Source organism: Rhinolophus sinicus, linkage group LG05 (genome assembly GCF_036562045.2).
Source record: "Rhinolophus sinicus isolate RSC01 linkage group LG05, ASM3656204v1, whole genome shotgun sequence".
NCBI classification, from domain to species: Eukaryota; Metazoa; Chordata; class Mammalia; order Chiroptera; family Rhinolophidae; genus Rhinolophus; species Rhinolophus sinicus.
This window is the reverse complement of record NC_133755.1, coordinates 116394940-116683297: the sequence shown is the minus strand read 5'-3', so window position 1 is coordinate 116683297 and position 288358 is coordinate 116394940. Positions and strand designations below refer to the sequence as shown.

General features: G+C 36.5%; 1 protein-coding gene and 1 pseudogene across 5 annotated transcripts; one reads left to right on the top strand and one right to left on the bottom strand.

Annotated features, from left to right (window-relative positions):
- Window positions 1-63202: 63202 nt before the first annotated feature.
- Window positions 63203-282149, bottom strand: BCKDHB (branched chain keto acid dehydrogenase E1 subunit beta). 5 transcript variants are annotated; one of them, XM_019729566.2, is made up of 11 exons: window positions 281905-282149; window positions 261796-261873; window positions 260025-260093; window positions 230680-230813; window positions 230309-230464; window positions 227971-228079; window positions 207306-207403; window positions 205348-205458; window positions 143839-143925; window positions 85159-85307; window positions 63203-63515 (listed from the first exon to the last, which is right to left on the bottom strand). In XM_019729566.2, the coding sequence occupies exons 1-10, from the start codon at window positions 282098-282100 to the stop codon at window positions 85167-85169; spliced, it is 1179 nt and encodes a 392-aa protein (XP_019585125.1). In that variant the 5' UTR covers window positions 282101-282149; the 3' UTR covers window positions 63203-63515; window positions 85159-85166. The 5 variants fall into 5 exon arrangements, with proteins under 5 accessions (XP_019585125.1, XP_074189326.1, XP_019585126.1 ...); XM_074333225.1 differs by lacking the exon at window positions 63203-63515 and adding an exon at window positions 70890-72887; XM_019729567.2 differs by lacking the exon at window positions 63203-63515 and adding an exon at window positions 82548-82716.
- LOC109446349 (large ribosomal subunit protein eL21) lies at window positions 234226-234710 on the top strand (annotated as a pseudogene).
- Window positions 282150-288358: the final 6209 nt, after the last annotated feature.

Here is a 288358-nt window from a genome sequence, read left to right as displayed (position 1 = left end):
TAAAGTTAAGGTTATCTATTTTGAATAATACTAATAGCTAAGTTAAATAACAATATTTTGAATAGTATATGATTTCATGTTATAAAGTTCAAAAACAGGCAAATCTAATTTACTGAAATGTCAAATTAAATGACTACCTTTAGGCAGGAAGATGTCGACTGGGAAGGGAAACAAGGGAACCTTCTTGAGTGCTAAAAATAATTTATGTCTTGATTTGGGTGGTGATTACAGATGCATATAAAAATTCACTGAGCTCTACAAATAAGATCTGTGCATGTATAAACTTACTATGTGTGAGCTACATCTCATTAAATAAATAAGGGTTTGTGCCTGTGGTAGGTACAGGGTTATTTAGTATAATGCAACTCAAGCATTAGAAAAATCTTTCTATCTCAACTCTGTCCTTCACAGATGAGGGAATTGGCAGCAGATGCAGAGACTTGCCCAAAGGTCACAGGGACATTCAGGGGCTGAGATGGGTAACTGTTGTTGAAAGATTTTCTATTGTTTGGTCATGCCTCCCAAATATATTTTATGTGCGACATATTCCTAAAAAGAAGATCCAGATGTACCATTGAATTATTAGTAAAATTCACTTACCAGTTTCCATATTATTTCTCACATTGGTCACATTTAATTTTTCTCCTTATTCTTGGCATCTGTAAACTGAATTATTTCAATATTTCCTTTATTCTTCTTCCTTCCTTTCATACCTATAATCAATTTAACATATTTTCCCTAAAGGTGCCGTTTTACATGTACTAATTTAATCTTATTCATTTCATAGAAATAAACTGTACCTATTTTCCAACATCAAAGAAATTCTCCCCATTCCCAAGAGAAGCTTTTGACTGAGTCATTTTATATTTATCATATACCATTTTTAATACTTATTATCTGCTTTTTTGCCCTATAAAGAAGGAATAATGTAGATATCAATATGGATGACTTTGCTTTAGATCAATGTTCTTCTCTGATCCTTTCATCTAATTTACCTGCCACTGGTCTTTTCTTGAAAAGCTGTCCACATTGGTATTCCTCATCCTACCCCCAATAAACCCTCCCCCTATTCTCAACTACTTCTGAGACTTTGATAATGAAACCTGCCCATGAGAAAACTGCTAAGTGATTTATTTTAGTATGTTTTTCCATTCAAATAGCTCTCAATTCAAAACTGCATTCTCCAAATTCTACACATGGTGCAGAAGTGTTTTTAGTTTTGTTTGTTTGTTTTTTGTTTTTTTTACAGGGGTATTGATTCTACCTAGATATGTTAAGGTTTATTGAAAAACTTTAGACTAGTCCATGTGTCATGATACAAGTGAATTACATGCAGAACAATCTTTTGGCATATTCATAAGCAACTATAAAATGACCCAAGTGCAAATATTCCTGCCATAACAAGATGGTAGGTGTGGGTACACTAGTTGTAGTCATATTCATAAATGACTACAACCCAAATTTTGGGGTTGTTGTTTTCTGTTTGTTTCTTTGTTTTCTTTACAAAGTCTAGTGTTTTACCTGTAATTGGGGACACTGTAATTTGGTAACAGCCATTCCCCTAATCATCACAAGAATAGTTTATGGTCAAAAGCAACAGGTACCAGAACAGTGCTATCAACTGCAAACCTTTCCCTGAGCCAATTTGGTTCATATTCCCCAATGTTGAAATAAATATGACAATTCAGACAAAAGCAAATCCAGAAACCTCTCGACAGCTTTTGCCAGATTCCATTCATCCGTTCAGATCTACTTTCTACCCTGATCCACCCTTCTCTGTGCCTCAGAAGACTGACCTGAATGCACATTATCAAAGAGTTCCCCTATCCTCTGCCTTCCTACTGTTGGTCAGTGGAAGCATTAGTACCATACCGGAGAATGGAGTCGGGGTAGTTTTCCCCTGGCTCCTTCAGAGGAGGGTCACCCCAGCTTGCTGAATCCTAAGGTCACATTCCTGTTAGGTTGCCCTTTCCACACAGTCTTCTGTGTCCAGATTCTATCCACATGTCCTCCCCTCACTCTTTCAGGCACAGGAACAATTACTGAGTCTCCACCAGCCCTGTGTCCTAGATTACCCATATGGTTTCCCTGTACCCTGCACACATCTTCTTAAACGGCCCTTTATTATACTCTCTTGAAATTACCAAGTCTGAGTGTGTCATCTGCTTTGTGCAGGGACCTTGACTGATAATTGAGTTCCACTGAGTAAATAAGAGTCACTTTGGAAATGTGGTCCATCTTGGAAGAAGAAACATTTGGTTTACTCCCTTTCCCTCCTCCTCAAGCTCCAAGAAAGCAGAGTAGTAATGTGTTAAGTGAGTACCAGGCTGTTGCATCAACCAATGTCAATCTCAACCCTCTGCCCCAAATCTCTTGATGGCAACCACCTAATACAAACTGGAGTGTTTTATCTGCACCTAATAAAGTGGCTGTGATATATTACAAGTTTGTCTATAACTCTGTTGTAGGGGAAATTATTTTAAACCATAAACCCCTAAAATTAAGTAATATGTTACTACTTGTTCAATTTTCCCAACGTGGTAGGATTTATGGACTAACTCATGAAGGTGATGATTAGTAAGAAAATGGAAATCAGCCCTGTTGATTATTATAAACTGTGATATTTCTAACAGAATATCAACAGTTTCCAATTAGTCTTGGACAAGGTCAATGAAAAACAATATTTCTAAAATGACATATCCAAAGCCACGCTGTAGCTGAGAAATGACTAACACCTTCCTCTGAGTCGACTGCTGCGCCCCTTCCCATTGACCTCCACAGCCCCACCGCACTCCTCTTGCCTCCTACAAAGATCACTGAGATACCCAGTTGCAGAACTGCCCACCCTTTGACAGCATCAGTAGAAAGCTGACGTCCCCTTCCTTGATCCCTCCTGAGAATCATTCAGCACAAGCCCTCCCCACCCTCTCTTATAGAGAGGCTCTGTGGTGTGTTCCCCTTGCTGCAGCAAGCTGAATAAACCTCATTTTTTGGATATGATGGTATCATGAGATCATCTAGAATGGAATCCATGGGCACATGCTCCACTCTTACTCCCCAACCCCTTTAGAATTTTTGTACACACTCTCTTGAAGTGTGCATTCTCAATAGCCAGCTACACTTGGTTATTTGCACAAAGAGATTAAAATGCCTGAAAATTTACATTCTCCTGGAGGAGAAACCTTAACAATAGCTGAAAGATGCAGGACTTTCTTACACAATCCAAGACAACTCTGAGGCATGATGCTTTTCAGAGCTCCCCCATGAGGCCAAGCCAAAGTCACTCTCAGTAGGACTTTGGGTGATGACATCTTTACCTGTCTGCTTCCTTTCCTTTATGGGTTCCATTTTCCCTCCTCCCTGTTGGCATTTCCTGGGAAGGCATCTCAACACTTTCACATGAATCTTCTGCTCAGCATCTGACTTTATAGAACCCAACGTAGATGGGAAATCAATTCAGTGAAGGTTTTAGGGGAGAAGTGGCCATCTCACCCAAAACTTAGACAATGTGTAGGAGTTAGGCAGGTGGAAAAGTAAGGAGCAGCCTAAAACGGTAAGGAGACAACTCAAAAAAGGTGAGGGGGGTGGGCAGAGAGAGAGAGAGGTAGTCTGCTATATGCAGAGATCCATTAACCTCCCCATATTGCTGGAGCATCAAGTATGTACAATGAGTATCCAGTCAGTGTCAGATCATGAAGGTTTTTTACGTCACACTTAAGGGTCTGGACTTTATCCCATGAGAAGAAAATGGTTAATTTATGTTTCAGATCTACCACTCTTGTGGCTCTGTGGAAGACAGGTCTAGTTAGAAGTCTACTGCAAAAAATCACATAAGTGAATAAATAAAATAATGCACTGAAGTAGGATACAGTTTGAAAGAGATAGATTCAAGAAATAGATAGAAGTAAAACTGCCAGATTCTAATGGATATAAGTGCTGAAAGGAAGGAAGTACCCACATTTGACTCCCAGATTTCTAAGTTGGGTAATAGGTAGACAGTGGTAAGACAGAGAATCTACCCATGACAGGGAGAGGGGCTACTTGAGTTTGTTCTACTGTGACATGCACTGAAAGTGGCAAGTCCACAAAACTCAGTGAAGAAAATATCCAACTGACAGTCAAAACTAAGAATATGAGTGTCAGGGAAATGTCTGAGAGGTGGTAATCAAGATCCCAAGACTAGATGACATCACGCCACAGTGTGTGTCGTGAGAAGAGCACAAGTGTGAAGAAGGAACTCTGAAAATCTCAGGTTTAAAGTGCTAGGAGAGGAACAGGATTATGAAGGAGAAGGCACACTAAGAGTTAGACAGATTTGGAGAACCAGGAAAATACCTTCACTCCATTTTGGGAATCACCAGTCTGCCTTTTTTTCCTCCTCACACATTGCCCAGATATTTATGGGACATCGGCTCACGAAAATGGAAAAGTTCCTTTAACACTTTTTGCCCTGAAGTGTTCTCATGGCCTGCAAACTACATGTCCCCTAAACTGGGCAAAGTGCAGTCCTCTGCTCAAGGAGCAGCTTGATCAAAAAGTTGGGAGGACTGTGCAATAATGTCTGTATAGGTGGGTCCTAAGCAGTGAGAGAATACGCAGCATCATTTACATACTAATATGCATGCACTGAACATAATCCATCTCTCAAATTTTTATACTGGGTAGTCAAAACCTAGCTTTCCCTGCAGCATTCCTTCAGAACAAGGTAGCTACCAATTCTGCAAAAGACCCACGTATCTGGGAAGACTTAGAAACTGCCTTCCTCTCTAGTCATCATCAAACTAGTTACTTGTCAGATTGAGTCATGGAAGAAATACATCAGAAGCCTGAAGAAATAAACATACAAAGGAAAAAGTAGGGTAGTGCTAGAATGATTCTGACCACAACAGATGTTAAGAAGTTAAAACAATACTGCCACTGAAACAGGTAACTTGTATACAACAGAGAACTGTTCTGTATTGAATGCTTCCTCTATGCCAGTCATTACGACTGATGTTTTACCCATATTTTCTTGTTTCATATTCAAAAAAATTTGAGTAGGAAATTATATAATCTCATTTTTATAAATATGGCGACTGAGGGTAAATAAGAATCCAAGGGTCACATGGCTAAGGAGCAAAACAATATGGATTTCAGCCAGTGTTCTGTCTGGCACTACAACCCATGCCCTTCCACGAAGCTACACTGTTCTTCCCACTTCTCTACCTCAGGAACCTCAATGCCAGGAAGTTTGCAGATTGGTACAAGGAGTACAGTTACCGACACTAGAGCTCTCAAAATGGACGTTTGCTTTACCCTTGCACAAGTCCAGGTAATAATTACTAAGCACCAGAAAAATATATACAGACGCCTCAAGTCTAGTTTTATTGTTCATATTGTTAGAACAGATATACTCACCTATACATCTCTACCATAGTTCTGTGGTAGAACTTATTAAAATGCAGAAAAATTTTTAATGGACATAAAAACTTTACATCTGTGATGAAGTGCCAAGTCAAAACAGCAAATGACTATTGCATCAAAAAGAGAATGTGAATTTATTTTAGTGATGTGAACAATACACACAGCAGGTGTTTAATAAAGGGTTATCAGAATAATAAAGAGGAAAGTAGTAAAAGGCATTTAAAAGGTGATTGATAATTTTTTAAGCTATTAGTCATGAACTTTGGAAAAGCCAATAATGAAAGTAAAAGAGGTCAACACACCTGCCATGCTGTCCCACCAGACCAAACAAAGGGTAGAGACTAAAGTTCCAGCTTTAATGGTGAGCCGTGTACTTTTGGTGTGTATATGCAAACTACCTGCAAGGCAAACAGACACTTTGCACGTAAAGAGCAATCATACAATTATACTCCATGAAGATCCTTCTCATGAGAACACATTCTACACACTCACCATTCTGGAGAAATTTTTGTTCCCATAAATTTGAGGATGTGTTTTTACAGCCTAAAAGCCAAGCCCTCATGTGAAGAGAGGTGTTTTTAAGGAACACATCAGCAGTCTGTTGTTTGTCTCTTGCTTGCTGACCCTTCATGAGTTTAGGATGACCATTTTCCAAGAATAGAAAATTTGGTCTAAATGAGAAATACTCTTCAAAATTGCTTTATTGCTATGTTGGTTTTTCTTTGTAATTATGGTTGAGTTATTCCATAAAATTTACTGCTTTGATAGTCTCATAATGGCAATAGAGTCCAACCAATTTGTTATTCACTGAAGAAGATGGTAAATGGGCCATGGAATCTAAAGCTTCTTTTGCTGATGACACTGGTTAGGTTTTCCAGAAGCTTTTGGTTGGGTTTTCCATAGGAATTGGCCTACACACAAAGCTCAGTTTGAGGTGTTCTGGAAATAGCATGTGAAAATGCCTTTCTAGCTTATTTCCATCTTAAATAATGAGCAAAACTGTGTGTTGAAAGGGAACCATTTGTGTTGGACTTGAGCAGTGAAGAAGGGAATAAGAAAAAAAAAGGAAAGACTAGAACAAAAGCAGGCAGAGTGCCTGGAAATAAGTAAATATATATGTATATATGCATATATATGTATATATAAAATTTTAAGATTATAGACTTAAAAATATAGAGCTCTCAAACTTTAAAAACCAGGAGTCAGTTGGCATAATTTTGCCTTGCAAGATGGTATTGCAGAAAGCATGGATCCATTGCTACTTAATTTGAATCCAAATTATAAAATATTAATATATTAAGAATCCTAAAGTTCTCCTTAGTTCATTAAGTAATTCATTCTTCATGAAGAATACTTTAATTTTGCCTGCATATCTATAACCTATTATAGTCTCCCAATTTCCCTCTACCCTCCCTATTGAAAGCAAGTGAAATAATGGACTTAATAAAGTGTCCAGCTTAAATTATTTAATTAACATTAAATAAAAGTTAATTCACTTCCACCCTCCAAATTTCTTTTGTTTCAACCTCTGAAATTCAAGTCCATAGCTAGCAATAAACAGAGGTCAATAATAATTGAGCACGTGACGCCAGGCCAAATACCACTGTGTCTAAAATAAGTAATAAAAATGTCATCCATGCCCTCTCTGAAACTAGGGTTCTGTCTATTATCATATATTTAAGGCCTTTATTCAGTTCATAGAGAGTGTCCCATTCATGAATGAAGAAAGAATGAAAAGACCTTGGTCAGACATAAATATAGTATCTGCTATAAATAATAGAGGAAATAACATGTAGACCAAAACTCCTTCTTCAGAAATAAAGTATAATCAAATACAGTATTAGAATAATACCAGATAGCAAAAGAGGAATACCAAAAAACTGGCACCAGACCAGAATTCCCTTTTGTTTTTTCTTCGTACATCATTTGGGTGAGTTTGGGTAACCTATTTAATCTTCTGAGCCTCAGTGTCCATTTATAAAATGAGAATAATCATACCTATTGGTCAGGGTTGTGGTTAAGAGTAAATAACATAATGGATGGAGAATCACTAAATTTACAGATCAGTAGTTCTCAAAGTGGGGTCCTGAACCAGAAGTTTCAGCTATATCTTATTAGAAATGCAGATTCTCAGGCCCCACCCCAGACTTATTCAATCAGAAACTCTGGGGGTGGGGCCCAGCAATCTGCATTTGAAAAAGTCCTCCAGGTATAAGAATCACTGCTTTTTGATAAATATAATTCTTGTTGTTTTCATCATTGTGAATTCATACGTGGAACATAGCCACGTATGTATCCATACAATTCAGTTATAACAATATCTAAATGTGTGTAGGTTTATATCACTTTATAAACATAAGGACTAAAATGTTCAAGTTGTTTTCCCATTTCTGTACAACTTTTTAACATAAATCGTATTATAAAATTATACACACACATATAAACAGACACATATATTATTTTCTCACAGGCCTATAAGAAACAAAAATTCCTCAATGTACTGATTTGAAAAAGTTTTGGCCAGTGTCATGGCCTGCTGGGCACAATAATGCCTAAATTATAGGTGCCATCTGGAAGATGTAGACCTATCTAGTTGACATTTTGCTCTGCTGGATTTTCCAAATCCTAGATCCCTTCCTCTTTGAACAGTTCCACTTACCCTCAATTGATATTTTTTCTGTTGTTCTCAGTGATCTCTGTGTTTCACTTTTTAACCTTTATTTGAATGCCATATAGAAAGAGACTAGAGAACCACACTAATCGTATCACCTTTTAATCCAGCCTGACTATTACTGAGAAGAAAGTTTCAAGTAAAGTAAATAACATCCATTCTTCTCAATGATATGTTTATCGAACTAAGTTCTCACTCAGCAAGTATTTATTCATTGAATGTTGAATAGGTAAGTATTTTCATATGGTGACCTTTTCTACCCACTTTTTCTCTCTTTTCAACAAATATATAAACAAATTTAAGAGTTCTTTTTAAATGTAATTTAGCAATTATAAAAAACTTGAAAACTGGTAATATGAATTCTAAGTACAGGCATTGAAATTACATAGAGTTGAATTCTATCTCCACACTCAGGCAAAGAGCAGGAAGGACGTGAACAACAAGGGAAAAATCAGAATCCAGATTCATTTTTCAAGTTTATGCTTTAATCTCTAATGTCATAATAGTTTCCAAATTGCTATACACGAGGTCTGACAATTAAGTTTGCGAACTGGTTGCAACGATGTTGCTAATCTTTTTTGAAATCAGAGGGATTATTCATTATGAATTTGTACCAACTGGACAAACAGTTAGCCAAGTTTACTATTTGGAAGTGCTGAAAAGGCTGCGTGAAAAAGTTAGACAACCTGAACTTTTCACCAACAATTCATGGCTCTTGCATCACAACAATGCACCAGCTCACACGGCACTGTCTGTGAGGGACTTCTTAGCCAGTAAACAAATAACTGTATTGGAACACCCTCCCTACTCACCTGATCTAGCCCCCAATGACTTCTTTCTTTACCCAAAGATAAAGGAAATATTGAAAAGAAGACATTTTGATGACATTCAGGACATCAAGGGTAATACGGTGACAGCTCTGATGGCCATTCCAGAAAGAGTTCCACAATTGTTTTGAAAGGTCGCAAATGTGCTGGAGTCAGTGCGTAGCTTCCCAAGAGGAGTACTTTGAGAGTGACTGTTGTGATATTCAGCAATGAGGTATGTAGCACTTTTTCTAGGATGAGTTCACGAACTTAATTTTCCGACCTTGTATGCAAGTTAAGAATAAGGTGAGAAAATAGGTGAATTCAGAATACTATGTTATATCAGGGTTTCTCAACCTCAGCATTGTTGACATATTGAGCAAGATAATTATTTATTGCAGGCGTTATTCTGTGCATTGTAAGATGTTTAGAAGCACCTTTGGTCTCTACCCACTAGATGCCAGTAGCATCCCCCTAAGTTGTGAAAAACAGAAAGATCTCCAGACGTTGCCAAGTGTCCCCTCGGAGAACCAAATTGTCCCCAATTGAGAATCCACTCTATTATACAAAGTGATTGTTCCTTCTCCTAGAAAATAAAAGTTAAACAAAGTTTAAGAAAAGGTAACATAGAAAATATAGCACATATTTTTGCCTTTATTCTATATAACGCAAATTATATGAAATGCATAAGGAGCAATCAGTTGAACAGAAATCTGTCATTTGTTTCAAAGGACTGGTTGCAACCCAAGTGGATAAGAAATGTGTTTTTTCTATAATTAGTACCTCAGAAGCACAGCTGAGAGAAGTATTAACTGTATTTTTTTATTTTCTGTATTCTGATGCTTTGATATATAGGGCCTTGCTGACCCTCCAGAGACTGTCCCTCCCAGGGTTAGCCAGTTCTTACAGTTAGTAAACAACTCACCCATGAGTGTGCTTTTCAAATACAAACCAATCCAGAGCTCACACCTAAACCAACTCCTTTATTGGGTTCTTATACTCCGGACCACTATTCATCTTTTCTAATCACAAGGGCCAGTCAGGTACCCAGACAATAGAGACAGCACCTATATTCCAGAGCCCCGTGAAATTATTCAAATGAGCCAATCCTAAACCACTCATCCTGCCTTGCCCATTCTTCTCACAATAATCACAATAAAGTTTCTTACCCAAAGTTCTTCCCTCTCCTTCTGCCTTATAACCAATTCCAGTGTATTACTCTGTGTGGCCCCACTGGAATGGCACACCTCCTTCTCTTGGGAATAGTGTAAATGGCTGTCTATTCAATCAGAACCATTCCCTGATCTCTTGGTCTTACTATACTTCAAATTTTCTATTAATACAATATGTTTTGAAATAAGAAGCATAAATCAAAAGATGGTATCAATCACTGGTTCTGACAAGTCCAAAGGAACAAAACTGATCTGCTACACAAAGAGAAATGACAATTTAAAAATGTATCTGTTCCTTTCTGCTGCTTCCATGTTTTAATTAATCATTAAACTTTTGGTTTTACACTCCTTATTTGCCAGTATTGTATTTTATCAGCTCAGTTTCAAGGGTATTTCAGGGGAGAGACTACTAATGTGAATATAAGAAAGTGAGTGGGCTTTGTGTAAAAATAAATCTAGCTTTGTATTCAAAGTTTATGTCTTTAGGTCTTCTGTTTTCACCCACTTGTTTCGGTTTCACTATTTGTAAAAAGAAGAAAATACTAAAACGATGATCATGATATAGGATTATTTTAAGGAGTATATAAAGTATTGTTAAATGTTTATTCATTTAATAAAATTTAGCCTATTAGTTACCAGGCACTGTACTACTCTTTTATGATATATAGAATAGTGTCGGGAAGACAAAAGTAAATAAACAAATGAATAAATAAATAAGAACTTCAAGTGAAGGACAGGGCAAAAAATAAACGAATGAAGAACACAGCCAAGTGTGATAGAGAGACAGGCCTCCCTGGGATCTGCTTTAGACATTGTGGTCAGGTAGACCTCTTTAACACCACTGATTGGCCACTAGACCTCAGAAAATTTTCCTTTCCAAGTTTCAATTTAAAGACTTATAAAATGAAACACACTTATAGAATTGTTTGCACACAATAATGAGTAAGTATTTAGCACAAAATAAAGTACCAGGTATTATGATGGCAGTATTAAAGTTTCTATCATTCGCAATGTAGATTTGGGGTTTTATCACTCTCAACTACTCCTTTTGTAGATTTCATTAAGTCCCAATCTAAAAAGCACCTCTCTGGACTAGACCAAGAGCTTTGTTTTTAATTCTACCTTTAGCAAGACTTATTTCTTATAGAGTGTGCTACGTGTCACAGAAACAGTTACCACAATGAGTTGTTCTTCAATAACAGACACCTTGAGAACAGGAAGTAGTGTTTACAACTCATTTCCTGAACAGTGTTTTAAAAAATAATGGTTAAATGAACAAAGAAAGAACCATTGATGGAGAAATTTTCAGCTATGTTTTCTTTAAGATCCACCTCCATCCCTTTCCCAGTTTCTCTCTTCCTCTCTTTACTCACACTGCTAGACCTTGCAGCTGAAAATAGCCTCACTCCTTAAACAGATAAAATAATTCTATCTAGACTTTAAAAAAGACTTTAGTAACAATACACATATTTACTAAGAGTATACAAATATTTCCAACAAAGGTAAAGTGTAATCAAAACAAGAAAAAGAAACTTGAACACTACAGTAATTATTAAACAGATACATGTTTGGAGCAGACAATTTAACTTTTAATCTCATTCTTATGAAAAGAAGAATAATCTACTAAGTAAACGATTCTATACATCTATATGTAGGAAGAAGAGCATTCTAGGAAAATCCTAATTTAAAAAACAATAATTTAGAAGTTAATAATATTGAACACATAACTTACCACATGCCAGGAATACTTTACATTAATTAACCATGAAGTGGATACTATTTTTATCTTCATTTTGTAGCTGAGAAAATAAACATAGACTAGTAAATAACGCTCAAGTTCACACAGCTAGAAAGTGGCAGAGAAGAGATAGATTTAAACTCAGGCAATTTGGCTCCTGAGTCCATGACTTTAGCCCCTATACTATTTTGCCTCTTAAAAGCAAATTACCTCCGTATCAATTTCAAGACTCAGGGTTATACAATTCACAGGACTTCTACAACTGGTAATAATATTTATATTTTTGGTCTGAAAAAAACAACTGCTATCAATTTATCACTTTCAATAAAGCAAGTACTTAAAAAAATGCTTCTAGTCCCTTAAAAAGGACTTTCATATGTTGCTTTAGTTTTGCTTTTTGTTTTGTCTTAACATGACATAAGTGTAAACAAATTGCATAGCACCGGAAATGAATTGCCTTGGGATTGATTGAAGGTAGGCTTTATTAAAAGCATCAAGTAACTATTGCAGTGTTGCTGTCAGCTGCTCATGCTTGGGATCATTGGCTGGGGAGGAAAGGAAAGAAGATGTACAGTTAAGAGAAATACAACAGAGGAGAAATTTCACATTTACCAGGGAAGTAAAAAACCAGACACTTCCTCAAGATGCATAAGGAAGAGTGAAAGCTACGCATGGCAAAGGTACAGAGGAAAGACATAGGGAAGGAGTTCAGAGAAATAACAGAAACTGAGTGATTAGCTTTTAAAAAATGCAGAAAATACAGTTTGGTTTTCATTCTAGGATTTGCTATTTGATCATATACCGCTTCACGGCACTGTCGATGTACATACTGGACTAAGCAATATTTGGTTTCGATGCTGCTAACCTCCACCCAGTCATTATGTTTTACGAACCTTTGGTATATAAAGTAGGGTTGGAATGACAGTGCGTCGTTTTAGCAAATCCTTTTCAGCATTTCTGGGAAAAGCAGATATGCTGGCATACTTTGTTAAATGATAAATTTTTTATATCAGTATTTTAGGAACAGAAATAAAACTTGGTCCATTTGAAAAAATATTTCTGCATAAAGCAGCAAATTTTTATATTATGTAAATATAGCTGAAAGGAAAGATTTCTGCTGAAAGTGTAGCAATTTTTCTAACTTTGGAGAAATTACCTTTGAGAAAGTTACTATGAAGTTAACTATTGGGAATCTCACTATTATTTGAGATAGATTAACATCCAGATGGTTTAAAGAAATTGCAAAGTTGAAGGAAACTATCGTGAAAATTCCAATTCAGTTAGAAGAGGGGTGGGGAGTGAAGCATGAAGTGGGGGGAAATAGCAAATATTTCAAGAGAAGAACATTTTCTTCCAAGCTTAGTGTCCAAAGCTAACTTGGATCCAAAGATCACTCAGGCATGTGACCTGTGGCCTCTGGAACACCTATACTGCTTATATGTTTCCATTTCCAGAGCGAACAAAAACACTTCAGTGCTATGTTTACCCTGGACAATCTACATATGTTTGGTTTCCTAAAATTAACCCCAAACTAATTTTGAAGATATTGATTCCTACTCTTCTATTTTTCATTGTTGCAAAAGTTGTATGTTTATCACAAAATGTTTATAAAGAATAGAGAAAATATGAAAAGGCAGACAAACATCATTCATAATCCTCCCTCCCCAGACATAACTAAAATGAACTATTTCCCTCCAAAAATGGCTCAATACATTTGTTCTTACATAACTGAGATCACACAAAATGAACACTGTGAAATGATTTTTACGTTAGGCTGGTGTAAAAGTAATTGCAGTGTTTGCAATTTTTTTTTTTTAACCTTTTAAAACACAATTACTTTTGCACCAATCTAATACATTCTTTAAATCTTTTTGATCATCTTTAATGACATCTCATGGTCTTCTGATGAGGAACATTTGGTTATTTTCAATTTTTGACTATACAATGTAATACTGTGGGGAATATATTTTCACATACATTATTTTCTGCATTGTGATTTATTTTCTTTGAATAGATTTCTAGAAGGGAGAAAAAATGTTTATTCATTCACTCCATGACTTCATTGCTCTTAAAATTTTATATTGATGAGTTAATATATGTTTTCGAGTAACTTTTCAAGAGGGTGTAGTTAGTATATTTTTTGAGCCTATGAGTATCTGACAATGTCTGTTTGTTGTCTTCTCACATGAATGACTCCATAGAGACTGTTCCATGATTCTCTGGTATTTACTGTTGTGGTGGTGAATTTTGATATCAGCCTGAGTTTTATACCAAGATGCTTGCAGGAGTGTGTGTGTGTGTGTGTGTGTGTGTGTGTGTGTGTGTGTGTGTTTAATCACTGTCAATTCAAAATGTTACAAGGATGGGATGAGGTCTATCTTTCTTGACTTTTCCCCCTGGAGTTGAGTAAGGTCTTTTGATTTGCATCTGTAGATCTTTTACACCTAAAAAGAAAAGTCTGCCTCAATTATGTTCTGCCTCCATCGTACATATAATTCTCAGGCTGGATCTCCACTAACTGTCCTCTGCATCTATCATCACGTCCCTTAATATTTTATCTTTTTGTACTGCGGTAATAGTTTCAAGGAGTCCTCCACCTTACTGATTCAATATTTTAATGTTATCAATTCTGTTCTTTACTGCCTTGAATGTAAGTGTTAATTGATATAAATTAATTCTACTCTTGCATTTATTTTAGTTTCCCATAACTTTTTTTTATCACAAATCTCACTGTACTGCAGTGGATATTCATAGAAATTCTAGAATCACACCACACGTATTCTAATCCCAGATGTACCACTTACTTCCTCGCTGTGTAACATGGAAAAGGTTTCTCCATTTCTAAACTTCATGGAAAAGAAGCTGCTTCCTTCCTTCTTCTTCTTCCCCTACTCCCTGATTCTCTGTTATAATCAGGCTTATGGATGAAGGAGTCACCATCTCAACATAAATCCCTTTAAAAAGGGTTCTCACTAACAAATTTGCTGTAAGGACTAAATTAAATAATCTATGGAAGTGCTTAATCTGCCTGAAACGTAACAATCAGTTAGCAAATAGTAGGTACCATTTTTATTATCATTAGTATCATCATCTCATGGTGTCTTTACATCTCAGAAGTTTCTCTCTTTAAGATTTTCTCCTCCTATTTCTCTTCAAGAGCACACATCAAAACAGTGATTCTACAATGTTTTTATTCTTGTTCTTATTCGTGTTTCATGTCTATTTTAGTTGCAGAATCCAAAGAAACTGGTTAAACCTGAAGTGTCTCTACCTCTCCATCCTAGTTTGTCAGGTTTTGAGTATTAATGAGGATCCAACTGATTTGTTCCATACGTCAGGAGTTTATTCTGGAGGAAACATGTATCCGTGGATATATGAATACAAAGTTTTGAATAGATAATAATCATCCCCTTCTACTAAAATATGTTCAATAGTGTTACATGCAATATAAATAATTTTTTAAAGTTGACCTGACACTTTTTATCAGAGAGTAAATTAAAAACCGTATATGATGTGATATTTATTTCATTCACCTAGAATTACTGAGTACCCACCATGTGCCAACCTGTTAAATGACCCTCCTGCTTTCATTAATGTTTTAAGGGACATCTCTTTTTGTTTTCAACTCTTCCTGGAATGTAAACTTCCTGAGTGGCTTTAAATCATGTGGCTGGCTTCCTTGATACTAATTGAGTCAGTTATGTTTGTTTTCCTAAACTTTGCTTCTTTTGATTCCATCTGTGATCTATACTACTTTTTAGAGAGAAAAGAATCTCATCATTCAATGGACGAATTACTAACACTTCTAAGAAAAGCAATAACCCAAAACTAATTAAACAAACTATACTTCTGAAGCTAAGCAAGTGTACATACCCTTACTTTTGAATGACAGAAAAATTGCCTTGAAAACTGATGAGGTAAAGGAGAAATAGACAAAGCAGAAAGATGACAATATTCTGGTGGGACTGAAGGAGTTGGCAAAGTGACGCCTGCATCAACAATGACAAAAACTAAAACAAACCAGAAGATAATACTTATTCTCAAGACCTCAAAAGGCTAAAATTTCTCTAAATTTAATGAATGTTTAGGATCCAAAAATAAGTTAGGTTCACCTTAATTCTGCTTTAAACATCATGGGGAATAAGACAGAACATCTCGTAAATACCTTATGAAATACTCTAAGGCCATCTCATTCAGCAGTCTTTTCTCCCCTCAATTCAGAGTCAAATTTGTATGTAAGTATTCTCATGATGGTAGTCCACTGAGTCAAGTACACAAAGAAGAATCATTACTAACAAGAGCAAAGGAAATTCTTTATGACAAATCTACTGACTTAGGCAATGTTCACAACTTAAAATTCTCTATATAGGAATCAAGGTGAATATCATATAATCATGGAATGTGAGAACCAAAAGTGTCTTTCTTAAAGCCATTTAATCTAGTCATTTTGTTTTGCAAATGGAGATTCTGAAGCAGCAGGTATAATGAAGTGCCTTGCTTAGGTTCCTGCCACTTTGTGTGGACCAGAGCACTACACAGTGTTTCCAAGACGGCAAAATGTAGACTACACCCAAGCCACAACACTCTCATACACTCGATAGCTGAGGACAGCTAATTTACCCCAGTATAATAAATGGCCTGTCATCAAATCCCTCAGCCAAATTATTGGAACCAGTTCTAGAACAAATAGAGGCTGGTAGATAAAGACCTTCAGAACAAACAGAAAAATTTTTATGGTTGGTCCAGAATTTTGGAATCTTTTGTAAATAAATATAAAATTTTTAAAAACAGGATACTCTAAAAAGTTTCTCTAAACATATTGACGGGAGCTATCTCCAGCATAGGTGTCTCTCTTGTAATTCAGATTTGCAAATTTTAATTTCTTCAACAACTTCACTTCACTATATTCTCCCCTCCTCCAATAAACTCAATTGGTACTTCCTCGGGCCTTCCCTGACCATTCCTTTAAACATTGCAACATACTCCTTCACTCTCCATCTTCCTCCTCAAATTTATTTTCCTCCAAATTATTCATCACCAACTACAATAACATACTATATATTTCACTTACTTAATTTGTATATTATCTTTCCCCCAACCTATATTCCTGCACCAAGTATGGGTCCTATTGTCAGCATAAAATAAGTATTTTTGAATAAACACGGGAATAAAAATATGTGAATGACTGAACAAATAAATGAATAAATTTCCAAGAGTCTTATACATTTATAAGTAAAAAGTATTTTATTCCACAATCTTTTAAAAGATTCTTTATGAATATTAGTTGATCTGATACTTTAAAGTATGACCAAAGCAGTTTTCTTAATTAACCTCATTTTGTAAAGTGATACCACTATGTAAACTGAACTATAGTACATAACTATACTATATAATCACATCATGAATTGAGCCCTTAAAGGAAAGGGGGGAAAAGGAATCTCCTTTTGCTATGGAATACTTAACTAAAAAGATTGTTCTAGTTTTTTCTCTATTTGATGTCAGTCTAGAGTTAAACAATCTATCTTTCAATTACGACACTATTGCCCCACCCAGGATTTTACTCTTTATTTATATATTGCACCTAGGATTATCCTCAAAGTATCAAAACATATTAAAAGAGGTGGAACATGTATGTTTATGTCCCACAACAACATACAAGGTTTTCGTCATTGCTTTACTCACTAAAATCCTCGAGGAGACATAGGGAAGATAAAAGCTACTTTCTGAAAATAACATCATTCAGTTCAAATGTTCATCCATTCTCTTAACTCATGTTAGAATTCATTTCAAAGCACACTTTAATTCTGATTCACAGACACTTTAACATGTTGGGACTAAGAAGGTTAAATTTAACTTTTCTCATGGTATTCCATCCTCACTTCTAGCTATTGACTCAACTAGCCAAGCTAAACTAACTACTGATTAAATTCCTGACATAAAGTGAGATTATTGCTTTCAGGTTGGTATTAAGTGAACAGCACCACAATGCAAACCACTAGAGCCAACATGACTTTCTTTTTTATTCTGAAAAAAGGGTTTGTGCAAGTTTTTTCTGACTAATGAAGAATAACTTAGAGGGTACTATTGATAAAAAAACTATTCCCCTCAAGCATAACTCACTATTTCTGGATCTTTATTATGAAAAGAGTGCCTTTCCTTTTATTTGAAGGGAAAAATTTAATATTCCATTACATGAAATCTGTTTAAAATTGAGAAACTCTCAGATATATGCAGTTTTTTTGTTTTTGTTTTTTAAATATGGGAAAACTTTAAGGGGTTCATTGCTGGGATCATATGGAAAGACCTGAATGAGATCTGAGTGAGGAGAATTGGAATCAATTGTATATGGATATATATGGTGTATATGCAGATATTGGATATGTGTGTTATATATATGTATATATGTGTGTACTCTAAAGAAAAAGACCTAACCTGCTGTACTGGGAGTCAGAGCTGGCCCAGACCTGAGCAAATGATTGGCTCCAAACCCAGGAGTATGAGGCCCTGCTGAACATCAAGGACAAGCTGGAGACTAAGATAGCCACCTACCATCACCTACTAGAAGGAGAGGACTTCGATCTTGGTAACAGGAACTCCACGCAATCCATCCAAAGGACCACCACTTACAGGATTGTTGATGGCAAAGTAGTGTTGAGGTCAACAACACCAAAGTTCTGAGGTGTTAAGACCACAGGAGTGGGACACGCCTTGTGGGACAGGAAGCCAATAAAATATTCACAAATCATTAAGAAAGAAAGGAAGGAAGGAAGGAAGGAAGGAAGGAAGGAAGGAAGGAAGGAAGGAAGGAAGGAAGGAAGGAAGGAAGGAAGGAAAAAGGAAGGAAGGAAGGAAGGAAGGAAGGAAGGAAGGAAGGAAGGAAGGAGGAAGGAAGGAAGGAAGGAAGGAAGGAAGGAAGAAAGAAAAGAAAGAAACTTATTTTGGATCAGACAAGGCAAAGTACTTTATATACATGATCTCATTTAATTCTCACATTATATCTTTGATTTGGTATTATCTATTTTACAGATAAGGTTTGTTCTAGTTTCCTAGGGCTGCTGTAACAAAGTATCACAAACTCGGTGGCTTAAAATAAAAAATTTGTTATTTTACAGTTTGAAGACCAAAAGTCTGAGTCAAGGTGTCAGCAGGGCCGAGTCTCTCTGAAGTCTGTTGGGGAGGGTCTGTTCCACGACTCTCTCCCAGCTTCTGGTGGTTACTAGAAATACTTGTTATTTTTTGGCTTGAAGATGCATCACTCCAATCTCTGCCTGTCTTCACATGGCATTTTTCTCTTGTGTGTGTCTTCACATCTTCTCTCTTTGCATGTGTTTCTGTGTCTCTTTTCTTCTTATAAGGACACCAGTCACATTGCATGTAGGGTCCACCCCACTCCAGTTTGATCTCATCTTAAGTAATTATACCAGCAAAGACCTAATTTCCAAATAGGATCACATTCTGAGATTCTAAGAAGCACATGAATTTGTGTGTGTGTGTGGCGGGCGGGGGGGCGGAGGTGTCACAATTTAACCCAATACAAGGTTATTGAGATTCATAAAGACCTCAGGTACTAGAATTATCAATTTTAAAATATAACACAAATATGTTTAAAGAAGTAAAATGTGGGATTCAATATATGACTAGAACACAACAGACTATTAAAACTGGAAAAGCTTATCTTGAAAAATGAAAAAATAAAACATGTTTGGAAATAAAGACTATAATAACTTACATATAAAATACTCAAAGCACAACATATTAGACAAAAATGAAATTAATTAACCAGAATGTTTATGTGAAAATTTCTAGAACGTATCACATATAAAAAGACAAATGGTGAATATGATAAAGTGGCTAAGAGACATGGAGAACAAAGTAGAAAGATCTATCAGCCATTCAACTCTAAATGGAAAAGGAGGTAAAAATTAAACAGAAGAAACATTAGAAAGGATAATAGACAAGAAATTTACACAACTGATAGTTAATAGCTACCAGAAGGCTAGTGAATTGTGAGCAAGATAAATAAAACAAAAGCCACATTTAGGTGCACCATGGAAAAACTATATAATACCAAAGACAAAAATCTTAAAATGAACCAGAGAAGAAATATAGATTATACTCAAATGAATAACAATTACGTTGACAACTGATTTTTCAAAAGCCATAGTGAAAGTTGGAAGAGAACAAAATAATAACTTCATTGTGCTGACAGATAATAAAGGTCAACTTAGACTGATTAGAATTCATGTTATAATTTTTTTATTTTATGTTCAACATTTCTGTTTTCATATTTAAAACAAATATTTTTAAAACAGCAAATAATTGAGTTTTGCTTTTATAATCTTCCGTATAACATTATTCATTTATTAATTGGAATATTTAATGTAAACATGGATATGTTTTATTTTAAATTGATCATGTTACTATTCCTTCCCATTTGGTCCACCTATTTTGTGTTCTTTTATTTCTTTCTCTGCTCTTTGGATTAATAAAATATTTTCCACTTTCCTTTCTCAATTAGCTTCTTGGTAACAAAGTTATTTTCTATTCTTTTAATGAATATCCTAAAGTATACAATTTCCCCTAGAGATAAATATCTGATCAACATCCGAGCCTGGTAGCATTAACAATCAGCAAATGTTTTGGGAAGAAAAGCAGTGAGTAATGTTTGATTCACCTTTTTTCAATTCCCTTCTCCTTAGGATCTTGATTACACACATTATATCTACTTCAGTACCTTGCCAACACCTTCAAACAGGTGTTTCACATTTACCAAGATATTTTATGTATTCTCAGAGAAGATACTGTTCTGTTGCAATCTAATCTGTAATTCCTAGAAACAAAAGCTTCAATCTAGAATTTTAATCCCAATAAAAGTATACTTTTAAAACAATAAGATTAAGAGAATTATAAACAAACAAGCAAAATCTGAAAGCATTTACTTCTACGAGACCTTTTTTAAAGAAAACTCTAAAGGATGTATTGTAGGTGGAAGAAAAGTAATTTTCTTTATAAATTTGCAGAAATTAAAAGAAATTGAGTGAGCAGAAACAGTCAATCTATTTTAAAGACAGTAAACATTTTTTTTAAAAAAACCAGAAAAAGAGAAATACATAAAAAGAAAAATTTATCATAGCTAAATACTAACCAAATAAAGTGGGAATAATTATATTTAAACCAAACAAAGTAGACTCTAAGGCAAGGAGCATTATTAGAAATAAAAAGTCACTCTATAATGACAGAAGACTAAATTTACCAGGAAAATAAGACTATTCTAAACTTGTATGTACCTAACAATACAACAAGACAATAGAAATATAAAAAAGAAAAATAGAAATACAAGTATAAGTTTATAAAATCAACTATCTGATTAGACTATTTTAACACATTTTTTCAATAATTGCTGGATTAAACAGACAAAATGACACTGCGGACATAGAACACTTGAACAACACTGTATTCATTAGGCTATGCTACTGTACAGTGTCCTAACAGGTAAACCTCGAAGCCTCAGTGATTTAACACAATAGAAGTTTGTTTCTCCTTCACAGTCGCCAATGATACAGGTTTATGACTCCATCTCTTTCCTAGCATTGCCATCTTCTAGACCCCATTGCAATCCTATTGAGCTTACTGGGTCCTGTGCATTTAATGGCCAAAAAGAGATGAGAGAAAAGGAAGGCATTTCATGACTTTGTAAGGCCCAAGACAAAAGGGCCTTGTATTAATATTATTTAGCCAATTTTCCTCATGCTTAATCAGCTAAACATTCATCTTAAGATGTTAGAAAAAAAACAGAATCCGCCCCCCCAAAATAAACATAACGAAGGAAAAAACAAAGATATGTCTAGAAATGAATGGATGAGTAATCATCCATACCACGTCAAGATTCAACAAAGTCAGAAATTGGTTCTTCAAAAAAACTAATAAAACCAATAAGTTTCTGGCAGACGGAAGAAAAAAGGAAAGACACAAAAAACTATGGCCTTTCCATGCCACCCAGAGAGGGGTCCATTTCATATTGTCCTGGTTCCTGTCATAATTTAAGGGGGAAGTTTTACAATGTCTGAGGTACTTGATGGCCAATTAAGTTGGTGCAAAAGTAATTGTGGCTTTTGCAATTGTTCTTAAGCTTTTAAACCACAATTACTTTTGCACCACCCTCATATAAATGAAGGAGAAGAATGTGCTAGCATTTGGTTGGCACCAACCTTGCCTTTCAAATGGAACAGTACATCTACCAAAGGAAAAGAGATGGCCAGTTGTATCATAATTCCGAAGTAGACCTGAGAAGAGCTCATGTCGGCTGTTCCTGTCATTGTTGCTGTTAGAAACATTGGTTTCTAAGGTTCATAGTATTGTTATTTTCATATCCAGATGTATTTTAGAAATATATGTTTCTATCTAATTAAATATATTCACTATTCAATGTTTATATCTTTAAAATAAACTTGTTAATACAGGTGTAACTATGTATAAAATGCCAAACCAGTGAATTCAAGCTGGATGCTAATTAACTCTGGAGAAAACAGTGAGAATTAATGGGTAAAGCAAACCATACATATATATATATATACCTACATATATATATATATATATATATATATATATATATATATATATATGTGTAATATCACAAGCATATTTTACAATGGTAATATATTCATAATTAGGGTAAAAAATATAATACATATAATGGAATACATATAGTTATTAAAATTGTGCTGTAAAAGATTATTTAATGATATGGAAAAATGTTCAAGATCTATTTTAAGAGACTATAAAGATTACAATTGTATTATAATGTGATGCCATTTAAATTTCTTTATATTAAGAAACAATATAGCAATAAGCCTCCAATATTCAAAAAGATGGTGGTAATTTTGATGGAAACCAAGGATAAGAAGGGGAATGTTACTCATTCATTGAAAGATTACTGTATCCTTGACTGCTATAAAGTCTCAAGTAAACAAACTCATTCTGATCCTCAAAGGAGACACTGACCAAGACTGAGCAGGGTATGTAAATCCCCTGTTGCAGATTCCTGTAGGCCTAAGTGGAGGCAGGGGGTAAATATATATATATATATATATAATATATATATATATATATCATCCCTTTTGCCTGAAACCATGGGGGAGAAAATTGACTCCCTGAACCTACTTCCTGAAATTTGATCCCTTAGATTAAAAACCTTCAGATCTGTGCTACCTCTGTTCAATCCAGCTAACATCTGTGCTCTCCCTACCTGCACAGGACTGCAAGAGTCTATTAAAAAAATACATTCTAGTTAGGAAGGCAATGTTGATATAAATTTAAATCTACACAAAGTGATGCATTTAGATTAGGGCAAGTGCAGAGTACTTTGCATCCTAGTTGGTCAAAATATCTAGTTAAATAGTAAACTAGGACAACTGAAATAAAAAGAATGAAAGCAAATTGAAATGTAAGCAAAAATATTGAAAAAATCTAAGATGGCGGAATAGATAAATACTGTGCCTGCCCTCTTTCCATGAACACATTAAAATTACAACTAAATTATAGAACAATCAACCTGGAGAACCACCTGGAGAAGTCTAGCTGAGCAGAAGTTCTATAACAAAAAATATAAATAAGAAGCCACATTGAGACTGGTAGGAGGGTGAAGCCACAGAACAGGCCCCAAACCTCCGTGTGGTGATTGAGAACAAGGAAGGATATCTCAGCAAAGGAGGTTTCCCCTGGAGAAGTGAGGGACGCCAGGCCTCCATACCAGGCTCCCCAGCCCAGAGTACAGTGCAGGTAGAGAAGCCCCCACAATATCCCGCTGTGAAAAACAGTGGGGATTCTGACCATCCGAGTGGGACGGAAGGCTGAGGGGAAACCAGACGTCATCTTAAATGGCTTACGCACAGATTCACTCATTCACAAGCACTCACCTTGACCTCCGGCAGAGGGACGATGACTCAGGAGGCATCGGAGACATAAGGGGGCAGACTGAGGTGTGTGGCTTTGAAGGAAGGACTGGAGGACAGTTGGCATTTTCCCTGTCCTCCTCCCATTCAGTCGGCAGGCAGGCAGGCACCATCTTTCCTGTGTTGAGCCCGGCCCCTGTGCTTATGACCAAATTTGAATCTGATTGGTCTGGTGAGCTCCATTGTTTCACCGTGCTGACTCATTGGGATCCCACCCCACCCAACTTCCCCAATGCCAGAGGCATTGTCTCCACAAGCAGCCAGCCCTGTCTGAATTGCACTATTTTTTTGAAAACTACTGGAGTGTGACAGGGCCCAGGTGGGTGGTGACTGGCCTCTGTGTGCTCTGAGACTTCTTCTGAGTTGCTCAAGGCTCAGCACTGGCACCAAACCAGAGTCCACATTAACCTGGTAACCACAACTCTTCCTGCTCTGGTGACTCCCTGAGATCCTGCCTCACCCAAATGGCATACCACATGAGGCTTTATCAGTGGCTGAGCCTTAAGAGAGCTGGCATGTGGCAGCAAGCCTTGGGGTGTACTGGCTTTTTGTAAAGCTATCCCAGGCTGGGTACTGGGGGCTGACATCCTCCCTTCATAGCATGGCCTCTCCCACATGCTTCCAGATTTAGCATCAGACATGCTTCCAGACACCAAACAACCATGTATCACATTGTAGCTGCTACCGTGTAGTCCCCAAACAGTCAAGGAAGTAGGTGACCTGGGCCTGTACTGGAGCCCCTCCCAAGAGGACCCAGAACCAACATACTTAGAGGTCAGCTTCAGAACACAGCAGGACACTGCCCAATTAGCCCCACAAGCAACACACACAAAGGGTGGTCTCAACAGGCACCAGAGCTAGCTAGGGTGAATCCCACTCAGTGGGGTAAGCCCCCTGCCCAGCAGCCCATAAGCTGTGGACATGGCCAAACCCCACAACCAGTCAGCATAAGGATCAATCCCACCTACTGACATGCCAATAGCAATCAAGGCTCACCTATAAGAGGAAGGCACACACACACACACACACACACACAGAGGACACTCCTGAGGCACTGGAAGCAGGTGACCGGAGACTATGCCACTTGGCCGCACAGGACACCTACTACAGAAGGCCACCCAGCCAAGACTGGGAGACAGAGCAGATCTACCTAACACATAGAAGCAAACACAGAGAGGCAGCCAAAATGAGGAAACAAAGAAATACATCCCAAATAAAAACACAGGAGAAAACTCCATAAAAAGAACTAAATGAAATGGAAGCAAGCAACCAGAGACAGAGTTCAAAACAAGTTATAAGGATGCTCAAGGAACTTAGTGAGAACTTCAACAAAGAGATAGAAAGCATAAAAAAGGACATAGAATCCATAAAAAAGAACCAGTCAGAAGTGAAGTATACAGTAACTGAAATGAAGAATGCATTAAAACGCATCACTAGCCGACTAGATGAAGCAGAGGATTGAATGAGTGATTTCATAGACAAGACAGAAGAAAACACCCAATTAGAATAGCAAAAAGAAAAAAAGAATCCAAGGAAATTAGGATAGTTTAAGAGACCTCTGGGACATCGAGTGTAACAATATTTGCATAATAGGAGTATCAGAAGGAGAAGAGAGAAAGCAAGAGATTAGGAACCTATTTGAAGAAATAATGCCTGATAACTTTCTTAACCTGGCAAAGGAAATAGGTGTACAAGTCCAGGAAGCACAGAGAATCCCAAACAGGCCCACACTAAGACACATTATAATTATAATGGCAAAGGTTAAAGACAAAGAGCGAATCCTAAAAGCAGCAAGAGAAAGGCAACTAGTAACTTATAAAAGAGCTGCCATAAGACTGTCAGCTGATTTCTCAACAGAAACTTTGCCGGCCAAGAGGGATTGGCACAAAATATTCTAAGTGATGAAAAGCAAGGACCTACAATCAAGACTATTCTACCCAGCAAGGCTTTCATTTAAAATTTAAGGACAGATAAAGAGCTTCCAGACAAGAAAAAGCTAAAGGAGTTCATCACCACCACCAAACCAGTATTGTAAGGAATGTTAGAGGTACTTTTTAAAATGGAGAAAAATAAATATCAAAATGATGAGTAACAAAAATGGCAATAGCTACATGTTGTTAAGCAATTACTTTCAATGTAAATGGAATGAAAGTAACCCAATCAAAAGACATAGGGTGGCTGAATGAATAAGAAAACAAAACCCTACATGTGCTGCCTACAAGAGACTCACTTGAGATTGAAAGGCCCACACACAGTGAAGTAAAGGGATGGAAAAAGATATTTCATGAAAATGGAAATGAAACAAACAAACAAACAAAACAACAGGGATAGCAATACTTATACCAGACAAAATAGACTTTAAAACATAGACTATAAGAAGAGACAATGAAGGACACAGTAATTCCACTTCAGAGTATTTTTCTCAAGAAACCCAAAATGCTACTTTGAGGGGACTCGTGCCTCCATGTGTTCATTGCAACATTGTTGACAATGGCCAAGATGTGGAGGCAGCCTGGGTGTCCATCAGTGGATAAATGGATAAAGAGGTGGTGCATATACAGAGGGAGCCAGAAAAATGTATACATATTTTAAGAAAGGAAAAAAAAAACTACTAACATTGTAATATTTAATATATGCTGATAACAAAAGATAAATACAAGTCATGTTTGATTTCTGTAATTACAAGAGATGCTCAAAGTGGTTACCATCAGCATCCAGACACTTCTGATTATGGTGAACTACTGCTTGGGCAACGTTGACCAAAGTGTCCATTTGTATACATTTTTTAGCACACCTGGTATACAATGGAATAAAGCTCAGCCATGAGAGGGAATGTGTTCTTGCCATCTGCAGCAGCATGGATGGACCTGGAGGGTGTTATGCTGAGTGAAGTATATCAGATAGAGAAAGACAGATGCAACCTATTTTGTTTATATGTGGAATCTAAGAACAAAATTAAGAAACAAAGCAAAAACAGACTCATAGATACAGAGAACATTTTGATGGTTGCCAGATGGGAGCGGGGCTGGGGATGAGTGAAAAATGTGAAGGGATTAAGAAGTACAAATTTGTAGTTACAAAATAGTCATGGGAATGTAAAACAAAGCACAGGGAATATAGGCAATAATATGGTAATAACTATGTATAGTGCTAGGTGAATACTAGACTTGTCAGGGGTTCATTCCTTAAATTATATAAATGTCTAACCACTATGCTGTACACCTGTAATTAATATAAAATAATGTTGAATGTTAACTGTACTTGAAAAAATTTTAAAGCGGGGAGAGGTAAAGGGGAATAGAGGTCCAAATTTCCAGGTATAGAACAAGTAAGTCATGAGGTTGTAATGTACAGCATGGGGAATATAGTCAATAATATTGTGATAGCGTGGTACGGTGTCAGATGGTTGCTGGACTTTCATGGTGATCATTTCTTTAGGTATATAAATGTTGAATAACTATGCTGTACCCCTGAAACTAATATAATATTGTATTGTACATTAGTTATATTTTAATAAAATTATTTAAAAATAAGAAATGTAAGCAATATTGTCAGCTGCTGAGCAAGGTGTCATATTTCAGATTCTTTCTTAGAACTTTCTAATATTGAAGACTAACTTGCTTCCTAAACAAAGTACGAGTATGCAGTAAAATGTAGTTCTTATTTTAACCAGTTATCTGTGAAAGGCTCAAGTCTCTGAACTTAGAATATAAGTTCAAAAATATTTAGTTAGGGAGTCTGAGGAAATTTTGTTGAGAAAACATGGCCTAACATGATACACTCATAATGATACCTTAGACTCTCCTGGGGGTTGATATCTAAGGTTCTTTTGACTTTTCAGCGGAGAACCTACACCATTGACTTCAGTTTGCTACAATTCTGAGGAGCCGTTTTGGATCACTTGAGCTTGGAATCATATAAATAGAGAATGTTAGAGTTTGAGGGGTCTTTAGTATCTCCACATTTCTGATCTTGCCTGTCCTTCAAGGCCCAAAGCAAATATTGCTCCTTCATGAAGTCCTAATTCCCATCCACACACATGTAGCTACCATATCTTAAGAATATCCACTATGCATTATCTGTTCCTCATTCACAGCCTGTTATTTAATATCAGGCCTTGTATTGAGCACTTGTAAGGATTTGTACCATGTACCCCTACATCTCCAGAGCCTACGTCAGTAGACAAAACATGCTCAGAAAATGCATGTTGAATAAATAGACAAACTATGGACATGTGTTAGCATCCTTAAAAGCAAAATCTATGGTACAGTTATCTTTGCAACTGTAGAGTTCATGGACTTGAACCATGTGCTGAATAGATGAATTGAGTCCAATTATCCTTATTTTGATTCTGAAGAAAAAACTTGGTTGACCCTAAAATCTCAGTATCAAATGCTACAGTAATGGCTGTGCTCAGTTCTAATGCTCGTAATTACCATATACTTTTTTGTATTGCCCTCACTGCCCCTAAGAAAGGTCTGCATAAGTAACTGGCAAGGCATCTTGCTACAAAAGGAAAAAATTAAGGCATCAAGTCTACTTGATGACAGGTTCACTGGGAACATATATTTGGATGAGGTAATACTCATAGAGAGTACAATTTCCATGAGAGAGCAGAAGCTCAACACCTTCTTGGTAGAGAAAATTGAATTTTAATGGGAAGTATGCTACATAGAAAATTTTGGAGCAAATCTGACCCCAAAGTGCCCTGATCTTTAAAATCTGAGCAAGATATATTTAAAAATAACAGCCAAAAAAAAATCATTTCTTGGTTTATTAGTTAAGTCCATTTGAAGCACATAAGTGAGCACATTTCTGAAGCTGACCCAACATAGGAAATTAGAATTTCCATAGCTACAATGAGTTCATCAGGCAGATGAAAAGGCCATTAGAAATGTTGCTGGCAAAATATCACCTCTGGAGTCTAATTTTCTTTTTCACTAAAGGCCGTTTTTCTATAGAGGGGAGATTCAAGAAAAATATGAAGGAATGGTGACTCCCTCAGACCTGGTCCTTGATTAGTACATTTGACAGTTGGAATGGAGAGCCCTTTTTTATGTTCATGGTGACAGCTTTCACTTACAATTTTTGACAAAATGTCTGAACTTCCAAACTCCCAAATCTGACATGCATTTTCTCATAAAATCCCAAATGCCTACATGTTTTGTTTCTTACAATCTTCTAAAATTCCTTCACCAATAATATATGTAAAGTGGAGAGACAGAAGGTGAGTCTTGGAAGAGACAGACTTGACTTCCTCCTAAAACTTCTCTCCTGCTTTATCAGATAGGCATAAATTACCTAGCAAGATTTTAAGAAATTTTGCAAGACCTCGGCATTAAACTGAAGGTCCATCACCTTCACTATCTCTGAAATTCTTCCATTAAAAACAGGTAATTCTGACAAATTAATACATCTAGTATTTTTTTAATCTCTCTTTTAATGTCATCCTGGTTCATTTCCATATTTGCCTATAGTTCCAACCACAGTAGCTGGTACAAGTGTGATGGCCCCAGGAAGCAATGGAGATCGGATGCACCTAAGCTTCCCAATCTCCCAGCAAAAGCTTCTAACTGTGTTGGATGTGTCTGGTTTATTGCAAAACTGTAGCTGGTTTGTTGATTTCTCTACTCCTTTCCTCCTTCTCTATCATTAAACAGCATTTTGTGAACAAATAAAAACTGAAAAGACATCCATTATTTCATTTATATACTTGCTGAATATGTAATTTGTGTCAGAATATCCTTGCCACTGTTGGGAATTGCTGATATGTTTACATTATGGACCCTACCTGTACACGAAAGGAGGGATGCAACCAGAGTTAACTCTCAAGTTTCGACCTTCACGACTGTAAGTATTAAGTGTTTCCATGAAGAGAAATGCAGAAAATCAGGAAACAGAAATGATTTCATAGAAAAGCATTATATGAATTCAGTTTTAGACATGTTGTGTTATGCTTGAGTTGCCAGTATATTGTCCAGATAGAAGACATTTGGACCAGCTACATCGTAATTTGGGGAGGCAGTGGGATTCATGACAGAAGACAGTGTAAGAGAGAAATGAATTGGATGTACAAGGTGGGAATGCACCTGCATGAGACTTATGTGCCTCTCCTTAGTCTCTCAGTCTTACCAGTTCTGGGATCTTCATCTGTTTACTCAACTTCCATCATGAATGCATCATATGCATTGCAATGGATACAAGCCCATACAATCAGTCTTTTGAAAGCAATCATCTCATGTCTGCAGTCCCTGGTTCCTCCCAGCTTTTCCAGATTTGGGGAAATGCTGCCACAGGAAGCACATCTGTCCCCAAGAGGTTGCCAAAGGAGCTGGATGACCCAATTTGGAATGCAAAGTACTTAATTCCTCACAGAGCGATCTTGGCCAAAGGGAGGCAAGAAAGAAAAATTAATTTCCTTTCCCTTACTCCCTCCAATTAGCTTGCCTGAAGATGTCCTGTGCAAGCAAGTGTAGGCACCTGCCAAACAGGAAGTATCTCTTCATAGCTCATTGTGAAAAAGTAATTGGACTAGTAATTCTTCACTTTCCTGGCTTCCCATTCTTCCCTTTCCTCTCACTTTCACTGTCTTGGGATTTAACTCTCAAATAAAGTATTAGCACTAAATCCTTATCTGAAGCTTTATATTCTCTGTCCTAGAATATAGAACCCAGGCATGACGTAAATGTGGAGAAGCAGTGTGATAAACAGTGTAGCCTTTCTTCTGAAGTAAAATTGATTGATTACTTTGGAAAAATAGTACAAGAGAAATGTGGGGAACAAGGAGCAAGCAGTCTCCTTTCACTCTTTCAATGAATTGCCTTCACTGAGCAGGGCTGGGAGAGGAATTTTTGTTAGATATTGAGGGGTTTTTTGTTTGTTTGTTTTTAAAGAGAAGGCAATGGAGAGATTATTTATAGAAATCCTAAGGGAGTTATTTATTTATTTATAGATCCTATAGTATAACTTATTTATTAGGGCTAAGTGAATCACTAAAGATATACAGATGATATAGTTCCACCTATGAACTGGAATTGACAATACAGATGATGAGACTGACTAAAGAGAGACTCAATACACTTACAATCAATGCTTGATGGAGGCCGATTAACAGACAGGTAGAACCCAGAAGGGCACCTATCTAAAGCTGGGGTGGTGGGTAGCAAACCAGAGAAGGTTCCTGAAAGAGCTGAGCTTTAAAAGATATAGAAGTTGTCCACATAAAGTAGGGAAGGTAGGACATCTCTAGGGGAGGGAGTGAATCCAGGGAGTACTGGGCAGAGTGTTCCAGGTACAAAAAACAGCTAGAAGGGTCTTGAGACTTACATACTATGTGGGTTTGGACACATCACTTGATCAATCTGAGCCTCATTGTTCCCATCTTTAAAGTGGGGAAATAGTACTGTGGTGCAGGGAAGATGTGAACGTGAATGAGATACTGTACGAGTATGCCCAACGTGATAGCATATCATTGGCATATAAAGGTAGTAGTTGTCTTTAAGCATTGAAAATAGACCAACCACTTTCTACTATTTGTGAAGAGGAACCTGAAACAAACAGCAAGATCTGAGATAATCCAGTAAATTTCAAAAATTTTTAAAATATATGTTGAAAATCAGAAAATAAGCTCAAAATTCTCACAGCTTTTGATTAGAAACAATTCCTCTCTATTTTTGAAACTTCTCATTTGTTTGCTTCATTTTGAGGCACACTTTCCTCTCATCTATTGGTTTCCTCCACATCTACATCATAGGGACTACAACTTGTGTTTGAGCTTGTTTGAGGTCTACCAAGTTATAAGAATCAAACATCTTTTTCATTGCTAAAGAAAAATATAGTGCCAAACCCAAACACAGCTTGAATTCAGATAAAGTATCCTTTAAATTTGGAGCAGTTTTTAAATTGGCTAACAAGACTAGTATCCCCTCAAAATTCAATACTTACCAACCAAAGAGAAATATCCAGCAAAGCAAGTCTCTTTTCACTTCACACATAAAGACAATGCAAAATGGCTTTTTAATAACAAAACCATAATTCATACCAGATCATTCAAAATATGTTTGCACATATTTAAATCTTACAGATAAATCTAATTTAGAAAAATATGTGATTCTCAGTTCCTCACTTACTCATCCTTCTTTTTTGTTTTAATTGTGGGTGTGTGTCATTCTGAGCCCTCTGAACAGTCTTGTAGAACTCAGAAAGTTTGGCTCTGCTACACGTTTGATAAGTTCCATTTCTCATGCAATGGCAGGAAGATGGAGACCTGAGAACATGTTCATCGTGACTTGTTCCCAACAAATCACAGTCCGGAGAGGACTCTGGCAGAACTATAGACAAATAATCTCAACGTTCATTTGGAAGAAGAAAACTATGGAAATATCAAGTCCTCTTGGCAGTCTGTAGCCACTGACAATCTTGATTTGATTCCCACAAACTCATGAAACATCAGCTCCAAAATTCTGGATTCCACATGAGTTCCCAAAAGTCATGGATATGGAGTTAAATATTTCCCCAGCTTTGAAACCATGGGGCACATAATGCCTTCAAGAACAGTGAAAGATTTCTCTTTTGCTCCCTTCAAAGGGCATAAAGGAGACTCCTGAAATTCTGGTCATGGACTTTGACAGTGCAATTTGGGACTACGGTAGCCTCAGTTCAGTTGTTAACTATCTCTTTAGCGCTCTCATGTCTAGAACGTGAGTGGAGGGTACACTAGCTACAGAAAGCTTCCCAGAGAGCCTTATCAGATGCTTAGTTACTCAAAAATAAGGCAAAATCTTTGCATCAGGCTCTTCTCCTTGAGTTAATTCTAAAACATATCAATTAAGTGCATACTATGTACCAAATATCGAAGAAGGCATTAGGGGTACAATGTTGAAAAGATATAGCTCCTGACCTCAAATAGCTCTGGAGGAGATAGATAAATAAATAGGCATTGAATATATATATATATATATATATATATATATATATATATATATATATATGGTGTAGTATATATGGTATATATACTATATATAGCAGGGGTGCCAAAAAAATGTATACACACAACCTGTATTCATCTTTTGTTATCAGAATATATTGAGTATTACAATTTTAATATAGTTTTTTCCTTTCTTAAAATGTATACATTTTTTTGGCACCCTCTGTATGTATTCTATACATATAGTAAGTGCCATGAAATGTAGATGAATCAGGTATTATAGAGGTATTAAGAAGGAGCATCTAACTCAGATACGGAATTGGAAAGAGATTCAGGGAAAGCTTCCCAGATGAAATGCTCTTTCAGCTGAAAAAATGGGTGGGTGTTAGCCAGACAGATAAGGAAAGACTATTCTAGGCAGAGGGGGAAACGTATGCAAAGGCCCAGAGGAAAGACAGAAAATGGCCCATTCAGTAACTTCAAGCACTTCAATATGGCTGTAGTGCACAGTACAAGAGGAGTAACGTCAAGAGCTGAAGCTAGAGAGGTTAAAAAAAAGAGTCAGAGCATACATGATATTTTATACTAATGTTTATAAGTTTGAACTTTATCATAACTATGATGGTAAATTTTTTGAAGGGTTTTACTCAGGCAAGAGAAATGATCAAATGTCTACTTTGTAGCACTTTATAAAACTCCAGAGCATGGAGGAAGGAGTCAGGGAAAACCAGTTAGGAATCACAGGCTGTGATCAAGGACTCAGCAATAGGAACCTGAACTGAGACGCTGGCAGTGAATATGGACAGAAACAGATAAACACGAGGCATGAGTAACTATAGGTACAGCAGGTCTTGAAGATTGATTATCTGTGAGAAATAATGGAGGCAGAGGAGTCAAAGATGGCATCTAGGTTTTTTAATTAGGCAACTAGGTGATAGTGCTCATTGAGAAAAGAAAAATAGGAGATGCAGGGCAGAAAATAATAAGTTCAGTTTGGACATGTTAAGAAAGAAGAACATTCAAATGAAAAAATCGTAGTAAGGAGATGGAAATACAGATTTCAATCTTAGGAAATATTGGTTTTAGATTCTCCACCCAATGTGTGTACTAGGTGATGTCATAAAAGAATGATATAAAAGAGATTGTGTGTGTAGCATGAGATGTAACAAGATCATAACGAATATTACAGGACCAATTATTAAGGGATCAACCAAGAAAGAAGAGGCATTACCAAGTAGAGTAAAGAATCTCCCTGAGAATGAAGAATCACAGAAGCCAAAGAACAGTATTTCACAGAGGAGAGTCCAATCAGCAATGTCAAATATTATAGAGTGGTCAAGGAAGATAAAGCCTGAGAAGGGTCCATATGACTCAGTATAATTTCAAGCCAAGAAGATGAGTCTTGGTCTAAAGGTAGTACCTCAGCAGAGTTTTGATTCTCTGTACTAGAACTTACCAACTTTTTACAATAGCGACCAATTCTTTATATTTCTTCTTATTCACAGATGAAATATACCACTAAGCCACAGAGCTCCCTTCAGCTTCAATGTATGGAGGATAAACCTGAAAACTGAACTTTTCCTAAACAAAAAGGGCTTGGAGTACTTTTTTTTCTTTTTTTCTCCCTCTATCAAGTAGTCAGCCAATACTCAGGGATGTAATACATTTATCCTGTTTCGTGTGGGGTATTTCAGACAGTTTTCCTGCTAAGTGTCCTTGAAGTGAAGGTCAAATAAAGTTTATGGGAAATATAAATTAAGCAAGTGCTTCTACATTAGCATTTGATTTCTTCCAGAAATATTTTTAATTTAGAAAACTTCTCTCCAAGTTTGCTTTTAAAAGATACTAAGGGCAATTTTATTATTTGTTAAAATATGCGATCTTTGCTTTAGATTATATAACATACTATTATTTGTGATAATCTCAATTAAAGAAATAAAATATAATTTCCCCAGAAAGTTCAAAGCTTCTTGCTATAAATATCTCCCTATCACTTAATTTTGAAGACTTAAAATGTGTAAGCAGTGAGTGTATTTCTTACATCTAATATTGAAGCCATTTGGGTAAAATCAATACTCTCTGAGAACTCAGCATGGAACAGCCCTCAAAAACTGTGGGAGCACATGAAAAACATATCTTCTGCCAATTTTTTTTTAAACTTAAATCCCAGTTCTACTGACAGTAGATGATCTTTATCTTTTTGGGATGGTTTGGGAAATGGCTTATGGATCCAAGTTATCACAATGAATTGAAATCACTCAGATCACCAAGTAATTCCATGCAGTTACATAAATTTGAAATTCAGCCTTTGAAAGAGTAGGAACACTAGTTACATATTTGGAAACAAAAGTGATGGAACAATTCTGTCTTCCACGAAGTCCTCATGTAGCCAGCTTTCCACGAGGTAAAGCATTAACAATAGGCCAATAAGAGTACACCAAACACTTCTATTTAGTTTAGTTTTGTTTTTCATGAGAGTTTGGTAATTTTTCCCTTTTCTCTGAGAGTGAACTACTCAGGAATTTAGGTCAACATTAGGAACAAATCAAAATATGGGTATCATCCTTAACTGTCCCATCCCTCAAAGCCTGAATTTAATAAAACACCATTAATAATAAATTATTGTTTATTGGGTATTTATTGATCATATCAGCTACCTGGTTAGGCATTTGACATTAATAATCTCATTTAATTCTAACCACAACTTTATGAGGGGATTTCTATTGATAAGTGAAGCACTGAGGCTTAAAGGGGTTAAATGACATCACACTTATTCACTCAGCTAACATGTGTCCTTGCCAGGATTCAATCTCTGACTCCAGAGCCCAAGATTTTCACCACTGTATACACTGCCTGCATTCACTGAGACTCTGCTGCCTCTTCCATCCACTAAACAGCTGGAAAATTTAGACATCCATTCACATGTACAAATTCATTTAAAATACTCTGTTGTGTGCCCAGATGCCTACAAATACTTATTCTTCAAAACTTCATCCTGGCTATTTGCTTGACCCAGGAGGTGAAATTAGGTTATTGCAGGCTGACTTATTATGCATTTTTTCCTATCCAAGAATAAGAGACACTTTCCTTTGATGGTGTAAAAAGTGTGTGGGAAAAATTAATATGACTGGCAAAACAGCCCTTCCTTCAACATACTTGGCTTTTCCATGGGAGGGTGCCCCATTCATTTTTTCAGCCTAGTTTCTAAGGCTGCGTTCAACCCAACCCTAAACTAGGCTCTGGAACAGTCACAAAAGAGGTTGGTCGCTGGACCCCCTCTTAATGAAGATAGCAGCTTACCTGGGAAGATAATTAACTTACGTGAAATCAATGTCCATATACAAGTTCCAGATGATGCACTTCAAACTACATATAAGTGCCAAGGATACCAGAGAAGGGGAAAAGTGCTCATATTTCCAGATACACAAGCCCTTCATTTCTGATCTGAAGACATAGATGAAAGGGGATACATTTGCCTTTGATTTCCTGACCACTGGCACTTTCATGTCTTTGGAGTATCTGAGGCTTCTGTACATTGGGAAGCCACAAGAGAGTCTCACAAATAGAAAGAGTAAGTAGCAACAGGTAGAAAGGGGATCTATGTCTGATGCTCTGACAGATGTGACACATCCCAGTCTTCAGCCTCGTGGTAAACAGTTTCATGCTTTTCTGCAGGATTCTACACAATTGCACATCAGTTCAAGCGACTGCATTAGTACAGGATTGCTGAGTTGTTCCAAAGAGAGAATGAGTGAGCCAATAGCTACAACTGGCAGCCAGGAAAAGGAAAATGTGCTCTGAGCACTCAGTGAGTCACCCGAACAGACAGGAGGGAGTGTGTGCCAGAGCTCACACTCTCAGCAGGGTCAGGATATGCATAGGAGGTGAGTTCTGGAGAGTCAGGCAGTAGCTGTGGGTGACTGGGTGGGGGAGATTTTTCCCACTGGTGCCAGACTAATTCCCATGGTTCTGAGGGTCAAGGGGCTTGCTTCCAAGAAGGCATAAGGCTGAAGTCCAGCAGAGGTAGCTGGTCACTGACGGCTCCACCCACAAGTCCCAAACTCACACCAGGTGTACCATATTCATACACTTGCGGTTGCAAGCCACATTCCAGCTGAGGTTACTTCTTCCTGGCTTATTTCCTCCTGTGGTTTAAAATGCCACCAAATGTATCCATATGCTTATGTTTGCTCTCTAGCTACTTATTTGAAAGAGGAGTGTGTTGGATAAATTTACAATAGAAGTTGTGTCCAGTAATCTGTTTATGATGAATACGTCTAATTGAATTATTCTCAGGGAAAATTAAAACAGTTTACTGTGGCCAACATAGAAAAAAAAAAAAAGGAAAGTGTACAGCTGTCAACACAGAATAACAAATCTATCCTTTCCCTCCTGGGAAGGCAGGTGAATTGTGATAGAAGAAGCACTTGTCCTAAGAAGGGAAGCATTCTTTTCTTTCCAAAACACAGATGAGAAAATAATGCATTTGCACTGCAGCTTTCACACTTTTAAGCATAAGAATCCCCCCAGGGAACTTAATGAGGCAGTAAGAATCTTCATAGATTCTGAGTCAATAAGATTCTGTATTTTTAACAAGTACCCAAAGTGATTTTGATAAAGGTCTGAGAACCCACTTGGAAAAATGCTGTTTTACAGTATATGGAGACACAAGATTGGTATAAAGCTTATAACATGCAGTCTCTAGGAGATAAAAAACGTGTGAGATTCAGACAAATAGGAAATGAGAATGAGAGTAACTAATTATGAGAAAGAGGCTATAAACCTCCCACAATTTATAGAAATCATAGGAGAGGCCCTGAACTTCAGTGAGGATGTGAGACTATTTTATATGTTTCAGTAAATGGAGTAACCCCAGCTGAAAAGAACCTAAGATGTCTTTCGATCTCTACCATTTACCTCCCACCTCCTATACATACAACCCTGGTCTTTAAGGATATTACTCTTGGGAGTAAGATATAGCCACAATTTTAAATGCAAGATGGCCTTTTATGTATGAGATAAATGGGGATGGGTGGGAGGTAGTGAGCGCTCTAGTGCATGTGTAGATAATAGAAGAAATGAGAGGTAAGACGCCTTCCGGTCTGAGCAAGAGTAATTAGGAAGGATTCATGGACAACATGAGGTCTGAACTCAATCCTGAAAAACAATTAGGATCAGGATGGTCTTTTGAAATTGAGGGGATAATGTATGAGCAAGGCAGGAATGCTCAAACCACAAAGGAGGGACATTACGAGGACCATTTGCACACAAATGAGAAAGGACAAGCCAGGGCCAGATTGCAGAATGAATTTCAAATGCCTCTGAAAAATATGGAAAGGTCTAAATCAACCTTGAAGGATCTGGCTAGACAAAGCTGGAGAAGTGCAGAGTGGGGCTGCTGACACAGTGTGTGGTCTTGCAAACAAATCCAGATACACACTCCAAGGGTCTTCAGGGTCTTAAACCCTGAGGGCTCTTCAGGGAAAAAAAATAGTCACGCATCCAAGGCCTTGCATCCAAGGTATTACAAACAATACTCAGCCCCGTCCAGATCTCTATGGAAGATGAGAGGCTGCGAGGTCTGCAGTTCCAACTTCTATTATTTAAGAGACTTACCAACACTCAGCCTATTATCCCACAAATGTTTCATGCCTGAGATTCCCACAATCTCATTGCTTCGGTAAACTAAGTGTAGATTCTCAAGAGTGGAATGGGTCATGTATGTCAAGAGCAGTGCCCTCCAGCTCTGCAAATTCATGTACCACAGCAGGGTGTGGCTAATACTTCTCTCTGTCAGGCCACCAAGGAAATAGTGTGACTAATTGCAGTTGGAAAAAACAATAATCCAGAAATACCCTTTGTGGAGGACTGAGAGCAAACCTCTCAAGAGATAGAGCGTACTTCCAGTCTCCTCATGGTGTTAGGCGTCTGGGAAGCCAGGAGCTCATTAACAGGGAGGGTTTCTTCTTCTTGAATTCTCCTCTGTGCTTGCAGAACTGTTCTTTCTCCTTCCGATGCCGACAGTGTTGGCCTCTAGGACATCCCATGCACACAATTCTGATTTCAAAGCCTTTCCAAAGTTAAAGGGAAACTTGTCAGGTAGAGTGTGTGAAGCAAATTCCTTTAGGAGTCTATGCCGCAGAAATTCATGTTCATCTCAGAGAAGCCCAAATCCTCACCTAACAGAGTTCAACGGGAAGAAAAGATGAAATGCTAAGCAGAACACTTCTCAGACTTCTGCTTGTGGGAAAACAAGGCACTGGTGTGGGGCAGAGAGTGAGGAGCCAGTTGATCCTTACAGTATTGAAAGGAGAATGGAAATGTTAACAAAGAGGAATAGGAGGAGTTCAGAGTCTCTGACTCTCTAGGCAAATCAGGAAGAACCAGAAGAGATTTAGAAAAGACTTTAATACCCTAACATCTTTGACACTTTGGAGGGACTTGCACCAACCCTGAGGTTGAGGGTATCCTTGGGCTGCCTCATTGCACCACTCCATGCTACGTCTTTTTTATCTGTCATATCCCATCAAACCCACCAACCCAGTGTCCATTTCCTCAGGACCTTGCATCTTTCTTCAACTAAGGTGTTCTGTATTTCCAGCGGGCCCAGACACATACGTCCTCATTGTGTTGATTATTAACACCATTCACTAAATATGTCTAATTCTTCCCCCTGGATGATAAAGCATGAAAAAGAAACAAACCTGCGACAACATGGATGGACCTAGAGGGTATTATGTTAAGTGAGATAAGTCAGAGTGAGAAAGACAGATACCATATAATCTCACTTATATGTGGAATCTAAAGAACAAAATAAACAAACAAAACAGAAACAGACTCATAAATACAGAGAACAAACTGACGGTTCAGATGGGAGAGGAGTTGAGGGGCTGGGTAAGAAAGGTGAAAGGATTATGAAGTACAAATTGGTAGTTACAAAAAAGTCATGGTGATATAAAGTACAGTGTGGGGAATATAGTCAATAATATTGTAAAAACTATGTATAGTGGTAGGTGAGTACTAGACTTATTGGGGGGGTCACTTCATAAATTATATAAATGTCTAATCACTACACTGTACACCTGAAACTAATGTAATTATGAATATCAACTATAATTAAAAAAAAATAGTCATGGGGATATAAAGTACAGAATAGGGAATATAGTCACTAATATTGTAATAACTATGTACAGTGTCAGATTGGTATTAGACTTATTGGGGTTACCATTCTGTGAGGTATATAAATGCCTAATCACAATGTTGTTTGTACACCTGAAATTAGAAGGAGAAGAAGAAGAAAAGAAGAAAAGGAGGAGGAGGGGGACGAGGGGAAGAAGGAAAGAAGGAGAAGAGGAAGAAGGAGGAGGAGGAGGAAGAGAAAAAGAAAGAAATAAACCTGTTATTTTCGTCTACCAAAATTTTGGGAGTTGTTACTGCACCATAACTTGGCCTGTCCAGACAGATATGCATATGTAATACAACAGTGATTTTTCTAAAAACAGGAGCAAAATGCATGAGATTTACAAGTATCAATACCTACAGGTGCATGTTTGTGTGTATGTCTGTGTATGTGTCCTGTGGGGAAGGGAATGCACTTTGAGATAAAATAAGACAGAGCACTGACAGTAAAAGAGATAGTTTGTTGTGTGCTAAGGGGTATTAAGTTGTACAAAATATTTGTGTCTAAATGATCCCAAATAGCTCTGGTTCCTGAGTTTCATTTGTACTTGATTTAGTTATTCTTATGAGTTCCTTTGCTGTTGACTGTCCCTGTATCACTGCCTTCAGAGTGCTTCATGCCCACCACTATCTACAACTTTCTACTTCTAATCTGTTTCTTAGAATTCTGAGTAAATTAAGAGCAATCGGATTTTGAATGAGGGACCAAAGGATACGTCTGTGAATAAGTTAAGGTATCACACATAAACAGTCTGAAATAATAAAATTAACTTATCATAATTCTTTATGGTACATTAAGCACTTTTACATTTGTGACCACTTTCAATTCTTACATCTCCTGCATCTATTTTGACTGTTTAGAAAATATGTTTGCATCATGTCATACTCATGGCTCTATTTCTATTGTGAAGGTTACTAGATAATGACAATCTATGACAGGTTGTAATCTTTTTCCCCACGTATTTACACCACCCCCTTCCCTGCAAACAAACTTTAATTCTCTAAATTTGCCATGTGGTTTGCAGTGTCCTCTGTTGGGGAAATATATCTTCTTACCCCATTGAAATGGGGCTTGACCATATGACATGCTTTCACCACTGGAATGTGAGCAGATATGGTGTAAACCAAATCTCGAAGATTTAACAGGCTTTATCATTTTCCTCAAAATCTAGCACTGGTTCAATTCCACAACCAGAATGCACCAAATAGTGACTATTCCTGCAGGCTGGGTTCCAGAAGGAAAAGAAACATGGAGTGGAGCTGAGCAGATACCCAGCAGCCATAGCCAATTTGTAGCCAAAACCGTATTATGAGCAAAGAGTAAATATTTGTTATTTCAATCCAATGAGATTTGGGGATTGTTTGTTATCACAGCAAAAGCTGATTAATATACATTCTAATTAGGTTATTACTAAAGAATAATATGCTTAACTTTTAAAGTACTTTTACATTTCACTTCAGAAAGAGCTGGAAGTAATGGAAGGAGCAGGGCCTTTGGTATCAAGTAGGCCACTTTATGAGCTGCTTCACCATGGCCATTATGAAACACCCTCGCAACATTTTTCTCTCTTCAGCTATTTCTGTCAGAGACAACTTTTCCCTTAGAGCCCAATCAGATTCTTGTTAACCAACTTGAACTCAAAAAGACTATTGACATCACTAGTTTGAAATATATTATTATATTAAAATCCACGAGTTCATTATAATAACCAAAAAAAGGAAAGCCAAAAATAAACTCATTAGTCACCATTGAGATAGATTTGGCACCAACTTCTTATTGGAAACTAATGGGAAAACTGAAATGCTTAAATATTTCAATATGAACTATATGAACTGTTTTTCAGTAAAAAACAAATAGCACAGGTTGATGAGGGAATATTCTTCCTTACAGAAGAATTCCGGGTAATAAATACTGAACAAATGATTATTTATTAACATTATACAATCAGAATTTTACAACCCCTAACAAAATCATGGTTTCAGAAAATGATTATCAAGAGATTCTCAGACCATTTTGTGAAAGATTGATGGGGAGCTGGATATTTGAAAGATGACAAATCATTACTGTATGGATTGATGGCTAGTTATAAAGGGGAATACAGCTTTACACTGGAGAGGTCAGGCTGTCCATGTCATCATCTCTAAAAGTGAGACAACCAGACGTGATGACCCCTTGATGTGATGTAAATAAAGTTCACACAACATCTATGAAGGATTTTTGTCAGGATAATGAACCTGAGCCTCATCAAGCCTTTAGCTATAGCTAGGTTTATAGAAAATATGGATAACAGAGAACAGTAGATTCCATTTGATAAAGCCTTATTTTGTTTTTCTATATTAATATTATTTTTATTTATTTGTTTATTTTTATTATCCATCTGCCCCTGTGACATATAAGCTCCAATAGCACAGGGACCTTGTATAGCCAATTTATCACTCTATTGCCAGGGTCTATTGCCACGTTTGACACATATTAGGCATCCAGTACAAATGTATTAAACATACAAATGAATGAACAAGTAATTTTAACCTTGTCAAACTTGTTTTCAGATCTGTGAAAAGATAGGTCAGAAAAATGACTGTCACCTGGACTTTTAATGGACAGCCAGCGACACCCAGAAAAACCTGGTTTTTATTCTTGAACACTGCAATAATATTCACCCAAATTTACAAGCTTCGTCACCCCTACCCAACCCTCCCATTGGGACCTGCTCATGCCTGGGTGGGAGGTGTCATGCCTGCTGATACCAGGCAGACTGCCTCTCTATATGGAGTTGGAGCTCCACATTCCAGGAACCCAGCTGAGTGTGGCCCACAGGGCCACACAGCTCTCCTGAGTGGAGCAGGTTTATTGTCTTTGCACCAATATACTGCTTCTGAGGGTCAGGCTATAAAGTTGTGTGTGCGCGCACTCATGCACACACACACACACACACACACACACACACACAGTTTCAAAGCTGAGCAACTGAGTCAATTTTTCATGCAGTTGTGCAGTAATGATCCATCTAAATTGCCTTAAGCTACATAGACAGAAAATAGTCCTTTAACTTACACAGGATTTGGGGGAAATTAGTCGATGTTTACTTTCTTTGATAGAGTCACTTTTTATTGTAGTAATTCCAGAGAGTCTTTTCACTCCTAGTGCCTCCTTGACTCTTTGGTGCAACCACAGCCAATAAGCCTTGAAGTAACTGAAATTCTACATAATCCAGTTTTCCAAACAACTCTCGTCCTCTGGCTCCTTGTGCACCTTACACTCCAGTTATTCTGACTACTCATGGTTTCCTGAACATTTTTCTGAGCATTTCCTTCTCCAAAGCCTTGCCCCCGATGGTGGAATATGGTGGCCGGACCCTAGTATCTTCCAAGCTTTGTCTTTGTTCTTTGTTATTTCATTCTCACAATGCCTCCCTGTAACCAAAAAAGTTAAGATACTGTTTTCTTTCTCTAGGCCCTATCTTTCATCTTCCAAACTTCATTTTCATGGTAAAGCTTAAACAATGGTCAAAGTTATCTCCTCTACACAATCAGAGAAAAAGCTATGATATCCATCAGCCTCAGTCTTTGATGTTAAATGAGAAAATAATTTTAAAAATCCTTATGCTCTCATACATATTACCTGTTGGCAAAATCTTATTTTGAATGTCCAAAGCTGAATATTCACTTTGATTCTTTCTGTAACGATCTATATTTCAAAATGCTATCTTATTATAATTTCATGCTCTCACCCACAGCTGTGTATCTAAGGCATGTTATGTGCACATGTTCTTGCTTTTACTCCACGGTCCCTTTCCATAATCGAAGATAATCCTAGGCGTCCTTTAAGACTCTTTTAAATGCCACTTCCTCTGTGAAACCACTGACAACTTAGAGGCATTTTTCTGCCTTTACTTAGGAATCCAAAGCATTTTGATAGTATTATTTATAGTGCTTTCACATTATAAGTATTTGACTAATACTCTCTTTCCCTTAGAGAGAAATCTACAGTTTATATAACTTCCCCTTCCTAAATTCATGTAGGGATCCATGGATATATGTTGAACAAAGGCCTGATAGCATGATTGCTTTTTCTAAGAATATATTATACTTTTAATATTTTACTCTACTGGATGCTTTGGCAGAACAGTCCAGAACCACTCATGCCAGGCACAGGCATTTTCGAGTAGTCGGTGGAATAACCTTTGGATGTAAGCTTCATTTTAGGGTTTTAATTATTTTAACATACTCATATTATTATTAGATGAGAAAAGGAAGATTTGGGTATTATTTTATTTTACTTAGTGGTTAAGAGTATCTAAAGTCATATTTTCCATTTTTATTTTCATTTCATTCTGACCCGGAGCCTTCCTTTTAGATAGACTAATGTCTTTGAAGCCCGTGGTTTTAAAATATTACATCCCACCACAGCATTAGCATCTGACACTCTTAAAAACCTCCTACGGTACATAAATTTTCACCAAACACTTTAAATATTTTGTGGTTCTTAATGTTATGCTATATTTGAGTAAAGGAGCCATGGGACATATTTAAAAAGTCAAAGAATAGAGAAATATATAGAATGAAAAAGTGATAGTTCCCCTTTGCATTCCAATCTATGCCACAAATCCCCTTTGCCTTGCCAAAAGTAACCTTGATGCATTGCTTTCCTATACTTTTCCTGTGCGACTCACAAATGTATTTATTCATGTGGATGCAGCTTTTTACACTTTGGATGATAGCATGGGTGAAGCTCATTATATATGGGTCAACATCTGGCTTCTATTATATGTTGGATACTGCACAAAATGAAGGAGCACAAAGGCAAATTGCATTCTTATCTCAGCCTTGACATCGTTCTCTGATCACATAACACTCAGAAACACACACATACACACGTATTTTTACTTAAGTGGTGTCATAATATGCACACTGTTCTGTGACACATTTATCTTACTATGTCCTAGTCATCTGCCCATGTCAAAACATAGGATTATTCCTCATTACTTCTGGAAGGCAGGTTTGAAAAAGTGGAACCCAAAGGTGATGTACGTTTTTGTTTCCGATAGATTCCACCAAATAGCTTCCAAAATATCATAACAACTGCATTCCATTTTTTTGTATAGAATTCCAAGATTCCTCACACCCCTCATGAACACTGGATAATAAAGGACAAATCTTTATATTATGTATGTGTGAAAAACTAAATTTATGAAAAAAAGTACATTGGTGTTTGTATCTCCAATTAGAGAAGAAACATTTTCAACGTCTATTTGTTTCTTAAATTTTAAAACCATACATAAAGTTTAACATAACCAACACACGTCATCTCCTGATTAAATGGAATTATGACGGTGTTAGTTATATTAACAGATGAGCTCCTCTAATACAAACCTTACAAAATATAGAAATTTCTTTCTCATGTAACAAAACTGAATTAAGTAATTTAGATGTAGGACAGATCTGCTACATGTGGTCATTCAGAGACCAGTTTCCTGCCACCTTATTGCTTCTCCATCCTCTGGAACACAAAAGAAGCTCCATACCTACCACATCCAGTGAGAGTCCGGAGGAGTTTTGTCCGATGTTTTAATTTCCAGACCCAGCCACATCACATCTGCTTATATTCTGTTAACAAAAACTTGGCCATCTAACTATAAGGGAGGCTGTGGTCTAGCTAAGAGGCTTGGACTCAACCATAATACTATTTTCATGGCAGAAGGGGAGAACAGATTTGGTACCATGAGTCTTGCTACACTTACTAAACCCCTCAATATCATAGTAATGATTCAAGTAACTGAACTAAGTTAAGGAGACAGCGTTTCCCAAAGTGAAATCCAAGAGAAGACAGAACTGCTATATTGAAAAGGCAAGATTTTTACCTACATATGTTTTAAATTACATAGAAATTTTCTTCAAATGATATTTTTAAGAACTGTTTACTGATACTTGGTCCATCCTAGGCCATCTAAAGAACTAATTATTTCTCCTTATCTGCAGAAATGTCCTTTAAAAACTTCAATGATTTATCACAAAGTTCCCAGGATGCCCCATTTGTCACAGCTTTTTCTTCAATTTGTGGCAGTTTTATCTCATGACTGTTCAATTTAGCTCATCACTTTTCAAAAAATTAAACAAAAATTAATTTGTAATAGCATTTTGAAAGTATATACAAATAAACCTGAGAAGAATTTGGTATCTAGAATAAAATTCACCAAATGTATGCTCTACAGCAAGAAGCCAATTCAAATGCTAGGCCTGAGACAGAGAATAGAGGAAGCCATAACCCCTCTAGTTGGATTTAAGCCAGCACTAGAGGACATGCCTAACTCCTGTCTTGCTGGCACAATGAACACATTTAACTAAAGGCATACAAAAGGGTCTTTATTATTTTCTGGAAGATGATAAGACCGGCTGAATAGTTTAATGTCTTTTTTGGCAGGGAGAGATGGAGTCAGGGAACTTTGGCAATGCAAAGGGAGCAATAAAAAGGCCATGTTAAAAGGGCACTTTGGAAATATAGCAATGACAGTAATATAAGATGCATGTTGTGATCAAGATTTACTGCTGGACATGTTACCATAGCATATGATGTGCTGTCACTCTCTACTGAGCCCAGCAGCTTGCCGTTAGAGGAGAAGGGAGTCCATAATTAAATACCAAAAAAGGTAACTTCAGGACTTCAGCTTGCAGCCCACTTCATTCTGACCTCATAAATAAGGTATTCTGTGGAATGTATGCATGAGCCAAGGCCTGTACAAGAGGTGATACAATGACTAAATACTCAACATAAAACAGAGGAGCAGGTAGTTTACCATTAACTTAACCAGATGGCTTCTTTAAGCACATCATAAATAATAAGTGAATGTTATACTTAAAAAAAAACCAAAGGAAGAGAATGGATGGACAGTTCTTAGCACGTGCAATTTGCAAGATTGCTAATGTTTCAAAGAAATTTTTCTGGAAAGTGTCACACCTCAATCCTGTGCCCCTTTTAGATTATACTGATTAGTTTCATCCATGCTTATAAACATCCCACATGTCAATGTTTGTTACCTAAAGATGTATTTTATTTCTGTTTTTAGCTTGGTACATTTTCCTTTCCCAAAATGTGTCTCTTGGACTTCCCTTCATTAGTAATTGTTCTCCTTTTAGTTGAATGTCAGTCACCCATGGCCAACGACTCATTAGCTGCTTAATGGAAAGGACTATATATAAAGAAAACTGTGCCTAGGCCAACTGCCTGTGCCTAGGTCAAGAGCCTGGCTTTAATTTTCTTCCCATCTCACCCCCAAGCTTTCTTTAGGAGACTGATGATAGGATTCAGAGTGGATTCTTTGTTTGATGACTTTCTAATAGGGAGACAGTTCCAAGAGAGTAAGGATTGAGATGGCCAATCTCATGCACACGTGTGACCCAAGTTAAATTACAGTCCAGATGGCTGGTGGTGAAAGACAACACATTAACCTGTGGTGACATCTGTTCATCTGACACACCCTTTCCTGAACTAGAAAGGTCTGTTTCCTTTGAAATATTTATGGCACTGAAACTAAAGGTCATTCAATTCTTGTCTTTAACTTCACATGATGATTAAAACTCACACTTAAACTAATGAAATCACTTTCAAAACTAGAGGGTAAACACACAAAGATGTGTCCTTTCTGCCATGAGAGAAATAAAGGAAATGTACATAGAGGGTCCTGAAAGATAAATCTTCATCCAATTTTTATGGGAGTTTTATTCAAATACCCAAATGAGAGTTTCTATGGAGCCTCTTCAATTAATCCATAGAAACCAAATTGAACACAATGCCTTATTCTATTATGTATGTGTCCTTTTGACTGTCAAACTCTGGAGCACTTGAAACAAGTGTGCAAGTAAAATTGAAAGAGGTTAACATCGCAAGAGCACCTGCCACTAATAAAGGTCCTCTGTGCTATGATTCTCAGAGACATGGTAATGGCCAAATTAATAAAAATAATTTTGCAATTGTTTTACCTGACACTTTAGATTTATTTTTTTTTAATTTAAAAGAAAAAAATAATAAAACATAAAAGGAATTTTTCATTTAAAAATAAAGTTAGTAACTTAGACTTGGGTTTCTTTTCTGTTTTCTGCTTTTTGAAATATTCACTCACCTATGGGTCTAATGTCTTTTCCCATCAATCCATTGAAATTGCTGTCAACATGTATGTTAATGATTCCTTTGTTATTAAATCCAAATGACATTTCTCAGTCTTTAACTCACTTTACCTGTTACTCATACATCCAAACAATACTTACCAAATATCTACTAAGTGCCAGGCACTGCATTAAATGCCAGGCTTAAATGTTGAAGTGGAATTTGGGGGGAATAGAAGAGTTTAATATTAAACAGTTACAGAAATAACAATTTGAATATAGTAAACTAATAAAAGAACGAATACAGTATGCACTAAGGGCATACAATTTGGAAAGTATAATTTAATCAGAGTTGTCAATGTTAGCAACTTTTCCCTGAGAAAATGACTTCTAAGTTGAAATTTAAAGTTTTACTTATTTATTCAAAAATGGATGTGCACAACTATGTATCTTACTTATCTTCCATTCAGTCAATCAAAAACAACAACTAACAAATATATTCATAGATACCACACAATGATAGTTAATATTTATGATAATCCTGGATGAGAAAAGAGACTTCAGTGTCTTCTGAATCATCAAAATTGAATCATACTTGGCTAACACAGTTTTAATGCTTAGTGTATTTTAATGTTCAAAACTTTTGAAAAAGAATGCAGACTATATATTTACATTATTACTAGACTATCCTATGTCTTAACCAGGTTGTATAGCAGTTTAGTGAAGTACAATATGTTTTTTTGTTTAAGAGTTGTTAATATATGTGTATAGATGTGAGTGTATGTGTGTATGTATATGTGATGTGATGTGTGTGTGTGTGTGTACCATATAGTTGAAGCTACATGTATAAAGAATTCAGAATAGGAAAACATTCAGAGGTCTCAAATAATTTCTATCCACAATCTGATATGTTACTCCCTGATAATAGCAATGATCTCAAAAATAGCAATTCTAAACACTTACTGAGTGTCTACTGTATATCAGGCACTGTGCTAGGAAATTTATGCATATTACTTTTTAATCTCCACTGCAATCCTATATAGTGTACCTGTTAGCTTTTACTGCATAACAAACTACCCTAAAACAGTGGGGTAGTGTAGTGACTTAAAACAACAGACATCAATTTAACTCAATTCTGTAGGTTGACAACTTAGACTGGACTCAAGTATGCATTTCTCCTGGTCTGAGCCAGGCTCAGTAGATCTTAGCTGGGCTCACTTAAATCAATAAACTGAAGCTAGAATATAGCACAGTACCTGATACATAATAGGCTGGTAGGTAGGCTGGGGCTGACTAGTTTAAATGACCTTGACTAGCAGAACTGGGGTAAGTCCTGCTTCTTTGTACTTAGCCTCTCATTCTTCAGCATGCCAGCTCAGGCCTATACACTTGGCAGGCACAGGTTTCAAGAAAGAGAGTAGAAACCTGCCAAGGCCCTTAAGATCCAGGCTCAGAATTCACACATCGCTGCTACCACAGTATATACACCAAAGTGAGTTACAAGGCCAGCCCAGATTTAATGGGTAAAGGAAAAGAGTCTACCTCTTGACAGGAGAGGCTACATGTTCACATTGCAAGATCATGAAAAAAAAGGCAGAAGAACTTGTGGCCATTTTGCAATCTACCACAATGAGGTAGGTGTTATTTCTCCCTATTTTATAGATGACAAAATTGGGCTGTAATATAGCACTGTGTAGCACAAAGCAGACAGTCAATAAATATTATAAAAATAAAAGAATGAAGTCATGAATAAATTGATAATTAAATCAATGCATATTTAAATAGAGCTGTGATTCAGACCTGGATTGTCTGTTTCCATAGCTTGATTCTTTCTCATCACTCTGTACTGCCTCCCAAATAAAAAATCAAATGAGAAACAAAAGGAAGAATGACATGACAAATTTTACTAGAATTAGACTGTGCCCAGCTGGAGACTCTTGTTGTTAGCCATGAGAGACTACATATGAAGCAACAGCTTTAAAATATTGGATAACAACACAGGACTGTGATTCCTGAGAGAAGTGAAACACATGAGGAAAACTCTACAAGTGCTCCAACTTCTTGCATAGAAGTTTCCAGGCTGTAGTGCAGAATGGCAAAACCTAAACAGAGCCTGGCAGTCTCCCTAAGTTTGAGATTAGAGTTCAAGAAGGCCAAGGTAGCTAGAATTTGTAGAAAGAGTACTGGAGAGGAAACACTGAAAAGTGGTTCTTTCCCTGGCATTGGGTAGTTTCTTCTTTTTCATTCACAGGTCTGTACTCAGCCCGAGACTCAAGGGTATTTTTCTACAGATCTTTGGAACTTTCCCTCTGTGCAGCTGTTTCCTGAAACAGGTTTGATTGTTCTGGGGCTTCCTGAAGTCCAGAGAAGCCTCTTTGTCCCAAGTGAATTTAGCCCCACTGCCAAGGCAACACCCTTTTGGGTACTCTACTCATTTTTCTGTGTATTATGGAATCTCTCTACTCTGGCTGGTGGGAATATTAACTATTCTCAGCTCTATTTGAATTCTACAAATTGTCAGCCTACTGCTCATTTCAAGAAACTTAACTGGAACCCAGAACAAAACCAACACTAATTGAAAAACAAAACAAAACAGGATCTGACAAAAAGAATCCCAATATCGAAATCCCAATGAAAAATGACCAGCATGCAAGAATCAGGAAAATATTTACCCCATAATCAAAACAAGAAAATAAAATCAATCAACAAAAATAGACCCATATATGACAGAAGTGATGAAATTATGAAGACTTTAAAATAGTTATCATAAATATTATAAATATGTTACATGTATTGAAGTAGAGAAAAATATTAAAATGATAAAGAGAGAAATGAAAGATATAAAAAAGACCCAAATGGAACTTTGTGAGATGGAAAAAGCAATATTTGAAATTGAAAAAATATATATATTAGATATGATTAACAATAGATTACACAAGGCAAAAGAAAAGATCAGTGAATCCAAAACACAGGACTAAAAACTATTCAAAATAAAGTACAGAGAGGTAAAAAGAGTGAAAGACACTTACCCTCCCCCACAAACACACAAAAAAGAATAGAGTATCAAGGTATCTAGCACATGTGCAGCTGTAATCTCAGATATGAAAAGGTAAGGGGAAGAGAGCAAATTTAAAAAAAATAATGGCTGAAATATTTCCAAATTTGATAAAACCTATTAACCCAGGTATCCAAGAAACTTAATGAATCCAAAGCAAAAGAAAGAAAAAGAAAACCACACAACTGTAAAGATCTCAAATTTTTCATGCAATAACATAAAGCAATTAGAAAATCAATAGAATACAGAAAGTATGAACACTATCAACTAACTTGAACTGATATTTATATAATGCTCTCCCCAACAACAGCAGAAGACAGCTCTTTTTTCAGGAGCACAGAAAACGTTTACCAAATAGAGTATATTCTAGGCAATAAAATCTCAATAAATTAAGAAAGAAAAAAACCCCGGAATTCTTATAAAATATATTCTTTGACCATAAGATATTTAAACTAAAAGTTAAAAACAGAAAGATATTTGGAAAATCCCCCAATCTCTGGAAATTTAAAACAAACAAACAAACAAATAAACATTCTTCTAAATAACCCAAGGGTCAAAGAAGACATCCCATGGAAAATTTAAAAGCATTTTGAACTAAATGAAAATTAAAATACAACATACTAAATAGTGAAAGGCAGCTAAAGCAATGCTTAGAGGAAAATTTATAGCCTTTTATGATTATATAATTATATTTTTATAATTATAAATGATTATATGAGCATTTGAGAAAAGAAGTTCTCAAATCAATGACCTAAGCTTTTCCTTTAAGCTAGACGAAGAGCAAATTAAACCCAAATTAAAGAGAAGGAAGCAAGTAATAAAGGTAAGATGAGACGGAAACAGAGAAAATAAATGAAACTAAACTAGTTTTTAAAAATGATTGCGCCCAGCCAAGGAGGCAAAATGAATTCAACAGATTACAGAATGAAGTGTCAAATCATCTTCGTACAAACATTATCACTAATTATAGAGAAATCCTCAATATCTGGCAGAAAACAAACTTACTGTTTTTCCATGTTACTAGGAAAAAAATGTTTTTCCTGTTTTCCAGAAAATCTGGCACTAATTTAAGTAGCCTCTTTACTTTGCCTGATTTCAAAGTGGGGTGATTATGCATGTAGAAGCTGCACTAAAATACTACTCTGTTAAGTTATAATCTAGGAGGAAAATAGGAGACTGTACCAGACCCAGGTCACCAGTTAGTCTTTGTTAGGAAGATCTGAAATAAAACAGAAAAGTAGGGTTTTTTTCTTAGATACAGAGTTGAAGAAAACATTTCCCTCAGCCTCTAAGTGTGCAAAGAAATCCTCTTGCTTTGAAAACTTGTTACATTTGTCTCATTTGGTTTTCAAACCAAGAAAAAGGGGTTTCAACTCAGAACCCTCTCTATTTTTCCACTTACAATATGCAGTATTGCGGACATTTTTCCAGAAAAAATTACTGAAATGTAAACACCTGGACAGTAATTGCAAGAACCTGGCAGAAGAGCATGTTAAAATGATTAGCTTTCTTAGGTTTCATTGTCATCAGCTGCTGTGGTAGCTAAGTGTCCAAAACTGTTGGTGACTTCTTGGGAATAAAATAACCTATCCACACAGACTATTTAAGTCCTTCCACTTACTACTGCTTTTGAAATGCCTTTTATTTTCTGACACTCCAAATGTAATCCCTTCACTCACCACACAATGGTTTACTCTGAAAAATGCTGTAAAGAGCAAATTCTTTGAATCCATATTTCCTTACTTGATATGACCAAGATGTTACGGTATCACTGACATGTGACAGTTGCATCTGTAACAAGGCATAACCAGAGGAAACTCTGGCATCTCAGTGGTTGCACAATTTACACGCAACCATTGGCGGAATTAAGTATTTTGGTCTTGAATTCCAGTGTGGCCTAAGGAATGTTAGTAGCCTCTTTTTTCCAAAGCTGTGGTGCACATACAACCCAGTTAAGTCCTTATGCAGGGCTTAGTCATGATTGCCTGTATATTTGGAGAATATTTTGTGTGTGGCAAATAAATGTAAATTCATCCTTGTTTGGCTTCTTCCAAGCAGTAAGTCATCAAATTCCCGATCAGTGAGTTGTTCCACTTCTTCAGTCTGTGAAAAGTCTTTTCCAGACAGTCATCTGAAATTTTGATCGTTCCTCTTCTTTGCAGAAGTACAATTTAATTAGCCATAAAACACCACAGAGGGGTCTGTCCAGCCCCACTCAGAAGCTTAAAAGCCAGGAAGATGATGACAAGCTTTCCTTGAACTCGTTTTCACTCTCCACCCCAGAGCCTACGGCTCTCTATGCTAGGGACCCAGCCATGACATCAACTTCTAAGTCCTCCTGATAACCTGAGAAATGCCCCCCAAATACACATGTTCCTAAGGATCCTAATTGTTTCCAATAGCCTACGACCTTTATTGGACTTACTAGAAAGAGCCATATCACTTTCAATGATGATACCTCCCTGTCTGAAGGAGACTGGTAGAAGTCACAATGGAGTTTCCAGAACAAACCTTTCATACCAGCAATCAGGGAAAAAAAGACACTCAATACTTAAAATACGGTGTTCTGGTAAATACAATCAATATTCATAGCTTGTAGATCTGTTACTCACTTACTTGCTGGCTCTGTGTAAATCTCTCCATATCTCAGGGCCTCACATCTCTAAGATCTTTCTGGCTTGCAAAGTCTATGATTCTAATGATATAAAAATTCAAGGAGTAGAGTAAGGAGAGAATTTAATTGTTTTTATTTATTTTATTTTTTTAATTGGTAAACTTGACATAACATAAAATTTGCCACTTTAATCATTTTAAGTGCATATTTCAATAGTATTAAGTACTCTATTGTGTATCACCATCATCTACCTCTAGAACTTTATTCATCTTCCAAAACTAATTCTGTATTCATTAAATAAGTCTCCATTTCTCTTTACCCCTAGCCCCTTGAAACCAGCACTCTACTTTCTGTCTCTATGAATTTGACTACTCTAAGTATCTCATGTTAGCAAAATAATACAGTATTTGTCCTTTTTTCATGGTTTATTTTACTTAGCATAATATCAAGGTTCATCCATATTGTAGCATGTGTGAGAAATCTCTTCCTTTTAAAAGCTGAATAACATCCCATTTTATATAAATATTGCATTTTGTTTATCATCTGTTGGTGAAAACTTAGGTTGTAAGAGAATTTATTTTTTAATTAGCTGCTATAGTGTTCATTTCCTTACAGATTAGGTTCTTAGCTACATATCAAAATCACTTAGAATTTTTTTTATTGGAGAGTTAATTGAGTTATAAAGATGCAATAGTTGTTTTTTGTTTTGTTTTTTAAACATTTTATTAAATTTATTGAGGTGACATTGGTTAGTAAACGTATATAGGTTTCCAGTATAAACTTCTATAATTCATCATCTATATAGTGTACCTCCCAAAGTCAATTCTCCTTTTATCACCATATATTTGACCTCCTTTCCCCTCTTCTACCTCTCTGCCCTCCCCCTCTGGTATCCACTAAATTGTTGTCTGTGTCTATATGAGTTTTCACTGTTTGTTTTTCGTGTTTGTTTGTCGCTTTCAGTTTTCTATCCCACATGAGTGAAATCATATGGTTCTTGACTTTTTCTGTCTGATTTACTTCACTTAGCTTGATAATTTCAACATTACTCCATGTTGTCACAAATGGCAGTAAACCGGGGGCCAAATGAGTCCGGGGCTCATGCTGCCTGTGCCGTTCAGACAATGGACTGACACAGGAGTTGGGCTATAGAATAAGTGTTTATTACGAGAGCACTGGTGGTCTGAGAAGGCAGCGATTAACACCTCTCAAAACTGCCTTAAAATTCTCAGACCTACCTGGGGTATTTAAGGGAAAGTCAGGGCATTCTCCCAGAGACTGCATGAAGATCCTGGAGGTCTGTTCTTTTTTCCTGATGCCCACCATTGTCATCATATCTTTTTGGTAGTGCCAGCAATCCTGGAACAGTGAGGGGAGAAACCTGGGGGAATGCTGCATGATAGAGTTTGTGATTAGCAAGCATCTACAGGATGATACTGAAAGATAAGGAGCCGGAATGGGGGCAGGGCATCCGGAGGCATTCTGAGCACAGGGGCCCAGCTGAGCCCTGCTTCAGAAGTATTTCATCTTTTCTTATGGCTGAGTGTCATTCCATTGTATATATGTACCACCTCTTCTTTATTCAATCATCTAATGAAGGACACTTTGTTTCCTTGTCTGGGCCACCATGACTAATGCTGCAATGAACATAGGGGTACATACATCTTTATAAATAAATGTTCTCAGATTTTTGGGGTAGATAATCAGAAGAGGGATTGCTGGATCATATGGTAATTCTATTCTTAATTTTTTGAGGAACCTCCAAAATGGTTTCCATAGTGGCTGTACCAGTTTACCTTCCCATCAACAGTGCATAAATATTTTCCGTTTTCTCACGTCCTTCTGAACACTTGTTATCTCTTCTTTTTTATGATGGCCATTGTAACATGTATGAGGTAAATTCTCATTGGGTTTTGATTTGCATTTCCCTAACAGCTAGGTTGAGCATCTTTTCATATATTTGTTGGCTGCTTGTATGTCTTCTTGGGAGAAGTGTCTGTACAGGTGCTCTGCCTATTTTTTAATTGGATTATTTGGGGTTTCTTTGTTATTGAGTTGTATGAGTTCTTTATATATTTTGGCTATTAGCCTCTTATTGGAGATATTGTGTGCAAATATCTACATGCTGGAAGAGTGATATTTACTGTACTTTTTTGGTTCGTGGTATTAAGGGGTCAAATCATGGGAATAATATAGAATTGTAACTTGATGCATCAAAGCAGCTCTATTTGGATGCTGACCAGATACTAAAAACCTTCCAATAACTAAGGATTCTAGAAAGAAATTCCTCCATAAAAATAAGTGTAGAGTTAGCATAGCCAAGTAAAAATCACACAGTCTGTTTTTTGACAATCCCTACTTTGCAAAATACATTACGTTTTAAAGAATAAATAAAGAGACAAAAATTAACATGGAACTGATAAACATGAAAACACAAGGGAAAGAGAACATCATACCAAGACTCAGACAATATTCAGAGAAAATTAGAGAAGCCTGGCCATTCTCAAAAGGATGTCAAAGATATAACTTTTACAAAAGAAAGGCAAAAAACAAGCATAAAGAATAAACAAGCTGTGAATATTAGTTAAGATAATACTTACTGCTATGGCAGATAAAGACTTCCCATTTCAGTGGATCAAGAAAATTAAAGTTCATTTCTCTAGAAAGTGAAGTCCAAAACATATGTTCCTGATTAACCAATGGTTCTCCACTAACTGGTAATTCAGAGAACCAGGATCTTTCTACCACGTAGCTCCATCATCTTCAACACATGGATTTTAAGTTTGTCATGGGATGGGAAATACCATGGGAAATTGCATGCGGAAATTTTTATGGACCAGGTCTGAAAGTGGTTTGGGTCAATTCTTCACATATTATTTTGGTAAAATCCAATCATATGGATATACCTAAGTTAAAGAGGGGCCAAGGAATGTTATCTAGTAGATGTCCAGGAGAAAGGCGAAGTGATTAGGTGAACAGCTAGTCAGTCTCTAGCACCATGACTACAAAAAGCCTGCAGAATGAGATGTACATATAACAACCTCAGGAGAACAGAGGACTGGGTGAGATAAAGAAGGATGAGGTGGAAATAAAAGAAATCAATGAGAGAAATAAAACCCAGTTCACGAAGCAAAGCACCAAACTGAAATGGCAGGGTATGGAACAAAATTATGATGTCTTCCCAGAACACAGAAGAAAAAGAAAAGTATCCGAAAATAATAGAAGAATATGATAGATATGGAAAGCAGAGAAATGAGAACAGAGATTTTAATCTCAGACTTGGAGATACTACAAAAGAAGAAACAAGAATAAAGAACAGATGGGAAGTAACAAAGACATAATTGAAGAAAATTTTTCAAAACAAGAGAACCAAAACTGCAGCTATGAATAGCCAACCACAGTCCAGGTAAATGTAATGAAAGGAAACCCATGCTTAACTCATTATGAAACAATTTTGCAATTAGCAGGATAAGAAGCAAAAAAAAGAAGAAGAAAGCAATCTACAAGCATACATATAAGCAAATAAAAAAATACAACAGATAATAAAAAAAGCAAGAAAAACAAATTGGCATGATATTTTTTCTCTGCGGTTTGGTATGGAAGGAGACACTGCTGCAACATCTTTTGATTCTGGGGGAAGGAGACTTGAAAGAATTCTATTAGAAGAGGCAATGTATCACGCATGTACTAAGACAATAGAAAGAAAGTCTCAGATATGCTGGAGCTCAGAAACATTTGACTCAAGTACTCATTTAAAAAGAGAAAAGACACGGAGAACAAAAAAGTTTTCATTCACTTGTATATGCTAATTAAATGGGAATAAATCAAATTAAAAACTTCAAGAAGGGCAGGGTCTTATGGTTAAAAAATAGTATTGAAAAATGCTAAAACACATGAAACATAGTGTAAAGTTTTATAAAATGTGTTTATCAAATTGAATGCAAGTGTTCAAAATAATTATAAAAATAAAAAAATACTATAAAATAATGTAGTTACACTAATCTGGCTTATGTTACCAGAAACTAGGAAATTATTATAGGAATGAGAGGTGGGAAGAGAAAGAGTAAAATCATGCAATATTCTTTCAAATGCACCTTTCAGCCTTGATGTTACAAAGAATGTTTGAGTACTATAGGTTACAAGGATGCATTTAAAGTTTAAAGTTAACCACAAGTATAATTACAAACAGGATAAGAATTCTGGCTCAAAGGGAATCTGGGAGGCAATTCCCAATCATCATCTCTCAATTTCTCACTAAATAGCTGCTGAAAACAAAAATAGATGAAAATTGTCAATAGTATTTAAAATAAAGACTGAGAGACATGCACAATCTGGGAGGAATTAGCATTAGCTAAAAGGCAGTTGGTAAAGCTGTAATTTCTGACACACTCTAACTTTGCTTCATGAAACAAAATTCTTAATAATGAGTTTCATGCCTCTGCCACCATCCATCCATGTACGCAGTCCCAAGACCTATAACAATCTGGACACTGCAAATATCCAGGACACATTGAGAGATGCTCTCTCTACAGCAAGGTATCCTTTGCCTGACCTCAGATACTGCAAACTTCTGGAAAACAATCAGGTACAAGTAAAAGAAAATTTCTGGGTGCAGTGCATTTTGGAGGTGAGCAATCCCCATAAACTGAGCAGTCCCTATTTGTCACGTATTTGAGATACAATGCATTCCTACAATATAATTTTTCAGATATTGTTATCAGCTCAAATGAGCAAGAAATTAATTAGTGGAGAAAGGAGGAAGGAAGGAAGGAAGGAAGGAAGGAAGGAAGGAAGGAAGGAAGGAAGGAAGGAAGGAAGGAAGGAAGGAAGGAAGGGGGGGAAGGAAAGAAAGAAAGAAGGAAGGAAGAAAGGAAGGAAAGTAGGAGGAAAAAAGGGAGGGAGGAAAACCAATCTAGAAGAGTGCAGAGACAAACTCCATAAAAGCAAGCGATATAGAAACTAGTGACTAATTCAGGAGTTGTGGAGATTAACTTGCTCTAAACTTATAAACTTGCACAGTGATGAAAAGAAAATGAGATGACTGAGTAATCCAATGGGTTTCACGAACTCACACAATGCGGAAGGAGGAAGGCTAAGAAGAAAGTAACAGCAAAGAACCCATGGTTAAGTACAGCAGAAGAAAAAGGACAGACATGTTTGGGACGTCAAGGTCGATTGAAAACATATTTACCTTTGTTTTCTCTTGACATCCCAGTCAAATGATTTAAAGGAATTTGAAACACACACACAAATGAAACTCGAAAGGACAAAGGGAACAAGAGAAGATAAGACTAGACAAGAGATATGAACAAAAATGTGAAAGCTGAAAAGCAGATAGAAGAGAGACTTCTGTAAGGGTGCTTACAGAACTGTAAGGGTGACACTGTAAGGGTGCTGGTATACAAGCCAGGAGGCACAAAAGACACAAGAAAGTCCTTCAGGGAACTTTCATAGGGTAAATTCAGAGAATGTTGATTAAAAGTATGTAAAGGAAGAAGTAGATCCCTAGATCTCCTCCCAAACTATGGGAAGCCTGGCAAATATCCACTCCTATCTGGCCAAGGTGCACTTTATGTATTACCCCTGTTAACTTCTTGGTTAAAAATTACCTGTAAATATCTTCCAATTGATTAAAAGTATAAAATCAAAATTTCATGAATGATAACATTGTGATATAAAAGTATTGGCCAATAAAATATGATTTTCTAAATAATTGTTCAAATACTATATGTAGTCTTACTCAACTAAATATAGAAAAAAAATCCTCTAGATAGAATATGTATAAAGACAAAGTAGCATTGTCTCTACATTAAGCCCGTATCAATTTTTTAAGATTTGGATTCAAATATAGCTGACACAATATAATATTACTTTCGGTATATGCCATGATTATTCAACATTTACACACCTAAAGAAATGATCACCATGGTAAGTCCAGCAACCATCTGACACCGTACCACGCTATCACAGTATTATTGACTATATTCCCTATGCTGTACATTACATCCCCATGACTTGTTTGTTTTATAACCGGAAATTTGAACCTCTTATTCCCTTTCAACTTTTCCTCCTTTTTCAATTTTTCAATTACAGTTGACATTCATTATTTTATATTAATTTTAGGTGTTAGCATATGGTTTGACATTTACATAATTTAAGAAGTGATCCCCCTGACTAGTCTGGTACCCACCTGGCACTATACATAGTTATTACCATAGTACTGACTATATTCTCTATGCTTTACTTTATATCCCCATGACTATTTTACAGCTACCAATTTGTACTTAATTTGTACTTAACCTTTTTCACCCTATCCTCCAACCCCTCTCCCATCTATCACCCCAATAAATCTAGTAGCCATCTGACACCATGCATCGTTATTACAATATTATTGACTATATTCCTTATGCTATATGCTACATCTCCATGACTACTGTGTAACAACCAATTTGTACTTCTTAGTCCCTTCTGCTTTTTCACCCACTCCCACCACTCTCCCATCTGGCAACTACCAAAATGTTCTCTGTATCTGTGAGTTTGTTTCTGTTTTGTTTGCTATATGCTTTAGATTCCACATATAAGCAAAATCATATCCCATCTGTTTTTCTGTCTGACATACTTCATTTAGCACAATACCCTCCAGGTCCATCCTTGCCACCACAGATGGCAAAAACCCATTCCCTTCCACAGATGAGCAATATTCCATTGCATGTACGTACCACCTTCTCTTTATCCATTCTTCCGGCAATGGACACTCAAGCTGCTTCCACATCTTGGCCATTGTAAACAATGCTGCAATGAACATGTGGGTGCACACACCCCCTAAAAGTAACATTTTGGGTTTCTTTGGATAAATACCTAGAAGTGGGATTACTGGGTCTTTCTTTGTCTCTTGTATAGCCTTTGTTTTCAAGTCTGTTTTGTGGTGTAAGTATTGCTATCCTAGCTAGATTTTTCATTTGTTTCCACTTTCATAAAATATCTTTTTCCCGTCACTTTACTTTCAGTTTATGTGTGTCTTTCCATCTGAAGTAAGTCTTTTGTAGGCAGCATATGTAAGGGCCTTGTATCCATTCAGCCACCATATCTTTTGATTGGAACATTTAATCCATTTATATTTAAAGTAATTGTTGATAAACATGTAGTTATTGACATTTCATTATTCATATTTTTTATCTTTTTTTTTTTTTCGCCTTAAAGAAGTCCCCCTAAGATTCCTTGTAATGCTGTTTTGGTGGTGATGAACTCCTTTAGCTTTTCTTGTCTGGGAAACTCTATCTGTTTTTCGATTCTAAATAATAGCATTGCTGGGTAGAGTAATCTTGGTTATAGATCTTTGCTTTCCATTACTTTGAATTACTTCTGGCCTGCAAATTTTCTGTTGAAAAATCAGCTAACAGTTTTATAGGAGCTCCCTTGTAGGTAACTAATTGCATTTCTCTGGCTGCTTTTTAGGATTTTCTCTTTGTCTTTAACCTTTGACGTTTTAATTATGATGTGACTTATTGTAGGCCTGTTTGGGTTCATCTTGTTTGGGACGCTGCACTTCCTGAAACCCATATTATTTTATACCTTTTGAATTTTGAACCATGAGGGTACTACTTAGCCAAAAATCATTAGAAATTTTTTAAAAGAGACAAGAAACAATGAATATTTTGAAAAAAGAATCTTCACCTCACATCATAAACACAAATTTTAGATGAGCTGAATATTTAAATGTAAAATTTGAAACTATGAAACACTCTAAAGTTAGTGGTAAATGAATCTTATTATTTACAAGGTCATTTGAACAATATGGTTATTTGAGAACAAAGTATTTATATAAACTTATAAATTGGTTATATTAAAAAATTAAGTTTTCTATGCACCTAAAACCAAATTGTTTGCAAATTGAAAAGGAAACTAGGAAAACATTTATAAAAATTATGGAAATATTCTAATATTCTTATTATATGTCAGGAACTCATAAATCGGTAAGAGAAATATCTATCATTCTTTTAGAAGACTTGGTGAAGGAAAAGAAAAAAAAACAATTCACTAAAAAAACTTATGGAAAATACTTGACCACATTTTAACATAAAGATATGCCTAAGTAAAAAGAATTCCCTCTAAGAGTCCTTGTAATACTGGTTTGGTGGTGATGCCATTTTTAGCCTGTCAGGTTAGTGTAGATTATAAAATAGTGTTGTGAAATGGGCACTCTCCTATACTGCTGGTGAAATCATAGAGCAATTTGTCAGTATCTGTTTACAGTACTTTAAAGGGTACTCTTTAGGCTATTTTCTTTAAGTAATAAGCCCTATACACCACTAGTTTAAATAGGAAACTTTTTTCTTACCTAGCCAGAAGTCAAAGATGAGGTAGACTCTAAATTGGTTACAATCAGTATCTCAAACACAATATCAAGCACCCAAGTTCTTTTCATCTCCCTGCTCTTGTGTTCCCAGTATGTTGAGTCAGCCCTAAGGATGTAATGGTCAAAATGGCTCCGCCTTTTCAAACCTAAGGGCCACAGGAGGAAAAGGGATTATCTTTATTAGGAGTGAGGAAATTTTCTCTAAAAAAACCCCCTAGAATTCTGCCCCTCATATTTCATCGTCCAGAAATGGGTCTTATAAAATCAACATCCTAAAGCAAGTGCTGACAAAAGGGAATGGGATTATGACAATTGGTTTAGACCAGTGAAGATGGAGGATGGGATCACATTCCCCTGAAGCACAAGTCTATGTGGAGGAGAGGGATAGGAAGGGGATGAATGGTGGGCGTATGTGTTGGGTAGGCTGCAATGTCTCCTGACGGTGTCCTGCCTTTTGGTCTTCATTCCTGGGGCTCCAACACAGTTATCCAGTCTTCCCAGGAGGACAAACTCTGTACCATTTTCTCATTCCAGGCCCCAAACAGAATCTAGGGACATACACACCATAGCTCATAGGTCATAACAGTTAATTGGCTTAGGAGAGGCAAATAGCTGGGAATGGAGAAGGGAGAGGAAGGGAGTTCAAATCACCGTGCTTCTAAATTGCCCCTCTACCAGTATATCAGTTTTTTGTAACTAATGTGGTAGATTATGTTATTTTCCCCAAATTATGTTCAGCCTTTTTCTTTGAGAGGATTAAACATTTCTGCCCGTTGCGTTTGACCTGCAGTCTTCCTCTGTAAGGCAGGACTATACTTCTCCATCCCACTGGGTCAGGCCTGGCCATCTGATAACCTTTGGCCAATAAAACATGAGGCGACGTGATGCATGTACCTTTGCAACAGAAGTTGTAGGAGCCAACACACTTCTGCACTGCTCTTTTCCCTTCTACCAGACCAAAATAGGAACTGTTCCCTCAGCCTAAGCCCAAAATGGAAAAGATATGGAACAGAATTAAGGCTGCCCCTCAGTCTGCAAGTACATGAGAGAGAAATAATGGTTAGTCATTATAGGCCGCTGTGATTCCAGTGCTTATATAGATCCACAGCGTGACCTAGCAGAAGTTGACTGATACAGTAAACATAAATGGGAAAATAATAACCAACTAAAATGGATTATGATATCAAAGAAAAGAATTTAACAGACATAAGAGGAAAATAGACAACACAAATTTATGAACAAAGAAAGTATAATATTTATTTGACTTTATAAATAAGAATCTTTTGACTACAATTCATGGATTGGCACAATGGTTCTTTGAATTTTTTTAAAGAGTCATTTCAAATTGACCTGTTTATAGGAGAGACTTCCAGGGCAGTGGTGTAGCGAAGGGAGAATCAGGGAGGATATAATCCCCTGGAGAGTGGGATGGACATTTGGGTAGAAACAGGTGGTGCAGATCAGGGCAACAGGATGAGTGCTGAACTGGAACATCTACAGAGACTCTACGCACACCCCCGGCGTGAACACCTCACTGATGTCACCTGAAAGTGATTTACATAGGGATTTTCAGTGAAATGCGTGCATAGATGTTAGCAATACAAAGAAAATATATTTCAAATCTAATGCAGATAACCCTTGGCTCCATACAATTAGAATCATAAGCTCTCTAGATTAGAAGGGATTTCAAATGCCATTTGTTATCTTAATGCTATTTTAATAAATTTCTTCCTCACACAGCTTTAGCAGAACCAAAATTGATAAGCCACAATTTATGGCTTGATATTTTCAGAACCCTAAATATTATAAAATAATACTATGTCTTCTAAATCTTATTAAACAAATTTGACAGTTGAAAGGAATATAAAAGAGGTACTTTTTAGCCTAGAATCCATGATTATCAAAAATGCATCATTATTCATATGCCTATGTTACTGTTACCTCAAAATATTCATTTTTCTGAAGGTAGGATTTATTCATTTTATTGCCGTTTTATAACAGTGCTAGATACATAAAAAATTCAGTTACTGTTTTTTAATTGATTGATATCTTGCTTTATTGACTCTGATGTTGCAGAATGAAATGTCACAGAACTGTTCAGACTTTAAAGACTAGTATAAAATTGTTTTGGGTACCTCCAAATTAGAGGATTGCTATAATGTACCATAAATAAAATACATCTTAGCCTAGAAGTAAATTAAAAATCTCACTTTCAAATTTCACAAATAATTAGCACTTTAATTTCTGTCAGAAATACAGATTTGGATGGAGAGGCTGATGCTGGATTCTAAGTTAGCTTCGTAGTTCTTGTGCCTAACAGATCTGTGGGCCACTTTTGGAAACCACGTTATTTTGGCATTTCTTTGGATTTATTATAAAAGTAGCACATTATTTCCAGTTCCTGGGCCATCTGAAATAAGTAAAAATTCTACGTTGGTGTTGCAGGCAGTTAATGACTGGATGAGCCCCAGCTTTCCACATGCCAAACCTAAAGCAAAGATGGCTAGAAACTGAGTTGAAGAGTCCCATAATAACAGAAACTGACTTGAACCTCACTTAAATATAAACCAAATACCATAAAGAGGTCTGAAATAATCCAAACCTCCTTTTTTCTTTATTAGTTCTGTTTGTCTTTTTTTGGTGGTGGTGGTGGTGGTGGTGTTTTCAGTACCCTTGAAACTTTCCTGGGTTCTAGTCTCAACTGAAAGTGCCAGAAAAACAACACAAAATACTGTGATTGTATTTATGGCCTACCCAGAAGTGGGAAGCACTGGAAATATCAAGACACCATAATTAAAGTCCATCCAATTACAATTCTTTCAACAAAGAATACAAATAACAAGTCAGTAGCCAATGTGGCTTTGAAAGGGACTAAGTCTGAGGCCCACTGTGCTTATAAATAAGCACATCTATATAAAAATCGGAAGTAGAAAAGAAGAAATGAAACTGCTTATTTGGGACTGACTGAAAGGCAAAGTGTGAGCATATGTAAGTGACATCTGCTCCAAATCCCAGTATCCATTTTAACTATTAATATTGATGCCATTCCTGCTAAAAATTTTCAGTTAAGAGTTCAGTAAAAATGGATAGTTAAACTTTATATTAATTCCTTGCTTCTGTACAATATCTTGAAGATACATTATAAAAATAATTTTAAAAGTAGAAAAGAAATAAAAATATGGATCATCTACTACCTGAACAACCAACTTCTGAATGATTGAGACTGAATCTTACAATTTGTACAGATTTTCAATATGAGCAATAAATCAGTATATATTGGACAACTACCATATTATCAGCATCCTGTAGACTGCAGAACAAGTGACTGAAAATTTTGGTTCCAGTAACTGAAACAGGGACGATCAGCTTTAGGAGGAAAATGATGGATTTTATTTTAGACATGTTATGTGTTGAGTTGTATTCGGCAGGCACTTGGATATTGAGAGCCTGGGGTAAACCTGGGAGGTAGAAATGGGTGTTAATTGACTGTAAGGTGAGTATAATCTAGGAAGAGAAGATGATGACAGAACTACACATGACACTTATATTAGGTGGACTGGGTAAAACAGAGAAACCAGATAGAGTACAGGACCAGCTCTATGGGTGTGTGACCTGTGCAGTCTCACTAGACTCCACGCTCAAAGGCCTCCAAGACTAGTGAAATGCTCCATTGTTACAGCCTTGAAGTTCTTCAAGATTTTATTTCTGAACTTGTATTTTGTAACTAATGTTGGATGGGTAAATGGAGCATGTCCGTGAGTAGAGGAAATATGCTCAATACGCATGTCCACCATGCCTTGCCTCCCTATACACAGATAGCGTCCGTGATGTCTCCTGAGAACAGAATTCCAGTGTCCACAATGCGTGGGAGTTCAGCAAGATTCAAAGTGAACACAAGGTAAGCATGTTCCATCTTCAACTCAGTCAGAGGTGTTGCGGAAGCCTGAAAGTCCTGAAAGGCCATGATTTCTGTTCAAACCAGTATTTGCTGGTTTAAAAGAAATCAATGGCATTCAAAGAAACATGAAATGACTAAAAACCCTCTTGTATCCTTTCTTATGTTACTTCCCTGTATTAGCCAACCACTTATACTGAAAATGATGGCAGAACAAAACGGAAAGATAAGGCAACCGACAGTTCCTTTTCCTTTCAGTCCTTCCTTACTCATCAGAAGCTGATGGTAGAGAGTGTTGGTAGGATGTGTGCATATCAAGACGTGGCTTTCTTTTTTTCCCAAAACTATTCTTTTTTTATTATTATTAGTTTCAGGTGTACAAGACAATGTAATAGTTAGACATTTATCATTCATACCCCTCACAAAGTAATAGCCCCCCCCAATCTACTACCCCTCTGATATCACATACAACTGTTACATTTCCACTGTCTCTATTCCTAATTCTGTACTCCACTTCTTGTGACCATATATATATAATTATAGTTTACATTCATTATTATTCAGCTTCACCTTCAGGTGTACAGAGCAGTGATCAGGCATCTACATCTTCCCTGAAGTGGTCTCCCTAATAAGACAAGTATCCATTGGATACCCTACAAAATCTTTACAATATTGATAATATTCCCCAAACTGACTTTCGTATCCCCGTGGCAATTGTGGTTACCGATTGTGCTTTCTAATCCCGTCACCTTCTCCCTCATTCCTGCCCCCCCTCCCATCTAGCAACCTCAGTTTTTCCTCTATTTCTCTGAGACTGTTTCTGATTAGTTCATTCATTTATTCTTTTCTTTAGATTCCACATATAAGTAAGATCATATGGTATTTGTCTTTCTCTGTCTGACTTATTTCACTTAGCATAATGTTCTCTCTAGGTCCATCCATGTTGTTGCAAATGGTAAGATTTCATTCTTCTTTATGGCTGAATAATACTCCATTATATAAATGTACCACAGTTTCTTAATCCAGTCATTTACCGATGGGCATTTTAGTTGTTTCCATGTCTTGGTTATTGTGTATAGTGCTGCAATAAACATAGGGGTGCATAAATTTTTTTGAATTAGTGTTTTGGATTTCTCTGGATAAATACCTAGGAGTGGAATCGCTGGATCATAAGGTAGTTCCATTTCCAGTTTTTTGAGATACCTCCATACTGATTTCCATAGTGGTTGCACCAATCTGCAATCCCACCAGCAGTGCATGAGGGATCCCTTTTCTCCACATCCTCGCCAGCACTTGTTCTTTGTTGATTTATTGATGATAGCCATTTTGACTAGAATGAGGTGATATCTCAATGTGGGTTTTATTTGCATTTCTCTAATGATAAGTGAGGTTGAGTATTTTTTCATATGTCTGTTTGCCATCTGTATGTCCTCTTTAGAAAAATGTCTCTTCGTGTCCTCTGCCCAATTTTTCAATTGGGTTGTTTATTTTTTTGGAGTTGAGTTGAATGAGTTTTTTAAATAAACTTTGGATATTAACCCCTTATCAGATATATCATTGACAAATATCTTCTCCTATTCAGTAGGATCCCTTTTTGTTTTATTGATGGTTTCCTTTGCTGTGAAAAAACTTTTTAGTTTGACGTAATCCCATGTTTATTTTTTCTCTTCCCTTGCCCGATGGGATATATCAGTAAAAATATTACTCTGTGTAATGTCTATAAATCTTCTTCTTATATTTTCTTCTAGATGTTTTGTGGTTTCAGATCTTACATTTAAATCTTTAATCCATTTTGAATTTATTCTTAAGACATGACATTTAAAAAGTCTGTTTTGTGCAGAGATTCCACTATTCTGGTAAGAATGAAATACATATGGTTATATGAGCCAAAAAGTACTCATTGTGTAATTTCAGTAATCCTACATATAAACTAAATGCTCTTATATTTGCATTTAAAATTGTTGTGCAATATAAAAATAAACAGTAAAATTTATACTATCAATTTAAAATTTTAATTTTACTTTACTTAGAATGACATTAAATAGCAAATAGAGAAACAGCACCACAAGTGAAGAGAGAAACTGGAAGACAAAGGAAAAACCTTGATATTTTACTATCTTTAATGGTACTTTTCCTGCTTTTTGAACAAGGGAGTCCACATTTTCATTTTGCACTGGGCTCGATGTGAGAGGATCATTAGGGTGAAGGAGAACCAAGATAATCAGAGACATGAAAGTCTGACAGAACTTCTGGTTATTTGCTCAAATACAGCCATGGAAAAGTTCTCATGCTGGGGGTGGGAGGTGACAAGACTTTTCATGTCTACTCTCCCAGCTGGCATAGGTCCAGGGCTCCTTGGAGATGGCTCACCTCTGAAATCTGCCTTTCTTCTCTCCTGTGCCCAGGCTAGGGATTGAGAATAGATATTGAACATGGAGGTTAACTAGGTAAACTTTGAGAGAGAAATATGGGGCAATTAGCAGAACTGAAAGCCAGATTTCAAAGGATTTAGGAGTCAGCAAAGAGAACATGATTGCAGCAAGAATACATTACACCTCAGAAAGAGTACTGGAAATCTAGATGGATGGATGGATAAATAGATAAGCTGACTTATGTACCTTCCTTTCTACTCTATAGATTAGGCACTATTATTATGAAATGGAAAAATGGGAGATGTTTATAACAAAATAGATGAAAACCAGGAGCAACACTGAAAATATTGTGTAAGACATTCTATGTAGAACAAAATATCACTTTGAGGTCAACAGGACACTGGGTTATAAGTTAAAATTGGATTTCCATACACAGGTAACTTCATTTTTTCCTTTTTAAAAAATGTTCCTCTCACCACTAAAGGAAAATGGTGCTATGTCTATGAGCAGGATACTAGAGTTACTCTAAACAGTAGGCTATATTTGGTGCTTTCCCTCCCACTTACAGGTATGTGCTATGGTACACTAAGCATCCATACCTTCTCCTCAAGATAGAATTGCTTCCCATGATAAGCATCTGCCTGTTGTTGCCTAGAGATGGGAATTCAATCTGTGCCTTTGAAAGATGTTTCTCTCAATATGAAGCCAACTGGCTCACTTGGGACTTGGCTCTATAACGTCTGCCTCATTAACACCTAATGAGTAGAGCTCAATGCCAAACAGGGAAATTCCTGCTTTGATTATTGCAGGTTCAAGGTTATGTCATTGGTCTAGAAACTGAAAATGGTTTGCAGAGAATTGAAACACACTCAGTACTTATAAAAAACACAAACTGCATATACCATAAGACTATTTTGAGTGATTATATCTAAAGACTAATACCAGTTGTAGTGAGATCGTTTGCTTTTCAAATATTTCCAAAAGTGTCATATTCTAGCCTCCTTCTCAGAATGAATTCCTGGCCCCAATGTTGCTTTCAACAGGTTCAATGATTATACAGAGAAAGCCAAAATAGGAGCAAATCTATCTTTCCATGAATTGCCAACACTTGTTCCTGTTATCATGAGTCTGTTTTAACAGTGTGAACAAGTCTGGGTTTTAATCTCAGCTGAGAGTCCCAGAATTTGAAGCTCCTGACAAAAGATTGGGTTCACTCACTTGGATGTAAGTGGCTGTAACAAAGAGTCTTGAAGAAAAAGTGAGGACAAAGAGTCTCCACTAACCTCCGAAATAAACTGATAAATCCCTTTTACTTGTAGAATAATACTTGTCTGAAAATTACTTTGAACACTCAGAGAGCAGGGCTGTCCTCTCACCACCATTTAATGGCTCAGGCGTACCCACCACTCATCAAGACAGAAATAAACCCAGATCTCCTTCATCTCACTATCCATCAAATACTCTCCTCAGGTTCAATAACAATGCCTAATCCAAGTATCTGTGCATCTCTGCAAGCCTTGTTTGTAGCTGCCAGTAGAACATTTCAGAGCCTTGGTCATTTGCGCTGTGTCTTGAGGATGTTACCCTGTTTCCCCAAAAATAAGACCTAGCCAGATAATCAGCTCTAATGTGTCTCTTGAAGCAAAAGTTAATATAAGATCCCTCCTTATTTTACTATAAGACCGGGTCTAATATAACATAACATAACATAACATAACATAACATAACATAACATAACATAACATAACATAACATAACATAACACTGGGTCTTATATTAATTTTTGCTCCAAAAGACGCTTTAGAGCTGATTGTCCGACTAGGTCTTATTTTCGGGGAAACATGGTAGCTAGTTGTTCTTTTCTTCCTTAGTTGGTCTTATTCATTTCGGGTTTAGTGTTAATTGCATGTTGGAATTCACAGTAAAAATACAAATATCTAGGTGATAAACACCCTCTAAATGCACATGATATATACACACGAACTTAAGTAAGAAGCTTCAAACATCACTGGAGGACCATTATTAGTCATTCCAAACTTAGAAAGAAAGGGTATGGTGGGCTGGTTGAAAACATTTGTGAATTATCTGTAACTTTTACCTCACTGCTCCAAATGTCTGTGAGCCAATGGCATAAGGAACAGGGATTCTGTTGTCCATAGTGAGCCCCAGTGCTCAGTATGGAGCTGTAAGACTACGAGCAAGCCGAGGTTTGTCCAAATGTTACTCACCTACAAGTCACTAGACAACTGCACAACTGCCACATAGTAACATCATCTTTGTACTCTAACTCTCTTCCTATTTTTATGTTGACCTTCTCAGGTCTTAGAGAGTCAAGTTTATCTATTTTAAAAGAAAACTTCAAATGACTGTTGTACTCCTTCTGCTTAACTGGATTGTATGTTCTGGGGAGCGTGAACTTGATCCTCATTTCTTTTGTAATCTCCTTGACCCACAGCCCTGTGTTATGCTCATAATAACATAGTTCATTCGACGATGCTCAAAAATTAGGTCAGCTTTTCTAACCTCATGGAGTTTAGTACATGAATAATTTTCTACACACAAAGCATAGAAAATTCAAAATATTAATTTCCATGAGTGATGGAAAAGGAATGGAGAAAAAACTGCATACAAAACTCATAGGGCTTCAGACATTGATATTCTGCACAATCTTTTATTTGAAGAGACAAGAAAATAAATGTATCCTAAAGATAGGTTGTTGAAAAAAAAAGTTTCTGGTAATCGAAAACATATTAGCCCTTGGAATTACATGGTAGCCTCAGCCTTTTTAGCAATGCTTATGTCAATATGCTCAATCAGATTCTCACCAAAGAAAAGGAGAAGTGGAAAAGGCAGAGAGAAGCAGAAATAAAGGTGGCCTTTTGAAACTACTTTTGTCTTCACGGTTTGTGCTCAGATTTGAAGAGCATTCACTGTTTTCTTTGCTAAAAATTTTCCAAACATCATCAAACTGAGAACTTGGGGCATCTTGTCTGGTTTTGGGTAGAGAGTAATTACCATCTGCACCCTACAAATGTGGGTAAGCTTGCACTGAAATAAACTATCCAAATCCATGACGAGCATCAAAATTGTAGGCATAAAGAGCAAAGCGGAAAATTGTAGTATGACAAAATAGCTACATTTAATTATGTAAAATTACATAGAATTTTCATCTTCTTGAGAGGTGCTTTATTTAAACATACATCCAAAGGCACGTCTTTGGTTAATGTAACTTTCATTTCAAGTCAGGGAGCTGACAGAACATTTATTAAGTTTAAAATTCAAGCAGGCTGCAATTTTTTTAAGTTTGGGGGCCACTTGTTTGAGAAAGTGTCCTTTAAAACTGTGAGGCCAACAATCTCCTTTTCTCACATCAAGTCTTACATGTGCCCCCACCTTTGAAGGCTTTTCTGCTCTCTTCCACAGGATAAATACCTATTTTAGGTTCCAGACTCTACTAAAAATGCTCTTCTAGGGAGCATTCCAAGAGATAATGTTCTTTTTTTTTTTCACTATTATTAAAAATTATAGGGTAAAAGGAATCAAATAGATGATGATCTTCTAAAGGCTTGGAAGGTTCTATGACAATTTTTGATTGCCTTTACCCTTGGGACACCCCAGAGAAGCTACAAAAGTGACCAAGCACTATTCCAGCACTATTCCCAGGAGGGGCACTCTGGACAGCTTGCTGGCTGGCTGGAGGACTAAAAAAAAAAAATCAATGATGTCAACCTCTGACTACATTGGAAGTCATTAGGCATCATCATGCCCGTTATTTACCTTGACCTCTATGGCTCCTTTTGGTGGAAAGCATCAGTGCAACTTCTATACAATCAGTTCTATCTTCACTATGAGAGATTGATTGAATCAGGCACTAGGGGCTCAAGAGTTCACTGAGTCAAAATGAGATCTGACTTCTCTGATCTAAGGGATTGAAGGTAAGAGAGGAAATTACCAAAGACAGCATTAAAGCAAGATTGAATGGACCGTCATAAAGAAGAAACAGAAAGTTTCGGTACTTGGCACTTGAAGCCTGAGGAGATAAGTGCTGTTCTCCTGGCACATAACTGTCATTTAATAAATGTGGGTCCCGCCAAGTCCTGTCATGCCTCACCATCTCCCATCACCATTTTAAAAGTTCAAAATCAGCTGTAAGAAAAGGTTGGGTATTTTGTTAACTTGTCTGAGAACTTTAGAGCTGATGATAGGACAGCATTCTTTTCATTCTGAGGTGAAATTTTCTTGACAAGTGTTCAGAAAAAGTGTACAGACCTCTAGTTAGACCAGTCTATTGAACAACAAATGGGTATGTCTCCTCTCCTTCCTGAGTGGCATTAAAACGATAATGAAGAAAATTTTTTAAAAGTATACATGCCAATGACAAAGAAACGGAAGAGGGGACATGAGTGCATCGTCAAAAAAAATGAAACAAGTGAGAGGAGCTGTGCCAGAAGAAGACAACCCAACAATGGGAGGAAGGGCAGTGGAGCAAGAACCATCCAACAGGAAGCAGTGGCGCCAAGGCCCTTGGAGGGTCTCAGTGTGGCAGACGGCAGGACTGAGCAAGGGGAAGAAAACTGGAGGTTCTCTTCCCTCACCCTCAGGAGAACAAAAAGTTGTCCACCTCCCCATGGAGACCAGAGGTTTAGCGCCTAGAGAAATTGAGAGAGAGAGCCTTTCAGATCAGGAAAACCTGAGTCAGAGCAAAAATAAAACAATGCGCAAGGTGGAAATCACAGAATTTAATGTTACACCCAGACCCCAGATCTCAGCAGCACTGAATAAATTAGGCTGCCACCCTTTTGGTGGGAGATTAGAACATTTTTCTTGAGAAAAAGCCTCAGAGGAAGTCCTTTTCTATACCAACAATGTTGGGCCCTCTCGAAGTGATAGCTCTTTGCCTAATCATCCAGAAATGAAGGCCACTGCTTGTCATGCCACACAACCAGAGGTCACCCAGTTAGCTTTTAAAAAAGTAATTTATTGAGGTGATAGTCACAAAATTAAAATTAACCATTTTAAAGTGAACAATTCAGTCGTATTTAGTACATTTATAATGTTGTGCAACTACCACCTCTACCTAGTTCCAAAACATTTCCATCATTCCAAAGAAAAACCCCTCAACCATTTCTCCCCTTTCTCCCTTTTCCCCAGCCCCTGGCAACACCAATCTGCATCCTGTCTCCATGGATCTATCCATTTTGGATGTTTCATATAACTGGGTCATACAATATGTGACCTTTTAGAGCTGACGTCTTTCACTCCGCATAAGGTTTTGAAGGTTCATCATGTTGCAGCATATCTCAACATTCATTTTTATGGTTGACTAATATTCCATTGCATGAATATACCACAATACAAATCAGCTGTTGATGCTTCAGTCTTGGAAAAAACACATTTGGCAACCACCACATATAAAACAAAAGAGAAAAACAAAATAAACAGAAAAATGGAAACTGTAGGAAACAAGCCAGGCTACCTTGGCCCCTTGGCTTGAAATAGGGTTTGGTCAATGGGAAGCACTGACAGGTCATTGGGGGGTAGGAGGAGAGACCAGGACATGTACCTTTCTTTCCCCTCATGCTGTTTCAGTAGCTGTTGCTTCCCTGTGGCCACATCTCTTGTCAGGTAGCCCCTCCTCCATGGCTGTAAATCTGACTAGGCTTCAGGACCATTCCTTCACCCCTGCTCCTTCGGACAAGAGGTAGCAATGACTTCCCACAGCTGTGGGTTCCTAGGTGCTTCACCCTCCCTTCCCAGTTCCCTACATCTACCTAGACCTTTGCCTTTTATTAAACTCTAGTCAATTAAAACATTTGAATGTGACATCTCTTTTCTGCTGTGACCCTAATAAACTTATAAGTCTTAACAGAAAGGGTTAAATTTTTATAAAGGCATTAGCATAGTACTGTAAAAGGTGAATTGTTTCTTTTTAAATCTTCCATTCTCAGATTACCTAACAAATCATTTGTGCTGAGAAAGAGAGAGAGAGAGAGAGAGAGAGAGAGAGAGGAGAGACGAGGGGAGAGGGGAGAGGGGAGAGAGGGTATGGGGGAAGAATAGAGTTTAAGAGGGAGAAAGAAAAAACATATTTATTTCAGTTCTTGCAATAATCAGACAGACAAAAAGAGTCTTTAGTACTGGTACATAGGGACTGTGTTTTAAAGAATAGAAGGTTATGCAATGCTTAATACTTGCTAACAATTTAGTAAAGTATATATGCAGTACTTTATTACTTTGTATAAAAAACACTCTAAAAATAAATTCTCTTTTATTATGATATATCTCATGGTCCCCACTCTAACACTGCTGTAATGTTCTCTATTCCTACGCAAGAAAAATCCTAATAATAGTTGTAATCATAATATACATATATTTTACATCCTGATTTTTCCACTTAATAGTATATAATGAGCATGTTTCCATGTTGCTACATAACTTTCATAATCATCACTTTACAAATTCTATATTGTGTCTAATCATATGGATGTACCATATATCACAAACCACTGCTGTTCCATTTTTTCCTAGGCAATTTTCCCATAATCTACATGAAAATTGTTACTCTGCACAAAATAACATTAAAAAAATTTGATAGCCCTGAGGTTTTTCCTTAGAAGAGTAAACCAAGTTAGGACTCAAGTCTTGCTCTAAGATTTACATTGGCCTGCAGGATTGGCAGGTGAATTGGCCAATGGTCTGTGTGTACTGAGAAACAGAGGAGCCTTGCGGAAAAGACATGTCAGAGAAGAGGGAGCTGGGGACTTAACCAATAACAATGCTTGAGCCTCGAGAGGGACAGCGATTCTAAATATAAGTCAGTCTGTTACCAATGAACAGCTGCGTGGCCTGTTTCACCAAATATCCAAGAGATATTAGGGGCACACAGCCACACTATTTGGGAACCCATGGATCTCAAAGGGAGATAGAGGTTTTCCTGCTCCCAAGGAGAACACAGAGCACTGTCACTGCTCCAGGGACCCAATGATGAACAGCATCAATAGCATCCACACCTATACTTAGTCCCTGTGGGGAGCTTTGAGGGCTGCAGGGCAGTAAGTGCCAGCTGCAGATGGCCTCTGTGGCAGTAGCATCTCCAAGGTGCCTTCCACAGCTGCTGGCAGCAGACATTTCTGTAGGTTGCTGGAGCACCATGGACTCCATGTGGGTCAAAGGACTGTTCAAAAGCAACCATCCATCCAGCAATTCCCCCAAAATAATATGGAAATCCTATGAGGCTGTCTAGCAATTGGAATAAAATAAACACAAAACAACAACAACAACAAATGACTTGTTACTATTAATGGGGCTTTTAATTTTTCCTCTGGATGAAGGTAACCGAGGAACGATAAATTGTACTTTACAATTTTTATGTTAGGTGGAGGGCACAGACATTCACAACATTGTTTTCTTTGAATATTTCACATAAATATTTCTTTGAAATATTTCACATAAAAGATGAAATGAGGGTGAAAGTAAACATATGCTTCAACAGAAGTATGGGGAATTTACACAAAGTAGTCCCAAAGAAAAATTTGCTATTAGACTGACAAGAAGTATATTAAACTTCTTTGAAAAAGAAAACTCCCAAGGGCTCTTTTTCAGCTACATGGGGAAGTTTAACAACAGTTGTAAGGGCTCATGAATTCAGTAAAGAATTTTATATGAATAAGTTTCCAAACAGGAAGGCTTCTAAAAGACAGATGGTATGGAACTGCTCATTTTCCTGCCCTAAGAGAAGGTTTCCAGCATTCAACTTTCAGGCTGAAAGTCTGAATTCATTTCTTTTATGGCTAAGACACTTGACATTAACACAACAATGCCTGCAGCTAATCTGCATGCCCTAGATAAGGAAAAAAAAAAGAAATCAAAGGTTCAGGTCAAAATGGCACGGTAGGTAAACACTGTGCTCGCCTACTCCCATGATATTAAAATCACAACTGAATTATAGAACAATCAGTCTAAAGAACCATCTGAAGACCAGCTGAACAGAAGTCCTATAACTAAGGATATAAAGGAGCAGCCACATCAAGACTGGTAGGAGGGGAAGACATGTGAAATTAGCTGAAAGACGTTAAACTGTCAGTAACTGCAGATGACATGACACTGTATTCAGAGAACCCTAAAGATTCCACCAAAAAACTATAAGCAATGATAAATGAATTCAGTGAAGTAGCAGGATACAAAATTAATATTCAGAAATCAGTTGCATTTTATACACCAATAACAAACTGTCAGAAAGAGAAATAATGAAAATAATCCCATTTACGATTATATATATAAAATAAAAAATAAAATAAAAAAACAGAGAATAAATGTAACCAAAGGAGGTTATCTGTACTCAGAAAATTATAAGACACTAAAGAAAGAAATTGAAGAAGACCCAAATAAATGGAAGCCTATAACATGCTCATGGATAGGAAGAATTAACATTGATAAAATGTCCATTCTACCCAAAGCAATCTAAGCATTTAATGCAATCGCTATCAAAATACCAATGACATTTTTCACAGAATTAGAACAAATAATCCTAAAATGTATATGGAATCACATAAGGCACCAAATAGGCACAGCAATCTTGAGAAAGAAGAACAAAGTTGGAGGTATCACGTTATGAAACTATACTATAAGGCTATTAAAACAGTATAGTACTGGCATGAAAACAGACACATAGATCAATGGAATAGAATAGAGAGCCCAGAAATAAACCCACGCCTATATGGTCCATTAATCTATGGCAAAGGAGCTAAGAATATACAATGGGGTAAAGCTAATCATCCAATAAATGGTGCCGGGATAACTGGACAGATATATGCAAAAAAAAGAAACTAGACCACCTTTTTCATCATATATAAGAATAAACTCAAAATGAATTAAAGACCCAAAACCATAAAACTCCTAAAAGAAAACATAGGCAGTAAACTCTCTTACATCGCTCGTAGTAATATTTTTTTCTGATATATCTCCTTGGGTAAGGGGAACAAAAGAAAAATATAAACAAATGAGACTATATCAAACTAAAAAGGTTTCACGCAGCAAATGAAATCATCAACAAAATAAAAAGACAACCTACTGAATGGGAGCAGATATTTGCCAATGATTCATGCAATAAGAGGTTAACAGCAAAAACTTATAAAGAACTCACATAGCACCAAAAAAACAAACAATCCAAGTAAAAAATGGGCAGATGACCTGAATAGACATTTCTCCAAAGAGGACATACACATGGTTGACAGATATATGAAAAGATGCTCAATGTCACCAATTATCAGAGAAATACAAATTAAAACCACAATGAGCTATCACCTCACACCTGACAGAATGGCTATCATCAAAAAATCAACAAACAACAACGGCTGACGCAAGGACGTGGAGAAAAGGGAACCCTCATGTACTGTTGCTAGGATTGCAAACTGGTGCAGCCACTATGGAAAACAGTATGGGGTTTCTCAAAAAATTAAAAATAGAACTACCATATGACCCAGCAATTCCATTTTTGTGTTTTCATCCATAGAAATCCAAAACACTAATTCAAAAAGATGTAGGCATCCCTATGTGCACTGCAGTGTTATTTACAATAGCCAAGATACAGAAGCAACCTAAGTGTGCCCATCAATAAATGACTGGATAAACAAGATGTGGTACATATACAATAGAATATTACGCAGCCATAAAAAAGAATGAAATCTTACCATTTGTGACAACATGGATGGACCTAGAGGTATTAGGCTAAGTGAAATAAGTCAAACTGAAAAGACAAATGCCATCTGATTTCACTTATATATGGAATCTAAAGAACAAAATAAACAATCAAACAAAACAGAAACAAACTCACAGATACAGAGAACAAACTGATGGTTGCCAGATAAGAGGGGTGTTGGGTGGCTGGGTGAAAAAGGTGAAGTGACTAAGAAGTACAAATTGGTAGTTACAAAATAATCATGGGGATGTAAAGCACAGGGAATATAGTCAATAATATTGTAAGATCTAGGTACGGTGCCAGGTGGGAACTAGACTTATTTGGGAGATCACTTTGTAAATTATATAAATGTCTAACCACTATGCTGTAAACCTGAAACTAATATAAAATAATATTGAATGTCAACTGTAATTGGGGAAAAAATTAATAATAATAAAAAAAAACATAGAAAAATCAAACACAATACATAGACCAGTTGCAAAAGTGAAGGGTTTTCCCCAAGTATATTTTAATAAAAACATGTGGACTTTCTTCTTTCAATCTGAATATATTCCAAAGCATTCAGAATAATTGAATTAGGGTGCTTTGGACTGCAAGCAACAGAAATCACACTTGAACAAAGAAAAAGGTAGTTTATTGGAAGGATCTGGGGTAATTCCAAAACAGAATGAAAGGAAGAATGGAACAGTTGGCAGAAGTGGAGCTGGCCTTGGGGTGACTGACTCCAGAGAGGGGAACCTGTACAGGAATGATTCCATCTTGCACTGCAGCTTTCCTACTACACTGGTTCAATTCTTTTTCAGATTCAGATGGCCTTCCTCCAAAGGGAAGATGGCCATAAGTCCTTCCAGAATAACATATTCCCAGATGTATTTGTTTGAAAATCCTAAAGAAGGGATCTGATTGGCCCAATTTTAATCACCTCCCATCCCTTAACCAGTCATTGTGGCCAAGGAACTAGTGTCCACCTCTGGCCCAGTCTTAAGTCTGCAGATTCTACCAATCAGAAGAAAGGGAAAATAGCACATAGGGCCACTGGGAGGGTAAATTTGAGCCAGGCTGACTCTCCGTTTGTGATTATAAAAACAGAGATTAAGAAAATAAAGAAAAATTACAATCTTATCACCCTGAAATGAACACTTTTGAATGAGCATTCTATTTTGGTTTGTCCATTTGCATCTGCATACATTTTAATGTACAATTACTGTCATAGAACCACTTAAAAATACATAGCTTTGAAATCTATCTGAAGAAACAAGCTTAAAAATACAGAAACAATGCTCATCTTTGGGGGACCCTTGGGGTCTAGCTCTCCATAGGGGACTGAATTTCTGTTCCTGAATTTCCTTAAGAAATGAAATGCAAACCATGCCTCTGGTGGTATAAAATATCAAATACTATCAAAAGATCACTTTGAATGTCTACATTACCCAAAGTGGGCTCTACTTAAGTTCTTTTCAGGTACAAATCTGATTCAAGTATAGGTCTGCTTTTCCTTTCATTTGTTTGTTCAGCAACATATACAAAGTCTCTGTAGACCAAGCACTAGTCTAGGCTCTGCAGAATTGGTAGGAAACACACCAACCCCCTGGCCTCTGCGGAATCAGTAAAACACTGTGGATAGAGAAAAAACAATTCCAGGATAATAAGTATGCAGATCATCCAAATGATCAAGATAACATTTTAAAAATAATTATTCTAACTCTTTATAGACACTGTATCGTATAAAAATTCATAGTAAATAAAATATTTAGAGTAGCCAAGTAAGCCTCAGCAAGAAATGAAAGGAATTTTAGCAAAACAAGACCTTGGTAACTATTTTCTTAAAATGATTGAATAAAATATCCTAATAATAAAGACCTGTGCTTATCAATACTTTGGATAAATGATTAGGTTCTGCTAAATAATTTCCTTCCCTCAAACAAAGGACCGCAATGGTTTTAGCCAACGCAAACACAGCTATTACATGGCCTTTATTTTCTAGTATCATGAGTACATAAAAATGTAGCTCTAACCTTACAGGACACAGACATTATACAATAAAAAAAACTTTCACTTTTATGAAAAACAACTTTTGATCTTACAGTTTTATTCTTCTCATTTGGAACTTTATGCTTTTAACTTTATTATTTTTTCATACTTCTTGTGCTTCTTCCTCTTTATACTTACATTCTTGCATTTTCAGTTTCTTTCTGAAATATTTAGTCTATGAATTTTACCTCTGAGTAAAATACTGGCAGAAGCACATCGATGATCTCATGTGCTAAAGACTTTGTAATTGTTTTACATTTCCTCCTGGGTTCCACAGTTACTTAGGTTTATCTCTAAATAATTGAAATACTTGTCATTAATTTGGGATGTGGTCAGAAAACATGACGCCTTTTAATACTCTTTGAGGAACTTACTGTTATTTTTCTTTGTGCCTTAGTATATGATCAATTTTTTAAACTGCTGTATATACTTTAAAAGGTTATGTAGTCTCTGTTTATGGAGGCATAAAGTTTAAAGTATATTTCTATTGACCTAACCCTATTAATTATTGTCTACTTCATCTATCAAATTGAAAGGCGACAAAGCCTTCTTCTACAACTGTTCTGTCCATATCTCCTGTATTTGTAAGTGTTTACATTTTAATATTATGCATTTATAACATAGAATTTAATTGTCATATCTTCACTGTGATATATTCCCTTTGTCAGATGTGAAACATTTGTTTTATTAATACATAAGAAGTACATTTAAGACAATATTTTAGATGTATCTTTTTATTTAACTTGTTTTCATTCTTGCTTTCAGTCCTTTCCAATTACAATTTCCTCATCCTTGTTCTAATTTTCTCATTTTCCTGACAAATATCTCTAATTACCATATTCAGCTTAGTATCAGATATCAGCGTTTCTAAATCTTTGCCCGTATGTGAATATTTTCTATTTCTTTCCAAACTGGATGGCCTTGGAGAGCATATCATAGTCTCCAAACCTCACGTCTCTATGGAAATTCCAACATGTGGGCTTTGGGTTCCTGGTCCTGGTCCCTCAGCCAAGACTTTCTGCTAAAGGTATGCTGTGTGCCTAGCTGGTTAACACCCATCATTTGTCTTCTCAGGTGTACTTGGAACAGGTAAAAGTTTGAGAACAAGCCTTTTTTAATTTAGTTTCCATTGGCAACGCTGAGGCTATGTTTTGTTTCACCAGCTACCTGACTTTCTGTTCTGAGGTTGCCGACTGGGCCTGGGCCGGGGCCATCTCTGTGGCTAGTGCTGGAGGGAACTGGGGTTGGCAGCCCCTCCGAGCCACATGCGGTGGGGAGAGGGAGTTCTCTAAACAAAAGGCAGTGCTGTTACTAGAAGGTGGGGGCAGGAATGCCAGGCAGCAAGAAACCACACGTGTCTACTACAGACAAACTGATGGGAAAGGGATTTCACTAAACCAAATGGGACCCCTCTGGAACTTCCCAGGATTCTCACCAAGAGTTTTTAGATTATGTGACTTAAACCTAAGGGATTGGATTGAGGTAATTTCTGGATCTTGTGCCTCATTTGGTTTTCTAATGTGCACAGGTCTGTTTCCTTAGCTTGGATAATATCTATCGGTTGTATGGAACATGGATGTCATATTTTTGTTCGAACGGAACTGGGTAATTTGAACTATAGAAGAATATATTCACTTATCTATTCATGTTGTCACACGGAGCAGACTTATGCTGAGGCTGAGTAGTGGGGTGATTCTGAACTTGGTATTCGTGTAACATCTTGAGTGTCTTCTCATTATTATTTTCTTATTTTCACAATATGGAACATTTGTTTCATGTAAATAAATGTATTTAAGACAATTACTTAGATGCCATAGACTGAGTTTAGTATTAACTGTAAGTCATTTGTTTTGGAGAGGAAGGGTATTTACTGGTGGGGGCTGCAGGGCTAGCTGGAGGAGGGAAAATGCTTTCAGACCCAAGCGCTTAGTGCACAGATTATTCTCACAATTGGCCCCATGTTTGCTATTTCAAAAACAAAGTTAAAATAAAATTCAAATAGCTAAGGGAAAATTCCTACCAAATGAGTAGAAAAAAAATAGTATTAAAGAGTTATAATGGCAATATAACTTAAAATAAGTAACTTCAACTAAACTTATAAATATCAACTAAAAAAATAAGTTCAACTAAAACAAATATGTTCAACTAGAAACCACTGTAGGCCAAGATGTGGTTGACTACCACACATTTTCTGCTCTGCTGGGCTGATCGTGTGAGTGCAGAGTTCCCAGCAACGATGCCCGGAGCCTTAGTGGAGAACCAAGACCAAAGCCAAAGTCCATACTGAGTGTTGGCGTCTTAAACCCAGAAAATCTTGTACTGTAAGCCAGCTGGATTCCCTAAATCTTTTCCAAACTTGTTGCTGACAAGTACATCTTTCCCCATCCTATACTATACAGGTGTTCCTATTTGGAAACCAAGGACAGGGCTTTATTTTTATCCCTATCACATGCTTTGGTTCTTTATTTCAGCCCACTGCTATCAAGAATCTGTGATAAAGTGTCTTTCTTTTACCTCCAAGTTTACAAATGTCACTTTCTATATCATCCTCTAAATACCTGATAAAAAAAATAGGACACAATTTTTTAACTTGTAGTTTTAATGCAATATATACACACTTACCATCCTAAGAAAATGTGTCCATTTTTCTCAGTATTTATAGAGAAAGGAAAACATCGTTTGACCCTGTTTCTCTGCTTTTAGGGGTGGATCTTTCTGCTGGAACTGGCAAGAAGAAACTCTTCTGGAATCTGTGGGATGGAAGAGGGTCTAATAGCACCACCTTTGAGGGCAGGGCCAGGACGAGGGGTGCTGCAAGGGGACTCCTTAGGCTGTCTAGGCCTGTTTAAACTATGGCAAAGGGTGGAAGAGGCAAAATAAGAAACAAGAGGCCCTGACAGTTTCCTCAACAAGGAGGCTTCCTCCTGTCAGAGCCTTTTGTTGCTGCTAATGGTTTTCGTTTTAACTATGTAATAATATAAAGAACATGGAAAAAAAATTTTTGCTTTGTCATATCATGACAAAAAAAAAAATACAACTATAGCAAAAGCATGGCACCTTTATAACTAAAGATAGGCTCATGCTGTCCATCTCCCCAAATTAGGAGAGAGGCAGCAAGGATGATCCTGCCCAACACACTGGGAAGAAAAACTGTGTATGTCCATCAGTACAACTTGTTGAAAGAAGAGGGAATAATGATGAAAAACATTCCAGAGGTTTTATCAACATACAACCACCTTTGCCATAAACAACTAAACCAAATACTATAAAGTTGAAAATTTAGTATTTCTAAACATTTCATTTTTACTCAGATCTAATTAACAAGTTAATCTATTACTCTGCAACAAAAATTATTTTTACTAATGAAAAAAAAAAGGACACACAACCTGAAGACAATCTGATTTTGCTTTATTGAATACTATCCCACACCCAATATTTACAAATGTAATTAAGTGGAATTTGTAAGACTATTATATGGAACATTTTAAAAAGCTAATCTGAAACACTTGTAATGGAAATCATCAATTCATGAGTTAATACAATAGCTAATTTATAATTTTTCAGACAATATCCATCATGATTCATTTCATAAAAATTCTATTTTCAAGAAGAGATAAGTCTGAGGATATATAAAAAATTCAGAAAAATATTTCCGTATCTAGTCATAATCTTCCAGCTTTTCTGTAAAAGAGATCAATAACAATTATGGACATTCTAGCCATCATGAATTAAATATAGATTTTTTTCTCATGATTACTTTCTTTAATGCCATATTAAACTTTTAGTATAAAAAATCTCTTTTCATGATAGGTTTAAATATTTATTTATGTTTAAATAGAATGCATATCCAAATTTAGAACCAGCACCTAAACTTTGCTTTACAAATAACAACAAAGCATATAGCCGCACGTTATTAACCTTGATCCTCCATTATGGATGCTCCATGGAAGGGAACAAGATGGACAACAGAATGAGGCAACCCCCTAACCAGTCCTAAGAGTGACTTATTGTAGAAGACAGTTACTTTCATAGACGTTAAGAGGACATAAGAAATACAGTATCTACCTCTGCATGTCTGAGAAAATACCAGTCACAAGTGGACTAATGGCCCTAACTAACATCTGTAACAACATCCTCAGAATAGAACTACAAAAAGTGTGGGGCTCAGAGTGGCAGAAAGTGGGGGTGGGTGGGTGGGGGGGCATTATTTTCTCTCTCTGCACAAATTTAAAAGTCTGTCTTTCTCTGGTTTTAGGTGAGCTAGATCTTCTTATCCATACACAGAGTTAAGGAACATAGCACTTCTTATCTTTAAAAAAAGTACAGCTGTGTTATTATTCTCCCTTTTCCTTTGAAAGACCATGGCTTTTCAAAAGGTCTTATTATATTTTTTGCACAACCTAGATAATAATATGTAAAGCAATTAATCCTATCTATGCATTTTGAACCATTTCAAAAATGCCAAAGATAAAATCAGTGAGTCAGTGATAGCAACTTCTATAGCATTAAAACCCTGAAAAATAACTTAGTAGTTTTTAATGGCATTCATTGTTGCTAGACTAACACTGCTGAAGGGGCATATCAGCACAACTTAGAAATAGGAATGAATAAATATAATTTATTATCCACAATTTAAAACTATTCACTTGCCAAAAAGATTCTGGAAATGATGGTGGTGCTGGATATTTTTTTTTAAGTAAAAATTTCCCTTATCCACAATTAATAGGTTTCCTGTTCAACAAACCTATTTTTCAGATAATATAAAGGCCAATTTCAGAATGTTATAGATCACCATATAGTTGAAATCACTGGCGTCTAAATTAATGGTGCTTAAAGGGTCTCTTGAAATAACAAATATTGTCCCCATTTATGAGGAGTTTGAATATACAGAAATGATGGGTGTATTTGCAATCAAACCACGGCAGAGAGCATCCTCATCTAGTGCTTATTCAGTGTTAACAAATGCATGCATCTGTCTTAGAAATTACAGCAATCAGAGATTACATATGCTTAACATGTTTCTATTAAACAAAAATATATTATAAATTTAAATTTTTTTCGGAAACCTACATTTTGTTCTGAAAGTTGCCATTTTCCAAAATACAACACACTGATGACTGTTGTTCCTTGAGTAACAGAACATTATTGTCAGGAACACACACTAGCTTTCTCAAAACGCAGTGCAGACTTACCTATGTGGTCAATAGTTGATCATTTTTCGAAGGGCATCATAGCACTTCCATTTGTCTGGGATGTAGAATGGCTCAAAAATGTGAGGAAATGGTGTATCATACCCACATACTCTTGATATAGGAGCCTCCAGGTTCAGAAAGCATTCTTCCTGCAGGGAAGAGTACAGATGGTTAACTTCAAGATGTCTTTTTTTTCACTGAGATTAAATAGTTCAACTTGACATACAATTGCATCTAAGGGCATTAAAATAATTAAGTATATTATAATGTGAAAAAAGCAGGTTTAAAAAAGCAGGTAACAAACAGCATGTTTGGTGTGATCCCAGGTTTATTTAAAATATTTTCATATATGTATGTATGCACATTTTATGCCCACATACATATGTATCTATTGTTTAAGCCAAATTAGGATTATACCAAACATGCTGACCTACAAACATAAATGGAAGGCATGATAAAATCATAACAAAATGTTCACAGTAAGCTCAGCAGCTTGAAATTACTGAGGGTACATGTTTTCTTTAGTTTTCTGTATTTTTCAAATTTTATATACCATAAGCATGTATTGCTTTTATAAAAATTTTTATAATTACACAGCCAGACTGAGTGTACCAGCTATGTGATTGTGTCCTGATTTCTCTCATAACCAGGCTATTTTTAGATGCCTTTGGTTCCAGGGCCAGTGATTCCCCAAGCCCATTGATCTTTGCCTGACTAATCTGTACAAATCTCTCAGGTATCACCTTAGGAGTCACCTCTGCAGGGAGTCTTTCTTGACACCTCACCAACCCTGCACCACCCAGGACAAAGAAAGGGCTTCTGTCCTGAGCTCCCACAGCACTGCACTCAGCACACTCCACTGTAGTCGCCCAATTATCTGTCTCCCCTGAGAGACTATGAACTCCACGAGGCTGGTGAAGGCTAGAGAACTGGTGTAAACATGTAAAATCTCAACTGCAGAAAAATCCTGTAGTACGTTGTTTTCAGGTGGTGGAAAAATGTTATTCAGGTGACAACTTCAATTTTGAAAATTAAATTTTTAAGGAGTTAAAAAAAAGTCTAGAAAGAGAGATATGTGATTAAACTATTCTTAGAAAGATGATATTAGTTTTCTCATTTACAGCTATTACCTGAAACAAAAACTTCTGGATTTTTTATATACCCATGTTATTATGCATTCCCTTGCTTCATACACAACTTGAAGAGGTTCACATTTTCTTAAATATTTTACTAATTGTATTTTTAAATTTTCATTTGAATGGAAATGTTTACATGAAGAAAACCTGATGCCTGATGTTCAGTCCCTTCGCTCTGTGCATATATCTTCTAGTAACAAGAATACTGGGGCAGAAAGGGCCCAGGAATAGGACAGATTAGCTCCAAAGGGCACCATCTGGCCATTTATGCACCTCTCTCTGCCCCCAATAACCACTGTGACTTACAATATCTAACACCAAATAAGTGCTGGTTTTCCTATCAACAGGAAATCTTCATTAACAACTTGAGAATCTTGAATACATAAGATTTAAAGAGTCACCTAACAAATTCCACTAGTAATAAACTCAAAAGATTGAGTGGATTGCAACAAGTAATTTTAAAGGAGTCAATTTGGGATTAACTCAGTTTTATTACTTTAGTTGACATGGGCTGTTTTTCCATCTTCCCTAAATACTGCATTCTTCATAAACAAGCCAACCATGGAAACTACAAAATACAGAATATCAAGGGCAACATATTTCACTAAGTGCCTTTGATTTTGCACTTGTTACAAAATATTTTTTCTTTAGAATTAGTACCCTAGAAAGCTGGCTTATAACAAAATAATCTGTCAGTGTGAAAAATCATTCCTTTTAGCATGAATATTAAAATTATCAAACTAAATTTTTTCCCCCAAATAGCAATGTTTCTAATTCCTCAAGAATGAGAATCACTCTTTATAGGAATACATCTATATGCTAGCACGAGCATAGAAAAAGATCTGCAAGGTCACACTTGAACTGTAAACAGTGGTCACCCTTTGAGACTGGAAGTGGCAACGAGGTGGGGAAGGACTCCACTTCATATTTCATAAATATTGTTGGAGCTTTTATGACACAGTATTAGTTTTATAATTAAATGCCACTGAAATAAAAGAAAAGAGTAAAGTGAAGAATTATATTTTTATATGAATAAAGGTTCCTATTTTATGTTACAAAAATTTGTGATTTTATATGTAGCACTTCCTTAATTTTGAAACAATTCTATAAATTAAGTGGAATTATATGATTATACTATACTATACGTAAGTATATAAAATGTATTGTAAAAATCATGGAAGATAATTCAAGGATGTAGAAGACTGTGATTCAATTTTATAATGCTATACCCTGACCAATTGAAACAGTTGAAATTTTAACACTTTGCTAACTGAAGTATATTAAAGAGACTTAAATTATTCCTTCCACAACTTGTGTTATAAACTTCTTTTAAAGCAATTAGAAATAGATGTTTGGGTCAAGCAGCTGTACAGAGTTACTTCCCACTGAACTGCTTCATATACAAATGATTTATGTGTGAGTATGTTTCTTTGGGCAACCATCCAAACAGGGCATTCTTGTTCTCCATCAGTTTTCTTCATAGAGAAGCTGTGTACAAACACACACACACACACACACACACACACACTTAGAAAAAGAAATACTTGAATCTCATGGGCAGGTTTATTGATCAATGTACCATATTAATTCTCCACAAAGTATATCTCTTGCTTCATTATATACCATGTAATGACCCCATAACTATAGCAACCATATGCTCTAAATTTCCAAAACAATCCAGATTAATCATATCTACTTTTCCATCAATCACATTTTTCTTTGTATTCCATAAGCACACTCATATTTTAAAAACCATGTTTAATGATTTTTGATTCAGAAATAGTAATCCACATAAAATTAGGAAGAAACAATGACCTCGCCCACAGGGTTATTGTGAGGATTACCGGTAGCATCCAACACAGGGGTTAAGATGGGCAGCATCTCCCTTCCTGGAGAGCTTAACATGGAACAATGACAGATAGGACTGTGCTTTGTGGTTCCAAAACGGATTGCACTGTGACATGTATAAGAGAACCCAGAAGAGAACCCAGACAGATGCTAAGAGAAACTTTTCTCCAGCTATTCGTGGACCAAAGATTCACTCTGGGCCCAGTGAAAAGGACTGAAAGTGAACCCAAAACCAATTATGTAGCAATGCCTACATATATTTTCTTGTGGTATGTGCTTTCACACAATCAGGTGCTTAGTGACAAGTAGATATTCCTTCCACAAGACTCTTGTGTGAAATTCTATATATGGGATTTTGAATTTACTTCTAGACATGTTTTTTTGTAACTATGGGAATTTTCTTTCTAAAATATGTTAATAAGAATAGTAACAAGTACTTATGTTATAGCAGGCATGGTGCTATATAAATGAGTTATATTTCATCTCATTTAATCATTTTAACAAATCCATGAGGTAGGCATTATATTCCACTTCACAGATGAGGAAACCAAGGTGAAGGAACTTGTCCAAGGTCAAATAGCTACATACATAGCCAAGTAAGGTTGAAACCTGACTACAAAACCCATGTTTTTAGTCACTCTTATGCAGTATTGAGGCACTACTATTGAGGATATTAACAACAACAACAACAAAATAAATATAATAGGAATAAAAAAGAATTATGAAATGGAAGGCAGGGGATGAAGGTTTTACAACAAAACCTTGAGAGGCATAACAGGCTAAGTTCCGTCCAGGAAGCCCCTTTCATATATATAAGGAAGGTAGAGGCTAAGACATGTGAAGAAACTGAAAGTACACACTTGAGCATGAAAGTAACACCAGAGCAATGAACAGATGGTCCTAGGTATCAGGAACCTCTCAGGCTATCCTAAATGATTCAAATGAGCATAACTCAAATTATTTATACATTTGCAATCTGGCTTGCTATGCATATTATAACCAGAAAAGGAAACAGATGATGTGAAATTACAATTCCAAGTCATAAAAATCACAGACACAGGCAAAACAAATTATTTGCCTATTTTTTTGTAACAAAACAAAACAAATTTAGTAGTATCTTGTTGAAATTGCAGGGGACAGAGATCCTATAAATTTTCTAGCAGGTAAAAGAGGGTAAGAAAAAATAAAATGATCCATTATTGTTTTAAAATAAATGAAATATTGATAGTTTTTTTCAACATTGATTAATTGTACTGTAATTGTTCCCATTTTGGTGAATGTAAATTAGATTACATATTATATGTATGTGTGTGTAAATGTATACATATTAGGGCTTCTGTGGGAGCACTCAAGATCTCTCAACACTTAACCCCATTTCCCCATTAAAGTTTTAAGTGCATCAATCATAGATTCTCCTGTTACCGTGTCACAGGAGTTACATCACTGAGATCAGTCTCAGGCATTCCACACTGTGGTTTCAGTCATTCTCAACAAATCTTTTTGTTGTTTTTAAGGCAAAGCCCCAAAATATAATTGATACAGCATGGAATTTGGAATACTGTCTGAAGGGAATCTATGTTCTACTGTGATTTAACCTCTCCAAGCTTTTAATGACTCAAGAGCAAAACAGAAGTATGAAAAATTCTGCTATTTTATCATCCTGTCGTTTTGTAACACTATTGTGTTACCTTGCCTATTTCCCTCTCTAGATTGTGCGTTACCATATGAAGTATACCTAGTGCCACGCCTGACACATCATAGTGCTCAATAACTGCTAGGCTTTTGTTTTCCTCTTAAGATTTTCCAAGTTATAATAAACACAAGGGATTTGAAATCATAGACCAAATTATCATTGCGGACAAGATTCTGGTACACAAAACAGTCAACACGGATAAATAATAATAATATCCCTTATAGCACAGAGCCTGAACAACTACCATTTGTCAGACACTTACTCAGCCTTGTAAGAAAAGACCAAAACGAAGTGCAGTTTGAGGAAGGAGGGTGGAGACCACTGAGGTTATGAAGACAGTACTCTGGCCTCAAGGAAAGGCAGAGCTGGGTGCTGCCCCCTGGTGGAGAGCAGGGAGCCTGAACACTAACTGCCAGTTCCTGGGATTGGAACGACAGTCTGTATGGCTAGATAGTGAAGAGTTCAGTATATGGTTTACAAATTTCCACTGAAAAGAACACAATTTCCATGCAGTGCTACTATAGAAAAGCAGCCTGCCAGTCAGCTACTGGAAAGGTTACAAGTAAGAGAGACTGGTAGGTAACTGAAAATAATCAAGGCATACAAACTTCAGAAAACAGTGGAGAATAAAGAGCGTAAGATATCATTTGATTTATTTGTAAAGCAATCATTTTGTTTTTGTTTTTTTTAATTCAAGGCAATTCCAGGCTCAGATTTTTTTCTAAGAATAATTTTGGGATAATTTTTATTCAGGTCTTCTAGTGACAAAATGCTGACTATCACCCACTGTGCAGGAATACATATCATCTTGAGTTGGAAAGTTATGAAGTTTAAAGTGAGGTAAGAAAAATTTAGGTCTTTTATATATGTTCCTACTTTCTTATAGCTGATATTGGCTGATGAAATCCCCTTCATTTTCCTGAAGAACTATTCAACTAATTTTTCTAAACATTTAATGGAAAGTAAGAAAAGCAGGACAGTAATGAGAAGCACATCACAAGTCAAAATAGACATACATTGCCTATACAATCATCTGATAAATCAAGATTTTATGTTCCTCCTTGGAACAATGAAAAAATCACTCCACAACTTACTTTCAAAATAATAATACAAAAAAATTTACTTTTAAATTATTTTTCAAACAAAATTCTCCAAGTTATAGCACATAATTATTATCACGCTACCATAACACATTTAAACTATGAGAATATATTTTGCTTCAGGGGTGATAACTTAAGCTATAAATGTAATGAGCACTGAGCAAGACATACAGATGAGTTATCATTTCTTCTCTAGGAGAAAACATTAGGAAAAAGTTTAAAATTATTTCTGAACGTAGGTTTTTTTATTTTTTAATTAAAATGTATTGGGGTGACAATGGTTAGTAAAATTGCATAGGTTTCAAGTGCACAGTTCTGTAATACATCATCTATGTATCACTTTGTGTTAAACCTGAATTCTAATACCATTTGATCCTTGTCAATTATTATTAAGAATAAAACAATGGGGATTTTGCTTCTAAATACAATTAGTTGTCCAGAGGTCATAAGGAGCAGTGCAAGAGTTAAACTTTAAAAATATGAGAAAAACTAAACTAATATACCAAAATGATGTATATTTGATAGCTTTAAAGTGTAGAACTTAGAAAGTTATTTTTTATTATAAGTTGATTAGTCCTTGTTATTTATGTCAGGTTAGACTTCCCCCACTTTCCAAATATTATCAGAGAATATTTGTTTTAAATTTGTTTTAAATCTGCCATGAAAACTTGCCTATAACTAAAACATGAGTTTGGGCACATGAGAAAAAATGATTCTGGTATCTTAAATCATACTTTCTCAGCAAATGAATCACAGAAATCTGTGAAAGCACTATGCCAGCAACGCCAAAATTGATTTCATCACTGAATTAAGTAAATGCAACCTTACTAATGTAAAATAAACAATATTTCATTTAAGTTAATAAATAGTATGTACCATATTTTTTAAACAGAGCCTTGTGTATGTGTGTGTGTATACCAATTTTCTACATAGCACAAATCTACAAAATTAATTCTTCAGACAGCAGAGTCCCAAATGTACCCCCAAATTAACAGGATGCTCCCCTAAACATTGGTGCTATGTTTTTTTTCTAATATCATGTATACAAGATGCATCCAACAAACATTTTTTGATATGAGGTCTCTCACTTTTAAAATGCAGTTGAAACAATATAACTAAATAAAAGAGCATATGAATAACATAATTTTATCCAGATTTGTATAACACCTGAAACATTACAGTCAAACCCAACTATTTCAGCAAAGCTTCCATGTAAAATCATAATCTTGACTAAATTAAAAGCTGAGATCTCTATTAATTAATTTCATTGGAAAGTCTTCAATGTCAGCTGACTTTTTAAAAAAATTCCATTTCTTCCTCTTTAATGCAAATTACTGGCAATTTGGTTCAATTTTTGTTTTCTAAGATTTTTTTCAGCTAGTTAAAGAATGAAACTGAATTCTAAATTAGTATTTTCATTTAAATTCCAACTCCATTTTTGAAATGGAATTTTATTTTCTGAAGTTAGAAATACTATTTCTGATCTAAACAGGTTTCCCCAGATATAGTCTAGCTATCTAAAACAAAGTTGGAGCATGATATTAAAATATGCATAAAAATGATTCATGGCTCAAATTCATAGTCACGTCAGAATATAAACAATGTAAAATGCTCTATGAATCTCGATATGGTAACTGTTGAAACTGAAATAGAACAAATTTCAATATCAAAATTTAACATTAAAAATCAAGAATTTATTACATAATATAAATTGCTTTTGTCTCAAAATTACAGTTTTGTAAATTTCACTATTTTTAAAATCAGAAATAGGTTAAAGCAAATGACAACTCATTTCTACAATTTATAATCTTGTCTAAAATAACTTTTTAAAAAATTACAGAGTACTCATTATGGCCCAGGGACTACACTAAATACTTTATAAATATTAACTAACCTTAATTCTCATAAAAACTAAATAGCAATCACAAAGGTAAAACTAGCACCCCATCCAAACCACTTTGGTTTTCCAGGTAAAATCTGTAAGAGTCTGGTTCTGCTTTCAAAATTTCCTCTAGATACAGTCTTGAGCTATGACCCAAAGCTGCCTCACCATTTTCACCTGAAAAGCACTGTAAGAAACTATGGCTAAAAAAATCATTTCCTCATTAAATCTTTCTGCAACACATTCTGTTTATTTGCTGCAATCTGTCTCCAATGACGTTCTGAGGTTTTGAAAGCTCAAAGTGAAAAGTTTAAATTCGTTTGAGTTATTCAATGTGCAAATTTTGACATTTAAAATGTACTGTGGCTACACTGCTTTTGTTAAAACAATTTATATTCAATAGAGAAAGAAGAAACAGCAATGCTCTCAAATTTCCACAGCCACTGAAGCTTCTCAAATTTTATAGTTCAAAATTCTTCCTATAGAAGAAAGCATCAACGGCACCAAAGTTTGCAAGTGGAATTTCTTTAGAATGTGGATGCATAATGATAAACATAAGCGACTTGCAGCCCTGGCTCATCTCATGAACAAATCACTCTCTGTAAGGTATGATTTTTGCTTGGTTTGGCACCAGGAAATTTAAAATACTAATGTAGAGCAACTTTTGATTATCCTACAAAGCATTCATTTTTTCTGCTTGTTTTTCCACAAAATTCTTTATATAAGCATTCTAATACACTACTAAATGGTGCTCGGAAGGCAGAAATCAATTCTGGCAAAAGCGACCTGATGATTCCTTTGTCTCATGACATAGAAAATACATTCTTTTAGAATTTGGGGGACTGAACCTGCATGAAAAAAATTTCTGTTAGGATCTGTCACTCTCCCAATTTTGCAACCTGTATTTTAAGTTTCAAGACTAATTACAAAGCGAAACTACTTGAATAGAGTGATTTCCCCCTACCTGGCACCATCTTTCTAAAAAGTTTGAAAAGCTGGATTAAAAAAAATAATAGCTAAAATATTTGCTATCTTACAAATTACATTCTTTTGTTATAATATAAAGGAGTTTTATTGCTTTTTCCTTCTCTTTAAAAATGTTAGATTTCTAGTTGATGTTGTAGTTTGTTTAAAAGAATGTTAAAACAACTTGCTAAATATAAAAAAGGCAAGGAAAAGGGAAAAATCAACTTTATCTACATAATGCCAGAAGAGATGTTTCTATATTTTTATTGAAATTAAACAAACTTTATTTTAAGGTTAATCTTGGGTATCATAGCAACACAATCTTTAAACTTGGTTTTGCTAAATGAATAAGTAAGACCAAGTTGTTTTTCAGCAGTTTAATTCTGGTCAATAGATCACTACAATTTTACTGAGAAAAGCACAGCAGAAATAAATTTTCCATGCTATGATCAATTATTAGGGAGATATGGTCAAAAACTTGTTAATTGGATTCCAATAGTAGTATAGTAGCACTTCCAAAGTTTAATAACTGAACAAATTAACAATGCAAACAAGTTTCGGGCAGGAATCTCTGACCTGAGTAAGAAAAGGCTTATAAATGCTGTCATTATTTAGGAGGATGACTTTTGCTAACATGATGCATTTGACCTATTCATTAAAACAAACCGACCAATTGTAATTTTTGTCTTATCCAATTAAAATAAAACGCAGAATCCCAAATATATTTTCCTCTTTACTGCACTTACATATCTATGTTTCTACTTCTGAGGTTGCTTAATATTTCCAACAAAGAAGTTTTTCAGGTTCAATGTCTATGCATTTGCATATACATATTTTTCATGTTAGAATTTCAAGAATGGAGAGCTATTTGAGAATTAGAGGGTGAAATACACATGCCTCCTTTCTTCCTCCCAATATTGGATAAATTGTATACTGATAAGAGAAACCCAGATCTGCATGTATTCTCACAAAGTCTGTATTGCATGCTCAGTGTGGACAAATTTCTAATAAGCCTGCTAAACATACAGATACACTAGTGAGGGGGTGGCTTAGTGACTGGGACCTAGTTCTACATACTTTTATAGTTAAGTATAAAAATATAATATCAGAATTGCCCAAAGGTAGTGTATAATAATAAATTTAGATGAATTAAATTTATATAGCTCGCATAAAATGGTAATGTTCACATAATTTATTTAGATGGACCAGAGCATTTACTTACGATTTTTTATCTACTTACTTGAGGCTGAATTAATTATATTAAGTCAATCAGGTCCCACAATTAGGAATCAGAGGCTAACACACACAGCACTGACTCCCCAAAGAAATCACAAGAGTATCCCTATATGTCATACTCGTCTATCACACATAATGATGCACAGAAGCACACAGGGACACAAACAAACAATCCTGTGTTTAATCAACACATCCTGGCCAGTATCATGAGAAATAACACAGCAGCCTACAGGAAAAGAAAGGTATTTTTCCATATGCCCATCTGTTCAGAAAAGGAATATGTACATGCATACAGAGAACAGAAAAACCAGACATTCACTAAATAGTAACCAAAGAGATGTTCTTATTTTGTAAGAAACAAGTATAATAATTTGTATAGTCTCACTTAATCCTTTCAACAACTCTATGTGGTAGCACAAGTGAGGAGTTGAGATTGGTGAAGTTTAAGTGACGGACCAAGAGAACACAGGTACTTTCAGTTTTGTTGGAATTTACCAGCTCTCTTAATTAAGCTTAGGTGCACTGGGAAACCTCTAAAATTTCAAAGTGAACCAGAGAGTTGTTCTAGGTTACAAGGTAGTATTTGTATCTAGTGCTGTCATTCTAGGTGTGAAACAAAAACTAGTGTAATTCTCTACTTGTTTTTGTCAAGCCCGATCAAGACATTTTTTCAACTTTAATAAAAACGTTTTTAAAATCTGGCATATCACTGGTTTTCTTGTTTATCTTATAGGCTAGACTAGAAATAGCTTGCCGGCTGTACAAAAACTGAGGGTAGGAGGGGGAATTTGGATTTGTGTGCTAAATTTGGCCCATGGGCCAGAATTTGCTAACCCTTGCCTTAGAACAATCATATAAAAAATGACTTATTATTCTCATTTCAGAAGGAATGGACTAGGAGAACTTAAAGTAACATAGCTATGACTATAGTTTTAGAATTATGTATCCCTTTCTCTGTTGTGCAGGTTTCTAGGAGAGGCTGAGGTAAAAACTGCAAAAAAAGGGGGGATTAGCTGTTTACTGCCTTTTTGGGATGTGTTACTGGGGAGTATAGATCGGTCTTTTTAGAGTTACAGTAGGTTAAGCTTGGATTTATGTTTTGTTTCTTTTAGGGACTTTCTGGGGAGAAGATGTGTCAATGAGGGGAAGGGTGGACATGAGTAGACTTTGTTTCTAGTTCATTACCAACAGCTTGCTTGAGTGTAGGTCATGAGCTGCCATTTTGAGTTCTGAAGCTGTGAATTCTCAGGAAAAACTGGACATTCAACCTATGGTAGGCTGTAAGCTTAAATTTCTTCTACCAAGAATAAAACACAAAACAAAACAAAACAAAAACAAAATACAACAAAAAACCATTAAAGTGCTTCATTAAGAAATTAAATTTGCTCCCTTTCATTTATTTCCTTATCTATGATAGAATCTAGATGAACTTAGGTAGCTAAGTAATTTGAAAAGAATGTGACAGCTTTTTGATAAATTAGAAAAATATTTTTTCCTAGCCTTAATTTAAATGGGAAAATGAAATTTAATCCTCTCCTCATAGTAAATACTTTATCACTATTCTCCACGGTTAACTCACTTTATAAAACTCTAAAACTACAGAGGAAAACTTCTAGAGTATTTAAAGAAATGTCTTTTGAGAATAAAATCAAATTCTTTTTTGCAATTAAAACAACAGACTACAGATGCGACACTGTTATTAAATTAATCTTAAACTAAAATGTAAATTTAAGTGCAGCACGGGATCTCTCTGTCACACACTGTACTTGCCAGCTTCCATTAGAGGTTATTGCAGAGTCTCCACAGCCAGCACTGGGGTGTTTATTAAATACCCGTGGGCCCTCATGTTGTAGGTGTAAAGCTAGGTGCACACACATAAACGTCATCAAGTGGATATGGCTGTGTGAAGATGGGTGCATCCCTGTGCATGGAAGCAGACAGGTCCCAGTTGCTTGGGACAAACCTGTCAGTCATTCCTGGGAAAGTATCACTTTTAAAAGCTCGATTAAAAAATTATATATGTGTGTAATATATCTGGGTTACAATGCATTAGAATTTCATCATTTTCAATTCCCAGTTCTCTAAATGAGCATGCTTATATTTGACATAACAAATCACCAACGCACAAGGATTTTCCTTAGGTTTCCTCAAATACTAATTATGTAGCAAATCTAATTAAGTTTGTATGACTCACTTTAGCAGTAGTTACTTCAGTTACCTCGGAATTGCCAAAAGGGGTCTGAAGTGTCTATTCTCCCTCCAAAATAATCAGGCTGCACGCCAAACTGATAACCATTAAACACAGCTGCAGAGGAAATGTGTGGTCTTGGTCCTGTAAACACAGTGTTCACACATCAAGCTGCCCTGTGAGCAACTACAGATTCAGAACTACTGATTTCAGGTTTATGTTACTATTTTATACATGAGTATGAAGTCACTTGCTTTACCCAGCATGGCCTGTGCTGATTTCTATAATGCCATGAGTTTCTTCACCTAAGAACACTCATTGAAACTGAAAATCCCAAATATTGATAAATACATTTCGATCAGCATCTTGTTGAATTGGTTTTCAAACTCTATAGCTCACATGAAAAAGAGTACAGGTTGCTTTGTGTGTTTGAGAACATATTTATGGGATAATTAACATGCAATATATTTAACCTCATTCCTGAAGACAATCACATATCCTGTGTTTATTATAAATGCTTTTCTTTTCATTATAGAAGATAAGTGTGTAAAAAAAACCTGTGGACAAATCTGAGTTACAGAAATTACACTATTTTATTTTATTTCAGTAACTCAAATAATTTCCATAAAAGGAAATTCTTTTCAGAGGGGCTCTCCAAATGGGGTGGGTTGCCAGATGCTTAAGGCCAAGACCGCATTCCCTCCGAGGCTGTTAGATCGCTATGACAACTCCCCTTTCCCTATGAGTAAGCAACAGCTATGAACACTAAAATCTGGAAGGAGAAAAAAAAAAAGGTTTTCTTTTCTGTGGCGATAATAATATTTTCAAGACTGAAACATACCACTTTTTGTGCAAGACAAACTATATCTTTGCTAACTGAATTATTACACGAAAATTCAACTTTATAATAAATGCAAAATTAGTGAAATCAGCCATTGTACTCCAGTTTCAAAACGAGTATCATTTGTGACATAAGTAATCTAAGGATGTTACAGCTGGAGTGGGTTATGGGTCTAGGCAGAAGAAGAAATTCGATCTCCAGGGAGCGTTGACATATCAGAAGCAAAACAGATAACAAGAAAACAACATATGCTTCCATGCAGCTCTTGGAGTTTCTTAAAAGCAGCACACGTTTTCAACAGTTATATTTCTTATCTGTGGTTGTTTCCGATATATAATATTAGTGCACAGGGTAATTCATTGCTAACCAAATTGACTGCATTTATTAAATTAAATACATCTCCCTCCTATTTAAGGCAGTAATTATTTGCCAGTTTTGTTTTCACAGTCTTAAGTATTAATAGGTATATCTTTAAATTGTATCTCATTTCAAGTGTGCAAAACCAACATTGGTTTTCATAGCCTATTGTATTAGAGGAAAAATGCCTGATACAGACTTAGCATCAGTAAATATTTGTTAACGAAACAACTCCAGTTTTGACTTATATTCTTGTTCACTCTAGGGCATTAATGGCCTTAGTCACTGATGATGCAGAAAGTCAGCAAGACAGGAAGTAGGGTGTAGAGATTTTTACTCCTTAGCAATTTACTGCACGCTGTCTTACTCGTCTGCCAGATGCCACACCACTGCCATTGTAATCATGTTCCTCCCCTAATTAAAAGTTTTGCCTGGCTCCCCAAAACTTATGCTTTATTTACCCCTATTTCCCTCACAGCCCAGGACAGACATACACAGGCCCACTTCCATTGCAAAGCTTATTATTTATAACACCACCTTTACAAAAAACCTCTCTACTCAAACACTGATTTTGCTATCCCTTGCTATCTTCACAAAATCCACGTTTCAAATTCAGCTCAAATGCCAGGAAGCTTTCAGGACCTTGAGGTTGATTTTTTTTTAATTCATTTATTCAATCATTTGTCAGTCGAATATTTCAGAGCCCAGGATGTCCCTACTATCACAGAGTTTTACTATCTAGGGGGGATGTATATATAAGGAAGTCCTAGAAAGTGCGCAGAGGCTTGCAGTAGAAATAGTAGCAGGGAGTTCTAAGTTATACAGAGTGCTCAGGGAAGGGTTTTCTGAGGAGGTGGCATTTGAAAACCTTGAGGAAGCAGCTCTGCCAAGAACCTGGAAGGAGGATTCCTACCAGATGACAAAATAAGCACAAAGGCATGGAGGCAGAAAAGAACCTGGTGTAATCAGCGATGGAGAAAAGCCCAAGGGAGTACAGCAGCCCAGGGAGGAGGGGATGCGTGCACACCAAAGGCGCAACAACAGAGCAACAGAAAAGGAGGGGACAACCAGATCGCCAGATGGCTAACAGACCAGCCCTGGCAGGAAGACAGTGACAGATAGTTTTCATATTTTACATATCTGTATGTCACAGAGCATATGCAATAGTGGCTATGGACATTTACAAGATTCTCCAGGTAAACTCAGGGTTCATTTATAGGAAGTAAGGAATATCATTAGACATGAATAATAGGATTGCTGATAGTCTGAATAAGACACAAAACAATACAGCGATGAGGGTAGTAGTAAGACCAAGTACACGATATGAGCAGTTCAGTTTTTGTGTGTAATTTGGGGGAAATTATCATTTCATTCAGTACAAACATTTTAAGGATCGACACTGAAATGCCCACATCTGAGGAAGTTAGAAAAATAAAACTAGGGGGTTTAAAATTGGAAGTACTTTACTACAGTTTGTGACTAACTGGAATTCTTTTTTGGCTAGTATTCAAATACCTTTTCTCTTCTAGTAATCTATTTATTACCATATCCAGTGTTTTGATAATAATTATACCAATTTCCCATTCACTCACACTACCAATTTCCTCTTTTTATTTCTTATCTCTGCATCACTGGTTTCTCATAATTATGTAATGAAAAGGACTCAAAATTGAGTAACCTAGCAACGTGCACAAAGATCATATTTTTATAAATGGTGTCTATTGTTCCTTTGGCAAGGAGTAGGAATCCACTGCAGACAAAAACAGATTTTCATATGCTGTACCTAGGGGCAGCAGAGAAAAACCTGTCCCACTCATTCATGTCCTCTCTGTGTCATCAGTCACCGAGGCTAATTAAAATATAGCAAATTCTAAGCTAGTCCTATAATAATTTTGCGACCTAGCAACTTGGGGGTGATTGTGAGGTGATCTTAAAATGAAAGTAAAATATAACCAGAAAATTTTCTATGTACCTAGTTATACAAAGTTCAGAAGGGTATATTTGTATTTGCTTACCATTCATTTTAATTCTGATTTGTAAAAACTGAGACTGTGTGGAAATCCGATTCGTTGGTTATTAACTAGAATCTCAATGTACAGGCTAATTTCTTATAAAGTTTAAGTAAATTCCAATTATCTTTTCAAGTTGTGAAAAAATGTTTCCTTTATGAACTAGTAAAGAATGACAAAACATCTTGCTTTCTTTGGGTTTCAGACTCATACTGTACTAAAAAGTAGACAACTTGGGTCCTTGTCCTGAATCTGTTATCAGCTAGGTTAGAGACAAGACAGTGAGGCTCTAGCTTTTCGACTCAATCATCCATACTGCCAGTGTACACAGATCAGCGTGATAATAAAGGAAATCAAACTCCAGTTGCTGAAAGAGTAAAATGCCCTTCCTGACTCCCTTTAATAGAAGTCATCCAAGCATACAATGTCTGGCACACAGCAGACACTCAGTTAGTAGAGGCTGACCTGAAAAATTCCAGTTTTCATTTAGCTTCACATCTCTCAGGCTGAGAGGAAGGCAAAGGCTTGTGAGTTCTTAGCCCTTCAATACTATAACAATAGGAGCTTTCAATACTATAACAATAGGAGCCAGCAGATTTTGAACAAAAAGAATTTCAGCCCTGAATTCTTGACAAAGCGTACACTCACTATTGTCAATGTCAAACAACTATAGTGTACACCTGAAACTGACATAACGTTGCATGTTAGCTATATTTTTAATAAAAATCTTTAAAAAATAAAATAAAATGACTTAATAAATATGATATGGTTAACAGATGGCTTGGTACATAGTAAATACTGAATAAATGTGGCAATTAGAAACAATTTAGAATGAAAAATAATACTCTATTGTCCCTGGATGTGTGATGGTTTATAATCAGCTGCAGTTTTCAGTTGTGTTGTTGAATTCTAACAATATTTGAAATTATTTAAAATGTAAAATATCTTATTAGTAAGACATACGGTATGTGTTAACCATGGGAAGTTAATAAGTCATGTCCTTAACCATTAAAAAAAGAATATTGTCAGATGACTATTTTGAGACACAAATGTCAAAAAATTACAATAAAATATGGATGGCCACAGAGCCAAAATAAACTAAACTAACAACAAGGGAAAAAAAAAAAGAAAGGACGGAAGGAAGGAAGGAAGGAAAACAAAACAAAGAAACTCCAAGGACCTTAAGAAGCCACAAAAGCTTTTTGTTTAAGATTAATTCTGAATAAATACTAAAGGGTTAGCTAACTTCACAGTGATGGGATAAAAAAAAGTACATGACAGTTGGCCATATTGGTGAAAATAATCTTATCACCATAAAAAAAAAAAAAAAAATGGGAAAAGAATCCCAAAGGAGAGTGTCAGAATCTCTTTAATAGGGAGAGAAGGTGGAAAAACACTATTTCTTTTGTAATGAGAACCCAGAAAGTTTGACCCCGGGAGTTAAAGGGTAAGAACCATCTTCTCAAGGGAAGATCAGAATTTGTAAACTACATATCTGACAGATCATGTATCACTGCATATGTAAACAATTCTCAAAATTCAACAGTTAAAAAAAGAAATAATCTAATTTAAAAGTAGGCAAAAGCCTGAAACAAACATTTCACCAACAGGGAATCAGATGACAAGAACATGAAAAGATGTTCAACACCATTAGCTATTAGGAAAATGAAAATTAAAACCACAATGAGATATCACTACATACCTATTCGAACAGAAAAATAACAATAGTAACAATACCAAACTCTGGAGAAGGTGTGCAGAACTCACATTTATCAGTGGTGGGAATGTAAAGTGGTACAGCCACTCTGGAAAACAGTATGGCAGTTTCTCATAAAACTAAACATATATTTGCCATATGACCCAGCAATTACACTCTTGGGCATTTATAAGTCTCCTACAGAAATGAAAAACATATCCACATACACAAATACAACAGCTTTTTCATAATAAAAACTGAAAACAATTCAAATGTCCTTCAATGGGAGAATGGTTAAAAACCTGTGGTACAGTCATACATACCATGAAAATCTAATTAGCCATGAAAAGGAACAAGCTAATGACATACACAACAACCTGCATGTCATTAGCTTGGCATTACGCTTGGGGGAAAAAGTCTCAGAAAATAACTTACTGTGTGATTCCATTTATATAAGCATTCTTGAAATGACAAAACTATAGAGACAGAGAAAAGCTTAGTGGTTGCCAGTGGATGGATACGGGGGAGGGTGCAAATATATAAGGGTGTCATGGAGGAACAGTCTATACCTTGATTGTGGCATTGGCTATACAAATCTAGACATGGGATAAAATTGCATAGGATTACACACACACAAATATGTAAATGTAAATATATGTTAAATAGTGAAAAGGTTTGTAGTCTAGTGAACATTTACCGATGTCAATTTCCTGGTGTTGATATTGCACTCCAGTTATACAAAATGACACCAAGGAGGAAAGCTTGCTGAAGGGTACACAGGCCTGTAAGTACTATTTTTGCAACTTCCTGAGTGCCTATCATTATTTTAAATTTTTTAAAAATTAAAAAAAATACTTTGCTGCTGTGCATTTTTCCATAACAAAGGCGACATATATATAAGGAGTTAGAAAGTCCTAGAATTGAGGTAATAACCAGGCTTAAGTGTAGGCTCTGTTAGTAAGCATCTCTGTGACTCTAGACAAATTTACTTAGTCTTATGAATTTCACTTTTGCTGATTTGTGCAAATGGTAGGCCTATCTCACAGGCTTCTAAAAATTAAAAGTTAATTTTAGTGAAATCCAGTACATGCCTGACATACAGTGGATATTAGTTTCCTTGTTTCTTAATCTTAAATTTATCACACTACAGTGAACAAGACCAACACACAGCAACACAAGAGGTCAAATACCAAAACAAGGGTCTAAAACACAAATCTAAGGGCACTGCAGAGAGGACGCTAAGGAACACAGGACTTCTGGCCTTAGTCAAGCAGGAGCATTGAGGTTCTGCTGCAGTTACCATGCAGCAGAGACTCTCTTCTGCAACATTCATTCCCAAATTTAAAGATAGGTTTAGATTTATAGAAAAGCTGTGAAGAGAGAAGTACACGAGTGCTCATATATCCCATGCCCAATTTCTACTATGATAAACAACTCACATTAGTACGGTAACTTTATTACAATTAACAAACTAATAGGGATACACTATTATTAACAAAAGTCCATCCTTTATTCACATTTCTTCAGTTTTTCCCTAACGTCCTTTTTCAATTCCAGGAACCGCTCCAGGATCCCATATTATATTAAGTCCTCTTGTTTCCTTAGGATCTCCTTGGCTGTGACAGTTTCTTAGACTTGCATTGTTTTTGATGACCTTGACAGTTGGTCATCAAACTGTCATCAAACTAATGGCTACTGGTCAGGTATTCTGTAGAATGGGAGTTGTCTGATGATTTTCTTATGACTGGACTGGAGTTATAGGGTTTTTTTTTCTTAAGTACTTATAATCCCAAACTTTAATTCTAAATCGAACAGAGGTAATTGAAGTCTGACAATTTAAACTTCCAGCAATTAGCAAGCAGGTTTTCTGTTCACTCTCGTGTTAAAAACTGTGTTGTTTTTTCTTACGGGCATTATCATCACCATTAAATAGATGAATTCTAACATATGTCAATTACAACTATACACAAAACAGTTCTAAAACTGATAATTATGAGCTTTATCTTAGTCTTTTTATTAGTTTCAGATGTACAAAGCAACATAATAGTTAGACATTTACACCCCTCACAAAGTGATAAACACCCCCAACCTACTACCCCTCTGACATCATATATAGCTGTTAAAATATGATTGACTATATTCACTATGCTGTACTCCACATTCCACAACTATACACACACACTATATATACATATATATATAGTGTGTGTGTATGTGTGTGTGTGCGAGTGTATATACATATGGTTTAGATTTATAGAAAATCTATTTGGAAATCTAAACCATATATTTATAGAAAATCTAAACCATATATATACATGGTTTAGATTTATAGAAAAGCTGTGAAGAGAGAAGTACGTGAGTGCTCATATATCCCATGCCCAATTTCTACTATGATAAACAACTCACATTAGTACGGTAACTTTATTACAATTAACAAGCTAATAGGGATACACTACTATTAACAAAAGTCCATCCTTTATTCACATTTCTTCAGTTTTTCCCTAAAGTCCTTTTTCAATTCCAGGAACCTCTCCAGGATCCCATATTATACTAAGTCCTCTTGTTTTCTTAGGATTTCCTTGGCTGTGACAGTTTCTTAGACTTGCATTGTTTTTGATGACCTTGACAGTTTTAATGGCTACTGGTCAGGTATTCTGTAGAATGGGATTTGTCTGATGATTTTCTTATGACTGGACTGGAGTCCAGTCATAAGAAACCATATATAGAAAATCTATATATGGTTTAGATTTATATATATATATATACTGGAGGTGCCAAAATATTTATACACATTTTGAGATGTTGTCTATGCTCAAGTAGTAGTTAGCCGTAATCAGAAGTGTGTGGACACGGATGGTAACCACTTTGAGCACCTCTTGTAATTGCAGAAGTCAAACGTGACTTGTATTCATCTTTTTATACATATATATATACATATATATGATAAAATTATAGTTGACATTCAATATTATTCTACTTCAGCTTCAGTCAAACGTGACTTGTATTCATCTTTTTATACATGTATGTGTGTGTGTATATATATATATATATATATATATATATATATATACACACACACACACACACACACACACACAATAAAATTATAGTTGACATTCAATATTATTCTATTTCAGCTTCAGGTGTACAGCACAGCACTCAGGCATTCACAAAGTCCATGAAGTGATCCCCCTGATAAGTCCAGTACCCATCTGGTACCCTACCAGGAACAACCTTCTTTTATTTCAACTGCTAATTACATTCTGCAGGAGGCTCTGAGAGTCCTTTAAAGCTCATTAGCATTTATCCCATTTTCTAGACAAACAGTTTTCAGACTCTTAAAATGATATACCCAGGAACTACATTTTTCCATAAAACAGTAACCAGAGGAAAGACAGCAATGCATTTGCCAGAAAATCTCCAGAACTACAATGATAGAAGGCTAAATTCTGACCCTAATGCAATGTTGTGAAGTAATGAGTGTCTTCACAAAAAAAATTATTGAGACATACAGATTGCTATACATTCAGTGTTTAAGTGAAGAAAAGATTTTGATATATCAAATTATTATTTTATATGTATCACATTATATTATAAAGCGCCACAGAAAAACGACTTTTCCCTGAAATACTGGATGCTCAATGAAATGCTAGCACTATAGTATTTTCTGTATGTATGCCATTCAAAATGTCCCCATAAAAAAAGTATCAATAATTTGCATATATAAAATAATTCATTATATTGAATCACTATGACATCTATCATGTAATAGACAGTACTGGTTATCTATGCAGCATTCATTCCCACTTTCTCCTTTTAATAGTGCCTAGATTTTTCTTTAGGTATCCACTCTTGTTCTTCTACCTTTCCCCAAAGTAGTTTGAGGGAAGCTGACACTTCTCCCAGTTCAAGGGTGGGCCTCCACAGACTTAGCAAATTGGCATGTTCCATTCTCCCGACTTCAGTCACTGGCTCAGGAAATACAACCTTTATGGTCTAACCAGGGTGAATATAGACCTCTTGCTTGGAAATGCTAAAGACATATAGCCACCATGAGGGAAGTCAGCTCTGAGAGCAAGCATCTGATACCCAGTCCCCTACCACCTGACTTAAGAAGGAAAAGGACAAGGTGACCACAGGCAGGGGGAGAGGATAGAAAGAGAAGGATGGGGAGAGAAGGGGAAGAGACAGGTGTGCAAAATTACACAGAAGCTTTAGTGAATTGCAAGTTTATGCCTGACCCTTAAATTGTTGGTTTGCCACTGTAAGGGAGTGACTGGGACTCATTGCCATATATGCTAACACATACTGGGGGTGCCAAAAAATCTCCTAAAAACACATTTTAAGAGATGTTATCTATGCTCAAGCCATAGTTCACCAGAATCAGAAATACCTGGATGCTGATGGTAACCACTTGGAGCACCTCTTGTAATTGCACAAGTCAAACGTGACTTTTATTCATCTTTTGTTATCAGCTTACAGTATTACAATTAATGTAGCTTTTTCCTTTCCTAAAATGTATATACATTTTTTTGGCACTCTCTGTATATGCTAATATGTTGTTACAGATATGAGTGTGCTATATATCTTCTGCTATAGTTCCTTGAGTTACTGTCCCATCTGTCTTCTTCCTGTCACAATGGAACTTTACCAAAATGGCAGTCGACGCTTCCTGTCTTGGTTCTCCCCCGATCCCACTCCATCATTCCTGGAATGACATGAATCTAAGTGGGCCTTACAACACTCTTTAGAGTAAGGCTCACACTTGATTGCACATCAAAATCATCTAAAGAGCTTTAAAAACAGAGGTTCTGCAATTGGATAAAGAAATTGTGGTACATATATACAATGGAATATTACTCAGCTACAAGAAAGAAAAAAAGAATGAAATCTGACCACTTGTGACAACATGGATGAGACTGCAAGGCATTACACTAAGTGAAATAAGTCAGACAGAGAAAGACAAATACCATATGATCTTACTTATATGTGGAATCTAAAAAACAAAATAAATGAACAAAAAAATAGAAACAGACTCACAGATGCAGGGAACAAGCTCATGGTTGCCATATCGGAGATAGGTTGGGGGGATGGGGTGAAATGTGAAGGGATTCAGAAGTACAAATTGGTTGTTACACAGTAGTCATGGGGATATCAAGTAAAGCATAGGAAATATAGTGAATAATATGGTAATAACTATGGATAGTAGCAGATGGGTACGAGTCAGGGGGGCCACTTTGTAAATTACATAATGTCTAACCACAACACTGTACACCTGAAACTAATAGAAAAGAATATTGAATGTCAACTGTAATTGAAAATTTTAAAAAGGGGGGTGGAGGGGAAGGGGAATAAGAGCTGCAAATTTCCAGTTACAAAACAAGTCATGGGGATGTAATGTACAGCACAGGGAATATAGTCAATAATATTATGTGTTTTACAGTATCAGATGGTTACTGGACTTATCATGGTGATCACTTCTTTAGGTTGCATAACTATGGTATACACCTGAAACTAATATAATATTGTATATTAACTATATTTCAATAAAAATCTTTAAAAATTAAAAACAATAAAATTTAAATAAATAAACAAATAAACAAATAAATAAATAAATAAATACAGATGTCTTGGTCACACCCTCCACCATCACCCCACCCAAAAATTCATGTATTTATTCTAGGGTATGGTCAGGACATCAGTATTTTTTAAAACCCTAGGCAATCCTAATGTACAACCAGGGTTGAGAACCAATGTACTGATGAACAGCTTCTATAAATGACCTCTGAATCACTAAAGCCAATGAATTTTTCTCAGCTGTCTTTACCTTAAGCTGAACTGGTAAGGAAAATAGTCACCGAATAGGAAAAATAATATTTTTCCTCTCTAATAGCCCCCTAACGTTGAGAAAGAGGAGTAAAATCAGTGTACAGAACAGAGCTCTAGGAATATGCAAATGAGTTATGATGGCCAAAGTGTGAAAATGTTAATGGAAATAAACACTGTTTGTTAATGTATATGTTAGGGAAATACTGAAGGAAAAGGGAGAAATTGCTGTATATGAAATTTGTCAACAAATTCCTCTCTATTAAAAGAACAGTTTGGAATGGGGCTAATACACTAGAGTGTAAACCCACTTATTAAACTCTAATTTTAAAAAAGCTCTCTAATGTGTTTTAATGCCTTAAAATTTGTGTTGGGAGGTGGTGTGTGTGTTAAAGAAAACAAATCCAAGGTAACAGAATTTATCCTTTCTGTGCAGTTTCAGAGATAAAAATGACCATTGTAAAACAGATAAAAGGTCAATTTGCATTATGTGTTCACAAGCAACACAATACTTCAAAAGGCATAAACAAAATTAGTGGAAAACAAATTAAGAAGGCGGGTTTCTGTAACTGAAATGACACTAACAATATAATTACAAATAGGTAGCTAATACCTACTGAGCATATACTCAGTGCCCATGTGAAGATTTGACTTGCATTATCTCACTGATCCTCATGAACCTTATGAGAAGGAAAGAATCTTCATTATCCCCATTTTAGAGATGAGGAAACTGAGGTTTATAGTCAGCTACTAGTCCAGTCTGCATGTGGCAAAAACAGTATCTGAAATTAGCTCTGTCCAACTCCAGACCCTAATTTCTTACTTGTTCTGCTCTTTTATAAACGGTTACTGATTCATCAAAATTACTTTAAAATAAAATAAAAATCACCACAGACACATTAGGCTGTATTAAAAACAACAACAACAACAACAAAAAAAAAAAAATACCAGACAAATTTACAAAGAACATTCTGGGCAATGACAGCACAGCAAGAACTGAAGACAAAGGCAAGTTTAACTTGAGATGTAAAATCCAGAGCCAGTCGTCACCCTGGAGATTCTCCATAAATGTTTACTGGTGATGATGGAGAAATTATAATTTTAAACTATTTTTAATTTATGCTATTTTTGCAACTTTAAAGTCCTCCCCTTGAGAAAATATTTCCCAATAACTCTGCTTTTCATTTCCACACAACCACAAGTCACGAAGCCAAAGTCTCCTCTAACTAAAGGTGGCTAAGCAGATCTCAATTCCTAAGGAATCTGTTTTCTTTTAGAACACACACACAGCACAAGCTGGCTTCCATGGACTTGAAAATGCGAGATTTACAGTAAGGAAAGGAGAAATGATGGCAGTGTTCTACATAAGTGTTTATCTCTTACCCGCTAAATAATATACATATATATGCTCCCCATAGTGATCCAGATCGGAGCACCTCTCCTCGTAGATGAATGCTCCCTGGAGCCAGGAACCATATTCCATTCATCACTGTTTCTCTACTGCCCAGCACATGTGGGAGACTCCAAGAAAATATCTGCTGGGCGTATGTAATGTTTGACAGTCACCAAAATAGTATGATATACATATGAGATGAGAAAATACAATTGATTTCATAACATTTTTTCCTACTGGAAATCTCAGATTTAATTATTCATATTTTACAAAATGTAACTGGGAGGCGAGAAGAACAGAAAATCAGAAAGGGAACATTTTATGTTTTGATTACTGTTTGAATACTTCATTACTCCCAATAAAGTATTAGATAACAGACATTAGTTTACTGGTTCATACTAGGTAAGATGCATTAAAGATGATAAGGTAAAGAACTATTCTTCATTTAAGTGCAATCCCTTTTTCAGAATTTAGGCAAACTTGGGTTCTCTGAAAGTTTCTGAGCATTCAGTAAGTTATAGTCATGTTAATGAAAAATACAAGCATTTTAGGTTTAAAAGAGCTGCTAAGACTCAGGCACAGAGTCCTCATCAGGATAACACATTAGAGATCTAACACCGTCCTCGTCACCACATGGTCAGCACATTATTTATGTCTGTGTACGTTAAATTGATATGACATTCCACATGCATCCTCTCAGATAATCCTCCCTGACTAGGGGTATGACTACAGAAACAGAGTTTTCCAGGAAAGGTTATTCAACAGAATTGGGAAAGATCCCAAGTTATAAGTCAGAGGATGAGTGGTCTACCAAGTTCTACGCTCCTTCTCACCCAGACACTGAAGGGTGTAAAACGTGTGCTCCTCTCACTCCACTGCTGACATTTTGCACCCATGGCAGACATCACCAACTGATCATGGGACTATTTCTTTCTGAGCTCAGTATCCTTTTCAACTCACACTCTAGGAATCTCCTTCTAACAGTGACAGGAGTTACGTGTGAGGTAAAAACTGTCAGCCCTAGATAAGCTAGACTATCTAATTCATTATCTATTACAGTCTTATTACTCCCATAATGCAAGTTTGTTTAGGTCAGGATAGATTCTATCCTGGGTATACTGTCTGTCTCTGTATTTTCATTAGATTTTTACTAATTTCATACTTTAGGAAGGGGGTATATCAGAGGTATGATGAGAAAATATTTTTGTGAGATTATTGAAGGTTTAATTTAATCAATTGGAAAAAAATATCTCTGAGAAGGACTTACATTTCTGTTTACATTTCAAAAATATGGTCAATATTGCATATGTGTAAATGTTACAAGAAAATTTTGTTTATGTACATTATAAATGAAGAAGCTGGAAGAAAATAACCTGAGGACATATTTACTACTATTCAAATATGATATTGCAACTAATAAAACAAATTTGAAAATGTAAACATACTCGATCAAATTTGGTAGAAAAAAGAACTTAGCATTATTTATAAATGGTTTTATAAAAGTTGAATTCATGCTTTCTCTATTTAACAAACATGCTCACTTTGATATGACCCAGATTTCATTTTGCTCATTTGGGACTAAGGAGAAAGTGCTCATTTTTAGTACATTTTAAATTTAGCTATACAGACACTTAGTAATTTGAACAATATTTACTATTTCATTAAAGATTCATAAGCAAATAGGAGGCTGACAATTGAAATCGTGAACTTTCCACCGTGTGCTTACATTGGCAGCACTGTACAAACAGCTCAAGAAGGTTTCATAACCTTGGTGTATCAGTGTCTCACAGCTGTGTGTGTGCCAATGTGAGGCAGTGTTCTGCTGAGTGGTGTTCATTATTGTTGTTGGGTGTTTTTGTGTGCCATCGTGAGAATGTCAGAGCTTGAATTAGAGCACAAACAAAAATTAATTTCTTGTTAAACTTGGCAACTGTGGAAGTGAAATCATGGACGTGTTACTCGAGTATACGGGCATAATGCCATGAAGAAAACGGCGGTGACGTGCACAAGAATGAAACTGGCCTGCTGTCTGTCACCATGTACCAAAATTAACTCAAAATGGATCAAAGACCTAAGCATAAGACCTGACACAATAAAATGCATAGAAGAAACATAGGTACTAAACTTATGGACCTTGGGTTCAAAGAGCATCTTATGAATTTGACTCCAAAGGTAAGGAAAGTAAAAGCTGAAATAAATGAATGAGACTATATCAAACTTAAAAGCTTCTGCACAGCAAAAGAAACCATCAACAAAAGAAAGAGGCAACCAACTGAATGGGAGAAGAGTTTTGCAAACAGCACCTACGATAAGGGGCTAATATCCAAAATACACAAGGAACTCATGCAACTCAACAACAAAAAAACAAAGAACCCAATTGAAAAATGGGCAGAGGACCTGAAGAGACATTTCTCCAAAGAGGACATACAAATGGCAAATAGACATGAAAAAACGCTCAACATCACTAATCATCAGAGAAATGCAAATAAAAACCACAATGAGATAGCACTTCACCCCAGTTAGAATGGCTATCATCAACAAGACAAATAATAAGTGTTGTAGAGGCTGTGGAGAATAAAGAACACTCATACACTGTTGGTGGGAATGCAGACTGGTGCAGACGCTATGAAAGACAGTGTGGAGGTTCCTCAAAAAATTAATAATAGAATTACCATATGACCCAGCAATCCCATTTATCCATAAAGACACGTGTGCTCCAATGTTCATTGCAGCTTTGTTTATGGTGGCCAAGACATGGAAACAACCAAAATGTCCTTCAATAGATGAATGGGTAAAGAAGTTGTGGTATATATACACAATAGAATACTATTTGGGGGTAAGAAAAGATGAAATAGTACTATTTGTGACAACATGGATGGATCTCAGCATTAGATTATAATGCTAAGCGAAATAAGTCAGACAGAAAAAGTAGAGAACCATATGATTTCACTGATATGTAGTATATAAAACTGAAAACAACAAAGGAACAACACAAACAAATGAAGGAATAAAAACTCATAGACATAGACAATATGTCTATGAGGGTAAGGGGGGAGGGCCTATAGAAGAGGATAAACGGGGTCTAATACATTGTGATGGAAAGAGAACTGACTCTGGGTGGTGAACACACAATGTGATATATAGATAATGTGTTACAGTTTTGTACACCTGAAATCTATGTAACTTTACCAACAATTGTAACCCCAATAAATTTCAATTTTTAAAAAAATGGCAGCGTACAAATGGATTAAACGTTTTTCTGAGGGGAAAGAACGCATCACTGATGAAGAGAGGTCAGGGAGGTCAGTAACGAGCAGAACGGATGAAACATTGCAAAAATTTGTCAAATTGTGCATCAAAATCCTCAGCTGAGTGTGAGAAGCATAGCAGACCAAATAAACATTGACAGAGAAACAATTAGGAAAATCTTTTGTTTTTCCCCCTTCCTTCGCCTTCCCCCCGCCCACTCCGGTTCAAGCCGTGGTTTCTCAGTCTAGCTCCCTGGCCCATGCTGGTATTAGGAGTCTTGCACTCCCCCTGGCTGAGGTAGTAAGTCTCCGGTCATCGATCAGCCGCTCACGCTGGCTGCTAGCCACTCACGTTGGCCACCGATCGCTTCTGGTAGACCAGCTCCAAGGAGAGCTGTTGTTCACAATCTTAGTTGTAGTGTAGAAGGCGCAGCTCACTGGCCCACGTGAGAATCGAACCAGTGACATCGGTGTTAGAGGTATGGTGCTTCCCCAACCACCTGAGCCACCGGGCTGGCCCAGTTAGGAAAATCTTAAATGAAAATCTTGGCATGAGAAAGGTGTGTGCAAAAATGGTCCCAAAGGAGCTCACCAAAGAACAAAAGCAAGGGAGAGTCAAAGTTTGCCAAGACCTTTTGGAGAGGGAAGACGATGTTTCGGGCCATGTTATCACTGGTGATGAAACATGCGTGTACCACTATGACCCTGAAACAAGGCATCAAAGTGCACATTGGAAGTAAGCCAATTCTCCATGATCAAAAAGGTTCCATCAGTTCAAACCAAGAGTAAAAACAATGTTGCTAACCTTTTTTGATATCAGAGGGATTATTCATTATGAATTTGTACCAACTGAACAGTTAAACGAGTTTACTATTTGGAAGTTCTGAAAAGGCTGCATGAAAAAGTTAGACAGAAATGATCTGAAGTTTTCACCAAAAATGCATGGCTCTTGCATCCTGACAATGCACCACCTCACACAGCACTGTCTATCAGGGAGTTTTTAGCCAGTAAACAAATAACTGCATTGGAACACCCTCCCTACTCACCTGACCTGGCCCCCAATGACTTCTTACTTTACTCAAAGATAAAGGAAATATTGAAAAGAAGACATTTTGATGACATTCAGGATATCAAGGGAAATACGGTGACAGCTCTAAAGGCCATTCCAGAAAAAGAGTTTCAAAATTGCTCTGAAGGGTGGACTAGGCACTGGCATTGGTGCATAGCTTCCCAAGGGGAGTACTTTGAAAGTGACCGTAGCGCGATTCAGCAATGAGGTATGTAGCACTTTTTCTAGGGTGAGTTTGTGAACCTGATTGTCAGACCTCATATACCATGTGGCTGTAAACCCAACATCAAAAAAAAACACTGATTCTACAAATTTGTCTATTAATATTTTAAAAGAAACTAGGTTGAAGGTCACTTTTGTTTAAAATCATAATTGTATAGTTTAATCAGAGTAAAAAAGTATTTGTTTTAAATTATCATTCTCCATATTATCTCACCAAATTTACAAACAATACATAGCTTAGAGAAAATTGAGATCACCTTCCTATTATAAATGAAGCATTACAAATTGTCTTGTAGGAAACTGACAGCTCCTAAACCTAAATAAACACATTCCCTCATCTAGAAGTTGTATCCTTATGGTTTCACTATACCCCCACTTATGCAATAAGACCAGAAGACTACAAGGTTCCTTCGACAACTAGAAGCAACTCCAGAACTTTAAATGAGAGAAAGGTTGGCCTGAACCAAGGCATTTGTTCCACGTAATGATGGCATAAAAGTGATGAGCAATTCAAGACAGATCATGATGATAAGTGGTGACAGTGATACAGTTCAATATTATTGTATGTTTTCTGCATGCTGTACGCCATTCTAAAAGCTTAACATTGTTAACTCATTCAAACCTCACAACAATTCAGGGAGTTGGGCACCACCAATGATAAAACTGAGGATAAAGAGATAAGAAGTTTGTGCAAGACCACATTCTTGGTAAGACGGCAGCCAGTATGCTGATTCCTACTGGTTCCTTCTACAAGCAAGGAGTGAGAAAGAAGAAAAATGCAGGTGTGACACGTAATTCTTTTCCACATAAAATATTCCATAAGCACAGCTCTTTCCATAAAGCCTGAGTGAAGGCAGAAGTCTTCTCTGGTTAGCATACTCATGCAATCTCCTGCCAAGCTGCTGTCGCCTTTGGACAACTCTCCCTGAATCCCCCAGGGACATCTGAGGGCTTCCCTTTCCTGTACTCCCATTAACACACACACACACACACACACATATAAATATACTCATCTCTACACGCATCTATATTCTGTACATAGCAATGATCGTACTGCATGTCTGTCTCCCTATCAGACTATCAGCCTGAGGGGAAGAGCCATGTCTTTTTATCTGATAATCATTACATCTTGCACATTTAAATGATTAACTGATTGAATTTTTTGTCTGGTTTATGGAGCCTCAAATGGTTGTTTATAGAGAAAAGCTGCAATGAGAAGGAGTAGCGGGGGATGGGGTGGTGGATTGTTGCCTAAACTGGTGGGATTTCACAGCTATTTTTATAAAGTACAATGTATGCCCTGACATGGGAATTGAGGAAAGTTACACGAAAAACACTGGCAGATTGAGGACTCAGTGAATCAAATATCGCAAAACAAGTCCGAGAGCTGCTGGAGGAAAGCAGAGGGAGAGACAGCCCCAAATTCAGTCTATGCAATTGAAAGGAAGTAGTCAGTTAAGAAGCCTTGGTCTGGAGCCAGATGCACTGGGTTTTATGCTTTTAAAATGACTATATCCAGGGCTCACTGTGGTGAGGAAGAGGGATGGGTGGTGTCCTCCAAGACCCCAGAATAATAGAAAAAAAAAAAATCACTAAAAAAAGAGAAGGGGATTGTGGTAGGAAAATTAATTGCCCTGAAAAATACCCCTGTCCTAATCCCCAGAAATTGTGACTATGTTACCTTACATGGATAAAGGGACATTGCAGAAGTGATTAAGATTAATGACTTTAAGATGGGAAAATTACCCAAGATTATCCATGTGAGGCCAATCCTATTACATGAAACCTTGAATTTGGAAACTTTCCCCAGCTGTGGTCAGTGAAAGGGAGATGTGACTATGGAAGAGGCAGAGAGATGCAACACTGCTGGCTATGAAGACTGAGGAAGTGCCATGAATCAAGTAAGCTGCTCTTGGAAGCTGGAAAAGTCAAGGAAGATCCCTGAGAGAATCCTCTAGAAAAGAACTCAGCGCTGTCGACACCTTTATTTTAGCCCAGTGAGACATGTGTTAGACACCAGACCTACAGAACTGTAGAATAATAAATGTACGTTGTTTTAAGCCACTAAGTTTGTGGCAATTTGTTATGGCAGCAATAGAAAATTAATACAAGGATCTTTAAAATTCTAGATCAACTCTGCCCTTTGAAGGCGGAGGGGAAAAACTGAAGTGTGTGTGTGTGTGTGTGTGTGTGTGTCCCCTCCCTACCACTCCCCAGCAGAGAAGAAGGTGACATCTGAGCCTGACAGCTCAATGAGGCCAAACAAAATGGAAGGACAATTTTTTTTTTTTTTTTTTAAAGAATTAGAGCAAGCCCAGAGAGAGTACCTAACGTGAAAGGTTGATACAGTAAATCTTGTTCATCTTTGGAGAAATGCTGCTCTAATTCTAAAGCCCACCACAAGATTCTCTTCTGGAAATCCTGATTTGAGCCAACTTATAATGTATAAAATCAAACAGAATAAAAGTCACACTGTTCAGTGCTACTAAATGGTTTCCGCCCTCCACTGCAAGCCAAGGTCAGAGTGTGTGCATGAGACAAGGAGGCAGTCTACAAAGCATTCTGCAACAAAGCCCCTGCCCAGGCGGCAGGGGAACAATAGCTAGCCACCGAGGGGTTAGCACAAATAAGATCTCTTTCCTCTCATTTCTGTCAATACTTCTAGGCAAAGAAAGCAGAAATCACAAAAGTTAGTGGAATGAAGCACTGTATTTTCAGAACCCGTTGTGGGAAGCATCTTGCTTTCATACTTCTCTCCATTAATTAAGAGTGAAGTTAAATTTAATGAAGAATGGACACCAGAAACACATCCGCATATGTTGTTACCCATTCTACAGTCATAAGATATGAAACTAGTGGCTGTTGGGATGGAAAGTTCTGATGGTAAGTAGTATATTTTTACTTTAAATTAGACTAACGACCATGTATGAGGTGTGATCGAAAAATACGGTGAACTGTTTAAATTTTTAAAAATGTATTACACTAAGACACATTGCCATTTATCCCCCTCAAAATACTCCCCCTTGCTTCGAACGCACTTATCCCATGGTCCTTGCCACTTTCTGAAGCAGCTCTGGATGTCCTCTTTCATGAGTGTCTTTACTTCATGCTCCATCATGACAATGCTCCATGTCATATGTTACTTCTGGTTTACGGCAATTCTGTCAAATAAAAACATTACGGTGTGTCCTCATCCACCTTATTCACCAGATCTAGCACCGTGTGACTTCTGGGCCTTCCCCCAAGCCAAAATGACCATGAAAGGAAAATGTTTTGAATCGATTCAGGATATTGAGGCAGCTGTTAACAGCATAACTAAAGACACTCACAAGAGGACTTCCAGAACTGCTTCAGAAAGTGGCAAGAATGATAGGATACATGTGTTTGAAGCGAGGGGGAGTATTTTGAGAGGGATTAATAGCAATGTATCTTTTACTGTAATGATTTTTTAAAATTTAAACATTCACCATATTTTTTTATCACACCTCATATATAGAAAAAAGACTGATGCAAAATGAAAAAAGAGTTTGCGTATGAGTTTCACTGAATATTTTGTTGCATAATGATACAAAACTGTAATTTTCATATACAAATTAAATCATTATGATTCAAGGAAAATCTAAGAATCAAATATAGCTTCCATTCTGCAAATGATTGGACTCTCAATTAAAAAATAGCTCATTGAGGTATGTAAATGTATTAACATATGTTTTATGATTTAACTGTCAAACTAAATTATCCTAAACTTGAGACTACACTGCCTAACCAAGCCTACCAGTAATTCTCACTGTTTCAAACTCTTGAAATTACAGAACATGAATGAAACCTTAGAAGTCACCCTAGTTCAACAACTTGCCTGAGAGGAATGATATCCCTGACTGATACTTTCATTTTTTAAAAACGCTCCAATTGGTTGCATTTTTCCTTATAGAATCTTCTACAGACCAGTTTGTGCTGTAACTTGTGCAAATAGAAAAAAACGAGAGACAGAGAGAGAGAATGAAGTGGTCAATTATTCTACACCTGCGTTAGGTCAGATATTGTGGTAGGAGGAGGTAGCAAATAGACAAACTAAATGGTCAACAATAGAAGAAAGTTTAAACTATTGGCATATGATGGAATACTTTATGGCCATTAATATTTTTGAACATAATTAAGGATATGAGACAATATTCATGATATAATCCTAAATGGGAAAAAAAAAGCAAGAAACAAACACATACACACAAAGCATAATCCCTAAAGTGCAAAAACAAAATGATATACATATACACATAGGTGCACAGGGACAAATATGATAATAGCTACTGCTTCGTGAACCTTATAGTTTTAGTGTAACCTTTTCTGTTTTTCCAATTTTGCTCATCTTACTCTATTTTATGTTATAATTAATATGTATATTTATTTTATCTCTCATTAGCCTGTTAGCATTTTGGGGCCAGGGACCATTCCTTAGTTGCAACTGTAGAGCTCTTTGCTGTATTTGGCATTCAAACATTTTTGCTAAACTAAATTGAATGACATATAAGATGATCTATGATTCTACTTTGGGAATAGTTTCTATATCTTTAAAGTGTTTTTCTGAAGTCACATTTACTGTGTTATGTAGTCCAAAACACATCTGGACACAATTCTATTTGAATAGATTATCTATGATTTCAGTATTTTTTTTCTCTTTAAATGGGTCTGTATCCTAATTAAAAAAAAAAATTCTACTCCATTGTGAACTGTGTCCTTCAGGTTCTGCTAAAAGAATGAGACAAAGAGAACTAACAAACATCAATTTGGACATTTACATCATGTTCTGTATTAAAATAAAATAGGTCTAATATGAACACAAATATATTTTAAAATTTTATATATTTTGTAGTTCTGTTACTCTTTCATGTATAATATTGATATTTTTCACTCAAAGGCAGTTTTGTAGTTATTAATGGATATATCTGAAGACTTAAGTTTCAATTTACTGAAAATTTAAAAGAGGTATGTCCCTTCATGAGGGATATGCAGAAAATGTAAAAAAAAATCATTAGCACTGTGGAGCACAAAACACTACAGAAAGGGGGCAAGGACACTTAATATTGACAGAGTCCAATTTTAGAATATGGAAAAAAGAGAAAATAAACCATTTGCTGCATTCCTATGATGCATCTGGCAATGCAGTAGGCACTTTGTATATATTATCTCATGGAATCCCTACATGTTAGATTGGTTATCCCCATTTTACAGATAAGGAAATAGAGATTTATAAAGGAAAATAACTTTCCCAAGACAATGCAGCTATTACATAGTAGATTCTAACCCCAGTCTGTCTAATTAAACAAAGCCTTTTTCTCCAGTGCCATTATGCCTCGGGGAAGATAAGTTGGTGATGAAGATCAGTTGAAGGACTGAGGAGCAAGTCTCAAAATAAGTTGCTAGTTATGTAGCTTAAATAACAAGGAGACTTGAAGACCAAGGTTCTGCTTCAAGGGCAAAGAATAAGTTTCATGATCAGATCTCAGATGGGCGGCAGCTTGGCCTGATGAGGGATGCGTCTGGAGACTGACTTTCACCTCACTCAGTTTCACGGTAAACATATTCAGGAATGTGTCATGGTTTACTTGTACCAGGTAGAGTTGGAGCTAGTCTCCAGAAGGAGAATCTCCAGTAGGCATGGAGCCAGCTCCCAGGAGGAAGGTAGAGTCAGGACAAAGGGAGCACTCATGCCAGCTATCAATCCACAGCTGCATGACTTCCATGGGAAAATGCAAAGCTATACTTCCATGGGAGAGCATGCTGTGTCACCACCTGATTTATTTGTTTCCATAAGTTTCTGTATCATTTTCCATTAATGAAACTAAATTCTTTGTCTGTGTCTGATGGTGTCTTTCCATCAACACATAAGCCTGTTGCCACAACATTGCAAAGGTTATTAAATAGCTTAGCCCTATGAATGGAATTCCAGTCATATCAGTCCTGGCAGGCTTATCTACTCACGTGCTGAAGGCATTTTACTTATTCTTTAGCTCTCAGAGAAAATCCTGCACTCCTCATGAGTCTTCTGATTTTCTTAGGTTCATTCAGGAAACTTTTCTCCATGTTTCGATTGTATTGTACACAGATTACCATTATACTGGTATCTCAGTAATCACGTTGTTCATTCACAAGTATCTCTCTGCACTAAACTGATATTTCTGACCTGATAGTTCTTTAAACCCCAGCCTATCATACTGGAGGTACTCAGTATTCCTTTGGTAAATAAACATGCTCCTTGTTTTTATCATTTAAAGTATATATTGTTTGATACCAGCAATTTAACATTGAATTAAACCTAATGCAAAGCATTTTCAAAAGATGACAGACAGATGAAAGCATTTTTAGAAAATAACAGTATAAAGAAATAAAAACAGTAAAAGTCTGTATATAAAACATTGAACTCCAGTAGAAATTATAAAATTGGATCTGATGCTTCTTTAAGAGAAGACACATTACTGGTTCAATTTCTTTCACATTCTAGGAAAATTTGAGTTTTCCTCTTTTTCTTGGGTCAACTTTGGTAATTTTAATTTTTCTAGGGAAGTCAGAACTACACAATTAATTGACATTTACAAAATTAAATTAAGATGTTTGGGGTGACATTAGAGAACAAAAATTTATAGCAAACCCACTAAATCAAATCCAGAAATCCAAAATCCCAAATGCATCAATCGTAAAAGATATCAACAATCTTTACCCCACCAAAAGATAACAATGACAACCCACATCTGCCAAAAACTCCTTATGAATGAAGAAACTATGAAAATATCAGAGCAATGCTAACATGTTAACTTTCTTATACTCTATTTTCACAATTGCAACTTAAGAGTATTTGATCTTATTAGGATGGTAACTACTTTTGAATTAATCACTTATAATTACCATAGCTTTCCTTGTCTCCAGCAAATTATAGACCATTTTCTAAATTTTCTAATATTTCTTTGTGTTCACATAAATCAATCTTTAGTTTGGTTCCATTTTTTACTATTCCCCAATTAAATTACTATTCCAACTTAAGGAAAATGTTGGTCAAATTCCCTGAAACTACAACACTAAATAAAATCATGCCTCTGTCTTAAATAAAACAGAGTATTAGGTTTTCCATAAATGTCAATCAGAAATAAGATCATAAATCCATAATGTATGTGTGTGTGATCAGCTTTAGTAACACATCATTTCTTTCTTTAAATTTTTGAAAAGAGAGGTGGGGTAGAGCAAATAGATCTTGACTTGAGGAAACTTATGACTTAAAAATTTAGTCAGCACGGCTTCACGTAACCTCCAATTAACTCCCTCTACATTCAAAGTTTCACACTAGAGAACTGACCTGCTACCTTCAAGACTCATTTAGAGTTTAAAAGAAAATAATTATGATTTGTTGTTTTCTAAAACAACATAAGAGATTTCAGTATAAAACTTATATTTTCTAAAATCCTTCTAAAAGTACTCAAGTTAACATTTTTAAACAACTATAACTGTCTTTAAAAGAAGTGGCATCGGGAAGGAAGATCCAAGATGGCAGAGTACAGAAACGCTGTGCTTGCTCCTCCCATGACCACATTAAAATTACAACTAAATCATAGAAGAGTGAACCTGAAGAACGTTCTGAAGTCTAGCTGAACAGAGTTCTTATGACTAGGGATATAAAGCAAAAGCCACGTTGAGACTGGTAGGAATGGGGGAGACACAGAATGGGCCGGCCCCACACCTGAGTGTGGCCGTTGAGAATCAGCTGAGCCATAAGGGAGCCAGTAGGCAACAGCAGGTCTCAGGGTATCCTAGGCTTTTTTAAGAGCTACCCCAGGCCCAGTACTGGTGGCAGACATCCTCGGCTGGCAGCATACCCAAAACCTGGAGATGCAGCAGATCTACCTAATACATACAAACAAACACAGAGTGGCACCCAAAATGAGGAAACAAAGAAATATGTCCCAGATGAAAAAAACAGGACAAAACTACAGAGAAAGACCTAAACAACATGCAGGCAAGCATCCTAACAGATACAGAGTTCAAAAATATGGTTCTAAAAGTGCTCAGGGAACTTAGTGAGAACTTCAACAAAAAGATAACAATCATAAAAAAAGACACAGAAACCATAAATAAAAGAACCGTCAGAAATGAGAATACAATCACTGAAATGAAGAATGTATCAGAAGGAATCATCAGAAAACTAGATGAAGCAGAGAATACAATCCATGATTTGGAAGACAAGGTAGGGGAAAACACCCAATCAGAAGAACAGAAAGAAAAAATAATTTTTTTAAAGGAGGATACTTTAAGAGACCTCTGGGACAACATCAAGCATAACAACATTCATATCATAGGGTACCAGAAGGAGAAGTGAGAAAGCAAGGGATTGAGAACCTATTTGAAGAAAAAATGTCTGAAAACTTTCTTAACTTGGAGAAGGAAATAGACATACAAGTCCAGAAAGTGCAGAGTCTCAAACACAATGAACTCAAACAGGCCCACACTAAGATACATTGTAATTAAATGGCAAAGGTTAAAGACAAGGTTAAAGAGAGAATCTTAAAAGCAGTAAGAGAAAGGCAACTATTTACTTACAAGGGAGCTCCCATAAGATTCTCAGTAGAGTTCTCAACAAAACATTGCAGGCAAGGAGGGACTGGCACAAGATATTCAAAGTGATGAAAAGCAAGGACCTACAACCAAGATTACCCTACAGAACAAAGCTATTGTTCAGAATTGAAGGAGAGATAAACAGCTTCCCTGACAAGAAAAAGCTAAAGGAGTTCATCACCACCAAACAAGTGTTACAAGAAATGTTAAACGCACTTCTGAGAAGAAGCTGGTAGGGGAAGAACATAAATATGAATAATAAAATGGTGATAACTATGTACCTGTCAATATTCACTTTAAATGTAAATGGAGTAAGTACTCCAGTCAAAAGATAAGATAGCTGAATGGATAAGAAATCAAGACCCATATATATGCTGCCTACAAGAGCCACTTCGGATCAAAAGACACACATAGACTGAGAGTAAAGGAATGGAAAAAGATATTTCATGTGAATGGAAACAAAAAAAATAAAATTGAGGTAACAATACTTATATCAGACAAAATAGAATTTAAAACAAAGGCTAGAGTAAGAGACAAAGAGGGATATTACATAACAATAAAGAGATCAATCCAACAAAAGGATATCATGCTTGTAAACATCTATGCACCCAACATATGAGCACCTAAATATACAAAGCAAATATTGATGGACATAAAGGGAGAGATTGATAGTAATACAATCATAGTAGGGGACCTTAACAACTATAGACAGACCTTCCAGACAGAAAATCAAAAAACAGAAAAAGTGACAAAATCCAGCATTCATTTATGATGAAATCTCTCAGAAAAGTGGGAATAGAGGGAACATACCTCAAAATAATAAAGGCCATATATGACAAACCTACAACTAACATAATACTCAATGGGGAAAAGCTAAAAGTATTCTCCTTAAGGTCAGGAACAAGACAAGGATGTCCACTTTCACCACTTTTATTCATTATTGGAAGTCCTAGCCATAGCAATCAGAAAAGAAAAAGCAATGAAAAGCATCCAAATGGGAAAGAAGTAAAACTGTCATTATTTGCAGATGACATCATACTATATACAGAGAACCCTAAAGATTCCACCAAAAAACTTAAAACTGACAGATGAATTCAGTAAATTAGCAGGATACAAAATTAATATTCAGAAATCAGTTGTATTTTTATACACTAATAACTGTCAAAAAGAGAAATTAAAAAAACATTCCCACTTACAATATTATCAAAAAAAAACCAAAAACCTAGGAATAAATTTAACCAAGGAAATAAAAGACCTGCACTCAGAAAACCAGAAGACACTGAAGAAAGAAAGTGAAGAAGATACAAATAAATGGAGGCATATACCGTGCTCAAGGATAGGAAGAATTAACATCATTAAAATGTCCATAGTACAAAAGCAATCTATACATTTAATGCAATCCCTATCAAAATACCAATGGCATTTTTCACAGAACTGGAACAAAAAAAATATCCTAAAATGTATACAGTACCACAAAAACCTGAATAGCCATAGCAATCTAGAGAAAGAAAACCAAAATTGAAGGTATCATGCTACCTGATATCAAACTATACTACAAGGCTATGGTAATCAACACAGCATGGTACTGGCCTAAAAACAGACACATAGATCAATGAAATAGAACAGAGAGGCCAGAAACTCATGTCTATATAGTCATTTAATCTGTGATAAAGGAGTTAAGAATATAGGAGGGGGTAAAGGCAGTTTGTTCAATAAATGCTGTTGGGAAAATTGGACAGATACATGCAAAAAAAATGAAACAGGACCACTTTCTTACACTATATACAAGAATAAATTTAAAATGGATTCAAGACTTAAATGTAAGACCTGAAACTATAAAATTCCACAAAGAAAACACAGGCATTAAACTCTCTGACATTGCTCTTGGTAATATTTTTTTTTTTTTTCTGATCCATCTCCTTAGGCAAGGGAAACAAAAAGAAAAAAAATAAACAAATAGGACTACTTCAAACTAAAAAGTTTTGCACAGTAAAGGAAACCATCAACAAAATGAAAAGAGAGCCTTCTGAATGAGAGAAGATATTTGCCAATGATATATCCGATAAGAGGTTAACATCCAAAATATATAAAGAACTCATACAACTCAACACCAACTCAACACCAAACAGACAAACAATCCAATTAAAAAACAGGCAGAGGACCTGAGTAGACATTTCTCCAAAGAGGACATACACATGGCCAATTAGATATATGAAAAGATGCTTCACATCACTAATCATCAGAGAAATGCAAATTAAATCCACAATGAGATATCACCTCACACTTGTTAGAATTGCTATCATTGATAAATCAAAAAACAATAAGGGCTGATGAGAATGTGGAGAAAAAGGAAACCTCATGCACTGTTGGTGGGATTGCAAATTGGTGCAACTATGGAGGTTCCTCATCAAGTTAAAAATAGAACCACCATATTACTCAGAAATTCCACTTTTGGGTATTTATCTGAAGAAATCAAAACCACTAATTCACAAAGAGATATGCACCCCATGTTCATTGCAGCACTACTTACAATAGGTGAGATATGGAAGTAACCCAAGTGCCTGTCAATAGACGGCTAGATAAAGAAGATGGCATATTACTTGGCCATAAAACAGAATGAATCTTACCAATTGCTACAACATGGACGGACCTAGAGGGTATTATGCTAAGTGAAGTAAGTGAGACTGAGAAAGACAAATACCATATGATTTCACTTATATGTGGAATCCAAAGAACAAAATAAATGAACAAACAAAACAAAAACAGACTCATAGATACAGAGCAAACTGATGGTTGCCAGAGAGGAGGAGGTTTGGGAGAATGGGAGAAAAATCTGAAGGGATTAAGAAATGAAAATCTGTAGTTACAAAATAGTCACAGGATGTAAAATACAGCATAGAGAATATAGTCAGTAATGTTGCAATAACTATGTACAGTGCCACATGGGTACTAGACTAATCAGAGGGATCACTGCATAAATTATATAAATGTTTAACCACTATGTCTACAACTGAAACTAATATAAAATAATATTGAATGTCAATTGCAACTGATAAAAATATATATTTTTTAAAGTGGCATATGTTTAAGATCAACATAAACTTAGTCATTGGTCACACTATGCTCCCAAACTTCTACCAAGCAACTAAGAAGTCCCCAGAATGATACTTAAATGGCCTACAAAATAATTACATTTTGAAAACATATGGGAGAAACAGTAAATGTCTAGAAGGTTGTGAGGAAAGCATTGTTGAGGGGTTGGGGGAAGATCTTGAACTGGAAGTAATGAGAAAAAATAGTAAAGAAAGAATATAAAACAGTCTCAAAAACATTCACAGATGGTGCTAAACTGCATCCAATTTTTCCTGAGCTGTTAGGAAGTCATGTCCAATTTTCACACTCTGACATTTTAGATGTTCCTGCAATCTCCATCATCATGGCATAGGTTGCAAACAGGGTTGACAGATTTCCCAGCCTAGGCAAACAAAGTAATCTAAGACCCATTATTTCCACACTTTCTTCTCTCCACTGAAATAAGTACAATTAATAGAAAATATAAAGATGGTATAATAACAAGAAGATTAGGGCAACGGGAAATTAAAAATAAAGCTTACAGTAAAACAGACCTGAACTAAGGGTCTTACTACGTTCTTCCATGCCTAGAGGGAAAGTACCAGCTTCAGGATGTAACAGCATCCTCTCCTGAGGTCTCAAGTTGTAAACTCTGCCTAACCAGAAAGCAATAACCAATCTCTAGACCTGCAAATTACCAACCCCAAAATACTACAGTGCCCAAATAAAGTGAGATGCAATTCCCCTAAAGGTTTTATGAATACCTAAATCTATTCAACAATTAATTCAAATTAAAATAATCTCTAGTAAAACTAAAAACCAGGCATATCATGAGTCCAGAGAAATCAGTAACTAGAAACTACGTGTCACAGAATAGTCAGCTTTGCTTTCTAGATGCTGTTATTTTTCACCCAGAACTTTAAACTGAGTCAACTAATAAATGTTTTTTTAAATCTATATTCCTTTCCAAAGTGTATCATCACAATGAATCTTATATGTCTAGTAGCTTTTTGTTCATATTTGTTGACAATGTAAATAATTTTTTAAAAAGAGGTATACAATTGACTTGCTATAGATTTCATTTCTTTTATAATATATTTAATGTTGATTTTTAAATTACTACTTTTCCATTCTTCCAGAGCATAGTAAAATAAAAGTTTTAAAGGATGGTAAAATACAAAAAAAGATTCTTTCAGTTATATTTCTACTTCGTAGGTCAGGATCTGGTCATCTGGTTATAAACCAAGGTTATTAGCCAAAGTTGGGAACTAACGTTACAAATGGAGCAGCAAATTAAAGACCAAAACCTTCACTCTCAAAATTCACAGTATGCAGACATATCATCTAACGATTAGTTCTTCGAAGAACTATAAACTAACAAAGCTTACTTGTCAAATTTCTCCTATCAGTAATATGGAAGTCTATCGGTATTTGCAAACTTAGATTATATACAACCTTTCAAAATTATATAAAATATAATCTAGTTCTTAAAGAACAAAAACAACAATATCACATATATGATGCTATAATACCTACATGTGTTTTTTAAAAAGTTGGCCAAAATTAAAAATGTTGTACAATTTCACAATTTTATAAATAGCTTGCAAAATTATCTAGCTTCTTAAAAAAACAACCAAAAAAGGATTATTCAACTAGGAATTATTTATAGTATTTGTTTTCCTATCAATAAAACTTTCGTCAGTCATGTAGTAAAACAAACTGAAAAGTAATTACATAACTAATAATTCCAGTGGCCCCAATTATTCTTAAACGTTCTTACAAATAACTAAGAGAAGTGTTCTTCAACTTTTACTAGAGATACAGTATCTGTTTTTCTATCAGAGACAAATTTTAGGGAAGTTTAGTCTGGTATCTGATGGCTAAGGTTCAAATCTACTACCTACTTTCTGTGTGATCATGATCAAGTCGCTAAACTTCTCTGTGCCTCAGTTCCTTCATCTGTAAAATGAAGATGAGAGTGGTTCCTATTTTATAGTATCATTCTTTTTTATAGTTTTATGTTACTAGTACTATAAATTAAATAATGCAGATAAAGAGCTTAGAATGGTATCTGGTATAATAAATGGTGGCTCTATGTCCTTTACTATATTTTCACTTTTCATGTTCCCCATTTTCCTTAAACAGAATACATACAAATCAATGACAAATGGTTAAAAAAAAAAGAGATACAGAAAAAAAAAAAGCCTTTAGAAATAAATGTATCCCTTTCAAATTAATTACCTAGTTTGGCCCAATATCACCTGTAATTGAATTCCTTGATTACTTAGGTACATTTTTAAAACCTTAAAATGTACAAGATTTTCTAAAAGTCACTGAAAAACTTAAACATTCTTAGAACAATCCTTTTAGGATATGCTGTTTCTATTAATATTTTCTTGACGATTCACCTAAGTGGACCTGTTAGTAGTATAATAAAAAGCAAAGACAAAATAGAGACTAGCTCTAAGGAGCTAAAATGTGGGCAGGATAATGAAAACATTGGTCTATGGCATCATTTTAGGCATTGGTACATTTTCCTATACAAAAACAAAGAAATGGGTGATGGACATTAGGTAGACTTAGTGACAAAATCATAATACAAAAAAGCCAATTAACAATATCAATTGATGAGAAAAATGATGTGATATGAATAAAAGAAGATAAACAAAATTACAGAATAAAAGACTGACATTTCTGAGGAAGGATGTGGATTTTTGAAGAGTTTCTATTTCTATTACATAAGACAAGGGAGGGTCAGGGGAGGGGGGCAAGGGAAGAGGAGAGAGACAGCACTCTTAATATTCTCATTTTTTGTGGACTAATTATTTGAAAACGAGATTTCAGCACAGCAGAGTTGACTCTGTACTGTCTTTTATTAACTTGCTCTAGGCCTTGCTAATTCTTATGCAGACACCTATGTCTGTCCTACTGGTATGCTTGTGTGGGCACAGTCATGGGCATGTAAAGAAGTTTCAAGGGGATCAAGGGAGATCAGAGCAGAGGATGTGGAAAGTTGGATTGGACATTCTTTAAGATTCTTTTTTTTTTTTTTAAATCATGTTTTGTCCTTTTTTGTTTCTTTTGTCTTTCTATCATCTATTTTTACTAGACTTATTCAGTTACAACTCATAAGCAGACTTAGCTAGTTTTAAAAATCCTTTTTCTTTTCCATCTGTCTGCTAGATTTATTATAGTACCATCACCTCAACACTACATCTTGACATAGGATTATATAAATCCCACTAACTGAAGCCATAAGATACAACAGAATTCTCCTTTGAGTTCAGGTAATATCATGTGAAGACTTTTCCCTGTATAATTTTTATTTCCCAGTTTTAATAAAGTCTGTCTACATTTCTTGCAGTGTACACTGGAAATTCTACTTCTTTTTTTAGCATCACCATCCCATTCACACCAACACTCATATTTGTGAATATAAGTAGTGCTGCTACTCCACAGATCTGAGTGTTCAAATAAAATGCTGCTTCGTTCCATATGTTCACATTGCAATATTTGTTTCACAGTACAGCTCATATTTCACTTTATTGCAGAATTCTGTTTCAGCTCAACTTCATATATTTTCCTTTATCCCTTTGCCCTGTAACTGAAGAAATCAACAAATCCAAAATATAGTCTAAAGCTAAACAAATATAAAGGCACAATTAATGATAGAATTGGTTGTTGTTTTCAAAGTCTGACTAGCAAGAAAATTCAAATTGGTTTACACTGACATATAACATACACAGTGCTTGCTAGCTGTATTTACAAAACGCTTCTATCACCTACTTCACAACATATTGGCTTTGCCAAAAAAGTCAGTATTTCAAACACCTAGTCTTCAACATGTTTCATGTTGATGATATCATGATTACAGAACTAAACATTTTGCAAAATAAAAAGGTATGCAATAAGTTTTTGGCATTCAGAAGAGATCATTTACAAAACTCAAAAATAAGTCCTCTCTGTCTCTATGACAAGCTTCCTACTCAAGCACTAAGAAAGGGGAATTTGTCAAAATAGAAACAACTTTTTTTTAACAGTTGGGACACCAGAAATGTGTCTCATTTTCCTACTCTGTACCAATTCACCGCTCCTTAACTTGACATGAAAGCTGAAACTCTGTGGTCATATACTGTACATATCTGAACATTTTTTCTTTAGATAAATGTATCCTAAAATAGATATTGGCTCCATTTGACATACAGATGATCAAAGGCCATGGAAACTAATGCAAATATAAAATTACACTTAAAATGCTTCACTTGCATAGAGCATGAAAAGATAAGTCTTATTATGTGGTTTAAAAAACAATGCATAAATTTATTGACAGGATGCAGGGCAGGAGATTCTTCAGTAACAAACTGTAAAGGTAAGAGTAAGTTTTGATTTAATTGCCAATATAGAGTTAACCATTGACAGTCACATTTTTCCCATCCAACTGGCAGATCAGTCAGTCTTAAGTGGGATGGACAAGAATGGTCTTGGGACATCACCAAAAAAAACACAACAAAATGCTAACCAGAAGTTACAAAGAAAGGGAGAAAAAAGGGAGGTTTGGTATGAACGCAACGCACCTTTGAATTCAAAGGGGTCTATTTCCAACTGGAAAAATATTAAGGATTGTGTGAGAGAAACTGGGACACGTCTAAGACATCAAAAAACAAACTTTCACTAATAAAAACCTTCCCCACTAACAATGGACTTTAGATTTTATCTATGAAATAGTCATCAATTTGAAAATGTTATAGACAGTAGAGACTGTTGGCTTCACAGTTGTAAGGCAAAAGACTTTCAACAAACTAGTATTCACCTGATAAATCCACCTATCCTGCCCAATCTCTCAAGGGAAGTACCTGTTTATATCACATGAAATTCTGTCCTCTCAGAAAACATATTAAGGCTAAGTGTCCCCAAGGAAAACAAATTAATTAGCTGGTAGCACGTAAACCAAGCTTTGGTCCTTAAGTAGCCTTTTTAATAGAGGTTAACACAATGAAGTTAACAACATGCTAGTGATAACTCTGTTTCAGATTATTAACTAAATGCTTCTTCACCAATGAAAAAATAATATTTTGTCCCAATTTTAAGTAACAAGTAGTAAGAAAAGTCACGCAAAATGAACTTTTCAAGTATTTAGCAAGTTTCTTTAAGTAGCATGACCAGCATTTCAAAATGGGACTTTTTTTTTTTTAAGGATATTTGTTCTAAAGGAAAAACATGAAAAGCAGGCTTACTTTTCAGAGATATCATTTAAAAATGTTTTATGGACCTTCCACTTGCTTTTTTATTCTTCATTCCAGATTTTGAGAAGTATGTCTTTCTTAAATACGTGTCATAATGATCCCCCTTTTCAACTTTAGTAAATATCTTTTTATAGAACGATTAAAACTACTGTTAGCTGTGACAGTCTTGGAAGACATTAACAACATAGAAGTTTCATATATAACACCCTATTCTAGTATACCATTTTTAAAAACTAGCAGTAAAAAAGTGAATTCATATATTCTTTAGAGGGACATACACATACCCTTGTTACTAATAGATGACCCACTTTAAAAATCTTTGTCAAGTGGTGTTAAGTAATTCCATATTTTTTTAAATATCACCTTTGATCAACCACATGAAAAAGAAAGTATTTGCCTACATCCAATCTCACTTCTTCACCTGCTTCCAATATAACAAGGCACTTCTAATTCTTGCCTACTAGGATGGAGAAGGCTTTCATAAGCAAAACTACCTAAAATACCGCTCACTTAGTCTGTCTGTGGTGAGAGAAGAATTATAGCTTTGTTGCAAAGATAAAGGCTAGCACAGACAAAACTGTCAAGAAAGGCAGAGGGAAGGGAAAAAAGGGAAGGGGGCAAAAAGGAAGGAAAGGAGGAAAAAAGATACTGTGGTTCCCTGAAGGGCTAAGACGGTATCCAAGTGGCATGCCCACTAACAGGAGGACTTGGCTTCTTCCATGTTGACTCAGTGTAAACACGGGTTAGTCCAGGTCCTAGTTTTGTAAAATACAAGAGTTTTATTAAAATGAATACTGTGTTTAACATATTAGGTAAATTGATAGATGCATGCAAAATAAACCACTCCATCATATTTTATCAACAATTGTATAGTACTTCATTTTACTGTACCTGAACTATGTTTTTGGAACTGCCACAGGAAAGCTGGTTTCAATAAACTAAACTATAGGGTTGTGTCATGTTGGAATATTATTCAGAAAATGCATTCAAGTTGGTCTCTATGCACACTTAGGTAGAAATCCAAGCCCAGAAAAGTTCATGGTTTGAAAAACAATGCATCCATTTATTGACAGAATGCAGAGGCAGGAGATTCTTCAGTAACAAACTGTAAAGGTAAGAATAAGTTTTGATTTCTTTAACTGCCAATATAGAATTAAACATTGATATTTTTTTAAAGACTAGTAGAATATAAAAGAGAGAAATGGTACTAGAACACTAAAAATACAAAATCTCAGGGAAAACCAAGATTCAGTCTGTTTCAGAAAGCATTTAACAATGCAGGCATGGTGAGTATTTTATACTATTTGTATTCTAAGATGGGAATTTAAAATTGATCCAGGAAAGAAATGTAGCTATGAAAAGGGCAAACAAATTCTTTCAAAAGACAGAAAATATTCAGGACTTGTTTTAAACAATGACACAACTATAATTGTGGATGATAGAAATGTGGATTTTGAAATGTTAGTCATCTTAAGGCACTTCTTAAAACATAAATATTTAGACGTTCTTAAAAGAATAGTCATAAATTATACTTTTCACCTAATAGTTCTGATGAAGACAAATAGGCTCCTGGTGCCATCTGCAATATAGAACTAGCTTAAGAATAAATATCATTATATGATCCTCTGAAGGACTGAAACAGAAAAGTAAAGTATCTTTCTTCAAATGGATCAAGAATTAAAATAAAGCCCCTTATTTAATATAACTTGAAAAAACTAAAATATTCAACACTTCCCTAATCAACTGCAAATTTTCAGACATTTCGGCAAATTAACACATCTTGAACACTTTCATTAATATTAAAATATTTGAAAAAAATCAAAACAATTATAAACTAGATGATTTCTGTTCATAGCTTTCATTTTCAACTGCTTGTTTTTGCAGTAAGTGCTGATTGTAACCTGTCTTAATTTTCATAATATTTAGATTCAAACTGAGCAGAAAAGTCATTGAAATAGTTAATCTCTATTTTAATGTCTATTTTAAACTCAACTATGTTTAGGTGACCTGTGAACTCATTCATGAAAAGCGATGATGGTCCTGTAACAAAACAAACTAATTTGAGCTATAAATTTAAGTACACTAAATTATCAAAATAAAATGAGCTTTCAACAACAGCAACTTTACCCACCAAGATGCATGACAAACTAGCTAAGAAATTTAATTCTGTCTCCAGGAGGCCAGCCCAGCCCCTAAATGATTGTGAATATAACTCTGACAAAACATACCTCACATTTCTTTACAAATTTAATATGCTTCTCCATATTTGCCTAAAATGTTGCATAAGGTGGCCAAGAAAATTGGCCAGGGCACGGACACATGCTCTGTCTCTTATTTATAAAATTTTAAATAACTTTATTATAGTTTGAAAAATTTGAAGACAAGGTTATACATTTTAAAATATATATTTTTACATATGAGAACCTATTTCACATCAAATTAGGAAATGAAATATTTTAAATCATTTATACTAATTTTTTTTAAGGACACAAATAGGTGTTCAAGAATTACTGCTTTGAAAGGAAACTACAACTCTTCAGGTACTAAAATACCAAATAATAGAAATCACTGTAAGAGGGTAAAGAAAGTAATGCTTTCCTTTAGAGTCTATTTTACTCATTCTATAGTCTATTCATTCTATGAGACTTCACTGGTAACTACATAAATGTCTTTTTTAACTTCACTTGACAATTATGGGGCGGTGGCGGGGGAGCACCACCAGATTATTCAAAAAAATAATTCTTTGGCAAAAGGATATGAAGCAGAAATGTGAAGGATATAACATCAGTGCCCATTACTGAAGTAACTTTAGGTTTAGAAGGACAAAACAAATCTTATTTGTTGACAAAAAAAAAGAAAAAAGATTTGTTGTGGAGTGGTGGTGTATGAGGGAGGGCAGCAATTCAGTCTATCAGTTTTTATGACTAGGAATTTCTATAAACAACATAAATGAGCAGGAATATCCCTCTCCTTCAAAGAAATGGCTAACAACAGTGATGCTTGGGGTCCAACAATTGATTTAAATTATTCAGCGCCTTCTTAGTGACAGGCACGGATCTAGGCACTAAGGTTGCAGGCGTGAACAAGCCAGACATGAAGCTCATGAAGCTTGCCTTCCACTGGGGGAAGGACGCTAACCAAACAAAAAAGACACCTGCAGACATTTCAAGGGCTATGAGGATATTTCGAGAGAGGAATGTGATGGAAAAAGACTGTGGGGTGCAGGACCTACTGTAGAGGAGACATCAGGAGAGCCTGAGGAGGCACTGTTTATTTCAGAACTGAGGTTACTGCAGAATCCACATACTCCTGCAAATAACTACTATCTTGTGATAAAGGACTACACTTTTATAGCATGACCTTTCAGTTGAGCACACTTCCTTTCAAGTGTTCCAGCAGAGTTCGTTTTTCCCATCCAATTGGCAGATCAGTCAGTCGTAAGTGGGGTGGACAGGAGTGGTCTTGGGACATCATCAAAAAAACACAACAAAATGCAAACCAGAAGTTACAAAGAAAGGGAGAGAAAAAGGGAGGTTTGGTATGAATGCACCTTTGAATGCAAAGGGGACTACTTCCGACTGGTAAAATACTAAGGACTGTGCGAGAGAAACTGGGGCACTTTATCATTGCCCAGAGAGATGGAATGTAGATGATCTTTTTAATGACTGGCTTCCGTCCAGAAAGATTTCAGAAAGAATGTTGGCCATCCATTATAAAGCTAATACCCAATGAAGGGAGGGAACATAAGCAGGAGATCATTACACACGAGTAATGTTAGTCTCAGTATCACTGACCAATTAACACAGGAAACTTAATATGAACATCCCAATATAATGCAGCTTTCACTTTGATATTGAGAGCAATGAATCAAAAATATACCATGCATGTGGGGGACAGAACTAACCTGCACAATAACCAAATCCATGCAGTGGGGTTTCACTGGTTTTAAAATCATCCCACATCACAAATTTGAGTATGTGACTATCACTATGAATGACAATTCCCCAAAACTCACATGTACATGATTAAGAAACCATGTCAAAATAAAACATGAAATTTTAAAAATCATTTCTATGAGCAAAATGGGCTCTCTTACTTGAAAGAACTTAGGAAGAACTGGAAGACTTACCATGCCATGTGGGAGAGGCAGCTTTTTATTACTATAAATTACGATGTATGTACATAGAAAATAAAGAATTGAGAAGAAAATATAAATCTACAGAAGTTCTATTTTGAAGTTTTTTCCTGTACCTAGACATACGTATTTGTGTGTGTGTTTTTCCTTTTCACAAAATTGAGCAAGTAAAACACATGTAGGCTTCCACAGTGAGATTTTTCACTTAATAGTATATGCATGCAAATATCATAATATTGTCAACTATTCTTTTATAATTTTAATAAATCCACAACATTCATAACTTATTCAACTATATTCCTGTTGTCATTAATATCATTTCCAATATATTCCTATCAAACCATCAGCACTGAAAAGAATGTCTTAATACATTTTTGTGTGTAACTCCAAAGTGACAACTGCTAGAATTCCTGCGTCAGAGAAAGTCTTGATACACATTCCAAAACTGATTCCTGGAAGAATAAATCAGTTTCTACATTCACCGTACATCATCATATCAACATTAAATATCATTCATTTTTAGGAGACGCCACTCTTATGGATAACAAATGATATTAATATTTCATTTTTGAAATTCACACTTTTAGCCATAATAAGTGGCATACGGTATCATGTTTACTGGCCAATAATAATTCTAAAAAAAAATCTGTGTCTGACCTTTTAACATGTTGCGTACGGTGGGGTTTAAATCCCTCATGAAGATTCTCGTGATCCGTATGCAACATGTTAAATAAAGGAGCTATTTCCTTATTGATATTTCAGAATGTTTAATGTATTATACAGATTAATCTTTCATCATGTGTTCCAATATCTTCCATTATTCTCCTATCAGTTGTACTTGTTTTTGTCACTCAAATTTTTTTCATGTTATGTAGATATATTAACCTGTGACAATAAAACTGATCCTATTGCTTTTTTATTTTTTGCTAAAAGTGTCTTACTCATCGCAATATCAATTATTTCCTAAATTTTTCTTTTAGATTTTGTAGTTGGGTTTTCTTTTCTTTCCTTCCTTCCTTCCTTCCTTCCTTCCTTCCTTCCTTCCTTCCTTCCTTCCTTCCTTCCTTCCTTCCTTCCTTCCTTCCTTCCTTCCTTCCTTCCTTCCTTCCTTCCTTCCTTCCTTCCTTCCTTCCTTCCTTTCTTTTTTTCCTGTTCCTTTAGAGTTTATTAGGGCAATGGAAAGCAAAGGGCAGATTTGAGAGCTATTTAAAACCCCACTGCTAGATGGGCTTGAAGCATAGGGGTTGGACTGAGATGGGGAGGAGATGGTGAGGGACAGGGAGAAGCTAAGGAGGCTGCTGGGGAGGGATTCCAATTGAGAAAATGGCATTCCATGCTGAGCAAATACCATTTAGAGATTGAACCCTTTACTAACTACTTTATTCCTCTCCTTTCCTTAAACATCGTGTTTCTTGAAATAGTAGTCTATCTTCCTTATTTCAAATCTTCACCATTCATTCACCTACCAGCCCAAACACAATGTGGCTCCCAAGCTGGCTATTCCTCTGCTTTCATCAAAGTCACCAGTGTCTTTCAGTTGCTGTGTTCAAGGTATAACCATCAATCTTTAGCTGACCAACTCTGGAAGCATTTAATATCGTTGGCCGTATGCTCCATGGTAAAACTCTACCTACTTGTTTTCGGTAATGGCTTGCTCCTACACTCTTCCTTCTCTGTGGCCACTTCTTCTCATTCTCCTTTACATCTCTTCTTCTTCTCTTTCTCTTAAATATGAATATACCTAGGCACTTCTTCAGAAACTTCTGATCTAAAGATTATCCATTTCCTGTGTGAGAATACCAGTCCCCATGACCTCAGTCATCGCCACAAGATGATGATTCCTTAATCTTTTCCTACACCTTAAATTCTCTCCTGAGCTGCAAGACACATTTTCATCCCCATTTCAAATATTACAAGTCTAAACCGAATTCATCATCTTCCATAAAATATGTGCGTATGCCTGTTTTCTAATATTCCCCCAGCTTGGTGAAACTGCACCTCCATTCAAAAATCATCCAACCTGGAAACCAAGCTAAGCCTTACTTTTGACTCCTGCCCACCTCTCTGTCATTTGCTTCAGTCCCTGACCAATTCCCATCTAACCAGTCAGCAAGTCTTTCTTTCAGATTCTCCCTCATACTCTCTCTGAAATTCACCTTTCTCTCCAGTCCCATTTCTGTGTCCTCAGTTTAGAACACCCTTAAGTCTCTTACTTGATTTACTCATATAGTTTCTTAATTAGTCTCTTGACTTCCTGCCTCACCCCGCCCAATGCACCCTCAACATAAGTGCCAGAGCTTTTTTTAAATTATAAGTCTTTTGATGTTAATCTCATGCTTAAAAACCTTTAATGACACCCTTTTGCCTTATAATAGTATAGGTTATGATAATAATTGTGAACTTTTTTTTTTAGTTCCTACTGCTTCCTGTTTGTCAGAAACTTTATAAAGTGTATTTTAAATACATTATTTGGAAGAATTTGAATTTATACCTCTGTGAGCTGGCTCTACTCTGTCATGTCTATTTCCTCCACATACACATGCAAAATAATTCCTCAGTATTACATATAAGATTCTTTAGGATTTAATTCCTACCGACTTGCTGACCCTTACTTTGTGCTACAAGCTTCATTTGCTACTCTCCAATTGTACCAAAACCACCTTAATCCTTAGAATATCTTTTTTTTTTCCTGTCTCCTTATTCATATTGTTCTTTCTGACTGGAATCCCCACCCACCTTCACTCCTAGGGTCCTACTCATCCTCTAAGAGTTGACTCAGCTGTCACATCTGGAATAGATGATAAGTACTTTGTAATTCCATAATCTTTTGAATACTTCTCTATCCTAGCATGTATCATAATATATTCGTCTGTTTAGCATCTACTTCTTCTACTAAACATTTAAGTGTGTCTAAAACAAGGATTTTATTTCTTGAATAAAATGACCAAATTAAGGATGTGCCCAGAGCACTCAATAAAGGTTAGTTGCAAAATTAACTATCACTCAGGAAATGGGCAATGGGTCAGTGCGATCAACCTACTGGAGTCATAAAGGGAAGTGAGAACTAACACTGGACACACTGGTTTGGCCAGATAAGGATCTTGAATACTGACATAAAGATCTATTTCTATAGCCAAAGACAATCTACTGAAGGTTTTCAAAAGAAAATTAACAAAATTTGATGTGTGTTTTAAGAAAATAATGAAGAGTAATGTGATAAAACATGAGAAGCTAAAGAAGACAATTTAAAAGGTCCAGAAAAAGTTGAGGAATAGAGTTCATTTTGATACAAGCGGATTTCTAGACACTGGCAGATTTCCATGTGCTACATCTACCTTTTGTTTCATGTTAAAATCCTTCCACATAAACCATTTTATCATACACATTTTTTTATCACTACCAAATTAACAGGAAATTGAAATTTTGAATCTAACACTCAAGAGCCAACCTTGAAAGTTTTCAATTTGAAAATTTCAAGAATAGCCATGCAAATGGTTGAGCCTGCCCAAGAAAAAATGGGGAGAATTAGAGGGCTGATGGTGGAACCTTGGCCACATTTACACTAAGAAAAGGAGAAAGAGACATTGATGGAGACAAGGTGTGGTCAGGGCAAAGAGGAGGACCAAACGTGTATACCATGGGTTTAACTACAGTGATGTAGCGACCCCATCCATGATGCATCCCTGCAAGATTTAGTCTTTGCTTCCTATCAACAGCTATAGAAACTGCTTAGTGAACATTCAATAGGCTTTAGGGCAAAATGCCATTTTAAAAAGGCCATCCTATAACTGAACACTCTACGTTAAACTGCTTTTTCTGATGCTCTGGCTTCATCTAAATAGAGTTTAGTATTGAAGTACATTTTTCCTAATTGCAATATCTGTCGTTGTTGGCAAATATTATGCAACATGGGTTTAAAAAAAAAAGTAAGATTATAAAATTGCACAAAACTATTCATCAAATTGCTACTGGGGTAATTTGATGACTCTTACTTTATAAGCATAGTAACTTTAATTAAACATATTTCCATGATGTTAAAAAACTCAAGACCACTTAGAACCTTTTCCCCCTCTTCTTCAGATTGATGCTTTAATAGAGTGCTTGTAAATTCAGCAGTAATAATAAGTTCATCAGAAAAAAATCCTTCTGTATAATCCTAACACGAAACAGTAAGAAAAGCAAAATTCCTTTACTTTAACTTATGAAAGCTCCCTTTTACACAATGATTTGTGTAAACCCTATAAAAATCCTCTCAAACTATTACAATATGATTACCTTAAAAATTATATGTCGGTATGCACAACTTCTGAGTTCTTATTCTAGGAAAAGGGACCGCACAGAAAGGATGGAACAATGGTATGGAAACTTACCATTCTCTCCAATTGGACTCTTTATTACAGACTTATTGGTTCCATGTGTTAAAAAACAAATTCAAACCTTTAAGCCAACCCCAGTCCCTAAAATTTTTGGAACTCTTATTAAACATTGAATCCAGAAGAAAGAAAAAAAACCATTTTTTTTTTATTATCACAAGCCTATCAGAGTCAAGATTTATTTCATCATTATGGGAATATGTTTGAAATTAATAAAGGTTGGTTTCTAAAAGGCTTAAAGTATGCTGTTAAAAGCTGCTAAAATACCACAAATTACTTGATCTCAATATTTAAATAAATAATGCCTATTTTGAATATTTTGTTCTAAAACATATAATATAAATTCATTTGGGGGAATACTGAAATGGATGAGGTTAACACTTTTTTTGCACAGTAAAGATTTATTTTTAAAGCTGTGGTTATATAAAGCCGAGGACTACAAACATCACATAAAATTAATTCATATAATTTTCTGAAACAAAATCTTTGCTCAAACTATACAATGAGGTCAATGAATTACCTAAACTCTGTTGTCTTTGTACTTTTCCACAAATCAGGGTACACAATGGGAATGTGTAACTCCCTAAAAGAAGTACATCTCCAAGTTTTGGTGTGTGTGTGTCAAATGAAAGAAGGAAAAAGTTCCCTCGCCCCAAAGTGAGAACAGATGGGAATGTAAAATTAGATGGGAAAAGACAGGGAAGCTTTGGATGACTGACCAAGAAATCTCCCCGAGGGGAGCCAAATATACCAGACCTCAGCTTGTTCTGCTTCCCAGTTAACTTCCAAATTAAATCCAATAGGAATGCAAAACAGTCCTTAGATTCGATGTATTAGTTTTGATTTTTGTAAGCATTTATATAAAAAGTGAAGAAACTATGGATAAATATAACTTAAAAATTAATATTCAATCAATATAGTGTGCTAAACACTTTTGTGAGTTTAACATTACTTCAAACTTAATGTTCGCACTGAAATTTTTTAAAATAATAAATGGCTTTATGAACAAAAGGCAACAGGCATGAACAAACTTGCATACACTGAACTCTGTATAATGGAAGAACTGTCTGGTATAAATTGAAAATTTATGTAAATAAAATATGAATACATTTCATAGTCATTCTTTTCATATTTTTTCTGCATAACTAAAAATAATCTTAATAATAATGGCAGCAGTAATTCCTACACATAGCAAAAAAAGTTCCTTTATTTGATATCCAATTTTATATAGCATGATACAATTTTTCTATCTAAAAATACCAACTATAATCTTAAAAGAATACTCTTTTTAGTGCTATATTCTCTTCAATATTTTTTTTATTTTTAATATGGGTGATACTTTAGAATTTGAGGAAAACAGAAAATGATGCGTTCAGATTTGAATGTATTTAAAAATAGTAGTTTATTTTTAATAATCATTCTCTTAAAATATTGTAAGTTTAAGAGCAATTTTGTAAGATTAACTATGAACTTTTAAAGAGCTACCAGATTATCTTCACAGAATAGTGCTTATAGAGTGAGCAGATTATTTTGTGTATGCTCTCTTTCACATAAAATTTACATTCATTGATCAAAAGAGAATTCTTTGTTTTTCAATAAATTATTCTAATCAATAGTATTCAAAATTATAGATCATTCTCATCCTCAATTTCAAACTTCTTTTCCAAGACAAAACTGAAAAGTTCTGTGTACCTTTTCCCTGCCATCCCAGAAAATTGGCTTTCAATGTTTTAACCCTGTTTTATATTTTTTAACATCACTAAGTATACACAACAAAAGTAAATATAGGAGAAATATGACTCCTTCCAAGTGGTGAAAGCAACTGCATCTCACACTTAAGTGATTTCAGTTTAAACAACCCAAGGCCCTGATAATTTCATACGGCCTTCACTTTTAATAGGGAATGAGGCCTTTCAAAGAAGATGCTTAATAAATACTACATTGCATTTAGTTGACTATGTGGATGAAATAATTACTGAAAAGTAGATTTTATTGTTCAGCGTACTCTAAGTTATATGCAATCACTATTACCAAAAAAGAAGAAAATCTCTCAAGGTGTCTAGCTTTCTCTTTTTCTCTCTCTCTCTGTCTCTCTCTCTGTCTCTTTGTCTTTCTAATCTCTCTTATGAACACAGAAAAGCCACAACAGGCAAGCTTTTGGGGATACTATGTTGATTATATTTTATTAAAATTCATTTTCCACACTTTCCATCTATGCAAATAAAATTTGAATCAAGCAAAAACTATTCATATTTTCAAATGCATCCTCATATTAATAAACCAAATTCTAATTCCCCAAAATATCAAATGCAGATCCCTCTACAAATTTACACTATTGCCTTCATTCATTTTCTTGTTAGTTGGTTGAATGATTTTAACATGTAAAACAGAACATTTTATAATGAAGCCAAAACTGCTCGATATTCCTCTGGTGGGGGGGAGGAGGCTTTGAATACAGAATGCACATGCACACACACAACGTTTACTCAATATGCCTGTCCAAGTCTCAGATCTTCCACTGTCTTTTTAAACTGGGTAAGCCGCAAGCACTTAGGATGACAAAAACTTACTATGAAAGAAATATGGTTTGCTTAGGTCAGGATTTCTCAGACAGCAGACACCTGAGGATCTCTGGCCATATTCTTAGGCGTCTGACAGTGTTATAAAGTGTCTTGTTTTGGTGTCTTCATATTATGATATAAATATAATTATATTCTAGATAATCTCACTCACAACTTTTAGCACCTATTATCACAATTTCAGGATCTGATTTTGATACAGTGTACAGTGTTTATGATCTTGTTGGTGGTAGCTTATGGTGACTATGTTTAACTCATCATATGGTGTTCCTCAAACTAGAATTTGTAAGATGTATTCTTGGGACCTGAGAGATATTTTTCTGTCAACATCAGCTACGTATTAATCAAGATCAAGAGACACTAGGCTAGACAATTTTTCTAATTCTTCCCCACTCCAGAAAATGTTACATTCTATTGCAGCTTACTAATAATTTATGGAGATCAAATTTAGAGAGCACACTTAGAGAAAGCAAACTTCACAAGAGAAGTTAGATATGTTCTATTTGTTTTGCTTTTACATTTAAATGCAAATGAAACTTCTGAGATAAGAATAGGATGGCATTCACTGGGCAAAGTGAAAAAAGGCTATCAGATAACCGTTAAGTTAACGGTTCTATTAGCCACAGTCACTATCGTTTCAAATGGTTTAATGGACTACATATTAACTAGGAGTCAGAAAATCCCAGTTTCTTTTTCCAGTCTTGCCTCTGAATTGAAATAGCATCTTGGTGTTAGAATGATTCTTGCAACCCCTGCTTTTTACAAAGTTAGTATATTATGCTACTCAATGAATAAAATGCACAATAAATGCCAAGTACACGTTATATGATGATAAGCAGTATGTTTCAAATTTTAATTTATATAATAAATAGGAAAACAACAAATCTACAAAACTCAATTTGCTTTTCTTAATTTCATTAGTGACAATATATAACATGTAAAAATAACAGTATAAATTTTGTTTCTGAATATAATTATAGATTACTTTGATCTAGTTTTAAGAACATTTATAAACATAATTACTTATCTAACTTAAAAATATTTAGAGTTTGTCAATTAGAACTTAAAGATATTTTATTGATAGAAATAATTGTTTACTGGTTAAATGTTTAAAAATAAAAGCTTATCATTACTCATATACCATAATCTTATATCAAGTTTTTGAACCATATATTCTTAAAGGAATTCTCAACTTATATGTATTTTAACAATAGAGCCATCTTAACACCAGTAAAGAGAAGTAAAATGCTTGCAAACTGCAAAGATATTCTGAATTTAAAATGCATATCCTTTACATTTAAAATGTATTTAATTTTTAATTTTAAAAATTAGGGAAATGAAAGATTTAAATCATCTTATTCATATCTGTGATATAAATGTGAATACCAATTTTAAGGGAAAATTCTCCATAAAGAGGTGTAATTTTTCCTGATATGCAGCATCTTAACTGAACACTTTTTAAAAAGAAATATGTTTTTAAACCACTTATAAAGTATTACCAATAGCATACTAAAAAATTACTAATTAAACTAATGAACTGTTGATTTTAAAATTTATTAAATTTAAATAACTGATTTTTGATAGATTCATTTTTTTTTGTAAGGTGAAGTCGGAAAATCTAAGATTAATTTTATAATCAATCTATTTCATCATAAGCTTAAGTTTTATCAAGAAAGAAATATCACATTCAGATTTAAAAGTGTTCTTGTTATCCTAGCAAACAAAACTGACATTAGTTTATTAAACTCATTTGACACTTTCTCCTTCCTACGAAGGAATTTTCAACTTTATTATTTTAAAATTTCTTTTCTGGATGATGTAATTAGACTATTAACTATAATTAGACCATCAAATGACAAATGTACATTTCCAAAAAGTGCACACTTTTACATATTGTGATAAGTAATTTTTTCTTGGAATACATATGCAATTGCACAAATGTTAAAATTAGTGCCAAAACGTTACTCTACCTGAACTGTAGAGCTGATCTCCGATGCAAAGCCACCCGTCAAAGGAGCCTCATGACTGATTAGCAGTCGCCCTGTTTTGATCACAGACTGAAAAAGAAAAGGAAAACCTGATGTTGAAGAGAATATTTTCAAGTATGTGATGGTAGTTTTAATTAACAAAAATAAATTATTTTAATTCAATAAATAATGAAAAATTAGTAATTCAATTTTAAGTTACAATTCTCTTTAAACTGAACATTCATTTGATTTTTGCCATTAAAAGTTTTTTCAATAGTTTATAATCCTAATACAAAACAAAAATGAGATTTGTAATTCTATGTATGTCATTAAATATGCATTCCATTATAAAATATTTTGTATTATAAACCAAATTACTGTATTTCACATTTTCATTTCTCAATATCTTTTTTTTCTTCATATTACTTTAAGAATAAAAGGGCTTTTTTGTTCATTTGGGGGTATATTTGCAAATAAATAAATAATCTTAGAAAATACTGCTTTGTGAAAAAGGAAAACACAAAAATAGCATGTAAATACTGTAGCAAAGAAAAGGCTTAAGCTACTAAATATTCAAGGAGACTTAGAAGGAAAAAATCATTGTGAAAGTAAAAGGCTTATTATAGCCCTCTTCGTCCACGTGTATTAAAATCTGGTTAACGACCACAACCCCATTTTAACGTAGAATATCTGACAAATAATAAGGATGTATTCTGAATAATGACTCAGTGTGGTTGTTCACACTGTGCATGATATATTCTGTACAATAATAAAAAAGGATAGCTATGATATAGCAGGATGCCAGCTCTGTAAGGTAAAAAACATTAAAATCAACAGCAAGTTATAACTTGAAATACTTTGAACAATTACCATATTACCAAAGAGAAGTGGTAATTTCTCCTCTACATGTCTAATAACTTGATATCACCTTCCTTAAATTCTAAATTACTATTTTATAAATATGAGATAAAATCTTCCAAGCAAAAATATCTACATAGATTAAAATTTTTCCTTCATCCTAGGCAACTAGAGTTTAGAATTTTAAAAGTATGCAGCAGTTTAAACCAGCAGATGTTAAACTCCAAGATATGGCCAGTAGCTATGACAAAAATAAGTTACTGTATCTACTAAGTAAATAGTGACTGAAGAACATAAAATTTTATGAACACCTTAATGAACATCATCCCTATCCCCAGTGAAATGCTAACCTTGGGATACTAGTATTTGGATGTTATCACTATGATTAATTATGTCATTTATGGCAGTCACAAATTAAATTTCAATGTACCTGGTTAGAAATATAAAGAGACAATAATATTCTACAATCACGAATAAACAAATATACTCTCAAAGTGTTCTCTAAAAGTTGTCCTTAAAGAATTACCAATTGAAAAAACAGATTTGACTATCCCACCTTTCTTATAGCTCTGAATCCCAGACCTCTGCCAACGCCAAAGCATATAAGGATGAGGGAGCTAAAATCCATCTCAGCTTAGATAGTGCATCTTAATTTTCTAAGACACAGAAATGGGAAACTTCTCTAAAAATGCTGCTGTTACCTTAAAACTCCACACAATAGAACAGGTACTTTTTATCTGAGTTTAGGCCTATTCAAGATCAAATGACATCCTTGCACTGATTCCTGAAGGCCAATAAGCAACCTAGGCAGACAGCCTAGGCTTCCTATAACCTGCACAGTGTAGTGTGGGAAATAAGCACAGATACACCCAGGAGAAAAGCTTCCGACCCTTGAGATTCATGCAACATGTAAGCAGATGAAATTGAGAGACATTCTGAATGTCTTTCAGCAGGAAAAAGTCTAAACAAATCAAGATGCTTCCATACAGTCAAATACTATGCGGCCATGAAAAAGACTGAGGATATGAAATAATGTCCATGATAAGTTAATTGATAAAATAAGCAAACTGCTGAACAATATAACCTCATATTTTTGTGTGTGGAAAAACAACCACCACAGCAGTGGGACACCAATAAATATAGCTATATAAATAATGAGCTGACATGTATACATAGTCTGGAAGGATTCATTCCAAACCATCAAAACTTATTTATCCTGAGGAATGACAGTGAAGACAATGTAGAAGAGGGACTTTTGTTTTTCACTTTATATAAAAAGTATTCGTATATTATTAAAAGTATTCTCAATAAGTCTAAAGTAAATAAAAATAAAGGGAAAGCATTTCAATTAATGCTGAAAGTAACAAACACATATTATGTTGCAGTCATTTCCTGAAAAAACATAACAATGTTTTTTATGGTATCTTAGGACTAACTTCAGTTACAAGGGAACCCCGAGGTCCCAAACTCCATCAGTAAATAGGCACATTAAAAACATGGGAGTCAGCCTTCCCATGCCAGTCTCTGTACGATCTTGTGCATGTCAGGATCATATCCAGCTCATCTCTTGACCATCAAGCTCTTGGATCCTAGGCAAAGTAGGAAATAAGCTGCTGGTACCTATCAGAGAAGGTAAAGTTCTTCAACACCTAGTGTGTGTTATATAAGCATATGTTCTTGAAACAGGAGTTATGCACTGACAGTTATGGAAATTTCTAAAACACCAGAAGCTAGAGGGTAGACACAATGAAAATTAGAAACACTGTTGAGTTTATGGAAATTGTCAAGGTACAGTATACAGCCCAGTGAGAGAGAGAGAGAGAGAGGCAAGAGGAGAGGAGTCAGAAATACTGATCATAATCATAAACAACTGATTTCACAGGAGTTGCTATGTGCTAGGCTTTGAACTAAGCATTTTACATTGATTACTTCAGTTAACTTTTAAAGTACCTAAGTTTCATTTTTGCTTCTTAAAATCAACCCTGATATCTGAAAAGTACTAAAATGTATAAAATAAAATTGCATCAAAATCCTGGAAAATGCCAAAGTTTAGAAGTAACGCTGATATTGTTAAAGTCATACTCTCAAATAACTAGCATATAACATAAAAAGATCGAGTCTATGAATACAGTTCAATGATTTTTAAGTTATACTATAAATTAAACTTGGTGTGTGCTTTTTAATCATTCAACTTTAATTTATTAAAATTTATGTAGATAGCTTCTTTTCTATACTATTTTGGAAATTAACACAGTTAATATTATGCTAATGAGCTCTTTACAAATCTACAAAATTGAACAGAATGTTACTCTTTCTATTCTTTGTGATCCGAGTAGATATTCCAATTAAAGTATATATTTTTGTCAACTCTAACAGGCAATTGATTTTTCATACATCAAGACAGTGATATATAACTGCCAGGAAATTTTACTAGCCAAATTTCACATTTTGACATACGAGTACTTAGATAGTATAAATTAATATGGTGCCTTTCACTGGAGACAGCTGCTAACCTTTTTAAAATAAATAACTATAGATATAAACACTAATAATACTTTACAATTTGTTTCAATTTTAGTGTTTTAAGTTTTCTTCTGAGATAAATGTATTTCACCACTTGAAAAAACTTTGTGTTTAAGCAACTTTCCAATATGAAAGCTGAACTTATCAAAGCCAGGAAAGATCACATAAGGCTGGATTTTCCAGTATCTGCTTCTTCAACTTCTTGCCACTCCAACCCAGGGCCCTGGCCTTCAGCAAACGGAGCACCAGTGAGTTAGAGGAGACGAATGGCAGCAGGGAAACCTGTGCCAATTAAAGACTAGGACTGTGAATAACTGTTTTCTGTGTCCTTTACCACAAAAGGGCTTTCTTTCCTACAGGGGCTCGAGAGGATATGTCAGGAAAACTTTAAAAAATAATTCTGAAAGGCTAGGAGTGAGGCAGAAACACCCTGTGGCTGCTAAGTCAGTTAGCACTGGGCTGCCCTGGATCTCTCCCAGGGAATCTCACATTCTCACTATTGCAGTGAGCCGTCCCCTCCCCAGATAAACAGCAGTATCCTATTACAAGAGGAGGTATCAAAATCTCAACACTCAACACAGGACGATATGGCCAATAGACAGACAGATCGCCATATTCCTGTTCCGATGGAACCCCGAAAATACTTTGTTTCTGGTTTGGCCACTTTATGACTGTTTCCCATTGTCCATCTTCTACCCAGACATCATTACTAATGTCTGTCACTTCAAGTTATCTAGGCAGGACACCTAGCACAATGCTCAGAAGATAGCAGACACTCAAGAAATTTAATTAGTTAAACATCTATTAAATGAATTTAACTAGATTAAGCATGTCCTTGCTTAACTTATTGAAGCTATTGCTTTCTTGGCAAAATCCATTTTTAAAATTCTGCAAAACTATACTTCAGCACATCCCCAAACAATTTAAATATGAAATAATAGACTCCAAATTGAGGATATTTTAATGTAGCTTTAACAGTAAGAAGTCTGTGGTAATAGCAGAGTTGCTAAGTTATACTCCATTAAAATGACTGCACAGATTTTGGCTGCCCAAACATTAGACATATGGTTTAGTGAATGTAGCCTTTAAACATTTTACACAATCCAACCAGGAAAACTGTTAAGCTGTCATTCCAGGAGAAAATAATCCAGACAGGCAGACCATTAAGCTTGCATATGCCTGAAAGTGCAACAATGACATACAAAAAGTGAAATATAGAGACAGATATACATCATATATATATATATATATATATATATATATATATATATATATATATATATAAAATACATATTATATATATTTATATATTACATGTATTATATATATTTTATAATATATATGTGTGTCTGTATATATATATGTATATATACATTTTTTTTTTTTTTACTCCTACTCAAAATCAAGATTTTTCTCCCCTACAGAGCAATTCAACACCAAATTTAGACACCTTTTCTGACTGCTGATAAGTAGAAAAGTAACACTTTGGACAGGCAATTTATAGCTCTTTTAACATTTTCTATCTAAATATAAGGCTAATAAAGAGCAAAAGAAACATCAAAGTTGGCCTTTACACTTCCTTTTGAAATCACATCTGCTTAGAAATACATGCAAGCAGAAGAGTAAACTCATATACCTGTGTTTTATTAATCAGAAACATATAAATATTTATTTAAACAATTTAGAATCATTAAAGATATGATTTTAATTAGCTTCAAATATCACTACAAGTGAATTAAATTTTTGAAACTTTTTTTGTTCTTGTTTAATAGCCAAATGCACTTGAAAAATTAATCAGAAAAACCTCATAATCACATCATAATCACAGGCCAACAAAAGTATTAATATATGCCTAGCAACTATTATCAATCACCACAATCTTCGCACACAATCAGACCATGAGCTGATATTCCACTGGAGAAATGCCAATTCCTAAAAGAGAAAAAAACAGTCACGAACTCCAGAGAAAGTTCGGAAAAGTCCATTTTGGCAAGGATATTACTGATGGAGTTACAAATATGTTTGGTATTATAGGAAAATGGTGTAAACTGAGAAAAATGAAATCCTCCAAGCTCTACCACCCATCTGGAAAAAGTAGGCAAGAGGACAAGCACAGCATAAAGAGAACAGAATCAAGTCAACAGGAAAAAAATGAGAAATGATACTGACGAAGACACAAAATGTTTGTGAAATTTTCATGCATCCTAATTGGTTCATTCTTGCATGAATTATTTGTATAATCAAAGCTGAAACGCTGCAGAGACTAGTAAAAACAGTTTTGCAAAAATTAGAAGTGGACATCTTTCTGAAAGCGACTTCAAAACATGTCAGATGAATGTCTTTCTGTCAATCAACCTAAACTTTCCAGCTGGTTTCCTCATAGTCTCTCCAAAGTTCCAGTCTTGTCAGGACAATCGTTACTCGGTGAATGTGACTCATGCTTTCCTGCCTCTGATTTCCTTTCCCAAATTGGGGGGCATTCTATCCCTCCCCCAAGACTCATCTCATACAATCCTTCCTGCACAGTCCCCCCAACTAGCTAGGCTGTCCCTTATTTTAAACCTTTTTCTTTCTTTTCTTATCCATTATATACATCCTAGAGATCATTTCCTAATAAAATTTGAGGTAGCCGACAATGCAAAGATACTGTATGAATTCCAAAACCAAGATTACACAAGAGTCAAATACCAGGTTCAAGGCAAGACTCACCGCTGTACCTCTGGTGAAAAACACTACTAATTTATTTCATAGGACAGCCCTGTGGACATCTCTCTCATCCCTTCCACCCACAATCAAAATCACAAATGTGAATTCAGCAGGGACTTTGCGTTATTTGTGTCTCCTGTAGAACATAGCTTATGACAAATATGCATTAAAATGAGCAAATTATGTTCATTTTATTATTTTGGGACAAACGTATACATTATTAGAACATAAACAGTTTGAAAAAGAACCTAAATATCTTGCTTCTTTGTTTTGGGGGGTATTCTTTTTCATAGGGTAGGTGTGTGTATGTCCACACTATCTCCTCCAGCAGACTCTAACTCATTCAAGAGCAAAAAATTCAGAAAGTATTGCGTATTCCTTACCTAACCACAATACCTAATATATAATTGTGGATGGGCAATAAATGTACTTAAAAGCATATAGACACAGTAATTTAAATGACTCACTGATAAGCCTCCAATTTTGTGATGCCTTTGATCTCTTAAGGACTGATAATGCTATAAAAGGCACTGACAGGGAAGTCCTAAAACCAAGCTCTAATCATTGTTCTAATTCTGACAAAGAACTCGACCTGGGCCAGTACTTTCTACCTATTATTTCCAACTCGATAGTTTCTAGAAAAAGGAGTTAGCAGTACAAAACGTGTTTCCGATTTTATGTTCATCTTTTTTAGTGCATGATTGTTAACAAATATACAAACACAGAAAACACAGCCTTTCCTTGGTACTGAACATAAGTTTCCTTTCCTACTGATAAAAGGATATGTCACTACGATGATAAAAGTATTGTACCGAACTGGTGGACATTTATTAGATGTGTAGTTAAACAGGGGTGAGTATATAAATAAATGTCTTAAAAGGTTTTTTTTTCACCTTCTCCATTAGCTTATACATCACACAAAGTATAATAAACACCTCTAGTAGTTCAATATAACATTTTTGTGTGCCAAAACAATTTTTCAAAGATTGAATTGGCCACTTCTCAAGTTGTTTCTGTATCTTCATTCTTATTATTGCCCTATCATTTTTCATCAGGATTTAAAATACTTCCAAAAACTTGTACCCAGTCTGTGCTTCAACTCTATCAATTTCTTTGTATGAAAAGAAAAAAATATAGCATGTTACTTGGATAATAATACTGTTAACTTCCACATTGTAGAATTTCAGAAAATTGTTAACATGGACCACTATTAAAACACTAAGCTGTACTTTTGAAACACAATCGGAGTGTTGTATTTTCTATATTTTCTATTCTGAGAACCATCTTGAGCTCTTCCAAGCATCTTCTTTGCGGTTTACCATGGCAGGAAGCAGGCAGAAGTATCACATAACTAAAACTTTACTGTAAATATGCTTACATTCTCCAAATAATTGAAAAGGTAGGAGTACAATAGCTACTACACACTACTTGGGAAATCTAGAACCTGACACAATAGTAAAGACCATTGGTAGTACCATTCCACTACATTTATTATTCATTAATTCAGGCAGTTACCTTCATCCAAGTAATATTGTTTTGTTACCATGGTATTATATACATATTGTGTGTTGGGGGAAGGGGTTCATAATTCACAGATAACTCATATACCTAGTTTAGCCTCTTGGTTATAATTATGAGCTGACTAAAAATTCCATAGTTATGTTGTTTGTTTTACCATTTTAACCATTTTTAAGTGTACGTTTTTGTGGCAGTAAAGACTTTTACATTGTTGTACAACTATCACCCCCATCCATCTCCAGAACTGTTTCGTTTGCCCCCAACTGAAACTCTATACATTAAACAATAACTCCCCCCAGATCCTGGCAACCATCATTACACTTCTTGTCTCTATGAAAGACTACTCTAGGAACCTTATATAAGTGGAATCATCAGTATTTGTCCTTTTGTGACTGGCTTATTTCACTTAGCATAATGTCTTCCAGAGTCATCCATGTTGTAGCATGTATCAAATTTCCCTCCTTAAATTTGAATAATATTCCATTATATGCATATACTACATCTTGTTTATCCATTCATTTCTCGGACACTTGAGTTCACATTTGTACCCAGAGGTGAAATTGCTGATTACATGGTAATACTATGATTTTTTTGTTTGTTCTTTTGTTTTTCGAGACATAGCCATACTGTTGCACAGCAGTTGCACCACTTTATATTCCCACCACCAATGCACAGGGGTTCTAATTTCTCTACATCGTCACCAACACTTGTTTTTCTCTGCTTGATAGTAGACATCCCAATGGGTGTAGAGTAGTAGCTTGTGGTTTTGATTTGCATTTCCCTAATGATTAATTACGAATCGGTTTTTAATCTTTTCTTTTCAATTTTTTAATCAGGCCTGTTTGATTTTTGTTCTTGATACAGGTAGTGTTTTTAAGAGTGCTTAATGAATCTAATTTATTAAACTGATCACTTTGAGAACTGGAAATAAAATATTTTCAGAATATGATATTGTATATGGAAAAAGACATAATCAAACTCAATGGTTCACCATTTCCTCTTTCCTAAAAAAGCTTCACATCTGGTTTCCTTGCCGTCCTCCATTCCAAAACAGACGCAAGGACATTTTTTTCCTAAAATCACTAATGGCACACAGATCCTTTGTCAAATAGCTTATCTAAGACAGCACTCTTCTCCTGAGAAATCTTCAACAGTAAATCAGCTCGCCAGAATCACAAAGATAACTTATAAACAGTAACATCAGTGGTGGTCTCCTGCCCAAGGAAACAATGGAGTCTAGTTACAGACTTTAGAACCTTCTGAGCCTCAAAGCTTTGCTCTATACTAGGCCAATAATTAGGAGACAGAATGATGCAAACAAAGTTTGGAACATTGGTACAAATAATAAAATATACCTTCCTCATCTTATTTGAGTACTATATGCTGTTTCCCAATTAACTTTTAATGTTGTATAAATTCCAAAGGTCATTGGTCCATATCTAAAACAATTTCTTGAGCCACTCACATGTGCCGACACTGTGGGGAAACAAGGATGAGTTTAAAGGCTTGTAATATGGGTTCCCACACGTTCACAGGCAAAATGTATTTTATAAAAGAATAAGTAATTTAAGGATTGTTACGGCAGAATACTAGAATTAAAAATCAAGTTATATTTGTTAAAAACAAAGATTTTTTTATAACTTTAAATTTTAACTCCTGAGGCCTTTTCTAAAATAACATTGTAAAGATGAATTTTTCACTTCTTAAAACAAACAAAAATTACTAATATTCCCTCATTTTCTAATCATACGTCTCCATTTGGCAAATTTTTCTCAAGCGTTGACAACAGAGGGAAATACTATGTCTGGCCATTATAAGAGTTCTAAAGGATAGAAGCTGACATCATCCTCTGTATTCCCAGCACAACGTGAATAACAAGGGACCTTAACCAAAACCAAGATTGTCAGCAGTTACATTTTACACTGCTGTTTTAAGCACATACCAATGGTACAATTTTCCCTGAAGCCAGCTGGTTGTCTTCCAAGGTAATACCTCTCTAAGGAATGATCAAAAGTATAAACACTGCTACAGTTCTGCATCACCATGGATAAATGCTTTTATTTTCTGAAACGTGGTCCAGTTCTGTTGGAGTAAATGGATTTTTAAGTCCATTATGAAACAAAAATCATGTGTAGTTCATAATACATGGGCAAAGCTTAAAATCTTTTGGGTCTTTCTGGGGTATAACTAAAAAATAAATAAATAAATAAATAAAATAAAAACAGCATAGTAAAACTCAAAGAATATTTCAGCAAAAGCTACACATATATTTTTGATCACATATAACTAGACAGCACAGAAGAAAAGTACATACATTTCTTACTCTCATTAAAACCAACATGATAGGGAGAAATTATTTATATGATTGGTGGTGTCAGGAAAAAAATTCCTTTAGTAGAAATAGTAGTATTTGTCTACACAAAACTCACTTATTATTTGATAGAGAAGGCAAGAGGAATAGAGGCACAAAAATCTCAAGGTCAAGAATTACAGTATCAAATTCATTGCTAATGGAATGAATATTAGTGCGAACTTAAGATGCAATAATATTAGTTGTCCAGAAATATAGTGCAATATTTAAAAATCAACTTATATTTATAGTCAAACTCCATTTTATTCCTGGGGGAAAAAAACTGAAATTTTATTTCCTTGTAGCCCACAAAAATATTAATAACTCATTCCTGTTTGACTTATAATTCTCTGTTCTGCAACCTTTTTTATTGACAAGTATGAATGGAGTAAGATGACTGTGGCCATTGTACCACAAAAAGTGACACATACTATAATACCTTAGATTGTAAATTATAAAAATCATTTTTTTCAGGAGTGATCCTAGAAGATTTTGTGCTTGTTGACTTACTTTATCATAATAAGTTGATCATTTTGCTATATCCTTTATGAATAAAATGATTATTATAAAATAAAATATATTACTAAGAAATGAAAATGTTCCTTCACTCTAATAATTTTTAAAAATAAGCAAATGTAAGAATAAAATAACATATCATCCACTAAAGTCACAAATAATTTAAATATTGGCAAGGGTAGAGTAAAATTTTTCTTACATTGCCTATTGAGAAATATTTTGGGCATGTATTTATCAAAAACTACTAAAAGTTCCAATTCCTAGAATAAGCAATCTCAGTTCTAAGACTTATTCACAGAGAAGGATCCAAAAGATGTAAAATACTGTATTTCTGGTTTAAAATCATCATGTGTGTGTGTGTGTGTGTGTGTGTGTGTGTGTGTGTGTGTACCGCATCAAAAAGTTCGCCAAAAAAATTGAGAAACACTGTTTTAGAACCAGACCCTTAACAGTAAAGACTTAAATACCATATTTGGCTCATGGGCAAACTTCATTTAAAAGGGCAATGCATTTTTAAAATATTACATTTGAATGCCTTCCACAGTCACCATATATTGTATACTGTCTAAAACCACGGGTTTCAATAATTTTCTTTAATCTGCGTAACTGTTACTGTTCTCTGAGTCTGTGATCTCTAGTTCAGAGGGGCAGAAAGCAGGGAGAGGACTGGCAGTGGAAGAGAAGCTCTTCTCTGTCCTGGATGGTCAGGCGGGGAACTGCACAGCCTACCCTTCTGCCTGTAAATTGGAGAAGGGAATTCCCACCTCCCACCCCACCCCCCAGTGAACAAACAGAGCAGAATCAGAGTGAATCCACACACCCTGGTAACTGGCAAGTCAGTCTGGACAGAATGATATCATTCTGTTCAAAGATGAGTAAAGGAAGCAAAACAGAGTAACCCATAGAGCCTGTTGAAAAAAACAAAACAAAACAAAACAAAACAAAAACACTGAAAATTATCCTGATCCTTCAAAGGAAAAGCATACCTCTAAAAATGATCAACTTAAGTCTTGGAAGAAAGTGCTTAAGCAGCTAGTGTGTATTCTCAACAGAATACAAGATCTAACCTGAAAGTGATAGGAATAAAAATTCTAAGGAGACCGCAAGAATGAGTGAAAAAGGATACAGATGACACCTGAAAGTCTCAGCTGGGAACTAAAACCACACAAGTTAAACTAAAGCCCACAGTGGTGATAAACTGCGTCTGGTGGTCTTCCTCTATTGCCCTCCTCTAGCCCAGTAAATAGTCCTCATTCAGCAGACTTCAAAATTATATCTGGAATGAATGAGTAGGGATAAATTAGCCTTCACTATAGGTGTCAGAAAAATATAGGGGCAAGAAATAAGCAGACAGGACGGCGAGGTGAGTAACAAGGTGCCCTTTCTCTCTGTTTCTGGCCGCAGCATGGCCGTGAGGCATCCCTAGCTTCCCTCATCATCTTGGACACCTGAGGATCCCTGTTGAAGCATGGACAGGCCTGCCTTCCTTCTTCTATTTTCCTTTCCTGATGTCCACCAGAGACCTGATGTTGCCCAAACTGGGCAACTTCAGAAAGAGCAGAAATGGAAGAAGAAAAAGAGGTTTCTCTTCTCAGTCTGACAGCAATTTAAAGTATGAGGCACAGAAATTAGAGACTGCCTAGGAATAGCTTTCTTCTTAATCAGGGACACTGAACAAATGCCTCCTCAGCACCCTGGGAAGTAATGTGAAAAACTGAGGCAATAACAAGTGGTGGGTAATGTGGACGCCAGGGAACACAGTCCCTCACGATGGTGGGCAAACGTTTTTTTGTTTTTGTTTTTAAATATTGTGAAAGCCAAGCAAAATATGTCTTCAGGCCAGATCCTGCCCAAGAGTATGCAACTTACACTTTAAGGAAACATCTTTCTGGTGAAACAATACTTTTTTTCAAATGTCAAGATGTCCTCTCTGCCACGTTATCTTTACCCACAAAATTATACACTGAATTAAGCAGCTTTCCATTCTGGCCTTCCCAAACATTCTGTGGATATTTACCAATATAAACATCCATTATGTTGAATGTTACATTTAGCAGAGCAGCCTCAGTGTTTCAAAAGAAAGGCACTTGAACCATTTCTTCACGTGTTTGTAAAACCCAGAAAAACAGTAAGCTATCCAAGACAATGTGTAACTTTAAATTTTCAGTAGTTCTGCTCTATGTTCCAAAATGACATCATAAGAGGACAATTACAGCATTTGAAATTTTAAATGTACAGGAAAAAAAGTAGCCTACAGCTCTGAAACTCTTCCTCAAAATGCACTTGGTAACACTGCCCTCCTGAAGCATTTAGTGTCCTCCAAATCCTTACCAGGAAGCCTCCACTGTGTTCATAAGCTAGTGAAAGTAAAAGTCAGTTTGCCATTATTTTTAGTCCTTCATGGGAGAAATATTGTACCAAGAATGTCTGCAATTGATGAGATGCAATTTATTAATGGAAGAAGTTTTAATAATCTTACCAGAAATATAATTTTCTAAAAAATTATTTTACATGAAAGGACATCTGTAGAATTTTTTAATCACTCCCACCCACCCACCACCCACCCCCCACACACACACCCCACCATCACCATCACCAGTTTTTAAAAATGGAAATAGCTAATTTTGGCCATCAGCATTGGGAGCTCGGCCAGGCCAAGCGCAGTGGGAGTGATGGCCAAAGCCAGTGTGTCTGTCTTAGCCACAAGGAACAGGTATGAAGAGGACGCACAGACACCATGGCGAACGCCTTCAAGCAGAGGAAGAGACGGAAGGTGACACAATGAAAACTATCAGGTTTATTTCAGGACCCGCAAAGAAAATGGGCTGGGAAATCCAAAGATATAAATAATGAGGATACAACTATAACGATCTCCTCCAGGATATGGGCTCAAGATGAAGGGTATTTGTTTCACCATCACTACTACCATCTTCTCAGAGGTACCCGTCCCCCCTCACCCCCCACTTGGCACATCTTAACTAGATTCAAAATAATGCTCAGATTTGGTTTTGGCTTCCACTAATCATAAATTCATTTTTTATTAAGTATATCTATATCTATCTATCTATCTATCTATATATGTATTTTTTAAATCTAGTATACACTACCCCTTTGGTAATGATAGGAATTAATGTTATGATTATTTCCAGTAAATTAAGGGAAACATACTAAGGTTTTGTTATTTGACTATCCATGGTCCTAAAGAACTTACAAGCAATCACTCACAAACCTCTGTCTTAAAGAAAAATAATTATTTCTCACATCTATAAAAACGTATGACCTATAAAATATGTATGCTGATTATGTGCACACCTTTTTCCATACTTTTCAATCTACACTATTTGGCATTCATGTATTAAACCACAGCTTCCAACAAAACCAGGAAACCTCCATGAGAGTGGAATATTAACATAAACTCAACGTTACTGCTCCTCGGTCCCACAGCCTCATGATGCCAGAGCGTATCACTTTACATTGGGAGAGCCAAGCATAATTCTGAAATTGGAGCATGGCTGGCTCTGCATGACTGACACCATAATATTGTAGCTGGAGCAGTGAGTTTCTCTGCTCACTGAACAAGACAGAGGGGAGGAAGGGGTGGCTGGGAAAAAGACGTTCGAGACATAACTCTACAAATTTTCAGTACGCTGTAGCTCCTAAGAGTTCAGTATCCAACCTGAAAATTGTCAAAGGTCAGTTCTTTCACTAAAATTAAGTAGTGAGATTAGTAATATTAATAATCATGTCTGTGCTACCTTCAACACTGAACTCTTCCAGAACCACTTTTTTATTATTAAATTTATTGGGGTGACAATGGTTAATAAAGTGATATAGGTTCCAAGTGTACAATTCTATAATACAGAATCTGTATATTGTATTGTGTGTTCACCATCCAAAGTCAAATCTTCTTCCATCACCATATAGTTGACCCCCTTGACCCTTTTCTCCCTCCCCCTCACCTGGCTGGTAACGACCATACTATTGTCTGAGTCCATGAGTTTTTGTTTGTCTTGTTTGTTGGTTGGTTGGTTTCACTTTTATATCCCAAATATGAGTGAAATCATATGGTTACTGACTTTTTCCATCTGATTTATTTCTCTTAGTATGATATTCTCAAGATCCATCCATGTTGTCACAAATGGCAGTATTTCATCTTTTCTTATGGCTGGGTAATATTCCATTGTGCATATGTACCACATCTTCTTTATCCAATCATCTATTTAAGGACACTTCAATTGTTTCCTTGTCTTGTCCACCATGAATAATGCTGCAACGAACATAGGGGTACATACCGTATACCTTTATGAATAAATGTTTTCAAATTTGGGGGGCTAGATGCCCAGAAGGATTGCTCTGTCATATAGTAATTCTATACTTAATTTTTTGAGGATTCTCCTCTATAAGCTTTTCCATAATGGCCGTGCCACTTTACATTCCCACCAGCAGCATGTGAGGGCTCCCTTTTCTCCATATCCTCTGTAACACTTGTTATTTCTTGTCTTATTGATAATAGCAATTCTAACAGGTGTGAGGTGGTATCTCATTGTGGTTTTGATTTGCATTTCCCTAATAGATATTGAAGTTAAGCATCTTTTCATATATCCGTTGGCCATTTATATGGGGTTTTTTGGGAGAAGTATCTGTTCAGATCCTCTGCCAATTTTTTAATAGAACTGTTTTGTTGCTGTTGAGTTCTTTATATATTTTGGATATTAACCCCTTATCGGAGGAGTTGTTTGCAAATATCTTCTCCCATTCAGTTGGTTGTCTTTTTGTTTTGTTGATGGTTTCTTTTGCTTTGCAGAAGCTTTTTAGTTGGATGTTGTCCCTTTCACTTATTTGTTCTTCCTCTAGTTCCTTAAGATGTAATATAATATTAGCTTGCCGATTTGGGATTTTTCTTGTTTCTTGAGATAGACCTGTAATGATATAAACTTCCCGCTTATTACCGCCTTTGCTGTATCCCAAAAGTTTGATGTGTCATATTGTCATTTTCATTTGTTTCTATGTATCTTTTGATCACTCCTTTTATTTCTTCTCTGACCCAGTCATTCTTTAGTAGCATGTTGTTCAATCTCCACATATTTGTGGCTTTTCCTGCTTTCTTTTTGCAGTTGATCTCCAATTTCAATGCATTGTGGTCGGAGAATATGCTCGGTATGATTTCTATCTTCTTAAATTTGTAGAGGCTATTTTTATGTCCCAACATATGGTCTGTCCTTGAAAATGTTCCATGTACATTAGAGAATAATGTATAATCTGGTGTTGTGGGATGAAAGACTCTGTAAATGCTGATTATGTCCATTTGGTCTAATTTGGCCCTGCTTTCAAAAACCACAAGATAAGAAGTGAACCAGAAAATAATTTCAGGGAGCTAGCATCTATTTTCAAATAACCATTTTTATACAAAGAACTCTAAAGAAAAGTCCAATTCTCAAATAGTGGTCCTTAACATAAGTTCCCGTCTTTAAAGTACATATATTTAGTTTTGAAATTGAGACAATATAAGTAGTGAAATACATATAGGTGGTGGTAAGAAGGCAGAAAGCGTCGGATTAAAAATAAAATCTAGCTTCTCTATTCACTAATTGTGCAGCTTAAAGTATGTAAATTAACTTCCCTGAGCCTAGGTTTTCATCTATAAAACAGGGATACTACTGTCTACTTCCAAGGTTGCTGTGAGAACGATTAATCCCACACATGACATGCCTGGCATGTAGAAGGCACTCAGTAAATGGTAGCTGCTACCATTATTATCATCACAAGCACCATTACCACCAAATTATCCTATCATAAACTTAAAGATTGGGAAATTGGTCTTAAAAGGAAGGATGGCCCTAGCATATGTGAGCAATACAAATTGTGATAGTCAAATAAAAATTATTATTTCTAATCTAATTGGACCTCATTTGAATTAAGTGATTTCTAAGTTAACCTTTGTTCTCTAGCAGACTCCAAGCCCTCACTGAGTACAGAGTGTATAACTACAGGCCCCCCATCACCATCATATTTCAGCAAAGAACAGAGGCGAGCCTGATGGGGCCCTGGGAGGGGGGATTCACCGGAAAGAGGAGAGTTTGCTTTGCCAGGGCCCATCACCCAAGCCTGTACTTTGCAAATTGCACTCACAGAGGCCCTTGCCCAATGTTTCCCAACTTGAATAACATTCAAATAAACTCCCTTTATAAGAAAAATTCTCCAAATTCATTTATAAACTTAAATTATTTTTATGATACTTAATTGTGCACAAATCAAAATACAAACTCTTTATGCATATACCTCTTATATAACCATAAACCAAAGAAATTTCAAAGAACACATAAAAAACAAAGGCAATAAAATTTATATCAATAATATTAATTTAATGTAACCTGCTGAGTCTCAGTCCCTGAGGGAGAATCAAAACAAGCAAATAACAGCAGAACTATTCTTATTTCTTTAACTACTGTGTTTTCAAATACATAGTATATTACTCATGCTTGTTATGCTCCAGGGGCCCAGAGAGAAATGTTACCAAGAACATGGACAAGATCTAACCTAATAGAGGTTAAAGATCTTGTTCCATGTAATACTGGGCATTCTCCATTCCTAGTGCCCTGACCATAAGACATCCCACCCTAGGACATCTTATAGCAATGGCCTTATATTGAGGAAAAAAAAAACGCATGAAAATAAAGTAAACCATACTTAAGAGGCATCCACTCTAATTAACTCCAGCTTGGGAGAAACTTTTGGGAAGGACTTTGGGAGAGAATTACAACCCAAAGAGTCATAGCATGAAGATGAAGAATATGATGTATGTCTTCGTGTGTTAACTTGTGTTTGCTTCATTAATAGAATGTACTAGTGCTGCTAAACTGTTGCTCTTTCTGCTAACTCTCATCATCATGAAACAAATATTCATACTACCCAGCGTTGTCTATTCTCCTCATTGCTGCTTAGGAGATAACCCCCAAGCCAGGAACTTTGGGCTGGAAAAAGCAGATCCTCACTCTCCTGGTGCTTGGGTGAGGTTCAGCCATTTAGGCAGCCCGCCTCAATCACACCCGCCAAAAAGCAAGGTAGAACACGCTGTCAACATGCTCAAAACGTGGGAAAGGGAGCATCAGCAATCATTGTTTACTGCTCCAGAACGTTTTATTCTACAGAACTGCAGGCTAGATGAAAAGATGTTTACAGGGTTGACATTTTTAAGGAACGATAAAATTTTGTTGAAGATTTTCTCTGGAATCCTTCAAAACAAAGAAGGGAGGTGTCTTAAACCATTGTGTATCTTCTATTTGTAATCACAGTTATACTGGTTTTCTCTGAGTTAAACAAATGCAAAAGTCCCTTCAAGCTGCAAAAGCCCCTGGAAATATGAATCCTTAGGTCAGTTTGGTGCCCTTTTCTCCTTCGGCACCCTCACTATGAAAAGCAGACCAGTAGCTGGTGAAAACAGAACCTGACACTGATGACTGAATGCTGCTGGACTTTTAGGCAGAAACTGTGCACCATCGATCATTCTGTACGGTTTTATTTCAGTCAAACAAGAAAAAGGGAAAAGGATGTAAACAAATTAATGGGGAAGACAGACATATTATAGAGCCAGAACATTACGTGGAAAATTTGGGATACGTAATAGGGAATATTCAAAGGCAAAATTTAAATTCTTAAAATGTGCATTATTGTTATACATAATTCCTTCTTTCATTTAAAGGTTTTATCATAAAAACAGAAAAAAAATGTGTATGAGTTATCTCACACAAGGTATTTACGCTATTACATTATATATATTATATACATATACATACATGCATGTGTATAATATCATATGTGTGTACATATGTATGTATATATTTTGGGGGTGGGCATGCAGGTGTGTGTGGACAGAGGGAGAAAGATATTAAAGAAAAGAGAAACTAGGATTTTAAAACAAAAGGAGTCAATCTGCCCAGTGTAAGAATTTAAGCCCCATGACAGGAGGGATTTGGTTTCTTACTGCTGTACCTTGGTGCTTCAATGCATAGTAGCTACTCAATAAACTCATTTGTTGAAAGATACACATTATTTCTTTTCTTTTTAAAATAACATTAAAGAAACTCATAAATAACATTAAAGAAACTATAACTCTAATGAGCAAATGTATTCTCTACCCTCCAGCTTTACTGAGATATAATTGACATATAACATTGTTTAAGATAAATAGATTATGATTTTATATATATATATATATATATATACACACACACACACACACATATGTTGTGATTACCACAAGGTTAGTTAACACATCCGTCACCTACTTAACATAGTTACAATTGTGTGTGTGTGTCGTGAGAACTTTGAAGACTTATTCTCTTAGCAATTTTCAAGTATACAGTATAATATTAACTACAGTCATGCTGCACATTACATCCTCAGAACTTTTTCCTCTTTTAAATGGCAGTTTGTACCCTTTGATCTTCACAATTGCCCCCACATCCTATACTTGGCCACCAGTCCCTGGCGACCACCAATCCACTCTCTATTTCTGTGAGTGAGATCATACAGTGTTTATCTTTCTTTCTCTATGTGAAATATACTCTTAATGTAGGTATCACATTTGTAAGCAATCATAGAAACTATAAAATTGAATCAGGAAACTACCAGATTTTAGAGTAAAACCATCCACCATAAGTATACAAAATTGAAAACATCCTCTTCTGTTATCCAGTAATTATCTAGTTAGAAGTCTCTGTTTTGAACCATACTGCTGCCTATATATATGTATGTATGTGTATGTATTTATATATATATATGTGTGTGTGTGTGTATGCACATACACACACACATGTGCATGCACACACACACTATGAGACTACATTTATCATGACTAAATCCTTAACAGTTATATCTCCTGCCTGAAAAGCTAAGCCAACAGAAGCTGTCAATCACAGTGTATTTAATTTAAAAAGCATGACTGAAGCCTAAAACAAGGAGCCACCTAACTTCACAGAGAAAAGTGCTACTCAGTTGAACCTAGGAAAAACTATCATGAGACTGTTTTCCTTCCAAATAAAAAGTGTTTCCCTAGTTTTGTGAACTGTTCTAGCAAATTAATCGAACCCAAGGAGGGGGTCATGGGAAACTCCACTTTACAACCAAGTCAGACAGAAGTTGTGAGTAACGTGGGAACTTATTACTTGAGATTGGCATCTGAACAGGGGTGGGGGAAGTCTTGTGGGACTGAGTCTTTCACCTGTGGAATCTGATACTATCTACCTGGAGATACTGTCAGAACTGAGTTTCAGTGTAGTACACCCAGCTGGTGTCAGGGAGAATTGCTTGGTGGGAGGAAACCCCTTCTATTTGGTGAGCAGAAGTGTCAGAAGTGCTTAGTCTACATTGTGAAGGATTACAAACCATCATATTTAAGTGGCTTGGGTTTAAGTTGTGTGATAGATAGTAGGTTAATTGTCCAATTACATTTTTTAATGTTTAATATTTATCTGTTATTTTCCACATTATTTTTTTACTATCTTAAATTTATATATAATTCTTCTCTGCAAATTTTTCAATATTAAGAATTAGGTTAGGATTATTTTAAACATATTTTCATGGATAAGTAACCATCTAAGATGGCGGTCATATTATTGCCCTAGTTTTATGCAAATCACATAGATTTATTTTGGCTTGAGTTCATTCGATGCTTTTAAAAAACAATTAAAATTTTTTCTGTTTCTATTCAGAAAATTTAAGTTAAGAAAATTTGTTATGACCAGTAAGAAAATAAATTATGACCAATAACCTTGTCAAAATGTGGTTTTACAACTGGCATGTCAGTGAGTGGAGGATTAAGGTACTTTCCTAATTCTTCTATAACCATGTTTAGTTCAGTTCATAACACAGTCTTATTCATCGAATGCTAATAACATAAACAATCTGAATGAGCTCAGTAATAACACTGTTTGGACTAGAATGTCTCCAGAAACCACTCAATTTGCCACCTCATTTGATATGAACAAAAATAAGTCCCAGGGTTGTATGAAGGAAATGTTGGAAATTTTATTTTAAAATGCAACTTCAGCATGCCCTTTTGGACTAGGGCAACTGGGATCAACCTCTAGTTCTGCTGCTTACTAGTTATGTGAATGGGGGAAAGTTTCTTAACCTGAGCCTCAGCTTCTTCGTCTATAAAATGGAGGGATAACACCTGCCAATGAGTATTGCTGGGATGCTTAAATGAAATAATGCACATAAAGCTCTTCACATAATGCCTAGCCATGCAGGAAGCATTCTGCTACAATGTTAGCTATCATTATGGCATAACATAAAATTGAATTTTTGTTCTATGTCAATTCATATTCTCTATACATTAGCTTTTTACTACATCTCCACTGACTTATTTAGCAGCCACAATAACAATAGAAAATCTGGGCACAGCTTATGTTGAAAGTATTTTTGTGGGTTAGATTTGAGGCTTAATAACTTAACTCTCTATTGTTACCTTAAAAAATTATATCTGAGGGAACCAACCATCTGTTGATATTGGTTGCTGCAAACACTATAAACAAACAGAAATATATAAAAGAAAAAGATGGTCTTTAAGACACTAAGAGTAGCTTTCCATGAGAACAGAGAATGTGAGTGATACTTGAAAACTGACGCCTGGAATGAGAGCTGTTGTCTCTTAATTATACATAATTTCTTGGTTTATACAATAAACATATGGCAGAAGGAGAAAAATATAAACACAGAGAGTACACATGATTCACCCCCCCCTACAGGAACAGATTGCTTGAAAATTATGAGCATTTATCATCTTACAAATATCATCTTAATACAATTTTGCCTTTGTCACATATCCCTACGACAGGATGGGTGTTCTGGGGACATTTTAAATAAGTTTATACTACCCCTTAACCTTGAATAGGACTCATTAATACATAATTACGCCATTATGGACATTATGGAAGGCAGTGTGGAGGTTCCTCAAAAAATTACGAATAGAATTACCATATGACCCAGCAATCCCTCTCCTGGGTATCTACCAAAAAAATCTGAAAACATTTCTACATAAAGACACGTGAGCTCCAATGTTCATTGTAGCTTTGTTTACGGTGGCCAAGACATGGAAACAACCAAAATGTCCTTCGATAGATGAATGGATAAAGAAGTTGTGGTATATATACACAATGGAATACTATTCGGTGGTAAGAAAAGATGATATAGGAACATTTGTGACAACATGGATGGATCTTGAGAGTGTAATGCTGAGCGAAATAAGTCAGACAGAAAAAGCAGAGAACCATGTGATTTCACTGATACGTGGTATATAAACCAACAACAACAAAAGAACAAGACAAACAAATGAGAAACAAAAACTCATAGACACAGACAATAGTTTAGTGGTTACCAGAGGGTAAGGGGGGTGGGGGTGGGAGACGAGGGTAAGGGGGGTCAAATATATGGTGATGGAAGGAGAACTGACTCTGGGTGGTGAACACACAGTGGGATTTATAGATGATGTAACACAGAATTGTACACCTGAAATCTATGTAATTTTACTAACAATTGTCACCCCAATAAATTTAAAAAAATAAATTAAAAAAAAACATAATTACGTTGCAAAATACCAATTAAGCTATTTATTCTATTTGCACATACTTACCTGAAAATGATAGGATTATTTGTAAAAGACTTCACAATTGCCATGGCTATTTAAACCTAGCAGGTGAGTCAAACTCAAATTAGTTGATAGATCTATTTTTAACAAAAAGAGACCTAGGTTTTGAAACAGCAAAATACAACAGAATTTCAGAGCTCAGAAATAAAAGACCATCAATTTCAACAGTTTTGAATATAAGAAATCCAGTGTCCTCCCCACAACGAGATTGAAAAAAAAAAGAAATCCAGTGTCCACAAAGTTAAATGACTTAACCAAGGATACTACCTAGTTACTGGTGAAACCAAAACAAAAATCCTAATCTCAAAGCTTCAACAACCAGAAAACTACTTCTTAAATAGTTATCACATAATTCCTGAGCAAATAAACAATCTATACAGTCACTATTTAAACTATAAAAACTGCTGCTACAACTTACTTTATGTAATGATCACATTAAATCCTCACAACGCTGAGTAGGCCTTACAGATGAGGAGTCATGACCAGGCAAGTTAAGTAGCCCACATACAATGAAGGTTGGATAAGCATCCTCTACCCACTGCACCATGGAGACTCTCATGAGATGAGACGCACAATTACCACACCATATTCACTCCATCTTCCCTGTACTGTATAAGACTAGATGAACCCAAACCCAGTTTTGCCTCAAATGATAAAATACAGTTGCTGGTTCCAAAGTGGCCTTCGTCATTCCAATCAGATGACAGCAGAAGTAGTACACAGAGAAGGTCCTCACCTCCCTCCGCTGCCCAGATACCCCTCTTCCTGTCTTCAGTATGGAAGACAATATAAAGACCCCTCAACCTTTTCTCCTCTTTCCTCCCATTTCTATTTACCAAGGGCTATGATCAGATTGTGATCACATTTTCCCTTCCTGCATTGGGTAGAACAAGAATAAGATTGAGGTGGAAGTCAACAGCCACAATTCTATGAGGCCTATTCAAATGTGCAATAGCCACAATTTTATGAGCACTTATGAAGAAATCTGGAAGGTCTGTGAAGAGAAGTGATGCCACCGTGATCAAAGTTGCTAGCCTCAGCTCTCTCCCCAACCGGGGTGTCAAGAATACTAGGCTGTGAGGAAGGGGGCCAGTGGACAGAAATAGAGGCAAACAAGCAAGATGCTAAATACTCTGAGGTTACTCCCTAGGCCACTCACTACACTGTAACAAGGAAGTCAGTGTGGGATGTGAAGACAGAAAAGTGAAAAAAAGGACAGAAACCCTGCCCTCACAGAACTTACACTCTAATAGATTAATAGCATTATATCAGACCAACACATGTACACATTAAGTGCATGCAATTAGCATACCTTATAAATGTTTCTGTAAACTTGAATAACGAATTCTAAGTGGAGTGTTTCAAGCTATAAATTAATTCAGCTACCATGGCAGGTAATTTATTCAGTTACTTTCTTATATTCTTTTTTTAATGAACTATAAAAGAATGTACTCTTAAAAATATTAAATACTAGGTCTTGTGTTTAATATGCTTACATTGAAATTGTTAATGTTATAACAAAGTCATGTTTGCTTCACTTGAACCCCACCATCTTACCTCCATCCTTAAGAGTGTTCTCGGGTAACTCTTTAGATGGTCTGCCCTAGAGTGTCAGATACATAAGGAACTGCCAGCAATTCCTGTGAAATGGCTGTGTCATACAACAGGCCATTTCACTATTCAGAGTACAGCATCCCCTTCATTAATATGTGACACACACAGAGAGGAAACAAGATTTGATTTGAAACTTTGTGCAGTAGATACTTTATAATTTAAAAAAAAAAAACTATGCAATTACTTAATCAACCCTCCAGGATGAGTAAGCTACTTCCTAAATGGGAATCAGGACAATTGCAGAAACAAATGTATTCTTCAGCTATTTTGGAACAAAAAAGCTAATATAGCTCCTCCCAATATGCTTTATACAAACAGAGAAGAATTTGCTCTGGTGACATTACTATATAGGCCATGGGACACTTAGCAATGTCTGTAGACAGTTTTGGTTGCCATAGCTGGGGTGGGAGGGGAAGAGAACGGAATGCCACCACCATCTGGTCGAGACCAAACATGCTGCAACACATTCTGCAATGCACATGACAGCCCCCACAACAAAGAATTATCAAATAAAATGTAAATAGTGAGAAGGTTGAGACGCTCTAGTCTAAGACTGTCACTGATTTTCAAAACTGTCATTTCCAGAAAGCCTACCAATGACACTCAGCACATAAATACCTCAGCATCACTATAGCTATTTGAGGGGTCCTCCCCGACAGGATATCTGTTTACAAAAGAATAACCGTGGCAAATCTGGTAGTTATTCTGTGCAACTTGTCTCCATTTTCTTTCTTTCTTTTTTTTTATTAGTTTCAGGTGTACAAAGCAATGTAATAGACATTTACACCCCTCACAAAGTGATAACCACCCCTTAATCTACTACGCCTCTAACATCACATGTAGCTGTTACAATACCACCAACTATCTTCATTATCTTGTACACACACACACACACACACACACACACACACACACACACACACACAGAGGGTGCCAAAAACATGTATACACATTTCAGGTAAGGAGAAAACTGTATTAAAATTGTAATACTCAATATATACCAATAACAAAAGATGAATACATGTCATGTGTGTACATTTTTTGGCACCCCTTTTTTTCTTGTCTTTGGGCTTATCAATTATAAATTAATTCATATTCAACATTTAGATAAAGTGCCAATTATGTGCAAAATACAGTGATAGTACTGGGAAGGGGGATGAGCCCAGGGTGCCCAGGCTTCCCTCCTGAGTACCAGTCAGAGAGAGAGAGAGAGAGAGAGAGAGAGAGATAAAATTATAGTAAACATTCAGTATTACTGTACTTCAGCTTCAGGTGTACAGCACAGTGGTCAGGCATCTGCACGGTCTATGAAATGATCTCCCTGATAAGCCCAGTGCCCAGCTGGCACCCTATATAATCTTTACATTATTGATTACATTCCCCGTACTGTATTTCATATCCCTGTGACTATACTCATATTGTAACTACTAATTTGCACTTTCTATTTTCTTTCATTCACTCCCATGGTTTCAATCACAGTCTTTATGCTAATGATTCCAGGATCTGCCACTTGGAGTCCGACCCTCTCCCAAGTATCCCACCCTGGATACCTCAAGCTTTCTCCATATCCAAAGCTAACAGCAATCTCTCATCACCCCCAACTCTGCTCCAATCCTTCCCTCCTACTCTGCTCCATCGTTTGTATTCCCAGGCTTGGTGAATGGCACCACCATTGACTGGTTCTCAAGAGGGAAGCCTGGGCACCCTGGGCTCATCCCTCTTCCCAGTACTAGCACTATATTTTGCACATAATTGGCACTTTATCTAAATGTTGAATATGAATTAATTTATAATTGATAGCCCAAAGACAAGAAAGAAAAACATGCAGTAGAGAATGTAGTTCAGTATAAAAAAGCACATTTGGAAGTGTATCCCATGTTTACAAAACAGAGTCACGGGCCCGAAAAGAACCAAAGAAACCCCAGGACATCACTTAAACAGTGAAAAAGATGCTGAGATAACAGAAGTCACTGATCAGCTAGGGTGCTGACTCTGAGAAAAGATTATTTTCTTTAAAAATCAAGCTTTATAGGCATGAATAGCCCAAAGCACTGAAAATAAAAATATATGAAGGAAAAACAAAGTAGGAGAGTTAGTGAAAATTAAGAACAATAACCTAACATGTGCATAGAGATGAAGTTTGCAATGATCACATATTTTATCTCACTTTACTCTTAGGAAAACTTTAAGTAGGGCTTATAATTACTGGGCAATGATATTTGGGACTCCCACTGATAAAACACACAGGTTTTTAATAGCAATTTAGAAAGAGTTATGGATCATTCTGAATGCTAAGTAGCAGAAAGCATCAAAACCACCATGACACATCCAGTGTTCAGGTGGCCCTCATCACCCTACAGACTTCCTCTAACACAGCCATGAACAGCAATTCACAATGGTGATTATCCAAGGAGCTGCTATTTCAGGAAATGAACAGGGGTCACTTCAAGAACCATTTCTATTTATCTTACGTCTCTAACAATAGAATTTGGTCAGCTGCTGACATCCTTCCATAGAATCTCCAAAAGTACAAATGATGTGCTTTATTTTCATAAGTGAGTCATTCTGTCTGTTTGAGAGATAAGATTCCGGAAGGTTTAAGAAATGGTAGTCATCCAAGTGAATCAGAGAGGAGTCAGAATTTAAACTGTGACCAACAGTTTACCCTCTACATCTAACAGTAGCTCACCTGTAAGACATCTTTGATAAACTAACAATTCTGTTTATAAATATGCATGGCTGCCAGCCTGACTCATTATCACAGTTAGAGCTGTAAATGGTTGAGTACCCCTCTCGTGTGGTATAACAACTCAGGTCTAGGCAATAAGATTTATCAGGATAGTATTTCTGAAATATTATCTGATTTGTTTTTCATTCTTACTGAGACAGCTTCTGCTTTGGGGGACAGGCACATACAGCCAAGAACAAAGACTTTGTTGTTCAGTTCTAACTTTCCAAATAGAATTTTTAAAATGAGATCAGCAGAAGCAATTGTCTTGAAAACCCACACTCTCTATTGCAAGAGCTTGAGAGAGAAATGGTACATTTTGATGTTCCAAAAGCATTTGGCTTGGAACATTTAGAATTGAGAGTTTATATGAAAGTTACTCAGAGTATGGCAATAGCACAATATGATATTAGAGCAGTTTTCCTGGCATTGGGAAAAGAGACAAAAGTCTGATTGGCTGGTAGAAAGAGGTAAGGACCAAAGTGTCTAACTAAAATGTAGACACTGTCTGGGTCCTTGAAAGTGTATGTATGCAAGTGTTTGTGGAGGGGGATGAACAGGACATGGGGCAGTAAGGTGGTTAAAAAATTCTGATAGCCTGAGGGTATCCACAAATATTAGGGGCTTGTGCCTAGCTTCCTATCTAAACGCCTCTGAGAGAACCATTTTGATGGGTCCTCCACATCAGTGCTTGGTAGATACCATAGAGCAGCAAAGTTTGCCAGGGTAGAATGGAATTGAGAGCTCTGAGCTTCCCTGTCCTTCTGGCTCCAGTGGGATGTCAAAGAGACCCAAAAACATTTTCACAGTCCCTTCAAGGGAGGTCTGGTAGGGCTTTTCTTGCATTAATGGAGATAGGGGAAGGGGATACTAAGCATGGAGCACTATGGGGTCAGCCAATGGATCAGCACGCAGTAATCGCGATTTTATGTTAAAAAAACAACCATAAGATGCCTCAGCTTTTGACACAGTGATGGGGAATAACAAGAAGATAAAGGCCAAAACCTAAGTAGGATAAGACACAAAGGAAAGCCCAGGGAGGCCCAGGGGACAATGGATTAGATGGACACCTTTCTTCTCCCAATGCTTCCCCTACACTGAGACTCCATCTGAAGTTATACTGTGGTGTGAGTGAGGGTAGGGATGGGGAAGAACCACAGAATGGGAATAACAGTCCTAAGAATGACTACTAATTTTGCAGACTGCATTACATCTTGCATTTGACTGAATATTTATCCCCAAGTGCCACAGATGTTCACTTAAGGCAGCAATATTATATGCTTCCTCACTACCAATAGAAAAGGTTCCAGAGCTAACCGGAGTTCAGTTACAAAGGAATAAAGTCACATTCCTACACATCCGCAAATGCATAGATTTTATGTTGCTGAACAGTTTAGTTTTCACAACTTAGAGAATGACAAACTATTGTAATATCAAGATTATCTTAAAGCATGATTCCCACATGTTGGCCTTAAAATGTCTTCCTTTGTCTCTTTCATTTTCAATAATGCTTACCTCTCTTTTAGTTCATTAGAACAGACAGCGAGCAGAAGAGTAGGGCCGTGACATGAAAGTGCTGCTCATTTTTCAACAGCATTTTTTTTAACCCAACCCAGAAGTCAATACTATATCCAATAGTACAGAGAACTCTACAGTAAGGAATAGTCATTTGCTATTCCAAGTCTCCCAATTCTATTATACTCAACTAGACTCTGCAATTAACAGCACAGATGAACAAAGCATCAGAACTTAAAATGACCTCCATCATGTTCTTAACCAAGTGTCTAAATGGTGGCCACATGCAGTGAGTGGTCGGCTTAGCAAGGAAGGAAGCTCAAAATGCTACAAATGAGTGTGTCTCAGCCTCTGGCTTTGTCTACCTTTTGTTTTCTGGACTATCGAGGAACTTTTTCTCCTTTCCTACAGAAAACCATTCTTAAATTTGACTCCAGAAAACTATCCCCCTAAAATTGTTATTGTTTCCACCTCTGTGTCCCTAGAACTACCTTTCGATAAACATTTTCTTGGTATTATCAGGAATCACTGAAATTGTTGGGTCACTTACCTGTCTGTCCCATGAAGATAGTATGAGCATCTTTAAATTCCTAGTCTCTAATTCAGTGGACTTTCTGTGTTAAAGTGGCAAGCACAGTCCTAAGTACTTTACTTACATTAAAATTCAGTTCATCCTCAAAGCAATCATGGGATAAGCACTGCTATGACCATGTCCATTTCAGAGGTGAGGAAATGTATGCGCAGAAAGGTAGAATAATAGAACTCAGGATCAAATTTGGGCTGTCTGGCTTCAGAGTAGATGCTCAATAAAAGTTTGTCAAATGAAACTGAACCCAAGCTGGAAAAACTGTGATTCAGAACTCCAAAGTTTCTTTCTTCCAGATACTGTCTTTGGTCAGCACATTTTAAATCAATAGTCCATGAGAATCCAATTAAAGAAACACTGTATCTTTTGTTTAAATAATTTGTCTCTTGTATTACAGATGTCTTTCTTCCAGTGCCATACTCCTTCACTTTTTCCAAGATATCATTATTTTCTTGAGCCAAAAATCATAATAATATAATGACTTTTGTCAGCTTCCACAAGGCTAGCTTTTTGGTAGAGAAGAAACTAATTCTTTCCATGAACTGTTAAAAGACATTATCTGTTACTATTATAGTAGACGCACACCATAAAGTATAAACCACACAAACAAAACGCCTGTTACCCATTTACTCCTCAGAACAAAGAAATCTGTTCTCTATTAGATAATAACAAAACAAAAAGATTTATGCCTAATTCTTCTAATGGTAATTTTAATGGAGCTATTTTTTTTTATAATTATGTTGGAGCCTTTTAGGATTTGATTTATGAGCAACACTTCTTAGAATCTCTATGGGTTATTACTTCAAAAGGAAGCTTAATTTTCTAACGTTTTTGAAATTACTCATTGCCTAGCTATTACTTCTACTACAACGCATACCTTTAGTTATGCTATTTTATGGTTCAAGATAAATAACTACATACACACATACAATAACCTCAAAACTCTGCCCTTTCCTCTCCAACCTCCCCCTCCTTCACTTCCATCTGTCATCAAACACTTCAGCCTTCCCCAAGTATCAATATTTGACATGTGTTTCCCAATTACAGTTCCCCAACATAAACAGCCAGTAGTTTCTGTTATTTTATAGATTCAGGTTTATAAGACCAGGCATCAGGAATGTGCATTTTTTATAGACATTTCATTTATATTTAGAGCTTGTCACAGTTTACAGGGGTGGGGGGGAGTGAGTTGTTCATTCATCCCAATATGAGTCTATTAAAATAGGCAAATATAAAGATATCCTTCCTAATCCTGATTCCCTCTATTTATACTGATACCCATTTAACTGATACCCACCTATATTTAAAAATATAGATACTTGAGGACTTTTCTCACTAAATCCCAGCTGTTAACAAACAATGCTTAATTTAGCCTGGTTTTATCCAGACATGAGCTAAAAAAAAGTTATTTTTATGCACGCTGAATCTTCCTACAACAGACATATATGGATTCAACTCCTATCACCTCATCAAGGTGCAAAGTTTGTCATGAATCACAGGGCTTCCAAGTCCTTGCTCCTTTCTGACTGGGATACTCCTCCATTGGGATTATATCCACTGACATGCCAGCCTTCGTGCTGGTGCTACAGAACAAAACGCAACAGCTTTTGCCTGGGAATGAGCAGGCTCACTCAGCTCATTCTCCGAATATCCCTGCATTTCTAGTTGGGTCTCAGCCCTTTTCCTATGTCTCTTTGTATTTTATCCTGTTAGCCAGTATTTAGTAACTAGATCCTGCCCAGTAGTCTGTGACAGGTGTGGCACCAGCGGCCTGATGTTGCATGCCTGAGTTCTTTCCCCTTAACCCTCGATCAATAAATATTAATAGAACCCTTCGCCTGATAAGTAGACGCCAATCTCTACCACCTGCCAAACCATCTCTACTCTGACTCCGAGCGGAATCCTCAGCCTGCAGATCTACATATACCCCTGTTTGACTTGGGTCTCTGGACACCTACCCAAATGGCACATTTAATCTGTTCTCTTCCATTTAGTATGCGACCCCATTTCCAGTGACCTATCTCTGGACATCACACAGAGTCTTCAAGTCTACCATGACTATGTCCTAGATGTAATGGAGGGGTTACTCAGAACCCGCTCGCCTAGTTACTAATCACCACCACACAACTCTCTGTTTTCCATAAGCTCTGCTTTAGGAATAAGTAGTCATGTTTTATAGCCCCGGGTGACTAGTAAGTAGTGTAAGCAAGTAATATACTGTCCAAACTAAGGCAGTTTTGAGAAAAAAGAGGATATTATTAATTATTCTGGAACAACAATTATGCTGGGCAAACTGTAGTCATTCTACAAAGGACAGAACCATCGGTGAGCCCTTAAAAGAAAAAAAGCCCATTTATAGGCTGGCTAGCAACCTGTGATCTGTAAGGCTGATTAAAAAGATGATTGGATCAACATCCTAGTTTGCAATTTAAAATAAGATGTACAGGAAAACTACCAGTTGGTAGCAGGTACTATTGTTAAAAGGTTGAATCAGAGCTGAGGAAACCAGGATGATTAAGAAGCTGGTAAGTGGAAAATGAAGAATCAAATGAAAGCCAGGAAGAATCAAAACTTGATTGACAAAGAGCCCTCAGACCCAGTTGGATTCTCCAGACTCCTATTTGATCCACAAAACTCAGTTCCTGATTTTCCCTCCACAAAGCATATCCTTACAGCCACCTTACTTCAGTCCATAGCAATTCCACCCTTCTAATAGCTCTGGTTAAAAATTTTGTGCCATTCTTGACGCCTCTGTCCCATTCCCTATATCCCATCTGTCAGCAAATCCCATTGTCTCTGCCTTAAAAAAAAAAAAGAAAGAAAAGAAACCCACCCAGAATCTGACTTCTCTCACCACCTCTGCTGTTGTTACCCACCGCGGTCCAAGCCACCATCATCTCTCTTCCAAACTGCTATAATAGTCTCCTAATTGGTCTCCCTGACTCTGCTCAGTATATTCCAACACAGCAACATGATCAGGACTTTTGCAATATATTACATCATTTCACTCCACAATAGCCTTCATTTCACTCAGAGTAGAAGCCAAAGTACTAACACTCCCCTCTCCAACCCCTCCCACCTCACCTCTGACTACGCTTGCTGTCACTATTAGTGCTTCAGCCACACAAACCTCCTTGGGCTTCCTAAGTATACTAAGCACAGTTCTACCTTCTGGCCTTTGTATTGACTTCTCCCTCCGTGTGGAACTTTCTTTCCCCCACAGTGACATTTTGAGATGCCTCTACATGCTCCCTCCACATGCTGACATCAACATCTGGATGTGTATAGTCAATAGAGAAACAATTTCCATTCTAAAACGTGGTCAATAGTCACCTGTTGTTTACGGAATGATTTAGAGATAATCTCCTCAATGCCCAATTCTTTTTTTTTAAGTTGGTTTTATAAAATCATACCAGACAACACAGAACTTGAAAATACATTTGCTCTATAATATTCTTGAAGTAGGTATAAAATGGTTTCTACAAAAGAATTTCCTTTCCTTTCTCCCATTCTTCTTTCCATTTCACCCCTTCCTTTCCTTATAGCAGTCCCCTCTAACTGATGGAGATGATACAAACCTTTTCCCCTAATGTACACAATAAAAAGCAACATATTCTGAGAACTTTGGCTTACTAATGATTTTGATTTTCAATTTCTGATCTGGGCTAGGAAGTTGAAAGGTTGTGTCACAGTTAAGCATATGAGTTTTGGAGTCTGAGAGCCCTGCGTTGAAGTCCTGACCATGCTAATTTACTGGCTAATATGACCATGAGCAAGCTACTCAACCCCTCACCTGTCAAATGGGGACAGAGGGTACAGGTTTCCCCCATATTTGAAAGGAGAGAGTTCCTAAGAAACCTTTCATAAGCTAAAATGGCACAAAGTGAAGAAGCAATTACCATTTATATGGAAAAAAGGTTGCTTTTTCCAAGATCCAAAAAATAACCTACCAAATTATACCAAATATGCTTAATTACCTTTTTATGCTAAGTGTAACACCTTTACAAGTTCTCTTAGGTTTTTCAGATACCTTAGATACATCTTGCTCACCGCTGCAGGAGATAAATTGAGATAAAGCACAGATGCTCACACAGTTCAAAGCTATGGGGGGGAGGTGGGGGGGGGCTAGATGCGGAGGTGCTGAGTGTAGTTCCCCGGGAAGGAGCTTGGCGGTGCCACTCTTTGGATTTCTTTCAGTTAGCGAAAACAGTACTAGTAAAACCAAAGCGGCATAATGTGAACTTTTGAACAGTAAGGGATAACTGGAATTACCCTAGAGAGGTACTATGAAGACTAAATAAGGTAACAAGTATAAGGTGTTTAACGAAATGCCTGACAAGTAATAAACACTAAGGAAACTTTAGCAACAATTATCAATAAATTTCAGGAATGATTTTCCATGAGCTGGATATTATGAATAACTGTGACAGGTATTATTTTCTATAACCGCTGGGATTAATGAGCACGTTTCACTAGACATCACCTACGTAGATCTCTTCTAGGTGGGGTGGTATGTAAATAACAGTAAATTAAAACAGAATCTTTTCTGTCCCAAGTTGTTAGAATCACTGAATTGTAGGTTTAAAAGGAACTTTATACCTGGTCGCCTAATTTAATTATTCAATCAGCCAAATGCTTGATTATCCTCAGTAACGTTGTTTCCAATCCATTTCTGAGCATTCTGGTAAGAAAAAGCTCATTATTTTCTTAGGCAGACCATCTATAACCCTGTTGCATCTACAAAGTGTTCCTAAATTTATCTGCCCAAACTATTTAAAAAAATAAAAAAAAAAAGCTAATCTCTCCACCAACTTCTACCTTCAAATATTTGAAAAATACTTTGGTTCCCTTATAAAACATTCTCAAGACAAAATGTTTATAATATATTCTAAAATAAAATGGCTTGAATGTTATCTCTTCTGTTCTCTTCCAAAGCCATTTCCAGGCATCTAAATTCCTCTTAAAGCAAACCTATATGAAAAAAATAATTATTATTTTTCTTCATGTTGAAAGTTGACCTGAGAAAAGCATAGATTTTTCTGCAAAATAGGTTTTCCAAGAAGTGATATCTGTTACAATAGGGACTATCTATTTTCATCTCTCTCTTTTTCTAGGTATAGGCTCGCATGCAGAAAAACGAAACAGCAGAGACTACTGATTATCAGCACACACTCTGGAGCTGGACTAACTGGGTTCACAGCCTGGCTCAATTCTTGATGTGAGTTGGGGCCAGTTACTTAATCTGTCCATAACCTAAATATTTTCACTGTAGCTACCTAATGCTGATGTGGTAAGAAATAAATGAGTTAGTAAATGTAAAATCCTTGAAACAGCCATATAGTGAGGGCTTTAGCTTTTTTTCCCATAGAAATAACAGAGAACCTTGGGAATATATAAGACCAGGAGACCTAAAATTGTTTATATTCATAGATGAAATTTTTATTTTTCCAGTTAAACTGAGACTTATAGTTTAAATTAAAATTAAGTGAATACATATATATATTCTGAACAGTGGACTTTGACTTTACACTTTAAATTAGTTCAACACTAACTGATCACCTAAAATTCTGTTACCTGTAAAGCACAAAATTGTATAAAGCAGTCCTTCTTTCAAACAGCCCTTGGTTAAGCTGGTAATATGCACGTAAACAAATTACCACAATATGGATAATGTATCAGTTGTAAGGATAAATTGCTGTGGGAACACAGCAATACAACATTAAAGATATGAGGCAATAATTCACAGCCTAATATTCATTGAAAACAACAGAACACCTAAATGGCTGGAGAAGAATAATTGTTTTGAATATTTTGAATAATCTATTCCTAATAAATTAGTTGTACATTGCACATCCAAACTTGAAGGGCTGCAAAACCAGTGTTTCCAGATGGAACACTGGTTAGTTGCCTGGATGACCAGCATAGCCTGATTTTACTAGCAACTGGCCACTAGTACCCAGATTGCACTGATAAACAGAGCCATTCCCACCCACATGGCAGGACTGACCAGTGGTTCCCAATGCCAGTGCTCACAGAAGCATCAATTCCCAACAGTTTCACGGCTCCATAGAGCAAACAGCCTAACTGTTCTGTTGCCTTCTGATGCTGTAAAAAGCTCAAAGATGACAACATTGACATTGTTCAAGAAGCAGCATGTGACTCTAACTTATCCTACCCACTACTCTGTAAGCAACTGCAAGGAGAATTGATAGAACTCAGTTTTATTTCACGTAATTATTTTTATAGAACCCAGTAACTGCCATTGGCCTTTGGACAGAATTAATGTGGCAATAAACTGTGAAGAAATATACAGATCAAAAACATAGGCATTGGTATCAGATTAACCTAGATTCAGATACCAGCTCAGACACTAATTCAAAAAAAATCTTGTCTACTTTGTAGAAGACATTATCCTAGAGACTGGCTTTTATGTTTTCAGTGACTAAGCACAGGTTAGTGCCTCACCTTGTCCAAGCAACTGCTTCCTGAAAAGTAAAATGGACATAACAGCAACTGGCCCTTAAGGTTTTGAGGATTAAAAGAGGAGCAAAAGTAATGTGCTTTAGCCAATGTCAAGTACTACCGTGTTTCCCCGAAAATAAGACCTACCATGAAAATAAGCCCCAGTTAAGATTGTCAGCCAGACGATGTATTTAGTACATTATACAATGTTCCAGAAGAAGATCACATGACTGTATTTGAATAAATGTAGACTGTTGTACATGATAAAATAAGATATCCCTTGAAAACATGCCCTAATGCATCTTTTGGAGCAAAACTTAATATAAGACCCGGTCTTATTTTTGGGGAAACACGGTAGCTATCACTGTTATTGCTGTTGCAATAATCTGCTCTGAAAACGAAAGAATATCAATTTAAAATATCACTTATTATCAAGTTACTAATCTATCCATAACTTTCACCCCAGCTCTGAATTTACATACAAACAGAAACTCCTACCCTTCTAAACTGAGGCACACTGTTCATCTCTGATCACAGCCAACAGCAAAAAGCTAAGTCTTCAACTACCAATATCCAACTAAATTGCCACAGTGTTCGTTTAAAACTATTTTCTTGATTTCTTCATGGGATAATAAAAAGACACAAGTCTGTGGTGACTGACACTGTGTCCTCTATACAACTGTTTTATTTATGTTCCGTTTGACTTACCAGAGTTTAGTATTTCAGGAAATCAAAGGTATAACTCCTTTTAGAGGCCTCTGAATAAAACCAGATGTACATTTAGAATATCATGAAAAAGGACACAATCTAACACATTGAGACCTGACAGCAGTACTCCATTTCATTGGATATTTGACAAACAAAGCAGATAAAATACAGAGATTAAGAACTACAAACAGATATGGTATTTACCTAAAGAAATTCTAAATAATCCCTCTGAGCTAAGGAAGCCTAATGAAGATGACAGAGATCATCTACAGCAATAAACACTGGGTTCTGAAAATAGCTGGAAACTACCAATCCAGAGAGAAATAATCCAGTCAGGTAAGAGCAATAATGATGCCTCTAAGATATAAGAGAATGCAAATGTTTAGAAAAAAAAGTGACTAATTTTGATTCCCAGTTAATGACACCAAGTACTTTCATTGTATAATTACAGAATTCCATTTTGTAAAAGTCATTCTAATTTGATTTGGAAAAGGCCACTGCTCTGGATACAGCTAGGTTTATAAACACTATAAGCCGTCTTAATGGATTAGAGTGGAAATCAGAACCTTTGAAAAGAAAATGGAATCGAATTTTTATTTGTTACTGAAATTAGGACATTTCAGGCTTGCTATGACAATGAGATAAGAGCAAAGATTATGCCAAAATGGAAACAATGATTAAGTCCAAGAAAGTATTTAGCACTTAAAAAAAAAAAAGAAAGAAAGAAAAAAAGCTATTACCATTGGATATATTAGTTGGGGGTTGGGTGATCAGGAGAAGGGAAGGAAGAATTTTAAAAACAAAAGACAGCAGCAAAGCATTAAATGAAAATATAAAACATTAAATTCTACCTATGGTATTGTTATATAAAACTATGCAAATTACACATTCACAAGATGACATGAAAAATGATAATAATGACTTGATTAAGGGATGAACTCCTGGGCAATTTTTGTCTTGGATTTCTGTTGTTTTTTTAATGTGCTTGCCATAAAGAGAAAGCAAATATATTTATATATAGTACATAGACATATATATATATATATATATATATATATATATATATATATATATATATATGTATGTTACAGAGAGAATAGAAATATGTATGTATATCACAGAAAAACAGGAATCCTACTGTTTATAGGAGCACTATAGTAAATGGTATGATGAAAGAACAGACCTTTGGGGAAATCCTGATAAACAAACATCTAGATCTATAAAAACAGATATACTTCAGAATCAGAATTAGTTTATTAGTTGTAAGGAATGCCTATTTTTCTCTCTCATTGACAGTTCAATAGAACTGTCAGTTCAGTAGTCAGTCACCATTATGATGTAAAAATCTCTGGTTAATACAAGGGTATAAATCACCTTCATGTGTTAATAGTGTGTTAATTATCAATTTAAAACTATGCCTTTGAAATGCAGTAAGTTATTATTCCAGTAACATTTATTTCTAGTTAAGTGTCCCAATATTTGGGTGCATATTATGGGTAAGTACTGTGCTAGGCACTACAAAATATTGTGTGTTATTTTTCTTCCTGAGGTGCAGATGCCACAAAAAGTGTCATGTCACTGATTTGCAATTAAATAAAAATTTTAGCTGAACTAAATTAGTGTTTACTTTGTATTACTCTGACGGTTTTTAAGATTCTTAAAGTGACCTTGAAAATAGCTCTAGAGTTTTGTCCCCATTATAAATTTACTTTCTCTGGCATTTTGTTTGCTTTCATTAATGACTCTCTCTCATTAGTCTGTAATTTCTGTGAAGGCAGGAACCATGTTTATTCTGCTTCCCACTGTATCCTTAATGGCCAGGTACCTAGAACATAGCAGGTTCACAATACATATTTGTTGAGTAAACACGTAAGTGATTTATATTGTGTGTTTAAATGGTAATATCTGAGAAGATTATAAAGTTAATAAAAAGCATGGAATGTTCACATAAAGTATCATCTTCCACTGCTCCAGAATTCTCAGTTATACAGAACACAACTGACAGTAGACGGAAAAAAAATGAACATTTTCTAGCCAAAAGATAATGGGATGTCTATATTCTCAAGCTTACTCACATTGGTCTTACAAAAGTCCTCTCCCATCAGGCCTATGGGATCTCAATTTGTACACAATACCAACTCTAGCTCTCTGTTTCCTAATTAGGAGAGATAAAAAGAGGGAGAAAGAAATATAGTTGAGAAAGAGATATGGCCTCAGCAAAGGAGAAAACTGACCAGTATGAAAAGCATTTTACTCATACTTCAGTTAATTTCTGCACTTTAACATTCAGAGCACTAGGCAGAATTCACATAGTGTCAACACCCAGCCCAGACATTCTGGATGCTTCGTTCTAATTAAGCTGTCAGATTCTTCTGGTCTGCACCAGTCCTAAATCAGCAGCTAGGCACCTTGGGGGTGGTGACGTTTGGGGGAAGCAGGGGAATGGAGGCATTGTTGGCCTAGTGGATACAACACCAAAGACACTATACATGAAAGAAATAATTGATTAGCTAGACTTCATCAAAATTAAAAACTTCTGCTCTGCAAAAGGCTGCATCAAAAGAATGATAAGACAAGCCACAGATGAAGAGAATCTTTGCAAACAACAGATCTGATAAAGATCTGTTATCCAAAATATACAAAGAACACTTGAAACTCAACAGTAAGAAAACAATGCAATTTAAAAAATGGGCCAAATATCTTAATAGACACCTCAACAAAGAAGACATACAAAGGCAAATAAGCACATAAAAAGAAGCTCCATATTATATGTCATCAGGGAAATGCAAATGAAAACAATAACATATCACTACACACCTCTTGGAAGGGCCAAAATCCAGAAACTGACAACACCAAATGTTGGTGAGGACATGGAGCAACAGGAACTCTTATTCATTGCTGTTAGGAATGCAAAATGGTACAGCCACTTTGGAAGACAGTTTGGCAGGTTCTTACAAAACTAAACAAACTCTTACCATATGATCCAACATTTATGCTCCTTGGAATTTACACAAAGAAGTTGAAAACTTATGTCCACACAAAAACCTGCACACACGTTTATAGCAGCGCTATTCATAACTGTCAAAATTTAGAAGCAAACAAGATGGTCCTTCAGGTCAATGGATAAATTTTGGTACATCCAGAAAATGGAATATTAGTTGGTGCTAACAAGAAATAAACTATCAAGCCATGAAAAGACAACATATATAACTAAGTGAAAGAAGCCAATCCAAAAAGGATTCATACTGTATGATTCCAACTATATGACACTCTGGGAAAGACAAAACTATGGAGACAGTAACAAGTTCAGTGATTGCCCGGGGTTGTGCAGGTAAGGAGAAATGAATAAGCCAAGAACAGAGGATTTTCAGGGCAGTGAAAATACTCCATATGATACCACAACGAATGAGATAGATATTTTAACCTAGAACAAGTATTTATGTTCTAATGACCCGGGGTCTAAAAAAACAAAAAGAGCAAGTGATCAAATATTGAAAGGGGTGTTGGAAGAAGGCGGGGACTTATATCGTCTGGGTTTAGAATGTTGTACATCAAAATAGTGATTGCTAAATACAGAAATTTAATATTTCAGCATCATGTAAAAACATCTCAAAGGATTTTTGCCGTATCATTCTATAAAACTGAAACCATACTTTCTATATTACTCTAAAATCTCCTAAACAATACATCATAAACCGGTTTCTAAACCGATGGATATAATTTAAACTAATTATTTTTAACAACTGCATAAAATTCCATAGGAATGATATACAACAATTTATTCAATCATTTCCCTATTGATGGGCCATTTGGTTTGTTTCCAGTTTTTCCCAACTACAAACAAAACTGCAGTAACTATCCTTTCACAGCAGTGCTTGCCTACTCATGCTTCTATTTCTACAGGGTAATAAACTAACATTTGTTGAGCACATACTATGCGCCACGCACTTTAATACCTTATTTGTATTATCTGATTTACTTCCAACTATACTATGAAGAAGAAGGATACAGTTTTTAGTGATCTCGGGCATCTTTTCCTATAGCCACTGGTCATTTGCTTTTTCTTTCCAAGAGCTGCCCTTTTAACCCTTTTTTCTCCTCGGTCAATTGTAGAGGCACCTTGCATGTTATCAGTATTAGCCCTTTTTCTTGATATGTTACTAATATCTCACAAATTGCCATTTTTATTTCTTTGTTATCAAATTGTGTTTGTTATCAAATTTTGTAACTTTGCCAGAAACAAAATTGTGTTTATATTTAGGAAAATATCTCTCTTTACAGCTTCTATATTTTGTCTTGTTTAAAACGATACCTTCAAGTTCTAGATTATACAATATTCTCTTACGCTTTCTTGTATTATTGTTTAGTTTTTACATTTCGATCTGTATATAACAAGAATTAATTTTTATGTGTTAGGTAAGAATTTAATGTCACTTTTTTCAGATTAATATAAATTGTCAGCACCTTTTATTAAATAAACTGTCTTTTCCAAGTCACTTGAAATATCACTTTTGTTGCATATTGTGTTACCTATGTTTGAGCACTATTTTTTAAGATCTGTATCATGAATTGAAAAACCGCAGTTTGAAAATAAATCCAGTCACATCTACATAGCTGTTTTCATGCTGCAAAATCAGAGTTGAGTAATCAAGATTGAGACCATATGGCCCATAAAGTTGAAAATATTTACTACCGAGCCCTTTGCAGAAAAGGTTTCCTAACCCCTAACCTATATGCTAATTGCTAACCATAGGTTGTTAACATGGATTTGCAGTATGTTTTAATTTCAGCTAAGAGAAAATCCCCTTCACTATTCTTTCTTGGCTATGTTGGGCACTCATTTTTCTTTAGGCAGTAAAAACTTTAAAACTCCATTAGGATTGAAATTGGGGTAGTATTAAATGGTGTTTATGTGATACTGCTTTGCCATCCAAGAACACAGTATGTACAAGTCTTGTTTTAAAGACCTCCATAAGATTTTATTGTCTGCATACATTTACTCTCTTTCCTGTAAAATCTATCCCTAAGTATTTTATAGCGTATTTGTTTTGATTACAAGTAGGATCGTTTGGTCATTTTCCATTTCTGGCTATTTATCATTAGTATAGCGGAAAACTATTGATTTTTTAACATTCGTTGTAAATCAAGTTTCCTTTCTCAATTCTTTTATTAATTCTCAATTATTTAAAGTCTCCTGGGTTTCACAGGTGTACAAAGATGACCTCTAAAATACAAATAATTTTATTTTTTATTTTCTATATAACAATTTTTTAAATTTCTAGTCTTGCATCACTATTTAGATCCTCCAAAATCATGATGATTCATAATGGTAAGAGCAGGCACCCCTATTTTGTCCCTGAGCTGGCTGCTGGTTACTTCTACAACCTCATCCAAGCCTTACTGCTGTTACTCTAACAGGCCAAGCATATTCCTGCTTAGGCCCTTTGCACATGCGATTAATGCGGCCTACTCTTCCTCCTCAGACATAGGCATAACTCATTTGATTGCATTTCTCTTTATTGCACTTCAAAGATGTTGCATTTTTTTTACAAATTGAAGGCGAGAACTTCCATCAGCAAAAAGATTGCAACTTGCTTTATTGTGGTGGTCTGGAACCACCTTGGAATACCTCCAACGTACACCTATATTTACATAGATAGCTTTCTTCTTTGCTTATGTCAAGTATCTGCTCAAAAGAATCCACCTGAGAGTAGTCATCCCTGACCAATCATGTAACATAGCATCTCCTTTCACATCTCAATCCATTTAAATTTCACCATTCTTCATAAAATTTATCATGACCTGACCTAAACATATTGTCTGCCCAATAGAACCTAAACTCTAAGAGAACAAAATATTGACTGTTCTGTTTGCTGCTACAGCCTCCATTTCTAGAACACCTGTAAAGTGCTAGAAGATGCTTAATGAATAGCTGATCAAGGAATAAATTGAAAAAATACATAATTTCAATAGGCCTTTAGCATATCCTAGCTTGGTAGGATGTCTTCTATGGTGTTTTAGTGAAGATTCCTTGACATGGGACTAGTGGGCAGGCACCAGGCTTTCCTGAGGAGTTCTCAGGCTTCCAGGTAACTTGGAGGTCCAGGTACTCATACTAGGTCTCTCCACTGCTAGAATTTCCCCCTCCCATCCTGCAGAGAGAATAAAGTTCTGAAGCCTTCTGAGAGCCCAGGCTGGTCACTCTCTGAGTCAGGAGTACACCTCAAATCTCTGCATACACGCCTGTTCTGGTTTGGATCTGACTTGAAGAGCAGTGGAGGCACCAAAGGCCGGTAGTGGCAGATACAGAGCCCTCCACCCCAAAACCAAAAACACACAAAACCCAGGTAAAAGCACTGTATGTGCAAAGAAAACACCGCTTCAGGACAAGTCCTCTAGCTGTCTCCTACCAAACCCCCACGTTCCTTCTCCTAGAAATTCTGAAGCTGACGTTTTAAGTGGTTCAGAAGAAGCTCAGAGGCACAAGTTTAGATGCCACCTTTCCAGAATTCCTCCAGGAATTGGATTTCACTCTACTATATGTAAAATACAGTTTAATTTACAAAATTCGATCAATTACTTAACATTCAGAAAAATGAAGCATACCAAAGTGTACCACCTGCTTAAATGTCTTTGAATGTTGGAAACAAAGACTCTGTAATAGCTCAGATAGACTGTTAGTTCACTGAAATTTTTAGGTTTATCCAATCAATGCATTTTCTAAGTAATTCCAGAAAAAAATGAAAAAAATTTAAATGTATATTTACATCACATATTCTCAGCTGAAAATGGGAAAGGAGTTTGCTTATTTCTCACAGCATGACTCCTTTCTCATCGATCTAGGCATTCCCCAAATTTTCCTGTAGGAGGTCACTTTAAATTTATTCTTCTGCTATTGAACATTGCATCTGGCTGTGGAAAATGTCTTACATACTTTATTTATTATACGTTATTTGGAAGGCTGTTGATGTTTGTTCAGAAAGCACCCCCATGTCATTCCGAAGAGCCTAATCACCACATATGGTGGTTGGAAAAAGCAATCACTGTGTCATCCCACAATCAGAAGAAAGAATATTTCCAATCCCCTGCAGTGGTTTCCTTTAATCGCTCACGAGAACAAAAAGCCACAGAACTACAATGAGTCACAGACTTACTCTGATTAGACAGCAATGCTACCTACCATTAGTAGAGTGATTTATAGTCTTCAAAACTTTCTCACATCATACTTTAGCCTGTTACCTCAAGTACAACACTTTGAGCTATAAACAAAGGATCCCCTTTAAGGAGTTTTGCGGTCATACACCTAACAGCAGGTTGCATTATTAACTGCAGATTGCAGCTCAGGTTCCTGAAGCCTACAGGTTTATAGAGCACCCAAATAGGAGAACTGGAGTGTTAATGAGCTAATAGGATTTCAAAGGCATAAGAGAAATAAACTTCTAGGATACAAAAACTGAAATTAAACTTATGTACACTAAAACCCAAATACTTTTTCAGAATGGGCATAATTCATCCACTGTCGTTTGGTTTTCTTTTCAAAATTAAATTAAAAAGTGAGAGCCCTAAAGATATGAAATAATCCTGATGCAATTTAAAATTTTGGTTAAGTACATGATGCTGAATGGTCACATGAATGTCCACGAGACTCCCTGAAGAGACTTAAAGGGTTTAAGTGAGGAAACAATCCCTCAGTGTCCTAGGAAGTTCTTTAATGCTACAATATAATGTACATGGACAACATAAATAACTACATTGCTTTTCCTCAAGAGATTGAAATTATTTATACAAATTAGACCAGACTTACATCTTTTATTTAACACAGACAATCTGGAATACATATTGAACCAATTTAGGGCATTTTTGTTTAATTTATCCTAGTAATCTGAAAAGTCACCCTATCTGTATTAACTAAAGTACCCAGATAGGTGTTAACTCACTCAAGAAACTCTTATTACATTTTCTTTAATTGCTGTAAACCTTTTTAAACACTAAGGAGAAAAAGAATGTCTCAATTTTACAAAGTAGGAAAGAAAACAGAGAAGAGGCTGACTCACTTGCCCAAGGTCATCTAGCAACCAGCTGAACACCAGGGCCTGAGATCCATCCCTCTCCCTGCCACAGAACTTTGTATACTAACCAGACCACACAGTTGCCCTTACATGGGAGGGTGGGGGGCTACAAAAGCCCAGGCAGTATGCTTCCTGGCAGCAAAAGACGAAAAGAGTATATCAGGTTATCTTTACAAAAGGCTAAAGGTAGGCAACTGCTGTAGAAAAAACCTGACAGCTCCAGCTGGAAGCTTTTCTCACCCATTTTCCAAAACAAGTAAGCCAAGCAAATCAACTTCTTACTATATTTTTCTGGTAAGTGTCTATGGGGAGACAGCTGGTAAAATCAAGAAAAGGAGACTATTCATGAGTCACACCCTACATTTACTTATCAAAGGACCCAACATACCAACCGTGTACTCCTACCATCTTCATTTTGATTAATGGACCAAGAAGGGATGCAAATTGATCCTACTTTTGTTGCCCTGGTTTGATAAGATGGCCAGAGGCTTCAGTCCAACAAGACCATACATGTTCTTTCTCAAGATTAATAGTTATGGAAGTTTCAATAAGTCTCCCTCCCCGAAGGGTGGAACTGTTACAGACCACAATTTACTTGAAAGATTTTGGTTTTTAACATCCTTTCCCTGTAACACAAGAACCCTCTCATTGAATGTCTTTATATGCAACATATTATTGGACGAAATATCTCACAACAGTCACACATATTAAAAATTACCTTGTGGAAAAAAATAATACTATACAGAGAAATGTTGTTATCATAGTCATTAAAGAATTGGGGACAGCCAGATGGCTCAATTCTTGGTTAGAGTGCAAGCTCTGAACAACAAAGTTGCTGGTTCGATTCCCACATGAGCCAGTGAACTGTGCCCTTCACAACTAGATTGAAAACAATGGCTTGGGTGGACGGTTGGCTTAGTTGTTACAGCGTGGTGCTCATAACACCAATGTTGCCAGTTCGATTCCCACATGGGCCAGTGAGCTGTGCCCTCCACTAGATTGGAAACGATTTGACTTGGAGCTGAGCTGTGCCCCCCACAATTAGACTGAAAAACAACGACTTCACTTGGAGCTGATGGGTCCTGGAAAAACACACTGTTCCGCAATATTCCCCAATAAAAAAATTAAAAAACAAGAATTACCTTAAAATAGATGCCACAAAAACTCTCACTGCCATAATTTGGCAAAATCTATTAGCTACTCAACCGAAATTTGTAGGAAGGTCAACAGGAGTTTAAATAATTTAATTTTAGGATTAAGAGTAAACAATATTCCATTTACAAAAATGGCACTGATAAATGGCTGAGATAATCTAACAAAGCACAGTTAACATTATCCTAGTAAAAAAAATGGGTGAGTATTTGGCAATGCGCAAAACAGGGTTAATAACAATATTAAGGTTTTTTAAAAAGTTTGTAACAACCTAAATTGTATTGCTCCAAATGTTGACTCTATAAAGAATAAGTAAACATGTGGGCAAATATGGAGAAAAGTACAGCACTGTATGTTGACACGTAGGGAAGATGTCAATGAAATTTTTGTGAACTAAAAGTTTTTGATAAAAGATGCAGTCTTTCATGGATGCAAAACATCCTTAGACATTCATTCAGAGATTGGTCAAAGGACAAAAGTATCTAAATGCCCTTCTAAGAGAATAATATTCACTCATTATTCCCAATATTATACACTCTCCTATGCCCTATATTTTATAGTTGGTTATTTCAACGTTATTTTTTTAAAACAGCCATTTAAATTTATTTTTGTAAGGACACCACACTCCTAACATGTTTTCTATTTGTTTTTAACTGTAACATCCCTGACATATGTATGTCTGCTTAACATATCCAATGATGTAGAATTCACCACTATTCCAGGTATTCCAGAACAGAAACATGAAATACATAAATGGCCTGGGTCATGATAGAGGTCAGACCTCAGGAAGAAACAAGTCTTCTTGTTTCTAAACATTCAGCCTGACAGACAACATCTCAAGTATAATTTTTAAGTCATTTGAAGTTAAAACGGTCATTGGACATCGACAGTATGTCCAGAGAATGGCAGTAAGTACAGTGAGGAATCCGGAAACCAGAAGATTTAAATAACAGTTGAAAGAGATGGATGGAGCATTTAGCCTAGAGATGAGAAGTCTACAAGGAGGCTTGGAAGCTGTCCAAATATTTGAAGACAAGTAGAAGTAGGTACAAACATGGTCTTACAAAAGAGAAGAATAAGAATCAACAGGTAGAAGTTGCAGAAAAGCAAATTTCAGCTGAAAACTTTCTAACAGCTAGACCTGCGTGGCGAGCTGCCTTATTTAAAAGGAAGAATCTAATAGGAGCTTGATGACTGTCTGTCAGGGAGTTACACTGCAGCGCGCAGGGAACTGAACTGGGTGGCTTCCAAAATTTGCTCACTTTTGGCTACTTCTCTATTTCCCTCCAGGATCTTGAGCAAAACAACCAATCTCTGCCTCTCAAGTTGTAAAACTGAGGTAATACAGTAGCATTTTAATTTGATGGTGATATAAGAGAGGAGGAAGATATATTTCTTGTAGAGATAATGCAGCATTAAGCAGCGCTACACCTGTGACAGACATCCACTGACATGATTAAAGCACATAAATAAGGGACGGAATGGTGAAGAGCGTTATAATGCATGCAGTGGGAGAACAACCCCGTGAGAATTTTCAGAGCCACTGGGGAGTAAAGAGCTTAAAAGTCCCATGAGCAACACCCTAAAGGGAACCGCTGTGACCTGAAAGCAGAGGTGCCCTTTACCCATGCGTCTAACTCCCAAAAGCAGCTTAGCCACTGGAAAATCTGGCTCTAATTCCTAGTTGTGAAAGCTTTTCAACTGCAAATTTTGCAGTCACATGGAAATTGAGCTTGTCAGGCTTCCTTAAAATTCCATTCTTCAAAAATAAGCCTCTCATCCCTAGAGAGACTAATTAAAAACAAAAACCCCTAATTCCAACCTTTTACCCTTTTGGTCAGAAATATTAATGAGAAACTAGATAAAAGGCTACTTAATAAATTAGTCAACACCCACTCCACCCTTTGGTACCACCAGCCCAACGTCCCCTGGAGGACGAGTGTAACCACACTGAGAGACAAGAAAAATGTCTCAAGTGATTCACACCAAGAAGATGAATAGTTTCAAGCCCCAGCACAGGGACTTGTAGTGTTGTTACTACACATGGTATCTGTCACACCTCAATAGCTCAATCTACAAAAATGGAGGATTAATCTTCCCTCTCTTTTTTTCTCTCCACCAATCTGTTTACAGTTTGGAAAATGTCAAAGGGATTTAACACAAAATAGTATCACTTCCATGATTAAAAGAACTGATGAACAATAAGAGCCAAGAGAAAAGGGTCATTTTATTAGTTTCCACATGTGACATGAGAAATCAGAAATAGGAAAATGCCCTAACAAAAGATCACTACATAACATTATTAGTAATGTGAATCTAACCAAAGGGAAATTAATGATTAGAAGCAAAGCACCAGTACCCTGCAGCTTTCAGAAAGAAACTCAGCACGAACTCATTTATCTAGCACTATAGGGGCTGTTATTCAACATATTTGAGAGTTCACCCCCCCCCAATACCTTTAAGCAATAATATTGTATTTCAAACCCAGTATATAGAACAGAAATTAACCTATTCATGATGACAGAGAGAATTTGGAACATCAATTATAACACCATGGGATTAAGGTAGATGCTTCCTTTGTTTCTACATTAAATGACTACAAACGGCTGTGATTTGAAAAACATATTCCTATGTACTTTTTTATTGCTTTTTTTCTTTTCCCACAGAGAGCCTTGAGCTCAGGCTATCAATATATCAGCTTTAGTCTTGCCAACATCCTTATCTCTGTCAACATAACTTTTCCCCATTTTCTAATGTCTTGCTTCTAAATGTAATATGAGCTACATCGCTAAGTAAAGAAGGTTGTTAGAATTCTAGTATGTAAAGTAAAAGTTGAAGAAATATGATTAAGGCCTTCACAGCCTTGTCTACAAAATTAGTGTTTGTGTGTTTTTATGCATGGTTTTATCGCAACCACCTCAAGCTACTTAGAAGTCTTTTTGTATCTACTTCAATATTCTTAGCCACATCCTGGAAAAATGAGATTCTAAGAAACCTAATCTCTGACAAGTACAAAGTTCATACACCATGGGACAAGAAATAAATTTTTCTTTCATACCTACTATATGCTGCTATGCATACTAGAATTTGTGAAAGATACAGAGACAAAAGAGTCCAGTGAGAGAACTATATGAGGATAGTAAAAACTATAACAAAAAGGGAAACCTTCTATTAGAGAGTTGCATGTAAAGTACCCTGAGAACACTGAGAGAATGGCTCCAGTGCAGGCTTACAAGACAATGGGAAAACAGGTCAGGAAAAGCTTCCTGGAGGGGAGTACTTGTAAAGCGAGTGTTGAAAGACTAAAGAGATCTCAGGTTCATCAAGGGGAAGAACTAGCATGTGCCAAGGCACTGCAGTAACAAAGAACAGGATGTTTATAGGAAACTACAAACAATACTGTGTAGCTGGACAATCACATTCTGTGTGGAGAAAATGGCAGAAAATTACATGAGATGGCACACCAGGGTCAGATAATGGAAGGCCAAATGTATAATAATAATATTTTACATTTTGTCTTGAGGGCAACCCAAAAGCACCAACAGGACTGAGTTGTAATACAAGCAGTTCTTCAGTTTAGAAAAATTACCCTGGCAAGAAGGAAGGGCTTCAAAGAAGCAAGAGGACACCGTGCCTTAGAGAGGAATCATTAAGACAATGAGAATGGAAAGGAACACATGGTTCTAGAGGTACTGCATGTGGTCCAGCGTATGGGACAGTGGGCTTAAACTGGGGGAGAGAGAGAGGAGATAGCAGCAACTATGGAAAGTTAGAGAGATAAATAAATGCAGAGGTGTTAGAAAACAAAGTCACTATAAAACCTGACTAGTGGATGTCTGTTCTATTTACAAAACTGGAGAAACAATTCACCGTTTGAAAAAAAAGATAAAGCTAGTAAAAAAAAGAAAAAGTTTAAAGACACAAGGTATTTTTACCAGAAATATGAAAGAGAACTCCTGTATAAAATATGAAAGGTAAAGGGATAACTTCTTATACTACCTGTATTATTTTATTACATTATTTAATATTGAGATATTATTATATATTCCAAAATGCTAAAGCCTAGTTTTGCTTTATTTCACACAATCTTTGATGTCAAAGAGACAGTTTAGGCTATCCTCCTCATTCTTTTTCTAACATCTCTGCCAGATGATCAAGCTTTTCCCGTTAATGAGGATCTCATGAACCACAAAAGGCAACTTACTTCATTTTTTGACAGTTCTACCCAATTTAAAGTCCCTTTACAGATAAAGCTGATATGCAGTCTTTTTCCTTTGACATAAAATCTCTTCCCTGCAACTGCCACCAAGCATTTCCAAATATTGTACTCAGGAGTTTCATATCATAAATCTGTTTTAATATCTACAAGGCAATTCTTAAAGCAACTTTAAAAACTAAAAATAAATCAAGAGGTTAATTTCTTCTACATGATAACCAATAACCAGATCTTTTTGTCCTTGCAATGACCATTGTTTAGCTGTCAGTCAGGGGTCCATATTAACCACATGCAGGTATCTCGCCAGTGATGGTTGTTTCACTATGTCTTTATTGGCTTTAGGATAGAGGATCCATTATAACTGCCAGTTGAGTGACATGTTTTTCTTGATTTACTGTCCAGAGATAACATTAATTTTGCTGCCCAATAATGATTTATGACTGTCATCTAAAATTTGGTAAACTCTATTGGAAGGATTTATTATTTTACAAAGCTAACTTTCCCTTCTTTCCCATCTCCAATTCTGAATTCTGGTTATTGGCAATAGAAATATAAAAGATATTCAGGCTTTAAGTGCCAAATCTATTCACTCAAAAACACTAACCCCTGCAGAAAATTTCTGATGCCTTTCTCAGTAAGCCAGAAATCAATATAATGAAGTTGATACTTTCCATTTTCTACTTAACAATTCAATCAGTTCAAGATTGGGCTTAAATATTACCTTCATGTTTGTTATCGTTGCTGTCATTCCACATTGTTCAGTGGTTCTAGCCAAATGAGAAAAAAAAAAAAAAAAGATACATAGTAGAAGAGATAAAATTACTTGCAGAGTAAGATTACCAACCTAGAAATCTAAAAAAAAAAATCAACTAAGAAATTATTAAAATTAATAAGATTTTGGTGAAATGACAATACAGAGACTGAAATACACAAATTATGCTTCCTGATAAAAACTGAAAAAAAACATAATAGAGAAGCTTTCCAACTCAAGATGATGAACTGAATCTATTGCTTTTGTCTCCCCTGCTCTCCCAAGACAGGAAATGAATACAAAAGGGAAAAAACGTAGAACAGCCAAAACAACAAAGTTGGGAAGAGATAGTGATTATTAGACAAAAGAGACTGAAACACGTCTCTTGCGGATATGTGAGGAAAATGTAGACTCAGTAGAGGAAGCTAAAGCCTCGACACAGAAGGGGGGGTGCGGTCGGGTGGGAGACGGGGGTGCCCAGGGAAAGAAACAAATCTCCCCAGAGACCCCAGATGCACTCATCTGCAGGTCTAGAAAGTGGATGTAAGAATTGGGAATGAAAAAAAGGAAATTAAAGAAAGTGGTTGGATTAATTGCCTCACTTCCCCCAATGAAACACATCTATCCAACCCTGACCCCAGAGACAACCCAGGCATAGAAGCTAGTAGCTCATAAAACCATTCAAACTTCCTACAATGATAGGCCTGTTCCATGAGGGTTGATGTCTAAGAGGCAAGCCTAGCTTATCTACACACTTAGGGGCACCCCCTCCTGCCTAAGGACAGACCTCTCATTCCCTCGCCCTAAAGCAAAGTCTCACCCACAAGCACAGAACTATTCAACTTTTCCCATAGAAGAGATGCCTGCTGCTGAGGAACGAGACCTACAGGAAAACTGCACAGTCAGCTATCCTGAATAATCAACAAAAAGAAAAAATATTACAAAAGGAATGACCTATTGAAGAAACAGATAATTTATAGAACAGAACTTTAAAAACTATTGTATTATTTTATAATATATATAATTTATATTATGTTAGCATAATATACTGCAAAACCAGGGTGTTATACTAATAGAAAAGGCAAGAAAATATTACTGATTATAGCACAAATGCCACAATGTTAAATGGTTTTAAGTGGTCTGCCTAACCCATTTTTTCCGTAAACCCTGTTATTTTTTGTATTTGTGTAGAATCTGGGACTTTGCAGAAATGAATAAATTGTGCTATCGCCAAAATACCTGTACGGTGGATTACTCAGAGAAACGGAAGTAGCTATCAGAAGACCAAAACAGAGATACGGTTAAAAGTGGCTGTGTTTAGGGAGTGAGCCTAGGGACAGGGACAGAAAAGGTTGCTTTGCTTCATAAGCTCTGCAAACTATATGTGTTGTTGACATGTTTTTTTTAAATCTCTTTTACTGCCACACATGGAAAAGGAAAAAGATAAGGGGTGGGGAGAGGAAAACCTCTAATAATAATACTATTCACAATATCAATATAAAGATACAAAAAATATTGAAAACTAAACCTAAGATGTAGAACAGCTTTGTAAGAAACTACATAATTTAATTAAAGATATAAAAGAAAATGTAAACAGTAGAGAGAAAACCCAAGTTCTTGGAAGAAAAAGCAATAAAAAAGGGTGACAGGGATTGTATGTGTTTGGGTTGATTATCCATGACTCCTAAGAGTGGCTTAAATTTTGGAGTAGATAAATTAGAGGTAAATGGTGTATTTCTTAATTTTGTTTTTTAAAAACCTTTGTAGACCCATTTCAATACACTTTTAAGTTAAATTATAACAGCTAGATACTGCAAAAACCAGGGTGTTGTAATAGAAACGGCAAGAAAATATTACTGATTATAGCATAAACGCTACAATTTTGTAAATGTAAGTACCAGTTTTATGGGAAAGTAAGTTAAATGATCATCAAAGTGAGGAACAGAAAGTCAACAAATGTAGATTTCTTGCATTACACCTAAAATGTTACACTAAGAACACAATGTACCTATGATCTTTTTTCACTGTGAAATGAGGTAATGGGTTCCTTTCTTTTCACTGCTGTTCCTAATAGCAAAAGCAAATAGTTTAAACAAAATGAAAATCTTGAGTGAAACTCAAATAATATGTGTACAAGGGGGGACATGAAAAAGAATTAGAAATAGAAAAACATAATTATATAACTTAATCTTGCTTGCTCCAGTTCCATGCAGAAGGAAAAAAAATATAATGCCAAATGAAATGAACTATGGTAGTATGATTTACAAAGTGTATACAGTATTTAAGAATATCATATTTTTTAAAGTGTTACACAGGTGGGCAAATGTGCAAGAAATAAATGCTATAAAATATGTTCCAAGCTCAAATTGAGAAGAATTTCATCAGCAAAACTCAAAAGAATTTTTAAAGCATAAAGTTAGTTAACTGTAAAATAACTATTCTAACATGAGGCCCTGCTGTACAATGAAAATATCAGAGTTCAAAAATTTAAGATCTGAGACTAAACTGCAGTTCTGCCATTTATTAGCTGGGAAACTGAAGGAAGTTCTTAATCTTTCTGAGACTCAGTTTCCTCATCTTTACAATGGAAGTAATAATTCTGAGCATGAAGGACAACAAAAAGGATTAAATCTGTCATAACATACACAGTTATGACAGAAAGCCAAGCACAAAACAAACTAAAAAGTACTGTCCCTCCCTGTAAATACATTTCTATTGCCAACATCTTTTACACTTACAATGTCCAGTTACATTCAAATCACATCATAAATCACAGTTATTTTATCACATCTGAAAAATGTTTACAAATTCTGTTCAAACTCTGCTTGAGATGCAGCTTCTCAATAAAAGCAACAAAGTAATAAAAAAGCAAAGTTTCTGGAAACCAGCGATCTGTGTGGAGCCCAGCTCTGTGAGCTGTGTGACGTGGAGCAAGTTACACTACCTTCTCTAACCTCAGTTTTCTCACCTAGAAAACAATGACAAGGATGTCTAATTAAAAGAACAGGTGGGAATACTAAAGGAGATACGCGTAAAACATGTCATTTTAACTTTTATCATTTTACCAGCCCATACGAAGCTTTTGTTATGTAAAAAAAAAAATTAGCAAAATTAGAACAGAACCCACTGTTTTAATGTTCTTTAAAACATATCAAAAACATAAATCATACCAAAAATAGACTAGGTGGCAGGTGTGATACTCTCAGTATATTTTTTTCCTATGGGAATTATCAGTTTATCCTTTAATTTCTTTCAGAGAAAAACAAATTATTACATATTACACAATATTTTTTAAATACAATAAGATCATTCAAAAAACATTTATGAGTATCTTCCATTTATTAGACATCTTCAAGACTCTTAGGGATACGGCAATAAACGAAATACACACGCAACTCAGAGGAATTGGCCAAGGACCACCATGCAGGGCGATAAATATAGTAGTCACATCCCAAATACACCACCCAAGAATCTAGAACTTGTTCCAACTAGTACAACAACTAACTAGTTGTGGCCATAACAAAGACAACCCTCTGGGAACAATGACTGGGCAAAGGTGAAACCAAGTTCCAAATTGTTGGCCTTTCTAGTTTGGAACAGAACAATTGTTCTTATCAGATTGGATGACCTTGCCCTACCTCATGCTATCTGCAAATTCAACCAGCATCCAAAAGAATTCCAAACTAAAAATGAGACTTATTTTCATTGCTACAAAAAAAAAATTAATTTTACACTGGATAATATTAAGTCTAAAAAGATTTTTGTAATCATTTCTTAAATAGGATTTTGATGTTAGAAGATTGTTATAATCATAAATGAAATACAATTTTTAATATGTAATTAAAATTATTTATAGTCTACCATTAGAAAAATAAACTAGTCTCAATGATTAAACACATGTTAAATCAGTAATAATTTTAAGACCAAATATCCTTGTGTTACCAAAGAGACATAATTTTTATTTGGCCATATTCTTAGATTACATGCTTTTATTAAAAGCTGAGAGAAAAAAGAGCAGAGAGAAGATTCCTAATTTGTTTTCAGTCCAATAGATCATCAGTTATTCTGATATATACATTAAAGAAAACATTTGAGTTACATTGCAATATATGCTCTAGAATAAAAGTAATTTCATGTTATTTATTCAGCACTGTAACTTAAAATATGTTTAATTTACAATGACACAGCCAGGCCCCACGATGGAAACCTGGTAATGTTAACCACGAAACCTGGCTTAAGAGAGGCCTCTAGTGGTCATCCGTAGGTACTATCTCCCCTTCCCACCACCAACCTCCACCCTCTGGTAAAATAAAGCTCGTGTTCTCCTTCTCTCCCCTCTCCCTCATAAATTAAAAGCCTCAAGCAAAATAGTATTCTATCACTGAATTATTCAATTAAGTCCAAGAAATCAACAAAAACATGTATATAACCGGTATTACTAACCCATTATGGATTCTCTAAAAATCAATTCTCCAACATCCCCCATAAAACCAATTTAGAGACATTCAGTAAAATACAGACCTTAAACATTACCTTGCTGGTGTTAGCAATCTTAATAAAAATAAAATCTATGATAGTCTAAAAAAAAAAAAAAACTATGAAAATAAAAAACAAACTAAATGTCTACAAAATTAGAATTAAAGTTATAAAATATAACACATATTTTTAGGTTATTCTTCAGTGGTACTCGGGGTCTTCTAAATATGTTTTGCACTACTCATATTCACACAGACTTAACACTAATTAATACCAGGTGCAAATGCCAAGACTAAGCAAACTTGGTTCTTTATACATAAATTACCCACATTCATGACCAAGGTGTAACTCCTTTCCAGTTGTACTCCTACAATACCCCTTTCCTTTTTTCATTGACGGCTTCTCTGCTCCCAGAACCACCCCACACCCACCCCACCAGTCTTAGATACTGCCTTCCTTACCTTTACGCAGGGTCCCACAGAAGTCTTTTGAAGCAAGATTGGAAATAGCCCAGGTGGAAGGGTAGGAGGAAAGGCTGTTAAATCTAGAAACACTGAGTACTGGCTCCCAACTATCGTCACTCCCTCATGTCGCAGATGAATTACTCCCTGCTTCGGTCCCACACTGCAGTATTGCTGAGGCCTTGCCCTGCTCCAGTGATAGCCCAGCCCCAAACTACTCTAAGAGCACACACACCTCAATATGTAGCCAAAGAACAACCATTTGCATCTATGGGCACATCATCTTTTGCTACCTAATTGAGGTTTATAGAGAAAGGCAGCAAGGGAGAGAGAAGATTGGAGGGAGTAAAGATCCTTTCTATACCATTTCCTTTGTTAAAAATTAAAAAAAAAAAAAACGAAAAAACACACCAAGTACTTCAGAAAAAGTAGATTACTTGAGGGCTGGGGGACTCTGAGACAATATCTTGTACCACAGTGTGCTTGAACAGATAAAAACCCTGATCAGAAGTACTATATAATAGCTGTAATAGATGTAAAAGTCACAGGTTACCCCACCCCCCTCCAGACCAGCAGGAAGGCCAAAGGTAACAGGCCCAGGCTGATCTATTCCTTCTGAATTCCATGACAATGACCCACCTGCAATGCAGACAAGGAAATGAGAGGAGAAACGTTCCAAAAGCCCCAAATTGATATCATAAGGTTTGAAGGGTAAAGCATGTGTTCTTGATTCATGAGAAAACATAACAGACCTTCCTTGGCCAATGTACATGTCTCAGTTATAAAATATGGTTGTCCGGATTCCCAGCACAGTTGGTGATAATGTGACAGTAGAAAATAAGATAAAATTTAAATTTAAAGAGGCTTAAAACCACACAAAAAATGCATAGTAATGTACCAATGACGTAAGTAAACAGCCATATACCCTGATAAATGTAATTAATACAGTATATTAATCGATGTTTATTTGGGTTATTTTTAAGATAAAATTATATACATTATATTTCCCTTGAGAAAATATAAGTGAAAACGTAAATACTGATATCCAAAAGGTTAAGAAGTTTTAAAAGCTGTTATACAGAATAGTAACTACTCTCATCTTCGAAGAAAATGTCATTATCATAAGAACCCATTTCACAAAAATTATAGACATCTGAGGTTTACTGTAGTCAATTTCACTTTGCTTTTTAGAATAAATTGGCCCAATTCTAATAAGAATTCAAATGAATTTTTATATACTATTATGAAAAAGGAAAAACTGTTCAAGAAAAATAAAAACACAAGGTCAAACTAAAAAGACTTTTAAATAAATGTGTCAACTTGGAATAAATTCCAAGTTGGATTTACTCATAGAGTAATATTCTACAGTTACTTTTTAAACCTTTATATAAGCACCAAGAATAAGAAAAAGGACCACATCCTCATCAATTCTTGGTATTTGGGGTATTTTTCATTTAAGCCACAATGATGTCTTTAGTAGTATCACACTGTGGTTTTAATTTACATGTCCTGATAGCCAAAGAAATGGAGCATTTTTTTCATATTTTTATTGGTCATTTGGATATCTTCCTTTGTGAAGTGTCTTTTCAAAACTTTTGCCAATAATTCTATTGGGGTGTCCTTTCTCTTTAATTGTATTTTATATTTCTGAATATAAATTTTGATGAATTTCCCCAAATTTGTGGATTGTCTATTTACTTTTATTGGGGCTTCTTGATGAAAAATTTTAATTTTAATGAATTTCAATTTTATCAGCCTATTTTAAATGTGTTTCCAGGGTTTTGTTTGTTCTATGTAAAAAAATCTTTGCTGCCCAAGATCATAGAGATATTCACCTATGCTATTCCCAAGAGCTTTGTCATTTCTTTTTCTTTGACAATTAGAATTGGAATTCCATCTGGAATTGACATTTATGTGATACTTTCTATGGTACCCAACCAAACCAGCATCATTTATTGAAAACACCTCTTCCTCTCTGAACTACTGTCACCTTTGTCCTGAATCAGAAGACCAACAATCTGTTTCTGGACTCCTTTTTCTGTTCCATTGGTCTATTTTTCTATCTTTACACCAGTACAGTGTTGTAATTACTACAGCCTTATAACAGATCTTAACATTTGATAATTAAATCCTCCAGCTTTATTCTTCAAAATTGCCATGGCTATTCTTGGCCGTACAATCGATTACCATGATATGTGCTTCAGTTAGTTTGGATATTCTTTAATTTCTCTGAATAATATTTTGTGATTTTCTGCACTCAGTTCTTATACATGCATCAAGTTTTTCCCTAGATATTTGATTTGTCAATGCTTTTTCAAATGTTATCAATTTCTTAAATTCATTTTCTATTTGTCTTTTGCTGGTATATAAAAACATAAAAGACTATTATATATTGACCTTGTTTCCAGGGACCTTGGTAAATTCGCTTTTAGTGAAAGCTTTCTGGTCATCAATTCTTTCAACTTCTACTTGCCTAAACTATTTTCTATTTTAGCTTAATTTTAAAAAGACATTTTCATTGGGTATAGAATTCTAGGTTGGTATCTTCAGCAATTTAAGATGTCATTCCATTGTGTACAGGGGTGTTGTTTTCTTTGAATATATCCTTCTTAGAGGTTCACAAATCCTCTTGAATACATGGGTGGGTGTTTCAAAACTTTCATGAGGAATAGAAATTTAGATATTGTTTCTGACCAATTCATTCTCTCTTCTTCTAAAAATCAGATTCTGTATAGGACAGGTCTTTTGACCAGACGTTTTTATCTGTTTTAGTCTACTTTTTTTTTCCCCTGTGTGCTTCAGTTGGACATTTTCTGTTAACTTGTCTTCTAGTTCATAAGTACTATCACGTATTGAGTCCAATATGTTTGTAAACACATCCACTGAGTTCTTGTTGTCAAATTTTTTTTTGGTTCTATAATGTTTATTTGATACAAACACACACACCAATTCTCTAAGGCAATTCACTTTCTTAGCTCTTTTATTCCTTTTTTTCTATGTTCCTAAACATAATAATCATAAAGTCTTTGTCTGTTACCAATATCTGGATCATTTGTGCTTCCGCTTTCTATTATTTATGTTTTCTCTTGGTTTTTGATCAAATGATCCTGCCTCTTCATGTATTTGGTAATGTTTTATTGACTGTTAGTTCATAGAAATTCCAGATGATGGGAGGAATGACTCCTTGTTCTGTTGGGCAGATATAGCAGAAGGTAAATTACATTAACTCAAAAGGAACTGTAAGAGATGGAGACTATATTGCAGGTTTGGGAAGATTTGATCTACTTCTGGTTTGCCTCTAATCATAAGACCTGACTCCATAGCTTCAATTGAGAGTATGACTGGTCTTTTTCACCTCTGCCTCAAGTGATGGCTTAGCTTATCAGGCATTTTCTGCTTAGCTCCTGCCATACACATCTTAAGAATTTGGCAAATACTTTAAAAGAGAGACCGATTATGTGTTTAAGACCTCTCAAATTTCCAATTCTGTCATTACAGCCCCATGAAACATGGATTCTATACACTATGGATTCTTAGCTTCTAGTTGAGACTAAATTGGAAGCCTCCCATCCCCAAGCAAAAAGCAGCCCAAGCTCATCAGTGTCAAATTACCACTCATCTCAGGGCTTTCAATTCTCATTGCTGATGTTCTGAAGCCACTGTACTCCACCCACAACCCCAGACCCCCACGTAGGTCTCTGTCTCCTAAGAACCTCAAAACATAAGAATTTCTACTCTGGTATTCAGAAGCTTCTGGAGCTTCGATCTCAGGTTCAGAATTGAAACTCCCCTGAGCAGCATTTAAAAAAAAAAAGAAAGAAAGAAAAAGCTGCTTTCTCTGTCCCTGAGTAACTTTTTAGGCTTTTAACTTCCAAACAATGCTTCAAAGCAAAATGCATGACTATGTTTTAAAAACATAGTTAAACTCAGATTAAATTAACAATTTCTCAACTGTCCTAGAATCATTTTACTATGCATAGTATGTATATGTTCAATAAATGATTTTTGCCTTAGTAAGGTTTTCTTGAGTAGATGTCCTAAAAGATGCATTTTGGTGTTGAGTTTAACATATAAGCAATAAAGCTGAGATATAATTTTGTCATAAAGACAAAAAAAACAACCGATAAAACACAACACTAACTGAAAAAGATAATAAACAAGTTTTGATTACTACAGAATTCATAAAGATGAAGAATAAAAGCTTAGCTATAGTTAAAGAAAAAGTATATCATTTTTAATACGAGTGTTTGGTTGTAGGGCTCTCTTCTTTAAAATCATCTCTAAATTCTAGAAAAGATGCTAAGTATCAAAAACTTTTCTCTTTTGATACATGAAAAGAAAACAGGAGATACACCATGATCGGAAATGAAGAGAGTCACAAATAGACCCAAAGTAATCAAGATATGATTAGCTGGCTTTTCACTGGTAGAACTGGAGGGTCAACAACCAGAAAAATGACATGATAAAAACATCCCAACACAAAACTAAAATAATGATGCTAACAAGCCAGAAATTTGCTGCATCACTTTCTCAGTCAGTAGAGGTCTCTTAATCTCCTCTTTCATGTTCTCCAGTAATATAGAGTCCTACAGAAACAGGATCTATATTCCAGAATCATACAAAAATGCAACCAGTAGATTTAATAATGGGGGGAAGGGGCTCTACCCAAGCAAATTTATATAGTAGATACAAATATAAAGAATTTTCTCCTTTTTTCTTTCTCCACCTCTTCTCACTTTGCTTTCATGGTCATCAACTTGAAGTGTTATTATATTTGTGCTTTACCGTAAGCTGCTACAAATTCTTTTTGGATGTATAAAGTACATAAATATGTAAATAAGGTTCTAAAAATATTTGTCCTGACCATATATCGGTACACCCCACTCACCATGACAAAACATCATCTCTCCATGCAGTAGTACCAGTCACATTATAAACTACAAAATGAATGGGGGATACGTGTTGCAAATAAGAAGCCTTTGGCAAAGGGTATCAACTCCAGTTTAACCATAAATTGGGACATTTGGCTATTTGAAAGAAACCCAGTGTCTGACTTTGTTTGAAAATGCCTGCAAAACGAATTATTTTCAGGCAGTTAGGAATAAATGATCCTAAAATACTGCTCTTAATTATAGAAATTACAAATACAAGGACTTAGAATATTGTTGAAACTATTTGTAACCATGTCAAATGTTTAGATTATGTCAAGTGAGTCTATAGAACATTTACTGTAACAAATCTTAAATCTTCCACTAAATTATAAGATAATCTTCACCTAAAAACACTCTGCTACACATTTAGAGCAGTAATAACTGCAGATTAGCTTCATATAAGTAAGCTAAGAAACAGCCTGTAAAGCTATGAGAATGCTAAAACTCTTAAAAATAGTAAATGTAAAATACCTAAGGTCTTTGGACTCATTTGCTACAGCAATAAATCAAGAAAAAAATAACAGATGTCCTGTTACCTAAACTTTAGTAGATAAAATAATCACCAAAAAAAGAGCTTAACCTTACTTATATACCAATATGAGAGTAGATGTACTTTATCTATAATAGACATTAATATGAAAGATATCGGTTAATGCCCAGTAAATAAGAACTATATTCTTCTTTTTTTTTAATTAAAGTTTATTGGGGTGACAATTGTTAGTAAAGTTACATAGATTTCAGGTGTACAATTCTGTAATATAGCATCAATATATCACATTGTGTGTTCACCACCCAGAGTCAGTTCTCCTTCCATCACCATATATTTGATCCCCTTTACCTTCATCTCCCACCCCCACCCCCCTTACCCTCTGGTAACCACTAAACTATAGTCTGTGTCTATGAGTTTTTGTTTCTTCAGTTGTTTGTCTTGTTCTTTTGTTGTTTTCAGTTTTGTATACCACATATCAGTGAAAACATATGGTTCTCTACTTTTTCTGTTTGACTTATTTCACTTAGCATTATAATCTCAAAATCCATCCATGTCGTCGCAAATGGTACTATTTCATCTTTTCTTATGGCCGAATAGTATTCCATAAACTATATTCTTGAGAGGGGGCTATGTGAATCCTATTAATAGTAAGGAAAAATATCAATCTAATAAGGCTAAAATTAATAGGAAAACTTATAAAACTATAAATCAGAAACTTAGAAACTTAGAAAACTACAGAATCCCACAACATAATAGTTAAACTATGATCCGCAGTATAAAGGCTAAAGTATTTGTTGTTGTTGTTGTTTTAATAATCCATCTCTTTCGGAGAAAAACAAATGAAATTTCAGCCAAACCATTTATCTGACTATATTAAATCTAGCTTATCAAACCATAATAAATCAGAAGTTAAAAACACAGATGGACTCCTTGTGTTTATTTGCACCACTCCATTATTCATACAACTCAACCCAAGCTGGCCATGTGAAGGACACAGTTTTATAATATACTAACCACAGAGAACTATGGGAAGAACAAAACACAAAGTGATTTGTTTGCTTGAGCATTAAGCTTATTATATAGTATAAATTTCTTTCATAGTATAAATCTAAAAATTTTAAATCAGTAAAAAATGCCCACAAAGCTCAAAATTTCAAAACAATTCTTTGCAAATATCCAACAAATTTCACCCAAGATTTTAAAGAAATGACACTCTATCAATACTATATCCATACCTTGCAAACTGTATCCACATCCCAAGGTAGTATAGTCCTCAGATCAATGACTTCACAAGACACTCCAAGCTTTTCATTAGCCATGGAAGCCACTTCTCGGATCACGTGAACCTGAAATGAAGGGAAAGATATGCAGAGAATGACAATGGAGATACAGGTCTAAAACATTAGTTGAATTCTGACATTATTAATACAGGTAGTATTTAAAGTCAGAGGAATTGATCTTCACAGAGAATTAATAAATTTGTTTTAGACGTGTTGAACCCCATATTCCACCAAAATAATCACATATAGATGTCCAGAAAACAGTTGGAAGGAGATTCTTAGAAAAAGTGAGAACAGTCATACTGATTCCAAAGATATCAGCACACAGAGGTAAATAATGTCACAAGAGTAGGTGGAGTTTCTAGGAAAAGCACATAGAGGGAAAAACTACAGGGCAGTAATCATGAAACTCTGTAGATGACCAACACTAAAGAGGAAACCAGATGAAGAGAACCTCACTAGAAACGAAGGAAGGAAGGAAGGAAGAAAGAAAAGGATGGAGGAGAAGAGTTAAAAAAAAAACAACAGAAAGAAAATCAGGCGACAACATATTCCAGAAACTAAAGAAGAGTTTTATAGAGCGCGTAGCCAGTGTTATAAACCACAGCAATATGGCATAGGGTTGGATTTAACAATCAGAAGGTTAGTGATATTAGCAGAAATAGTTTTAGTGAATTACTGGAAATAAGAATTTATGATACAAGTTCATAAGGAAGTTAAGGAATTAAATATTGGAGGTAGGAATTGTTCAAGTCTAGTGATAAAAGAAAGGAGAGAGATACACTGGTTATTTAAGAGAAAAGTAGGGTGGAAAAGAGACATACTCCTTTTCAATAAAAGGGACATGGGAAGAAGAAACTGAAGATGCAGGAGAGAGAGGGACTAATTGATTTATCACAGTCCTGGAGAAAGTAAATGAAACATAATCTGAAATATATTTGGAGAGGTAGGTAGCTATGATAACCAGACATCTCTCCTTTGAAGACAAAGAAAACAGGAAATGAGTTGAAGAAATGATAGGTATAAAGGAAAAATGGGTTATGGAAGTTAGTATCTAATACACTCTAACTTCCCTATTAAAAAGAGAGATAGGGCAGCCAATTAGCTCAGTTGGTTAGCAATCAAGCTAGTAACCCCCAAAACAGAGGCAAAGACACACGCTGAGCGTGACAGAGATATGAATAAAACGGTTTCCCCACTAGAGGTGAGAAACCACGAGGACTGTAGCTCTCCAAGCCAAAAATCAAGTGGAGAGGAGAGAAGGAGGTTGTGGTATTGCAAATGATTTGCATTATCTTCTATTATAATACAGCATATTCAATTTTCTTAAATAAGCATTTCCTTTAGACAGGAAGAAAAAAAAAAAACCAGAACTGAACACTTCTTTAAAAGAAGAGAAAGAAGTGTAAGAGCAGTCTATGGCCAGAGAAAGAGTCCTGAGCTTAAATGCTTGGAGATACAGCAATGCTTGGAGACAAATGCTGGGGAAAGTGGAAGTAGATCGGTAGTGAGCTTTACTGGAAAAGAGAAAGGTATGGCATTCTGAGGCTGGACCACTGGATGGGTGCACCTGGTCAGCAAAGTAATCACAAAAGATGGCAGCAGATGAGATAAAAAAGAAAATACCAAGTCAAGTGCAGCAACAAGTAGTAAGGATATGTAAAATGTGCTTCAAAATAAACCGTTTTTAATGAATACATTTTTGTAAACTCAACATATTTTTAATGGCTTCACCATTTGCATACATATTTTTATGACTCAATAAGTAAAAATCGGTACCAGATATAGACGTAGTACCAAACAAGACTTAAATTTAAGGAAAACATCATTTTTCATTCTTCACAGTACCAGGATTAAAAATAAGAGCTTCCAAGGACAACCTGAATATTACCAGGTGGTATAAGGATACTGACCTGAGTACCCCAGGCAACCAGAGTAACGTCACTCCCTTCCTGTATGACCTCAGCCTGCGACAGGGGGATGTTGTATGGTTCTACAGGAACCTGTTCCACTGAACACAAAACAGGGGGGGAAATGAAAGGTTAATTATTTTCTCTCATGTAACATTTGTGCATAAAATAAGAACCTCATTGTGGCAAAGCTTCATTTATTCTTCCCCTAAATTTCAAGTTATTTATAACAGAAATAGCATTTACTATACAGCTTAACGACCACTCCACAGAAGACAAAGGACAATATAAATGTATAAAATATATCAGCTATCATGGTACAGAGAACCGACTTTAAAAACTAAGACAATAAAATATGGGCTTTAGTCAATAATAATGTATCAATATTGGTTCATTAATTGTAACAAATGTATCAGGCTAATAAGATGTTAATAACAGGGGAAGCTGCTGTGGGGTATATGGGAACTCTCTGTACTACCTACACACATTATCTGTAAATCTAAAATTATTCTAAATAATAAAGTTTTAAAAGTTTAATACATCTACTAAAACTTTATTGGACTGAATTAAGTTCCCAGACAAGTTTTCTATCAAGGAGCAAGTTTATGAGGGTTTGCAGGGTGAGGGGGATTGTAGGGTCAAATACTTAAGTATATATTTGGACTTTGCATTTATGCATACTTTGTCAACCACAGCAGCTGAACAAACCTGAATTTTCAAAGCTGAATCCTGCAGAACTCAAAGAGATAAACTGAGTAAGCTCTACCAGGCCAAAAGGAAGAAAAAACCAATAGTATCCCAGAAAAAACCAATTAATGATTTATCTGCCCAAAGAAGTACAAGCAATATAGAGTTGATTAAATTTTAAGAGGAAATCATAAGGCGAATTTTTAGATGAGATTGAGTAGGATGGAAGTTGATGGAATTGTCCGGTTATGCTGGGAAGCCTTCATGAATTCCTATACGAGAACATTAGAGTAGAACTGGTGGGGAAAAAAATGTTGTTGTTCCTTTTGTTCATTTTCCACATGGTCTTCTTATCATTGTTATGTATGTGCGTGTGTGTATCAATGTGTGTGTGTGTGTATACTTTTTTTTTTTAATTCAAAGAGCACAGAAGAGTACAATAAAAAGTTCCATCTGCTCCCCAGTCAGCCCTTCCAATTCCACTGGCCGGAAGTAATCAATGCTAACAATTTCCTGGATGTCTGCAGTAGACAGCTCTCATTCTTTCTGGTATACAGATTTCTTAATCCTCTTCCTACATTTGGGAAATGCCCCACCTTATGAGTTAAGGCCCTGTGTCCACTACAAAAGTGATGTCCACAAATTCACTTTCCCAGCTTCCCTTGCAGCTAGGGCACAAAACATGGGCTCTGCCAATCAAATGCACACATGCTAGACTGAATTGGAAGCTCATGACACAAAAGAGCAGCAAATGTCCAGAATTTATTCCAGAGCACTGGTAACAGCAGAGGCAGATCCAGCATCCAGGCTGTGTTATCAGTGATTCAGACTGCAGGTTCATGTCCACTGAGCTCCTGGGGAATCTTGGCAGAACCAGTTATGCAGTGGAATTTTGGGCACTACTGCTAGATATATGGCCTTTAAGCCTACTTCTTAGACACCACGGAGATCTGTGAACCATTTATTATCTTTCAATAAATCTTTTCTGCTTATATTGGACAGGCTTGATCTCACCTGCTTGAAAATTAAGAACACTTAGGGGCGGCCAGATGGCTCAGTTGGTTAGAGTACGAGCTCTCAACAACAAGGGTGCCGGTTCAATTCCTGCATGGGATGGTGGGCTGCGCCCCCTGCAACTAAGATTGAAAACAGCAACTGGACGTGGAGCTGAGCTTTGCCCTCCACAGCTAGATTAAAGGACAACAACTTGGAGCTGATGGGCCCTGGAGAAACACACTGTTCCCCAATATTCTCCAATAAAAATAATATATATATATATTTTTTAAATAAAAAGAAAATTAAGAACCCTGATTGATACAGCATCTTTTCAGATATTTACAATATACAAATATGCATATGCATAGACATATGTAATGTTTTTCTTTTCACAAATAGAATCACATTGTACACACTGTTAAGAACTGTTGTACAGTCTCCCTTTTTATCCCCCTACTTAGCAACATATCTGGTCCATGTTTTCATGTGAAGAATAGTTTTTGAATCATATTTATAAGTAAATATTATTAAATTTAATGGTGCTGTTATCAATGATGTGGGGGGAAATCGTATTCCTTGTATTTTTGTATATTTCCAATCCAATAACATTTCTATAACCAGTGCCACAGAGAGATGAAAATTTTTTTAAATCATCACTATGCTTAAATAAAATAAATAAAATGGTTAATCTATAAAACTATTTTTTGTGAGTAAATCTCAAAGCAGATGACAATTAAGCTAACAAACCTGAGAGATAAGCTGTGTTAGAAAACATAAGCATTTTTTAAAAGTTTTTGTGTAGCACACAATTATGTTGAGTCATATACTTTCACTATCTAAACCAGGGGTGGGCATCCTACACATGCAATTTTTTATAAACAATATTTTATTGGGACACGGCCACATCCATTCATTTACAACAGCAGAGCTGAGTAGCTGCAAGAGACAGCATGGCCTACAAACCTAGAATAATTACAATCTGTTCCTTTACAGAAAAAGTTTGCCAATCTTAATTCTAAACAGTGCTTTCAGAGGTTAATTTTGGCACATTTATTGATGGCTTAAATACAGTATCAGATGAACAGGTGGATGGATGGATCAATGAATGGATGGATGAATGGATGGATGGATCAATGGATGGACGGACGAAGGAACAGAAAGACAGGTATATTCAACTGGAGTAGAATATAGAGGGAAGCAACAACCTGGATAAAAGGAATGAGGAGGCTTCCCTACCAAGGAGGTGGTAAACTACACAGCAGTTCTCAGTTGCTAAACCAAAGTGTGGGTCAAGAACAACACTGATGAAATCTGACAAACATGCCAAAGGTAGCACATAGGTTCTTTGCCATCATCAAGTCTTTCCTGGCAGCAAGATCTGCATGCCAATAGACAAGGCTTGAAGCCAGTACACATTCTGTCTTCTGGTGAGTCAGTGGCCACCATTCAAGAGTCTTGTCTTTCTCGCCTTGTAAATCAGTTACCAGCTGGTGATTAGTAAATCCCTGGAACACAAAACTCTATGAGCTGGCACACCAAAAGAAATAGGTTGGCACCTTGGCCCACCTCCTTTGAAAAGTTGCCAGTCAGTGACTGACTTCTTCATTGTATTAAATTACGTAGAATAGTTAAGACCTCATTACTTTAACTATCAAAGAACAACATAGCTAACAAAGCTTAATTCTCCATCAAAAAAAACCATGCAGAGAATTAGATTCAAGAAGAGTCTTACAGAAAAAACAACCCAAAAATCTAAGATTTGCATACATTTAATCCTGTGAGGAGAATAAGAATACAACTTTAAATATTCTCACTTACTTAAACTTTCACATAGAGAGAATGCTATAATTCTCTGGTACTATTTATTTACATTAATTTGAAAAATATTTATTCCAAGAGAAGATATTATTTCAAATCAGCATTCTTGTGTTCCTACCTCATGGCTATGTGCTTTTGAAAGAGAGCAGGTAAGAGGAGATAGAGCATGACATTTCAGGAATGGAAGAGCTCCCTATACAGTCATATTACAGATTACTATTTTCATAGCAATGGGATTAATTGACCACTACATTTTACCACATGCTGATTACATTCTAATCTATGCACTAATGAGCAGTTCACAGAGAAAGCTTTCAGCATCAAATATATGTTGACCAAAATGTGGCTTGAAAAACAAGAAATTTTTCTAAGGCCAAAACAAAAAAGATGCAATTTTTTGCTCACTTATCAGACAGGATAGTTTTTAGTGGATATAGGTTTTAGTAAGTACCACATATATGCTTCCTCTGTAATTGCAAATGCATTTAAATTCATATTACATATATACTTACAGACTCATAACATATTAGTTCATGCTTGGTCTCATTTTATTTCCCATCCTCCTCCTTTTCTCCTTCTAATTTTCTTCTAATTTGCTGTATTGCTTAAGTCATCTTACACACATTTTTAAAATAAGCTCGAGTATAAAAGCATATATATTCTATTATATGCATTTATTCACTTTATATTTATTGCATAACCAATATATGCAGATATCATGCAAGATGCTACAATATGAAATTGAAAGAGGAAGCCCCCAACCTTGATAAGCACACACTCAAGTGGGAGGTACAAAGACGGCAAGAGATGATCAGCAATAAAAACATGATCTCGCAATGGGGATAAACTGCTCTGGGACAGGGGGAAGTAACAACCTGGTTTTAAAAGGTTGAGGAGGCTTCACCACCTAGGAGGACACAACTGACAGGGGTCTCAGAGACAAAAAGAAAATAAAAAGGGTACCCACGTAGAAAGAAAAGGTCCATACAAAGAAATGGTGGTGTGAAATTGTGTGTGTGTGTGTGTGTGTGTGTGTGTGTGTGTGTGTGTACACATCTACAAACACACATAAACACAGATTTACATGATGTTTCTGGTAAAAGTGAATACTGAAACCTTTAAATTATATTCCCAAGTCCCTAGAAAGAACTTTCCAATTCCTTCTGATTTCATATATTAATAACTCATGTAGAAAGCATCTGCAAGAGAACTCACTCTTAATGACGCAAGTTCCCCTGTGAGGCACAATATTACCATTACATAGATAATAGGGTCATTTCTCTGCACTGACACTCATCTACAGTAATGCTAGTTTCCTCACAAATGTGAAACTCAGTAGGGTTTTACTCATGTTGCATTATATATGATGCAGTGATAAAACATGAATGTTCTTTTTAAAAAGAAAGCGTATATTTCTAAAATATACAACACTTCATGCTGCCTCATTACTAATAGCACAAAGTCTCCATGCCTGAGAAAGCCCATCTTGTTTGTCAGAATTTACAGTGTAATGGGGAGACACATCCACCCAAGCAAAAGCCCAGTCCCAGCCCTGTCTCTGCATCACTTTATCTAATTAATTCGGTCATCTCTGATAAAGCATTATATTTCCTGTCTGCTCCACTATCCCACCTGTAAACTGTTGAAAGCAGCACGTGTCTATCTGCCACATCATAGGGACACAATGAAAACATACTAAGCTAATCACTGTAGACATCCTTTCCATTCTTAGAAGACAGCTTTACAACTTAAAATAATTCAATGATACAGTCATTAAGACTATAAAAGAAAGTTTTCATTGTAGGAACAGTTATTCTTACTCCTATTATTATTTGCTGAATAAAACTGATAGTTAACTGTAAACCAGTATCTCTACTATATTATAATTGTTATTTTTCTAAATAATCTCCTTTCAAACTTGAAGTTATTAATTATGGTCATACTTTTTGATAATTTTCACTTCTATACCAACACTTTTAACACTTATGTGAAAAAGTACATATAAACAAGAAAACTAAGTGCAATTTCTTCTAATAATTGTTTTTAAATTATTCCCCAAACATAGCTGTACTCAATCTCCCCTCTCCTCTTCACCTCAAATTACTACAAATTTAAAGTCTAGATCAGAAAAATCGTATCAACATACTGTTAACAATATTGTAATATTTATTTGTCTATAATACCTGTCATAATAGTTGTTATAATATTAGTATATTACTGTCTAATTAGAAGGCAAAATTAATTTTCAATAAGTAAAAATAAGTACTAAATTTTGATACTATTTAACCCATGGTGCTTACAGGGAGCATGTGTAGACGGCATAAACTGGTACATTAAGTCTGAATACCACAAGGGAGAATAAACCAGAGAGGTCTTCTGGGATTGACAGTAGGTGAGGGTCACAACCATATAATAACCTAGGCCTTCATGTCATAAGCATGTCAAGGTTTTAATGAGAATTAGGGCAAAAGGACTGCAGACATGTGAGAAAGTACATGAACTGGAACAAATAGAGAAAACCACAAAAAAAGAGAGCCAGAAGAACGAATGTAAGCAGATGCACAAAGGCAAAAAAGTTGGCATTCTAACCAGTGGGACACCATATATGAATAATGGAAAAGTTGAAACAAGTCAGCTGAGACCACCATCATGTGTCATCTTATAATATGCATAAGAAGGGCAGAGCATCTCTTCTATGGTATTCTTGCCAAAATATATACATAACCTTAATTTAATAAAAAAGAAACATCAAACAAATTGAGGGACATTCAACAAAAGAGTGGAACAAATGTGGAGATAATGACAGACAAAAAAGACAAAGGAACTTTCTGACTCAGCATAAAGGAGCCTAGGGAAACATAACAAGTAGAGATTCTAGATTGGATTCTCATCCAGACAAAGGACATTAGTGGGACTATTAACGAAATTTGCGTTCAGTGTGTAGAGGAGTTAACAGTATTGTATCACAGTTAATGTATAGCTGTGGTTATGTATGAGGTTAACATCTGGGGAACCTGGGGGTAAGCAGGGGTTACATTAGAGTGTTTTGTACCATTTTTGCAAACTTTCAGTTTGAGCTTATTTCTAAATGAAAAGATTAACAAAGTTTTTTTATATAAAATTTTGTAAAAAGAAGCCCATCTCAGCAAGTCTCCTACAGATTTTGGAAAAATAAGGTGTGATGTGATGGGGAAGTATATCAAATTATGAACATCACTGAAAATCAACTATGGGAAACAGAGCTTAACACAGGCATGACAGAGGCACTAGATTGATATGCCTTGTAAAACAAGGTCTGTTTTTTGAAATACTAGTACATATAGAGAAAATGAGGCTATTAATGAGGAAGCTATCCAACTGTAAAAGTGCAGCCACATTTAGTGTTTTATTTGTGACCTCATCTACCTAGATGAACACAATAGAGTTCTGACTATACAGACGTGAAGATGGGGAGATATAAATTCAATATCTGTGCATACCCATCAGCTTTTTGCTAGAGATCCTTGATCACTAAATAAAAACCAAAAAACAAACTGTCTAAATCAAAACACAACATCAAGTCAGAATCAGCAAATATCTTGCATGCAAACAGGAGATTTCTCACACTGAAATACATTTAGATAAAAACTAAAACAAAAACATTTGAATCTTAAAATCATTAGTGTTACTATTTCAGAAGGTCATGTTTTGTTTAGTTTTTTATCACTGAAATATCACTGGAAAATAAGAAAACACACCTATTATTTTTAACTGAATAGCAATACTGATTTGAAACAGAAAGTATTAGACCCATTTCAACTCAAATGCATTCTAATTCTTTTTTTTTTATAATTCATTTGAAAACCCTACATTTCTAGTTCTTTTGCATAACCAGACAAATTAGGTTTTCAAAATAATTTGCAAATATATATCACAAAAGCAATGATATGTTAAATCAACCATCGGATTCCACACACAACTTCAAAATTAACTTCATTACATTTTCCTATCTCATTTAATGCAACAAAAAAGGCATTTATGAGACTAAGTATCATTAATTAATACACTTCATTATATTTAATATATATACTAAAATTTTACCACATTTATAATATATTGTTCAGTCTTTTTAATTACTCTTAGTATTTTTTTCATGTACTCTCTAGTGTGCAGCATTTAGCAATTTAGCAAAAGTTCTCCAACAATTTTACTAGCAAGTGTCCATCTTTCATGTTTAATACATTACAATTGCTCTAGTAAATATTTCCCAATGTATTTCCTATAGCAAGGAATATATATATATATATATATATATATATATATACATACATATATATATAATACATATATATACATACATATATATATATACATACACATATACATATATACACACATACATATATATAATACATATATATACATACATATATATATAATATATATATATATATATACATACACATATACATATATACACACACACATATATGTATATATATGGCATTCCTATAGATTCTGACATGGTAAATTGGCAAACTGGCAAAGAAAATAAAAATAATTGAATGCTGAATCAAAAGGTACTATTTTAAAGCCATTCTCCATCAGCACACGGAGAGTTTAAAATGAAAAAAAGAAAATTACCTAACAAAAAGAATTATGTTGAAACAGAATATTAATTTTCACTGTCAATTACCATTATTTTATGACCACTAAGAAAAAAACAACTGCCAATTAAACTTGCATACTGTTTAGAACTTTTATTTTATTCCTATTGAAAGAAAAACGCTTAACCAGACTTGGGTTTTATTCTATCACCCTTATACATACACAAAAACAAAATATAAGCAAAGTAAGTTGGTTACAGTAGTCCTAAAAATCTGACATTCAGAATCTAATTTTTCTTACTCATTTTGACATATAATTGTCAGTTTCTTCTCAGAATTCATTTCCTTTGTCACCAAAAACATTAGTGCTGCAGCACTTTTTAAACGGATCCATAAAGAAATTAAAAAATTAGTGCTGGGCTCTCAAGCTAGCTCACTATTTAGGAACAACCTACTTTTGACTCCTGCTTCCAAAGATTGTTAAATTATTGTTATTCTCCACTTACTCTGACCTTCCACCCATCACAACCACTTGGAACCTCATTGTTAAAAGAGTAGTTCTCTGGAATTTTAAGCTTTTATTTAACTTAATAATGGTCCCAAAGTTCAACAGTAGTGAGGCTGGTCATTCAGGTTTGCCAAAGAGAAGCCATAAAATGCTTCCTTTAAATGAAAAGGTTTGTGTGTGGGGGTGGGGGTGGGGTGGGGAGAGGTAGTACTCTATGTAGGGTTCGTTACTATCCGTGGCGCCAGGTACCCACTGGGAGTCTTGGAATGTATCCCCCCCAGATAAGGGGGGAACTAACATATATATATATATATATATATATATATATATATATATATATATATACACACACACACACACATATATATGTATATACATATATATGTATATATATATGTATATACATGTATATATATATACACACACACATATACATATACACACGTGTATATATATATACACACACATATATATACACGTACATATACATATATATATATATATATACACATATATATATATAGTTGGTTAACTATCACTGACAACAATGTCTAAAGGTAAGGTTTAATTGGAAATTTCATATTTTATCTGTCTAGATATAGAACTGCTTATTAAAAATAAGTCAATCTTTGAGTTTCAGACAACTGACTTTGTACACATTTTGAGAAAAACATTAGGAACTGCCTGTAATAAAAAAGTAGAAGACTCTGGCTTGACTTAACATGATACAATGTACATCCAAATATGCTAGACTATGTTGTAAATCCTGAATAATCTTTGTACGAGTCCCTGAGGGACTAAAAAGATCCCATAGTGGCCCTCAGATTACCATAGACCAAGCAACTTTTCCTGCTCTCCTTCTTTCTAAATCTGAATTGCCCAACCAACAGATACGAGATAGCAAGAACAACTCCTCCCTCTTCTGAAAAACATTTTTGACCGACTATTCCTGAAACTGGCTGAACATTGGCTGACCTCTCTTGCTAAAGCTCTGTAAAATCCTTCCCTGTCTCTCTCTCCTAAATTAGAACACTCCTGAGTTGTGCACATAGCCCAACATTCTGAATAAAGCATCATGCTGAAGGATGTGATTATTAGAACAAATCATTGGAGATTTTTAAATAGAAACATCTTTTAATACACTACTAACATTTATAAAGCATTTATTATATTTATTAAGCATTTATTATGTGTCAAACATTATCTAAATCTATTATGTATAATATATATTAACATATTCAATCAAATGATACCATAGAGAAAACTTTATATTAAATTTGGCTATCCAGAAAAAATATATTATACAAAGACATAAGTGACCAACATTTACTCAAGAATGGGTAATAGATCAACAACCATAAGATTGAAAAGCAAGTCAAAGTTCTGTCCCAAAAGACACCAGAACCAGACCATTTTATAAGCATATTGTATTAAACCTTATAGAACAGACAATTTCTACCATGTTTCCCCCAAAACAAAACCTAGCCAGACCATCAGCTCTAATGCATCCTTTGGAGCAAAATATAATGTAAGACTGGGTCTTATGTTACTATATATCCTATATTACATTAATTTTTGCTCCAAAAGATGCATTAGAGCTGAGTCCAGCTAGGTCTTATTTTCGGGGAAACACAGTAGTTATCGAATCAGATCTAAAGCACAGAAAAAGAAAGCAACCCAGTTCATTCTATAAGACTAGCATAACTCTGATTCTGAAACCAGACCAGGATGGTAAAGGAAGGACAAAGTATAAACCAATTTTACAGATAAATATATATTCATGTTCACATATGTAAGGAGAAACAACTATAGTACAATTTTATTTATGAACATAAAGGTCTTCTTAAAATTCTTTTAAAAATTCTAATTGAATCCAGCAGTATGCTGAAATAATAATGAATCATGGTCAAGTAGAATTTATCCCAGAAATAGAAGAATCACTCAACATTAGGAAATATGATAATAAAATTCACCTCATCAAGAGGTCAAAGAAGAAAAACCATATAATCATCTCATCAGATACCTAAAAATAATTCAATAAAATTCAATAACTTGGGCGAAGTGGGAGGAAGTCACCTCTGCTGAGTAAAAAACAAAGAGAAATTAACTTGATAAAGAGTACCGACCAGGGTCCAAGTTAAGAAAAGATGAGACATTTCTAATAAAGAAAAGAGATTAAAATGTCTCATCAATTCTTGGAAAAAGAAAGCTGTAACTATCATTAGCTATAGAGAGTAAGATTTTCCACCTAGAACATCTAAGATAATTAACTGAAATGTTAGAGAACTGCATAAGGTTTCCAAATGCAATATTAACAAACAAAATTAAAAGCTTTTCTGTATACCAGTAATAACCAATTAGAACTATGTAATGGAAAAAATATCCTATCCACAATGGCAAAATAAAACCAAGGAGCATCTAGTAATAACCTTAACAACAAATGTGCCAAACCTAATGGAAATACCTACACAATTTATTTATGGACATAAAAGTTTGAATAAATGGAGTTCTTGGAAACAAAGACTCATTACAGTGAAGACACGAAAAAACAAAAAAAAACTTTAAAAATTACCGTGTGTGTGTGTGTGTGTGTGTGTGTGTGTATGTGTTCGCGCATACACACACACACATTTTTTAACAAATAGGTTAAATGTTGCTCTCAATCACAATGGGCACAGATATAATGGTGACATTTCCCAGACGTAACATTAAACTCTTGAGAGTCAGTTGTTTCAAGGTGGACTTCCAATAAACATACTAGCAAAGACACTTTATGAGAGAATACATAAATTGTTTAAAAAATACAAGAACAGGCAAAAATTCTGATACACAAAAGAAAACTACAAGAATTTTTCTTAGTATTCCTAAGTAAAATGTCTTACAAACATTTCCAGCTTTCATTTTTAGCTTTCAGGCTATAAATAGTTATATATTGAGTGTTGTCTCCCCATAGTACCTGCATTAAAATACCCTATCCTTCCAGTTTTTCACTAACTGCTGTTTAGAGACTTGTGGTATCTGGCTTCATCAATCATTTATTACTCAGTGCTTAATCAAAGAATATACAAGGCTTACAGGAAACCAGAATGGAATTAAGAAATATAGGTTCTATACTTTACACTATAAGAAACACAGGCTTGTAAGTTTTTCTTTCCACATGCACAAATATAGCTAAACAGGGATGTTTACTTCAACCTGGTTTGGAATAGGCAGAATTTAGAAACAACTCAAACTTCCATAATAGGGCAAAGGATAAATTACGGTATACCCCAAAAAACTTTATGAGCTAAAGATCAGTTAAATCTTTGTGAACTTACTGAAATATATCCAACATAAGTTGATAAGAAAAGCATGTTACAGAACAGTTACAACATACTGATTTTTATTATTTGTATATATATATATGTTCTATAAATTCACATATTTGTATAAATGTAAATGCATGGAAAGAGACTTGCAAAATAAGTTACAAAACTGTTTATAGTATGCTCTTATATCTCAGTTTGTATATAAATGCGTTCCACACATTCATATATGGATATAAATGCAAATGCATAGAAAAAGCTCTAAGGAGTTGAGTCGAGAAAAGGAACTTTCACTTTTCATTTTGTAGCTCTATGTTGCTTGAACTTTTTACAAAGAGTGCATATGATTCATGACATTAAATTTTATTAAAAACAAAAAATAAATCATGTAGTATAAGCTTAGTCATTGAGAATGTATCCAGTTAAATTAGGACAACGATCAAAACTTGACATCTAATGTCCAAAATTAGTCTGCAAGTGAATGTGAATAATAAAGAATATGCCAGAGCATAAGAAAAACTCCAGAGTCCTATTGCACAAATATTTCAATTTATTACATCAACCACAGAAGATAAACAAATTCAAAGGTAATTTTGTAGTTCAAGGTTATTGAAAACCTTTTGATTTTTCTTGCTACCCAATACTAGATCAGCCCTTCTCATCACAAAATAAAATAATTAACTGCATTCCCTGCTTGTTTTAGGTTTACAGTAAATTGAACTCCACACGGTTTAGAAGTCTACATGAACAATTTATTAAGAAAAACAAATATGAAATAAAAAATATGAACTGTAAAAGGTCATTTATAATTAAATAAATGGAAACTGAAATAAATTGACAGTAATAATATATGTTTAAAAGTATAGATAAAAGTCTGGCAAGATATCCAACAAAGTCAACAGTAGTTAGAGGATAAAGGTATGAGCTCCTTTTGTCTTCTCTTTTGTACTTTTCAGGAGTTTTAGTAAGCAAATTTCAGACTGAAATATAGCCACAATCCTTTAACCCTCTGGGTATCCAAACTCTTTGCAACATGACTTTGTAGCTGTTCCCATGAAGATGGAGTCTATTTGCCCACCTCTTGAACTTAGGCTGGCCTTGTAGGACTTGCTTTGGTCAACACACTACAACATATGTGATGTGTGCCGGGTGCTTCCAGAGCCTTGCGTGCTCCTACTTGCCCCCTTGAAACTCTGCTTCCACCACGTGAACAAGACCGAGCTAGCCTGCTGCAGGACTAGAGACAAGCAGACCACAGGCTTGTGAAATGACTCAACTAAGATCAGCAAATCCAACCCACACCTGACTTGCAACAGACAGATCTATGAGGGAGCCCAGATGAAACCTGAACTGCCCAGCTGAGCTCAGCCTAAATTTCTGACCTGTATATGAGCTATATAAAAAAGCTGTTGACTTAAGCCAGCAAATTTTAAGAGTGCCTTGTTAAGCATTAATAGTTTGCTAATACAACACACATGCATTACCTTTATAATAAGAAAAAAATAAGTCTTTTAAAGAAAACAACATACGACACTGTTAACCACTAATTACATTATTTACACCAAAATATTAAAATCTTATTTTCAGGTATATATCTTTTTAATTGAAAAAATTAAATTAACACAATAGTGCAATGGAACTACTTCTTTACGGTTAAAGATCCAAGTTAACATTTAGCAAACCTTATCACTGTACTCATGTATATGGATAAAATAATTGATGTGTGGCTAGATATATTCTTTTATTACACAGCAAAGACTAAAGATAGAACTACCTTATTCCTGGAAAGAAGAATCACATCAACCGTCATAGGAACTAAGACCTTTCCCTGTGCCAGTTTACATGCTTAGTGCCTCTATTCGTTCATTCATTTCATCTTTAAATCAACTTGATGAGCTAGATATTATCACTGTCCTCATTGTACAGGTGAGAAAACTGAAACACAGACAGGTTAAGTAGCTTGCCAAAGGTCACCCAGCTAGTAAGTAGTAGAGCCAATACTTCTGGCCAGAATCCACACTCTTAACTGCTTTATTAGACTGGCCCAAGGCAGAAGAGATGCCTACAGGAAAAAGAGAAACCTGACTGGCCACCTAATGTGTCCGTACATGATGAAATACAGATAATATTAAGGAGATTAGGGACTATCTTAGTAATAGGAACATGAGAAATTAAGCAAATAAAAGAGAAAACGCATTCTGGTTCAGAAAACACGGTTGTAGGCCACAGAGGAAATGAAAGAATGCGTTGTGTGTTTTTTTTGCTCAGTTGTGAATCATACTGATTTTGTAACTGCAATGGAACCACTAAATAATGTTCTGACCAAAAATTACACTACAACTCTATGAAGATATTAGAGAAAATCGGGATCTGTTGAGGGGGAAGGATGGCACATGCTGGGGAAAATTGGGCATAAAATAACTAAATTCAAGTAAAAAGTTAAAATGAGGCCTAAAATATCAAAAACAGTATAAGCATATTATTTACAAATATGATAAATTACCGGAAGAAACTATTAAGAGTTGAAAAAGATTACCTTAGAAGCATGGACTTAGTGAAGGCTGAAGTAAGAAACTGCCATTCTTTTACAAGATATATTATTTGGCTTCTTAAATTCTGTACGAGTTTTATTTCAAATTAAAAATTAACTCAAAAATCTAACAAATAAATTAAATTCTCTCTAATTACTGGACCAAATTTAATTCTGGTCAGGGAGTGTGCCTAGTATTAAATGTACTAGCCTGCATAAAAAGAATCTGCTTAATGATGCCAACCAAAACAAATTTAAAATGCAAAATACGAATTCCTCTCTTTTGTGTACACTGATATTGGTCAAAAATATCTTCAAAGTCTTCTACCACTCAAAAGCTACTTAAAACAGTTTGCTTCTCTTTATAATGTATGAATTCATGCATAATTAGTGTATTTGTTAAACAAAAATCCTCAGTATCATTATGACCTATTTTTGCCTGCAAGGATAATTTGAATCCTGGAAATAAAGCAGTACAAAGCTTTTAGCCTTACTTTTTTTTTCACTAGAAGAACCATAGATGAAAGCCATGTTTACTCCAATATCACTAATGTCATCAATCATTCAATTAAATAAAACCAAAAAGTTCAGCAGACATACAAGAACAGCTTCTCCACAAGATGCCCATATCTGATAATGTCTCACTGACTCATTCTTTCTGAATCACAACTATTTTGTACATTTTTGACACTGGCTGGATTGTTCTTCCCTGTCTGCCTTTTGTAAACATTCCTCTGCCATTTTTAAAGTTATTTGTATTAAAATGTCACAATTACAACAAATAAGCCAGACATATTAGTTATAGTCCGTCTAAATTTAGAAGACACAAATTTTGTATCTATTGTATATTCAAAATAAGTAGAAACAAAATTCAAGAAAATTGCTGCATAAAGAATATATTACCTATTATTACTTTCATGTTTATGGTTTATAAAGTTAATGGCCGAACTGAAGGAGTTATTTACGTACGTTGTAGACCAGACACGTGGATAGTCACCACAACACAGATATTTGAACACAGAACAGTATATGGGGACCAGGTCCAAAAATTAGCGGGTCATGAAGGTCAAGAGGAGCTGTGAAAGGGACAATACTGGGCAGTCTGGCAGTCACCAAACAGTTTCATCCTCTGCCCCCCAAAATGCAGGAAGACTGCATTTCTCAGCAGTCTTTGCCTTTAGGTGGGGACATGAGACTAGGTCCCTCAAACACTGCATGGAACAGAGGCTCCCAAACCCTATCTGTGACCACACTTGTGACATGTATAGTTTTTAGGACTTTCAAAGTAGCAAATTAATCCTATGCCAATGGAGAAGTTAATACAATACATATTCAAACATCGGACTATACACTATAAGGGAAGTGCTGGCTTAATGCATGGCTATTAATATTAGATATTTCCATTCAATTAAAAAGATCATTTTAATTGTGGGAAAATAAAATAGCATATTTCTTGGTATGAAACTAGGACACTAGAGGAAATTGTTTCATTTATGCTCTCCATTTAGTAATGTTTAAATGGGATACAAAATAGGGTAATGATAGAAAGAGAGAAGTCTTTGGGGTCAGAGCATCTTCGTTTAAACCTAACTCTATCACTTATTCCTCTGTGAGCAAGTTTCTTAAACTCTCTAACCTTCAGTGTCAGGCTAACATCATCTATAGAGCTTTTGTGAAGATTAAATGGAACCAGCTGTGTAATAAACGCCCCTACCTGGCCTAGTGACAGAGTGACTGGGTTTGAATCCTGGCTGTGTGGCTTTGAGAAAGTATTCCCTAATGCTCAGGTTCCTGTAAAATGATGATAATGACAGAATTATTCTGCTGAGGGTGTTGTGAGGATTAAATGAAATGGTTCATATGTCTACGCAACATAGCACTGTGTCTAGTACATAAGTGTTCAAAAAGCACTTAAAGACGAGGCAGATACATACATGGATTATCTCAATCCTCTCAATAACCTTATGAAGTATTATGTATAAATAGAAAGGGTTCCTACTGCAGCCATTAGGACAAATGTAGCATTTGTATGTTATGAAAGGCTGCAGTTTATTGTGCTAATCAAACTGGGGAATTTCATCTTAAAAGAGAAGGGTCTTCTCTAACCAAGATGATGTATTATATCAGTCACGATTATCTATTATATTAAAGTCAATAGGGGACTGAAAGTTAAACGAGGTTAAAACTAAAATGTACTTAGTGAGTTTTCCCCAGATCCATTTAATCAAAGGAAGAAAAAAGGAATGAGAGTAACTCAAGGAACTTTAAGAAATAACCTAATGAAATGATGAGGACTTTCACTTTTGATTTCTATTTCTCTCCCTCCTTCCAATTTCCAGTGAACATATCTGCTTAGCCCTGCAATGTTCTACTAGAGACTATCACTCACTAAGTGATGGGATTTGTCCTCAGTCTCATGTTATCCCATGCAAACAACACATAAAAAGTGCAGCTCTGTCTCCACATATAAAATCCCAGAGAAGAAGTCAAAATAGCTGGGCTCGAGCCACACACCCACCACCTGAGATCATGGAGGTCAGATATGATTAGTGGCAGCGCTTTCAGAACTACGTGGAGTGGGCTAAGAGCAGTGGCCATGGGAAGAATATGTCCTACGGAAAATAAGAAACCAATATATGCTAAAAGATTACCTAATGAGAGAGAAAGCTATGCACGACCTCTACAAGCTAAAGCCTTGAATAACTATTTACCTCTCTAACTGAATCAATCTTAAACAGGATTCAGTGAAATAAACTACATATATAGATAAAAATTATACATTAAGGGAAATTCTTTGAGTTAGCAAGTTAACTTTTGTAGATGCCTAATACTTTAGTTTCCAAAGGAACTCTTTACCTAGTATACTTTAAATACTTTATTTCAGGAATTACGTAGAGAACACTACTCTAAATTTGAGAAAAGAACATCTTACCTTAATGATGCTGCAGGAGGGTAAAGCGGGTAATAGTTGATGAGTAATAGTTGGTACTTTCCTAAAATATTTCCTACTGCATCAATCTAATTCCAATGGTGCAAAGTGGGAAAAAATATGCCAGGGAATTACTTTTCTGCCAGCAAAACTCTATTAACAAACATTAATAGAAAACACACTCTGTTGCTTAAACATTTTATGTATTTAGACCTCATTCTTCCTCCATACTCAACATCTCTCTCATATTTTCCTTCTCTTTATTTCTCTAGACTACATTTTGGTAATTTCTTTGACTTTATCTTCCAGTTTACTAATTCTCTCTTTATTTGTTTTAATTTCTGGTTAAACTATCAGAGATATTTTTTTCTTTCACTTATTATATTTTTATTTTATAGACATTCTGTTCTGTTCTTCAAATTTGCTTGTCTCCTGCTTGGATTCTCAAGTGTCTCTTTTTTCAATACGAAACCTACTTATATTTGTATTCTCTATATGACAGTTTTAATATCTGAACTCTTAATGGGTTTGCACCTGCCTTTCCTTGTTCCTGCTCAGAAAGACTATTTTCTCCTTGGACTTTATCTGTGGGACTATCCTGAGGCCTGGGTTGAAGTGACTCCAGAGAAGATTTGCTTTCTTCTGACAGCTCTCTTGGGGTGCCACCAACCCAGAAGCACTGTAAATTATCTACCTAAACGTTTTCAGTCCACACTAGAGCACATATTTAAATCAAAATCTTGTATAAGGGTCATTTTGTGATCAAAATTCTCAGAGGAGATTTTTCGTTTCTCTCCACCAGCATAGAGTCAAGACAGATAATTTTCCTTCCTATCACCTCTGATCTCTCACTATGGATAGTCTGTGGAGTGCCAGCTTTAAGCAAGGGCTCATTGTAGCTTCTCTACCTAAAGTGGGCCCTGGACTTTATCTCCTGTCCCCAATGTTCCATGGAGTCATTAACTCAGAAGCTCAGTGTCCCCAGAACCTGGCAAATACCTCTAGAGACACTTAGGCATTCGCTTAATTCCCAGGGTTCTGAGCTTCACATTTCAGGACTCCAGACTTCTAAGTTGCACGCCAGCTCAGTATGTAAAATAAATACACCCCCATGCCCCCCACACCCACCTCACTTATTTCAGAGTACCTAAACCAGCATTCGTCCATTACTACCAGACAAGGACATCTTATTCTATACTACTTAGTCTTGACACCTCCCTCTTCTTTTCCCTGCTCAAATACATTGAGACACCAAGTATTTCATATAATCTAAGAAATTTCTAACCCTCTCCTAATTTAGGCCCTGACCATTTCTTAGACTGGCTGTTACAACCCCCTAGCCCAGTCTCCTAATGACCAATCTTTTCCTCACACTAAGGTTTGGAGGTAGTGAGAAAAACTGTCCTTTGGATTCCAGTCCATGCTAGGTTCTAGTTTATCCTTGTCCTCCCCCTACTTCATGTCCATCTTCCCTTCCTAACAGTGTGATTATTCTAGACTTGAGGATACAGCACCAAACACAGATGCAAAAACTTTTCATAGACTGTTTAGTTTCTACAGTTGCATTTATTATAGGTAAAATGTCCATAATACATCCCTTACTGTGTTTTCTAGTGGTTTGCATCTCTGATCAAACCCTGACTGATACAGCAGTATCTAGAGACCTGTCTCATGCCTTTAAAGAGCTGCAGTACAATCCATCAGATGGATGTAGCTTACTTTATTCAACAAACCCAAATCCCCTACTGATGGACAAAATGGCACTTCAATAAACAGTAACATTTTTTTCAACCTTTTTCTGTATATCCCTGAAATAGATTCTTTGAGGCAGACTATGGATCTAAGAGTAAATAATCACATTATTTCTAACAGTTCTATTTCCTCCTTAAAATGTATTACTTTTTTGGAGAACATGAAAGCAACTGTGGCAGTCAGAGATTGGTAGGTGTCCATGTGCACCTCCCATCATTGTGTAATAACAACATTTTCAGTTGGGCACTAAGCTAAAGACTACTTTTTTCAGCTTCCCTTGTGGCTAGGTGTGGCCCTATGATTAAGTTCTGACCAGTGGGATGTAGGTAGATTCAATATGTGCAATTTCCAAGTCATTCCTTAAAGAGATGGTGAATTCCATTCCCCTTTCCTCCTTCCCCCTTCCTGGTGGCTGAAATCTTTATGTGATGTTCCATTTAGTTAAGATGAGTGGATAATTAACCTAAGTGGTCTATTACGTAATGAACAAAACTCCCAATTATTTTTACAAAGAATTATCAGCCTACTATTTATAATGTAACATAGACCTATATTTATTACTCTATGAACCTTCACAATATGAACTCTTTTAACTCTAAATGTAAGAGTCCACATCTTTAGTCCACTGTTTTAACTATTCCCAAGGTACACTGGCAATTCAAGAAGAAAGAATGTAGGAAAAAAGATCAATTAAATTATTATTTATGGATACCAAAATTCTTTCTATTTCCACAGCTTAGAAACCACCAGGCTACTCTAGTTTTTTTAATTAATCTAAAGCACTTTCCTTTATTTTTCCATTTGATTCCATCAATACAGAAATGTCTTTCACAGGTTACTTCAGATAACTCAATATAAATGCTCCATTTCTTTTGACATCATTCCAAACAACTGCAAGTTTGGAGGTTACTCTGCCAGTGCCAAGTACATCCGAGAGATTAACACACAGAGTTCAAGAAGAGTGGACTGCATATAAGCAGCAACGGAAGAATCAGTGTCAGAACATTCAGAAACCCCCCTCCCCACCCAAAAAAGCAGAAACCAGAATACGGTCAGCTGTAAGATACTTAGACCTGAGGCTAAGTCTAAGAAAACCACGGGTTAAAAGCATCCTTAACCAATAATAAAATAAATGGAGATAAGCAACTTCAGTCATTGCTTCCAAATTGACTTCTTAACTATCAAAAGTATTCTAATTTAGATCAAGACCTATACAGACACTTTAGCTAAAAGGGCATTTGCTATTACAATAGTACAATGAGCCCATTCACTTTTTCATTCAACACACACTTACTAAACTTCTACTACTTAGAGGAACATAGTCCCTATATTCTTGGTACTTCACAATGCTTCTTGATTTTCACAATCTAAATGGATTTTCCCTAAACTTAACATAAAATATACACCTGAGAACAAACTAAATATAGAACAAATCAGAATTTTTTTTCCTACAAGGTAAATATAAATCAAACTAATAGGGGAAAAAGTTAAGTTTTTAATCTGTGAAAAACAAAAACATAAAGATATTCACAAATATAAAACAAAGAAAGCCTTTACCTGCTGCCCTGTAAAGTATTTTAGGTTCAAAAAATATACAAGGATTTTTATCCTCTATGCATGACAAAAGAAGTCCTTTGGCCTGGAAAGGGCTTCTGGGTACAACCACCTGCAAAAACAGATTTTTTTAAAGACAATTTTAGTAAAGGTGTCTCCCAGTAAACTCACTTACAAGAAGGGTTGATATTTAAATAACCTATTGCTACTAATTACAAATAGCAATCTGACATTTTAGCCTAATTACCATTTATTATTAAAAAATTTACATACGGTCCCAAAAACTTCTATTTGTTCAACATTTATCAGAAGCCTACCATATCCTGGTGACTAAGACTGGTCTTCTCCTAAGGACCTAAATGTCTGTTTCGTGTGTGTGTGTGTGTGTGTGTGTGTGTGTGTGTGTGTGTGTGTATAAAAGGAATCCGCAAAGAACAGTCATCAAAACAAAAAGTTGCCAATATCTGCCTATATTTACCTACAAAATAAATAAATCTTTTCTACTAATATTCTATTACTACTTTCAAAGAGTATGTAACTCCTTTCTCCAATTTTAACATATCAAAATCTCCTTTCCATGAAAAACATGGTCTTCATTCCCACGTGGAACAGTAACCCACAATCCAGCCACTATAATGTCCAGTTATTGCAAAACTAAAAGTGGGGATACTGCACACTTCCAGGTGACAGGAAAGGGTTCCACAACCTTCATGAGAATGAGGTTAATAATGAGGAAGATGATAATGACAGCAGGTAGCACATGTATTAACGGGGCCAAGAATTCTATGTGGATTAATTCATCTACTGTTCATAGCAACCCCACGAGGTAGCTATTATTATTTTCCCCAACTTACAAAGGCAGACTAACAGAGAGCACACAGCTGGCCCAAGGTTACATCACTTGACCAGGAATTCACGCCCAGTTCTGACTCCACAGCTCACTCTTACTTTCTACATTATTTTGCCTCAAATCACAAACCTGTGTCTAATTTTTAATAACTGTTAAATTATTACATAGCAATTACACAGAAATAATTACCATTAAAATAAACCTGAATTTATCACAAAGGCTCACATAAGGTTCCTTGAGGCAAGTTATAGTTGGCTTTCAAAATCATTTTTATAACATTTATATCAAAGGATTTTTATTTCAAAAAATAAAATAGCAGCACAAATCTCACTATTTCATTTTCTGTAAATAGAAGGCTGAACACATTGCTCACTACAACATACAGTGTCTTTACCTTAAGTTTCTACTTACGTTTCTCTTCATCTGCTTTCTTCATGTATTTATTTTCAGCATTTAGTATTTATTTTTAGTATATATACTATATGCACATTTGAATTTGGGATTTAAAAAAAGGAAGGGGTTGGGGGAGAGAAAGTAGGGGATTGAGAGAAAAGATCTGTTCTTAAAAATACTGGATAACATCATAAACATTAAATGTAAATCAGTGCTCAACTCAAGCACAAAAAAACCTGCTGCCTCAAATGTGGTTTCTATCCCAAACTACCACTTCGAGCTTATATTGAAAAATGATGCAACTTCTACTTCACTAAGAGAAATTGTATGACTTTGCTCTGGTAGAAAAAACAAATAAAACAAAAACACACGTTCACAACCAGTTCATTCTATCACAAAAACAGACACACAGCCCTGGGTAGACAGACATATCTATGAGCTGTTGTAATGATTCCCTAGAAAGCTCTTCAGTAAGTACAACTAGAAAAGATGATAGTGTAAAAAATTAAGACTTAAAATATGCAAAATGTTTTTATTAAAAGACCTAACCTACTATGGAAACCTAAGATTATTGTGGAAGGCTGTAAGAGAAAGATGCTTCAAAATTAATTTGTTGGGCATACCTTTTCTGCACTGAACAGCACACCTAGGCAATGAAAGCTTCTCTTAGTTTATTTAAAAAGTAGGAAACAGACTAAAAGCAAATGTCTTATCCTTCCAAGTAGGAGGTAAATATGAATTAAATAGTAGATTATTAATTTACCCAGAATCAGTTAAGTTAGAAAGACCCACTATAAAGAAACATAGAGCCTTTAAAGAGAGGAAAGATAACCCAACTATGTTCTCGGTCTTATTCTTTGAAGTCTCTGAAATTAATATCAGGGTCAAGCCAGGTACTACTTCAAAAACAATAGTCTATAAACCTCAGCAATGGATTAGTGACTCTAAAAAGAATACTAAAATCTCTTTTGAAAAGAATTAAGTTTACATAAATTCCAAAAATCCTGCTTGCTTTCCTCTAGATAAGCATTAGTTAACAGAATGAACCAAAACAGAAACATCAAATGCTAATCAAATAAAGTACATAAACGAGGATACCTTGATTCCTGGGCAGTGGGCAAAAAAAGCTTCAGGACTCTGCGAATGATAGAGTGCCCCATGGCCGACACAGCCCCAAGGGGACCGGATGGTGAGACTTCCACAGTTAAAAAGATCCCCAGAGCGATAGCGATACTTGGCGGCTTCATTAACAATCTGGGGGAAGGGGGGAGAGAAGTGACATGTCACAATGAGTGCTTTATTTCCATTCATTTTCTGAAACCATTTTATTAGATCTTTAAAGAACTTGTAATGCACTAGTTCAAAAGGTAACAAAAGGATAGGGGAGTGGGAGAGTGGAGGCAAAACTTCAATACTTCATGGATTTAACCTTAAAAATATTCAATTATAGTAAAATGCAATCCTCCTACCTGATCAAAAGCGGGATAAATATAATCTGCAAACTGAATTTCTGCAATGGCGGTAGCACCAGTGACTGCAATTCCAATCCCAAATCCAACAATTCCTTGTTCACATAATGGGGTATTAAAAACTCTATCTTTTCCTAAAAAAGAAAATAAATTCATCTTAATATAACAAATGAGAGTAACATAATGCACGATACAACTGAAAAGTCAATGAGTTAATAATGGTGAGATGGAGAGAAAAGAAGCATAGAACATTCTAGAAATTAAAAATAACTAGAATGATGGCTAGTTTAAATGCAAACATTAATTATATTAACTATAAGTAATCTAAATGTTCCAATTAACAGAAAGATTGTCACACTGGGATAAGAGAAAGCAAAACCCAACTACTTAAAATAAAAAATAAAGATAACAGAAAAGTTGTAAGAAAAAAGAAGGAAAAATATATACAATGATAAATCAATCCAAATAAAGTTGATATTGCTACTTTAATAGCAAACAAAGTAGATCTTATGGGAAAAGGCAAAACTGGAGATAAAGAAGAAACATGTATACTTTCAAAGGGTTCAATTTTCAAGGAAGACAAAAGTTATAAATTTATACTCATCTAATAACAAAGGCTCCAAATAAATAGGAAAAAATTAACAGAATTAAAAGAAAAAATGGATAAATTCCCAAAGTAGTGGGAGATTTTAATATACCCATCTCAGTAACTGACACATAAAGCATATACCAAAATAAAAAAGTAAAACCTATATAGATTTGAACATTATTAACAAACATAACTGACACACTGGACACTGCACGCAATAGCTAAGAATACAAATACTTTTCAAGTAAATAGAGAACACTCATATTAACTGACAATAGACTAGGTTATAAATCCAATCTCAACAAATTTTGAAGAACTAAAATCATATAGAGTATATTCTCTGACCATGGTGGAATTAAGCTAGAAGTCAATAACTAAAAGGTAATTAGAAAATCCTTGTGGGGACAGAGTCCCAGAGAGCAGTTTCCAGGCTCTCAGCCTCACATGAAAGGTGCTGGCTCGGGTAGTAGATGGCTGTCAACTGTGGCTTATTGACCCTCAGCTGTTACCAGTTAGCCAATTAGCCACTGATATAACTGGTGTGGCTGCGCTAGTGAGTCGAGAGTCAGTCTGGAGTCAAGAGTCCAGTCGAGTCGGTTGGTTGGCAGGCAGAAAAGCGGACAGCAGGTTGCAGGTCGTGTGACTCCAGCCTCCAGTGAGCCTATAGTGGTATGACTCCCCTACCTATAGTTCCGTGGGTGTTCCTTTTTGGCCTAGCCATATCTTGTGTTCTTGTGCGGGGAGCGGAACCAGAGACCCCGCAGGCCGCCCCACATGACAATCCTTATGTTAGAAAAATATTTTAAATATATGTCTAAGTAACCTATGACTCAAAGAAGAAATTTTAATGGAAATTAGAAAGCTTTTGAACTGAATGATATGAAAACTCTATATATCACAACTTATTGAGGGTCCTTCCAATTTCAGTAATGGCAGCTTTTTTCAGACAAACCCTCCGAACAAAATATAACAAACAATACTTAAAAGCATTGGGGAGGCGAAAAGTAGGCCTAAACTGAAAGAGATCTGACCCTTGAAAGAAATGAAGTGCTGTGGATGAGCATGCCGTTTATAAGGCTTGTCCCCCAAGGGGATTCCCCAGTCTCTGACATGGGACAGCTAGAATTCAGACAGACTCAGTCTTACTGGCTTGAGGTGTCAGAGAAAGGAATCTGGGGCTGCCACTGGCTAGAAATTGAAGGACTAAGTCCCTAAAAGTAGAGCACTATATGGGGGTACCCCAAAATCTGTGCATAAATTATGCTCAGATCTTCAGTTGACCCCTGTGCCTGCAGAAGACTCCAAGAGCCCAGCAGGTAAAAGCTGGAAGCTCAAAGAGCTGAGCAGAGATTTCAGCTCTACCCACCAATAAGGAGATAAAATTTGGAGTTTGAAACTCTTCAAACTAAAGGAGCTTGACACACAGTTAAGCTATCTATTGAAACCACATATTACAATATTACCGTGTTTCCCTGAAAATAAGATCTAACCGGAAAATAAGCCCTAGCATGATTTTTCAGGATGACATCCACTGAACATAAGCCCTAATGCTTCTTCTGGAGCAAAAATTATTATAAGACCCAGTCTTATTTTCGGGAAAACATGGTATTAGCGTGCAACTCAATTCCCCTCTAAAATGTCACCACTTCTCAGCCAATATCAGTATTTCATGAAAAATTCTAATTTCAGGGACCTGGGTGAACACAAGCAATGGCCACAGTCTGGCCACATGACCAACAGTTTGAGAACAAATCTGGGATTCATATTTCAGTTCCATAATCCAAGGATACCAGTTCTTGGTGCATAGCATTCACTCTCAGCTCAATTAGTCCTTTCAAATATGAGCCACAAACAAGGCAGGTGCTAGGAAATGCCAGCTAGACACATCCTGTAGTTTGCACTCTAGAAGCAGCTGCAAAAACTTAAAGCATGATTCATACTCATCATGATCCAGGACTATCTTCTGACTGTGACTTCTAATTCTCATCAGTTCCCTATTTGACTGCAAGTAGCATGATAATTTCAGAAAATCTACGATTCCATTGAACTAAGAACAATTCACTGGTAGAAAATGAACACATATCCCATTACCTGTGGAATCCACACCCATGGGATACGTGAACCACCTGAACCAGAGAAGCAATGTTCTTATTTATTCCTCGCTGATTCAAGTTCCCTGGATTCAGATACTTTCCATCTCAGTAAATATAGCCTTTTTTTTTCTTGCTAGAAGGCAGAAAAGTTGAGTTTCTCAGAATTCTTACTCCAAAATACGCTTAGTTTGTGGAAATAGCATAATAACTCTCTCCAAGTTTCAATGACCTAGCAAAAAACTGCTTCAATATGAACTAAATGTTAAAAATCTGTTTCTTTTTTCTCCCAAACAGGTAATGATTGAGGATAAGAGTACACATAAAAAATGTACAATACTGCTAAATTTCTCTGTTATAATGCAATTAACCTGATATAAAGTTCATACACACAGTATCCCAATGGGTAAATAACACATACAGTGATTGCACTATCAGCCAAGAAAGATGGGGGGTTAAGTGCCATCTCCACAAATTACCAAGGCTCAATTTCTATCTGTAACAGAAGAATCATGATACTGAAAAGACTAAAAATTCATACACTTATTCAAACATTTATAAAGTTCCTAATATTGCATAGATACTATTCTAGATGCAGAGGATAGAGTAGCAAACAAAACAGAAAAAAAAATTGTCATCCTCATGGAACTTACATTGTAGTTGGGGGGAATAGACAATAAAAATGAAATAAATGAGTAGAATGTATAATGTGTTATATTATGACAAGTCCTATCAAGAATAGTAAAGCAGGGAGTAGGTGATTAGGGGGATTTTAAATAGGAAGATGGCAAAAGCCCCACTGAGAGGTGACATTTAAAAGAAAAGGGCTCCTTTTCGGCAAGGACCACCATCTTCCAGTAATTCACCAAAATGACCAACGCAAAGGGAAAGAGGAGAGGCCCCCGCTCTGTGTTCTCTAGGCCTTTTAGAAAACATGGAGTTGTTCCTTTGGCCACATACATGCAAATCTACAAGAAAGGTGATACTGTAGACATCAAGGGAATGGGCACTGTTCAAAAAGGAATGCCCCATACACGTTACCATGGCAAAACTGGAAGGGTCTACAGTGTTACACAGCACGCGGTTGGCACTGTTGTAAACAAACAAGTTAAGGGCAAGATTCTTGCCAAGAGAATTAATGTACATATTGAGCATATTAAGAACTCTAAGAGCCGACATAGCTTCCTGACATGGGTGAGGGAAAATGATCAAAAAAAGAAGGAAGCCAAAGAGAAAGTTCTCTGTGTTCAACTGAAAGGTCAGCCTGCCCCACCCAGAGAGGCACCCTTTGTGAGAATCAATGGAAATGGCCTGAGTTGCTGGAGCCCATTACCTATGGATTCATGACATGATAAGTGTAAAACAAATAAAAGACCTCTGTACTGTTTAAAAAAAAAAAAAAAAAAAAGAGTTGAAGGAAACGAGGAGGTATACCATGCAAACATCCAAGGGAATATACATTCCAGGCAGAGGGACAAGCTAGTGCAAAGTTTCTGGGGTATGAGCATGTTTAGCACATCAGAGGAAAGGCAAAAAGTCCAGAGTATCTGGTCTGAAGTAAGAGAGATACAGGCAGGAGATGAAGTTAAAGAGTTGAGAGAATGAGATGGGAAGGTGGCACAGACCGGGCAGGGCCTTAGGTTATTGTAAGCACTCTGCTCTTTACAGTGAAAATGAATCAGTAAGTAGGTGAAGGAGACAGGAAACCATTAAGCAAAGTCAAGCCATTCTCTGAAATTGCATTTTGACAGTATCCCTCTGGCTGGTATTTGGTGAATAGCCTATAAATAGGCAAGGGTGACCACAGCAAGACTGATTACAGGATATTGCAATAATCCTGGTAAAAGATGACGAAACATAATAGCAGAAAAGATGTGAGGCTTTGCTATAGTCTAAAGATAGAGTCAAAAGGATTTGGTGATGAAATGGATGTAGAGTGTGAGTCAGAGAAACGCTAACAATGATTCAAAGGTTTTTGCCCTGAGCAACTTGAAGGAGAGAGTAGCCATTACCTAAGAAAGGGAAAGCCACAAAGATGCATGTTGAGATATCAGGAGATCAGTTTTGGAGATGTTAAGTTTGAGATGCCTTTAGACATTAACATAAGGGTATTAATTTGACTGTTGAAGTTTAAAGTCTTAAGCATAAGAATGGCATTAAAAAACACGGGACTGGATGAGATTACCAAGTAAATTTAAATGGGTACATAGAGCAGTGATCCAATGTTACAAAGACAAGGGGTGAGAAATAAATCATCAAAATTGAGAAGGGGAAAAAAAGCCAAAGAGTTTGGAGGAAAACTAAGAGATTGTGCTGGCCTAGAAGCCACATGAAGAAAGTGTTTCTAAGAGGAGTGATAAATTTGTGCTGTATGCTGCCAACAGAAAAGTGAGATGAAGACTGAAAATTTTATAACTGGTGACTTTTACATAACAATGCCTGCAAAGTGGAAAGGAGGGAGAAAACAAAAGCCTAATTCAAGAGAGACTGGGAGAAGAGAAATTGAAGACCATGAGTAATGACAATTATTTGTAGAAATTTTGCTGTAAAAGCAAGAAAAGCAAAGAAAGGTGCAACAAAGAGCTGGAGAGGAATATGGAACAGAGGGATCGGTCTTCCTTTCCTTTTTTTCACAATGGAAGAAATAACCGTATACTTGTAGGTTGATAGGAATTATCATTCAAGACGGGGAAACTGATGATTTTGAGAAAATTAATGAAATAGAGAGAAGGAAGAATAACTATAACCATGTCTTTGAAGGGTGACAGAAGAGGAAGAAGTCTAGTGTGAAGAGGTTGACAGAACACTTACATTCATTCACAGTGCAGGAGGAAAGAGTCCGGGCACTAATGCTGGTACATGTATATATGTGGGGGTGAGAGCTTGTCAAAGGTCTCTATTAGTTGCATCTATTTTCTTAATAAAATATTAAACTAGATCATTAGCTAAGAGTAAGAAGGGAGGAGGCAGTGTTGAGGAGAGAAAAGAAAAGTATGAAAAAGTGAATGGTGCAGGAACATGCAGAATGATGGTAGACAGCATGAGTGGGCCCTGGAGATTACCAGTCTTGAACTTAAAGTGAGACTAGTTGACAAGATGTTTTGCTCTAGCAACTTTCAGCTCAGGGAGTTAAGATTTAGACAGGGAAATGGATTTAACTAGAGGATTTTGCCAAGCAAATAACATGGAATATAAATTGGATATAAAGAGAAGAAAGGTCATCAGGGAGAGGCAGAGACAGAGCAGTGGAATTCATGGATTTTAAGAATCAAAAAGATCAAAAGATTGTTGGGGTGGGGGTACTAGAAGCAGTGAGCTGGAGAGCTTCATGGTGGAGGTCAGAGTCCGGGATGCTTCCAAACGAGATTATGGAGGGACTGTAGTTACTGACAATGAAATCTGGGGTATGGGTGCAAAAGTGAGAAGCTGAGGGCGGATGGAGGACACGATCACTACAGAAGAGAAGTGTCAGGCACTGAGAAACCGGGATATGGAGAAGACCATCCACATGGATACTGACAGGAGTGCTGCACAGACGATAGTGAGCCAGCCTTGGAACAGAGGATTGGCCTCGGGTCAAAAGACGACAAGGAAGGATCGTGCTAGTGCTCAGTATTCAATAATGTATTGAACGACTTCTTGAAAGTACTCAATAAGTATTTATTTTGAAAGGATAAATTAGATAGTGAAAGCCAGGTTTCTTTTGATTACAAGTCAACTTTATGTCTTTCTTTACTTTCTGAGAAACCTGAACTCAGCTTTTTGATATCTGGCACCAAACTTCTCAAATTCAGTACTATTAAGTGGTATCATGTGATTCCATAATTCCACACCGACCACATCCTTTAGCTCAGTTGGTATATAAAATGGATATCCCTGAAATGCATGACAATTTAAAACTTTCATCCAAATGAAAAAAATCTAAGCTCAACTGCAATTCATATCTTTCAAAGGCAGCTGAAGTCTATAACGACACCATAAGTTTCTGAGGCTCAGAGAAAGTTGCAGGAAAAAGGAGACTATATCACAGTGCTGTAAATCAAGCTCAACGAATGCTTCAGTGGTTAGTGGCTTTGAGTGTATGTGAAAGAAAAACTTATGCCTACTCTGAAACTATGCCTAGTCTACTTCTTCAATGCCCAACAGTTTTGACGGGATCAGAAAAAACTAAACGCTGTCTGAAATACTTCTTTCTAAACCTTAAATAACTGAAAATTTAGCATTTCAAAAGAACTTTTTGCTATTGATAATACAAGTAAGTAGACGAAAAGATATTCATACAATATCCCATTTTCTTATATTGTGCTACTTTTACTTAAATTTTAGGGTATATCTTTGTATAACACCATGATCCACTGAGTCAATGAAAATGTGTAGAATCCTAGGTGGTTGATTGTTTGAATAATTAACTTACAAATTTCTCATTTGTTAAAAAACAAGCACAGGCACACCACCACTTTCTGCTGTTTGGCCAATGAGGAATTTGATAAATATGAAAAGCATTTTAGAGTCAAAAAAAGCAAAAATACAAAGTTAATCCAGAAGATTGCTTCTGCCTCTTAAATAAGAAATGGAAAAGAATATTCCATTTAGTAGATAAATGGGACAAAAAGACACTTAGGGAATATGCAAACAATATTTTTAATATTAGGTAGGATGACTGTACCATTTATCTTCCAAACGAAACCATGTCTGGGAGTGTTAAGGGACTAAAAATAATTAACAGATGTTAATTGATCTCAACAGTCCTAGACTGAGAAGTCCCCAGGAAGACAGGACTGTCTTGGGTAAATTAAGAAACACAGTCACTCTATTACAGTAACATCAGGTACACAGGAAGACAGTAATAAGGAAAATATAAACCAAATTTTCACCTTAGTAGCACCATATTTTCACCATATAGTAGCATACTGAATTACGATGTCCCATGATCTAAAGCTAGAAAATGAGACAGTGAGTTGACTAAGCCCCCACCATCCCGGTAGTGGTCAGAGTACTGCCTAGGGCGGGAACTATGATGCATGCAGCCCAGCTCCCCCACCTGTGAAGAACTTGTTGCCCTGGTTGCTAAGAATGCTGTTCGCGAATGGACATCACCTATCAGCCCCTTCAGGGACTACCTCACCTTCAGCGAACTTCCTAGCAATAGGTTCTGCTGCATAGCCACCACCCAATGATTGATCAGTGAGAGTATAAAGGCCTGGTCATTTCAGCCCAACTAGTATGAACAACTAACTCAAAAAGGTCCTTATGACTCCAGAGATCCACAGGGTGGGCCAAGCCTGTTCCAGGGCCTGCATCACTTCTGCACATCTCTCTCTGCCCAATTCTGCTTTCACTTGGAAGCACTACTATATTTATGGTTTCAGAAGATGCCAGGTTCTAAAGTTTCCAGATTTCTAAAGTTTACCTATATTTACTATTATCTTACAACCACATTCTCCAAAGTGTAGCCTCTAGGCAACAATAGCTAGAAAGGGCTATTTTGCAAGATGCTACCTCTATGATTCTGACTATTCCTGGGGAAAAGATCTGGGTTATAATGGGTAGGAGAGGAAAAGTGAAAAAAGATAAAAATCAATGCGGAGCAAACGTACGTGCCTAGTAAATATTTAATGGATGGATGGATGGATGGATGGATGGATGGATGGAATGCAAAAGTCCCTCTGTAATCAGTGCATCTACAATTCTGGGTCCAAATCCAACAATGTCCACAGATCCAGTTTAGCTCAAATCCATTCCAAGGATTCAAGGACTATATTACAATTTGTAAGCTCCTCTACTGAGCACACCGCCTGTTCTCTTTTATCTTTGGATACTCAGTAGCACCTAGCACAATGTCTGGAATTTAGTCATCATTCAGTAGTTTTACTTGAATGAACAAGGTTAAAAGGCCCATCATGCTTGGGTTTAAAAAGCATTAAAGTCTGTGACAATCAGGATGTGGTAATGTCCCTTTAAGTACCCAGGACACATACATATGACAGCAAGGAAGACAGAAGTTTAGTTGAAATAAATATGTACTAAATAATATATACAGCGAAAATATAGTGTAATGAGCAATGGTTTCCTGCTAAATGACAGCACCAATGTAGCTTTAAGTCTGCTTTTTTCGGGGTTTTGTTTGTCTGTCTGTATTAAATTATTATTATCAGGATAGTGGTTAAAAAAAATAAAAAGGAGAAAGGGTTCGAGATATACTATAGAATCAAAGAGATTGAATAGTTTGTTAGTAGAGAGGCACGTAAGAGCAGAGCACCCCAAGGGGTGGTACTGAGAGGTACTGGGGCCCACAGGTGGTCTGCAAGACTCCCATCAGCTGGAAGAGCCCAATCACACTGCACCCTGCCCACCCTCACCCTCAATCCATCCCCACTAGAAGATGCCCATGCCACTTGGACACTCCACAATAAGTTCTCTCTCAATCTTAGTTGGCGGGGGGGACAAAAGGAAAGTCGGTTATGGTGGCCTGGCTGTGACAAGCAACTGTAAACTATGAACCAAAACCTTATTCCATTAGCAAGACTGTGAAGAGGCAAGAGCAGGCTAACATGTACTTTTATCCAAAGATCCTGAGGTTTGCCACTGAGCAGAGTAGGGCTGTAAACAGGAGACCCAGCCACTGCTAACCTGCAAGAGCTATCCTAGGAATGAGAATGAAGACGTGAGGAACAAATCCTGCTGCAGCTGTGTATCTGCAGAGACCTGAATCCCATGCAGGCCAAGGGCTGAACTCAAGGGAGCCCAAGGCCTTCAATGCACTGGTTGGAAATGAGGGCCAGTTGATCCTAACAGATCACAGTTCCTGTCTAGCAAGTGTCCACTAGGAAGCCCTGCCTCTACACTGCCACTGCTCCCTGGGAGTAAACTGATATCTGGTCCCTGAACTATGTATGTGCTGTTCACCCTAGACTTGAGTAAGACCCTATGACAAGAGTATCCACAAAGGCAACAGCATGGCCCTGGCCATACAGGACCAACTCAGCATTCCCAGAAGCCCAAACACCTTCAGGAATTACCCAACACTGGCTTTGATGAGGGCTATGGGCACAGAGAAGACATTATAACTAGTGATAAATCAACCACTGGTGTTGTGACACTTGTGCATAATTTGAACTTTTGTTTCTCAGCATGATCAATATGATTTAAGGAGATAAAATTCCCAAGTGTAAAGTCACCCTATCTTGAATGAAACTGAATTTAAACAAATGTAACCTGAATGGTTGGCTTCTAGGAAATATGTACTATACAATTATTTAAGCTTAAGTTAGACTCTTAAGTGAGTCTCAAAAGGAAAAAAAAAATTCATTTCAGTCAAATTGACATCTACTATGTCTTAAAAAAGAGAAATACAGTTTTGTCATTGGAAAAAAAGATGAACTATTTGGCTCTTCTACTTTTTATTAAAATCAAATTGATAAGGTTATTGATGTGACTGTACAAATTTCTTAAGTGAAGCTATCTAAAACTTAAAAGATTAGAGTTGGAATTTAGAGAAATGCACACTAAAGATGCAATTTTTCAAACAAATGTACACATAGCTGATACTGAAGTAAGATCCCCATAAAGGAATACAAAAAGTGTTTCTGAATAAACCTGTAATGACTTCACTTTTCTTAAATATAACCAAAGCTGTCTTTCCAGAAAGTCAAAAGAAATATATCATCATCCTCATGATACCAGCTGGAATTTAAGGGCAAGCCATCTAAATTTTTTTTTAATCTTCCTTCATTTATATGGAAATGAGATGTTTCCTAAAACATATCTGTACCCAGTACCTACGTCATCACCAAAGCTCCAAGTACACAAATTCCTCCAGCTGATTCCTGACTATAAGTGAAAACAGCATGCTAACATCATCTAAAACCCATGTGCGTCATTCACCAAGGAGGATATTACCAAGCTGTCAATTTAAATTAACCTGCCTAGCTTTATAAATAGCCTAAACTTCCCTATCTAAATAGGTTGATGCCCTTTTCTCAGAAGCAAAGGGAACAACATGACAAAGAAGCATGAAAAATAAATGAGCTTTCCCCCTTTGTAAACAGGGGAAAGTTGACATTAAACCAATTCTAAGACCAAATTGGAGAGCTATTAATAAAATAAAGCTCAAGAGAATGAAGAATGAGTTTTAACCAGAAAATAAATAACATACTCGAACTGTATCTGCTCTCTTTAAAATATCTGTGAGTCTCACTGCTATACAAACAAATTCAAGGTCCACATACATGCAAAGTAAAACAAAAAAACCATAACTACAATCCATAACACGGTCCCAAAATACAGTTTAAAACCACCAAGTGATTGATGCTCAGCCAAAAGGAAAACAAGTTAGTTTTGAAAATTCAATTATATCATTCAATTCTAAATCTGAAATGTTTTATAATTTTATAATTTATAGCATAATAATTTCTTAGGCTAGCACTAGATATTTCTTCCTCTAAAATCAATTCTACACATCACTTCTATAATCAAATTACTTGTGTAGAGCATTTTTCTAGTTCACAATCCAATGATTAGATAAAAACATGTCTGTGTGTATACCATGTTTCCCTGAAAATAAGACCTCGCCGGACCATCAGCTCTAATGCGTCTTTTGGAGCAAAAATTAATATAAGACCTAGTCTTTTACTATACATTTTACTCTCTTACATTTTACTATAATGTAAGACCGGGTATAATATAACATATATAATACAATATGATAAATGTAATATAATATAATGTAATATAATGTAATATAATACAAGGTCTTATATTAATTTTTGCTCCAAAAGACACATTAGAGCTGACAGTCCGGCTAGGTCTTATTTTCGGGAAAACACGGTATGTGTACTTATAAATATGTGTCATTGAGGCAATGCTTAACAAGCTTGCCATAAACAGCATAAATAACAGTGACATCTCACAATAAGGACAGTATTCAGGTCACTGAAATAGCTAGGACTCAATCAAAAACAAAGAAGTTAAATAAAAAACTTTCTAAACAATCAAAAAAGATACGACAAAGTTGACAGACTATACTTAAACGAGGTTCCTCAAACCCTCACAGCAGCATTAGAAAATTCCAGTAGAAGTTATTCACTGATATGTAGTACTCTTATTATATCAGTTAAATGAATCATCGCTTTATTTGAATTAAATCACGACAACTAGCTTCCTGTTCTTCCATGCATTCAACTACTTTCTATGTTTGGCACTATCATGGGCATCATGGGAGCTATGAACATGAATTTTATATATAAGTAGAATATGGAACAAAATAAGTATTAATGAGTTATGGATGTAGCACTAGATGGAAACAGACAAGAACAATTGAGAGAAATTACTTCTAGGTAGCAAAGGCTGTAAAGAAGATATGCTGGGTCTAGAAGCACAAGTCGGATTTGAAGAAGAGGGAGGTATTTCTGAGGGGCAGCAACTGTAAGAAAGTAAAAGCGGCAGGGAAGCTTTCGTTCAACTGGTGAGTAGTGTGGATGCAGCCAAGACTACGTGGTTAAAAACTAAAGTCAGAATGAAAGCTGAAGCCAGTTCACTTAAGATCTTAAATGCTAAGCTAAGAAAACTGGACTTTACTATTAAACATGGGGAAGGTTTTAAGCAAAGTGCTGTAATTTGAGCTGTACTATGGGAAAAGTAATCTCACTGCTGTATATAATGTGAACTAGAGTAGGAAGACATGAGAACAAAGACTCTTACGACAAATATTATAATCGTTCAGGTCAAAAGTATTGAGGGCATGAACTATGATAGTGATAGTTAGGATAGCAGTGAGAGAAACCCCAAGGGAAATCCTACAGAACTTGACAATTCTGAAGTTTTAAATCTGAGTTGTTTTGAGGATGCATAGGTAGGAAGACACAGCTTGAAAGTCACCATGCGTAACAAAATGCAAGGAAGAGGGTTTCTACATTGATGTAAAACTAATACACAAATATATACAAGGATGAGTTTCACTTGAAATATAGAAACATTTTTTAAATATCAGATCAATTTTTAAACAAATGGTCAGAGGAAAACCAAAAAGGATCATAATGCATAACATGATGAAACCCTTTGGTTTGGTCCAACCCAGGTGGCCAGCTAAAATATCGCAATGGTACAGCGTACAATCCAGTGTTTCAAAATTAAAGAAATCTAAGAGTATATTCTATGTGCTATTATAGGACAATCACATCTCCTAGAAGCTTTAGTCATCTAATCTATTTGACAATACTTTTCTATGAAAATTGCTTGTATTTAGGTCAGCAAGTCACCCACGGCCTCCTAGTTGCATACCTCATGGAAACTTTTCAGTTTATTTTTCATTCAATATTTAACCCCTGACAATCGCCCTAGATCCCTTCCTCTCCATTTGCCTCAATTTCCAAAGAATCAGAAGTCCTTATCAATTCTCCCTGAGTGGATTCTTCAGCCCCTTCCTGAGTCCAGTTTCCCTCCACTGCCATATAATTTAAATTCTCATTACTTTTCAGATAGACACAGTGGTTCTCAAACGGTGGTCCTTGGACCACCAGCAGCAGCATCGGCAAACTTGTTAGAAGTAAAAACTCTTGGACCCCCTGATACCTTCTGAATCAGAAACTCTCGGGTTGGAGCTCAGTGATCGCTGGGCAAGCCTTCCAGGTGATTCTGATGCATGAGAAAGGTTAAGAACCTCTGGGACTCAGTCACCATCTGGTCTCCCTGCCTTTAGTCTCACAGCTTCCTCATGCTGTAGCCAGAGGTATGTTCTAAATTACCAATTCCATGATGTCATTCGCCACCTTCTACAACAGTATTCGAAATACTATATGAACCCATTTTATTATTTTTTTAATTGTTTTATTTATTTTAAGTGTGTTTTTCCAGGAACCAATAGCTTCAAGTCAAGTAATGGTTTCAATCTAGTTGTGCAGGGCGCAGCTCACAGTGGCCCACAGAGGATCTAACCAGCAACTTTGCTGTTAAGAGCACCGTGCTCTAACCAACTGAGCTAACGAGCCGCCCCCTTTTACAGGAGCCCATTTTAAACAGAAAAAAATTAAAACTTTTAATAGACGTCAACTGTTAAATTATTGTATTCTGTTATTTGAATTTGTACAAACAGAAAATAGTTTTATGAAACTAGCAATAATTCCTTACATTTATGAAGCATACATATCAGTATAACAATTTTTTTCCAAAGAGAACACAACCAACACATTAAACATTAGAAATCAGGTTTTTCTGAAACTTAATCACAATGTCAGGTTTAATCACAGAAAGATGAGTGAGGTCTTAGGCCTGGTTTTAGTTTGAAACCTAGAGAAAGTTATCTTCTCTGTGCCCTACTTTCTACATGTGCAAAAATAGGATAACAGAACTAATTTCACAGGATTGTGAGGATTCTGTAAAGTTCCTATATGAGTGTTGGGCATGTATAAAATAATGTAAGAGTTTGCTGCTATTATCATCACTATCGTTACTAATATTACACTAATGTAGCAAATATATATATATATGTGAGTGCAGTACTGACTGCTAATTATCCCCCATTATTCATTGTCTCATTATTCTACAGTAACAGAAACCCAGTTTCAGCTGAGCACATAGCCACACAGAATAAAGACTACATTTCTCTGCCTCTCATCTCTAGATGGGTTAATAACTGCCCTCTCCACGGAGAATTAATCTCCAGTATTCTGCCAGATGGTGAAAGAAAGCTGGAAATCTGAGGGCTTCTTTAAGACTTTAAACCAATTCTCCTTATTCTAGAGCCCCACCCCTTTTCACCCCTATTCCCAGAGGTACTTGATGTTGCCAATTCCTGAGCCTTTGGGTAATTGTGACATAAACTAGGCTGACTCTTGGCTGCCCCACTGCCAATAGGATTTTTCCAATCCTATTAAGCCCTTCATCTTCCAGCTTCCAACATTCTGTTCATGTTGTCTATAGTTCCATTCTCCCCATCCTTGTGGATTTAGACCCTTACAAAAGAAGATCCCTTGACATTTTAGTGGATATCTATGTTCAATTGTCTCTTTTTCCACAAGTTTTAGATGCTGTTTTCATCAAAACTCTCAATGCACAATTTAGTTCACCGTGTCATTTAAATTCCGGCTTACATAAAAGAAGCAAAGTTCCTGGTCACTCCTGACATAGTTTTATTTTGTTATTTCATCATTGTACTGTTATTTTACTTACCATATGCTTTGGTCTATCAAGTGTATTGAGATTTCCTTAAAGGCAAGGACCACATCTTAAAAGTTTTAATACCTTCTAGAGCAGTTCTCAAACTTGGTTGCATATTTGAATCACCTGAGGGGGAAGAGGGGCCTTTTAAAACTCAAACACCCTGGCTACACACCAGATCAGTAACTCAGAACCCCTCGAGTGAGACCTAAGCATCAGTATTGCAACATACGGTCAAGGCCAAGAAGCAGTGCTATGAAGTGAATCATGATGTCTCTACATAGAGACCTATTTCAAACACTTACCCCACATATGCGTGCGCACACACACAACTGAAAGGCAACTATCTTCCTAGGATGGCATCTCTAGCAAATTCTTAGGTCTAATAAATTGGTCTCTTACCAGGAAAATAACCTGAGTAATCCCCAGGACATACTAAAGTGCCTTAGCCCAAGACAAAGTCCGGGGACATTTTTTCTACCTTTCACATGACGCTTTCGTATTAATTATCCACTTCCTGTGTCCACTGGTCAATGTGGGAATAGTAACCGTCAATGCCAGCCTTTCTCTATTGAGTACACGTCAGCCCATGGCTGCCTTCATTACCCCTTCATTACTTGTGAGCCAATTGGCTGAGCAATCATATGCTTGAATGGACACAGGGCTATTTTCAGTGGCAACCTTCCAGTTCTGCAGAAACTATAAAACTGACCCACACAGAAACTGATGGACTTGCCAGGCAGCAGAAGCTCTAGAATATGTAATGTAGGAGGAGCTTAGGGGAAGCATTCTAATTGGCGACTAAAGCCAGATGGCTTGTCTGAATCTTACATTTTCATAGCTCGCCTGCTGTTTTTACTTAGATATTCTATATGCATGAGGTGGTTTGAGGGAATTGATGAAGAGTAAGGTCACCTTGAGCATCCCTGATACCACAATGTCAGCAAAGGCAGAGACCATAGATCCGTATGTCACTGTACCATCAGCAGAGGCCTCTTCATTTCCTTGCAGGGGGCTGTTCGCCAGAGGATGGACATTAGTTACGACTGCACACACAGTGATGGTGAGAAAAGGACAGGCAAATCAAAACAGTAATGAATTGCTAAAGCCTCCACAAAAGGGATCCACTAGAGAAAAATAGAGTCCATGTGGTCTGGAAGGGAGAAAATACATTACATGCTAACAACTGGACCTAATCCTTTCCCTTTTAGCAGAAATTAGGGAGGAAGGCTCAAGCTGTTGAACAAAGACCCACTAGAGACCACCAATAGAAACAAATACCAGAAGGGGGCCTACAAAAATAAAAGTGAGCAAGAAATTCCTGATATGTTAGGTTCTTCTCCCCCGAAGGTCATGGATCTACCTACAACTCTTAAAAAGAACGACATCTGTTCTCTGATCCTGTAATTCCTTGGAACATGGAGATTATTCTGAGAGAAATGGGATGTGGGGTGGAAATAAGTGACAGCAGTAGCACTATACGGGTATGAGAAAATTTAAAGAGTGAAAGATTGTGCAGTAACTTGGCTGTTGTTACCTTAGGGAAATGACTATTGACAGCCAAGGAACACCTAGCCTAGGAAACAAATTTTACTGAAATTTTACTTTACTGAAATCGTTAACAGGCACTAAAGCTGAGGGTGATCTGTCTTCTGCCCCATGCCTGAAGAAAGAAATAGTGTGAACTAGATATGAGGGCGAATAAAGGTAATTTGGCAAGAACTAAATGAGGGGAATACTTCATTGAGACCATTTGGCTCAAATTCTGCACCCATGTATCTGAGAGTAATCAGGAGAGGCCAGATAGGTTAGACGCACAAAACACATCCTGGTTCCCCTCCTGATTCACTTTCAGAAGACTGTGAGATGAATAAAGCAATTTAAGAGAACAGCACTAGAGCAAATAATTGTATACCACAATATAATTTTTCTCTTCTTACATAAAGAGTTAAACATTTGACTAGAGTTCTAACCATCTTTGATATATATATGTGTGTGTGTGTGTGTGTGTGTGTGTGTGTGTGTGTGTGTGTGTATATATATATATATATATATATATATATATATATAATTAAAAGCTAAATGGTCCTTGGGCAGAAACTCCACAGAATCTTTATTTAACAAAAGAAAGGGTGCCTTTTTCAGGCAAATGACTGAGTTAAGGGTAACAGGATTTTGTTGAAAATGCTGTAGAATTATTTTCTCTTTCATGTGTACCCTATTGATATTTAATTTAGATTTCAATAGATGTAATGGGTTTATGCCATTTAATATGTTCCTTGGTTTAAGAATTAACGTGTTCCTAAAGTGATATAAAAGTTTCCTTTTTAGTTTTAAAGAACCTCCACTTTTTCAAGAATGAAATGCTCAACTTCAGAGTCTACAGGATCTCAATTAATTAAGAATGTAATACTGTTTTGTGTGTTTTCCCTTTTGGCTTAGAACCAAGCGTCTTTGTGCTGGACTCCAAGCTGGCAGACACCAAAAGAGGAAAAGATGAGGGTTAAATGAACAGCCTGCCCAGAAACTGAGATGAGGAGAAATCCTTTATTACCAATGATGCTTGAGTGTCTGGGAGCCAAAACTACAGAAAAAGAATCTTTTGGCTAATTTAAGGTTGGCCAGATGCCACCACTTCTGGGGGACAGCCAGATGACCTGAGGGATGGGTTGGGGGGACTGGCAGGATGCCACCAGAGAAGGTCAAGCACTTCATTGCTAAAGCTGCCTTGGGTGTAGCTGCTCACTAGGAAACTGAAAACGTTTTGTCCAACAAGCTTCCCAAGCGATTCCTTAGCACATGACATGTGCCAACCTTTACCTAACGGATCCCTCATCCCCTCTGCCAATCAAAGCAACTGAGAAATCTCATCTACACTAAATGGGAACAGAAAACAAAATACTGTGCTCCAATCCTCTAAGACTTTAACTTTACATAGCAGATCTCGCTTAACAAATATCTGGCAAATGACATTAATGCTGTTCTCCAAGCGGGGCTGTTTTTACTGGCTACTCCCAATTTGACTGGAAAAGTCATTTTTCCTGGTAAATGCAATTATTATGTGACTTTATTACTGTATTGAAGGTGCTACACAGTGGAATTCCAAGTTAGAATCAGAGCACAGGATGTCTAGCTTGTAATAACCTACACATTCAGATTCAAACCTTCTAAGACTGGTAAGTGTTTTCAGGTAAGTGACACCATCAGCCCAATACCCGAGCACAATGTCAACACGAATCTGCCAGCCAGCTGCATGGCCATCAGGCATGCAACTTCTAGAAGGAACAGCATTCTCACTGATAATTTGATAGACTTTGTGACCTGTTTTCTCAAGACGAACAAAATACAGAATGGAAGAATCTAAGAATTCAGATATTGAGCAATCTGAACTGTCTATCTAAAACTGTTATACTAATACCCTTTCAGCCCTGATAATTTTTAGAGTTTAAAAAGAAAAATCCTACAGTACAAAACTATATTTGAATCAAACAAGCAACTCTGAATACATTTAAAAAAAAAAAAACACACAAAAAGGAAGGAATCACTGGCTTTAATGTGTAAAAAAGTGTAAAGTGAACTGTCCAAAATAAAACAATTAAATACGTCTAATGCATTCTAATTCAAGAAATACTAAATACTGAAGGAAAAAGAAAAAGTTTGTGTTCTTGCCTGTTAAATTTACCAGGCTGAAAAAGAATTTTCTTAAGATTCGGCACACCACATTTGGGAAACCAACATAGCAACATCATAGTACCTAATATTAAATGGATGTGTGATATATGTGTATGTCATACTTCATAGTGAAAATGTAAAACAAAAAATCTTTTACTCTCTCTTAATATATATTGTTTTTAATATGGTTTCATTTTCTAATTCTTAATCGTGATGTTTAAAAATACATATGGAAATAAGTCAGACAGAAAAAGTCAAGAACTATATGATTTCACTGATATGTGGGATACAAAATTGAAAACAAAGGAACAAGACAAACAAATGAAGAAATAAAAACTCATAGACACAGACAATAGTTTAGTGGTTACCAGAGGGTAATGGCGGGGGAGAGTGGTAGATGAGGGTAAAGAGAATCAAATATATGGTGATGGAAGGAGAACTGATGCTGGGGGAATACACAATGTGATTTATAGATGATGTAATACAGAATTGTACATTTAAAATCTATGTAACTTTACTAACAATTGTCACCCAATAAAATTTTAAATTTAAAAATTTTTTAATTTAAAAATTTTTAAATTTAATTTAAAAAAAGACATATGAATCAATTTTATACTTTCTGACTACAATGACCTATAGACACATTTTTCCTGGTCTACTTTAGTCCTAGCCTATCTGCTAAAACACTATAGGTGCTCACATTTGATAATTCTAAAAGCCTGCCATTGTCAAATAAGGTTGAGAAAAACTGGCTTAAGGGCATTATACTCTGATGCTTAAAATGTCAGAGAGAACACCTGTTGGCAGCTCTAACATGTATTGTTTAATAAACTAAGGGAAAAACTACTAGTCAAAGCAGCAGCTGCTACCCGAAAACAACTTCATACTAATCAAAAAATTTCTTCACAAAAGAATCACAAAAAGAGAATTTTTTTTTTATAAAGTTAATATGGGTTACTAGTGACTAACTTCTTCTTACTCCATGAATAATCAAAACCCTTGAACTTTGTTTATTAAAATTCAACGACATAGTCCTTATGTTTTTATATAAATGATTTGTTCCTTTATAAGAAGGAAAAACAATGTAGTTTAAAGAGCCCAGCACTGTGTTTTAGGAAGCTTGAGCCTAGAGTCTGGCTTATTCACTTGCCACGGGGCAACTTGGTAACATCTAACCTCTCAGAACTTCAGTTTCTGTATCACGTAGTAAAGGACAAGATCAAGGTTTCTCAATCCTGGCACTACTAACATTTTGAGCCAGATAATTCTTTGGTGGGAGAGGGCTGACTTGTGCATCATAGGTCAGCATCCTTGACCTGTACCCACTATATGCCAGTGGCAACCCTCAGTTGTAACAACCAAAAATGTCTCTAGACATGGCCAAATGTCTCCAGGAGGGCAAAAATCACCCCCAGTTGAAAAGCACTGGACTAGATATATATCCTCAATTTCTCTCCAGCTCTGCTATCCCATAAAATATATTAAATAATCTTATTTCCTTAAGTGTTACTTGTTACGCCACTGGTCAACATCCCAACTATGAGGATACTCATTTTGACTTTTAGAGAAATCGAAATACAGTAACCATTTATACCGATTCTAATTTTAGTAGATTCTAAAATCTTTTTTTCCCCTATTTTTGGAGTAAAATTTACAAAAGGACTATCAAAGCAATATATAAGGGAAACTAACGTAAATGAAGTACATGTCACTATTTGCGTCCCATTTTCTAAGATAACTCCTTCAATCGGATAAAAAGGAAGAGATTTAAAAAAGGGCACAATAATAATGGACTTTACATGTACCGTGTTTCCCCAAAAATAAGACCTAGCCAGACAATCAACTCTAACGAGTCTTTGGAGCAAAAATTAATATAAGACCGGTTATTTTATTGTATTATATATAATTATATAATTATATTATGTTATATATAATTATATAATTATATAATATTATATATACTATAAGACCCAGTCTTATAGTAAAATAAGACCAGGTATTATATTATGTCATGTCATATCATATCATATTATATAAGACTCGGTCTTATAGTAAAATAAGACCGGGTCTTATATTAATTTTTGCTTCAAAAGACACATTAGAGTTGATTGTCTGGCTAGGTCTTATTTTCAGGGAAACACGGTAGTTCCACCACGTGCACTTTTAGAAAACAGAGGGGCCTTGTAATACCAGGAGCAATTTCAAGTGCCTGACTTTGAGGAAGAAAACACTTAAAGCTACTAGCAACTCTTTAAAAACATTGGAAGAAAGTTTACACCATCTTCGTAATACCTTTTTCACAATTCACGGAAAAGTTATCTTACAAACTACACCTGGTATTCAATATGCTCTGAAGTCAAATGCATACACTTCAACTGGGGGAATAAACGAAATATTCCATTTCCCTGAAGAACTGTCACTAACTGATAAAAGTTTTTTTCTTCAGTAAAATTCGTTCCACCTGCTCAGAGATCATACCCTACCCTACAGATTGCCATTCTTCAATGGAACTCAGACAGCAAATCACCCAAGGAACCCTTGTTTTACAGCAGGAACATACATGGAAAGTCACTTTCTATTGGTGTTGTTTCATAATTCATGTGAAAGTATAAGAGACTTACCAAAGGATTTTGCTTACAGCTCCCACATTTAAAAATTACACTGGAAAGGGGATTTCATAAGAGAAAATGAGGTGCCTAAGGTTTCCCATGGTTCTACTTACAAAATCTCGAAATGTAAAGGAAATCAAAGCATAAAGCCAACGTGTTCCACTTGTTAAAAATAAATAAAAGCACAAACATTACCTAAACGTGTGTCTGTGAGGACCATCTGGTCCTTTCCTTTCACTTTACTGATGAGAACAATGAGACCGAGAGTCGACTCCCAAATACTGGCATATTATACATGAAAACTCGCTTTCTCCGTCCGTCCTAGTTTCCCTTCCTGAATTCAGTGTAGTAAAGTATCTGGTTATATAATTTCTATGATGTTTACATAAGACGTGGTTATATTCATTTTCCCAAGTTGCTACGACAGGCCGCAGTTGCGGTGTAGAGGAATGAATACAGTAATGGAAAAACATCAATCCCAGGAAAAGGCAGATATTTAGGCCTGTAGGCTAATTCAGCAAGTCCTCCGCTGTTCCTTTTCTCACACCTAAGTTTCCTCCAATGAGTGGACCAAAATATAGTGTTATGAGCCACTGCCCAGCAACATTCAAATATGTACAGTGTAGTTTTAAATAAAAACAGCTCCTGACCCTGACATACCAAAGTCTTACTTGACTAAAACACACGCATGCTCTATCACACTGAGGATGACCATATGAGGACAGGTTTAGTATATGACTCGTGGAATCTGTCTCATAACATAAATGAAAGCATGTGTGATACGGAATATAAAAATCACACAGCCCCTAAAAATCAACTCCCTTTCATTGCCCTCTTCTATTCCCAGGCTTCCCCTGTAGTTCCAATTGTTACCCCTGATCAAGGGATCTCCTTGCCTAAAAAATTTTAAGCTGCCATTTGGTATACAATGTGTTGATGAGGGGAAACTACTGTATTTTCAAAGCACTCTTATTATTTTGCTCTATCAAAGGACAAGGAAGGAGAAAAGCACTTTCGTGGTGTAAACCCACACTCATCTGGAACACAAAAGAACTCGATCTCCCTTTTTAATAGCATTGCCCCTAATTATGCATTTCTTCCTTGTTTTTTGTATTAAGTAGTATTCGGCTTTACAGTATTATATTAGTAACCCCCAATCCTTCAGATTCTCCCTTCTGATGGAATTTAAAATGCTTCTCCGCAGTTCCTTTGTATTGATACAATGACAACAGAGACAGTCTCATTTCAAAGTGTAGGCTGCCACCTACTGACTGACTGCGATCCCTTCCCTCTCAGCATAGCTCTCCTGAGAAAACTAATCAAACCTTCACAAAACGTTGTCTTTGCTATGCCATTTTACGCAATGTATTCAACTATAGCAATACAATCTTTTAATTAATGATTTTAACTTCAAAGAAAAGAATGTTAAGTGGACATGTTTCCGTATAGCTATACTCAAAAGGACAGAGAATTATTTTTAAAAAGTATGTGCTATTTTTTAAATAGGCAATAAGTTCTATTTTAATACATTTCTCTTCACCATTTCCTTTATTCTTCACTCCTGAAAACTGAAGTTCACTCCGTTTCATTAGAGACAGTAGTGGTGATTTAATTGTTCCTATTGATCAACCTGGAATTATTCAAAATTTGAATTCATAGTCCTAAAGTAGTCAAAATTCACACATTGCTGACAATAAAGCTAAGAGCTGTTAATTAACTCACCCCCCAGTCAGGCAGACATAAGTCTGCAGGTGTCCTCTAAGAGTAATGGACTTTTGCAAGTGAGCTAGTTTTTCCCTGTTTTAACCTTTTTTTAAGAACATCAGACCCACAAAAAAGTCATTAAAGGGGAATAAGGAAATCCCTTCTGAGACCATAGGCCATTGTCTTGGTGAGACAGTGAAGGGTACATTCACTCAACATTTATTTTAAAAAGTACTGCCTGACACTATATTAAAAGCCAGGGATGCACAGTTGATTTAAATATCTGTTGCCTTTGAGAAGTTATCTGGTGCACAGATATGGTGGAAAGGCAATTACAATATAACTTGTGAAATCTGAACAATGGTAAAGCAGTGCCTGGGTGGGTTTCAGGAGGAGCGTTATAGAGGAAACTTCTGAAGGTGAAATAATTTCCTAGTTAATCAGATAGGAGAGAAAGATCCAAATGGCATGTGCAAAGGAAGAAAGATGAAAAAAGGGGAGCAGGGGGTCTTAGGAAGTGAATATTTAGTAAAGAAAAGTAAATGCGATCAGGTAGGTAGGTGGGGGGCCAGATCGCAAAGTCTTTCGTATACTCTACCAAGAAATGTGTGTTGCAGAATGATCACAATGGCAAGATACCGTTTCCCTGAAAATATGACCGGGTCTGTCATGCGGGGAGGCCCTGCTCACTGCGCCATTTGTCGTGCGGGGGACCCTGCTCGCTGCGCCATTTGTCGTGCAGGGAGGCCTGCAGGGTCTCTGCTCCCGCTCCCCATACAAGAATGCAGGACATGGTGAGGCCAAAAAGGAACACCCACGGAGCCATAGGTAGGGGAGTCATACCACTACGGTCTCACTGGAGGCTGGGTTCACTGGACGTGCGACCTGCTGTCCGTTTTGTCTGCAACCCACCGACGACTCTCTTTCACTCTCTTTCACTCTCCTCCACTCTCCTCCACTCTCCTCCACTCTCCTCCACTCTCCTCCACTCTCCTCCACTCTCCTCCACTCTCCTCCACTCTCCTCCACTCTCCTCCACTCTCCTCCACTCTCCTCCACTCTCCTCCACTCTCCTCCACTCTCCTCCACTCTCCTCCACTCTCCTCCACTCTCCTCCACTCTCCTCCGTAGCCGCAGCAGTTATATTAGCGGCTAATTGGCTAACTGGCTACAGCTGACGGCCAATCAGCCACAGCTGACGGCCATCTACTACCCGAGCCAGCACTCCTCCACGTGAGGCCGAGAGCCTGTAAACTACTTTCTGGGGCTCTGCCCCCACAGGGTCTAATATTAATTTTTGTTCCAAAAGATGCATCAGGGCTTATGTTCAGGGGATGTCATCCTGGAAAATCATGCTAGGGCTTATTTTCCGGTTAGATCTTATTTTTGGGGAAACACAGTAGCAGGGAACAGGTCAGAGGGAAGGTGATTACAAAAAAAAAAAAAGATGATAAAGCTGTCCAAGCAGAAATGATTAAGAATCTAAAGTGAGACCCCAGAGCAGCAAGAATGGAAAAAACAAGTCATATTAAAGACAAACTATGAAGATAAAATTGTAGGACTCAGTTGGATGTGGGGAATGAGAGAAAAGGAAGAGACTAGGATCTCCCCAGTTTCTGGCTTAGGTTACCAAATGGATGGTGGTAGGGTCACCAAGATAGAAAATGTAACGGGAGGCATGGATCTGCTGGGCAGATATAATGAATTCAGCTGAATTTGAAAATATAAGTGTGGAAATGCTGACTTTGAAGTGACTGGAACATTAAGGTGAAGGTATATTGAGTATACAGATCGGAAGCTCAGGCCAGAGGTCTAGACAGGAGACAGAAATTCGGAAGTCACTGATGTGTGAGCAGTAGGTGACATGGATGAAATGCCCCCGACGGAATGGGTACAGTCAGAGCAGAAGAGCACCATGGATGAGAACCTGAATGAGACAACCAACAGAAGACTCACTAGCTTAAATACGCACATGGTATTCTAAGCATCGGCTCGGGCAAGATGGAATAGTGAAGGCTAACAATTGCTCAGCAGCATAGCTACACCAGGTAAAGACAAGGCAATAAAGCTGGGAAAAACAGAAGGCATCAGGAAAAGAAGACCAAATATGGGATGGCTTGACTCCATAAAAGAAGCCATAGGCTTGAGTCTCCAGGAGCTGAGCAGGGCTGCTGGGGACAGGACACTGGACATCACTCATTCACAGAATCACCAGGAGTCGGAGCGGACTCGTTGGCACATAGCACACAAGTTACAAAACTATAATTCAACTTCTGGCTTCCAGTTCCACAGGTTAAGGAACTTGGAAGTCGCCACTATGTCCTAACAAGAAATCAAAAGCTAAACAGACCGAAAAATCTTCTTAGAGCCATAAGAGAGGGGAGGACAAAGAGCAAACCACTACCCCCAAGATTGGAGAGACAGACCCAGGAATACAGGGAATCTCGACTTAAAGGAGCAGAGACCCAGGAGCTGAAAGCTGCAGGAACCAGTGCCAGGAAGGAAAACCCGAACTGCAATGACGAATTACTGGAGGCTCAGTGTGGACAAGCCTGAGAGTTAAACACTCCAGGGGACCCAGTGATAGTGAGGCCCCACAAATTCATGAGGCTTACCTGCAGGCGTTAAACTAGGCTCCCATAGGAAACATCAGAGAAAAACACTTCTCAGCAGGAGAAACAGACAAGCACTTGAAATACTTAAATACGCCAGAGCACACCCGTCTTAAAGTCTGCCCTCAGGTGAAACTTGTTCTCCAGAGCCTAGCCTGCTGCGTATTATCAGAGCTAACTGACCTGGGGGAAGGGCGATAGCCAAACTCCAGCCCACTCTAGCTATCCTGTCCCATCTCAGGGGGAAGAAAAATTTGAGAAACACTTGTGACATTCACAGTCCAGAGGCACAGGCTCCCCAAAAGGCTGAGACCTAGTCATAGGACTGTAGAAAGCCTCCCACACACACACCTCACCACCCCATCCCTAAACGCCTATTTTCAGCAGTTCCTTTTACCCAGTGCATCATGTCTGGCTATGAAGAAAAAGTTACAATGCACAACAAAACACAATTTGAGGAGACACAGTGTTCAGACTGAGTCGGAGGTGTTCCCAGATTTGGGCCTGAGAAGCTGCAAGTGCAAAGAACATACGAGGAGGCTGAGAGGGAGATATAGGTTTATTGAGGCTTACGGACCAGGGAGAGTCTCTGGTGGCAGCAGGAGGGGTAGTGATCTGCCCGCAGGCAGGGAAGAAGCAAGGTTATATAGGCACAGCAAAACAAAGAGCATTCCACGGGAGAAATCCTCTGGAAGGCTGCTGTCACGCACACAGTGTCCCAAGAAGGCGGGACACCTTGGCTGCCTGCCTGCTCATCTGACTGTGGGCCAGATCCCTCCACAGAGCAAGCGCCAGATCCACACAGTGTAAGGATATTGGAACTATCAGACCAGGAATTTAAAACAACTGTAACTAATATGCTAAAGGCTCAAATGGATAAAGGAGACAGCATGCAAGAACAGAAGGGCAAAAGCAGAGGTGAAGATCCTAAGAAAAAACCAGAAAGTATAATTCTATGTTTTAAATATTAGGTAATATTTACAAATATATTCAAATATAGTCTAGAAGTGTCTATACCCAGATACGTATAGGGGTTTTCTCTAGGTTAGCTCTGGAAGTACAGGCAATTTTTTATTTCCTTCCTTATGCTTTTCTATATTTTCCAAATGTTCTACAATGCATAGGCATTACTTTTGAAATCAAATGTATAAGGTTTTTACTTTTTAAAAAAAAAAGATCTAAAGTTTATAGGAGTCTAAATTAGCTGGAACTAATTGAGATAGTTTGAGGTAGTTGAAATTGGCCCAACTATCTCAAACTATAAACGGCTGTTAGAAATAGACAGCTACTGGGGGAAAAAATTGACGGTTGCTAGATAGTAGGTGTGATGCGGGAGAAGGTGAAGGGATCAGAAAGCACAAATTAGTAGTTACAATACTGTCACAGGGATATGAAAGAGAGTTTGAGGAATATAATCAATAACATTGTAAAGATTATGTAGGGTGTCAGATGGGCACTTGTCTTATTAGGGAGACCACTTCATGGACTGTGTAGATGTCTGACCACTATGCTATATGCTTGAAGCTTAAGTTGAACAATACTGAATGTCAACTATAATTAAATATATAGAGAGAGAGACTCATGAGATGTGAGTACAGCACAGGAAATAGAGTCAACGGAATTGTAACAGCTATATACATTGTCAGATGGGTAGTAGACGGGGGATGTTATCACTTTGTGAAGGGTGTAAACTATTACATTGCTTTGTACACCAGAAGGGAGGGAAGGGGAGGAGAGGGAAGAGGAGAGGCGAGGAGAGGCGAGGCATGGAGAGAAAAAATAGACAGCTAGGCAAAAGCAAAGGGGCAGGACCCAGGAAATCAACCTGCTATAAAAGGAAGGGAAAAGAACTACCTGGGAATTCCTGTTAAGTGAGGTGGAACACACTATGGTTTCTTGGATTCAGAGGAGAGTGGAACAAGAAGAAAAAGAAAAAAACATCTTAAAGATCCTCACCACTTACTCTGCTAGCACACAGGAGCTTCACAGGGCAGTGTCAAAGGTAAGAAAGGACATAATCAATACCTCCCCCTAAATTTAACTGTTTTGCCAGATTAGATAAGACTGAGAGAAGATATAAATGGTCAAAAGCATCCTCAAGGCAGCCCTCAAGATAAGGGGTTGCAACATTCCTTACATAGAAAGTCAGGAGTGAGAATGCTGGGATGGGCCAAAATGCATTCTGATAGTTTTAAGTCTGAGTCAAATGAAATAAGTGAAAGCATGAGGCAGAAATCGATCGCAAGCCATCAGCTGGAATGAAACATGTAGAAGGGGAATGTGGGGGCGGCCTGTTAGCTCAGTTGGTTAGAGCACAGTGCTCTTAACAACAAGGTTGCCAGTTCGATCCCCACAGGTGCCACTGTGAGCTGCACCCTCCACAACTAGATTGAAACAACTACTTGACTTGGAGCTGATGGGTTCTGGAAAAATACACTTAAATAAATAAAAGTTTTAGAAAAAGGAACTTCTTCTTTAAAAAAAAAAGAATGGGAATGTGATTATTCATTTTATGTGTCAACATGGCTTGACAACTGTACTCAGTTGTTTGGTCAAATGACAGTCTAGGTATTGCTGTGAAGGTATTTTTTTACATGTGATTAACATTTAAATCAGTACACTTTCAGTAAAGAGGATTATCCCCTTCATTATGTGTATGGGCCTCATCTAATCACTTGCTTAAGAGAAAAGACAGGTTTCCCACACAAGAAATTCAGCTTCAAGACTGCAATATAAAAACGCTGTCTGGGTTTCCAGCCTGCTGACTTGACCTACAGATTTCAGACTTGTCAGCCCCCACAATAGTGTGAGTCAATTCCTTAAAAAAATAAATCTATTACTCATTCCCTCTTTCTGTCTCTTTATAGGTATATATATATATATATATATATATATATATATATATACACACACACACACACACACACACACACACACAGACAGTGAACAAAAAGGGGTTTCTATGGAAAGTAACCTCACAGGATGATCAGATCATAAATCCCTAACTGGGCAGGCCATGGTGGGTAGTCAGCCCCAGGTCTATAACTTCTTTAGCAAAAGGTTTATCTTTGCCTTAAGCAAGCCCAGTCCATTGTTTCATGCATCTAGATTGGCACACCTTTGAAATACCCTTTCAGAGACCCCAAGAGAGCACATAATCTTGTCAATTATTCTGTAATCTCATCCTCCACATTGCTTCCTCCCACCTTCATGTACTCTTTCTTACATTCCCTACCTAATTTCAAATGCAAAAGAAGCTACAAACTGTTATTCTCAGAAACATTTATCTCAATCTGTTGAGATCTTGCTTCCAGGTGTATTCTCTTTTGGGCTCAAATAAATTTTTATGAACATTCTCTACAGGTTTGGACATTTCTTATATCACGAAGATATAGATACATATAATATATTATATATGTATGTACATATATTATATATATATGTATATGTACATACATATACACATACACAGAAGTACATAGATATACAGATATATCCTAATGCTTCTATTTCTCTGGAGAACACTGACTAATATAGGTAATAAAGACGAAACCTATTAACAGAGGCAAATAGGACAGAATCTTGAACTAGAAGCAATGGAATTAAACTTGGCTAAGGCAGGCAGCAATAAGTTATCAAAGATTACTGGACATATGAATGACATGATAAACAACACATTTAATGAAGATTATTTTGGATAATACGTGTACTGTGAACTAGATCAGAGGGATACTACAGTTAGAGCACATTTGGAGAAAGGTAGGCCAAAGAATTGTGTGGGTGGCTATGGAAATGAAAAGGAACCCATTTGTACAATAAGGATATGGCCAACAATGTAACAGGCATATTTTGTATTCTCAAGATCTAAGTAAAAGTGCTACAGGAATACTATTCATATATAAAGATATTCACTTACCATATTTGTCTCGCAAGCCAACAGTACATCTAAAGACTCCACCAAAGGCGACATCTTCACCAAATATTACTGAAAAACAATGTTTAAAAAAAAATTTATTTAGCAAGCCCTAAATGACAGTAATAATGAGAAATAAGTAAGTTAAATGTTTCTATTTTAAATCAAAAAACAGAAATGGACCATAGATCCAAATAAAAGTTTCTCAATTCTGACATTGACATTGTGTACTGGATAATTCTTTTAGTGCAGCAGCCTGTCCTGTGCGTTGTAGATACACAGCAGCATATCACATCTCTGATCTCTACCCAATGGATGACAGTTGTCCCCCCCACACACAGTTGTGAGAGCCGAAAGTGTCTCTAGACATAAAGAGGAGAGGGGATTAAAATCACACCCTTTGAGAAAGAACCACTGATCCAGAATCTAATCTTGTTTTACCATGAAGAATGAGGTCAGAGGATTAGCAAAGTAACTTGCCAAGTCAAAAAGCAAGAGGCAGAACCATGACTCACACTCCAGGCTCCTGAGTCCCTGGCCAATGGTTTTGGGGGATTTTTTTTTATACGTGGTATATTATACAATGAGAGTCAGCAACTGGAAGAGCTGAAGGCAAAACATGCCAAGCTGAGAGAACAGTCACAGTTAAGTGACTTAGAATGTGTGAAAGAGAAAGAAGGCAAGCATGATGGGACAGTCAGCAAGGAAAAGAACAGTATAGGTACAAATTGCGAGGAGCTCTGAAGTAAGACAAAGAAAATAAAACAATGGGAATTCATGGTGCTAACTTCTAGTTACATTAATGCACCTAACCAGCTCTATGGGTCCAAGGAAAATAACTGGCCCTTCTCTACTCATCTAGAGCAATCATTCTCAGACAGCATTCAAAGCAATGCAGGGTCTAATTATCCATTAGTCTAGCTCTCACTTCCTCCTAAAAGATAACTTGTTTTTCACTACATCTTAAACTAGAGATTCTCAAGTAGAAACCCAAGGTATTATATATATAACATGGGTGCCATGTGTCAACGTTGCCCAAGCAGTAGTTCACCATAATCAGAAGTGTCTGGACGCTGATGGTAACCACTTTGAGCACCTCTTGTAATTGCAGAAGTCAAATGTGATTTGTATTCATCTTACGTTATTGGTATATATTGACTATTACAATTTTAATACAGTTTTCCTTTCTTAAAATGTGTATACTTTTTTTGGCACCCTCTGTATGTAGCACATATGCTGTATGTTTTCTAAATTTGTTGTATGTTTATATATGTTTATATGAAGTAAAGCCAATTAAATTAAGAATACAGCAGGACAGCTGTTTTTATATCAATAATTTAATTGGTAAAATAAAGGTTAAATTACTTATAAAGTTATTCCCCCAAAAAATCTTACAAGATGACAATGAATCCTAAAGGGAAGTACAGAATCAAATCTTGATTTTATAAATACAAAGCTGAATGAAGTAGTATTTTCCATTTTTTCTATATGCTAGGAGTACACAGTAAGTAATAATCCAGAAGATATTAATATCAGAACCACACATACTAACATGATGATGTTAGATATACATGAGAACTAACTTGCAATGAGTGGATCAAAAAACAAAAAAAAGTGTTAATAATTTAATTTTGTAACCATAATCATTTGGTCAGGTCTTTTATGCATTTAAGGTAGATATAATGTTAACCACTGAGCTCTAGACAAATATTTCCAACAAATCTTCCACGCTGAAGTAGCACAGCCACCCCAATCAAGCACAAAGGAAGTTTACCTGCAGTAGGATCTTTGGCCAGTGAGTTATCCAAGGCACTTGTTACTGCTTGGAAAAGATTCATTTTCTGAGTTTGCCCTGTGAAAACAATTTTTTTTTTAAGTAACATTTCATACATTAAAAAATATATAAAAATAACCCATTTCTTAACAGTTGATTACAACTTGATTAATCAAGGTACAAAGGTATAGAATATGTGAATTTATTGGATTATATACAATGATGATGGTTCTGTGGAAGATACGAAAGCAACACAGACTTCAAGAGTTTTGTTGATGAGGCAAAATTTACATATATTAAACAATTTAAAAAGAGTACAAAAAAAGAAGGAATATAATCAAATGACCAAATGTATATAGACAATAAATAAAAGTTCTAGAAAATCAGAAAAGGGAACCATCCCGAGTAAGAGTGGTCTAGGAAGATCCCCTAAAGGGGTGTCAGAAACATAAGCTATAAAAAATGCACATGACCGGTGGAATGTGTTAAATATGCCAATGAAAGCAAATGGTCATGGGCCATAAAACAATGAGGAAGGCAACCTTAAACTTTAGTACCCAGAACTGCTGGTATCTGGAGAATCCTGCCTAACTAAGCACATCAGACTTGGTTCTTCCTATTATCTCACTGCTCAAGTCAGAATCTCTGCAAGCCAACCTCTGTCTCCCTACATGGGTTACTGGGCGGGTTAAATGGAACAGTGTATGTAACCTCTTAGAACAACACCTACCACAGTGAGTGCTGAATAAATATTAGCTATTCGTTGTTAGATTCTGGACTTTGTCTGTGTCCTTCATCTTGACCTGGGCCTTATTCTAAAGGGAATAAAGCTTTATTTGATAAAGTTCCAGATGTTGAAATTCAGAAACATCATGGCTTTAAAAGTATGAATGAAGCCTCAATGCTGCCCAGTGCCTGCAGTCATCCTAGAGCTTTAGGTCAACTCCTCTCCAAAAGCACTGCTCAGAACGGAGAAAGGCTTCTGCCTGGATCTTCTCTGATCCACAGACACAGTCTTCAGACCCACTCCTGACCCATATGCACTGATGCTCACTTTAACCCATAGCCACGCTGACATCAAATCCTTTCAAAACCTGCCGCTTACCCTGACCACTGCCCTATCTAACCTCTGTGCTGCTCAGTAGCCTGGTGTATCCCAAAGCCAAGGGCTAATTCCCAGGGTAGGTCACAACAGCTGCTGCTATTGCCTTTGACCTTCTGGCGGTGAGACAGCGGCCGCTCTTTTCTCCTGGAGCCCCATCTTCTTCCTAAGACTCCATGGCAAACTCTGACCTTTGACATCTTAAATCTTCCATTATCTACTGACAACCGGGCTACTGATTCTCTGCCTGCTCTGGCTTCAGACGTCTCTCTGGACCCATAACACTGCTGAATGCCTAGGCTTCAGGTCTTGGCAATCCCCTCTCAGATCTGCCCTGCTGTGTTCTGAGCGCAGAATAAAGGCCTATTTCTACTCTTATTTCTGGTGGGGATCACAGGAATTTATTCAAGAAAATCACTTATGTTCGACCACTTATGTCAAAAGAAACACAATCACACATGTTCATGATCACGTCATAATTTATTTTTCTTTAGGCTACGGCTATATCACTTAATAGATATTTTCCTTAAATTCTTCTCCAGTCTATAAAAACTCTTTAAATTGTTTAAGAGTGTCCAACATCAGATGTAATAGTTTAGGGTAAACCTTTTTCCCAACCACCATGATATTCATAGTCTTTTTCTTATTTCATATATTTCCTAAAGTAAGATTTTTGTCTATTAGGATTTTCATAGTCAAGAACCTAGGGAGAAGGAAAATGCCTTAACATCTAATCTGGTATTTATGTCAGGTCTGCTGACCATTAGAATTAAAACTGAATGTCCCCGAGATATCTTATTTCACTACTGCTCAACAAATGTTCAGTAGACTTTAATAATAAAAATTATACAAAGTTAATCTGAAAAGTATTGCCTGATAACCACAAAGAATTTACTCATATTGAAAATAATTTACAAGTAAGGGCATTTAAAGGTCATATTTCCATGTGAGTGTATAAACTTTTACTCCTGAACACTTGTTTTCAAATATATTCAAAATTTTAGGGTTCTAGATTAACTATTATTCTACTAGATGCTTTTAAAAGTTTTAAATGACAATTTTTAATACAGTAACATCTACTTTTGATTCTTTTAAAGTTGCAGTATGACTGGTGGATTGGTCAGGAATAAATCACAAGTTATTCACAAGTAAGATCATTTTAAATATTTAATTTCCTTAAAATTACTTATTCTCCTGTAGGTTACACCAAAGACCATTGATAAAATATGCCTGTATTCCCTCATAAGATAAGCACAATTGTAGCACGTCTAACCAAAGCTGTGCCACTGGTAAGACCTGAAAAAAGAAAAAGTGGTCTATGAAAACCACTCAAAAATTACTAAACACAGCTGCCAAATCATACAATGCCAGTGTTTATAAATGGCTGCTAAATTTCAAAACCAGACTGACAACTCTTCTTTTCAAGATTAAAAGTTGTAACAAAACAAACATAAAAATATATACACAGCAGCGCAATTACCCAAATCAAGGACACAAGCTAATGGGTACCCACTGGTAAAACAACTTCATGGTTGGAATTCAGCTGCTCACTTGAAATTGTCCTAAGTAGAGCATCATGAATAACTAGGTCATCATCACTGCTGCAAAGATAACGCGGATGTTGTTGAAATGGAAGGGACACAATAGAACATAGTACCAAGAGGGCAGGGATTCTTATCTGTTTTTGATCAGTGCTATATGCTTGGTGTTTACATCAGACATGTACTGTAGTAGGCACTCAATAAATATTTGTTGAATGAATGGCTTAACAGATAAATACATGCAGCTCTTTCATTAAAGATAAAAAATACACAAAGCAAATTGTTAATCAACCCAGAGAAAGCAATGGGGTAGGAAAAAAGAGCTACCAATGTCACAATTCAAAGACGGACTTAGACTGCAGGCGAAACGGGACAGGGGAAAGGGGTATTGCAATAACAGTCTGATGGAGTTCACTTATTTTGAATAACTATTCAGTAGGCAGTAGTGTTGAAGGGAGAGAGACCTTCCAGAGCACTTGAGACAAAAGGGGTAAATAGGTCCCAAACAGCAGTCTCCAGAAATAAATAAGGACCACAGTAGGACATGTCAAAAGTAAGTGTCTTTGTAGTTAAACCCCGAACAAATAAAAATACACAGCTATGATATGGAAAATTAGAGTTTACTTTCCGAAAACAAGTTTCTGCCAACACTTCTAGCACTGATCCCTCTCTGAGCTGCCTTGTCCTTGCTACACACCTGTGTATCACATATGGCACTTCCTCATCGTATTCCTAAGGAACCATAGCATTTAGCACAATGCCTAACACACACATTACAGTCAGTATATGCCTGTGGAAGCGTGATGATGATGAATGATTTCAGGGGCTTAGTCTGGCATTGTGAAATGGAAAGATGCCTACGGAACTACCTATTTTCCCCAAAAAAAAACCTCCTCCACCCCTCCAGACACCCTATTCTCCAGGAATCTCTTTCTGTGTACCATGTATGAATTCTCTATCCCACTCTAATCCCTATTAAAGAGAGTCCCAACCTCAACTTTATAAAGCAAGTTTCAAGGAGAGTCAAAATATCAGGGACAGAACAGTTTACATTAAAATGTAAATAAAGAATTGATAAGCATAAATGCCTTTTTAAGGTGCCAATATATACTGCATATCCATGAACAGGAAGAAAGTAAACAGCGCTAGGGTGGAGGTAGAATGAGGGAGTCACCAAAATAGGAGGTCCTAAGAAAGCCTGAAAGTTGAAGAGACTGTGGCTAGGGTCCCTGGGTTCCCCCTGTCAGGGCACTGGGTAACGTTGGTCAAGATATGACAAGCGATGGTACCTCCCTTCCTTTTTCTGGCACCTTCTCTATTCCATCTCTAAATGGTTTTTAAACCCATCTACATGCTTGTGATTCCCAAATGGGTATCTGCAATCCAGATCTCTCCTCAGAGCTCTTGACTTTTATATCCAACAGTCAGCCATTCCTTACTTGGGTGTCTTGGGTTTTTTTAACTCAACAAGCACAAAACTGAACTCTGGAAGTCTATGCCCAAGATGCTACTTTCACATCTTAGCAAACAGCACTACCCTCCACGCAGGTGTCCAAGACAGAAAGCAAGGAGGCATCCTTGAATGTCTTCCTTTTATTCATTACTTGCATCCAATCCGTCACATCCTACTTCAAAATACATTACTTCCAAAATGCAGCTTAAAATCCGGCACTACCATCTCCTATTTCCAGAGTTCATCATCTCTTTCCTGATCCAGAAAACTGCCTTAGTCAGCTCAGGTGACTGCTATAACAAAATACCATAGATTTGGTGCCTTCAACAACAGAAATTTATTTCTCATTGTTCTTTGTAGAGGTTGGGAATTCCAGGACCAAAGTGAGTTGCTGCTGAGGGCCCTCTTCCTGGTTTGCAGAAAACCATTTTCTTGCTGTGTCCTCATATTGTAGGGAAAGAGATATCTCTCTGGGGTCTCTTCTTATAAGGGGTCTAATCCCATTCATGAGGGTTCCACCCTCATGACCTAATTACCTCCCAATGGCCCCATCCCCAAATACTCTCACATTGGGATTTGGGCTCTAACATCATTTGGGAGGGACACAAACATTTCTTCCGTAGTACTGCCTCCTCATTTGTACTCTTTCACCCTTACCCCTCCAAGTCATTCATCAATGCTGTAATGTGAGTCCTAAAAAGCAATTACTCCTTTGCTCAAAGTCCTTAAGAGCCTCTGACTGAACCTGGAATAAAGCCCCATCCTCTCCATGTCCACAGGCCCTGTTTGATCTCATCACTGTCCACCTCTAGTCCCATTCTGCATGACTGTCCCCAAAGCTCACCACTCGAGTGTTCTCTCAGGTCTACCAAACCAAGATCCCTGCCACCTCAGTATGTTCACACAAGCCGATCCCTCTGCCTGGCACCCACTTCACACCTCCGTGAATACTCCTTTTTGATCCCTTTAAAGCTTGGTTAAATGTTACTTCTTCTTAGGGGCTGTCACATCTCTATCACCCTCCTTCCATCAGATGGTGTACAGCAATTAGGATTGATTTAAGTAGGCATTTACTTGCTATTTTTCATCCATTTCCTTCACTAGAATTCAAATTCCCTGAGGACAGGCCCATCTCCATATCCCTAAGCACCTAGCAAAGTTTGGCATCCAGGAGAAAACAAAATGCATAGAATGAATGAATAAACAAGTCTACACATATATACAATGCCTGAAATCAACAGCAGGGAGAGGCCCAGATTTGCTGTTCCTGGAGAGCAACACGGGGTGATGAAGGGAGCAAAGACATGGGCGTATGGCAGGCCTGGCCTGGAATCTGGGATGCTATTTACACACTGTGTGACTTTGGGAAATGTTGTCATGCAGCAGCCTAACCGTCTGTCCCATCGTGCCTACCCCTAAAGAAAGAAGAGTCTCACAGAGACTCTTTCAGGGACTTTGTTTCACACCTTATGTCTCCCTGTTTGGCCCCAAAAGATGGCTGGATAGCCAATGACGGGTAAGATTCTCCACGGGGAGAAAGACCTAAGCCAGGCAGTCACGTGGGGACCACCTGGAGAACTCACGGGGTCGATAGAGGTGGGCACGGCCCCCCACCTTCCCCCGTCTAAGGAGAGCTTCTGCCTATGTGGCTATATTCCTTCCCACAACCTGCTTAGGAAGTGATTCAATGATGTGATAACATCAGTTTTCCTTCTATTCTTATCAATAAGTTTCAGCATAAAGGTTTTCTCCCTGGGGAGGCACATACCACAATTATTAAGACATCCTGGGACTTTCGTTTCTGGCTGCTTGTAGGCACGGGTGATTAGTTTGAATCAGTTTTTTGGTATGATGTATGAGACTCACAGACCGCGGAGAAAACAATGCTACTTCCTGTGTGTACATCAATAAAAGCCACAAGGTGGCCTGATTCGGGGCTCTCAGTCCTTTGAGGCTGTGAGACCCTTGGCCCCTATTGCACACATTTCTTGATTTTTGTTTCTTTTTTAACCCTTTGCCGCCCCTTCTCATTCTCTTACTGCCCGTGTTGCACTGGACATGACATCTGGCGCCCAACATGGGGCTGGAGGAGGGAAGGACGACTACAAGTCGACATTAACCGGTGGAGTCACTGCAAGGACCCCGGGCATCCATCACGACAACTACCTAATAAGGAGGTAGGGAAGGTCCCGGAGAATTTAACCAAGGAAAAGGGGAGTTGGAAAAAAACTTACTAAACCCCTTTGTATGTGAGAGTGTGATTGTGTGAATAATTGATCTTAGCTCCACGGCCTCGGCTACGGAGCTTGTATGGGCTCTAATCTGCAGTTTCATGGTCACATCATAAGGCAAAATGGTGATCCGGTGCTTAGCCAACCAGGCTCGGGGCTTATACAAGTAAACCATAGCCAAGACAGACCTTCAAGTCCCGCGAGGGACGCGGCCAGACAAGCATCAGAGTGAACTTGAAGTAAAAGCTCTTTTCTTTGCTCTTTTCTTTTACTAACATGGGCAATGTTGAGAGTAAATATAGACCTTATATTTGCCTGCTTAAACAACTTAAGAAGGGAAAACATAAAACCTCAGAAAAGAAAGTAGAGGAACTTCTTAAGGTGACTGAAACTCATTGTTTCTGGTTTCCAAACCTTGAAACACTTGATTTAGATCAATGGGAGGAAGTCAGACGAGACCTCCGTAACTTACATTCCAAAGGGGTTTCTTTGCCCAATTCAATCTGGGAAACATGGGAACTAGTTCATTCAGCTTTGGAACCTCTTCAGACAGACTCAGAGGAGGAGATGGAAAGAGAGATAGAGGACCAGATAGGGGAGAGGGAGGATAGAGAAGATGAAGTCCCAAAATCATTATATCCAAACTTGGGAGACTGTTTAAAGGACAATTGTCCTGCTCCCACACGCTTGTCTCATTTACCTTCACCACCGCCTTCCTTTAGGGAACAGATGTGGGGGCCTTCAAGATCAGTAGTGAAAAATAACAATCCTTTTCTTTCCAAAAGTGTACCTCCCACACTAAGAAAGGGCACATGCTCTTCATTATCAGCCACAGAGCATGGCATACGCCAGGCCAGGTTAGAAGGGGATGTAGATGCCTTGGCCTTCCCTGTAGTCATTAGGGAACGCGAAGCCCCTACTGAAGAACACCCTGACGGGATTCAGGAGGCAGTTCATGAACCTTTTTCTTTCAAATTACTCAAAGAATTAAAACAGGCAGTTTTGCAATTTGGACCTACTTCACCTTATACTGTAGGCCTCCTTAGAGGCATTGCTGATGGCAATCGGCTGATTCCTGTAGATTGGAATGCGTTAGCAAAAACCTGTCTGGCCCCTTTTCAATTTTTACAATTCAAAACCTGGTGGATTGATGGTACAGAGACTCAGGGAAGACATAATCAAACTTGTAATCTTGATATCACTCAGGACCAATTATTAGGAAAAGGAGATTGGGTAGATACACAAGATCAATTGGGGATGGAAGACCAAGCTATTGATCAATCAAAACAGATTTGCCTGACGACATGGAAAAAGATAGAGGTGGAAGGCAAAGCTCCATCTTCTTTCCAGAAGATTTTACATGGTCCACAGGAACCTTACTCAGATTTTATCGCTCGCTTACAAGAAGCTATTAACAAACGGGTGACTAATTCTCCAGCAGCAGATATAATTTTACAAATTATGGCTTATGAAAATGCTAATGAGGGTTGTAAACAGGCTATTGGAGCTCAGAAAGGAAAAACTGATGTCATGGGATATCTTCGATTATGCCAGGAGTAGGAACAGAACAATTCAAGGCCACTATGTTGGCTCAGGAAATTACAGGATTTACAAAAGGAAAAAACAGGTTCACAGGCACCTGTTATAATTGTGGAAAAACAGGGCACACTAAAAGGGAGTGCCATAAGAAAATTCTCCACCACAGAATTCCTCTGTTCCCCAGGGTCTTAAACAACCCGGGATTTGCCCTCGATGCAAGAAAGGAAATCATTGGGCATCAGAATGTAAATCATCATATCACAAAGATGGAACACTCCTTAAGGGAAATGGGAGGCAGGGCCAGCCCCAGGCCCAGACAATAACTGGGGCATATGTGAGTCAGGCGATGCCTCAAAATTACCAGGCTGTGCCTCCTCCCCAAAATTATCAGTACAACAATTAACTCCTGCCACCGAGGGAAGTGCTGCAAGAGACATCTGCACAACTCAAGATATTCTGCTGCTTCCAGGGGAAACCCCCTTCGTGTGCCCACGGGAATAATTTGACCAATCCCTCCAAATACAGTCGAACTTCTCCTTGGTCGTTCAAGCTTAACATCAAAAGGAGTTACAGTCCACACTGGCATAATTGATCCAGACTATGAGGGAGAGATTCAAATTATAAGGTCTCTTCCGTTCCCTGGTCAGCTGAAAAGGAGGAATGAGTTGCTCAACTCCTTTTCACCCCCTATCCCCCCCAGGAAAAAAGGGAACACAAAAAAGAGGAACTGGGGGATTTGGAAATACCGGTCTGGCAGGTATTTTTCTAGCAGGAAAAATATCAGGAATCCGTCCAGTTTGTCAAATTGAAATACAAGGTAAAAAATTGAAGGGTCTTTTAAATACAGGAGCTGATGTTCCTATAACTAGCTCTCAGTAATGGCCAGTGAACTGGCAAGTCCAGGAGCCCAACATTAATATCGTTGGGGTGGGCCGAGACTCAGGTTTGTATCAAAGTGTTCGCATTCTTTCTTGCTTCGGATCTGAGGGACAAAAGGGATTTTTACAACCTTATGTTGCTGACATTCCAGTGAATTTATGGGGTCGAGATCTGCTCACTCAATGGGAAGCAGAAATCTGGATATCCCCTGGACAATATAGTCCTCAAAGTCAAAATATGATGAGTCATATGGGCGATCAGCCAGGAAAAGGTTTAGGAAAATTGAATCAGGGAATCACTCAACCTATACAGCACTCCTCTCAACAAGGATGTGAGGGACTGGGATTTAAATCAGAAAATCAGGAGCCTTTTATGTAGGGGCCACTGTTGCAGAACTGTGGACTCTTACAGTTCTTAAATGGATTAATAACAAGCCTCTTTGGATAGGACAGGGTCCCCTCTCAAAAAAAAAAAAAAAAAAAAAATTGGAGGCTTTGACAGAATTAGTACAAAACCAATTAGAACAAGATCATACAGAGCCCTCCACTAGTCCATGGAATTCGCCTATGTTTGTGATAAAAGAAAAATCAGAAAAATGGCGAATGTTCACTGATTTGCGAACTATTAATGCTCTAATCGAACCTATGGGTCCTTTACAGCCTGGACTCCCACAACCGTCCATGATTGCTAAAAATTGGCCATTAGTAATAATAGACTTACAGGATTGTTTTTATACTACCTCCTTACATCCTTAAGACTGCCCTAGATTTGCATTTTCAGTACCTTCTATAAATAACAAAAAACCTATCAAAAGATATCAATGGAAAGTTCTTCCACAGGGAATGCTTAATAGCATATATATATAATTTGCCAGTTTTTTGTAGCTCGAGCTGTTTTGCCAGTTAGAGAAAAATTTCCAGATTGTTGTATCATTCACTATATGGATGACATTCTCTGTGCTGCATCTTCTACAGAGATTTTAGCTAATTGTTTTAAGTTACTCCAGGAACAGCTCAAGTCAGAAGGTCTCTGTATTGTTACTGATAAGATTCAAACTACCACCCCTATACAATATCTAGGAGCTATAGTAGATAGACAGACCATCCGGCCTCAAAAAGTACAAATTCGGAAAGATCAAATCTCTACATTAAGTGAATTACAAAAATTATTGGGAGATATTAATTGGCTACGTCCAACTCTGGGAATTCCCACTTGTGCTCTCAGTAATTTATTTGGTCCTTTGCGGGGCCCCCCTCAACTGGATAGCCCCCACATCCTAACTCCTCAAGCCAACAAAGAGTTAGAATCAGTTGGAAAAAAAATTCACTATGCTCAAGTTCAACGTATTGATCCCTTTTTGCCTTCACAAATTTTAATTTTCCCCACTCTACATTCGCCTGTGGCGGTCATTATTCAACAAAATGACCTGGTAGAGTACCTGTTTCTGCCTAACAACTTCGTTAAGTCACTCCCAAGTTATATAAAATTAACCTCAGAACTCATATCACCAGGGTGCTTCATTTAAATGGACAAAGAACCAAGTAAAATAGTAGTTCCTTTCAAAAACAACAAATAACACATTTAAACATTCTTTCTGAATCTTGGCAAACTGCTATTTTTTAATTTTTTGGAGTAACTGACAATCATTATCCAAAAAACAAGTTAGTCCAGTTTCTTCTAAAAACTAAATGATTTTACCTAAAAAGCTTGGACCAACCCCTATTCCACAGGGTATCACAGTTTTCACTGACATATCTAGTAAGGGTAAGGCAGCCATTGTCAGTGAAATGGACCAACAATTCATACAAACTAATTGTGCCTCTACACAAATAGCAGAATTGGTAGCTGTTCTAATTGCTTTAAAAAAATTTTACTGAGCCTTTAAATATTGTTTCTGATTCTGCCTATGTTGTACATACAGTACAAAACATTGAGACGGCGTCTTTATCTTATAATTCAAACCCGTCTCTCCAACTTCTTTTTAATCAACTCCCAACAGGTGGTAAGAAACCGTCATCATCCATTTTTAATTACACATATTCACTCTCATACCCTTTACCAGGACAATTGATGCGTGGCAATGCTATTGCTGATTCATTAGTAGCAAGTGCCCTGGTTACCACGGCAACCCATTTTCATTCTCTGACTCATGTGAATACCGGCGGCCTCTGGGCCCGCTTTCCTATTACTTATAAACAAGCTCAACAGATTGTACAAACCTGTCCAACTTGTCAAATCCTTAATGCCCCACAGGAGTGTCCTGAAGGGGCCAATCCCCGAGGTTTAGTTCCCAATGCTATCTGGCAGATGGATGTGACTCATGCCCCTTCTTTTGTCCATGTTACTGTTGATACTACCTCTGGCTATCTCACCGCCACTGCGCAAACCGGTGAGACCACCAAACACTCCTGACACCATTTACTTACCTGTTTTTCAATCATGGGGCTTCCTCAAGTGATTAAAACAGATAATGGCCCTGCTTATAACAAAATTTACAAAGTTCTGTGAACTGTGGAAAACTAATCACACCACAGGAATTCCTTATAATCCACAAGGCCAAGCCACTGTTGAATGTGCTAATTGTACTTTGAAAAGACAACTTCAAAAACAAAAAGGGGGAGACAGCAAGGATCCGCCACAAGTTCAGCTAGCTAAAGCCATGTTTATTTTAAATGTTTTAAATTATTCTGGCTCCAGCACAGAACCGCACCTTGGGCACACAGCTACTGAAAGACATTTTAACAATCTCTATAGTCCTAAAGCTTTGGAGAATGTGCCCATTTGGTGGAAAGATATCCAAACTAATCAATGGCAGTTAGGAACTTTGTTAACATGGGGACAAGGTTATGCTTGGGTTTCTCCAGGACCAAAAGAATGTCCTTTGTGGGTGCCCAGTCAGTGTACTAAACCATATCATAAACAACACACCGAAGACCAGTCTGACAGTCAACAGCAGGAAGAACCAACAACAGCAGAGCCAGTATAGATGGCTGCAACCATTTACAAGGTCTGAAACATTGAGGACCGTCTACCATGGAGATGTCCTGTGTCACATCTCAGCCTTCCGCTTCTTATCATCAGTCTAACCTGCCACCACCCCCGTTGGCTGTTGTTCCATCACCAGATCCTGGGCCTTATAGTACCTCATGCCAGCCTATTCCTGTAACATCAGTGTCACCATCAATTAAGACACCTGAATCAAGAGCTACTGCACTTCCAACTTGGAGGCAACTGATGAAGTTGTCCCAGGAAGCGGAAAAAAGATTCATCAAAGAAAAAATTCCCAAATCTGATGCCAATATGTTGGTATCCATTATGGCAGTGCTTTCTATTGCAAGTTGCCTTCCATTAAGTGTTAAAGCTGATAATTTTACTTATTGGGCTTATATCCCTAACCCACCATTACTAACCCCTGTGACCTGGCATGATGACCCTCCTTTAATTTATATTAACGATAGTTCCTGATTCCCAGGACGGGAGGGTCAAAGAGGCCCAGAATTTCCTGAAGAAAAAGGCCGAGAATTTACATTCTCCAGCCATACATCTCTAGGGTATCTGTATACCCCTCTTTGTATTGGTCTATTCTTTCATGTGTTTCTTTGATAGATCATGCCTGGGTAATTCCAAGAGGATGAGAAAATGATACATATAAAGATTTGTTTATGATCTCTGGGAAAGGATTTTTAAAACAACAATTAAGTACTCATAGCTTTCCTCCACTTATACCTTCTTGTCTTCAAAATAGTGACATCATTAATAATCAGTCTAGGGTCCACTGGGAAGAGTGCCAAGGGACCATGGACTGTATATTGTTTAACAATAACTATGGAACTGTGATTGACTGGGGCCTTTATGGGGCTTCAATTAACAGCTGTTCACGATTAATGTGTACTGGACATAGATCTCTGAGTGACTTGTTGTCTGGAGATGGATATCCAAGAATCGTTAAATCAACATATAATGTCCCCATCTCTTGGAGGGATAGGGCTCTTGCTCCTCCTCAACTAAAAATGATTAAACCCACCTGAGGCCCATTTCAAAAGACCATATGGAAAGTAGTCTTGAGTCTTGGACAAAATCAGATATGGAAAGGTAATAGTTCCCAAAAAGAAATAAATCTATACACTTTCCGGCTTCAAAAAACAAAAACATTTTATTTACAAACATGTCTCAAGACTCCTTTTGTATTCCTAGTAGGAACTATTATTGTTGATCAAACCTCAAAATTAGTTAAATGTTCTCAATGTCGATTGTATACCTGTATTAATTCTTCCATTTATAATGCCTCCAGTGATAATATTGTGACTTAAAAAAAAAGACGGGGGCTATGGCTCCCTGTTCAGGCCATGCGGGTGTGGGAAGGTTCCCCCACAGTCCATATTATTCTTCAATTTTTTCATCAGATCTTACATAGAACCAAAAGATTTATTGGACTCTTTACTGCGGCTATTATGGGAATAATTGCTATAACCACAGTCGCTGCCGTTTCTGGAGTAGCTCTACACCAAACGGTACAGACCACTGAATTTGTACAAAAATGACATAAAAATGCTAGTAAATCTTGGAATCAACAAGTTAAAATAGATCAGGAAATTAAAGTTAGATTAGATGATTTAGAAACTACTGTTGTATTTCTTGACGATCAATTGGAAAATCTCCATACTATGATTACTTTAAAATGTGATTGGAATATATCTACCTATTGTGTAACCCCTTTTTCTTATAATCAAACTCGTACCCAGTGGTCTGAGGTACGAGCCCATCTCCTGGGGCATATGCCTAATCTCACTATGGACATTTTACAACTGCAACAAGAAGTTGATCAGATGTCTAAGGCCAAGCTTCAACTCCTCCCTGGAGAGGAGGCACTTTCTGCGGCTGCAGAAGGATTTTCTACTTCAAACCCTGTCAATAGGATAAAGATTTTGAGTGGAGGGTTTGCGTGTGCTATTGTCATTCTGTTTACTGTTTTATGTTTATTTTGTTTAGTCCTCAGAAATGGACAAACAGCCCTCCGACGGGCAATGAATGAAGAATCCACGAGATCTGTGCTTCTCATGCTTCAAAAACAAAAAGGGGGAGATGCTGTCACGCAGCAGCCTAACCGTCTGTCCCCTCATGCCTACCCCTAAAGAAAGAAGAGTCTGTGAGATGGATCCTTTCAGGAACTTTCTTCACCTTTGTGCTTACACCTTATGTCTCCCTGTTTGGCCCCAAAAGATGGCTGTATAGCCAATGACGAGTAAGATTCCCCATGGGGGGAACGACCTAAACCAGGCACAGTTGTGTGGGAACCACCTGGAGAACTCATGGGATCGATAGAGGTGGGCACGGCCCCCCACCTTCCCCCGTCTAAGGAGAGCTTCTGCCTATGTGGCTATATTCCTTCCCACAACCTGCTTGGGAAGTGATTCAATGATGTGATAACATCAGTTCTCCTTCTATTCTTATCACTAAGTTTCAGCATAAAGGTTTTCTCCCTGGGGAGGCACATACCACAATTATTAAGACATCATGGGACTTTCAATTCCGGCTGCTTGCAGGCACGGGTGATTGGTTTGAATCAGTTTTCTGGTATGATGTATGAGACTCACAGACAGTGGAGAAAACAATGCTACTTCCTGTGTGTACATCAATAAAAGCCACAAGGTGGCCCAATTCAGGGTTCTCAGTCTTTGAGGCTGTGAGACCCTTGGCCCCTATTGCACAAATTTCTTGATTTCTGTTTCTTTTATAACCCTTTGCCGCCTCTTTTCATTCTCTCACTGCCCGTGTTACACTGGATGCGACAAGGAAAGATACTTAACTGTTGACATTCAGCTTGCTCCTCTCTAAAACAGGGATAATATCCAATGTATAGGGCAACTGTGAGAATTCAGTGAGGTAGTTACTATCAAATGTCTACCACTTATTGACCATCTGTTCTGTGCTGCTTCTCTTCCATTTCCCCTAGTTAGGGAGACCAATTCCAGCATAACTGGCACCAGTAATCATAAGGATTATCTCTTTGAGTCCCCTCTGTATTGCTCTGAGGCAATACAGATGAAGAAAGCTTCTGAAGACTGACAAACTTGGGCAACGTCACAATGAAAAGTCGGAAAGTGAGGTTCAGATTTCGGCATGTCCAACTAAAGGACCCCACCCAACTCTTAACTTCTTTCCAATATTGCCTCTAGAATGTTGCCATCTTCCACAACAATGGCAAAAATGGGATTAGGAAAAGTATGAATCAAGTTCCCTGATTATAAATTAAATAGAGAAGAAACTTGAAGTTGGGTAAATCACAATGAAAGAGAAGGACTGTAGTGTCTACTCAAATGAGATGCAAAAGCAGCAGCAGATTTGGGGAAAGCCAGGTTTGAGGTAGAGTTAAGAGGGAGCCAAGTGCTATGTGTAGAAACTGAAGCATGTACAAAAGATGCAAAGGTAGAAGAGCAGAGTGCTTAGAAGAATGGCCTCTTGAAGCCAGACTGAGCCAGACAACTTAAAAAGGAAGCTTGGCTCCACTTCTTACAAGTGGGGTGACCTAGGGAAGTTGAAATGTCAAAAAATAGAACTTTAACCTCTTTGTGTCTGTTACTTCATCTGTAAAACATGGATCATAATAAAATGTCTATCACAGCACTGTTATTATATATGAGGATTAAATGAACTGATACATTTAAGGCACTCAGAACAGTGTCTGGCACATGATGGACACTGGCAAGTATCGATCATTATTATCATTCTGTGGGGTACAACAGAAAGGTTTGGGTGAGCAGTAATAAAGTGAGTGAGAACAAGGAAATACAGACTTGGAAGAGAAAAGAGGAAGGATACACATTTGAGACAATTCTGAGTAAGACTGGGGAAAAGCGACATGGAGAGATCTAGTCTCAAGGGTTCCCAACTTTGACATAGTTGTTTTGGTGGCAGATTAGCACTCAGACTAGCCTTCCTCATAGTGCTTTACTCCACAACATTTCCATGCTATAGGCTGAATGTCTATGTCTCCCCAAATTCATATGTTGAAACTAATCCCTAATGTACGGTGTTAGGAGGTGGGGCCTTTGGGAGGTGATTAGGTCATGAGGGCATAGCACTCATGAGACCTCAGAGAGCTCTCCCACCCCTTCCACAACGGGAGTACACAGTGAGAAGAGGGCAGTCTGAGAACAAGGGAGCTCACCAGACAAGAATCTGCCAATGCCTTGATCTTAGACTCCCCAGCTTCCAGACTGTGAAAAACAAATTTGTTGCTTGTAAGCCACTCAGTCTATAGTATTCTTGTTATAGCAGCCTAAACAGACTAAGACATCAAGTCAACAAATCAAAAATCTAAGTCATCCCCAATCTCCCTCAGAAAACATGCTTCTCCTCCAGCACTCCTCATTTGTATCAGAGATACCACTTCTCTTATCATCATCCTTTTAGCCTCCCAGGCTGAAAATGTCAAGTCACCTTTGATACCCCTTTCCCTCACCCCCCACAGTGCCAAATCTGGTAATTCCTCCAAAACATACAACAATTCCCACTGGCACTCTCCAAGTTCAAACAATGATATCCTCTAATGTGGACAATTACAATATCCTTCTGACTGATTTCTCTGCCACCTTACCTTCCCCTCAATGATCCACTCTATAAACTTTCCTAATCATGTAACATGAGCACATCTCAAGTCACTTTCTTGCCTAAAAACATTCAATGGCCATCCACAGTCCAAAGAACAAAGTCCAAACTTAAATGTAATTCATCCAGCACATGTAGGCTATATTGGAGATATTCAAGCTTTGCTCTCCCCCAACTTTTATTCTGGCTTCCGAGGCCTCCATTGGCCTTTCCAAACTTATTTCCTACCCCTCATCCTTTTCCTCCAAACTCATTATTTTCCATTCCTCATATTAAGCCCCTGCTTTCTAACCTCTCTACTCATGTTCTGTTCCCTACAAACTCTAATACCGGAAAGAAGACTCTTCAGTCTACTCCACCTTTGGTCTTTGGCAGCCACCTATTTCCCCCTACTCAGCATATCCCAACCACAATGGCCTTCTCAGTCACACAGCACAGGCTCCCTCCACTTCAGGGCACCTGTCCTTGTCTGGCCTTGTTTCTTCCTTTCTTCCTTGTTCCACCCTGATCTTTGTAGAGGTGATTCCTTTGTCATTCCTCACAATGGGGCTTAAACGTCACCTCCTCAGAGTGGACCCTAACCACCACTCTATTTTAACTAGTCCTTTTCATGTGTCAAAATAACCAAAAGAATGAAAATACTCTGTAGCACCTATGAAAGGCAGAAAGCTAATATCATCATTAATATCTTTAATACAAAAAACGGTAGTACAAAACTACAGTTGACCCTTGAACTGCATGGGTCCACTTAGACGTCAATTTTTTTCAATAAATACAGCGGGCCCTTTGTATCCTCCGGTTTTGCATTCTTGGATTCAACCAACCGCAGAGAGAAAACATTGTTTTTGTATTTCCAACCATGGATCCAAAATGCTGTTAAATAATGTGTGTGCGCACATACAATTCTGACACTAATTCCATTGTGGGTGTGTTTTTAACACACTACCGAGCGATTCTGTGATACCAGCTGGATGTCCTAAAATTTAACTCAATTCTATGACTATCTACCTAGAGGTTACATCAGATTCCAGAGCTTAAGGGCTCAGTCCCACAAAACTGCCCCCTCCCCCCAATTCAGATGACAATCGCAAGTTCAGGTTGTCACCTGTGCTTCTGATTAACCAGCTAAAGATCAGAGTTTCCCACAACCCCCTCCTTGGGTTCAATTAATTTGTTAAACCAGCTCCCAGAACTCAGAGAAACATTTTACTTACTAGATTGCGGGATATAACTCAGGCACAGCCAGATAGAAGAGATGCATAGGGCAAGTATTGTGTGAAGGGGTGAGGAGCTTCCATGCTCTCTGAGCACACCATTCTCCCAGAATCTCCATCTGTTCACCAACCCAGAAGCTCTCTGAGTCCTGTCCTTTTGGGTTTTTATGGAAGCTTCATTAAATGGGCATGATGATTAAACCATGGGCCAGTGGTAATTTATTCAATCTCCAGTCCCTCTTCCCTCATCAGAGGTCAGGGAGATGGAATTAAAAGTTCCAGACTTCTAATCACAGGGTTGGTTCTTCCATAGACCAAGATCCCATCCTTAAGTGATTTAGGAACTTTCAAAAAACAACATTAACATAACAAAAGATACTTTTACTGCTCCCTTCACAGGAAATTTCAAGGGTTTTAGGAGCTCTGCCAGAATTGGAACAAAAACCAAACATGTATTTTTTTATTATGAATCACATCACAATACACCTGCGATTTTAGCATAACACCCATGGGAGTATAAACTGGTAATTTGAACTAAGCATTAAAAATCCATTGAAGTGTTCATATCTTTGAGTCAGAAATATCCCTGGAACTTTAACCTAAAGAAATAATCTCAGATACATAAAATATATGAAATGTTTCTATCTGCATTATTTGTAACATTGCAAAACTGTAACAACTAAAGCATAACGGCAATTAAAGTTTCATTTATTGCTGAGTGCTTCTTAGCTAGTTGTCAGAGACTGTGTTAAGTACATCATACACATTATCCTTATTTAGTCCTCATAACAATCTTCTGAAGTAGGTCTTATTATTAATTCCTTATTTATAAAGAAATTGAAACTTAAAGAGGTTAAGTGATGAGTCCACAGTTACAGAAGTAGGGCCAAGACTGAACCTAGGACAATCTGATTCTAGGGCAAGATTTTAACCACTCAATTATGAGTGTTTCTACTCCAGAGAACATGTCTTCTAAAGAAGGTTATAAAAACTATATAACAATATGGGAAAATGTTTCTCATTAAATAATGCAGATTATGTTTGTATTAAAACTACAGATATTTAATTCCACTAATTTTATTAGTAGAATAATTTTACTAAACTAGAAGGAAATACCTGGAAGGATACACCTCAAAATGTTAGCAATATTTACAGTAATGGGTGGTGAGATTACTTGCTTTTTTTTTTCACTTTTTCTACTGTCCAAATTATCTATGATGTTTTTATTTCTATAATAAGAATAAACATTAAAACATGATTATCATTGTACTCAAATTTTAGCAATTTAACAATTACATAAGGGGGTTAATAAGGCCTACGCTCAATTTCTCAAGTACTGGGCTAAAGTTTCTTTGCTCTGAAGACAGAATTCGAGGTTCGTGGTGAGAAAAAATTGCTACTATTCACCTTTATGGTATCTACTGTTTCGCAAAACTGGGACACCTCTTTGCAAACTTTTTCTACATGCATTTTAGCACATTGTTTAGAATGGAAGCTCTGGAATCTGAATAATTCCAAAGTTGAAGCTACCACTAACTTACCCACGTAACCTTGGACAAACTATCTCAAGACCTCAGTTAACCTAACTGAAAAATGGGAATGAAAACATTGTTGACATCTTTAAGTTTGTCTTAAGTATTAAATGAGATGAGAATGTAAATTTCTGAGCACAGTGCCTGCCCCAGGTAAGCACTCAATAAATAGTCATTCTTATTATTCACAAGTAAAGACAAACTTCAGCTCTAGCATGTAAGAATTTATTAGACAAGGAAAAGGCAACCGTTTTCTTATTGTTTCCAATGTTCTGATGATGGCACCGGATCTTTTGGAGATTACATAAAACTTGCAGGAAAAAATTGTAAAAGTCATACAACTGTCATACTCTGAGGTGTGTTACGTGTCCTTCTTACCGTTAGAAGCAGGAGATGGCTTCTTCCTCCCTTCACCTACATCGATTACACCTCCTTGGCTAAGTGGCAACCTACCCCAGCACAAGCTCAGTACTAGGCTTAGCTAGGAAACCCGGACTCTCCCATCTCTAGGAAGAACCTATTCTGTGACCTTGGGAAAATCAATTCAGTTACTTACTTCCTCCGTTTTCTCTTACCTGCCAAAGGAGGGGGAAAAATATTTCATTTATATACCGCTGCCAGTAATTAGTGGCCAACCCCTCGACAAGCTGGGACAACACCACCTAAAGCCAGGGTTGGGAAGACAAGGATGGAGAAAGCGAGGCGTTCCCTAGGAACCACCCCTCCACCTCAAGCCCTTCCAAAGCGCAGTGTGTCCTCTCACCCATCTCGAGGGTGCCAAGGGGCTGCCTCTCAAGGGTTGAACGGTCACCAAAACAGAGCGAGGAGGAAACCACAGCCAGACCCTAAGGTAGGACGAGGCTCCAGAGCGCAGGGCAGGGATTATGCCGGGACGCACGATCTGCCTGTCTGCCCCTACCCCGGACCTAGCGGGTGGCATTCCTTGAGTGTGCCCGCCCGCCAGGGAGTCTGAGTTGCAGCGGGAACAGAAAAGGCAGGTCCTAGCTCACCGTACTCCATGGGCTCCGGGTCGGGCTGGAAAGTGAAGTGAGCCACCTGCCGCCTCTGGGCCGCATCCCTGCCGGCAGAGGTGGGCTGCAGGAAGCCCCGCAGCAGCCCCGCACCACGCAGCCGACGCCAATGTCCCTCGGCCCGGGCAGCGCGGAGCCGCAACAGACAGCCAGCAGTCGCCACTACAGCAGCCATCCCTACTCGCCGCCCGGGTGTGCGAGCTGCGCCGCCGCAACTGCCTTCAAGGAGGGCGGAACACCAAGGCAGCTTCCTCATTGGCTGGGCCGAAGGGGCGGGCCCGTGAAACAGAACCATCCGAGTTCCGAATTCAGGGGTGGGAAAGGCGACCAGAAAGGCCTAGCGGGTTTGCCCGTCGTGCGCATGCGGGCGAGGAGCTGGGGGCGTGTGCGAGTGGCAGGTGAGCGCCAATGAGATTGATCCTAGAGGTGGCGCCTCCCCAAAGTCGGCGGAGCGTGCCCGGGACCAGACGCGGATCTGCCGTGTGCCACACTATCCCCGGATTTGTTCTTTTCCAGTGTCATTTACATTGTCAGCTCCGACGGCTTTTTCATGTTAAGATTTATACTTATTATGTCTTTTGACATGTGACCCTTTTTTTATCCTCTCCTGTTCTTCTATATCCTATAAGTAAGGGATGGAACCGTTATTGATTAGCATAGGTTATTGGTTTTTGAGTTTCAGAAAACTTCGGAAATCCCTGCTCAAATCCTCTGCTCTTTATTCAAATCCTCCTTGAATAATTAACAAGTCTGTATAGATTTGTATTGATTGTGTTCTGAATTTAAATGAGAATGAACGAGGAAAACTTAGGTTTCAACCTGCAAATCTCCTTATTAGGAATTGGGTGCATTTTTTGCTCAGGTGCGGTGAAAATGGCTTGACTGGTTTACTCTAATTAGCTTAGAAACCTTGAGAATTTGAGTCATTAAATTTACATTTAAAGTAATCCACTTTGTAAATTTATTTTTAAAAATCCAGATGTTTCAAAGGATACCTTCTTTGTCCATGAATTTACAAATCAGAGTAAAATGTGAAAGGACAAGTGTGAAGTGTTTCCATCAGATGAAGGTAGGAGGGTGGGAAAGGACAGGCCCAAAATTTTGAAGGTCTTCATATGCTGATCTAAGAAATTTGAACCTCCAACGGTAGGCCGTCAGGAACAACAATGAACACCAACAGATTTGTCTGCCCAACAAGTTTTGTTTTTTTTTTTTTTTGAGATTTTCCCCTATTCCCCATCACATCATCTACCTGGTAACCATGGAAATGTCTATGCTTTGAAGTGGGACCCACCTTGCCCACATTTCATTAATACTAAGTTGGGAAACTGTCATTTTCTGGGAATTTTGGAAGTGTAATTTAGAAAGATAGGCAACGTTGCTGTTCATTCTTCAAAATGACTCCTGGCTCACTTACTGTCACTCACCTTCACTACCTGTACAACCTGTACCTCTTTGGACTCAGCTCACTTTTGAACTCTTATATAACAACGTATTTTGTAGTATTTTATCCTTACATGCTGTTACTTGCTCCCATTCAAAGTCCACCAGAGGCATCGAGGAGGCAAGTAGCAAAGGAATTTTGAATTTTATAATAGATTTTAAAGCTAATGGCCAATATGGTAATCGGAGAAAAGAGTTTGAGTTTTAAAGACAGGTTTCTGAGTATTAATCCTCAAGAACCTGAATGACTTAGGGTACAAAATTTATGACTAAAATAAAAGATCAAAAAGAGCATGCTAATTTAAGAGCCAGGTTTTCCCACCTTCTATAGGGGTAGAGCCATAGAACACAAAGAACTGTAGGTGTCTTTCTTTGTAGATGAGCCTGGAAGAGTATCACAGGGTCCTCAAACTTACCACCATGGCATAGCATTTGGAACAGCAAAATGTTTCCCTCATATGCCAAAAGAGATGCAGATATGGCATCAGCATCCAGGAAACTTGAGGAGGCCCAGAATGATAAGGGACTTGTATCTGGAATACATTTTGGAAAAACCCTTAAACTTAACAATAAAAAGATAAATTACCCAGTTAACAAATAGGCAAAGACTCCCATTCATTGGTGGCGGTAATGCAAAATGGTACACTATCTTCCACCTTACAAGATAGTTTAGCAGTGTCTTATAAAATTACACACTCTTACTATATGATCCAACAATCTACTCCTTAGTATTTACCTAAAGGAGTTAAAAACTTATGCCCACACGAACACCAGCACACAAATGTTTATCGCAGCTTCATTCATAATTGCCAAAATTTGCCCTCTTTCAGTAGGTGACTTGATAAATAAACTGTGGTACATCCAGACAATGGAATACTATTTGATGTTAAAAAGAAATGATACAAAGTTATGAAAAAAATTACATGGAGGAAGCTTAAATGCATATTACTAAATGAAACAAGTCAATCTGAGAAAGCTACCTACTGTATGATTCCAGCTATGAGATGTGATCAAAAAATACAATCAATGTTTAAATTTTCAAAAATTTATTACAGTAAAAGAGACATTTTCATTAATCCCCCTCAAAATACCCCCCCTCGCTTTGAACACATCCCCTCGTTCTTGCCACTTTCTGAAGCAGTTCTGGAAGTCGTCTTACATGAGTGTCTTTAGTTGTGCTGTTGTGGCTGCCTTGATGTCCTTAATCGATTCAAAACATTTACCTTTCATGGTCATTTTGAATTCGGGGAAGAGCCAGAAGTTGCACGGTGCCAGATCTAGTGAATAAGGTGGATGAAGACACACTGAATGTTTTTATTTGACGGAAATTGCCATACCAGAATCAATGTGTAACACGGAGTGTTGTCATGATGGAGAATGAAGTAAAGACACGCATGAAAAAGGACTTCCAGAACTGCTTCAGAAAGTGGCAAGAATGATGGGATACATGTGTTTGAAATGAGAGGGAGTGTTTTGAGGGGGATTAATGGCAATATGTTTTTACTGTAATAATTTTTTTTAAATTTAGACAGTCACCTATTTGTTGATCACACCCCATATAAGACATTTTGGAAAAGCAAAAACTATAGGACAGTAAAAAGATTGTTTTTCAGGATTTGGGGTGGGGAGAGGGATGAATAGACACAGCACAAAGGATTTTTAGGGCAGTGAAACTATTCTGTATGATACTGCAATGAGACATTCATGACATTGTACAGCTGTCAAAGCCCACACAGTCTGTAAAACACCAAGAACAAACCCTGATATAAACTATAGACTTTAAGTGACAATGATGTGTGGGTTTACTGATCAACGAAAAGTACCATGCTAGAATGGAATGTAAATAGTGGGAAGTCTGTGTTCCCGTGAGGGCAAGGGGCATACAGGAACTCTTTGTACTTTTTGCTAATTTTTTCTGTGAATGTAAAACTGCTCTTAAAATAACTCTATTTTTTTTAATGGGCAAAGGTTTTGAGTAGACATTTCTCCAAAGAAAATATGCAAGTGGACAATAAACATATGAAAAGATGTTTAACATTATTACTCATTAGAGAAATGCACATCAAAACCACAGTGAGATGCCACTTCACATCCACCAGGAAAGCGGAAATAAGACATCTATAACAAGTGTTGGTTAAGATATGGAGCAATTGGGACGCTTATACGTTGCTGAGGGGAATGTAAAATGGTGCAGCTGCTGTGGAAAATAACATATCATTCCTCAAAATGTTAAGCTGATTTATCATATGACCCAGAAATTCCACTCCTAAGTATACACCCAAGAAAAATGAAAACACACAAAACCTGTACACAAATAAATATTCATAGAGCAGCATTGTTCATAGTAGCCAAAAATGGAAACAATCCAAATATCCATCAACTGATATGGATAAACGAGACATAGTATATCGCTACAATGGAATATTACTTGGCAATTAAAAATAAATGAGGTACTGTTACATGGATGAACCTCGAAAACGTTATGCTAAGTGAAAGAAGCCAGTTACAATAAAACACGTAAATTCCATTTATATGAAATGTCCAGAATAGACAAATTAATGGAAACAGAAAATAGATTAGTGGTTGCCAGGGGCTGGAGTAAAGGGGTAACGGGGAGTGACTGCTATTGGGTAAAGAGTTTTTTGGGGGCAGTGATAAAAACGTTCTAAAATTAAAGAATGTGATGGTTGCACAACTTTGTGAATATATATGTTTTAAAAAACCACTGAATTGTACACTACAAGGGTGAATTTAGTGCCATAAAAATTGTGTCTCAGCAGAGCTGTTGTTTAAAAATCAAGTTATAGAAAAATGAGGATATTACATTGGTATACTTAAATACGTGGATTCGGAGATTTACCCCCCTACAGCATGTATATATGCTAGTTCACAGACTACTTGAAATTGGTTTCAGTTCAGGCCTGGGGATACTTAGATGGAAGAACTCCATGACTTTTCTTGCTTTGCTGACTACCACATGGAATGATCCTATTGGGATCATTCTGAAAAGAAAGTCCAAGATAAAGTCACAGCCAGTGTATTTGTTCCCTAGGGCTGCTGTAACAAAGTAGCACAAGATGCATAGAGAAATGTATTGTCCCACAGTTCTGGGTGCTCCGAGTCCAAGATGAAGGTGCTGGCAGAGTTGTGCTCTCTCTGAAACCTATACGGGAATCCTTCCTTGCCTCTTCCTGTCTTCTAGTGGTTTGCGGTCAATCTTTGGTATTCCTTGGCTTACAGCCTTAACCCAATCTCTCCCTGTGTCATCACATGATGTTCTCCTTGTTCTTCCCTTCTTATCTCTGGTATCTTCATGTGGCTTTCTTCTTATAGAGACACCCATGTTGTTGGATGAGGACACCACCTGCTCCTGTATAATTTCCTCTTAACTAATTACATCTGCAACCATTGTGTTTCCAAATAAAGTCACATTCTAAGGTGGTGTTAAGTACTCAGTGTTAGGTTTAACATTTTTGGGGGGACACACAATTCAACCCATAACAGACAAAGACTTGGTGGCAGAATAGAAGCTGAATGATGGATGCTGTTTTAGCCTCAGCGAACTTTCTGGAGATTCTTGTGCCATTAAATGAGTTTTTATAAATTGTTTAATAGATTTTTTCCAATATGACATCCTATGATTTTTAGGAAGAGATAAAGAAATGAGATATTTTGTCTACATAAGATTTTAAAAGTGATGTATTAGTTTTTTAAAAATGTTTGATGGGCTCCCTTGTAGAAAAAGGATTAAATTTGCTATTTGGTTCCAGAATGAAGAACAAGAAACAGAAGAAGCAAATTCCAACTCAATATAAAGAACATATCAAGTAGACTGGGAAATAATGAATTATCTTTCACTGGAGATAGTTGAGTACAGAATGGATGAACACTGTCAGAGAAGACTCTTGAGAGGATTTATGCTTCCTTTAGGAATTGTTTAGGGTCTTTCTAAGTTTTAGAATCTGATTCTACTACTCACTAGTGTGTATTGAGAGCTTTGCATTTGCCAGGCACTATGTTTCAATGAACATTATTTGAAGCCAATCTATGGCTCTAAGTCACATGTTGGCTCTAACCCAACACGTGCGTTATCCTTCTTTCCACCCTTCCCAAACATCCAGGGAACTGCTCTCTGGCTTATGTCCTGCAGGGGCTTGAGTTGCCGTGTGATTAGTCTTTTAGGAACCTGAACCATCTGACATAGACAGAAACCCTGTGAGCAGTCAGTGCAGAAAGGGCATCCTTCAAAGTGGCTTTATCTGACATTTGTGTTCAGCCCAGTGGAAGGATTTAGCTACAAATGATGGCTCAAAATACTGCTCCAGTATTTATATCAGCCTGTATGTATAATGGTTCGGAGAGAGCCACTTAACCTGTAAACAAAAATACATGCCAGCCTGGCAGTAGTGATTTTTTTCTTAATCCCCAGGGTAATGTGTGCTGTTGCCAGGTTTCTATTAGGTTAGTGCAAAGGTAATTGCAGTTTTTGCAATTACTTTTAACCTTTTCAACCGCACTTACTTTTGCACCAACCTAATACAGCCTAAATAAAGTTGTGGCTTACAGAATCATGAATATTGAGACCAAAAGAAATTTTGGAGACCCATATCTAAACTTGCCTCCATTTTTTTTTTTCTGTTGTGACTTTTTATCCATTTAACTTATTTCAAAACTTTGAACAACTGGCACTGCTGAAGGCATTAGAGACTTTGTGAGGATGTTGGGAATGCCTGATGGTAACCCATGTGGCAAAGGAGGGAAGAGAAAAGGGGCAGGTGAGCAGTGGTCACAAATTGTCACCTTGGCAATTTGTTCTCTGCACCATGTAAAACCACCCCTAGACATAGGTAAAATACAAGTCAACCTATGTCACATCTTGGGGGGGAGAGAGAGAGAGAGAGAGAGAGAGAGAGAGAGAGACATCATGCACACATTTAACCTGCACAAATTAAATGAGATTTTAAGCCCTAGACCAGTGGTACTCAACCTT

Bases quoted from the DNA above. Each gene is read 5' to 3' on its own strand.
- BCKDHB (XM_019729566.2), bottom strand. From the start codon at position 282,100: ATGGCTGCTGTAGTGGCGACTGCTGGCTGTCTGTTGCGGCTCCGCGCT. The intron at 261,874-281,904 runs GTGAGCTAGGAC...TTGTTTTCACAG, and splicing joins CCCGGAGCCCATGGAGTACG to GGCAAACTCAGAAAATGAAT. The intron at 260,094-261,795 runs GTAAACTTCCTT...ATTGTTTTTCAG, and splicing joins GGCCAAAGATCCTACTGCAG to TAATATTTGGTGAAGATGTC.